We start from the raw sequence: 288358 nt of genomic DNA, 5'->3' as shown, positions 1-288358 counted from the left end.
CTGTGCCAGTCTCTGGTTAGTGCTACCATTTGGGTTGCTGTTGCATGTTGATGTCACAATGAGAGCTTTGATTAAGTGCCAGTCCAGTTGGATTTTTCTCAACCATTCATGTCTGAAAAGTGCTGGGCCTCCACTTTCAAAACCTTAAGCTTTAACTGATGTGTTTGGCCTCCATACATCACAGTTACTTTCAGTTTGCCTTTGGGAAACACTTCTTCACCTATGTAAGTCAGCATCACTGAGATCTTCTCTAATGGTATCTTAGAAAATAGTCTGTTACAGTCATCCTCTGGAAGTTTTACACCAGGCACATCTATTGTGAACCAAATGATTTTGTGATCTGCTTCATTTATATAATGAAGTTCCAAGCATGACAGTTCACCTTTATCAGACTCTATGTTGTTTGATTCTGTTTTACATTAGGTAACTTTATGCATTTGCTGCTTTGTGCTTAAGACTTTTCACTTGGTTATGCTTTTTGTCTGACATGCACACTCTCTCTACGTGACCTTGTCTGTGACGCTTTCTGCAAACTTCTTCTTTGAACCAATAGTCATTTGCATAATCAGCGGATTTGCCATATCAATAACATCTTTGGCTTTTTGAACCATTCAGGGATGCTTTGTGCATTTCACATTCTAACCTCCTTTTCTTTAGTTCTGCTGCATCCTTTCCTGCAGTCTCTAATGATATTGCAATGGTCAATGCCTGTTTTAAGATTGGGTCTCTTTCTGCCAGTAGCCTTGTTTGAGTGCTTTAACTGTGCATGCCACATACAAGCCTATCCCTTCATGTTCATCTCTAAAGTCAGAGTTCCAGGAAAGTTTACAATGTATTCAGAAAGTCTTTCATCTTTTGACTGGTTTCTTTTGTAAAATCTAAATCTCTCAGTTATAACCACCAGTTTAGGGGTCAAGTGATTTTGTAAAATTGTAATAATTTCATTGGATGCCTTGCTTGCTGTCTTTACAGGTATTTCTTGGTTGTGTAAGAAACTGTACATTGTTGAACCCATTAAGCTAAGAAGTGTAAGGCATTCTTTTGCTCCTCCACATTGTTCACATTACAATACAGTTCAACACTCTCACTCTATGACTCCCAGGCTTTATCGCTATCAAATTCATCAACTTTCCCCAATGAAGTCATGCCCACTTTATTTTTACTTGAAATTCAGTGCATCTTTCACTACTACTCACACATCCTTCAGCTTTTTTGTACTGTTTAACACTTGTTGTTTCATCCCGTAACTCCCAGAGCAGTTTGTGGTATTTTGTGACATTCAGGTTCATACTTGTTGCCAATTTGTTGTGTCTGTGCACAACTACATATCAATTAAATAAAAGCATGCATGTAGGAGATGGCTTTACCTGATGTATTCACATTGCAGTGAGAGAGAGAGAGAGAGAGAGAGAGAGAGAGAGAGAGAGAGAGAGAGAGGGGAGAGAGAGAGAGAGAGAACAATGTGTGTGTAGACAATAGCACACACACAGATAACAGATCCAAACATAGTTCTAATGGGGCGGGGGTCATTAATAAAGACCGTAAAATAAAGAGATCCATACATTACAGACGTCAAGGACTTTGGGTCATTACCCTGCTTCCCAGTAAGTTCCCCCTAACGACTTTGACAAGTGCATGCTCTGCTGCATGCGAGTTTACTCGACTGCTGTGCAAATTCTCGAACCTCACTAAGCCTACATTCTCCATTACAGTCACAAAATATGGGGTGGAACACCACATATCTATACTTGGTCCACCAGTCCATGCCCATACTCATAGACTAGACCCTGTAAAGCTGGCAAACGCAAAGGCTGAGTTGGCCAACATGGAAAGACTTGGCACTGTACACTGATCAAATAGCCCCTGGGATTCACCCCTCCATATGGTCCCTTAGTCTGATGGTGGTTGCTGCCAATGTGGCAATTACCAACACCTTAACAAGGTCACCACCACTGATCATTACCTCGTCCCATACATCCAAGACTTTTCAGCACATTTAGTCAGAAAGTTAATTTTTTTCCAGAGTCAGTCTTGTTAGGGGCTACTGTCAGGTGCCCGTGTGCTCAGGGACATTCCCAAAACAGCTGTGATAACCCCATTTGGCCTCTTTGAGCTTCTGTGCATGCCACTTGGCTGAAAAATGGAACACAAACTTTCCAATGGCCGATGAATTCTGTATTAAAAGACTTAGATTATTTTTTTCTTTACCTAGATGACGTACTTGTCACCAATGCATCCAAATCCGGACACGTATCCCATCTCTGCACATTTTTCCAACGCATAAGCCAACATGGTTTGATTATTAATCATGCTAAGTGCCTGTATGGGTTGTCAACCATTGACTTTCTCAGCCATCGCATCTCCACAGAAGGTGTGAAACTCCTCTCATCAAAAGTAGCAGCTATTATAGATCACCCTCCTCCCTGCACTACTAAAAAACTACAGGAGTTTTTCGGCATGGTGAATTTCTATCACCACTTTATTCTGTGAGCTGCCAAACTTATGTTCCCCTTGTATACAGCACTTAAAGGCAATATGCCTAATCAAGTGCTTGACTTCAGGGCATTTGATGATACCAAACTATCTCTTCCCAATGTGACCCTACTGAAGCACACGCTTAGCTATTATTACTGACATTTCAGATGATGCTGTGGCTGCTGTGCACGAACAGTTGGTTGGAGGTGTGTGGCAGCCTCTTGCCTTCTTCATTCGGCAGCTTTGTCCCCCCGAAAAGAACTATGGCACTTTTGGCCGTGAGATTCTCGGTCTCTATCTGGCTGTTCACCATTTTTGTTTTCTTCTATAGAGTCACCATTTCACAGCGTTCATTGACCACAAATTCCTCGTGCACATGATGGCCAAAATATTGGACCCTTAGTCAGCACAGCAGCGATGCCAACTGGCCTACATATCTGAGTTCACAACTGATATACTGTATAGCATATCAAGGGGAAAAATAATGCCGTGGTGAATTGCTTCTCATGGCCAGCCATATAAGAGTTGACCATGCTGGTATGGCAGTCGACCAAGCTACTGACCCAAAGGTCCAGGCATACCGAAGAGCAGTCACAGCCTTGTAGTCGGCTGGCATTAAGTTTGGGGAAGTTAGGTTTCTCTCCTGTGCAACGTCTCAACCAGTCGCTCTCACCCCATGGTGCCCGCAAACTGGAGGCGGACTGCTTTGACCCCGACAAGGCCTCTCGCATCCGGGCCAGGTTGCCTCACGGAAAATGGTTGCATTAAAATTTGTGTAGCATGGCCTTAGAAAGTGTGTACGTGATTGAAGTGCAGCCTGTGGGGAGTGCCAGTGGACGAAGGTTAACCATCATGTCCAGGTGTCATTGGCATCTTTTGCGGTCCCTCAGCAACAGTTTGACCATGTCAATGTGGACCTTGTTGTCCCTTTACCCCTCCCCCCACCCCGCGGATTTAGGCACCTCCTGACCGTGGTGGACTGTGCCACCAGCTATCCAGAGGTCATCTCCCTTGCATCAACAACAGTCGCAGACACTGCCTGAGCATTGATCAGCAGCTGGGTTGCTCGGATTGGCACTCCATCTGATATTTCTGCTGACTGCGGTGCCCAATTCATATCAGGTCTCTGGGCTGTGATGGCTTAGAATCTTGGTGTTAGTCTACATCAGACCACGGCATATAACCTGCAGTCCAATGGTCTATATGAGTGGTTTCACCGCCACTTAAAGGCTGCCCTGAGGGCTTCCTTGACCGATGAATGTTGGTACGATCATCTCCTGTGGGTCCTGCTGGGGCTCACAACTGCTCCAAAAGAGGGCCTGCAGTCACCCACAGCTGAGTTGGTATATGGCAGCTGTTACGAGTGCCATGTGATTTCATTCCTGATGCCATGACTGCCTTATCGGCCTCTCAACAGTGTTCCACCCTCCTCAGTAAATTCAATTCCTTTGCACCTATTCCTACCTCCCATCATGGCGTACCAGCACTCTTGGGTTTCTGTTGACCTACATTCTGCCTCATTTGTTTGCATCCACCATGATGCACATCACCATCTCCTTAGGCCCCTTTACAGTGGCTTGTTCTGTGTTTTGGAACAGGAAGAAAAGACGTTTATCTTTGATAAAAGGGGTAAACCTGAACATATTTTGGTAGATTGTCTTAAATACCAAAACTTGGAGGAATCCACTACCAAGACCCTGGTGTCACGACATGATCATGAGCGTGTCAACACACCACTAGACGAGCCAGAAGCATCTGCTGTTACTCTACCCATGGCATATACGAGACAGCCAGGTACACTTTATATCTAGTGATCATAATGCCATCAGTTTCAAGATAATTAAGGAAAAGGAGAAGTCTGGTCCTTGGGTTGAGATTCTAAATTGGAGAAAAGCCAATTCAGATTATATCAAAAACGGTCTGGCAAGTGTGGATTAGGACAGGTTGTTTTCTGGCAGAAGTGTACCTGGTAAGTGGGAGGCCTTCAAGAGTGAAATTTTGAGAGTACAAAGTTCCTGTCATGTTCAGGTCAGAATAAAAGGCTAACATAACAAGTTTAGGGAAACCTGGTTTTTCAGAGATATTGAAGCTATGGTTAAGAAGAAGTAGGATGTGCATAGTGTGGCGAGGCAGGAAGATACGAGGTACTTTAGGGTATAAGAAATGCAAGAGAACACTTAATCAGGAAATCAGGAAAAACAAGACATGACATTGCTCTAGTAGACACCATGAAGGAGAATCCTAAGTGCTTCTACAGATATAGTAAGAGCAAAAGGATCGCAAAGAAAAAAAATGGTCTCCTGGAAGATCACAGTAGTAATCTGTGTGTGGAGTCGAAGGAGAGGGGTGATGTCTTAAATGGATATTTTGCATTTGTATTTACTCATGAAGCGGACACAGAGTCCATGGATGTGAGACAATGCAACTGTGAGATGATGGACCCAAAACTGATTTTAGAGGAGGAGGTGCTTGCTGTCTTGAGGCAAATTAGGGTAGATAAATCACCAGAGCCTGACAATATGTGTTTCCTCAGACCCTGTGGGAAGTTAGTGCCAAAACTGCAGGGGCCTTAGCAGAAATATTTAAAACATGCTTAACTATGGGTGAGGTGCTGGATGATTGGAGGACAGTTAAAGTTGTTCCATTGTTTAAGAAACGCCCTAAGAATAAGGCAGGAAATGTATTGGCCAGTGAGTCTGACATCAGTAGTAGTAAAGGTATTGGAAACCATTCTAAGGGACCAGATATATGAATATTTGGATAGACAAGGAATGATTAGGGATAGCCAACATGGCTTTGTGCGTGGTAAGTCACGTCTAACCAAACTTACAGAGTTTTTCAAGGAAGTTACCAGGCATGTTGGTAAAAGCAAGGCAGTGGAAGTTGTCTACCTGGACTTTAGCAAGGACTTTGGCAAGGCCCTGCTTGGGAGATAAGAAGGTTCAGTCACTTGGTGTTCAAGATGAGGTAATAAGTTGGAACAGAAATTGGTTCATGAAAGAAGCCAGAGAATGGTAGTGGATGGTTGCGTCTCTGACTGAAGCTCTGTGACTAGTGGAGTGTCACAGTGATCAATGTTGCATCCATTCTTATTTGTCATCTTTATTGATGATCTGAATGATAATGTGGTAAACTGGATCAGCAAACTTGCAGATAACATCAAGATTGGGGGTGTAGTGGACAGTGAGGAAGACTATCAAAGTTTGCAGTGAGAAATGGTCCAGCTGGTGAAATTGGCTGAAGAATGGCAGACGGAATTTAATGCAGACAATTGTGAGGTGTTGCAATTTGGGAGGTCCACCAGGGTAGGTCATACAGTGAGCAGTAGGGCACTGAGGAATGCTGTAAAACAGAGGGATCTGGGAATGCAGATCCATAATTCCTTGAAAGTGGTGTTACAGTTAGATAGGACTGTAAAGAAAGCTCTTGGCACATTAATGTACCATATCAATGTATTTAGGACAGGAGTAGGATGTTATGTTGAAATTGTATAAGGCATTGGTAGGGCCTAATTTTAAGTTTTATGTCCAGTTTTGGTCACCAACCTACAGGAAAGATGTAAGTAACATTGACCGAGTAAGAGAAAATTTACAAGGATATTGCGGGACTTGAGGACCTGAGTTATAGGGAAGGCCGCACAGGTTAGGACTTTATTCCCTAGAGCTTAGAAGATCGAGGGGAGATTTAAAATTATGATAGGATAAGTGCAAGCAGGTTTTGTGCGACTAGAACTGGAGGTCATGGGGTCATGGATTAAGGTTGAAAGGTAAAAGGTTAAAGAGGAACATGAGGGGAAACTTCTTCACTCAGAGGGTGGTGAGAGTATGGAACATGTGGTGGATGCAGGGTCAATTTCAACATTTAAGAGAAATTTGGATAGGTACATGAATGGGGTATGGAGGGCAGTGGTTCAAGTGCAGGTCAATAGCACTAAGCAGATTAATGGTTTGGCACAGATTAGATGGGCCAAAGGGCCTGTTTCTGTGCTGTAGTGTTTTCTAACTCTATGATTCTACGTAGGAAAGTATCGCTGTTCCGTAAGATCAACTATGATCTTACTAAGTACTAGTGGGCATGGTAGATGGGGAAAACAAACTGTTCTTGCTTCCATTTCTCATGTTCTGGATTGTGATATTGACACTATCACAATTTGAGGATTAGCTTGACTGTTTCAACGCTTGAGCTGACTTCCCAATCTAATAACATACCTTGCATCTAACATACCAACTTCTATCTCTTCATCCATCTATCTACTGCTAGTATGCTTCCTCATAGCTGTGGACTGTTTAACTGGCCAGCAGCCTTGTCTTTCAATGCGCATAAACTCTTGCCTCAACCTGTGTCTGCATCCAGCCTCATTTACCCATTCACTGGATTTATTTGGCATTGCCTTCAGTTTAAATTTGTGATTTACTTCCTTCAAAGTTTCACCCCTCCTTCTCTCTAATCACTGTCCTGCAACCCACATGGAATTCACAAACTCACACCTTGACTCACATTGTTGCATCATTTGCAGTTATACCTTTCACTTTCAAGTTTGGTATTCCTGTGCTAAACTGTCCTGAGTCTCCACCTTTCTCCCCTCCTTCAAGAGCATCACAGTTGTCTCTGGCAAAGCAACTTGTGACCTGTCCTAACTTGTTCTTCTTTGGCATTCATATAAACTACATTGAAATATTTCACTGTGCTAAAGATGTTTTAGTGTTATACTTCCTATTGTAATGATTAAAAACCACATATAAATCTAACACAATCTATCTTTTCAATTCATCTTTATATTTTACTTCTCAATTTAGAATGTTTAAATTTGTGCACATAGTATGCCTTTAGAGCTATAATAATCATTGGAATTATTTAGTTATTATCAGCACAATTATATTTCCTCATATTCAGTTCAGATTTTAGCCATGAGCATAGAAAGAAAGATATTTTATGGCCTAGTTTTTGAAATGCATTTGCTTGTTTCCTGTGCAGTAACCAAAAATACTGTATGTTATGTATTTGATATTCAGCACTTAAAAAACCATTGTTATAGCAACTTGACTTTAGTGAGTTTTACTACTTTAAAGAGTTACATGGCAAAATATGAGGAAGACTACTTTGCACTGCAAATATCCTTCATGGCCTTTCTGTATCCTTCAACTACAACTCTAAAATCGAACAAGTGTTTTTATAAATCAAAATGAACATGTTCCCTCTAAAAGATCACTTTCAAGCCTTCCTTAGTCCACTTTCTGCTTAAACTTTCATCCATGACAAACTTCAACACCCTGCTGGCAATCTTTTTACTTCAATTCAAGGTTAACTTCAGAAAAGATTACGCCTAAGTTCTATTCATCTTAAAAAATTAAAGTGCCTATTTTCTTGTTACCAAATACTTAAATCTCTAAATAGATAATTCCCAGGCAATTTAGAATTCCCTAACCATTCTTTAAGAGTGCACTTAAAGGTCACTCCTATGACTTTCTCGCTAATGTTATCATTTTAGAAAACAGCATTGAAATAAGTAAATAAAGTTAACTAAGTTCAAAGTTAAAAGTAAATTGAACAAACTAAATGACTTAAATATAGCTTGACAGAAGATAAACATATCTGATCAGTCAGCTCTCTGAAGGATATGTTTAATTCCTTTCAAATAAATTCTTAATCTGACAGAAAAATGAAGTAGCATTATACCTTATTTTCAATGACTGAAATTATGCATATACAGGATGAGAATGGCACTGCAGTGGTGGCATAGTCAAGGAGCATATGGTAGTTAAATCCTTTTAACTATGAGAATTGGACTTGTGATTAGCAAAGCCATGATTTATTTTGATCTGTCATCTTCAGAAACTGCTAACTCTTTACTTTCCAAAGTTCAAAAATAAGTAGCTTGCTTAGAATTAATAATTTCAGCTGGGAGGCTAAAGCTGTCGATAAAATGCTCAAATATAATATGTCCGGTTTTAATCTAAAGTAGAGAGGGTTAGATCTATTTAGATGACGTCCTTGAATATTTTATCCTACCCGACAAAGCATAAAAAGGCAGCATGCTTCATTAAAATGCAGATCAGAGTTAGAGTGCATTTTAAGAGTTTGCACTGCCAGTTCACAATAATAGAGAGTGGACCCGGGACTAACTTTACACTGTTTATTTGCATTCTATGTGGGAGAATTGATGCACTTCTCTCAGCTGCACGATACTGATAGTTTCTTCAGGAAAACCATCAGAAAATGTCATCCCAGCAGTTTATCTCCTTGCAAGTTGTCCTACCAGTGATGTTCTTTAGTGGCTTTGCATCTCCTGAACTCCTAATGCAACCCACCATTCAATAAAACTCCTATTGCAACGACCTGGGTGACTGTCAGGAGAGGGAAAGGAAATGGACAGCCAGTGCAGAGTACCCCTGTGGCCATTCCCCTCAATAATAAGTATACCATTTGGATACTGTTGAGTGGGATGAACTACCAGGTGGGAGCTGCAGTGACTGGGTCTCTGGCATTGAGTCTGGTGCTGTGGCTCAGATGGGAAGGGGAGAAAAGAGGACTGAAGTAATGACAGAGAATTCCATAGTTTGAGGAATAGACACGAGTCTCTGTGGACGTGAAAGAGTCACCGAAATGCAGTGTTGCCTCCCAGGTGCCAGGGTCAGGGACAACTGAGATCAGGTCCACGGCATTCTCAAGAAGGGGGTGAGCAGCCAGAAGTCTTGGTGTATATTGGCATCAATTACATAGGTAGGAAAAGAGAGAAGGTCCTGAACAGGGAATTTAAGTAGTTAGCTAGAAAGCTGAAAAGCAGAACCTCCACAGTAATAATCTCCGGATTGCTGACTGTGCCACGTTCCACTGAGGGGAAGAAGACGATGACTTGGCAAATGAACATGTGGCTGAGGATGAATATGTGGCAGGAGACAGGGCTCCAGATATCTGGGTCATTGGGATCTCTTCAGGGGAAAGTATGACAAGTACAAAAGGAACAGGTTGCACCGGAATCTGGTGTGGGGGCAATATCCTTGTGGGCAGGTTTGCAGGAGCTGTAGGGGAGGGTTTAAACTAATTTGGCAGGGGAGTGGGAACCAGAGTGATAGGGCTGAGGAGAGGGCAGTTGATACACAGGTAGATGCAGTGTGTAGTGAGACTGTGAGGAAGGACAGGCCGTTGATAGGACAAAATTGTAGCGAGTGGGATGTGTTGCAGTCTAACATAGGGATAAACTCAAAAAGGGTGATGAATTCAGGACAGAAGGTGATATATTTGAATGCACGCTATGTACAGAAAAAGGTAGATGATCTTGTAGCACAGTTGGAGACTGACAGGTATGCTATTGTGGGCATCACTGAGTTATGGATGAAAGAAGATCATAGTTGGGGGCATAACATCCAAGGATTCACATGGCATTAAAAGGATAGCAGGTAGGCAGAGGGTTGGCTTGGCTCTGTTGGTAAAAAATGAAATCAAATCCTTAGAAAGGGATGACATAGGATCGGAAGATGTAGAATCCATGTAGGTAGAAGTTAAAAACTGCAAGAGTAAAAGACCCTGATGGAAGTTATATACAGGTCTCTGACAGTAGCCAGGAAGTGGGCTACAGATTAAGACAAGAGATAGATAAGGCATGTTAAAAGGACAAAGTTACGAAAGTCATAGAGGACTTCAGTATAGTCATAGTCATTGTCATAGTCATAGTCATACTTTATTGATCTCGAGGGAAATTGATTTTCGCTTTAGTTGCCCCAACCAAGAATAGAGTATAAATATAGCAATATAAAACCATAAATAATTAAATAATAATATGTAAATTATGCCAGGAAGTAAGTCCAGGACCAGCCTATTGGCTCAGGGTGTTTGACCCTCCAAGGGAGGAGTTGTAAAGTTTGATGGCCACAGGCAGGACTGACTTCCTATGACGCTCTGTGCTGCATCTCGGTGGAATGAGTCTCTGGCTGAATGTACTCCTGTGTCCAACCAGTACATTGTGTAGTGGATGGGAGACATTGTCCAAGATGGCATGCAACTTGGACAGCATTCTCTTTCCAGACACAACCGTCAGAGAGTCCAGTTCCATCCCCACAACATCACTGGCCTTACGAATGAGTTTGTTGATTCTGCTGGTGTTTGCTACCCTTAGCCTGCTGCCCCAGCACACAACAGCAAACATGATAGCACTGGCCACCACAGACGCGTAGAATATCCTCAGCATCGTCCGACAGATATTAAAGGACCTCAGTCTCCTCAGGAAATAGAGACAGCTCTGACCCTTCTTGTAGACAGCCTCAGTGTTCTTTGACCAGTCCAGTTTATTGTCAATTTGCATCCCCAGGTATTTGTAATCCTCCACCATGTCCACACTGACCCCCGGATGGAAACAGGGGTCGCCGGTGCCTTAGTTCTCCTCAGGTCTACCACCAGCTTCTTAGTCTTTTTCACATTAAACTGCAGATAATTCTGCTCACACCATGTGACAAAGTATCCTACTGTAGCCCTGTACTCAGCCTCATCTCCCTTGCTGAATCATCCAACTATGGCAGAGTCATCAGAAAACTTCTGAAGATGACAAGACTCTGTACAGTAGTTGAAGTCCAAGGTGTAAATGGTGAAGAGAAAGGGAGACAAGACAGTCCCCCGTGGAGCCCCAGTGCTGCTGATCACTCTGTCGGACACACAGTGTTGCAAGCACACGTACTGTGGTCTGCCAGTCAGGTAATCAATAATCCATGACACCAGGAAAGCATCCACCTGCATTGCTGTCAGCTTCTCCCCCAGCAGAGCAGGGCAGATGGTGTTGAACGCACTGGAGAAGTCAAAAAACATGACCCTCACAGTGCTCTCTGGCTTGTCCAGGTGGGCATAGACAGGGTTCAGCAGGTAGACGATGGCATCCTCAACTCCTAGTTGGGCCTGGTAGGTGAACTGGAGGGGATCTAAGTGTGGCCAAAACATTGGCCGGAGCAGCTCCAGAACAAGTCTCTCCAGGGTCTTCATGATGTGGGAGGTCAAATATGCGGGTTGATTGGGAAAATTAGGTTAGTGCTGGATCCCAGAGAGAAGATTTGTAGAATGCCTACAAGGTTGTTTTTTAGAGGAGGTTGTGGTTGTGCCCACTAGAGGAAAAGCAATTCTGGATTGCGCGTTGTGTAATGAACCAGATTTGATTAGGGGCTGTAAGGTAATGGAAACCTTAGGAGGCAGTAAACAAAAAATTATAGTATTTTTTGAGAGGGAGAAGCTGAAATTAAATATATCAGTATCACAGTCCTGCTGAAGAGTTTCGGCCCAAAAAGTCGACTATACTTGATGCTGTCTGGCCTGCTGAGTTCCTCCAGCATCTTGTGTGTGTTGCTCAGATTTCCAGCATCTACAAATTTTCTCTTGTTTATATCAGTACTACAGTAGAATAAAAGGAATTACAGAGGTATGAGAGAGGAGCTGGCCAAAGTTGACTGAAAGGAGACACTAGCAGGGATGGTGGCAGAACAGTAATGGACAGAGTTTCTGAGAGCAATTCAGAAGATGCAGGATAATTACATCCCACAGAAGAAAAAGTATTCTAAAGGCAGGATAACACAACTGTGGCTGACAAGGGGAATCAAAGACAACATAAAAGAGCAAAAATTAGTGGGAAGTTAGAGGACTGGGAAGCTTTTAAAAATCAACAGAGGCAACTAAATTAGCCCTTGGTAGAGAAAACATGAAATATGAAGGTTAGCTAGCCAATAATATTAAAGAGGATACTAAAAGTCTTTTCAGCTATACAAAGAATAAAATGGTGCGAGAGTAGATATTGGACCACTGGAAAATGTGTGTGTAACGGGGGACAAGGAAATTGTGGAAAAACTGAATCAGTATTTTGAATCAGTCTTAATCATGGATTACATTTCCAGTATGCCAGAGTTTTAAAAGTGTCAGGGGGCAGAAGTGAGTGCTGTTGCTACTACTAGAGAGAAGGTGCTGGGGAAGCTGAAAGGTCTGAAGGTAGCTATGTTACCTGGACCTGATGGACCACATCCCAGTGTTCTGAAAGAAGTAGCTGAAGAGATTGTGGAGGCATTAGTAATGAGCTCTCAAGAATCATTAGATTCTGGCATGGTTCCGGAGGACTGGAAAATTGCAAATGTCACTCCACTCTTCAAAAAAGGAGGGAGGCAGAAGAAAGGAAATTATAGAACAGTTAGTCTGACCTCAGTGGTTGGGAAGATGTCAGAGGTGATTGTTAAGGATGTGGTTTTGGGGTACTTGGAGGCACGTAACAAAATTGGCCAAAGTCAGTATGGTCTCCATAAGGGAAAATCTTGCCTGACAAATCTGTTGGAATTCGTTGAAGAAATAACAAATTGCATAGACAAGGAGATTCACTAGATGTTGTGTATTTGGATTTTATGAAGGCCTTTGACAAGATACTGCACATGAGGCTACTTAACAAGATTAGAGCTCATGGTTTTACAGGAAGGATATGAAGGATGGCTAGAAGCTTGGCTGATTGGCAAGAAGCAAATAGTGAGGATAAAGGGAACTTTTTCTGTTTGGCTGCTGGTGACTGGTGGTGTTCCACAATGGTCAGTGTTGAGATAGCTTCTTTTTACATTTTATGTGAATAATTTGGATGCTGGAATTAATGGCTTTGTGACCAAGTTTGCAGATAATACAAAGATAGGTGGAGGGTCAGATAGTGTTGAGGAAGCAAAATGGCTGCAGAAAGTCTTAGACAGATTAGGACAATGGGCAAAGAAGAGGCATATGAAATACAGTATTGGGAAGTATATGGCTATGGACTTCCTTCGGTAGAAGGAAAGAAAACACAGACTATTTTCTAAATGGAGAAAAAAATTTAAAAATCTGAGGTGCCAATAAACTGAGAGTCCTCATGCAGTATTCACTAAAGATTAACTTGTAGGTTGAGTCAGTGTTGGGGAAGACAAATACAATGTTAGCATTCATTTTGAGAGGACTAGAATATAAAAACAAGGATTTAATGCTGAGGCTCATAAAGCACTGGTGATGCTTCACTTGGAGTATTGAGAGCAGTTTTTGGCCCCCTATCTAGGAAATGACAGACTGGCATTGGAGAGGGTTCAGAGGAGCTTTACAAGAATGATTCAGGGAATGAATGGCTATCGTATGAGGAGTATTTGATGGCTCTAGGCCTGTACGTGCTGAAGTTCAGGAGAATGAGCGGGGAATCTGGTTGAAACCTATCAAATATTTAAAGGCCTTGATCGAGGTCATGTGGAGGGAATGTCTCCTATAGTCAGGGAGTCTAGAACCAGAGGGCACAGCCTCAGAAAAAAGGGATATCCATTTAGAATGACTACGAGGAGGAATTTCTTTAGCCAGAGGGTGGTGAATCCATGGAATTTGTTGCCACGTATAGCTGTGGAGACCAGGTCATTGGGTGCACTTAAGAAGGAGGTTGATATTTTCTTGATTAGTTAGAGTGTGACAGTTTACAGGAAGTAGGCAGGAGAATGGGGTTGAGAAAAGTAATAAATTAGCCAGCATGGCTATTCTCCTCTGATCTCTTTCATTAGCAAGATGTTTTCACCCACAGAACTACCGCTCACTAGAATTTTTTTGTTTTTTTTACACCATTCATTGTGGACTCTAAAGACTGTTATGTAAGAAAATCCCAGGAAACTCGCAGTTTCTGAAATACTCAAACTACCCCGTCTGGCACTAAAAATCATTCATGGTCAGAGTCAGTTAGATCACATTTCTTCCACATTTGGATGTTTGATCTGAACAGTAGCTGAACATCTTGACTATGCTTGCATGCTTTTACGTGTTGAGTTGCTGCCACATGATTGGCTAATTAAATATTTGCATAGTGTGCCTAATAAAGTAGCCACTGATTTCTATATAAAATCTATTCCATGTTTGCAGTTTAGTGTAAGAAAACAATTGTAAAAATTGAAGCTGCTGAAAATTTACTTTTTTTTTGTATTTTATGAAATTTTAAAAGACACTAATTTAAAGACTGGAAAGTAGTGTCATTCTTTTATGTTACTACTGTGTTTCTGCCTGTGTGTAAAGTGCTGGTGTCCTCTGTGTTTGATATCATCGTTGCATTATGTCTTCTGTTACAAAATTGCACCATCATCATATAGTGTCATCTATGAGTATAGTCTCAGTGAGGGGAAGGCGACAGACCATTTCGTAGCTCAGGCCTCCGTCGTTCAACTTAATCTATTCCTTTTGTGTTTATTTGTCTTGTTTCCATATAGTATACCCCAAGAGTAAACATGCAGAAAATGCCAGGATCTTGCTATGTTACCAATTCTCTAATGATTGGGATGTTGCATCATTTATTTATTCCCACAGAGTTTTCCATTCCATGGTGGAGCAAACAGAAATCAGCCAGAAAAGCACACTTAAGATTAACTACACCAACTACGCAACATAATATTTTTCGAATGTAGCTGCTATGATCCTTTCAGAAGGCATAAATGTGTACTTATACTTAAGTTATCACATTGACTATTAATGTTTATTAGAATCATTAACACTTGTTCAATTTCTAACCGATGAAGTGTAAAATTCCATATCAAGGGACAAGCATATTTGTGTGGGACAACTAACCAGAGAGAGTGTGGAAACAAGCAACACACATCAAAGTTGCTGGTGAACGCAGCAGACCAGGCAGCATCTCTAGGAAGAGGTACAGTCGACGTTTCGGGCTGAGACCCTTCGTCAGGACTTCCTCTTCCTAGAGATGCTGCCTGGCCTGCTGCATTCACCAGCAACTTTGATGTGTGTTGCTTGAATTTCCAGCATCCGCAGAATTACTCGTGTTTAAGAGTGTGGAAACAGCTAGCTTGGAAAGATATAGGGAGAGTTGGGGGCAGTTATAAAATAAAGTCTGTGATTGAGAGGTAAGAGCTTTGATATGTAACAAGAGTGGACTGGAACATCTTTACTGGCCCACTTACTTTCTAAGTATGGGCATGATTAAGACTAAAGACAGCAGAAAATTCACTTTCTTCAGGCAATAAGCCAGCTGTTGTGCTGCAAGATGATGACACAACAGTTGTTTCCCTGTTCAAGACAGATAGCTTTGACATACAGTGCAGTTACTTGCCTATACCTCTCCCTTGGGTGAAGAGAGAGAATGGAAACAAACTGGATTGTCAGATGTCCTGTCAGCATGCTTTACTCAATTCTACTGGGGTATTTAGATTTAAATTATTCTTACAAGTGCAGAACAGCAGCAACATAATCTAGCAAATGCAGTCTTCCATGGGAATGGGAAAATGTAAATATAATTTGCTCACAAACACGAGGAAATCTGCAGATGCTGGAAATTCAAGCAACACACACAAAATGCTGGTGGAACGCAACAGGCCAGGTAGCATCTATAGGAAGAAGTACAGTCAACGTTTCGTGCCGAGACCCTAATTTGCTGTCTGTTTATGCATTGAAATATCCAAATTACATCATTCAACAATGAAAGTAAAGCACTTTGTGGAATTGATTTTATTATATTGACATCTAAAAATACTGGATTTGTTTGTATTTGAAATGCATTAACAAATAATATGGTTTTAAAACAAATGCATTCAAAATATGGGATACTCTTGGTCAAAACTGAAAGTGGTGGTGGCCTGCATTGAGAAAAAGAAACATTTCCATGGCTTGAACCTATAAAACCACAGGCTTATTCTTTCATAGGAATGGGTACACCATCACCAACCTTACTGACTCTAGGGATCTCCCATCCACCGCCACCGTCCTCATAGTTCCCGCATCCTGCACATCCTGTTTCTACCTACTACCCAAGATCCACAAACCGCTTGTCCAGGTAGACCCATTGTTTCAGCTTGTTCCTGCCCAACTGAACTCATATCTGCATACCTCGACTCTGTTTTATACCCCTTAGTTCAGTCCCTTCCTACCTACACCCATGACACTTCACATACTCTGGGTCTTTTCAATGATATCGTTTTCCCTGGCCCCCATCATCTTATTTTTACTATGGATGTCCAGTCCCTATACACCTCCATCTCCCACCAGGAAGACCGCAAAACTCTCCATTTCTTTCTGGACACTAGACCTAACAACTTACCCTCCACGACCACTCTCCTCTGCCTAGCAGAACTTCTCCTCACTCTAAGTAATTTCCCCTTTGGCTCCCCCCACTTCCTTCAAACAGAAGGTGTAGCCATGGGCACTCGCATAGGTCCCAGCTATGCCTGCCTGTTTGTCGGCCATGTGGAGCAGTCTATGTTCCAAGCCTACATTGGCGACCAACCCACACTTTTCCTACGCTACCGCAATGACTGAATTGGTGCAGATTCCTGCACCCATGCTGAACTCATCAACTTCATCCACTTTTCCTCCAACTTCCACCCTGCCCTCAAATTTACCTGGTCCATTTCTAACACCGCCCCTCCCCACTTTCTTGATTTCACTGTCTATCTCTGGAGGCAGCTTATCCACTGATGTGTATTATAAACCATGGACTCTCACAGCTAGCTAGACTATACCCCTTTGGGAGACCGCTTCGCCCAGCACCTACGATCCATCTGCCAGAAGAAGTGGGAGCTCCCAGTGGTCACCCATTTCAATTCCACTTCCCGTTCCCATTCTGTTATGTCCACCGATGAGGCCACACTGAGGGGGACCAATTTCTAGAGCTTCCAGTATTGCCCCCCACCCCTTCACCATTTCCCATCCCCTTTTCCCCCTCTGCCCTTATCTTCTTGCACACCAATCACCTTCCTCTGGTGCTCCTCTCCCCTTTTCTTTCTTCCATAGCCTTTTATCTCTTTCATCTATCAACTTCCAAGCTTTTTACTTCATCCCTCCCCTCCTCAGGTTTCACCTATCACCTTGTGTTTCTCTCTCCCCTTCCCCCACCTTTAAAATCTGCTCCTCAGCTTTTTTAAATTCATCATCTGACTTTAAAAGTTGTGCGATCTTGTCTCATGAAGTGTCTCTTTATTTGGTACATGTGAGTTGCCTCCTAGTACATTCAATTGTTCATTTCAAAGAGTTTCCTGCTGTTGTAATTAAGCCAGTGAGCAAACACTTAACCATGCACCTGCAGTTTGAAAAGCATGAAATTGCCACTGTTTTCTTAATTAGATAATTTTAGTGATACCATGTGATATATGCTATGAAAGGTTACGGCAACTTAGTATTGTACTGCAACATATTTTAATGAAGTTCAAAGTAAAATTTATTTTCAGGGTACATACATGTTGCCACATACAACCCTGAGATTCTTTTTCTGTGGGCATACTTGGCAAGTCTATAGAACAGTAACTGTAAACAGGATCTGCAAACTATAAACATCAGAAATTGTAAACTGTAAGCGAACTGTGCCAATGCAGATAAAATAAATAAATAGCAATAAATAACACATATGAAATATCAAGATGAGAGTCCTTAAATGAGTGTAGTTATCACCTTTTGTTCAAGAGCCTGATGGTTGAGGGGTAGCAACTGTTCTTGAAACTGGTGGTGTGAGTCCTGAGGCTCTTGTACCCTCTACCTGATGGCAGCAGTGAGAAAAGAGCATGACCAGGATGGTGAGGATCTTTGATGATGGATGCTACTTTTTTATGATAGCATTTCATGTAGATCTGCTCAGACGTTGGGAGGGTTTTATCCGTGATGTACCTGGGTACAGTTTGTAGGATTTTCTGCTCAAAGGCCATAATGCAGTCAATCACCGCACTTTCCAACAGACATCTACAGAAGTTTGCCAGGGTTCCTGATGACATGCCAGACTTCTGCAGACTGAAGAAGTAGAGGCGCTGTTGTGCTTTATTTGCGATAATATTTATATGATGGGTCCAGGACAGGTCCTCTGAGATAGTGACAACCAGGAATTTAAAGTTACTGACCCTCTCCACCTCTGATCCTCTGATGATTACTGGCTCATGGACCTCTGGTTTCCCTCTCCTGAAGTCTACAATCAGTACCTTGGTCTTGTTGACATTGAGTGAGAGGTTGTTGTTATGACACCACTAAGCCAAATTTTCAATCTCCCTCCTTCGTGCTGATTCATCACCACCTTTGAAACAGTCCACAACTGTGGTGCGCTCAGCAAACTTACATATGGCGTTGGAGCTGTACTTAGCCACACAGTCATAGGTGTAAAGCGAGCAGAGCAGGGGGCTAAGCACACATCCCTGCAGTGCTCCTGTGCTGATGGAGATTGTGGAGGAGATGTGTTTGCCAATCTGAACTGACTGGGGCTTACAGGTGAGAAAATCCAGGATCCAATTGCACAAGGGGTTATTGAGGCCCAGGTCTCTGAGTTTACTGAATTGCTTTGAGGGATGATGGTGTTAAATACCAAGCTGTAATTGATAAAGTATATCCTGGTGTATGCATTTTGCTGTCCAGATGTTCCAGGGTTGTGTGAAGAGCCAACGAGATAGCATCTACTCTAGGCCTGTTTCTTTGGTGGGTGAATTGGAGCAGATCCATGTCATCACTCAGACAGGAGCTGATCTGCTTTAACACCAGCCTCACAAAATACTTCATCACTGGGTGATAATCATTTAGACAGGTTACCACGTTCTTCTTGGGCACCAGTACAATTGAAGCCTGCTTGAAACCCTATGCCCTGATCTTGATGTAGCACACCCCCGAACCCTCTCAGCGGGCATCTGTCTGCAACACATATGGCAAGTGGGGGTTTGCAAAGGCCAACACTGGTGCTCAGCTGGAGTCTGTCACCCTTCGAGCAAAACTACCCCACGCACAAATTGGAGTTTCTGGCATTGAAATGAGCTGTGGTGGATAGGTTAAGTGACTATCTATATGGTGCCAAGTTCAAGGTGAGGACTGTCAACAATCCATTGACTTACATCCTGACAGGTAAAATTGGATGCTACAGGCCATCGTTTGCTGGTGGCGTTGTCTCCATATGATTTCAGCCTGAAGTACCAGCCGGGCAGCCGGAACATTGATGAGGATGCGTTGTGCCCATGAGCGCATAAAGGGCTGGAAATGGATAGCGAGTGGGAAAGTGTCCCTGCACCTGGAGCTAAAGTAACGTACCTGTCAGAGGCAAGGCAAGGGCAGGATAGAGCAGTGGAGCATTTGTGAGCTTCTGGTTGTGCCAGCCCACAAGTTTAGTTCAACTTGGCTGCTCTGAATACGAAGCAGTCGCCTGCCTTGAGTCCTAGGGAAATGGCAGCAGCTCAGCAAGATGACCCTTGTATAGGTACCATCTGGTCAGCTGTTCCAGAAGGGGATATGGCCCAAGTTGAAAAGACAGAACACCCTACCATATCCCTACTGATGAGGGAATAGGACAAACTGGAGTTGAGGACCCGGGTTCTACACAGGGTCAGATCGCCTCCAAACAGGCCTCGGTACTCCCAGTTGCCTAAAAAGCGTTGGAGGATTATGTTGAAGTCTCTTTATGATGATTCAGGTCATTTGGGGTTTGACAAGATCTACGTATAGGTCCAAGATCGGTTCTGCTAGCTCCGAATGAAGCCTGAGGTTGAAGTGTACTGTAAGTCGTGCATTCGATATATTTGGAGGAAGACACTGCCTGTGAGAATTGTTTTCTTATCCCATTTACAGAGTGCGGGGCCACTTGATTTAGTACAGTGGTCCCCAGCCTCCAGGCCACGGACCGATACATTGCCGCGAGGAATGCAGCAGTATAGCGGTAGCCAGAACGTACACAGCACATCTTTGAGAAAAAAGCCGAAATAAACAAGCTAATTAATTAGGTGCCGCCTGGCACGTAAATGTCGGCCCAGATCAGAGGCAATTGCCAAAAAGCTCATAAATCTGTTTTTCAGGATCTTCTCTAACAACTTGCCCACCACTGAAGTAAGACTCGCTAGACTATAATTTCCTGGGTTCTCTCTACTCCCTTCCTTGAACAAGGGAACAACCTTTGCAAACTTGCAATCCTCTGGTACTTCTCCCGTGCCTATTGATGATGCAAAGATCATTGCCAGAGGCTCTGCAATCTCCTCCCTCGCTTCCCACAGTAGACTGGGATATATCTCGTCTACTCCCAGAGATTTATCTAACTTAATACCTTTCAAAAGCTCCAGCTCATCCTCTTTCTTAATGCCTATACACTCAAGCATTTCAGTCTGCTGTAAGTCATCCCAACAATTGCCAAGGTTCTTTTCCCTGGTGAATACTGAAACAAAGTATTTATTAAGTACCTCCACTACCTCCTCCGGCTCCACGCACATGTTTCCACTCTCACACTTAATTGGTCCTATTCTCACACAGCTCTTCACATGCTCGGAGACTGCCTGAGGTTTTCCTTAATCCTGCTCGCCAAAGCCTTCTCATAGCCCCTTCTTGCTATCCTAATTGCATTATGAGCTCCTTCCTGGGACCCTTGTAATTTTCAAGAGCTCTAACAGTACCTAGTTTATCGAACCTTTCGTAAGCTTTTCTTTTCTTCTTAACTAGATTTTCTACTTCCTTTGTACACCATGGTTCTTTTACCCTACCATCCTTTCCCTGCCTCAATGGAACATACCTATGCGGAACACCATGCAAATGTTCCCTGAATTTCTGCCATGCATTTCCCTGTAAACATCTGCTCCTAATTTGTGTTCCATGTTCCTACCTAATAACATCATATCCCTCTACCCCAATTAAATGTTTTCCCAAATTGCCAGCTCCCATCCCTCCCCAGTGCTACGCTAAAGGAAATAGAATTGTGATCACTACCTCCAAAATGCTATCCCGCCGAGGGATCTGACACCTGACCAGGTTCATTTCCCAAAACCAGATCAAGTACAGCCTCTCCTCTAGTTGGCTTATCTACATATTGTGTCGGAAAACGATCCTGAGCACGCCTAACAAACTCCACCCCATCTAAACCTCTTGCTCTAAGAAGATGCCAGTCAACTTTGATTCAGTATTCACCAGGGAAAAGAACCTTGGCAATTGTTGGGATGACTTACAGCAGACTGAAATGCTTGAGTGTATAGGCATTAAGAAAGAGGATGAGCTGGAGCTTTTGAAAGGTATTAAGTTAGATAAATCTCTGGGAGTAGACGAGATATATCCCAGTCTACTGTGGGAAGCAAGGACATGGCAGACCAATTGAATAATTACTTTGGTTCTGTCTTCACTAAGGAGGACATAAATAATCTTCCAGAAATAGTAGGGGACAGAGGGTCCAGTGAGATGGAGGAACTGAGCGAAATACATGTTAGTAGGGAAGTGGTGTTAGGTAAATTGAAGGGATTAAAGGCAGATAAATCCCCAGGGCCAGATGGTCTGCATCCCAGGGTGCTTAAGGAAGTAGCCCAAGAAATAGTGGATGCATTAGTGATAATTTTTCAAAACTCGTTAGATTCTGGATGAGTTCCTGAGGATTGGAGGGTGGCTAATGTAACTCCACTTTTTAAAAAAGGAGGGAGAGAGAAACCGGGGAATTATAGACCGGTTAGCCTAATGTCGGTGGTGGGGAAACTGCTGGAGTCAGTTATCAAGGATGTGATAACAGCACATTTGGAAAGCGGTGAAATGATCGGACAAAGTCAGCATGGATTTGTGAAGGGAAAATCATGTCTGACGAATCTCATTGAATTTTTTGAGGATGTAACTAGTAGAGTGGATAGGGGAGAACCAGTGGATGTGGTATATTTGGATTTTCAGAAGGCTTTTGACAAGGTCCCACACAGGAGATTAGTGTGCAAGCTTAAAGCACACGGTATTGGGGGTAAGGTATTGGTGTGGGTGGAGAGTTGGTTAGCAAACAGGAAGCCAAGAGTGGGAATAAACGGGACCTTTTCAGAATGGCAGGCGGTGACTAGTGGGGTACCGCAAGGCTCAGTGCTGGGACCCCAGTTGTTTACAATATATATTAATGACTTGGATGAGGGAATTAAATGCAGCATCTCCAAGTTTGCGGATGACACGAAGCTGGGTGGCAGTGTTAGCTGTGAGGAGGATGCTAAGAGGATGCAGGGTGACTTGGATAGGTTGGGTGAGTGGGCAAATTCATGGCAGATGCAATTTAATGTGGATAAATGTGAAGTTATCCACTTTGGTGGCAAAAATAGGAAAACAGATTATTATCTGAATGGTGGCCGATTAGGAAAAGGGGAGGTGCAACGAGACCTGGGTGTCATTATACACCAGTCATTGAAAGTGGGCATGCAGGTACAGCAGGCGGTGAAAAAGGCGAATGGTATGCTGGCATTTATAGCGAGAGGATTTGAGTACAGGAGCAGGGAGGTACTACTGCAGTTGTACAAGGCCTTGGTGAGACCACACCTGGAGTATTGTGTGCAGTTTTGGTCCCCTAATCTGAGGAAAGACATCCTTGCCATAGAGGGAGTACAGAGAAGGTTCACCAGATTGATTCCTGGGATGGCAGGACTTTCATATGAAGAAAGATTGGATGAACTGGGCTTGTACTCGTTGGAATTTAGAAGATTGAGGGGGGATCTGACTGAAACGTATAAAATCCTAAAGGGATTGGACAGGCTAGATGCAGGAAGATTGTTCCCGATGTTGGGGAAGTCCAGAACGAGGGGTCACAGTTTGAGGATAGAGGGGAAGCCTTTTAGGACCGAGATTAGGAAAAACTTCTTCACACAGAGAGTGGTGAATCTATGGAATTCTCTGCCACAGGAAACAGTTGAGGCCAGTTCATTGGCTATATTTAAGAGGGAGTTAGATATGGCCCTTGTGGCTACGGGGGTCAGGGGGTATGGAGGGAAGGCTGGGGCGGTGTTCTGAGTTGGATGATCAGCCATGATCATAATAAATGGCGGTGCAGGCTCGAAGGGCCGAATGGCCTACTCCTGCACCTATTTTCTATGTTTCTATGTTTCTAATGTTAGGAAAGTTAAAATCACCCATCACAATAACCCTATTATTATTGCACCATTCCAGAATCTGCCTCCATATCTGCTCCCCGATGTCTCTGTTACTATTGTTATAAAAAGCACCCAGTAGAGTTATTGCCCCCATAGAGTTATTGAAGTTCAACCAGATATTGTATGACATGCTCAGATCCCTGGATATCAGCAAGAAGAACAAATGGAGTCAGCATTTGTCCACTGCTGCGCAGAATGAAGCTACTGGATACTCACCATACGATTTGATATTCAGGCATGAAATGAGATTGCCGACGCATCTCCCCCATTTCACGCACATCTGATCTCACTCCATCCTCCCACCACCCCACTAGGAATAGGGTTCCCCTGGTCCTCACCTACCACCCCACCAGCCTCCAGGTCCAACATATTATTCTCCGTAACTTCCGCCACCTCCAACGGGATCCCACCACTAAGCACATCTTTCCCTTTCCCCCCTCTCTGCTTTCCGCAGGGATCGCTCCCTACGTGACTCCCTTGTCCATTCATCCCCCCCATCCCTCCCCACTGATCTCCCTCCTGGCACTTATTCTTGTAAGCAGAACAAGTGCTACACATGCCCTTACACTTCCTCCCTCACCACCATTCAGGGCCCCAAACAGTCCTTCCAGGTGAGGCGACACTTCACCTGTGAGTCGACTGGGGTGATATACTGCGTCCGGTGCTCCCGATTTGGCCTTCTATATAATGGCGAGACCCGACGCAGACTGGGAGACTGCTTTGCTGAACACCGACGCTCTGTCCGCCAGAGAAAGCAGGATCTCCCAGTGGCCACACATTTTAATTCCACATCCCACTCCCATTCTGACATGTCTATCCACGGCCTCCTCTACTGTAAAATGAAGCCACGCTCAGGTTGGAGGTACAACACCTTATATTCCGTCTGGGTAGCCTCCAACCTGATGGCATGAACATCGACTTCTCTAACTTCCACTAATGCCCCACCTCCCCCTCGTACCCCATCTGTTATTTATTTTTATACACACATTCTTTCTCTCACTCTCCTTTTTCTCCCTCTGTCCCTCTGACTATACCCCTTGCCCATCCTCTGGGTTTCCCCCCCACCTTTGTCTTTCTCCCTGGGCCTCCTGTCCCATGATCCTCTCATATCCCTTTTGCCAATCACCTGTCCAGCTCTTGGCTCCATCCCTCCCCCTCCTGTCTTCTCCTATCATTTTGGATCTCCCCCTCCCCCTCCCACTTTCAAATCTCTTACTAACTCTTCCTTCAGTTAGTCCTGACGAAGGGTCTCAGCCCAAAACGTCGACTGTACCTCTTCCTAGAGATGCTGCCTGGCCTGCTGCGTTCACCAGCAACTTTGATGTGTGTTGCTTGAATTTCCAGCATCTGCAGAATTCCTGTTGTTTACCTATAGACCTCTGTTTTGGGATTGGTGGGAAAGACCTGCCACAGAAGACCTACTTTAAATATGTGTCTGACATGAGGAGGGAATTGCAAAAAGCTTCTGTACAAGTAGACATCTCTGCTACAAACAGAATTAAGGAAAAAAGAGGAAATATGATCAAAAGATTAGGTTCTCCCAAATGATGCCTAGAGTTTTAAGAAGGAATTTTGGGCTACCAGGGAAGCATAAGTAGGCTGACTGCTGGGTGGCTATGCCCTATGAAGTGGAGAGTCAGATGCCAAATGTGCCAGTTTTCCTGATGGAGCCAAAAGATGGGAAGGGGAATGGGCCTGCCAAAATCATCTTTTACCTCTAAGGCAGGAGGTACGTGTTGACCCAGAGCCTGACATGGCCCCTACACCTGGTCGGAGGATGTGTTGCCGAAGTGGAGAACAGAGAGGCAATCAGTGGAGAGACCTGAAAGGGTCCAAGCTACTGAATGCAGTATAGACTCAGATGGTGAGGAAATGGGGGTGTGGTATACATTACCATATGCAAAATCCCCAATAATTGATGAAGAAATTCTTGAACTTCCCCATGCTGACTCAAAGGTAGTAGGGGTGGGGGCTGTGGACAGGCAGACTTGATGCTAGGTAATGTAATTGAGGATGCAGCTGAGCACAGTCAAATGACAGAGGAATCTGAGTTTCCAGAAGGCCTGAGTGATGGACAGGGGAGGCACCCCAAGTAGACAGGAAAGATCCACAGGAGAACTTAAGGCTGAAGAAGCTGAGGATGGGATAAGGAAGTCTCAGAGAGTCAAGAAATCCACAGATAGGCTGGTCTATGACGCACCAGGGGAACAGGCTTATCACCCTAGTGAGATATTTCACTATCATTTACAAATGGATTGGAGATCCTGACATGGTTAAATTCCTTTGAAAACTGATCAGATGGTAAATTCCAAAGTCATGAGGACCTGTTTATTTTTAGTGGGGTGAGAGTGTAACATCCTGGTTAAGTTTTTACTGCTAATGCCGTGGAGTAGTTCATTTAATAGTTTCTGTAGGAACAGTTTGTTCTGTTGGTAGTGTCTGGGTTACTGTTAAAGATAAGGTTGTGATGTTCAGTTTAGGAATGTCGAGTCAGTCAGTTAGGATGGTGGAACTGGGAGAAGGTTCTAGAGAAAACTGGGCAGAGAGGTTTTGTGATGGACACTCAAGGGGTCAAGGTTCTTTTGGAGGGAGATGAAGAGAAAATCAGCAGTAGGATTCGATCCAACTGCAGTGTGCGATTCGATGGAGTCCAAAATGGAAAGCTCTATTGGTGATCGGTGACAAGGAGATGGCACTGTGATCTTCCAGCTGTTGGAAGATCTAAGCTCCAACTTTGTGAACATTTGACTATCTTAATTATATTGGGCCATTTTATTTTTTGTATTTCTTCTTTAATAACTGTTTGATTAAGTGACATTCATAAATACACCTTTCTTATAATTGTATGTGATGTACCATCTGTAATTTCTTATCAATGGGTAATTGCAAGTGGGCAGCATTTATACAGTACTCGCTCAGATTGGGGTGGGTGTAGCTGAAACATCCTGGCCCTCCCGGTCTGGTGGGACCAAATTCATATCGACCCTAGACATACGGAGTTCAAGAAAGGTGTTTTCTCACCACTGAGTCTACTGACTTGTTAGTGAGGGGTTAACCCGTCCTGTTGCTAGAGACACCTAGTAAGAAGGCATTTTATGTGTATGTGACTTCAGCAGATGCTGATTATTAACAAGTTGTTTCTGAATATTTACATATTGATTCGTGCTTGATCCTGATATTTATGTAGCCAGAGGTAATCATGACAGCTGTGTTCAAGTAATTGTTGACTTAGCTTTTTGAAGTCAGATACACAAAACAGGTCTTGTTTGTGTACTAGAGCAGTCAGAAGAAAGTTACTTAGTAGACATCATGGTGTGATCTTCTATTTTCACTACAATGAAGTGTAAAAGGAAAATAAGTAAGGCATTTTATTTTGGTACTTAAAGACACAACTTCTAAGCACTGATCAGCCAACAAAGTACCAATAAATTTGTTACTGTGACATAGTTAAAGTGATAATCAGCTTATATACAGCAAGATCATGAAGCATCAGAATAATAAATTATCAGATTTCTAATAGTATCAGTGGAGAAAAATAACTTTTTTTTGGATATGTTGCCATGGTAGTGAGAATATTGGTTTACTCTGATTTGATATGGTAAAACTGCAGAAAAATAGATGATATCAGCACCAAAATTTACATTCAACATTAATTCAGAGATTGCAATCACAAAGCAAAACTCTTGAAAATGTGACTTGAGTACATTAGTGTTGATGCGATATCAATTTCAGGATACTGACAAATTAAAAAAAAGGCTAATAACTTAAAACAGAATTCAAGGAGAAAAGTGCTGTAAAAAGAGACAGTAAAATGAGTATGTGATAAGTGGAAGATGGTGTCATAACACCCACTGGTCACTACGAGTACTTGGTGATGCCTTTTGAATTTCCTGACAATCCAGCTGTTTTCCAAACCTTCATTAACGAGAGCCACATAGGTATGTGTTTGTCTTCCTCGATGACATCCTCATCTTCTCCAAGGACCCCCATGACCACATCTGTCATGTCCGCTCACTCCTTCAGCATCTCCTTGGAAACCAAATGTATAGCAAGTAAGAAAAAATGGCATACCTCAATCATTTCCTTCCTGGGTTATGCCCTTTCTCCTCCAAAGCATAACCGTGGACCCAGAAAAAATGTGCACCATCATTGAATGGTGTTCTGTTTGAGGGAGTGTGGTCAAGTCAAATTCAGTTCATTGTCGTTCAACGGTACACAGATATGCATCTGAAAGAACATTGTTTCATTTGGCAGCATACATGAATGGCAATCTGGACTTGACTTGACTTGACCGCACTCCCTCAAACAGCTACAGCACTTCTTTGGCTTCTCCAACTTCTACCGCCATATCATTAGGAAATGCAGCCAAATTGCCAATCCTCTCACCTCCCTCATCAAATCAGTTACCTCGCGGATAACATGGTTTACTGCTGCGGGCCACACTTTTGAGGAGCTCAAAAGATGCTTCATCACCATTCCCATTCTCCACCTCTGAGCCCCTCCAAACCTTTTGTGATAGAGATGGATGCATCTTCCATGGGTGCTGGGGCCATCCTTTCCAAGTGAGGACCGGATGGGGAGACATACCTTTGTGCCTTCTTCTTGTGCAAGTTCAACTCTTCATAGTAAGAGAAAGGGAGCTGCTCGCCCTTAAATGGGCCTTGGAGGAATGGTGACATTAGCTGATGGAAAGTACTGAGCCCTTCCTGATCTGGATTGACCACTGGAACCTCACGGTCATACAGCAAACTCAGCAACTCAACCTATGTTAGACTCACGGGGCTCTCTTTTGGAAAAATTCAACTTCACCATATCCCACTGATCCGGTTACAACAACACTAAGGTGGATGGCCTGCCCCACTGTTCGACCCAGCAGAGATTTACATTCAGCCCATCATCCTATCTTCTCAGATCCTCACCCTGATCATCTGGGACCTTGATCCATCAGGGTCTACGGCACGAGCCTGCTCTACCAACACACCTGTGTGTATGTGTTGGCATCCATGAGCTCTGAGGCATCCCAGTGGGCCCACTCGTCACCCCTCTCCAGCCATCCAAGTGCACGACTGTCTCCTGACTTTCTGCAAAGCTGGTTCTGGTGGCCCAGCTTGATCACAGATGTACATTATGTTAGTTGCTGCCTGCCCTCAATGAGCCCAGTCCAATTCCTCCAACTAACGGCTCTCTGGGCTCCTGCTCCTTCAATGCCCATGGTCCTGTATCACCATGGATTTCATCGTGGGTTTGCCATCTTCCAACTGGGCCCACAGTGATCATGATAGTGGTGCACTGGTTCTCCAAGGCAGCCACTTCATTGCCCTCCCCAAACTTCCATCAGCTGCTGAGACAGTAGACCTGGGTCTCCAACATGTATTTTGCCCCCATGGCTTCCCTTAGGACACTGTGTAGGACTGTATCCCACCATTTGTCTCCCACTTCTAGTGAGCCTTCTGCTCCCTCCTCTGTACCTCAGTGAATTTGTCCTCTGGTTATCATCCATGAGGAGGAGTCAACAGTGGAGCTCCCATCGGCAAGGCCCTGGTTTGCCACTGCTGGAGTGCTTGGAAGTGGGCTCATTCACCCATTATCATTATTTTGCACATTGCCTATGGGCAATTTTGTTCTTTCATTTTGTGCTCTTTCGAATGACGTGAGTGATCATGGTCTTGTCCATGACTGTGATTGTTCATTGGCAAATTTTTCTACAGAAATGGTTTTCCATTGCCTTCTTCTGGGCTGTATCTTTGCAAGAAGGGTGACCGCAGTCATTATCAACACTTGTCAGAGATTGTCAGCCTGGTGTCAGATGTCGTATAACCAGGACTTGTGATATGCTCCAGTTGCTCATACGACCATCCACCGCCTGCAACCATGGCTTCATGTGACCCTGATCGGTGGAGTTGGGGTGGCAGGGAGCTAAGCAGATGCTTCACCTTGCTCATGGGTGACCTGCAGGCTAGTGGAGGAAAGGAGTGCCTTACACCTCCTTTACAATTTACAGATACCAATTAACCCACCAGTATGTACAGTCTGTGAATATGGTGGGATTTTGGAGCTCCTAATGACCACATGGAAAACAGAGAAAATACACATAAGCACCATACAAGATCAGGATTAACCTTGGGCCTCAAAATATAGGATACAGTTGGTTACTGCACCTTTACGGCCCACAGAGCTTGCTGAGCTTATTTTATATTGTGCAAAATTGACAACAATTTCATTTAATGTGAAGTGTTCTGGGACATTGGCAGATAATGAATGTTCTTCTTTCCTTTTCTTTCTATCCTGTAACATTATTCTGAATCCTTCCTTCTATTATCACTGTCTTTGCTCATATACAGTACTGTAATATTGCATTTTAAATAGGTGACCACTCCCTACTGCTAATCAATGTGCAGTAGGAAGTGGTTAGCCATTTGACTGTGGAGAGAGTTCAGAGCACCAAGTTTCTTTGACTCGCATTACATATGATCTCATATGGTCCCTCAACACCACCTCTTTAGTCAAGAAAGCACTTCCGCACCTCCAGTTCCTGAGGAGATTGAGGAGAGTGAGGCTCCCCAATCCCATTCACTTTCTACCAGAGCACCATTGAGAGTGTCTTGACCAGCCATATCACCATCTGATATGGGAATTGCTGGGCATATGACTGCAATACCCTGCAATAGATTGTGAAGATTGCTGAGAAACTCATTGGGATCTCTTCCCCACCCCACCCCTCCCCATCCAGTACATATACCAGAAGTGCTGCATTTGCAAAGACCACAGCATTTTCAAGGATCAACTCCCATCTGCCCCACAATCTCTTTGACTTCCTATCATCAGGCAGAAGGTACCTGCAGTATAAGAACAAGGACTGTCAAGTTGGGTAACAGCTTCTTTCCCCAGGCTGGGAGACTTCTGAACACTCTGCTACCACTCAGTACATCTTACTTATGACAGCGCTAGCAGCAGTATTCTGTTGTATATTTAACTATATGCTGTATATGCACTTTATGCCAATATGTACATCCACAGAATAGTTTTTTATCTGTTAATATTATTGTGTTAATATTCTACTATATATGTGCTTTGCATCTTGCTCCTGAGGAACATTGTTTCGATTAGATGTACACATGTGTACAGTTGAATGATAATAGACTTGAACTTAAACTCTGTTTCTGCAAATCAAGCCAGAGTTACTAAACGGACAGACAACACTTTCCTTTTCACACCTTATATAACCCATTGATGAAAGCATGGCACATGTTCCAAATAGTTCCTACAATAAATAGGAAAATTTATAGGAACATCACTGGCAAGATTCTATTCATGTCAAAGAAACCTGATGTACACATTAAAAGGTGCTAATCATTGGAACATTAGTTTAGAGAGAGGATCCCTTACAACATAATGTTGATATCATTACCAGTTTTGACAGATCAGTGAGGCTATTGAACCCATTTTGAAACAATTACTGCCCCTTGAAGCCAGCTAGAAAAGCCCAAGTCAGCTCTGTGTTTTAGCAGAGGACATGAAACAGACAGGGATGAATCTTTAGGTTAGAGGGATGGTGACAGTGATTGAGGAAGAAAGGTGTAGGGATGGCAATGATTAAGGGTGAAAGGAATCAAAAGAAATTAGGTGGTGGGCAGGGGAGTTGGAATTCCTGCACATTCCCCACTACAAGGGGTAACTGTATCCGTATTTGAGTGCATAGGTACCAACACACATGACAACTTATTTGTGGATGTTAATGTCCATGCAGTAGAGCTTGCTCTCTAGGTCATCATGGACCCCATTGCCACTGGATCAAGACCTTATTCTATTGTCATCCAAGCCACATTAAAATAAATGAGACTCCTCAATGTGAAGTAGGGACCTGAAACATAGGGGCCCTCATGGATGTGTCGGAGTTGTGACAGGCCTGACTGCACTGTTACTATCAACATTTAGAAGCACTGACACTCTAATTAAGGCATTACGGCCCTCACTGCAACACAACGGTGTGCTCAAAAGGAAAGGGCACACCTCCTTTTGGAAGTGCAAATCAGAATGTCATCTTCTTGAAATGTGCTCTATCATTCTGAAAGAGATAGTTGGTAGCTTGATGATGCCCCCTGTTCTATGATCGCTGCCTTGGAGGCTGACATCAGGCTGTCTTTCAAGAGGGGGATCCCTCACAAGGTGACAGGCTCCTTTGGAGTACCTAGTAAGGCTCCGAAAACCTGTGCCAACCAACTGGCGGGTGTGTTCAAAGACATTTCAATCTCTCATTGCTACAGCCATAACCAACCTCTCAAAGCATTTCATCACTGTAGATGTGAGTGCTACTGCATGATAGACGTTAAGGCAGCTCATCCTGCTCTTCTTGGACACTGGAATTCAACAGGAAACTCATAAGCAAAAGAACAGGTGGTAGGGTGAAAGAATGCAAGAACTAATGGCTCATAATCGTGATAATCTCAAAGTTTTTGTACAGCAAAGGTAACTTTTAGGAGTACATGCCTCCCCCTCCCCAGGAGTGAGGAGATGATAGAGAGGAGTTATAGGCAAGTAGTCACACTGGGGCCTCGGGAGACAGATAAGTGAATAACAGTCAAGAGAGGGAAAGGCAAGAGTCGGATATTAGAGAGTACCTCTGTGGCTGTCCCTTTAACAATAAGTACTCCTGTTTGAGTATTGTTGGGGAGGGTGGGGGAACCTACCTGGAGGAAACAACAGTGGCCGTGCCTCTGACACAGAGTCTGGCCCTCTGGCTCAGACGGTGAGTATAGGAATAGAGAGAGGTGGAGGATTTATGCATGGCTGAGGGATTGGAGCAGGGGGCAGGGATTCAGATTTCTGATCATTGGAACCTCTTTTGGGACAGGCGTTACCTGCACAGAAAGAATGGGTTGCACTTGAATCTGAGGGGGATCAATATCCTAGCAGGGAGGTTCGCTAAGGCCATAGGGGAGAGTTTAAAGTAGAATTGCTGAGGGGTGGGAACCGATCTGAAGAGACGGAGGAAGGGGCAGTTGGATCACAAATAGAGAAAGCTTGTAGACAGTGTGAGAGGGAGGATAGGTAGGTGATAGAGAAGGGATGCACTCAGACCGATGCTTTGAGATGTGTCCATTTTAATGCAAGGTGTATCATGAACAAAGTGGATGAGCTTAGAGCGTGGACCAGTACTTGGAGCTATGATGTTGTGGCCATTACAGAGACACAGGAGCAGGAATGGTTACTTTGAGCGCCAGGCTTTAGATGTTTCAGAAAGGAGGCAAAAGAGGTGGGGGCGTGGCACTGCTGATCAGAAGTAGTGTCACAGCTGCAGAAAAGGAGGAAGTCATGGAGGAATTGCCCACTGAGTCTCTGTGGGTGGAAGTCAGGAACAGGAAGTGGTCAATAACTCTACTGGGTGTTTTTTATAGCCAACCCAACAGTAACAGGGACATCGAGGAGCAGATAGGGAGACAGATTCTGGAAAGGTGTAATAATAACAGGGTTAGCATGGTGGGAGATTTTAATTTCCCAAATATTGATTGGCATCTTCCTAGAGCAAGGGGTTTAGATGGGGTGGAGTTTGTTAGGTGTGTTCAGGAAGGTTTCCTGACACAATATGAAGTGGTAAGCCTACAAGAGGAGAGGCTGTACTTGATCTGGTATTGGGAAATGAATCTGGTCAGGTGTCAGGTCTCTCAGCTGGAGAACATTTTGGAGATAGTGATCACAATTCTATCTCCTTTACCATAGCATTAGAGAGGGATAGGAACAGATGTTTGGAAAGCACTTTAATTGCAGTAAGGGGAAATATGAGGCTATCAGGCAGGAACTTGGAAGCATAAATTGGGAACAGATATTCTCAGGGAAACCTATGGCAGAAATGTGGCAAATGTTCAGTGGATATTTGCGTGGTGTTCTGCATAGGTACGTTTCAATGAGACAAGGAAAGGATGGTAGCGTACAGGAACTGTGATGTACAACGTCTGTTGAAGATCTAGTCAAGAAGAAATGAAAAGCTTACAAAAGGTTCAAAAAACTAGGTAATGATAGAGATCTAGAAAATTATAAGGCTAGCAGGAAGGAGCTTAAGAATGAAATTAAGAGAGCCAGAAGGGGTCACAAGAAGGCTTTGGCAAGCAGGATTGAGGAAAACTCCAAGATATTCTACAAGTATATGAAAAGCAAGAGGATAAGACATGAGAGAATAGGATTAATCAAGTATGACAGTGGAAAAGTCTGTATGGAACCGGAGGAGATAGCAGAGGTACTTAATGAATACTGTGCTTCAGTATTCACTATGGAAAAGGATCTTGGCGATTGTAGGGATGACTTACAGTAGACTGAAAAACTTGAGTATGTGGACATTAAGAAAGAGGATGTGCTGGAGCTTTTGGAAAACATCAAGTTGGGTAAGTCACTGGGACCAGACGAGATGCACCCCAGGCCACTGTGGGAGGTGATTGAGGAGATTGCTGAGCCTCTGGCAATGGTCTTTGCATCATCAATGGGGACAGGAGAGGTTCCGGAGGATTGATGGGTTGCGGATGTTGTTCCCTTATTCAAGAAAGGGATTAGAGATAGCCCAGGAAATTATAGACCAGTGAGTCTTACTTCAGTGGTTGGTAAGTTGATAGAAAAGATCCTGAGAGGCAAGATTTATGATTAGGAATGATATGATTAGGAATAGTCAGCATGCCTTTGTCAAAGGCAGGTCATGCCTTACAAGCCTGATGGAATTTTTTCAGAATGTGACTAAACACATTGATGAAGGTAGAGCAGTGAAGAAGAAGAAAAAAGCCCTTAACTCCGAGTGGAGTCATCGGAACGCCATCGTTGACGCCGTTTTTTTAGCAGGCTTTCTTATTTTTATGAGGCCGAGTTACTAGCCTGATGTTCAACCCAGCACAGATGGGAAGCATGCAAGGGAACCGGATGGATTCGAACTCATGAGCCGTCGCTCCGAAGTCCAGTGCCAATGCCACTATGCCACCAGCGAGCCAAGATAGAGTAGTAGATGTAGTGTACATGGATTTCAGCAAGGCATTTGATAAAGTACCACATGCAAGGCTTATTGAGAAAGTAAGGAGGTATGGGGTCCACGGGGATATTGCTTTGTGGATCCAGAATTGGCTTGCCCACAGAAGGCAAAGAGTGGTTGTAGATGGGTCATATTCTGCACGGAGGTTGGTGACCAGTGGTGTGCCTCAGTGACCTGTCCTGGGACCCCTTCTCTTTGAGATTTTTATAAATTACCTGGATGAGGAAGTGGAGGGATGGGTTAGTAAATTTCTGTTACTGTCAGAATCTTTACCGTTTTTGCCTTCTCGCCCTCTGGTCAGCATTTCCAATGAGTTAAAATCAAAGTTCAAAGATATATCTGTGGTATTGACCCTTCAGTGTAGGTATAAACAGAATAGATAAGGGTGGTTACCAGTTAAAAAAAAGTAAAAGGAATGGAGCGAAGCCAAAGTGCACCTCACACCATAAGTGCCTCCTGGGGAGCTGGTCGGATTACTAAATTTGCTGAAAAAGTTGGAGGTGTTGTGGATAGTGAGGAGGGCTGTCAGAGGTTACAGCAGGACATTGATAGGATGCAAAACTGGGCTGAGAGATGGCAGATGGAGTTCAACCCAGATAAGTGTGAGGTGGTTCATTTTGGTAGGTCAAATATAATGGTAGAATATAGTATTATTGCTAAGACTCTTGGCAGTGTGGAGGATCAGAGGGATCTTGGGGTCCGAGTCCATAGGACACTCAAAGCTGCTGTGCAGGTTGACTCTGTGGTTAAGAAAGCATATGGTGCATTGGCCTTCATCAACCATGGCACTGAGTTTAAGAGCCAAGAGGTAATGTTACAGCTATATAGGACCCTGATCACACCCGACTTGGAGTACAGTGCTCAGTTCTGGTCACCTCACTACAGAAAGGATGTGGAAACTATAGAAAGGGTGCAGAGGAGATCTACAAGGATGTTTTCTGGATTGGGGAGCATGCCTTATGAGAGTAGGTTGAGTGAACTCGGCCTTTTCTCCTTGGAGTGACGGAGGATGAGAGGTGGCTTGATAGAGGTGTATAAGATGATGAGCGGCTTTGATCATGTGGATAGTCAAAGGCAGTTTTCTAGGACTCTTCCTTTATCCTTAATAATGTCCATAATTATTGTTAATCATTCATTCATCAACAATACTCTCTGCTCAAAATTATCATGGTATGAGAGAGAATATTTTAGGAGATTATCACCAATTTGGGCACATTCTCGAAAAAGGTTTGCCAACCCAGCCCTAATGTATTAGCCTCAACAACTACCAATGGCAGTGCGTTCCAGGCACTTACACTCTGTGGAAAAAAAAAATGTACATATGGCATCTCCCCTAAAGTTTCCGTCCCTCACTTTAAAAGGATGTCCTCTGCTATTAGCCATTGCCACCCTAGGAAAAAGACGCTGTTTGTCCACTTGATCCATGGCTCTTATAATCTTATACACTTCTATCAAGTTGCCTCTCAACCTCCTTCATTCCAAGAAAAAAAAACCCTACTTCACTCAGTCAACCTTTTCACATACGAACTACTCTCCAGTCTAGGCAGAATCCTGGTAAATCACCTCTGCATCCTTTTTAGACTCCAGTTCCTTCCTATAATGAGGTGACCAAGAACTGAGCACAAGATTGCAGTTGTGGTCTAACCAGAATTTCATTGAGCTGCAATATTTGCTCACGGCTCTTGAACTCAATCCCATGACTAATGAAGACCAAACCACCATATGTCTTCTTAACCACCCTATCAACTTGCATAGCAAATTAGAAGCATCCATGGACTTGGACACCAAGATCCTTCTATTCCTCCACACTGCTAAGAATCCCAACATGAACCCTGTATTCTGCCTTCAGGTTCAACCTTCCAAAGTGTATCAATTCACACTTTCCCAGACTGAACTCCATCTGCTACTTCTCAGTCCAACTCTGCATCCTATTAATATTCTGTTGTAACCTACAAAATCTTCTACACTATCCACACAACATTACCATGATTTTGTGTTATCTGCAAACTTATCTTTCCCCTTCCTCATCAAAGTCATTTATAAAAATCACATTTTGCATGAGTCCCAGAACAGATCCCTGTGGAACACCACTAGCCACAGATCCACATGCACAATATGATCCACCTACAACCACCTGCTGCTATATGGTTAGACAATTCTAACTTCATGGAACCAAGTTTCCATGGATCTCATACCTCATGACTGATTAAATGACATAAGCTATGCCATTTAAATGGGGGTGATACAATAATGCAGATAATCAATGATTTCCTGGTTTTGAAAGACCTCATAGAAAAAAATAGGTGCAGGAGTAGGCCATTTGGCCCTTCGAGCCTGCACCACCATTCAGTATGATCGTGGCTGATCATCCAACTCAGAACCCTGTACCTGCCTTCTCTCTATACCCCCTGATCCCTTTAGCCACAAGGGCCATATCTAACTCCCTCTTAAATATAGCCAATGAACTGGCCTCAACTGTTTCCTGTGGCAGAGAATTCCACAGATTCACCACTCTCTGTGTGAAGAAGTTTTTCCTCATCTCGGTCCTAAAAGGCTTCCCCTTTATCCTCAAACTGTGACCCCTCATTCTGGACTTCCCCCAACATCAGGAACAATCTTCCTACATCTAGCCTGTCCAATCCCTTTAGAATTTTATACGTTTCAATAAGATCCCCCCTCAATCATCTAAATTCCAGAGAGTATAAGCCTCATTGTATTATTTGGCTTTGAATCAAAACAAGATATACTAAAATAAGAATGCCTTGACTTCAACCAAGATCTAACCACTATAGGGAACCAGTAATTTGCCTCAACTTTGCAACTCTCAAATAGTACTTATTTCAACCTTTTATATTCTTTAAGATGTCAGCAGGAATGTTGAAAATACCTAAAACAAGAGTTCAGAGCTTTAACATTACCACAAAGATTCATGTGATTCCTATTGGAGCAAGTGTTGCTGGGCATTAACCTCAAGAACATGTGTTTTCATAGGAACTTCCAAGTCTGCTGCAGAAACCATTTGAAATTCAACATGCAAATAAACACTTGATCAATGCTAGATAATTTCATATGCCTTCATAATCATATTACCATAAGCAAAATTTGCAATTTACTATAGTGGTTTACTGCCTACTGCAATGCCTTCATATGTTCTTTACCCTGAATGTGAATACTTTTTGCCCTTCCTAAGGAAATTGACTTTTCACATGTAGAGAGTGTGCCAATCATTTCCAGTACAAAACCTTCATTTTTTAGGAACCCACCTGGAAAATGTGTGGATACAGTTTCATCACCACAAGGTTGAAACATTTTCATTTTCCATTAGATGGTTGGATTCAAACCTACAGTTGCTATTTATCTTTGAATATTCAAATAAATGTAAGAGAAATAATGGGATTGAGTATTTGGTGGACTGCAACAAATACTTAAACCTATTGATAAATTTCTTCCCCAAATTTGTACTGATCAGTTCTTCTCCATGAGAAGACTACCTGTATTACATTTATAGTGTGTGATTCTATAAATCATCTCACTTTTATTATGCAGAAACTCATAGTCCATTACAGAAATTAATATATCATTGCAATTTTATTAGATTAGTTATACTGATAATCAACTTTGTGTGAGTGGTCCATGAAGTTACAGAACTTGTGCAAATGACAAGAGCTTAGGGTCTTCAAGAATATTATATTGGTTTCCATGTACTCTTGTTGACAGCTTTCAGCTCTCCAACCAGCACGTCGATATTCCAGTGTTGTGCTGGCCCAGAAGGATAGTATTCTGGTTTCAAGCTGTAGCAAGCTTCACTCTCTCAGTAGTGGGCTTCTGTTTTAGATAGCACATAATCAGGATTAGTGGTTCATTCATCATTCTAAATTTCAAAGTGAATAGAAATTAACTGCTTTAAGTTGTAAATGCTTTATACACCCATTTTTTTTATGAAAAGCCGTACGGTTCAAATCCTAGGTCCTGTGCAGATAAAATTTATACTTGCTCTTTCTATCGAAAGATAGAGGGTCAAATGACTATAGCAGAAGGAAAAGGTTAAAAACTGTTTGTGTCCCTCCTTCAGTTTTGGTAGTGTTTTCCTATTAGCAGAAAAGGTACACAATCTTGAAGTATTGAATAAGTACTTTGTACATGACCTCAGTAAAGAGAATATTGCCAAGGTACTTACAAACAAATGATGAGCAATTCATGATTAACAAGTGGCCACCGAGTGTAAATTTATAAAAAGAGTTTGACAAAGTGCAAGAAAATTTATCAGCAGAAGTAAAGATAATGAACTATTGCGTTACGACCTTCAAATAAGTATATGGTTTTATCTCTTAGAGTGCAACACAAGGGCTATCGGTCTTTGTTTTATATATATTTATGATCTGGCAGGTGTGCAGCACATAATTTTGGAGTCATCTGTTAATACAAATCCCCAACAGTGAACAAGATAGTAACAATCCTCAGGAAGGTGTAAAGAGGCAGGTAAAATGGGAAAATATACAGTAAAATGAATTTCAGGATGTATACTATATACATTTCCCTGACATTAAATGTTCTTATTGAACTTATTGAACCAATTAAATGAAACTTAACACAGAGAAGTGTGAACTGATACACTCAGTGGCCACATAATAGGTGCACCTGTTCACCTGCTCGTTAATGCAAATATCTAATCAGCCAATCGTGTGGCAGCAACTCAATCCATAAAAGCATTCAGACGTGGTCAAGTGGGTCAGCTGTTGTTCAGGTCAAACATCAGACTAGGCAAGAAATGTGATCTAAGTGATTTCCACCATGGAATGATTGTTGGTGCCAGATGGGGTGGTTTGATTATCTCAGAAACTGCTGATCTCCTGGGATTTTCATGCACAATAGTATCTAGAGTTTACAGGGAATGGTGTGAAAAACAAAAACACATCTCTGAAAGCACAACTCATTGAACCTTGAAGTGGATAGTCTACAGCAGCAGAGGACCACACCGGGTTCCTTCCCTGTAACTAATAAAGTGGCCAGTGAATGTATTTTTGTGGGAAGAATGAAGAAAACAATTATTAACCACAAGATGCAATTTTAAACAGGAGTGTACATGTACACATTATTGAAGGTGGCAGATTGATCTGAAAAGGCTATCAAAGAAGATATGTGATCTTAAGGTTTATTAAGAATGGAATGTAAAGCAAAATTAAACTCGTGCTAAACTGGATGTTAATGTTCAATTCAGAAATCACCCTTTAGAGAGGCCTCAGAGGAGATGAACACTACCCAGAATGCAATAATAGTGCAGTTGGGGTCATTTTTCTTGTAGAAAATGAGGGACAAGAGATATTGATAGAAGCATCCACAATCATGATCAGTGATAGAAGACATGGTTGCTAGGCAGCAGAGAGGTCATGGATCATATACTAATTACAGCGTCATGGTAGGGTCCGTAATGTCCGTCTTCCGGTTCACGGTCCAGTCTGTGTACTCAGGACTCCGGGTCTTCCAGCTGTCCCTTGTTTTGGTTGAGTTAATCATAGACACCTGATTCCCATCTTGGGGCTTGGAATATAAGTAGCCTTGAGGACAGCTGTGGGCGGCTGGTTTGTCTTGTCAGGATTTCCTGGGAGCAACCTGCCAGCGGAAGATTAGAGCGGCCAATTGCCATCTTTAGGCCGTTTTGGGGAACCATCCCCTCCTGGACCCTTGCTGTCAGTAGTCGAAGCGGACTTTGTGGTATGGATTCGGCTGTTTCCCGAGCCAGCTGAGTGGCTGCCAGCCACTCCGAGCTAGGTAAGGATCTGGCTGTTTCTGTAGTCAGCTGAGGTTACTGGCTGAACTGCGACTCGGAGCAACCCCGATGCAGAGATGGAACTGTCTGTCATTCTTCGGTGTTTGTCTCTTCTTGTCCTTGCCTCCGTGGGGTAAGTCAGATTGTTCTGCCGTTGCCCTGTGGGGGGATCTGTCTTGTCTTGTCCTCGCCTCCGTGGGGTAAGTCAGGCCATTCTGCCGTGCCCTGCGGGGGGTCCTGTCTTGTCTTGTCTTTGCCTCTGTTGGGTAAGTCTGGCCGTTCTGCCGTTACCCGACGGATGGACCTGTCCCACCTCAGTGTGGAGATAAAGTTGAGTCCCGGCTTGTCTCAGGATAAGTCCTGGCTCTATATCTATGTACTGTCCAGTCTCATGTTAGTATCGTGTTAAAGAGGAGTCCTGGCTTTTAGAAGGATAAGTCCTGGCTCTATGTTGATGTACAGATCCCAGTCTGTCTCCGAGCTTCAGCCTCCAAGTTATCAGCCTCCGCATTCCAAGACTTCAGCTCCCAGCCTGCAGCATCAAGACCCAAGACCCCAGCCTGTCTCCAAGCTCAAGACCCGAGACCCCAGCCGTAAGCCTCAAGACCCGAGCCTCAAGCCTCAAGCCTCGAGACCAGAAACCCAAGACCCGAGACCCGAGACCCCAGCCATGTCCTGTCCTATAGTCATGTCATGTCCTTGCCTGGTTCTGGGGCCTGAGCCCGAGGCAAGACCCAGGTTCTGGGTCCTTATCAAGTCTCTGGCTCGGAGCCCAAGCCCAGGCTCCTAGTGCATAGTTCCTTGTCCAGATTCCCTGTCTTATCCATGTCCTAGCCCAAGTTTGCATTCTTGTCCCTGCTCATTGTCTGTATCCTGTCACATCCCTACTCTAGTCAAGTCCTGTTCCTTGTACTTCAGTGTCTGTGTCTTGCATTTGGGTCCGTTCCCAGTGCCCCCCACTGTGACATACAGAGCATAATGTGCTTGCTGTCGTGACAGAAATGCGGATGAATAAACAAGGACCTGACAAGGTGTTCTCTCAGATGTTGTGGGAGTCTAGTGCAGAAATTGCCGGTGGCCTAGCAGAGAAATTTTAAACATTCTTAGCCACAGGTGAGGTGCTGGACAATTGGATGATAGTTAATGTTGTTCTGTTGTTTAAGAAATGCTTTAAGAATAAACCAGAAAATTACTGTTCGGTGAGTTTGATGTCAGTAGTGGTTAAGTTATTCGATGCTATTCTAAAGGATCAGATATATAAGTATTTGGATAGACATTGACTGATTAATGATAGTCAGCATTGCTTTGTGTGTGCTAGGTCTTGCCTAACTGAGCTTACAGAGTTTTTTGAGGAGCTTTTCAGAAAAGATGATGAGGGAACAGCAATGGATATTGTCTACATGGCCTTTAGCAAGGCCTTTGACAAGATCCCTCGTGGGACGCTGGTCAAGAAGATTGAATAGCTTGGCATTTAAGATGAGAAAGTAAATTGGATTAGACTTTGCCTTTGTGGGAGAAGCTAGAGGATGGTAGTAGATGGTTACCCTCCTACTGGAGGCGTGTGACAAGTAGCGTGCTACAGGCTTCAGTGCTGGGTCATCTTTATCAATGATGTGGATGATAATGTGGTAAACTGAATCAGCAAATTTGTGGATGACACCAAGATAGGGAGCGCGGTGGACAGCGAGGAAGACTATCAAAGCTTGCAGCAGGATCTGCACCAGCTGGAAAAATGTGCTGAAAAATGGCAGATGGAATTTAATGCAGAGAAATGTGATGTGTTGTACTTCGGGAGGACAAACCTGAGTAGGACTTACACAGTGAGCGGTCAGGTATTGAGTAGTACGGAAGAACAGAGGGATCTGGAAGTACAGATCCATAATTCCTTGAAAGTGGTGTCACAGGTAATAGGGTTGTAAAAAGAGCTTTTGCCACATTGGTCTTCATAAAGCAAAATACTTTGTACAAGATTTGGAACATTATGTCAAAGTTGTATGACACATTGCTGGGGCCTAATTTTGAGTATTGTGTGCAGTTTTGGTCTCCTATCTACATGAAAGATATCAATAAGATTGAAAGAGTATAGAGAAAATTTACAAAGATGTTGCTAGGACTTGAAGAGGTTCGGACTTTATTCCCTGGAGAATAGAAGAATGAGGGCTAATTTAGTAGAGATATACAAAAGTTTGAGTAGTATAGATCAGGTAAGTGCAAACAAGCTTTTTCCCCACTAAGGTTGGGTGAGACTAGAACTAGAGCTCATAGGTTAAGGGTGAAAAGTAAAATATTTAAGGGGAACATGAGGGGCAACTTCACTCAGAGAGTGGTGAAAGTGTGGAGTGTGCCGCCAACAGAAGTGGTAGATTTGAGTTTGATTTGAATATTTAAGAGAAGTTTGGAGGAGTAAATGCATGGGATGGGTATGGATGACGATGGTCCATGGGTGGGTCGATGGGAAAAGGTAGACTAATACTTTGCTATGGACTAGATAGGTCAAAGGGCCTGTATCTGTGCTGTAGTGCTCTTTGACTCTATGACCCTATATAAGATGATTCCTAAATGACCCAATCATAGCAGAGTAATTCTTTTTGCCATAGGTTGTTGTGATCTGGAATATGCTGCCAAAACATCTGTGGTGGCAGATTCAATTGCCAAAGTTCGAAGTACGTTTATTATTGAAGTACATATATGTCACCATAGACAACCCTGAATTTAATTTTCCTGCAAGCAATAACAGTAAATACAAGAAACATAATAGAATCGAAGAAAGACCACCCACAACAGGGTGGACAACAACTCCTGGGTAAATACAACGAGACAGGAAAAATAATGATAATAAATAACTAGCAATAAATTTTGAGAACATGAGATGAAGATGCCTTGAAAGAGAGGCCAGTTCAGTGGGAACATTTCAGTAATGGGGCAAATGAAGTTGAGTGCAGTTATCTGCTTTGGTTCAAGAGCCTGATGATTGAGGGGTAAGATCAGTTCATGAACCTGGTGGAGTGAGTCCTGAGGCTCCTGTACCCTCTTCCTGATAGCAGTAGTGAGGAGAAAGTGTGGCCTGGGTGGTGGGGCTCCTTGATGATGGATGCTGATTTCCGGTGACAGTACTTCGTGTAGATGTGCTCAACGGTGGGGAGGGATTTACCCATGATGCACTGGGTCATAGCCATGACTTTTTGTAGGACTTTCTGTTCAAGTGCATTGGTGTTTCCAGACCAGGCCATGCTGCAACTGGTCAATATACTCTGCACCATACATCTACAAAAGTTTGTCAAAGTTTTAGGTGTCATGCTGAATCTTGGCAAACTTCTAAGAAAGTAGAGGCACTGCAGTCCTTTCTTCATAATGGTACTTACATGCTGGACCCAGGATAGATCCACTGAAATGATAACACCAAGGAATTTAAAGTTGCTGACTCTTTCCACCCCTAGTTCTCTGATGAGGACTGGGTCATAGACCTCCCGCTTCCTCCTCCTGAAGTCAATAATCACCAGTATAATAGAAGCCTGCTTGAAGCAGGTGGGTATCAGAGCATGCAAAAGCGAGAGGTTAAAGATATCTTCCTATGAAGGATGCTCTCATGTTGCCCTCAAAGACTGAAATCACAGGGTCATTGGTGCCTGTGGGAGTTCATGAAGGTGGCTTCATGTTTTGATGGTCAAAGTGAGCATAAAAGGCAATGAGCTCATCTGGGAGCAAAGCCTTGTTATCACCTGTGTCGCTTATAATATTGCAAGGGAATTGGGTGATTATTGAGGGGTAAGTAGGGAATTGAAGGAAATTATGGTGGGGTGGGTAGTGGGTGAGGGAATGGAATTAATTAAATATGGACACCAAAAAAAAAACAGACCAGATAGCCTTAATAGCCACCTCCACGGTATATCATTGCATGATTTGATGATTCCATGTCCATTTGTTACATTCAGGAAGTCACAATATATGGTGTAAATCTCAAAAATGTAACGATATGTGTGATGATATTCAGAAGTTCAAACTCATTATGACTATTAGCATGCCAGACAACTAACTAACCTAGAAATTAATTTCCAATTGTAATGTGTTTAAAAAAAAACAAGGATGCTATGAATTGAAAGTTGCATTGATTTGCTTTTAATGAAAGGTGAGGTGCTGATAGCTGTAATTAAATATAAAAGTTGTCAAAGACGACTCAATGCTGCTGAAATGTCCATATTTAGATATTTTTCTTCTTTTGCCCGATTACCTTTGTAAATGTCATGACTCATTATACATTTTATTGAGTTTGAACTGCATAAATTTATAATTTGGCAAGTCCACTTTTACCCTTGATTCTCCTCATGGAATCCACTCAGCATAGCTCTTTAAAACAAGACCTTGTTCAGTCATTATACCAACAACCTTTCACATTACTTTAGAAAGAGTTAATTGGAAACATCTGTTTAATCATACTGTTTCTTTTTGATAACACCAAAAATGTTATGCACTTGGATTTCAACAAGATGTTCAGTGCATCATTTCTCTCCGACCTTAAATATTGCACCATACGAGAATCTAGCAGGCATCTGTTTTACTGCTTTATTTTCGGAAGAACTATTATACCATTAAATTGGCAAGAACTTTCTTCTGTATGTAATAGAAAATTTCCAGGGTATCTTAAGTGTGTTTCCCTACAAGGCTAGTGTTTGTTTTTTTGGGTTATAATCAGATATTTCTCTGTGTTAGTCATCAAAGGCCACCTCTCATATAAGTGATTTTTTTCTTGCTAAGAAGTGAATAATGACTTTACGTACACAATAATATTTGCAATATAATGGTGCTAGTACCTTACAGAGATCTTTGCTAATACGGTTTTTTTCTGTACTAATAAGAGATCTTTGGCATTTCTACAATATTTGGATGTTAAGTAAATAAACAATATCAGATTATATGTCTAAAATGTTATAACGTGTCAACATTATGAAAATTTGATTAAATAGTGTAAAGACTATACATAGGATACTTGATTATTTATTTCAGTTTAGTAACCAGAAAGCAAAATATAAAAGAAAGTAGTCTGCACACATGTGAATGCTTGAACAGTGATTTTGAATTGTTTACAGAGTAATGCAATGGATATAGCACACTTGCCTTTTGATAACATAAGAGATCAGAGTGTGATAGAGCTAGGAGACAAACCTTACCAGTAATAACATCAGAAAGCAAAGACTGACCATTGATAATAACTCTCCAGACCAGTAACAGTTCAGAAATGATCAATGCTGAAACAATTATAGTTCAGAGCTTATGACTTGAAATTATGAGTTGGAAGTGTATAAAGTGCATCCTCAAATTGTTGTTTGTAAATTTTAAAATAACCATAATTATTTCAATGTTGATGTCAAGTGATATATTTTGGTGGATAAATTGTAGAGTTCATTTGGAAAATAAGAGCCAAAATGTAGTAGAGGAGCAACATAATACAGAGGTATAGATATACCAACCATTATAATTAACAATATGAATTAATAAGCCCACTAAAAAAGAATTGCCCTCAGTATGAATGTTGCATTGAGTGGGACACAGGACAACCAAGCTCCACAGATTGACAGAAAATGCTCAGTGGCTTGTTGTCAATAAGAGGCAGAGACTTTAAGAACAAGAGATTCAACATCATGTTACAGCTCTGCAAAACACTGGTTAGGTAGTGCTTGGAGTACGTAGTGTGCATTTCTGGTCATCGCATGTGACTAAACTGGAGAGAATGCAGAATGGTTTCACAAGGATGTTCCCTGGATTGGAGGTTTTGAGTTATAAGGAGAGACTGAATAGGTTAAATTTTCTTTCTCTGAAGCAAACAAGGCTGAGAGGTGATGTGGAGGGCAGCATGGTAGTATAGTAGTGAGCACAATGCTTTACAGTAGAGGTGACCCAGGTTCAATTCCAGCATCTGCCTGTAAGGAGCTTGTACATTCTCCCCCATGGTTTCCTCCAGCGGTGTGTGCTTAGCCCACTGCTCTACTTGCTATACACATGACTGTGTAACTAGGCATAGCTCAAATACCATTTATAAATTTGCTGATGATACAACCATTGTTGGTAGAATCTCAGGTGGTGACGAGAGGGTGTACAGGAGTGAGATATGCCAACTAGTGGAATGGTGCCACGGCAACAACCTGGCGCTCAATATCAGTAAGATGAAAGAGTTGATTGTGGACTTCAGGAAGGGTAAGATGAGGGAATACATACCAATCCTCATACAGGGATCAAAAGTGAAGAGAGTGAGCAGTTTCAAACTCCTGGATGTCAACATCTCTGAGGATCTAATCTGGTCCCAACATATCGATGTAGTTATAAAGAAGGCAAAACAGTGGCTATACTTCATTAGGAGTTTGAAGAGATTTGGTACGTCAACAAATACACTCAAAAACTTCTATAGTTGTACCATGGAGAGCGTTCTGACAGGCTGCATCCCTGTCTAGTATGGGGGTTCTATCGCATAGGACTGAAAGAAGCTGCAGAAGGTTGTAAATCTAGTCAGTTCCATCTTGGGTACTAGCCTACAAAGTACCCAGGATATCTTCAAGGAGCAGTGCCTCAGAAAGGCAGCATCCATTATTAAGGACCTCCAGCACCCACAGCTTGCTCTTTTCTCACTGTTACCATCAGGTAGGAGGTACAGAAGCCTAAAGGCACACACTCAGTGATTCAGGAACAGCTTCTTCCCCTCTGCCATCCGATTCCTAAATGGACATTGAACCCTTGGACACTACCTCACATTTTTTAATATGTAGTATTCCTGATTTTTTGCACGATTTTAATCTATTCAATATATGTATACTGCAATTGATTTATTTATTTATCATTATTTTTTTTTGCTTCCTTCTAATGCATTGCATTGAACTGCTGCTGCTAAGTTCACAAATTTCACATGTCAGTGATAATAAACCTGATTCTGATTCTGAGGTGCTCCGGTTTCCTCCCACAGTCCAAAGACATACCAGCTTGTAGGTTACTTGGTCATTTTAAATTGTCAGGGGATTGCTGGGAGGCACGGCTGTGGGTGGTCAGACTTTGCCTCTTCTGCACACTGCAGCATTTCTAAGAATGGTTGTCCTATAACCTACTCAGTGATAGAGCAGGTCTGACACCTTCAGTTGAGCAGTCCCTTGGCTAACGGCCAGCCTGCAATTGTGTTGTAGCTCAGTAAGTGCAGCCTGTGGCTGGACAAAAGCATTGCAGCAGCTGCCAGGTAATCTTGCACTGAACTGTATGAGTGTCGTGTTCTTGCACACCAGCCGGACATTAACTATCTTGCATGGTTTAATGGTGCCCTTACTGCCACAGGGCTATAGTCAGTGATTCCCTGCACTTGTGGGAAATCAAACCCAACAACCTTTTCATTCAGGCCTAATAATACAGTAAATTATGAGCGTCTGCAAAGCTATGATGAAAAAGTTAAGGGTAATACCAAAAGTTATTGTCACTAGCAATGCATAGCTAGCAGCAACAGGTATGACTCCAGTAGGCTGCAAATATCTGTCACATAGATATGGGACGCCATATCTTTGGAGATGTTGCTGCTCAGTCTTCTACACATTTCATGTGTTGGGTGGTGCCTTGTGCAACGTTCCACTCTGTTTCTCCACTTTGTCTCACTGCAGGTCTTTGAGGAGCAGATTGTTGGTATTCTGAGACTCAAGATGATTTGATCACAGTGCCTTGTTCTCAACACTCACTTGAATTTGGCCATTGGAAGCTCTAAAACGCTGCTTAAGTAACATCTGAAAAGCTTGGCTGCTGATTGATAAGGTTTGTTAGTCAGCCTAAAACAACAACTCTGTTTCTCAATCCACAGTTGCTGCCTGACCTGCAAAGCAATGTCAGCATTTTCTGCTTGCAAGGTTAACAAGCTGCTGTTCTGCAACGTTAACTTACCTCCAGAATTTCCCTCTCAATCCAAGCTATGTAAACCACTTATGCAACCTACTTTAGACTGCAATATTTACAGAGTCTGATCCTCAAATATTTACTCTAATCAAATACAACTGTTTTCCTTTAATTTCACAACTATGAGAATTAGATAATCACAGGTCATGCATCATAAACTGTAACTAATATAAAATCATGAATTTAATATGCTGCATAACATCCATTTCTTTTTAATAAATGTAACAATGGTCTATATTATTTTGCAATAAATATTAAATGGAGAGTTTGAAACAATCTTTTTTCTTAATCAGCCCAGAGATAACTGGACCAATAATTTCTTTCATCTGAAACAGTATTACAAATATTGAGCTTTTTGGATAATGCAGGTATGCAAAATAACATATTAATTGGAGAACTTTGATGTATCATGTATAGTCAGCTAGGTGTCCCAACAGCTCTTAAAGGGATGCTGCTGTCTTGCTTGCAACTGTAGGTGTAAAATTTTCAGCTATTGGTCCATTCTGTGATACTGCTTTAGAGAACCAACACTAAGACAATCATTGTCAAAGGTCAGAGATTCATTTATTACAAAGTATACAACTCTGAAATTCTTCTTCTCCAGATAGCCATGAAACCGAGAAAGAATAGAATGGCAGCATGATCTTCAACTCCCAAATCCTTTCTCTCCTGCAAAAAAAACAAACAAAAATGGAACAAGTGCACAATCCATCCTCCCCCACACATAAAAAAATGAGAAAGATCAGCGAAAAACGCAAAATATAAAAAACTATAAGACTGAAAAAAATTCCATTGTCGATAGTTCAAGTCCATATCCATATCCGTATCCAAAATGCTGAAAACCTGAGTAACATTATCTGGGCACAGAGGCAGCCTCTCCCCTCTCTGGCAGCAGAGTGATCCCTCCGTATTCACTTCATGTTTCAATCTCCCTCATCGCTTTAATCGGCGAACACTGTGGGTTTTAATCGGCTTGCTCCTCCCTACTGCAGATTCCTCGCCATGAGGTTTGCGTTCGCTGCCTCTGCCTGCCAGAATCCTCTCAGAGACTGCGGGGTGCTGCAACACTCAAACGCTCTCCAAACTGCAAATCACAAGTCCCAACAGTTGCAGAATCATGTTCGAGACATAAAACATAAGAAGACATAAAAGAAGGAAAATAAATGGTTTCATAGTTTATCCAGAAGATGTCAACTGTTGTACACAGGCACGATCTCGACTGGAAGGAGGAAAGAGTCATAAAGTAATAAAGGTTGAAGATCATATACATTGAAGCAGTGATCTAAAGCTTGAAGAAAATAAAAGGAAAAAAAAGCTTTGGCTACACCAAATTACCAAGCTATGTATGATAACATTTTACTTTATTTTATGTTCCATTTCAGTGAATCTGTCCTCTCTCTGGAGTATTATCAGAGAGAAAGCATGCACTGTACTTTTCTATTTGCTCTTTTCCTACCAATTAAGTTTCCAAATATGCAGTAATACTCAAGTTAATTCAAGGCATTTACAATGTGTTAATCCTGGGAAGCATTAAGTTTGGCAGGTAGCATCAGAAATCCAAGTGTTGTATGTTTGCACACACTGAAGTAGCTGCTGCTTGGTGCACTCAAATCTTGCACATAAGGTGATAATTATTCATGTTTTTGAATGTGCAAGTCACCAGAGAACAGAAAAGGGAAGAAAACTGGAAAAGTGGAATTTCTGCCTGGAAGTAGCTAATTTCCCGTACACTTGAACTCATAATCTTCATCTTCTGAACTTCTGTTTTTTCTCTAGTCAATAACATTCTCAGATGCCCAAACAGAGGAAGTGATGGCAGGCTTGAAGGTGGAGATTAGTGATTGGATTGGAGGCAGGATGCAGAGGGAGGGAAAGGTGTGATGTTTGATTTCCTATCAAGGCATGGTCATGTAATTTGTGGAGTATAGAACAAGTAGCAGGAGTGGAAAATATTAAAAATTTTTGCAAGTTGAAGCTTATTATTCTTTATTTATATCTCTGCAGTAACTCCATCAGTTCCTGTATTAATAGTCCTGCAGTACGATAAAATTTTATAGTGTAATGCAGATGGTTTCAAACGTGAACATATCATTGGAGTTTTACTTCAAGGGTATCCAAACAGTGTGGGCAGTGCAGAGGTTGTTTTGTGCACATATGTTCACTGGCCATTTATTGAGATCTTTGTTCCTGTGTTATGAGCTATTTCCAAAGGTGAATACTGAAGCAAAGTCTTCATTAAGAACTTCCCCTATGACTTCTGACTCCATGAATATGTTTCCTCTTTTATCCTTGATCACTTTAGTCATCTTCTGATTGTCATGTATGTCTTGATGAATCTCTTCTGTACTCTCTCTTTTGGCACTGTGTTTTTCCTGTAGTATGGCAACCAGCTGTCTACAATGTACTCTAAGTGAGTTCTAACAAGTATATTGTACAACTGCAATATGATGTTGCAACTCTTATACTTATTGCCTCAGAGTATAAAGCCATTTTTGTTTTACTACCTCTACCGAAAAGCTCAGCAAAGCCATCGACTGTCTCGCCAGTGGGAAAGTCCCAGTGAAAGACGGAATTCTCCCTGAAGTCTTGAAGAATGGGAAGCCTGCCTTGCTGCATCATCTACATGAGCTTCTGTGCCTTTGCAGGGAGAAAGGCCATGTCCCCCAAGATATGCGAGATGTTAATACTGCCACACTGTACAAAAACCATAGGGCGACCATAGTTATTTATAACAACTACTGTGGCATCTCTCTCCTTAGAATTGTGGGGAAAGTGTTCACCTGCGTTGTCTTGGCATGACTTCAGACCTTTGCATCCAGAATCTACCCAGAGTCCCTGTATGGGTTCAGAGCAGGTAGGTCCACAGTGGACATGATCTCACTGTGCCAGCCGAAGGGTAAGTGTTCAGAGCAGCAGAAGCCACTGTACACAGCCTTCACTGATCTGACCACGGCATTTGACCTCGTGAGCAGAAACTAACTCTTCAAAATCCTGCTAAAGATTGGCTGCCTCCCAAGTGTGCAGTATCATATCCTCCTTCCATAAGAACATGCACGGCACTGTCTGCTTCAATGGAGCAACTTCTGATGCCTTCCCAGTGAGCAGTGGAGTGAAACAAGGTTGTGTCCTGGTACCAACCCTCTCTGAAATTTTCTCCATGCTCCTTACTGTCTTTCTCAGACTGCACTGAAGGCTTCTACCTTCGCACAAGAGCTGATGGCCAGTTGTTTAACATTGCTTGCTTGTGCTCCAAGACGAAAGTTAGGACAGCCCTCAAAATGCTGTTTGCAGACGATGCAGCATTAACGTCACACATGGAAGGTGGACTCCCCCCAACAACTGATTAACTGTTTTACCCATGCCTGCAAGGAGCTTCGTTAATCATCAGTCTGAAGAAGACAAACGTCATGGCCCAGGCTGCTGAATATCCCCCAAACATCACCATTGATGGTTGCTCTCTTGATGCAGTCGACTGCTTCACCTGTCTTTGTTCAACTATCACCAGCTCCCTGTCCATCGAAGCAGAGGCGAACAGCAGGATTGCCAAAGCTGTAGCTGTCATAGCCAGAGTGAACAAGAGAGTGTAGAAGAACAGACAGTGGACAAAGAAGACCAAGCTGCATGTGTACCAGGTGTGTGTGCTCAGCACACTCCTCTATGCCAGCGAGGTTTGGACGCCATACATCAGTCAAGAGAAGAGGCTACAGCGTTCCACCTACGCTGTCTTGGGTGCATCTTGCACATCTGTTGGCAGGACAGCATCACCCACACAGAGGTTCTGCAACAGGCTGACACCTCCAAAATCCACGCACTACTCAGCCACATACACCTCAGATGGTTGGGCCATGTCAAACGGATGGACCAGAGATGCATTCCCATGGACCTGCTGAATGGGGAGCTGAGTGAGGGTTACCCCCCACGGGGAAGTTCATGCCTCCACTGCAAGCATGACATGAAGCTGGCAGGCATCAACCTCAATACACGGAAGGAAATAGTTGAAGACCAGACATCATGGAGGGCCTCAGTCAAAAGTGGTGTACAATGTGCTGAGATAGCAATGACTAACGTGCTCATCAACAAGAAGACCAGAAGAAAAGCCAGAGCTACATCACCCAAAGCACGTTCCTCCTTCACCTGCAGCCGCTGCGAAAGGGACTGCCACTCGAGAGTGGGGGCTGTACAGCCACTCTAGAAAGTGCAAATTGCTCCAAGTCTACAATCTCAAGAACAATCAGAAAAACTGTCACGCCATCACCTCTTGAGACATATGGATGCCGCCGACGAGATTATCCTTATATGTATCCGTTAGTTATTTGTGAAATTGTAACTTACAAAATAGATAATGTCAAACCAGTTGTAGTGTTGTTGTTGGACTTTCTGAATGCCTTTGATAAAATGCAACTATTAAAGAAGAGTGTATGGAATTTGGGTCAGAGATGTATATGCATTGATGTCTACAGGCAGACAACAGAGAAAAGGAACAAACAAGTCACTATTGGGTTGGAAGGCTCTGATATTACAGGGATTATTGTTGGGGCTCCAGCTGCTTACAATTTATATCAATGATTTAAATGAGGGGTGCAATTTTAGCTTATTTTTATGCATTTATGATACATGGCTAGGTGGCAGTATGGACTATGATGAAGATAAAGAAAGGCATCAGAAGGAAATAGATAAAGGGCAAGGCAGAAGGTATGTAATGTGGAAAAAAGATGACATCATCCATTTTGATGGATAAATAAAACAAACATGATCTTTTTAAATGATGGCAGTGAATGGTGTTAGCATTCAGAGGAATGTGGATGATCTAGCATGTGCACCACTTAAAGATAATATGTGGGTATAGTAGGTAATTAATTAGGTGAACAATATGCTATAATAGGACTTGAGTACTAGAGTAGAGACATCTTACTTCAGATATATAGAGCTTTGATGAGAGTGTATCTGGAATACTTTGTACAGATCCAGTCTCCCAACCTAAGGAAAGACAAACTTGCGATAGATAAAGAGCACTGAAGTTCACCAGGTTGATTCTTAGATTGATCATTTGAAGGCAGGTTTAGAAGAATGAGCATATATTCTGTATGAGCTAGAATTCTCACTGATCTCCTTGGAACATAAAAAGTCCTTTTGGGCTTGACATGGTAGATACAAAGTTGATATTTCCCGTGTCTGGGAAGTCTGAAGCCAGTGTTCTCAGTCTGTCGCTTACGAAATTTCTTCACCAGGGGATAGTGAATATTTGGAAACCTGTTTTCAAGAAGGCTATGCAGGCTTAGTTACGGAGTATATTTAAGACTGAGATTGATAGTGGGTTTGATAATAAAGGTTTTATGCAGGATCGGTTTGCTGTTGTAAAACTGTATGGAGGTAAAAGATGAATTATGAACTTGAAGAATGGTGAAGTATCCCAAGGGATTAATTAGCCCATACTTGCTTCTCTTTTATATGCTTGGAGGTTCTTTATGTGCAACTGGATCAACTGGTTAAATCACATTTCCATCTATTTAAGATGGTCTTCTATTCCATCATTCCCTTAAAAATACCTCAGCACCCAATAGAAAAATATTGCAATTATCTGTTATAATAAAACAATTCAGTAATTACCCTCTATAGTTAAACCTGTCTTTTTCTGTCATGTTAACAACGTTGCCCAAGTTTTAAAATTATAATTTATTCTTAATCAGATATGCACACAAAAATGTGTGCAAATCAATAATGTATTTTTTTTCCCAAAGGGCCCATTTCAGTTTGTCACAATTGATGATAAAAGTGCTTGGTGCCCTTAAAATTGATGAAAGATCTATGGGTGAGCAGCTGGATATTGACATCTTGGAGGACCTTTTGTGGCTCCAACACATTGATGCAACCACAAAGAAGGCATGCCAGTGTCTCCACTTTCTTAGGTAATGACAGAGATCTAGAAGATTATAAGGCTAGCAGGAAGGAATTTAAGCATGAAATTAGGAGAGCCAGAAGGGGGCATGAGAAGGCCTTGGGGAACAGGATTAAGGAAAACCCTAAGGCGTTCTACAAGTGTGTGAAGAGCGAGAGGATAAGATATGAGAGATTAGGACCAATCAAGTGTGACAGTGGAAAAGTGTGTATGGAACCGAAGGAGATGGCAGAGGTACTTAATGAATACTTTGCTTCAGTATTCACTACGGAAAAGGATCTTGGTGATTGTAGGGATGACTTGCAGCAGACGGAAAAGCTTGAGCATGTAGATATTAAGGAAGAGGATGTGCCGGAGCTTTTGGAAAGTATCACGTTGGATAAGTCACCAGGACCAGATGGGATGTACCCCAGGCTACTGTGAGAAGCGAGGGAGGAGATTGCTGAGCCTCTGGCGATGATATTTGCATCATCAATGAGGACGGGAGAGGTCCTGGAGGATTGGAGGGTTGCAGATGTTGTTCCCTTTTCAAGAAAGGGAGTAGGGATAGCCCAGGAAATTATAGACCAGTGAGTCTTACATCAGTGGTTGGCAAGTTGATGGAGAAGATCCTGAGAGGCAGGATTAATGAACATTTGGAGAGGCATAATATGATTAGGAATAGTCAGCAAGGCTTTGTCAAAGGCAGGTCGTGCCTTCCGAGCCTGATTGAATTTTTTGAGGATGTGACTAAACACATCGATGAAGGTAGAGCTGTAGATGTAGTGTATATGGATTTCAGCAAGGCATTTGATAAAGTACCTCATGCCAAGCTTATTGAGAAAGTAAGGAGGCATGGGATCCAAGGGGACATTGCTTTGTGGACCCAGACCGGCTTGCCCACAGAAGGCAAAGAGTGGTTGTAGACGGGTCATATTCTGCATGGAGGTCGGTCACCAGTGGTGTGCCTCAGGGATCTGCTCTGGGACCCTTACTCTTCGTGATTTTTAAAAATGACCTGGATGAGGAAGTGGAGGGATGGGTTAGTAAATTTGCTGATGATACAAAGGTTGGAGGTGTTGTGGACAGTGTGGAGGGCTGTCAGAGTTTACAACGGGACATTGATAAGATGCAAAACTGGGCTGAGAACTGGCAGATGGAGTTCAACCCAGGTAAGTGTGAGGTGGTTCATTTTGGTAGGACAACTATGATGGCAGAATATAGCATTAGTGGCAAGACTCTAGGCAGTGTGGAGGATCAGAGGGAACTTGGGGTCTGAGTCCATAAGACACTCAAAGCTGCTACGCAGGTTGACTCTGTGGTTAAGAAGGCATATGGAGCATTGGCCTTCATCAATTGTGGGATTGAGTTTAAGAGCTGAGAGGTAATGTTACAGCTATATAGGACCATGATTAGACCCCACTTGGAGTACTGTGCTCAATTCTGATCGCCTCACTACAGGAAGGACGAGGAAACCATAGAAAGGGTGCAGAGGAGATTTACAAGGATGTTGCCTGGATTGGGGAACATGCCTTATGAAAATAGTTTGAGTGAACTTGGCCTTTTCTCCTTGGAGTGACAGAGAATGAGAGGTGACCTGAAAGAGGTGTACAAGATAATGAGAGGCATTGATCGTGTGGATAGTCAGAGGCTTTTTCCTAGGGCTGAAATGGTGCTTGGAAGTAGATACAGAGGAGACATCAGGGGTAAATTTTTTTATGCAGTGTGGTGAATGCATGAAATGGGCTGCCGGCGGTGGTGGAGGTGGAAACGATAGGGTCTTTTAAGAGCCTCCTGGATGGATACATGAAGCCTATAAAAATAGAGGGCTATGGGTAAGCCTAAGTAGTTCTAAGGTAAGTACATGTTCAGCACAGCTTTGTGGGCCGAGGGGCCTGATTTGTGCTGTAGGTTTTCTATGTTTCGATGTTTAAGCAGATGTGGCATGTCACGGAAGACCGACAAATTTCTATAGATGTACAGTGGAATGCATCATGGGCTAGTGCTCAGGAACACAAAAGGCTACAGAAAGTAGTGGACGCAGCCAGTTCTATCATGGGTCCAGCTCTCTCCACCATTGAGAACATCTATAAGGAACAATGTCTCAGGATGACATCAACCATCCTCTAAGACCCCTGCGATTCAGGCCATGCCTTCTACTCTTTGCTGCTATCAGGCAAAAGATACAAGAGCCTGAAAACCCACTGCTCAAGGTTCAGCACAGCTTCTTCCTGACTACAAGCATGTTCTTGAACCAACCTGACAAACCTTAACCCTACCTCAGACTACATATTTGCTCAATCCTGTACTAGTGTGTTTATGTTTATTTTGATACTTATTTTCCCTACATATAAGTTATGTATAAGTTATGTTAATTTACATTCACTTTAACATATTCATCCATGCCTTTTAATGTATTGTGCTTATGGTGCTGCAGAAAGGCACTTAAAACCTGCGTATGTATGCCCGTGACAATAGTTATGGCTGAATTCATGCGATTGTAAAAGGATTCTATGGCACTATTGAAGAAACTCATGGGAAATGTAATAGATAAATGTCCAACATGTATTTAATCAACTGATGTCATTGAAGAAATTTTCTGGTAATTTCATTGTGGAGATTACCTGTGCAAATCAGTTGCTATGTTTCCTGACATAACCACAAAGACTAAATTGGCTGCAAACTCCTTTGCAATATTCTGAAGCTGAGACAAATAAAGCCAAGCTTACTGCTCCATTAGCCTTGCCTGGTATTTGATTGGGAGAGAGCAAGTGACAGTAAGTGTGATGGCTGAGCTTAATACATTAGCTTTATTCACTGCTTTTTCCTGCAAATTAATACCTAAAGGAGATTAGGAATTAGGCTTGCACATGGACAGAGTTCACAAGTAACATAAAGCATAAATTATACTTGGGTTTGTAATCAGAGGAAGATCCTAATGCCTTCAAAGAGAGATAAAGTATAGTTGTAAATGCAGACGTACAGTATATTGATCCAATGCAAACAGATGAGGAGGAGTGAGCAGTGCAGCTGAGAAAGCTAAGGAGAGAAATCCAGTGTCTGACGGTATGGTAACACAAGATTATGCAATGACGTTTTGCTGAATGTGATGTGGAGTGTTGGTGTGGACTATATGGTCAGTATGGTTACAGGTAAGACTTATAGACATAATTTTTGTTCTGAAGTGCTGGGTTGTTTCAGGAGATGAACTCGGGCAGTGAAATATTAAAGATTAAAGAAGCTTTATTTGTCAGAGGTACATCAAAACATCAAAACATACAGTGAAATGCAACATTCATGCCACATCAAATCAGTGAGAATTTTACTCAGTGGCCACACTTCCGGCACCAACATAGCATGCCCACAATTCACTAACCCTGACTGTACAGTACGTCTTTGGAAGGAGGGAGGAAACTGAGCACCTGGAGGAAACATACACGGTCACTAGGAGAACATGCAAACTCCTTCAGAAAGCCACCTGAGCTGAACCCCGCTCAGTAATCATTGGCGAGGTAAAGCTATGTGCTAAGCACTATGCTACCATGCTGTCCTATTTGCTTCATCATTTATTATTAGAGCTCTATTTTCATTGCTGAGGACGAAATTGCAGTGCTACTCCATTCAGTGCAAAACAGCGTATTGGCAATTCAATTACTAAAAACACAATGACTGAATTTAGAATAACGGCTAAGTTATTTAGAATGACATCTAACTTAAAATTGAATCAAATACAAACAACTCTAAAATTATAAGAAACAATGACTGCCCTTTCAAGTATTGCACATGCCCATGTTATAAAATACAATAAGATCAAGAATTAAAATTGAAATTTAAAACAGCAAAGAGCTCTGAAATCAAACGAAGGTAGCTGCTAAATTTAAACGCAATTATTGCACGTGCCCGTGTACTACAATTAGAGATTATCCATGATGCCTATGGAGTATGGGTAAGTGTGGCAGGGAGTAGGTTAATTGTTCAATTGCACAGCAGCCCTAAGGAGAAAAATGTTTTCAGTCTGGATGTGTCCATGCAGAAATATTTTTGTATCTCCTGCTGGATAACATAAGATTGAACAGGGGCAGAATGAGTCCATCACAATGTTGCAAGCCCACTGTAGACTGCATGAGTTGTAGATGGTTTCCATAGATGGTAGATGATATTTGTATCCCAGTGGTGTTCTCTGCAATCCAGATCACTTGTTGAAGTGCTTTCTGTTCGATCTTGTTGCAGCTAGTGTACCATACTGTCATGCAGCAGGTCAGTGTAGCAGTTATTTGGAAAACAAACCAAAATTGCTGAGAGACTGAGTGAGGGACTGTATGATGCTCTTCCAAATAACTGAGTTCCAAGTAAAAAGAAATACATTTGATCCTTTATTACAAAACTGGCAAAGAACAATCTTGTATAGCAATAAAGAAACTAATGTGATAGTGAAATAACCAAAATAAGTGAAGTTAGCGTAAACAAGTTAATAGAATTTGCAAAATAATGAAATAAGTGAAATGGGAGTAATTAGCAGTCAACAAAAAATATTCACCCTGGCTCACCCCCCCCCCAACTAAACTACTGAGGACAAACCGTGAATATGTGACTGTACTCATTTGCTTCTACAATACCCCAACCCACATGACAATTTACCATAACCCATAATAAATAACCGCAACGCAAAGTACAATGCAGACTGACAGAAGAAATAAATGGCTCCCACCTTCAGTATGTTCTCAGTTACACATCGGTAAATGTTTACCAGTGGCTTTTGGTGCAGGTTTGCCCTCTTTAAACTCCTAAGATAGTATAGGTGCTGCTGAGCCCTCCCTGCTATCAAGGAGGTGTTGGTGGTCCAAGACAGCTCCTTTGTGACGATCACTCTCAAGAAATTGTAGCTGGAGATCCTTTCCACTGCTTTACCGTTTATAAGTAGTGGAGCTTGTTCAAACTTCCTTGATTTCCTGAAGTAGACAAGTAGGCTAATGTTCTTCCATCTTCAGTTTAACAGCAAGTGCTGAATAATTTCATCATTTCAGCCTCACACTACAATGGCAAAAGTCTCCCCAAAGTTTAGTTGTAAGAAATTATCTGTTATTTAATATTAATCAATCAATCTGTATGACAATTTAGAAATGCAGATATGAGTTGAGACGTATGCTAGTGATGATAATATGGGTATTTCTCACACGTATGTGGAAACTTTTTAACATGCTGATATTGAGGGGAAGCATGTAAATGAGAAACAAGGGCCAAGGAAATACTTTTAGTGATACCAGACATAATTGTCTGGGTTTAAGACGCCATTTAGGGTAAAATCCTCAACTGGATAGTTAATAATGAAACTAAGCAAGTGTAGTTGTTATTCCCAGTTGTGCAATGGCAGAATTGAGTATGACGAGGATTGAGTGGTCAACTATGACAAAAAACCCAGACATAAGACAAGTTGAAAAGGACAGGAAGGTTGGTTTACCATTGTTGTTATTTAATAGAATGAGACTACAAAATGCTAAGATACAAATGGATCTGGAGGTCCGATTATATGAAGTACAAAAAGTTGGTATGCAGTTGCAGCAAGCAGCTTCACATCCATAGCAAGAGATATGGTCTGTAAAATGGGGAAGTTTTGATGCAACTTAACGAGGCATAGTGAAGCTTCATCTGGAGTACTGAGTACAATTTCGGTCTACATACTTAAAGAATTATATACTTGCATTAGAGACTGTGCAGAGAAGATTCATTAGTTCAAGTTTATTGTCATTCCACTGTATTCATGTATACTGCCAAACGAAACAACATTCCTCTGGACCAAAGTGCACAACACAGTACACTTAACTCACACACAACACAAAGTAGTATTACCACAAATTAAAAGATATATTTTATTTAGAAGTTTGACATTTAGCATATGATACTTTTATGACACGACATTAGATGCATTTACGTCACTGATTGCAATTCCTCAGAGGAAGGTTAATCTATGTCAGGCTATTTGGGACTGTACTCGAGCTTACAAGAATGAGATGTTTTTGATGGTATATACATTGGCAGACTGAGTGCTACTGGTACCACGTAACCCAGTACTACCTGTTGCAATGGTCACATGGTCGGCATCTAAACTGGCTTCTCCATCAGGCTTGCCTGGTGAGGAGGGTGGCTAGACACCCTGCAGGACAAAAAAACAAGACCTGTCAAAGGGCGGATGAACCCCCTCGTAAGGTCAACGGCCATCTAGCAAACGTGCCGTGAAGCACGGAAAGGGCATCCCTTGCATTGAAGCTTGGTCTGACCATTCACTGCAACAGAACTTCTCCCAGCTGTCTTGGACCTCACCATGCCGCTGGATCTGGGAGGAGGTGTTGAGAGGTTGGGTTTGGACCTGTGCAACCCCCTACTCACCTAAAATCCACTCACTGTTCCTTTCTGAGGAGTGGGGTACCACCCCACTAACTGACTGAAAGGAACGATCATCATCCTATGGGATGGACAGCCAGAAAGATTGGCAGATTGGACAATGAAAGGATATTTAATTCAGCGTTGCTATTGAGAACAAGGGGCATAGTTTCAGAATTAGGATGAGGGGGAATTTCTCCTCTCAAAGGCTGATGATTCTGAGAAATGTTCTACCTCCCAGAATTGTGAAGGTGGCGTCACTGATCATGGTGGAGGACAGGCCTGGATTAGACGATTTTACGAATACGGTTTAAGGGACCAACTGGCCTATTTCCATTACTGTTTCTAATGTTCCAATCACCCAGGAAGTTATCTGTACTTTTGATAAGAGACTAATTCGTACCGGATCGGAGAAATTCAAACAAAACGCGAGCGGATTGGGGAGTCAAAAGTGCATTCAGGGATTTGGGAAAATTGGGAGGTTGGAGAGGGAAAAGAAGCTCTATCAATTTATCCGAGCTATTTTTTACATGGTTTTATCCCTAATATGTTGAAACACTGTTACATCATTTCTTTCACATCTATGATTCTTTTTTCAGCTTCTGAAAGTACCAACATTTTGAAGTTGTTTGTTTTGCAATCAGATTTTAACGATGGCTTACAAACCTGACCTTGTCACAGGCTCCTGGGCGGGCTCTTAGCGATCAGAGAAAGGAGCAAAGGGCACATTAACCGAGCGCTCCGCCTTGAGAGGATGGCTTCCCCGAGCGCCGTGCCCGTATACTACGAGCAAACGCCCGAGCTAACACTGTGAATCCTCTCAGACTGTGTCTGGATAGGGCGGAGGAACGAGTCGTCCCCGGCTGGGGGTCAGGTTGACTCCGATCTGGGCCGCACCTCAGCTCGGTTCAGGTGAAGCCAAGTTCGCCGACGCAGCAAAAACAAAAGCAGGGGCCCTGTGCTGGTGCGCCAAGGCGATGTGACGACAGGCCAGCCTCCCCCTTTTTTTCCCCCAGCAATTTAATTTTTAAAGAAAAGAGCAGCGAGGGCGGTCGGCACAGCTGTGCCTCGGCCCGTCCTTCGCGGAGCTGATTCGTGCTCATTGTCGCCCATAACCCAACCTCCTTCCCCGACTCTGCTGCTCCATCGAGCGGCCACAGCTACTTCAGCAACCCCGCCCACTCCCCCGTCTCTGTCTAATAAGGAAGAAGCTTGCGTCTGTGTGTGTAGTAGTAGCACTAGAAGTAGAAGTGGAGATTGCGCTTTTCAGTCGTCTTTCTTCGATTGACCTGTGCTCTGGCCCACTGACTGCCACGCTCTCGGCGCCCCGTTGAATTACTGTTAAAAACAAAGATCTTGCGGGCAAAAGAAGCAAACATTCCGAATCGAGGGAGAGAGAAAGGTTCCTGCGCCCTTTTTTTCCCCAGATGAACTCAACCAGTATTTACGCTAGCCGCAAGCGGCGAAAGCCAGTTCAGAAGAGGTAAGGAGTGTCACTTTGCTCTTCCTGGAAACATTGTGCCCCAGAGTCGCCGACGAAATTACAGCGCCGCTGCTGCCAACTATGCAGCCCGTTCCTGTCCCCGAAGTGCCTCATTCTTGTTGACATTCTTGTTTGTTTTCTTATTTTGCCATCTATTCCTTCAGTGTTTACAAAAGCACATTCTGATCTCGCCAGGTCATAATTTCTTGTAGTTTGTTGATCAGCAGTTATTTATTAATAGTTATTGGTGATTCTGTGCGCTGTAATTGTTTTTACATTTAGACCGAATGAGTTGCCTCGGGATTTTTGCTGTTCTTGATCATGTTGCAGTAGACAAAACTATTGAAAACATTCCGGTAAAATCTGTAGGAAACCACCCCACCCCCCAAAAAATCGACTGTTCAATAAACAAAACCTACGGGCATCTCCAGACGTGAGTTTTATTGAAATACAGGTATGGAGCAGAAAGTAAACATTGTACTCTTGAAATCTAAACCCACACCAGCAGCCCCCCCCACCACCACCACCACCACCACCAAAAAAAAAACAAAAACGGTAGTTCCAGCGATACAGTCTGGCGTAAAGCTTTGGTGAATAAAAACGCACAAAACATGTTTGTCTTAACATAATGAATTTTCCAGCTGTTAAAATTTGGAAGAGAATAATATTAGACAATAGGATTTATTAGTGGTGAAGTATGTTCGTTCAGTAATTTGTAACACGCTCAGCAAAGATATTAAGATATCAGATTTATGCAATACTGCTTCTCTGAGTGAATGCCGTTTGTATTCGCTTTCCCCATGTAAACTAATATAACAGAATAAACGATGATTTTTTTGTTATGAACATCTACAAAACTAACAGTGATTTTGCCCTTTGGTAGGATAGATAATGGTAAAGAAGAAGTAAATACTTATGAGGTGATCATTATCATTTAATTTCCCCTTCAAAAATATTACATGTGATATCTTTGCCTCCCCTCCCTTCCATGTGGAGATGGGGAAGTTTCGTGGTGACAGGATTGGAACTACCATATTCATGATTTGCGACACTTTAAGTGCTTAAATAAATTACATTTATATAATGATTAATGTGACATATATCCTTTACCACATCTTTTTGTACACAAAATATGTGTAAAAACAATTACTGCCATACTTGTTTTTAGAAGTATTTTTGTCAGTCATACTTCCTTTATGCTTGTGAGTGGAACAATTTCTTAAATAACAGTGAAATGGGGGAATTGTTCAATTTTCATAATATGCCTCCTCAACTATGTGATTTTGTCTGGAAATTAAACACAAGTTTATTTTTGTCACTCTGAAGGCTCTCTATGTTGGTAAACCTGACCATAAGTGAAAGATTTGTTCATGTGGAGTTAAACTAGAATAATGTCCCAAATTATTTGTGACAGCAGAGTTTTGGAACTTCCAGTATCAATTAATTTTGCATAAGTCATAAGTAGCTAGCCATCTGGACACAAGCTGGGGTCTGATCAGCCCTGGCTAGGTCACCTGGAGGAGGTTGTATGATGTTGAAAGACCTGAGACACCTGATGATTCCAGGAACATCACTGAAGATGTGTTGAGAAACATCAGTAGATGTATGTACACAGCAATTTTGCAAGAATGTATTGTTAAACTGCTCAGTCACATAACATTAGTCAGTTTTTGGGCCTTTAACTCAAAATCTAAATTTTGCCTTCGATGTATTGTTGTTGAAGTTATTGTCATTTGGCAACCGAGCTCCCAAGTTCTACTTAACAGAAAAGAGAAAGGAAGGAAATTTATTCTGATGTCTCTGTACCTCCTCGTCAAGGAAGTCTTTACTTGTAAAGTCTGACGTAAATGCAGGTTTTAAAGGTACAGTGGTAATTGGTTGTACAAGACTCCATGCGTGTTTGTTTTTCTGTTGAATGTGAAGTGACATAGTGTTTTAAAATCCATTTATTTGGTTTACGTACTCCTCTGTCAAAGACACTACATAAATGCAAGATGCAAATTTTAAATTTTATGTAGTTCAGTGTCGGGCGCTCAATCAGAATTTTATGGGTACAGAGAAAACAGCCCATGTGCTTTATATCTGCTAAGTCAGTACAGTTTGATTTATTGGAATAATGCCACCTATGGTAAAGGGCAGAATTTGGCAGCTGCACTGAGAAGCCATTATAAGGCACCCAACTTAACATATGAATCTACTGTTGCTAATAATGAGTTGGAAGCAATCCAGTGTACATCAATACACATTTCTTTCTTAAAAGTACTTTTAAATAAAAACTGACCACATATGCATGCATTTTTCATCTGTTTGGTATGAATCTACATAAAATCAAGCCATAGATGCATCTTCCATGTGGTGTTCCATTAGGTTGGCTGGATAGAGGAGGGTATTAGTTCTTTCAAAGTATTGAACATTTTTCTAGTTCTGCAAAATTCAAAACATTTTGGATCCTACTGTAATGACTCTTGCAAAAAAAATTGTTTACATTACACAGTTGCATGAAGTTGCATCTAGTTTTGTAACAACTTTAGAAAATGTATAGATAACTTGAGAAATGGGTGCCTTCTGATATTTAGGATTTTTTTCCTTGGCAGATACTCTAATAAATATGGAAAAACTTTAAATATAATTTTAGGGACCTTCACATATATAATTCTGCAAAATACGGATTACATTTGATGCAATATGTTGTGATTATTAGTTGAAGAATATGATATTTTACCTGAAGGTATCCACTGGACTTCATTTTATTTTGTTCTTACCTGTGATTGGCAGCTGAACATGATACATTTGTCATTAGCAATTGCACTATTTTTGCTTATATTTCAATGTAGTCTGTAAGAGGATAGCAGTTCTGTGGCGGAAGTGGAGGGGATAAATATTTGTGTAATGTGAAGAGAGAAATGAGCATAGCTAAGCAGTCTGCTGTAATGAAATTACTCTGTAGTTAGATAAGACAGGTTAATGTGGATATCATTTTGTCATTTTTTTTTCTATCAAAGTTATTGAATTGTTTTGAGTAATCAGTGACTGGCCTAAACAAATACCGCCCAGTGCCACTGACCTCAACAGTCGTGAAGTGCCTTGAGCGGCTGGTAATGGATCATATAAAATCCCACCTTCCAGCTACATTGGGCTCTTTCCAGTAACTTTCTCCCCCCACTTGATCCTGCCCTGCCTTGAAAACAATGCCTGGCTGTTGTTCGTCAACTCAGCTTGACATTTAGCACAATCATCCCTTGGAGGCTGGTGGGTAAACTATCCTCAATTGGGACTCAATACCCCTCTCTGGGTAAGTGATCCAAGTTGACAGCAACATCCCAAGCTTCATCACGTTGAGCACCGGTGCTCCCCCAGGGCTATGTGCTCAGTCTGCTGCTGACTCGATTCTGCTGCCGGATCCAGCTCAAACCACGTCATCAAGTTCACTGATGATATAACAGTGGTTGGCCTCATCAACAACAAATGATAAGTCAGCATACGGACAGGAGGTGGAGAGATTGTCTAATGGTGTTAGAACAACAGCCAGTGTATCATTGTGGACCTGACAAAAGAGATGATTGTGGACTTGAGGAAGGTGCAGGTCGACCACTCTCCATTGCACATCAATGGCTCTGCCATGGAGAGATTGAAGAGCACCAAGTTTTTTGGTGTGCATATAATGATCCAACCTGGATCTCCAGCACCACCTCATTTGTCAGGAGGGCACTTTCTGAGGAGAATGAGGCGTGCATGGCTTCCTGCCCACCCCCACCCCTATTCTACCCATTTTAACAACTTTCTACAGCTGCACCATTGAGAGTATCCTGCTTGACTGCATCATTGTGTGGTACGGAAGCTGCAAGGCATCGGTATGCAAGACCCTACAGAGGATAATTTTAAAAAAAAGCACTGAGCGTATCACTGGGGTCTCCCTCACCCCTGTTTGTGACATATGCTGGGAGCTTTGGAGATGAAATGTCCAAAGCTTTGTAGAGGATTCCCACCATCCATCCCACAATCTCTTTGACCCATTACCATCAGGGAGGAGGTACAGAACATCAGGACTAGGACTGCCAGACTGGGTAACAGCTTCTTCCCTCAGCTGTGAGACTAATGAATACCCTGCCATTACCGAGGTCTCGTCACTAGGACAGTGAGCTGTTTACTGCACTGCACACTACATGCACATTGAATTATATTTTATTAACATATTTGTGATAATCTTTTGAGCAACACACATCAAAGTTGCTGGTGAACGCGTTTTTACCCGTTATTTCATCCTCTGTCGGATTCATGCCTGCAATCACTGTTTTTTTGACTTTGTCATGTTAGGCAAAGATCGCAAGATCCTACATCTACTTTTTTTTAGCGTTCACCAGCAACTTTGATGTGTGTTGCTTGAATTTACAGCATCTGCAGAATTCCTGTTGTTTGTGATAATCTTTTGTTTTATGTGCTGCGTGTGATATAGGTTTTGTGTGTGCACTGTGGTCCAGAGGAACATTGTTTTGTTTGATTGTATATATGTACAGTCAGATGACATTACACTTGGACTTGGACTTGGACTTTAACTTGAAATTGAATGTGACTTACTGAGAGAGTAGTTTTACCGTCCACAAGAAAAAAAGATTGTACAGATACAACGATGATACTGATTGCATTTTGTAGGCTGAAGAAGTTTCAGTTTTTCCACATTGAACCACTTTTAATTTTGAGCTTAAAGATTTTGTAGAAGTTGCTGTCTCAGAAATTTGAGAATTCCATGAATTCTGCTTGGCACTAGAATGTTGTTGTCTTCATGGCTATCCCTCGAGGTCGAGAATGATGGTCTTCATTCTGAAGAAGTAGCCCACAGAGCAAAGACGCCTGTGCATATATTTGTTTAACGTGTACTTGATGTTGCACTCCAAGAAGCACACAATACTTCACAAATCAACCAACTGATTCCAATGGCATGGACATGACGATCGGAGCTGATGGATTTGTTGCAGCCTTCATCTGCCTTCACAGCTGTTGAGTTCAAAGTAACTTCGTTTGCCTGTTCCACCCTTGAGGTCTTGGTTGGATTGTTCTTTGTCAGGGACCTCACCCTCGACCTTACCACCATGTGTGATCCTACCAGGAGCATAGCTCCAGACGGCATTGCTCTCGGGATCACAGGACCACACAAGTTTCTCCACCACGACAAGGTGACAATCCACGGAGAAGACTAGAATATATCTGAATTTGGTTAGGGATGGTCAGATGAAGGTAATTGTAGGAAGATAGAACTGTTGAGTAAAAAGCAACAGGTTCAGTCCTGACCTCTGTCTGTGTGGAAGTGTTCTCTCTGTGACCACATGGGTTTCACACGTGCTCACAGAGAGCAAATTGCACACAGACTGGAAATCTGGGTACTCTGGTTTCCTCCTCTAACCAAAAGGTGTGCAAGTTGGGAGGCTGCTGTAAATTAGCTTTAAAATATCGATGAGGGTAGAGGTTGAGAAGAATTGCTGAAAATGTGGGGAGAATTGCTGGAGTGGAAAGGTGTGTGTTCAGTCAGAGCACACTCACTGGGTTGAAGAGCCTGTTTCTGAGTCCTCAAAAACTGCTTTAAGGGGATCACATAGTTAAATATTTAATATCTGGTATTGTGTTCCTCTAAATGTGGGTAAACGTCACAAGATGGAAACCAAAAGAATTGACGCCATTCGTGGTGCAAGAGGCTGGACAAGAGAATGGATTTGTAGGAAAAGTTTTAAAATTGGTAAGGAAGAATTTCTGAAAATTGGTCTGGAGCAGCTGAAGGCTCTGACATTAACGTTGGATAAAAGTGGATTGTGTTGGTTTGGAAGGGCAAGGGAGATATAAGTGCAAAATGCAAAGATATGACAGAAACATGAAGATCCATGTTCAATATGGGCAAGAGTCACAGGATTGTATTTGGGACTCTGTGCATAATTTGTTACACTGGAGTGAAATCTTTTGAGGTGAATTTGTGGAGAATGGTAAAATTAAAGTGACAAAGGTGTGGATGGATTTTCAGCAAGTGCAGAGTCAATAAATGATTTAATTGTAGGTTTAGACATGGGATTCAAAAGTCATCTGTAGTTTGAGTCACTCTTAATTGTCTAATTTAGCCTGAGTTTGTGGTTTGGAATAATAATGAAGTCCTAAAAGATAGTGACTTGGCTCTGATCTTTCTGATGTTTGTTAAGGTATTTGCGACTCTCTTAATAAAGACAGTGCATCTGACTGTCCGTGGTTGTGGGTGAGGGTAGTAATGGACAGGTGGATTTTGGTGTTATGATGCCATAGCAGAGATCTGTAGATAAGAGTGAAAATGAACCACTGCCTATTTCTGTGGTTCTGAAGTGGTGTGATTGGCTGGAGGGAGGAAATGAAAATGGGTGGAAAGTGCCATGGTTTCTTGTCATGGGTGATGTTGGAACTATCAGTTGAAATCCTGCAGTTCAGAGAATTGAGAAGTAAAAGGGTGGTGGTGGTCAAACACATTGTAAGGCTGAAGAGATCAAAATGTTAATAGTTACAGCTGATGCAGTTGGCCAAGTTTTAGAGCAGAAGTAAAACAAAATAGTATAACATATTTTCTCTTGGGCAGACATACAGTATGCCATCTATATTAATATTTCCACTTCAGTCAGACCAAGAAAAATTGTTGATTCGTCATCACATTTTTTGTTTTCAACAAATGTTGGTGTCTTGGTTTCCCTGAAGTGACTATGTTTCAAAAATAATAATGATGAGAAGAAAATAAGAAGACCGTAAAAGCAACTGTTCAGTCCGCTGAACAGAGAATTTGGGTCTAATCTATTCATTCTCACCTCGTATGGCAAATCTGCCATTGCTGGAACCAGGCTAGTAATCCCTTGGTGTACTTCTATGACAAATACATCCTTCTTTAGGCAAGAGGACCAAAACCATAGAGAAAACTTTAGGTGTAGTTTCCCAAGTCTATGCGTAATTATGGTGAGATAAATTTACTCCTGCATTCAGTTCCCCGATTAATATTATAAGGTTATCTTAATATTATTATATAAGGATATTTTAATATAAAGATTTCTTGAATATGGAAGTACTGGAGAAGATGGAGAAAGGAGCTAAAGGATGATGTTGGAAATGTGACATCAGGAAAGGATGATCAGACTGGCATTTTAGTCTTGAGAAAAGAAAATAGGAGTGACCTATTAAAGATCTTCAGATTTTGAGAGGTTTCCATAGAATGGATATGCAATCAGAATTCTTCCACTTGTAAACAAGAAAGAAGAGCATAATTTATGATTGTCAGCATAAAACAGAAATCAATAAATCCGATAGGAATCTGAGGGAAATTCCTTTGCCTGATATTGGTGAGAAGGTGGACTTGGAGAAACAGTGTAGATGCTTTTTAAGAGGATGATGAACAAGACCTGAATGAGAAGGGATTAGAAATTTACATAATAAATATTGATGAAGAAGTTTGATTGGAGTAGGCTGTAGCTTCCCAATGGATGTTTTGGGCTAAACAAGTGCATTCTGCGCTAGTTAATCTATGTATATAGAATCTTAAAGGGCTAACAAATGATAGGCACAGTGGAGAAGACCAGGGGGGTTATTTTGGAGTGTAGGATATAAAAGCTAAAAATAATGATTCACCAATCCCAGAGGGTTATTCGGCTGGAGGAATTGGCTAAGCCGAAGGTGGGAATATGGAATAATTTAAGATTGTTAGATTAGATCTAATTTATGTCAATGCAGATGAGTGAGGGGCCTTGATCTGAAGTAGAATATGGGCAGGAATGTGTGGTAAACCACGTATGTAGGTTGTAACTGGGTTATCTGTCTGGACATGGCTAGACACGCCCCTCTGCTGACTGCTCCTTTGGCTCCTCCCACAGAGCCCTGAATAAGACGATTGTGTCACTGCTCCTCCCACAGTCCAGGACAGACATACAGCATGGACGTGGATCCATTTTACTTTTAATAAAAGCCTTTCAGTATTTACTTCCAGTCTTTTGGAGTAATTGATAGTGCATCAGAATATAAATTCAAACACTGATGTTATGAATTGTGGAATGTGAAGAAGGCCAGTGATTTACTTGCTGGCAGTGGGTGGTGTGGGACAGAGAATGGAAAGGTTAACTGAGAGTGAGAGTTAATAGTGGATTGGAGTGCAGTAGGAAAACAATCAATCTGATCTCAGCAGTACAAAGTGAGGTTCTTGATAGATTTTTCAGTTTGTTGTAAGAGACTTTCTCATCTTGACTGCAGAGGAGGGTGGTGTGGAAGGCTAAGACTATTGCTCGATAGAGAAGGGAGGGAAGGAGCTGAGTGGTCAAAAAAGTAGGTCGTTTAAGCGATACTGCAGGAATCAATTGCAAACAGATGAATATGGCAAGCAAGATTAAGACTGTGATTATCTTAATCTTCCTTTCCTCAGTGGAACTGCTATAGAACCAAACAGACATTCCTAAACAGTATTTGCTCTTTTGCCAATTATGGATTGTGAGAATGCAAAGATATATTTATAATTGCCCTGATTAGGTTAAGGTTAAATCAGGGGTTGCTGGGAGGTGCAGCTCAAATGGCCAGAGGGCCTATTCTGCGCTGTATCTCAATAAATAAATAAATAAATACACACACAATCTCTATTTGTGTAATTATGAAGCTTGTTTTCAGTAACTTCAGCTACTTCCAGTGTTAATTTCCATTAATCTTCATTAAGTGATTGCCCTTGTTGAAACACTGAAGACTCCATGATATTTAGTGCACCTTTTGGTCTTGAGTATTTAGATAATGTTGTAATGATATTTGGATAAAGAGCTGCTTAATCATGTTTATTCATTTTTACTTTGTGCTTTATATCTATGTTTTATCATATCACCCTATTTGATAAATTGTGACTATACCGCTAATATACTCTTATCTGTTCTGCAACAAGCTTTCATTCAGTTCATAATTATTCACTTGGTCACAAAAGATAATTTTCCAGCCTATTAGAAAATGGATGATTAAAATTTAACCTAGCCATATCACGAGAGGCAGATTTGATTTTTTGACTTTGTAATAGAATTTTTTGTTATTTTTAAAGTGAGATTCATTGAAAGTGTTGGGGTTTGAATAAAAATGATGAACTTTTACTTTTAATTATATAGATCACTGATCAGTTCTTAACTTGAGTGCTCAATTGAATTTTGGGTATATTGGCTCAGGAAAGTATGTTGACTTTGGAGATGGGTTACCAGTTCCACCAAAATGGTACCATTGCTTAAATGAATCATTGAGAGATAAGTTGGGTATATTTTTGTGCTTTGGCAAATTGAAGGATAATCTCAACAAGGCATCTAAAGTTATTGAAAGTTGTTTCTAGCTCCAGCCATGTTGTCACTTCTTTTATTGAGTGAACACGGAATAAGGCACAAGGTCAGAGCTTAGCTGAGACAGAATGATTTTTGTTTGGTAAGAACCTCAGGATACTGGTGAAAAATGGTAAATAAAAGTGGAGGCATAGATCAGCTCAGATTGAGGAAAACTGGCAGAAGCACGAAGGATGAATGTCCTGGTCTTTTGCTGTACTGTGTTTCCTTGGTGATGGATCTATTTAATGTTTTTTGTAATTGGTGACTTCAAACACAACTTTAAAGTTTAGCATCTTTAAGTTGATCAGATGACCATTTTCCAACTTCCACCACTATTACAAAGTCATTTGTTGCAGAGGTTTTCATATCTGCTAATTACCCACTGGAATAACCTATAAGGAACCTTTGGAAAGTTAATGGCTTTGAAACCTCAATGGACTTAAACAATAATCATGTGTTTGTGTCTGAATTCTTATCTGAGTAATTTCATCCTGGAGAACTTTATGGGACAGTTCTGTTTTCAGTTTATGCCTTCATCATAGAGAAAGGTTCCCAGGCATTATTACTGAGATCCTTTGCACTGATATGCTATATGGTAAACTTGATTTAACATGGACTGGGCACAGATTAAAATTGCCCTTGCATTGCCTCAGATTTGTGCTTTAAGACGGTCTTAAATAGTAAATCTTTCAAAATGAAAGCATTCCTGTTTTGTTAGCCAGCTTTATTTTTAGTAGATTTAAAAGTGACTGCTGTGGATCTGTACTTCCATAAATTACCTTTGAAACTACTCAAGTTTGCTTGTTAACATGTTGCGTTCCATCCCGAAGACATTTGGAATCTTCCCAGGTCAGGTCAGGGGAATGTTTTCATGGGCCATAAGATATGGCCAGGTTGTTAATGCTTAATCTTTAATCATGTATGTGGCAAATATTTAAGTGTGAGTAATCCTGAAACTTTGGCCATTACTGAGATGTACAGAACAGTTATTCCTAACTTTCAGGGCCTTCCTGCTTTACATCCCCCCCCCAAATAGTGTCACAATAATTCTGTGACACTATTTATTAAACTGTGTATTTTTTAAAAATTTGTACAGGTATGTTACATTCCAGATATCACTATGTATCAACTGTATTAAGTGTCAGGATAAAAATGGCCACTTACTGTTGCAGGTCTGGATGTGAAAGCAGTTTCCGAAGAGCAGCCCTTTGCTAAATAATGAGCTCTTACCCAAGCTTTTTATAAGAAAATGCGCCATATTGGCATCTTGACAATAGGATGTTACATGGCTCATTTCAGGTTCTAATGATTCCTTGCAAGGGAATGTTCTGTGTATCATGCAACCTTTCAGGCAAAAAACTATGGAAGATCTGCTGGGGAGGTAGTCCAGTTTTGGTTTGGACTCCTTTGCCTACATGCCAATGGTGAAGTGAAGGGAAACTGTTCAAACAGTGATGTTGTCTTTGCTGTAAAGTTATGCTAGGAAAGCTCTTCCCACATTCAAAATGCAAATACCATTTTGGTTAGTTGTGGTTAGAAATGCGTGTGCTTTGACAAACCATTAAACACTGAATTTTGGTTCCATATAAAGCATGTCATAGCTGTACTTTGCAAATAATTTCTTTCTTATAAATGCTTTCTGATCATTTTTTTTAAAGAAACCTATGTAATGAGGTAGTTTATTTAAATATATTAAATGTCCACCTACTTAAATTTTATACATTTGTAATTATTACCTCTTCTGTGTTTTTATTTGTATGTGTATCTTGTTCCTCTGTTTGCCCCTCTAATATATGCATTGCTTCACTGCCTTGCCCCCTGTTTCTATTATTTCCTGGTGGGCATTGGAAGATGAAGTAATAGTGAGCATTCAGATTGCACTTTCCACTGGTGGGTGTGATGCAGTGCTGGCATTGTGAATAATCACTCTTCTGTAGTCTTTTCAACATTGTTTGTTTTCCCCTCTTTGCTGTCCCTTCACTTCCAATTCTCCCTTCTTTTTGTGTCTCGTCCTTGCTGTTCAACATATGCTCTCCTGTCCCAACTAGAACTTACAGTTCCTATCCTCTGCTTTCTTCCTACTTCTTTGTGTCATACTAGTCCCTCTTGTGCCTATCAATATAAGCATGGGTTCCCAGGACACAGCAAATGTTTTTCTTTACCATTGTAGTCTGTTTAGAAAGTGCAAGGAGAAGACACATTTCCAGCTAAACTTCTAGTACTGGCAAAGAAGTGAGTAGCAGATTTTGAAAGTGAACCAGGATATAGGTGGATAGGAATTATTCAAACATAGTGGACGGGCATTAATTATGAGCTACCAAGACCAAGAGCCTTAAAGCAAGTTAGCATTAAAATATGACCTGATTAGCAGCTTTAGCCCTCAAAAAAAGATGTCTGCAGAATGGCAACCAGAGCTTTGAAAAGACAGGCTAGCCAAAAGAAAGAGGTGTACGAGAAATATTTCAGCTAAAAATCTTAAATCAAGCAATTTCAGCAATATCAAGGCCAGTTCTTAGTGACAGAGGGCTATACCTCTTGTTGCTGTCCACTGCCACCGTTCCTTTCATTCCTGAACTTAACCTGGTCTGAGTACCGAGAGCTCACTTGCTGGCCTGACTGGTAGCATGGCTGTCTTGCTGAAGAATCCTTGCTGTGAAACTATGAAAGCCAGCCCAGTTTTGTTAGCTGTCAAAACTGAAAAAGCTTTTAAATGTTTCAATACCCTCAAAGTACAGAAACGTTTAGATACTAATTAAAATATCTTTTTAAGCTAAAAAAGGTACAATTAACTAAAATCTCTTAAAGCTTACCTAAGTAATTATTTTGGAATTGTTTAATTTTTTTAAAGAAAATACGTTGTCCCTTGTGCTTTCCTTTCTGTAACCATGGAATCTCCAGTGTTGGAGAGAATTCCGACCAGGTCTGCTAGGGTTCAGGAGGCAAATTTCCTGAAAGTAAATACTGAGGAAGCTTAGCATGGGTCAGACTTGCCATTAGCTATCACAGAGAATCCAGCAGTAGGGTGTATTTACTGATATGCTACCTACCACTACAGGGTAAGTTAAGGTCTTCTACCCAATTTTTGCTGGCAATTAAGAGGTAAATATCAGAATTTTTCAGCATTTACCCGCAAAACTCATGCTGACATGGTAACTGGCTATCATATGGCATTATGATAGGAATAACTGAAGCTTTATCCCACTTGTCCATAAACATCTAATTCCAATCTAGTTCCTACCTAATACTCTTGTAATTTGTTCTGCTCCAATTTAATAATCTCCCACAAGGTCTGGAGTTATCCTAATTTTTAGCCATTTTAAAACTTAAGTTTTTACACCTTTCCCTAATCTGTCTGCACATTTTTTCAGAGTGATTGCACTTTTCTTATTTTTGAGTGCAGATCTGATATTTTCCCTGGTTAATAGTGCAGTTTCCCTCTACCCTCCTTGCTGGCTTCCATTTCAGTCTTTTCTAAAACATTGAAACCCCAGAATATTAAGCATCCAGTCCTGCCTCTCCCTCAATCATGTCTTCAACATCATCTAGTAGTGCTATATACTGATCCATGCTCAAAATTTTCTCTTTTGCCCCACCTAGTACTCTGAGCATACAAATAAACACACTTCTACACATCCAGAACATTGTGTCTACTACCTTGCTTCTGCCTGCCCTTCACTATAGACTTACTGGTGATGGTATCTACCCTCTTCTCTATCTCTTCATTTTCTGACCTGTGCTCTGTTCCCATTCCCCTACCAAACTAGTGTGAGCCCCCTCCAAAGCAGAACTAGCAAACCTCCTGGTCGGTATAGTAGTTCTCTCTATTTAAGGTGCAACCCATCTCTCTTGTCCCAGAAGATATACTCATGATCTAGGAGCCTGAAAGCCAGCCGGCTGCATTAGCTCCTCAGCCACACATTCATCTGTTCTATTCCTGCCTTGACTAACACGTGGCACTAGGACTACTCCAGAGATTACTATATTTGAGATCAAAGTGACATGTTTCAGTAACTTTTATGAAATATGTCTACTGAAAGAGGTGGATATGTCTCAGTCAATTCTACAGAAAGAGGTGGATATGTCTCAGTCCATCACTTGCGAAACCCTCCCCACCACTGACTGCATTTACAAGAAGTGCTGCCACAGGCAAGTGGTATCCATCATCAAAGCCCCCACCATTCAGGCCTACTGTCTACTTGCTCTGTCGTTGGGTAGGGGATACAGGAACCTTGGGTCCCACGTGACCAGGTTGAGGAACAGTTATTACCCTATAGCCATCAGACTCCTGAACTGGCATGGATAACTTCACTTCCCTCAACTCTGAACTGATTCCACTACCTACAGACTCACTTTCAAGGACTCTGCAACTTATGTTCTCAGTATATATATTTTTATTTACACACTTTTATCTTCTTTTGCACATTAGTTGTTGGTCTTTGACAGTCTTTATTAATGCTATTGTGTTTCATTATTTTCTGGTAAATGCCTGCAAGCAAATAAATTTTGAGGTAGTATATAATGTCATATACATACTTTACTTTGACTTTGACATATTTGATTCTGATCTCATCCATTGTAGGAAGAATGTTAAGATTTTAGAAAAGGTATAGAAAAAAATGTGAGGATGGTTCCTAGGATGAGAATCTGCAGTTAGAAAAGAGAATCTGGGCAAATTTTTTTTTAAGAGAAGGCAGAGGGGAGATCTGATTGAATTATGATAAGGGGTTAGGATAGAGTGGATAGTGAGAGGTAGTTTTCAAAGGTGAGGAGTCAAGGAATGGATGATGTGTATAAGTAAGAAAAATAAAATTGCTTACACATCATGTGTTTGGAATCCAGAATGCATGCCTACTATTGAGTGGAAGCAGGTTCTGCTATGGCCTTTAAGACACTTGAATGAATTTATGATGAGAGAAGGTTTTGCAAGGCCTCAAAAAGTGTCCTGGGGTAGAACTAATGAGTTACTCTGGTAGAGAGCTAGCAGGGTCATGATAAAATGCATTAGGTCCTCACCTTAAGCATTTTGCGATTGAAGAGGCAAGCTCATTGCTTGGGTGAAGGTTGCTGTGGATAATTAAATTACATGCATATAATTTTAATTCTATTTGTTTATGCTCCATGGCACAATTATATTTTGCAATGTTAGACAGTAATTATATTACTTATTAACCAAGATGCAAGTGTGTCAACACATCAGGGAAGTGTACATACTGCAAAAATTTTTTTCTGTGTTTGGACATTTGACTCTTCAGGGCTACTCTGTCATTCATTGCGATTATGGCTGTCTTTCACATCAGCACCACTTTGCTGCAAAACCCTGTATCCCTCTGTTCCTTTGATATCCAAGATTCTGTTGATTTCTGACTTGAATATACCGAGTGAGTGAGCCTCCACAGCCCTCGGGTGTGGGCGTGTAAAGATTCACTACTGTCTAGGCAACAGAATTCTTTTCATCTCAGCTCTAAGTGGTCAAAATATTATTCGAATCTTGGTTCTGGACACACACAAGGGAAGCATCATCCCTGTGTCTACCTTGTTAAGCCTTATTTAAAGATGCAAATATTACTGAAATTAATTCTTATTTTTTGTTTTGAAGCTCTAGAGAACCTAGTTTCATAATGCTTAATCTCTCCTGGTAGGAAACTTCCCCACTCCTCCTCCCCTTGAGCCTTTGTTCAAGTTACTTTATGTTGTTCCTTAGTCCAGATCTACACACTATATTCCAGTTACTATCTCGCCAGAACCCCATATGATTTCAGTTGGATACTTTCACTCTATTTTAATTGAAGGCTAAATTGCTATTTGCTTTCCTAACCTGAATAACTTAGTTAATGATTTGTATAGAGGAGCACCTGTTCCCTCTGAACACTGATACTTTTCAGTTTCTGACCATTTAAAGAAAAGTTATGTTTTCGTTTTTTTTACCAAAGTGAACAACTTCCTATTTTTCTTCCATTACTTCACATTCCATGTTTACTGAACCTGTCCACATGTCCCTCTGTTTCATTCTCATACCCACATGACCATCCAGCTTTGTATCTTCAGGAAACTATAATTTTGTGTTCTCTTTCATAGATATAGTTTATAATATATTATTGTATAAAATATATAATATCATTATATATTCATTGATGTAGTTCTGACAGTAGAAGATTCGGGACCAGTCTCTGTAACAACTGACAAAGCACAGCTTTCCAACTTGAAAATGATCCGTTTATTCTTTACTTGTTGTCTTTCTGTTAATCATTGTTCAATGTTGGTATACTGCTTCCACTTTGCACCCTAATTTTGTTTAATAATCTTTTGTGTGGCATCTTATTATAAGCTTTCAGAAAGGTTAAACATGTCACATGTATTGTTTGCCTTTTTGTACCATGTTTGCAAATTGGTTCTAAGTGCTCATGCGTCACACTTGCGTACTTTGCTTTGTTGGATTCAAGACCTTGCTTTAGATTGAGCTAAATCACTTTTGGTTCCTTAAAAATAACATTTTGCTGTCTTAATTGGATGAGAGTGGTGGGGACATTAACCCTAAACAACCACAATGTAATTTTGAAAAGCTTCACTCATATTCCTCCTCTTCAAATTCCATTTATAGACTTTTTAAATAACCGGTATCCAATATATTACAATTGGTGAGGGGTTAAGAATTGGATTCCTAAGTTGATGAAATTTGTGTTGCACACTTGAATTATTGTAAAATATTGCACTTCATTTGTAGCATTTAATGCACGTTAAGGAGTAAAGTCTATGTATGATTATTTTTAACTGTATTCTCATGAGTTAATTGTGACTGGGTTTTGTCCACTTTGCCCATGGAGGTACTTAATATACTATTAAATTTCAAATTTGACACAGTTGGAAATAACATTGTGATGCTTTGAAATTCATGAATGGAGAGTAAAAAATCATAGTAATACAACAGTATTTTCTTTTTACTTTAAGCGTAAAATCCTTGGCACCTGAAGGAGCAAAGTCAAATCCATCCAAAAGGCATCGCGACCGACTGAATGCAGAGCTAGAACGTCTAGCCAACCTCCTGCCTTTCCCACAGGATGTTGTATCGAAATTGGACAAGCTCTCTGTTCTCCGGCTCAGTGTCAGTTATCTCCGAGCTAAAAGTTTCTTTAATGGTAAGACCACCTGGTGACATACATTTCATATTCTTGCTGTTAACCAAAAGGAAAATACTCTTGTGAATAACAGGATACAAAAAGGGGGTGTGGAATTCCTGCGGAAAGCAAAATTTAAATGTTATCACATGATCTTGAACTCTGGTATACTGAAAGGGAAGCTTTCTTTTGCTGTGAAAATAGATTTCCTTTTATGAATACAGATGGTTAAATCCAAGTTTACTCCAACAAAGCTAGCAAGATTTTAGAGAATGTTTTACAGTGTGAACAGTATATAATTGCTTTTCTAGGCTGTTTTAACTCCTATTGTTACGTAAAATACTATGAAAACTCTCAACATCCTGACTGGTTTTCTTGTGTAACAAATGATGAATGCTCTTTTAAGCTCAATTTTTCCAATGTAAATACGATATTATTACACTTTTCAGAGCCAGTGGATTGCAGAGGATATAATTTCATATGGCTCAATTAAAAGCAGCTAACTTAAATTTGTCACTGAAGAATTTCAGAACTACTTCTATTATTAGATTGCAGTCTGGTGTATTCCTGAAATGTAAGAGTATGAAGTTAACAACTACATGACAGGAAGCAACAATTATAATTTCAAAATAGTGAGTCCTGTTTCAAAACAGTGAGTTAAATCTATGGATTTCTGAATCTTAATTTCATTTTCTTGATTTTTCTCTAAACTGAAGTGCTTGTTTTTATTGTATGGTAGTAAGGTGCAAGGATGGGAGAGGATGGGGAATACCAGAAGCTAGGCATAAGACTATTACTTGCCTTTTAAATCTCAAGCTCCAGTGAGGTTCTATTTTTTGTAATCAAGTGACCAAGTTTTCTGACTCATGGGAAATTGTTAAAAAGTACAATATTATCAACTCACTTGGGATCAATAAAGTACTTATTAATATGATTATTATATCAAGTACTTATTAATATGATTATTATATCTACTGTGGAAGATGGGTAAAGGAGAAACTGGAGAGGAGAAGGCAAGAGACTTCTGACTGCTGGAACTATGCATCATTGCACTTGGGGTAGAAAATGTTTGAACAAAGGAAGTTTGGTGTGTGAAATGCAAAAACTGTTTAAAATAGAAAACTATTTATTTGGAAAAGTAGATATTTTAATTAAGATCATGTGTTTTTCCATATGTAATTACGGATATTTCTTTAGAATTGCTCTGCATTATAGGGCATAAATTCTGTGGATTAGAGATGGTATGGTTTTTAATAAATTTGGATGCATTTTACAGTTTGTGCCTTTTTTCTATATTTAAAAAAAATTAGTTGCTTCTCTGCAGATCTCAGGGATGTCTTTTTATGCAATAGTTTGTCTTTAGGAAGATGTATTAACTGAAAAAAACAATGGATATTTAATGAAGCAACACCCAGAAAATGCTGGAGGAACTCAGCAGGTCAGGCAGCATTTTTTGAAATGAATAAATAGTTGTCATTTTGGGCCGAGACCCTTCATCAGGATTGAGAAGGAAGGGGAAGAAGCCGGAATAAGATGGTGGGGGTGGGAGGGGAAGCTATAGTGCATTTAATATTTCAGCAATATTTGAATAATATTGTATAAATGTTTGATTAAGCATCCTTTGTTTATGTAATTCACTATGGATTATATATAAGAAGTACAGTTCGTGAATAGCATTTGTCATTAATCCACTGTGTCATATGTGAACGCCTCACTAAAAGAAAAACTAAGTACACAAATATCCCGTCTCCTGTGTTTTCCTTTCAATTATTTTCTGAAGTTACAAAGCATAACAGGAGGGGTACAAACTAGAAGGTGATAGGTGAAGCCAGGTGGGTGGGGAAGGGGGGGATAAAGTAAGAAGCTGGGGGGTGATAGGTATAAAAGGTAATTGGCTGATTTCCCCTTTCCATCCAGTCCTGATGAAGGGTCTCAGCCCAAAACGGTGACTGTTTATTCATTTCCATAGATGCTGCCTGACCTGAGTTCCTCTAGCATTTTCACTCCGGATTTCCAACAGCTGCAGAATCTCTTGCGTTTTAAATACAGTGTGCCGGATTACTATTTCTAAAAAATATCAGATTTTTTCATTTTGCATAAATTGTTTTCCTTGAAAATATCAGCTTTGTATTAATAATTAAGGTATTTCTAACATATCAGTTCACATTGAGGTTGTAATAAGATACAGAGGATATTAGAATTACAATGAAAAGTAATGCAGTTAGGTTAACAGGCTGAAGGATCTGAGATGTTTCCAGTATTTTGAGTTTTTTATTTTAGATTTCCAGCATCTGCAGTTATCTTTATTTTCATTTGAACCTGAAATGTTCAATTTTTATGAGGTTTTATCAGCCTTGAGATTGGTGAAATCTTAATATTGTGTCTAATGCCAAAATAGTCTTGATTTTTCAATTGTGTGGTTAAATTCCATGTGTATTCCTTGATTCTGATTTTTAAAAAAATGTGTGTGCTGTAATCCATATATGCCTTTTGTCAACATTGAAGACAAAATTTTAGATGATTAATTTGGATGACTGGAATTTCTGTGCATATATTTGTAAATCCGAGTTAACTATCCACATTAGCAGACTTGATTGAAAGGTGCATTATAATGTGAACAATAAATCTATTATATCAGTATGCATAACGTTGGTTTTGAAGTAACTGAAACTATTGAGGGCTGGCCAGTTCCTTTTCCATCCTGCTGTTTCTACTTTGAAAACAGTTCAGTGAATGCTCTTTATATTTCTCCTATTGGAATTCTGATTGTCTTTAATAGAAACAAAACCCTTGATTGTATAATTACCAATTTGGCAAAGATGTTTGCTTTATATGCTGATTTTATGTATTCATATCATCAGTAAACGTAGTAGCTGATTTGATACGTATTTTTTAAAAATGAACCTGAGATGGCTGCCGATATGTTAAAGTGCAGTGAGACGTTCGAACTACAAAAAAACACAGTAAAGAATGGTCGAATTTTAAACAAAAAGCGGCGTAGCACGTGTTCTTTTGAAGAGAAGGCACGATTGATTTAAAAAAAAAATCAGAAAGCAGAAGAGTTCATGGGTTCATAAAGAATGAGTACTGGGTGATAACAATCAATTTAAGTAGAAAAGGCTGGCTACATTGGAAAGATTGACAAGTTTGTTTACACAACACATAACTGGATTTTACATACTGAGCAAATTCAACAGTATTTTGAAGCAAATGAAGTAATCAATGAAAAATAAGTACCAATTTTGCTAAATGCATTGGGTTTAAAGGCATACAGTTTGCTTCAAGGTTTGTCTGATTCAACCAAACGAATAGATATTAGCTTTGTTGATAATGCAAAAGTAATGCAGGAACACGTACAACTGAAACCGTTATTGATTGCAGAACATTTTAGGTTTCATAAGTGAAACCAAAAAGGAGAGTCCTTTCAGCATACGTGGCTGAATTGAAGAGATTGAGCATTGTGAGTTCAGTAATGGGTTTAATGATATACTGAGAGATTGTTTAGTTTGTGAAATCTTATAAGAAAGCATTCAAAATGGCTCCTAACTGAAGCACAGCTTGCATTCAAAAGAGCAGTTGAAATAGTTGTTTCGGTGGAAACCACAGACATGGATACAATTGAGTTGCAGTCAGGAATGAAAGTGAGTGTGAACAAAATTGCAACATCTGAACAGAAACCAGCTAGCTTGAACAAATTGTGCTATTGTTGTGACAGGGGCTCACATACATCAAACAAATGCACATTTAAAGGCAAAACTTGTGGAAAATGCAATAAAGTAGGTCACATACAAAACCATGTTAGCAGACAAAAAATACATGAACTGCTCAAGGAAGAGAAAAAGCTAAAATATCAAGTTACAGTTTCAAAAGGGACACCAGTCTAATGATGTTGATGGAAAATCTGATAACGCAGAGAATGACGTGGGACTGGCTAGACTTGCAATTTACAATTTGAAAGCTGACAATGGGCAAACAATGTGGCTTACACCAAAAGTGATGAAAAGTGGTGAATTAATTAAAATGGAATTTGACTCTGGTTCGGCTGTTTCAGTCATTCTACAAAATGAGTTTGAATGACATTTCAAATTTAGTTTAAATCCTGCAGATCCATGCAACTAAGAGCTTGTATGGGAGAAAAGATAACTCCTGTAGGAATGACATTCATAACAGTGAAATACTACAACCAACAAGCCACATTAAGCTTGTATATGGTAAAAACAGGAGGGCAACGTTGTGGGGATGTCATTAGCTGAGAGAGCTACAACTTGCTTGGAGATCCAGCCAGAATTTGCATGCTATATCTCCTGCAATAAAGCCATCTGAAAGCAAATTAAGCAAGGTACTGGATGATGCCGCAACTGTCTTTGTGTTGTACACCATGAGTTTTTCCTCAACAGAGAGCAAACAGGTGTTGATGCCAACCTCTATGCCTCTGGTTGGAAAGCATATTGGACCGAGGAAGGACCATACTGCTTGGAGGAATCATGAAAATGGCAGAAGTAGTGGTCCGACTACAACAGTTTTTGTAGGCAATGTATCTGGGAAAGCTTCTGATAGGTTAATCAGGCAGTTATTTGCAAAGTGAGGCTTGGTTTTAAGATGGAAGAGAGTTCAGGGAGTTTCAGGAAAGTTGCAAACGCTAAGGTTTGTGAATATAAAGAACCCAAATCTACTCTGCATGCATTAAGGTTATTGCTTAAACTTCAAGTGGGAGACAAACAGCTACTTGTAATAGTAGATAAAAAGGCCAAAGCTCAGCTGGATGAATGGAACACCAAAAAGAAAGGAGTCAATGGAGATATGAAAACTGAGGATTCATCAGATGATGTTATGGATGAGGAAACCAATAGGAGAGATCAGTTGTAAAGGGAGCAATAGAATGATTAGTAAGAGAATACACCACTGAACTGTTGTACATTCCCAAGATCAAGATGCACAGATTAGAAGAAGAAAAAGGAAGAAGAAAGGTGTCCAGAGCTGTCTGAGCCAATTCCTACAGTCTCAGAGTCAACTCATGCAAGTACCACAGAGGATGCTCCAGAGTCTGAGATTGTTTTCACAGGCATGAGTCTCACCTTATAGTGGAGTGACCTCCCTAGCCAGGAAGGACATTATCCTACAAGGGTAGGATTGTCTCCACAGCAATTAAATCTCTAGGCCTGATTGGGACAATTTAAAATTTACTCTGCTATGGATGTCTGTATGTAGTATTTGTATTATCTAGTGGGGAGGAGAACATTGACTCAGACCCTGGCGCAGATTCCATTTACTTACAAGGCGCAGATTGGAAGTCTGTGTGGGGCACCACTCCTCGCACAGACACTAGAGCAATGTGTGGTTAAGTGCCTTGCTCAAGGACACAAACACGCTGCCACAGATGAGACTCAAACTAGCGACCTTCAAATCACTAGACGAACGTCTTAACCACTTGGCCACGTGTAGTGCTGTGTGTATATAGTTGAAATGCATTCTCTATTGAGTTGAAGTTTACAGCTAAGCAGTGATGTAAGCTGGGTATTTAATAGTTTAATAGTTAAATAGTTTTAATAGTTTACTAGTTTAATAGTTAAGTAATACAGGTATTTGAGTAATGTGTGTGTCTGTGTAGTAGTTTTGTAGGTGCATATCAAGCATTTTGGGTCCAGATAATTTGTATTTGTGTATTCAAAATGAATTGACAGTTATTTGGCTTAGCTTCAGCTAAAATCTATTTCACATCAATAATATAATTTTTATAAATTATTTCTTGTTGCTTTCTCAAAAGGGTATACATGAGGCGATTTCTCAGAAATGATGTTCATTGTGTTTCCTAATTATAGAAAATGATTCATTATTGTTTCAGTACTGCGCATTTATTATGATGTCAGCTTTGCTGGTAGGTAATCTAGACCAGCGGTCCCCAATCACCAGGCCGCAAAGCATGTGCTACCGGGCCACGACGAAATGATATGAGTCAGCTGCACCTTTCCTCATTCCCTGTCATGTACTGTTAAACTTGAACATAGGGTTGTCAACTGTCCTGCATTTGCCGGGATATCCCGTATATTGAACTAAATTCGTTTGTCCCATACGGGACTGCCCTTGTCCCATATTTTCCCCGCTAAGGTAGAGCGTTCCTATGAAACCTTTCGTGCTGAAATGGCGTAAAGTGAAGAAGCAATTACCATTAATTTATATGGGAAAAAATTTTGAACGTCCCCAGACCCAAAAAATAACCTACCAGATCATACCAAATTTTCTCCCCCTCCCCCTCCCCCTGACGGTGGTGTCTGAAAAGAGGAAGCTGTCCAAGTTGCATGCCATCTTGGACAATGTCTCCCATCCACTACATAATGTACTGGTTGGGCACAGGAGTACATTCAGCCAGAGACTCATTCTACCGAGATGCAACACAGAGCATCATAGGAAGTCATTCCTGCCTGTGGCCATCAAACTTTACAACTCCTCCCTTGGACGGTCAGACACCCTGAGCCAATAGACTGGTCCTGGACTTATTTCCTGGCATAATTTACATGTTACTATTATTCATGGTTTTATATTACTATATTTATACTCTATCCTTGGTTGGGGCAACTGTAACGAAAATCAATTTCCCTCGGGATCAATAGAGTATGACTGTGACTACTATGACTATGACTATAACACACAAAACCAAAAATAAATAACACTAACATGTAGTAAAAGCAGGAATTATATGATAAATACACAGCCTATATAAAGTAGAAATAATGTACGTACAGTGTAGTCGGGAAGATGAAGGCAAAACCGATTGTGGGGGGGAGAAAAATCGGCACGTACGCGCATGCGCATATCACGTGCATGTCACGCATGCACACACAGGTGCCTGCGCAAGGCTTCATGGTCATGGTAGTCTTTCCTGGGGTAAAGTGTCCCGAGATTTGACTGCTACTTTTGTCCCTTATTTGAGAGTGAGAAAGTTGGCAACCCTAACTGTAAAAGACATGTTGAGGTGAGTTTAACCCTACTTGAACCCCCCCCCCCCCCCCCCGCCCCGCCGGACAGCCGGTCTGCAAGAATATTGTTAATACTAAACCGGTCTGTGGTGCAAAAAAGGTTGGGGACCCCTGATGTAGACAGTATCACAGTATGCAGGAATTCCGGTAGCTTATTGAATTGCTACTGATGTATAGAATAAAGTAAATGCACTTGTATTAATTGCAAGGCTTGTTTGCAATTCTTTGGTAAGGGGAGACCTCACCCAGTCAGAGAGTATACTTTGATATTAAAATTTGTGATCAAATTCAGCTGTTTCCTTTCTATTTAAGAAAATAAAATGGATTTGTTGTCTTGTGCAAAAATGGCCTTTGCCTCCTGTCCTATACTGGAGCTTCATGAGGAGGAGGTTGTGCCTGAGAGAGGTTTGGCACAATGAATTTGAGTTCCCCAGAGTTCTGTGTGGGCACCTTAGTAAATAGTAGCACTCACAACACACTGGAGGAACTCAGCAGGTCGGGCAGCATCCGTGGAAAAGATTGGTGACGTTTCGGGCCGGAACCCTTCGTCAGGACCGTAGAGGGAAGGGGCAGAGGCCCTATGTTTTTTGGTGAGGTCCTGTTCCAGGGGTAAGTAAGAGATGGTGTCAGAGAGCTGCCGTTTGGCCTCAGTGAGGTAGAGGTCCGTCTGCCAGACTACTACAGCACCACCTTTGTCAGCAGGTTTGATGGTGAGGTTGGGATTAGTGCAGAGAGAGTGGAGGGCAGTGCGTTCAGAGGGAGTGAGGTTGGAACAGGAGAGAGGAGTGGTGAAGTTGAGACGGTTGATGTCTTGGCGACAGTTGGAGATAAAAAAAAATCAAGTGCAGGTAGAAGGCCGGGCGGGGTGTCCAGGAGGAGGAGGAGGGTTTTAGACAGGAGAAGGGGATCCTCAGTAGGGGGAGGGGAATCCTTGCCAAAGAAGTAGGCTCGGAGACGTAGGCGACGGAAGAAGAGTTCAGCATCATGGCCGGCACGGAACTCACTGAGGTGTGGACGGAGGGGGACAAAAGTGAGGCCCTTGCTAAGAACAGAACGTTCTGCCTCAGAAAGGGGAAGGTCAGAGGCGATGGTGAAGACACGGCAGGGGTTGGGGCTGGGGTCGAAGGAGGGTGAAGGGTGGGAGGTCTCAGGAGGGAGGGGGGGTTGGGATATTCAGGGAGAGTGGGATTAGGGGAGGATGAGGGATCAGAGGAATGGAGGGGCAATGAGGGGTAGAGGGAAGGTTGGGAGTCACGGGGAGGAAAAAGGGTAGTGGGAGAATAAGACGGGCAGTAGGACCCAGCGGCAGTAAGAGCGGTCTCAGTCTAGAGAGGGTGCCTTCCCTCTGCAGTCCTGACGAAGGGTTCCGGCCCGAAACGCTTACCGATCTTTTCCATGGATGCTGCCCGACCTGCTGAGTTCCTCCAGCGTGTTGTGAGTGTTGCTTTGACCCCAGCATCTGCAGATTATTTTGTGTTTAGTAAATAGTAGTTGATGCAAATATTGGTAATTGCTTTATTTGTCACAAGTACATCAAAACATTGAAAAACCTGGTGAATTGTGGTGTATGATAGAAAATTGTGAAGATCTTCAAATGTCCTGTTACAACAATTGCAATATGTTGAAATAGCCCCATTATAGGTTGCAAAGGCAGAGAGAAACAACACTGAGAAAGGATTTGAAAACAGGTGTGAAGAAGTTGATGTTGAGATGCTGCTTGGAGCTATTTTAGGGCAACATTTATGAATGAGTAGGACTTGGAGTTAGGAAGTGGGCAACCACTTTTCGTATAATCTCTTTGGAGAGGGTTCAAAGGAGGTTCACAAGGATGTTTCTGGGAATGAAAGGGTTATCATATGAGGCACATTTGATAGCTCTGGGTTCGTACTCACTGGAATTTAGAAGGATGGGTGGGGGAGGGGTGGATCTCATTGAAACCTTTCAAATGTTGAAAGGCCTAGATAGAGTTGATGTAGAAAGGGTGTTGCCCATGGTGGGGGAGTGCAAGACAAGAGGGCACAGCCTCAGGATAGAGGAGCATCCATTTAAAACAGATGCGGAAAAATTTCTTTAGCCAGAGGGTGGTGAATTTGTGGAATTTATTACTACAGGCAGCTGTAGAGGCCAGGTACTTGGGTAAACTTAAGGCAGAGCTTGATAGGTTCTTGATCGGACACAGATTCAAAGGTTATGGGGAGAAGGCTGGGTGTCGGGCTGAGGAGTGGGGAAAAGGGGATCAGCCATGATTGAATGGCGGAGAAGACTCGATGGGCCAAATGGCCTAATTCTGCTTCTATGTCTTATGGTCTCTTGATGAGTGTGAAAGGAATGCACAGGAACAGTCATCTAGAGTTAATAGGAGTTAATAAGAACTTGAGAGTTTCAGCAGGTCTTGAGTAAAGCCATAGCCGGAGTAATGAAATCTTACAGAGATTGATGGTGTGGATATGTGAACAAATGCCCAATTTAATGTTACATACAACAATAAGATCTGCCTGTTTCGGTTTATGAAAGACTTTTCTGGGAAATAGCATTTTAACAGGAATCAGAGGTTTCAAAATGTCATTGGACATTCTATATCTAGTATAAGTTTGGTAAGAATAAGTAGTGTGCAAATTTGGAGACTGAAAAGGGTTTAGGAAAAATGGTGTTGAGAAACTAGGGATTGTCTGGATACCTTGTTAGTCATGACCAAGGATACACTTTCAACTAATCAACCAATCAAGGAACTATCAGTGAAATGTCTGTAATTCTGAACCCTGGAAGGTTGTGGAGGGTAGATGATTGGGGAAAGGAAGTAGATAAGTTTTAAAAGATCTTAGAATTGAGGACTGTCGGAGAGTGGCACAGGAGAAGATATGAGGCCTGGGAATATTAGCCATGATCATATTGAATGGCAAACCTGCCCTGAAGAGTTGAGAGTCCTAGTTCTATACCTATTTTTTCATTTTCTTATTATGTTAAATCGTGGATGAGATAAGCAGAGTAAAAGAGGAAGGATTAGGAGTTTATCAGCTTTAAATAAATTATTAAGCCAGACTTAAGTACATCCCAGGCTGTTAAAAGAAGCAGGGGAGGAAATCGTAGAGGCTTTGACAGCAGGAGTGTGCCAAAGAATTATTAATGCTATGCCATTGTTTATTGTTTAAATAGAAATTAAGAGATAATATAGGTAACCATAGGCCATTTAGTTTAATTTTGAAGTGGGCAAAATATAGAAACTATTGTACAGGATAGTATGTACCTTCATTTACAAAGGCTCAATTTCGTCTGTGCCAGGCATATTAGATTTGTTAATGGAAGGTCATGTGTAACTAAGTGATTTCCATATTTTCTTAAGATAAAAACAAGGTTTTTGAGCTTCTTGAGTCTATAGCAAATTCCAAAGCAGTTCCATTCCCAATTAATTTTCCCTATAGCCATTTCTTCCCATATTTGCATCACGTAATTCTGAAATTAAGTCTGCAAACCAGTATGCTTTGGGATGTCACCAGAAACTAGAACGCTTGAGGAAAACCCATTAATTCCTTGTGAGATTGTGCAAACTTCACACAGAGCACCGAAGATCAGCATTGAATCTGGGTTGCTGGAGCTGTGAGGCAGAAGCGTAACTAGCCGTGCCACCCCAACTTGATAGAATTTTTTGAGTAAGTAATAAAAGGGGGTCGATGAAATCTGACCTTAGAACAGCAAGACACAATGTAAGAGCAGTGAGATTATTCCTGGACTGCATCTGACAGGCCAGGCAATTGCCTAAGCGTTGCATATAGTTCTGGTGACCCAACAGGAAAGCTGTGATTGCTGGGATATTGCTGGGACCGGAAACTTAAAGCTGTGAGAAATGATTGAATTAACGAGTGTGTTTTCTTTGGAACAGAACTAAGGAGAATCTTCTTTTAACATTATAAAGTAAGAAAGATTATACAGGGGTTACATGTAATGTGATAGCCAAGTGGTTAAAAGCCCAGAGCAAAAAATTATTCAGTAGAAGATTATGGGGAAATTTTGGGTTACAATGTATCTCCCAACCCACTCTTTATCCTGATTCCTCTCTGTCTTGAACTGGCTTCTGACTCAATATCTCCTTTCCCCAACCTCCATTCCCATCTCACTCTGTCTTACTCTACCTTGACTTCTGGTCCCTCTCCTACCCCCTCCTTGATGTCCCCTACCTTCTCTTGTAACATACAATCTTCTGACATCCTGCTGAAAACTTCCTGGCCTACCAATGAGGCTTCCTGAAATGGGAGGCAAACTTGTTAAGAGCTCAATTTTTTTTTTGGGTAGAGCGTACAGGAAAACTATTCTTGGTGACCCTCTGACGATAGCAGGCCTCAGCTATGATGTGTAAATTGCCTTCAATTCAATCTTTATACTGTGGTTTCAAAAGTGAGATTTGAGATATTAATCTATTAGTAATGTTGTGGCTAATTGTCTGATTCTGAGGGCAGAGTGCCAGACTAGGTGTCTTTTCTTCTCAGACACTACTTCCTGAAAGCTTTTTCTGCTGGTGCCCTTCAAGACTTGATTGTATGATTTTTATTTTGTGTGAAGGTCAGTTACTTTATAAAATAAATTCACTTCAAACAGTATGAATGTTAGATTATTCTTGCAGAGGAGCTAGTTATGGGTTGTGATTTTCTGCTATTAAAAAGAGGAAGACTACAGTTAGTCCCAGTGAGACCAGAGAAATCCAAACCTAAAATAATTACCCTTCCACCTCTCCCCTATACTCTTTCTATTTAAGTTTGCTGACAATATGTGATTTTGAAATTTTAGGATTGTGGGACAGAATTAAAAATGCACGGAAAATGTTTCTATGGGACATGTTGGATTTCCCTGTCCTTGTATTTCAGCTGTCATATTCAATGTGCCTTCTGCACCCCTAGTCTACATACTGCAATCTTTCTTTCACCTACTTCACCCTCAAATCAAAGCTAGCTTAACTTGACATGAAGCAGGAAACAAATCTGAATTGCAAGCTACTCAATCTCCTGTTATTAATTGGCAATATTTAAATACTAGTTGAAAATGCTGACTCATTTTGCATCTGGAGGTGATCCAACAAAATTGACATCAGTCACCCAGGTTCAATTCTGATCATTACGCTGTCTGTGTGGACGTTGCGGGTGATCCATGGGCTTTTGTCATTTGCTCCGATTTCTATTTGCATCCCAATGTTTTTGTGGTGAGTTAATTGACCATTGTAAAGAATCCCTTCACGACAATAAATGGCCAAAGAATAAAGAGAGCTAGGGGTATCAACTTGAAAGCATAATTTGCAGGGTTATGCAGAAATACATGAGGAGGTTTGGGGGACAGCTGGGAGTTGAAATCAGGTAGGCCACAATGGACCGTTGGCCTCCTTAGTGGTCATAATAAGTAAGTATGATCAGTGATGATTAAACCTCTCGAAGATCTGCCATAATTATTTTCAGACTTTCTCATTGTTCATGTAACTACTGTAAACAGTTATTGGAGATGCAACGAAGAAGCTTATCCTCAAATTGCTTCATCTTTCTTTTGTGGAGTAATTCAGTTAATAGATTTTCTGTTGAATGTTGTGCATTTAGTAGAACTCATTCACCACTTTGTCCCTATGTTAGTCAGTACAGATTTTTAATGGTTTCTTTTTGGGTGTTACTTAAAAAGATGGTTCTAACCAGAACTGGAGAAGTGTCTTTGCCTGAAATGTTGACTCTTTATTTAAATTTCCATAGATACTGCCTGACCTGCTGAATTCCAGGAGCACTTTGCATGTGTTTCTCTAAACCAGTGGTTACTGATTTTTTTTTAAGGCTATGGAGCCTTACTATTAACCAATGGGAATCTGTGGACTCCAGGTTGGGAACTCTTGCTCTAAGCAGAATTCATTCAGCAAACTGTAGGTGATTCAGATTTGATCTCCAGTCTATAGAACTTTGTTGATCTGAGATGAGCGGCGTTGGAGTGCTGCAGAGAAACGTCATGAGGAAACTCCAGCCAAAGCCTTTTGTTTTTTGTGGCCGTGATTAATGTCCACCTGCTGTTGGGTTAGGTTCTTTCTTATCCATGGCTAAGCAAGTAATATATATGTCATTACTTGTGGGATCATAAATAATTTGGCTGTTTTTGGAAAGGTTCAAGGATAGTTTGGTTGGGCTTATGGTTGGAGTGGAGGGGATGGTTTTGAATCAAAGGGCAACAATTGATTAAATTGAAAGCTGTATAAAATGTATTGGTGCATCTGGCTCAGTGAGTACCTTTTGTATGTAGCTTACTAAAAATAGCACTGATATTTAAACGGAGGAAATGCCTCGAGGTTTTCAAAGAAGGATCTGTATTTTTTGAGAAAATAAGCCCGTTAGTACTCTCCATCTTTAACTTCATTAAGCTGCTGACCCTTTTTTAAAAAGATAGCCTTTAAAATTACCGTCTTGAGTCTTTAATGCCTTCTCAACTTTTCTTGTTTCTAATATGAGCATGTTACATTTTTAATTGGGATATTACTAGATCAATTAAAACCATTGCATAGCTTGGGGTTTTAAAAAAATCTGTGTGGAAGTGAGGCAGATTAACTAACTTTAGGTTAAAAAAAATCGTCTATTCTGTTTTTTTAAAGAAGAGGAAGTATAATATTTGAACAGCTTTAATATGAAAATGCTTCCTCCTTGAATTCTGGAATAGTACAATTAATGTGAGTAAATATTTAAAATTTGTGTCCAATTAACTTGCAAACTTTTGTTTGTGAGCTAAGACTACTTGTAGCATCTCACAGGGTGGTTGTTTCCGGAAGTAGGGAGTTTTATTATCAGCCGAGTTGTAAGTTGAGCAGCATTTACATGAGACAGGAAACTGCTTTAATGTGACAGGAGCTAGTGAGCCATTGACCTGTGACTCTTGTGTTGCTGTTTATCTCATACAGTTTTTGGGAAAGGGCACTGAACTCAAATCTGGTTATGGGAAGGAAAGTGGAAGCTGAATATTTTTCCTTATTTTCTTACAATGTAGAAAGAAACCACTCGGCCCATCAAATGTGTGCACGCTCATAAAGCAAACACTTTCTCCCCACTAAGTTTCCCTGTAGTACACACCCTCCTGTATGGTAGCGAAACTTGGACCATTTACTCTAAGCAGGAGAGGAAACTCAATAGTTTTCACCTGCGCAGCCTTTGCTGCATCCTAGGCATCACCTGGAGAGACAAAGTTCCAAACTCTGAGGTCCTCTCCCACGCTGGACTTCCCACAATTTTCACGCTTTTAAGACAACGCAGACTTCGCTGGCTGGGCCACGTCCGTCGTATGAAGGATGGTAGACTGCCAAAGGACATCCTCTACAGAGAACTAGCAACAGGCAAGAGGAACGTTGGTAGACCCCAGCTTCGCTTCAAGGACCTCTGCAAGCATGACATGAATGCCTTAAAAAATCAACACAGAGTGCTGGAAGGGGATACAGTAAATGACCGTAACAAATGGCGAGGTACTCTTCAGCAACACCTAGAGCAAGGTGAAAGAGTGATCCTGAGTCAGTTTGAGGAGCGGAGAGCTAAACGGAGAGCACAGTGGACAATGGACAACAATTCCATGATGCCCTACACATGTAGCAACTGTGGCAGATCCTGCCGTTCCAGGATTGGCCTCAATAGCCACAGTCGACGCTGCTTGACAAACCAGTGACTACCAGAGGTACAGTACCCATGGTCGACCATGACTGACGGAGGCCACGCACTCACAGTACATTCTATCCACCTTAATTCCACCAGCCAACACATCTAAGAATAATTTACAGTGGGCAATAAACTTATCAGTCCACATCTCCTTTTGATGTTGATGGAAATCAGATCACCCCAAGGAAATCTGCATGATTCAAGAGAGATCCTGCAAACTCATCATGGACAGCACTGGAAGCTGGAACTCAGTCATTGTATCGCTTGGGGTATCTTAATTCTATTTGAGCAGTTGAAAATGTTTGATTCAGAGAAATACTATTTGTACTTTAAAAATCCATTCAGAAATGAATCATTAAAGCACTCATCATAAAAACAGCAGTCAGTTCTTTGGCTAATGTTTCTCAAAGTCTTTAGTGTAGGCATGGAGGATCACAATTCAACCCACTGAATAATTGAACTGGGCTTTAGGATTAATGTTAGAGGGTGGTAATTTCAAATAATCCATTGGTAACTATTCTACTCTACTCCCTCAATACCTTGCAATAACCCTCATCTTCCACCCTCAGTTAAATGAGCATGATCTTAGGCTTTTAGAGATGCTCTGTCGTCGTCTTAACCTTTGCGACATGGAGTTCTATGTAATATTGTTTTGTATTTGCTGCTGCTCTCTTTCAAAAAGAAACATGTTGGTTGGTTGGCTCTCATCTCATCTCTCTAACATGTGCTGGCAATGCTTTGTGCTCTTCCCACAAAAAAAAATTCAATCCAGCACTTAAGGCGATTCAGGTCTTCCGTTTCCCACATGTATCACCAAGACCTGACTGGTATAATCTAAAATAAAGGAATGAGATTTACTTTGGTCAGACACATAATATTTTTCGTAATTGTCCAAGGAGGAATTTAATAAAATGGAAAATAAGCAGATATCTGTGGCTGTTTTGAGTGATGGCTGTTATTCCCCTGCCCTTTTTTCTGGCTTGGAGTTTTTTTTCCCCCTTTTTTCATTTTCACGTAGCTGAGAAGAAGACATTGTTTTGCACTTTAAAGACTTGAACTTCACTAGCTTGGCAATTTGAGACGGTTATACTGTAATGATACTGTTAATGCACTCTCTGACCCCCAGCTGCCTCCCAGTATCATCCATGCAGTCTCCTAAGAAAGATGACATAAAATCAGGAAAAAAACAATCCAATTTAGGAGTAATTCTCTTGGAATTTCAGCTTTGGTGTCCCTGTCTGGCTTCTTAATACTTGTAGCAAATTTGCAATTATCTTCCAGTATTGGAACTTGCTTGTTCACTGCACACACACATTACTGGCATTCATAGCCCATCCCTAGTACAGAAGCCAAATTAGGTAAGGATTTGCTTCTCTCCTTGATCCCTCCCAAATGGAGGTGTTTTTGAAATCACCTTCAGTTTAAAAAGTCTTGGTGATGTCCCTCATGAGTTGAATGACTAGTTTTTTTTTCAAATTGCTGTAACCACTGCCTTTTACGACTGGCTGCCAAATCACTATGCCCTACAATTCCCTTTCTAAACTCTGCACTTCTGTTGCTTTAACTCCTTTTTATGGCACCCATTAAAATCTACCTCTTTGACATAATCTGAAGAAATTTAGTGTATCAGATGAATTTCTCAGAAATCCCATGGCTTTATGATTATTTTTGGTGATACAGAAAATCCAGATTAATTTCAGTACTTGATTTAAAAAAAGATATTTCCATGATGGAAACTTGTGTGTCAGGATTAATGCGTCAGAAATTTCTGCTTGTCTAGTAAAATAATCATATTACAAAACTCAGTAAGGTCAGTAAACCTTTGCAAAAAGCAATGCTTTCTAACATACACTCAGTGACCACTTTATTAGGTATCTCCTGCTGTGTGTTCAGAGATGCTCTTCTGGACACCACTGTTGTATTGCGTGATTATTTGAGTTACTGTCATCTTCCTGTCAGCTTGAACCAATCTGGCCATTCTCCTCTGACCTCTTTCATTAATTAAAGCAACACACACAAATTGCTAGTGGAACTCAGCAAGCCAGGCAGCATCTATTGGAAGAGGTACAGTTGACGTTTCAGGCCAAGACCCTTCGTCAGGATAGGAGAAGACTTCTATCATTTTGAATCTCCTCTTCCCCCTCCCTCTTTAAAATCTCTTACTAGCTCTTCCTTCAGTTAGTCCTGACGAAGGGTCTCGGCCCGGAACGTCGACTGTACCTCTTCCAATAGATTCTGCCTGGCCTGCTGTGTTCCACCAGCATTTTGTGTGTGTTGCTTGGATTTCCAGTATCTGCAGATTTCCTCATGTTTGCGTCTATCATTAACAAGATATTTTTGCCCACAGAGCTGACACTTTATATTTTTTTTGTTTTTTTTGCACCATTCTCTGTAAACTCTAGAGACTATGCATGAAAATCCCAGGGGGTCAGCAGTTTCTAAGATACTCAAACCACTCCATCTGGCACCAACAATTGTTCCATGGTCAAAATTACTTGGATTACATTAATTCCCCAATTTCATGTTTGGTCTGAACAACAGCTGAAACCTTTAGACCATGTCAGCATGTTTTTATGCAATGAGTTGCTGCCATGTGATTGGCTGATTAGATATTTGCATTAATAGGGAGGTGTACCTAAAATGTGGTCACTGAATGTATAGTTAATGCTGTCCATGTGTAACATATTATTCCTTCCTAATTGATGCAGCTCAAGTAGCTCATTTATGTAAATTAAGTTTAGTATCATCATTATTTTAAAAGTCATTATGCTTTTTTAAACTTCCAACTCTTGCAGCTTAATCTCCTATCTAAGTGACTGTATAGTAGCAATAAATCTAATAACATTTAGAGTCAATTCTAATGCTTTTGTCACCTAACCTGAGAACGATATTTCAGCTAAGACAAAATAGTAGTTAAATGCAAGACATCCTAAAGTTCTGTCTTTTTTTTGTTTTCTGGAGTTTTCTGCCATTGGGCAAATAACTTTTTAAAAAATGTACACTTTTCTTGAATGATATTACATATATGAATGACCACCCATGTAATCCATCTATATTCCTTTTAGGCAAACAACAGGAATTCTGCAGATGCTGGAAATTCAAGCAACACACATCAAAGTTGCTGGTGAACGCAGCAGGCCAAGCAGCATCTGTAGGAAGAGGTGCAGTCGACGTTTCAGGCCGAGACCCTTCGTCAGGACTAACTGAAGGAAGAGTGAGTAAGGGATTTGAAAGTTGGAGGGGGAGGGGGAGATCCAAAATGATAGGAGAAGACAGGAGGGGGAGGGATAGAGCCAAGAGCTGGACAGGTGATTGGCAAAAGGGGATACGAGAGGATCATGGGACAGGAGATCTGGGAAGAAAGATTGGGGGGGGACGGGGACCCAGAGGATGAGCAAGAGGTATATTCAGAGGGACAGAGGGAGAAAAAGGAGAGTGAGAGAAAGAATGTGTGCATAAAAATAAGTAACAGATGGGGTATGAGGGGGAGGTGGGGCCTAGCGGAAGTTAGAGAAGTTGATGTTCATGCCATCAGGTTGGAGGCTACCCAGACGGAATATAAGGTGTTGTTCCTCCAACCCGAGTGTGGCTTCATCTTTACAGTAGAGGAGGCCGTGGATAGACATGTCAGAATGGGAATGGGATGTGGAATTAAAATGTGTGGCCACTGGGAGATCCTGCTTTCTCTGGCAGACAGAGCGTAGATGTTCAGCAAAGCGGTCTCCCAGTCTGCGTTGGGTCTCGCTAATATATAAAAGGCCACATCGGGAGCACCGGACGCAGTATATCACCCCAGTTGACTCACAGGTGAAGTGTTGCCTCACCTGGAAGGACTGTTTGGGGCCCTGAATGGTGGTAAGGGAGGAAGTGTAAGGGCATGTGTAGCACTTGTTCCGCTTACACGGATAAGTGCCAGGAGGGAGATCAGTGGGGAGGGATGGGGAGGGACGAATGGACAAGGGAGTTGTGTAGGGAGCGATCCCTGCGGAATGCAGAGAGAGGGGGGGAGGGAAAGATGTGCTTAGTGGTGGGATCTCGTTGGAGGTGGTGGAAGTTACGGAGAATAATATGTTGGACCCGGAGGCTGGTGGGGTGGTAGGTGAGGACCAGGGAAACCCTATTCCTAGTGGGGTGGCGGGAGGATGGAGTGAGAGCAGATGTAAGTGAAATGGGGGAGATGCGTTTAAGAGCAGAGTTGATAGTGGAGGAAGGGAAGCCCCTTTCTTTAAAAAAGGAAGACATCTCCCTCGTCCTAGAATGAAAAGCCTCATCCTGAGAGCAGATGCGGCGGAGACGGAGGAATTGCGAGAAGGGGATGGCGTTTTTGCAAGAGACAGGGTGAGAAGAGGAATAGTCCAGATAGCTGTGAGAGTCAGTAGGCTTATAGTAGACATCAGTGGATAAGCTGTCTCCAGAGACAGAGACAGAAAGATCTAGAAAGGGGAGGGAGGTGTCGGAAATGGACCAGGTAAACTTGAGGGCAGGGTGAAAGCTGGAGGCAAAGTTAACAAAGTCAACGAGTTCTGCATGCGTGCAGGAAGCAGCGCCAATGCAGTCGTCGATGTAGCGAAGGAAAAGTGGGGGACAGATACCAGAATAGGCACGGAACATAGATTGTTCCACAAACCCAACAAAAAGGCAGGCATAGCTAGGACCCATACGGGTGCCCATAGCTACACCTTTAGTTTGGAGGAAATGGGAGGAGCCAAAGGAGAAATTATTAAAAGTGAGGACTAATTCCGCTAGACGGAGTGGTGGTAGAGGGGAACTGATTAGGTCTGGAATCCAAAAAGAAGCGTAGAGCTTTGAGACCTTCCTGATTGGGATGGAAGTATACAAGGACTGGACATCCATGGTGAAAATAAAGCGGTGGGGGCCAGGGAACTTAAAATCATCGAAAAGTTTAAGAGCATGAGAAGGGTCACGAACATAGGTCGGAAATGAGTTCGGTGGGGCAGGAGCATACCTCGACACTGTTTTATCACCCCTTGTTCAATCCCTTCCGACCTATGTTCGTTACACTTCTCACGCTCTTAAACTTTTCGATGATTTTAAGTTCCCTGGCCCCCACTGCTTTATTTTCACCATGGATGTCCAGTCCTTATATACTTCCATCCCCCATCAGGAAGGTCTCAAAGCTCTACGCTTCTTTTTGGATTCCAGACCTAATCAGTTCCCCTCTACCACCACCCTGCTCCGTCTAGCGGAATTAGTCCTCACTCTTAATAATTTCTCCTTTGGCTCCTCCCACTTCCTCCGAACTAAAGGTGTAGCTATGGGCACCCGTATGGGTCCTAGCTATGTCTGCCTTTTTGTTGGGTTTGTGGAACAATCTATGTTCCGTGCCTATTCTGGTATCTGTCCCCCACTTTTCCTTCGCTACATCGACGACTGCATTGGCGCTGCTTCCTGCACGCATGCAGAACTCGTTGACTTTATTAACTTTGCCTCCAATTTTCACCCTGCCCTCAAGTTTACCTGGTCCATTTCCGACACCTCCCTCCCCTTTCTAGATCTTTCTGTCTCTGTCTCTGGAGACAGCTTATCCACTGATGTCTACTATAAGCCTACTGACTCTCACAGCTATCTGGACTATTCCTCTTCTCACCCTGTCTCTTGCAAAAACGCCATCCCCTTCTCGCAATTCCTCCGTCTCCGCCGCATCTGCTCTCAGGATGAGGCTTTTCATTCTAGGACGAGGGAGATGTCTTCCTTTTTTAAAGAAAGGGGCTTCCCTTCCTCCACTATCAACTCTGCTCTTAAACGCATCTCCCCCATTTCCCGTACATCTGCTCTCACTCCATCCTCCCGCCACCCCACTAGGAATAGGGTTCCCCTGGTCCTCACCTACCACCCCACCAGCCTCCGGGTCCAACATATTATTCTCCGTAACTTCTGCCACCTCCAACGGGATCCCACCACTAAGCACATCTTTCCCTCCCCCCCCCCTGCATTCCGCAGGGATCGCTCCCTACACAACTCCCTTGTCCATTCATCCCCCTCATCCCTCCCCACTGATCTCCCTCCTGGCACTTATCCGTGTAAGCGGAACAAGTGCTACACATGCCCTTACATTTCCTCCCTTACCACCATTCAGGGCCCCAAACAGTCCTTCCAGGTGAGGCAACACTTCACCTGTGAGTCGACTGGGGTGATATACTGCGTCCAGTGCTCCCGATGTGGCCTTTTATATATTGGCGAGACCCGACGCAGACTGGGAGACCGCTTTGCTGAACATCTACGCTCTGTCCGCCAGAGAAAGCAGGATCTCCCAGTGGCCACATATTTTAATTCCACATCCCATTCCCATTCTGACATGTCTATCCACGGCCTCCTCTACTGTAAAGATGAAGCCACACTCAGGTTGGAGGAACAACACCTTATATTCCGTCTGGGTAGCCTCCAACCTGATGGCATGAACATCGACTTCTCTAACTTCCGCTAGGCCCCACCTCCTCCTCATACCCCATCTGTTACTTATTTTTATGCACACATTCTTTCTCTCACTCTCCTTTTTCTCCCTCTGTCCCTCTGAATATACCTCTTGCTCATCCTCTGGGTCCCCCCCCCCCCCCCGGTCTTTCTTCCCGGACCTCCTGTCCCATGATCCTCTCGTACCCCTTTTGCCTATCACCTGTCCGGCTCTTGGCTCCATCCCTCCCCCTCCTGTCTTCTCCTATCATTTTGGATCTCCCCCTCCCCCTCCCCCTCCAACTTTCAAATCCCTTACTCACTCTTCCTTCAGTTAGTCCTGACGAAGGGTCTCGGCCTGAAACGTCGACTGCACCTTTTCCTACAGATGCTGCTTGGCCTGCTGCGTTCACCAGCAACTTTGATGTGTGTTGCTTGATATTCCTTTTAGAGCCTCTTAGATCTTCTGTGCATAGTTTCATCCCAGTTGGAAGTCAAAATACACAGAAAAGATCTGTTCATTTGTACTTTCTCAAAAAGCAAACAGCAAATGGCAATGGATGATTGTTTTTTTTTAATTTTTGTTATTTTTCTGTTTCTTGATCTGAGTACAACCATGTGCTGGAAGTGAGTTTATTCTTGTTTGATGGAGGGTGGGTGAATGTAGGAAGGAGAATATAAAAGAATGTGGTAGGAATCTTGTATTTCATGAATTCAGAAACTATTATTGCTATTCTGATGAGGCATAATCCAAATTGCAATGTGAGGTGGTGCAGTTTACAGCAACATTTTTTTACAAACACTCCGAAGTACACCATATCACACTTTGAGTTAAGACCGAATTTAGCAAAACGTTATTTTAAACTCCTTCAAAGGTTCTAAACATATATAAAATTTGAATTTAGTTCACATATCTTCAATGTTGTGTGAAATAATATGGTAATGAAAATTCTACTTTTATATTTCATACCTGCAGAATGATGCTTTCCTGGAGCAATTATTACACAAGTAATGTTGTCTTGGTTTAGGTAATCTTAAACCAGGGGTAGTTGATATAGTGGAACTTTGTGGTTTTTATCAAGCCGTGACATGTGGACAAGAGATGGCATTAGAACAAAGGAAGGTGTCAATGGAGGAGGCAAAGCAAAACAAAATTGCAGCTTGTAACTTTCAATAGTAAAGGATTCTTAGTGAAGCAGATTACCATAGATTTTTTGCTGTATTAAACAGAGCAAACTAGTTGTTTTGGACTTGCCTGGGAAAGCCAGCAAAATGGACTTGCATTTAACAGTTTTTAAGTTGCCCATCCCTATCCATCAAATGAAAAGCTCACTGCAAAAACAAAGCATAATAATAGAGATGTGGTTGCTCTGATAATCCTCAGTCTTGCAGTTAAGGACAATACTTGAAATTGCTTTGGTTTAGCCAACTAAAAATGAGTGTAAGTTGAAATTAAAAAGGTGCAAGAGTACTGAAATAACCAGGAAATAAATTCCCAAAGTGGATACAGTAAGTTATGAATGCCTATGTTATTGTTAAAAGCATTTTTGTATTTCGGTCGGTTTAATACCATCTTCCTTCAGGTTTTTGTAATGAAGAATATAATTTTCCAAAACCACTATGTCACATATTTAATATAATGCAATTTGCCCAATTTCTGTTTTTATTATTGCTGGTGAATAGTCAACTTCAGGGTCAATTTCTTTAAAATTGCTACATTTAAACCGGAATGATGTTGGTTGGAAAAATACTAGCAACACTCTGACTGCACATATGTACAAACGTATGTGCATCCAAAAACTAGCTCCAAATTTTATTTTAACTGTGCTTTGAACCATTGTCAGCCATTTAGCAACAGTTTGCATGAAATGGAAAAAGTGACAGTGATTTAATGTGGTCAAACTTGCCAGATATTTCTAAATCTTGAGGATTTTTGAATCTTATGAAATTTGTTGGAACGCTGAATGTATTGTCATTCCAGACTATTTGCTGGCTGAAGTCTTCTCATGCAAGAAAAATTCCACAGTACAACTTGGTAAAAAATGAATGATTATTTGTTTTGGTGATGCTTGTTGAGAGATAGATGATTAAGACATTTGGGAAAACACTTCAATCATCTTAAAAATGATGCCACATGGTCTTTTATGCTAATCTGTAGAGGAATTGTAAATTTATTTTTAATATCTCGTCCAAAAAATTTCTATCTCTGACTATTGTAACACTTCTGCGTGACTTCAGCTGAAGCTACTTCTAAACTTGACTCAATGGTACCAATGTCGCCTAAGTTGTTTTATTATAGAAGTACAAAGGTGAATGAAATGCAGAAGATATTTTACTTCTATTGCAATCCTGCACATGGCTTTTGATTGTTTTTTTTGTATGTGTTCTTGTAGAAGACTTGTTGCATAAGATGCATATTTAAATCGGAAAGAAAAGCTTTGGGTGCCGAAATCTCTCTATAGGATTCCCACAAAATGCTAGATATTGCCATGCCAACTGACTAAGCCATCCACATTGGCACCCAATTATCAGTCGCATATACCTTGGGCAATTTGTATCTTCTCGAGACCTTAACTATCTTTCTATGATTACAGCTTGCAAAATGTATTGCCGTTATCAGTCATGCTTGTGAACCGTTGTTAGAAGCCCAAATTTTGTTTTAACGAAGTTTAAGATGCATTTTTCTCTGCCAGCAATCTTCTTCCACATTCTGACCCTTTTCTCAATCTCTTAATTGTTGCTTCTACTAGATGGCTGAAGGCATTGTAATACATATGTATGTATGTGTGTGTTGTGTGTGCGTGTGTATGTGTATTTTTTCCTGAAAATTGTGATAAAGAAGAGGTCACTAAACAAACTTTTATCCATTATGGACAATCAGATTCATCCTCTCCATGACCTACTGAATAAGCAATGGAGCACCCTTTGGAGTAGCTCATTCAGCCTTGCTGTCTCGAGGATCACTGCAGAAAACCTTTCCTACTAAATGCAATAGGCATATACAACAGTTCATCCCTGTGCAACAGGAGAACACGCATCATAGTACAATAGTCTGTTTTATTATTTCTTACATTATTGCACAGCAATATTGCATATTTGTAAATTATTGTGTATATTCTGTACTTATTATTATTGCTAAGTAAGTTTGTAAATATTGCTGCTGTAGTGAAATAATTTCCTGCTCGGGATCAATAAAGTACTTATTATTATTCATCTTTGGTAATTACTGAATTTTTGACTAATTATAATAGAAATTCCATCAACTGATGACATAAAGTGTAACATCAGTGACAAATGATCTTTGTGATATCAACAGGCATCATCAGACCAGAAGGCATGGAAGGAGAAATGGGCCGTTCGGCCCTTCGTATTTGCTCCACTATTTGATCATGGCTGATATGTTTCCCTTCCAACCCCATTCTCCTGCCTTCTTCCTATAATCTTTCATACATTGACTTATCAAGAATCTATCAACATCCTCCTTAAATACACCTATTGAGCTGGCTTCCACAGCCATCAATGCACAGAGTCACCAGTCTCTGGCTAAAGAAATTCCACCCATCTCCATTCTAAAAGGATGCCCCTCTATTCTGAGGTTGTGCCCTCTGGTCCTAGAGTTGCCCACTATAGGAAACATCTTCTCCAAGTCAACCATTTATAGGCCTTTCAACATTCCAAGGAGACCATAAAACATAGGAGCAGAACTAGGCCATTCAGCCCATAGAGTCTGCTCCGCCATTTCATCATGGCTGATCCTGGATCTCACTCAACCCTATGTACCTACCTTCTCTTCATATCCTTTAATGCCTGGCTGATCAGGAAATAATCAACTTCCTCCTTGAACATGTGCACAGCCTTGGCCTCCACCACAGTCTACTGCAGAGCATTTCACAGATTTACTGGTTAAAAAAAATTCCTCCTTACCTCTGTTCTAAAGGGTCGCCCCCTCAATTTTGAGGTTGTGCCCTCTAGTTCTGGATATCCCGACCAAAATGCAGCATCATAAATTTCCCAACTGTATTTCATCTACCACTTTTTTGCCGGTTCTTCCAATTTGTCTGAAGTCCTGCTGCAATCGTATTGCTTCCTCAGCACTACCTACCCCCCCACCTGGCTTCATATCATCGGCAAACTGTGCCACAAAGTCATCAATTCATTTATCTAAATCGTTGTCAAACAATGTGAAAAGCAGCAGTCCGAGGACTGAGCCCTGAGGAACACCACTGGTCACTGGCAGCCAACCGGAAAAGGCTCCTTTTATTCCCACTTGCTGCCTCCTGCCTGTCAGCCATTCCGCTATCCGTACCAGTATCTTTCCTGAAATGCCATAGGATTTTATCTTGTAAGCAGCCTCATGTGTGGCACCTTATCAAACGCCTTCTGAAAATCCAAGTAAATGACATTCACTTCCTTTCCTTTGTCCACCCTGTTTGCTACTTCCTCATAGAATTCTAACAGATGGTCAAGCGAGATTTCCCTTTACAGAAACTATGCTGACTTTGGCTTATTTTATCATTAGTCTCCAAGTACCTCAAAACCTCATCCTTAATAATAGGCTCCAATACTTCCCCAACCACTGATGTGAGGCTAACTAGCCTCTAATTTCCTTTCTTTTCTCTACCTTCCTTCTTAAAGAGTGGAGTGATATTTCCAATCTTCCAGTTCTCCGGGACCATGCCAGGATCAAGTGATTCTTGAAAGGTTACGACTGATGCATCTGTTATTTCTTCAGCAACCTCTCTCAGGACTCTGGAATGTAGTTCATCTGGCCCAGGTGACTTATCCACCTTAAGACCTCTGAGTTTGCCTGGCATTTTTTCCTTTGTATTAGCAATGGCGCTCACTCCTGCTCCCTGGCACTCACAGACCTCTGGCACATTGCTAATGTCTTTCACAGTGAAGGTAGATGCAAAGTACCCATTAAGTTCATCTGCTATTTCTTTGTCCCCATTACTACCAGCATCAATTTCCAGTGGTCCAATATCAACTCTCATCTCCCTTTTACTCCTTATGTAACTGTAAAAAAAAACTTTTGGTATCCTGCTTTATATTATTGGCTAGTCTGCCCTCTTATTTAATCTTTTCCTTATATCTTTTTTCATTGCCTTTTGTTGGATTTTAAAAGCTTCCCAATCACCCAACTTCGCGCTCACTTTTGCTACCTTGTATGCCCTTTCCTTGGCTTCTATGTAGTCCTTAACTTACTTTGCCAGTCACAGTTACCTCTCCCTGCCATTTGAGAACTTCTTCCTCTGTGGGACATATCTATACTGCACCTTGTGAACTTCTCCTAGAATCTTCAGCCATCTCTGCTGTGCCATGTTTCCCACCAGTATCCTCCTCCAATCCACCTGGGCAAGCTCCTCTCTCATGCCTCTGTAATTCCCTTTATTCCATTGTGATACAGATACATGTGAGTTATGCTTCTCCCTCTCAAACTGCAGTATGAAATCAATCATATTATGATCACTGCCTCCTCAGGGTTCCTTTACATTAAACTCCCTAATAAGATCTGAGTTATTATACAACACCCAATCTAAGATAGCCTTTCCCTGAGTAGGCTCGAGCACAAGCTGCTCTAAAAAGCCATTTCATATGCCTTCAACAAATTCCTTCTCTTGTGATCTAACACCAACCTGATTTTCCCAATCCCCTTGCATATTGAAGTTCCCCACTGCAATTGTGTAATTACCCTTATTGCATGTCTTTTCTAGCTCCCTTTGTAATCTTAACACTACATCTAGGCTACTACTTGGAAGCCTATATATGCTTTCCATAATGTTTTTTTTTTACCTTGCAATTTCTTAACTCCACCCACAAAGATTCAACATTATCTGACCCTCTGTCACCTCTTTCTAAAGATGTAATTCCATCTCTTACCAACAGAGCCACACCACCGCCTCTGGCTTCCTGCATGTCCTTTCAATACAAGTATATCCTTTGATGTTCAGCTCCCAACACTGGCTGCCTTTCAGCCATGACTCACTGATGCCCACAATGTCATACTGACCAATCTCTAATTGTGCTGTGAGTTTGTCCACCTTATTCTGAATGCGATGCATATTTAAATAGAGCACCTTCAGTCCTGCATTTTTCACCCTTTTGAATTTTGCCTCTGTGGTACAATTTAATATTTTTTTTCTGCCTGCATTTGTACCCAGTCATTGGCTTGTCCTTCCTTACATTCACGTTACAACCATCATCTACTTGTAAACCTGCTGGTTCATCTTACGCTCTATTATCCTGATTCCCATAGGTTTCATGTAATAAGTTTCATTGAGATCCTCCCTCATTCTTCTAAATTCCAAGGAGTACATGCTTGGAACCATCAAACGCTCCTCATATGATAAGCCTTTCATTCCTGGAATCATTGTTGTGAACCTCCTTTGAACCCTTTCCAATGTCAGCACTCCCTTTCCTAGATAAGGGGCCCAAAGCTGCTTACATTACTCTTAAGTGAGGCCTCCCCATTGACTTATAAAGCTTCAACATTATATGCTTGTTATTATACTTCAGCCCTGTTGAAATGAATGCTAACACTGCATTTGCCTTCCTCACCACCGACCACCAACTCAACAATGCTTTTGTTCCTTCTACAAAAGTGCATGCCCATACATTTCCTGAAACAGTATTCAGTCTACCACTTCTTTGCCTCTTCTTCTAATCTATCTTCTATCTTCATTCCAAAACTTTTATGTTTCTAGCTTTCTGAATTGAATTGACTTTATTTCTTACATCCTTCACATACATGAGGAGTAAAAATCTTTACAGTGTGTCTCCGTCTGAATGTGCAGTTTATAATTTGTAATAAATAGTACGTCCAACAGGACAGTCATAGAAATACAACTGTATCAGCATGAATTAATCAGTCCAAGAGCCTGTTGAAAGAAGTTGTCCCAGTGCCTGTTGGTCCTGGCTTTTATACTGCGGTACCATTTCCGGGATGGTAGCAGTTAGAACAGTCTGTAGTTGGGGTGACTCTGGTCCCCAATGATCCTCCAGGCCCTGCTTACCCACCTATTGCTGTAAATGTCCTGAATAGTGGGAAGTTCATATCTACAGATGTGCTGGGCTGTCTGCACCACTCTCTCCAGAGTCCTGCGATTGAGGGAAGTACAGTTCCCAAACCAGGCAGTGATGCAGCCAGTCAGGATGCTCTTAATTTTGTCCCTGTAGAAAGTCCTCGGATTTGGGGACTCATGCCAAACTTCTTCAACCGTCTGAGGTGAAAGAGGCACTATTGTGCCTTTTTCACCACACCGCCAGTATGTACAGACCACGTGAGATCCTCGGTGATGTTTATGCTGAGAAACTTAAAGCTGTTCACCCTCTCAAACCCAGATCTATTGATGTCAATTGGGGTAAGCTTGTCTCCATTTCTTCTGTAGTCCACAACCAAATCCTTTGTTTTTCCAACTTTGGTGTAAAGAAAATAACCTCTCCCTCACTGTGTCAAGGTGATGACTTCTTCTCTGTAGGTTGCCTCGGTATTATTTGAGATAAGACCAATCAATATAGTATCAACAGAAAATTTAATTAGGAGATTGGAGCTGTGGGTGGCAAAACAGTCATGAGCACTTAGCATGAGCATTTAAAAAAAACTGGCCTGGCTTTAATTTTCCACAGTTCTTTATTAGAATTGAAGATTTTTTTCACTTAACGATTTGAAAGAGCTAAAACATGCCAGTAAATTATACAAAATATCATCTCGTGAAACCGAAGATTATCTGCTGGATAATGGCTTAATATATCCAGTTGATATAAAAGAATTTAATTTGTTCATGTCATTTGAAAGTATGACATCTGTTGAATGCTACGTTATATTTGGCATAGTCTATGCATAGTCATGGAGCATTTACTGTTTGCATGTTTCTTGTACTTTTTCTTTCTTGTAAATTTTGCACATGGTTCCATGTCTGTCGTTCAGTTTTTGGACTTGTCTAAGTAGTAATAACTTACAGACAATATTCGCTGGCTAGAGTAGCATGAAACATCAATGTTGCCCCAGCTCCTTTTTTCTTGTCAGTTTAACAGTTTTGCCAGTTGGTATGTTTCCGAGGAGATGAGGATCGTACTTGATGAAGAAATGAAGTGGAAGCTGTGTGGAATTACAGGCAAATTTTAATGAACTGCGAGGGAAAACAATTTTAAACTTTAGACAAACTGTACTGAGAACTCTAGCCAGTGAATTTGATGTAATGAAGTAAATTGTATGTATGCAGCAAACAATGGTTTGCACAGCTAATAATGTAAATATATTGTGAAATCTGTTTGATTAAGGAGAAGAGAAAACAAAGTTTAATTAAAATATTGCAGCAACTTCTCATTCTAAGCAGAATAGAAATTCAAGCACTGGAGGTTGTACTATTTTCATGTAAGTGCCTGCAAGACAAATGAATCTTAAGGTAGTATATGCTAACATAAACGTATTTTGGTGATAAATTTTGACTTTGATTGTCTTGTTGCATGTTAACGACAGTGCCTTTTGCTATTGTTAATGTGCAGCAAGGCAATCAGGCATAACTGACAGTATTACACAATTATCTCTACTCTGTCTTGGAATATTGTTATCAGGAATAGATAGCATTTTGGAAAAAATAAATGATTAGATTCAAGTGATATTAAAACAACTTTTTCTAATTGAAGTAGATCTGATTCATAGTAAGTGATCTATTACAATGGGACAACATATCCATTTTTATATAGTTTGCTTTTAATGGTATCCTTTTTCATTTTATTGGTTAGAAACATAGAAAACCTACAGCACAAATCAGGCTCTTCAGCCCACAAAGCTGTGCCAAACATGTCCCTACCTTATAACTACCTAGGTTTTACCCAAAGCCCTCTATTTTTCTAAGCTCCATGTAGCCAGCCAGAAGTCCCTTAAAAGATCCTATCGTTTCCGCCTCCACTACTGCCGCTGGCAGCCCATTCCACGCACTCACCACTCTCTGCGTTTTAAAAAAAAACTTACCCCTGACATCTCCTCTGTACCTCCTTCCAAGCACCTTAAAACTATGCCCTCTCGTGCTAACCATTTCAGCCCTGGGGAAAAGCCTCTGACTATCCACACGATCAGTGCCTCTCATTATCTTGTACACCTCTTATCAGGTCACCTCTCATCCTCTGTCGCTCCAAGGAGAAAAGGCCGAGTTCACTCAATCTATTCTCATAAGGCATGTTCCCCAATCCAGGCAACATCCTTGTAAATCTCCTCTGCACCCTTTCTATGGTTTCCCCGTCTTTCCTGTAGTGAGGTGACTAGAATTGAGCACAGTACTCCAAGTGGGGTCTGACCAGGGTCCTATTTAGCTGGTTGACATGGAAATGTTTGTAATCCTTGGGAGGTAACGTCGACTCAGACCATGAGAGGCCTGCGTCGGGCATTTTCATGCCTTACAAGGCGCGAGTAATCCTTGCATTGATGCTAATGTAATATTGACATTTGATTTTACTGGTTGATCATCTCAAAAGTACACTTAATTTAAGCCGTGTCTGCAACATTAGCACTCTAAACCAGTTGGGCAACTCAGTAGATATTAGCATTATGTGTGTCTGGCAGAGGGTGTGGGGATAGGGATGTGCTGTAATTCACAATAAGGAATCAAAAGGCAGGGATCCATCAGTGGGAGCTGAGGTGTGGGCTTACTCCATTTGGAGTGGAATTGGGTGTTGAGCAGTGGCAAATCATGCAGGATTAGAGCAGAGACAGTCTAGTTAAAGACCCTTTTGATAGGAATTGGCAGGGTAGAGCCCAGCGGTGGGGATGAGTGCTGGATGTTGGTTGGGCCGAGTGAGGATGGGTGGTAGATATGTTCCCAAGCAACAGTCTTGATTGTGGTAGTTGGAGCAATGTGCCGTGGCCCATACGGACTTCCAGATGGTAGCTTCAGACTTCTTTATCTCCCAAAATCTAATTTAATTTATTTTCACCACATTAGAAGTACTTTAAATGTGGGCATATTAATTAGTGATCATGTTAAATTGTGAGTGTTTGATTAAGTGACTGCTCTAATTTGCATATTTATTTTATATTAGTCATCTTGCTGATTGCTGAAATGAGATTGTGACAAAGGTTCATGTTTAACAGGAAGGATGGTAAAATAGTTTATTCTTGTCACGTGTACAGTGAAAGACTAGCTTTGCATACTGTCCATCAGATCAATTCATTACAACAGTGCATTGAGGTAGTACGAGGTAAAAGTCATAACTGAGTGCAGAATAGAGGGTTACAGTAGAGCGTAAGTGCAGTACAGGTAGACAGTAACGTGCAAGGTTATAACAAGGTAGACCTTGAGGTCAAGGGAACATCTTATCATACTGGAGAACCATGCAATAGTTTTATAACAGCAGTGTAGAAGCTGTCCTTCATGCTGCTGGTATGTGCTTTCAGGCTTTTGTATCTTTGCCCATTTGGAGAGATGAGAAGGGGGAACATCCGCAGTAGGTGGTGCTTTTAATAATGTTGGCTGCTCTACAGAGGCCGTGAGGAGAAAGACAAAGCCCATGGGAGGGAGGATAGATTCCGTGATGTGCTGAGCTGTGTCCATAGCACTCTGCAGCTTCTTTTAGTTGTGATAGAGCAATTGTCATACCAAGACATGATGCTTCCGAAAAGGATTCTTACTATGGTTCCTCAGTTTAAAATTTGGTGAAGGCCAAAGGGGATATGCAAAATTTCTTTAGCTTCCTGAGGAAGTGGAGGCACCGGTAAACTTTCCTGGTCATGGCATCAAAGTGGTTAGACCAGGAAAGGTTATTGGTAGTGTTCACCCCTAGGAGTTTTAAACTCTCAACCCTATTGACCGCAGCACCATTGATGTAAATATGAACATGTGCGACACCCCTGCCTGATGTCAATGACCGACTACCAGCCTTTCCCAAGTGACTTTACAGGAAAGCTGTAAATAAGGTTGAAAGAGTACGGAGAAAATTTACAAGAATGTTGCCGATTGTGGAGGGCCTGAGTTATATGGAAAGATTGAATAGGTTAGGACTTTATTCCTTGGAATGTAGAAGAATGAGAGGAGAATTGATAAGAGTTATACAAAATTGAAGGGTGTAGATAGGATAAACGCAAGCAGACTTTTTTCCCCACTGAGGTTGGGTGGAACTACAGGCAGAGGTCATGGGTTAAGGGTGAAGAGTTTAAGGGGAACATGAAGGGAAACATCACTCAGACGGTCAAGAGAGTGTAGAATATGTTTCCAGTGCAAGTGGTGCATGGGAGCTCGACTTCGATGTTTAAGAGAAATTTGGATAGGTACATAGATGGTAGGGATAGGGTGGGCTATGGATCTGGTGCAGGGTGATGGAAGTAGGCAGTTTAAGTGGCTCAGCATGGACCAGATGGGCCAAAAGGCCTGTTTCTGTGCTGAAGTTTTCTATGACTACCCATTACAGAGAGGAAATTGATGTACAGTCTTGCTCATGTAACTCTAATGTTCTGTATTTAAAAAAAACACATTGTGTTTACATGGTGACTGACAGACTGCGAGACAAATTCTCTTGATGTGTTTTATTGTTCTTATTTTCTTTTGTTGCCGTGGGGGAATGCAGCTTTTAATTTTCTAATATGGGAACTGGCAAATAGTCAGAACTGAAATTGTTCTGGCTCTGTATTTAGAATTGCGTTAGTATTAACCACAACTGCCATTACAGGTATAGATTTGATTTGGGGAAAAGAAGCTGCTTGTTTGTAGAAGGCGTTAGACCTAAAGCAACTATTACGCTATTATTGAACAACAATTTGCACTTGTATAAGAATTCTAAAGTAGCAAGTTATCAGAGTATGTTTGTAAATGAAAAAGAGCCATGTGCAAATTAGCAGAGAGTAAATGAGGTTGGAGAAGTTTAAGTGTCACTCAGAGAATAGTGCGGAAGAAATGGGTTTATGGAACATTAGCAACTATACTGGGTGAAGAGAGAGCCACTCTGTCAGGATGGTCAAATCGCATACCTGTGATTAAAGATGAGACTTGAAATCAATCAGAAATGGGCAGGAGCTCAAGTGACAGGAAGCTTGACAAATCAAAAGGAAATGAGAGAGCAGTAGCACAGGTGCTGAATGTAAATCAAAGCATGACAGGAAGGGACAGAAAGTGCAGATTAGAAGTTGGTTTATTATTGCCACGTGTACCAAAGTATGGACGCCATCCATTCCGATTATTTCATTGCAGCAGTGCATTGAGTATGAAAGTAATAAGATTTCAGAGTAAAGGTATTACAGACAAAGTGAAGCACCGGCAGACAATGAAGTGCAAGGCCTCCTTAGAGTCATAGAGTTTATATTTTAAGGAGAAGATCGATCATAATAGAACAAGTCACCATTCTCTAGCACCATTGATCTCCTATTAACCTTAACTAAAGTTATTGAAAACAAACTGTTTGCCATCATTTTGAATGAGGACTTTTGCTTTAGATGCAACAGCTGTGGTTGATGAAAAGCTGTTGCTTTTCATCAAAGGGTCAGATGAGAAGTATATCCAACTCAGATCATTATTGTATGCCTCTTGACTCAACTGAATTGACTTCAATGGAGTTAGTATGAGATCCTGTATTTACAAATTTCCTCGGGAGTAGTGATCATAGCATACTAGAAATCCAGATATAGTTTGAAGATGAACACCTTGGATCTAAAACTTAATAAAGTGCTTTAACTGTGTCCACATATTAAGCCCAGTACAGAGATGTGAGGGAAGGGTTGTCAAGAGTAGACTGAACATGGAAACAAGTCAACTCATCATGCTAACAAAGTTGTCTGAGCTGCTTCTATTTGCCTGTGTTATCTCTGTAAACCTTTCCTATCCATACAGCTGTTCAAATAAGTTTTAAATGATGTAATGTTATTCACTTCTATCACTTTCTCTGGTAACTTGGTCCATATATGCTGCACCTTCTGTGTGGAAAAATGTGTCCCTCGTAACTCTTTTCTACCTTAAATGTATGCTCTGTAGTTTGGACTCTTCTACCATGGGGAAATTATTTTGACTATTTACCTTATTAATGTCCCTCATTATCAAAAATCACTCCTTAGCCTCCTACTTTCCAAGGGAAAATTCTGAGCCAATCTAGCCTGCTCTTATGACTCAAACTGTCCAGTCAGGGTGGTATTTTTTGCAAATCCCATGTAATGCCATCTACTAACAAAAGGTGATATCGGTAAGCAGTGCCAGATACTGAAACAGCTATTTCAAAGTGTTTCGCAGAAATTTTCAAAAATATTTATTTCACTTGTTTGGTGAGCCTGTTCAAAACATCATGAATGATGAGTTTTTAAAAAGTTGGTCAATGTCCTTTATCCATGTAGCTTTTACAAGAATTATTTTAAAAACATGAATGCCTTACGTTTTGTCCAAAAATTCAAATGTACCTTTTATAAAGTGAAAAAAAAGCTCAGTGTTAGTCTTAGATCTGTATGAAGGCCAAACGTAGAATAAAGTATTTTAATTTACTGCTGCATTTTCAAGATATTAACTGAGGCACTTTTGAAATATGATCATTTTGACACAAGTTTTAAAAAATATTAATGCACAGGAGTGAACTATTTTCCTCAATTAAATGGGGGTGCTGGTGTTTTCCAGTTGAATAACAATGCTGTAGATTTGTCTGTTGTGTCAATTTATTGGAGGCATGCCTATGATAAATTCTCTAGATTGTACTTTTTTGATTCTGGACCCGTATAGAGTTTTAGCACCTAGAAGTCTGTTGACTGAAAAGAACAAGTTGAATGGTTTAAGATTTACCCTTTGATGTTGTGCTTGTAGGGTAATACTTTATAGTTTTGGGTTCAGCAGTGCTACAATATGGAGTCGAGTTGAAAAAGTGTTGCTGGTTAATTTGCAATATTTGAATTCTGCAGGTGCAGCAGTAGCAAGTCAACAGTCTTGGAAGGTCTGGGTACACAAGACCTAATTGGCTGATTTTTTAAAATTGAGTGAGTATCAGGTGCTGAAGATTGTGACGTGCAAAGGTGGAAGTTTAGATTCTTTTCTCCAGTCTGTGTTGGGCTTCATTGTAATGGTGTGATATCAAAAACAGATGTCAAGAGTGGGAATCAGATGAAGAATTAAAATGGCATGCAACTCAAAGCTCTGGTAACCTATAACAAATCGAATGTAGGTCTGAATGAATCTGCTGAGAGTTGGGTAAAGGCATAGCGCTATGTAACGCTATTTCAGAACCAGCGCTCATGAGGTTTGATTCCCGCCCCTGTCTAAGGAATTTTTGTAGTATGTTCTCCCCATGACTATGGGGTTAGTGAGTTGTGTGTGGGCATGCTATGTTGGCACAGGAGGCATGGTGAGACTAATGGGCTGATTTGATTTGACGCTCAATGAGTGTTACTGTATGTTTCAATGTACATGTGACAAAGCTAATCAATATCTGCAAAGTGACCGTCCTATTTTTATCTTATTCCCCAATGTTATGGAGTTCACAGCATGAAATGTGAATGTAATATCTTCAAAACAAATCATTGATTTGACCGGATGTAGTTTTAGGTTCCCTGGATAATGGAGGAGGTTAAAAAGGATGGGTTTCTCTGGTGTATGTAGTTGAATGGGGATCTGATGCAAGTCAGAAGAAGGAGGGACTGTGCCTAGTGATGGCTTCGATGGCTTTCACTGTATGGTTGCTGGCTGATCTACTGAATACTCAGTTCTTTTTCCTTTTATGCACTATTTCTGCTATATTACTGTATATTGCAGTTTTGGTCCTTGATGCCTCCCATCCACTGAAGTTTACAGTATTTTTTGATGAAATCAAGGTCTTAAGTTGCTTGGAGCAATTGATTAAAAATTGAGAAAGTTAGAAATACCCAACATATGTGCATTTGTGAAAGGGGAAATCGAGTTAACATCTTAGACCAAGCCATTTCTTCAGTTATATGGGGAAAGAGCAAAAACAAGTTAGCTTTAAGTTACAGAGAAGTGGTTGAGAAATGGAGAGGACAAAGGGAATACCTTTGGTAGGGTGAGATTAAATGAGATAATGTTCAAGCTCAAAGTAAATTCATTATATGTCACCTGGGATTCACTTTCTTGCAGGCATACACAGTAGAACAAAGAAAAACAATAGAATTAATGAAAACTACACACAAAGTCTGACAAACAACCAATGTGTAAAAGAAGGCAAACTGTGCAAATATGAAAATAAATAAATAATTACACGAGATCTAGAGTTCTGTGAATCCTAGCTTGTGTTTAGTGATCTGTTCAGCATTAAGGTGAGTAAGGTTGTCCACGCTGGTTTAGGAGACCTGGAACTTGTGGACCTAGGTCTCCTGTATATCCTTCCCGAACGCAGCAGGGAGAAGTGAGCCTGGGTGGTGGGGGTCCTTGGTGATGGACACTACTTTCTTGTGGCAGAGCGCCTCGTTAATCTGCTTAATGGTGGGGAGGACTTTTCCTCTGATGGACTGTACTGCATCCATAAATTTTTGCAGGCTTTTCTGTTCTTGTTGTTGGTGTTTCCATACTATGCTGTGATGCAACCAGTCAGGATACTATCCACTCCCCATCTGTAGAAATTTGTCAAAGTTTCAGATGACATGCCAAATCTGCGCAAACTTTTAAGAAAGTTGAAGTGCTGCCGTGCCTTCTTTGTAATGGCAACTGCGTGCTGGTCCCAGGACCCATATGATGGCGCCAAGCAATTTAACCTCTCAACCTCCAATCGCCTAATGAAGACTGGCTCATGGACCCCTGATTTCCCCCCTTGTAGTCAATAATAAGCTCCTTGGTTTTACCGACATTGAGAGAGAGGTTGTTGTTGTGGCGCCATTCAACCAGATTTTCAATCTTTCTCCTATATGCTGATTCATCACCACCTTTTATTCGACCAAGTACAATGGTGTCGTCAGCAAACTTAAATATGGCATTGGAGCTGTACTTTGCCTCACAGTCATAAGTACAAAGCGAGTAGAGGAAGGAGTCGAGCACACAGGCTTGTGCTGATGATGATTGTGGAGAAGATCTTGTTGCCAATGTATAATGACTGGGGTCTACAAGTGAGGAATTTGAGGATTGCACAAGGAGGTATGGAGGCCTAGGTCTTGAAGCTTATTGATTAGTTTCAAGGAAATTGTAGTGTTGAATGCTGAGCTGTGGTCAATGAAGAACATCTTGATATATGCATCTTCACTGTCCAGATGTCCCATAGCTGAGTTGAGAACCAATGAAATAGCATCTGCTGTTGACCTGCTGTGATGGTAGGCAAATTGAAGTGGCTCCAAGACAGGAGTTAATATGCTTCATGACCAACCTCTCAAAGCACTTTATCTTGGTCGCAGATGGATTATGCATATTTGTCTGTGTTGTGTGTTGCTGGTAGTATGGCTGCAGGTCGGGCATTGAAAGTTCAAAGTAAAATTTATTATCAGCGTACATAGATGTCACCACATCCAACCCTGAGATTCTTTTTCCTGTGGCATACTTGCATATCTATAGAACAGTAACTGTAAACCATTAACTTCAGAAACTGTTAACTGTAAACAAACTGTGCAAGTAGAGATATAAATAAATAGCAATAAATAATGAGCACGAAATAACAATATAACAGAGTCCTGAATGAATGTAGCTATCCTCTTCAGTTCCAGAGCCTGATGGTTGAGGGCTAGTAACTATTCTTCAATGTAGTGGTGCAAGTCCTGAGGTTCTTGTACCTTCTATCTGATGGCAACAGCGAGAAAAGAGCATGGGTGATGAAGATCTTTGATGATGGATGCCACTTTTGGACGGCAACGTTTTATGTAGATGTGCTCAGTGGTTGGGAGGGTTTTACCTGTGATGTACTGGGCTGAATCCATTACCTTTTGTAGAATTTTACACTCAAAGGCATTAGTGTTCCAACACTAGGCCATGATGCAGCCAGTCAGCACACTTTCCACCACACACCTATAGAAGTTTGCCAGGGTTTTAGATGACATGCCAAATATCCACAGACTCCTGAGGAAAATGTTATTCTTTGCAATAATATTTATATAATGGGTCCAGGACAGGTCCTTTGAGATGGTGACACCGAGTAATTTAAAGTTACTGCCCCTCTCCACCTCTGATCTTATGATGATTACTGGCTCGTGGACCTCTGGTTTCCCCCTCCTACAATCAGTTCCTCCGTCTTATTGAAATTGAGCGAGAGGTTGTTGTTATTACACCACTCTGCCAAATTTTCATGCTGATTCATCACCCGCTTTGATACAGCCCACATCAGTCAGTCATAGGTGTAAAGCGAGTAGAGCAGGGAGCAAAGTACACATCCCCATGCTGCCCCTGTGCTGATGGAGATTCGGGAGGAGATGTTTTTGCTGATCTGAGCTGACTGGCATCTACAAGTGAAGAAATCCAGGATCCAATTACTCAAAGGGATATTCAAGCCCTAGCTGTGCTAATGCAAAGAGAAAAACTGAGCAAAAATCTCAGATGGGCAATTGGCATAAATGGCCAGTTGGAATACAGGTGGTAAGAACTGGTTATCAAATTTGGAATATTTGCTCTTGATTCTGGAAGACTGATACATGCTCATGTTGTTCCTCAGGCTTGAATTGGGCCTTGTTGATGTGCTTTCATTTGAAATTTATTCTACTGCTAAGGCTTTCTATTGTTTAATCATTTACAGTAGAGAACATGCTGTTAACGCTTCTTGAAAAGGGTAAGATGAACAGAATTAAAAATTCAGATTTCTGATTTTAGCCATAAAATTAGTTGTTTATCAAGTAGTTATGCAAAGAGCATGTTGCTTTTCTAAATGCGTTACTTCAAATGATTTGTTGCAGAACTTTCTGCAAAGAGGTGAAGTGGATGTGCTGTGATTTGTTTTTAAAGTAGCATGGTTCTGCACCAACACATGTTGAGAGTCAGTGGGTTATTCTTTTTAAAATGTAGGGGAGAAATATCTTTCACTATATACTCAGCTTTCATGGATGATTTGCAGCTAGCCATTTTGGAACTGGCACATAAGGGCCCAAAAATGTTATAAGTTTGGTTCATTTCTCCAAGTTTATAGTATTTTTGGTGTTTTTCACCTGAACCATAGGAACATTGTAGCAAATCTGAGCTTTTCTGCTATTTCCAAATAATTTTCTTTGGGGAGAAGAGAAAAAATCAAATGGGGCAAGTATTTCATCATCTAGTTTTATATTGGACAAAGGTAACTTTTTATATAGTTACATCTTCCTCCTTTTAACAGGACACTACTAAGCACAATTGCAGAGCTGTGCATTTTCCCATAAAAATAAAATATTTCAAAATAGTGTACCTAACCAGCACAGTCTTATTTGTTACTGTATCAAAAAAGGTCCATCAAGGGTGAGGTGTATGCTTATTTATGCACTTTTCTCTGTGACTCAGATCTGGTGGTGGAGGGGGTAGGGAATAGAGGGAGGGAGAATGAAACAAAAACAACCCCAAAGCATCAGCGTACCTATCACCACTCGCTGTTTGGTGGTGAGAAAAGTTACCATGTGGTGTTAGTCTCCCTAATAGTTCTGCCTTCCTATTGAGATTTATTTTACTCACCAGGGCCGTATACAATAACATTGTCACAGGAGATAAAAGACTAAAACCAATAATGATTAATTGGGAAGGTTGTCAATATTAGCAGTTTTATCATATTTTTTATTTGACCTCAACCCATAGGGAGACCATTTTAAGTGATTAGCAAGCTGTGTGAAGCAGAGATTACAACTTTAAATTATCTTATTTTCAGTTCAAGCTGTGCATTTTTTAAACTTTAAAAAAATTATATTGTTCTACTTAGTAACTGGATAACTTTTTGATAGTGGGAAAGATTAGAAGCATATATCTGAAAAGATATCCAGAAAATATACAAACTATTTTAAAATGGATTGCTGGTTAAACAAGTATTCCTACTACTTACAATGTCAGAAGTTACAGGGACATATTATATTATCATAAGTATTTAAATGTATTGCTTAAAATATTGTTAGCCTTGTCTGTTTTTTTCTTTTTGTTCTACAAATGTGCAGAAGAAAGATTTTTTATAAATACTTGATCTTGTTTCTGAAGTACATTGTTTGTAATGAGTATTTAATTTGACAGTTACAATTATGCTGGTGTATGTTATATACTGTCATTGTAATGATGTAGTAACACTGTGCAGAATGATCATCTGTGATTCATTCTACCTTTCCTTTCATACCGCTTTGCCTGTCCTTTTTGTTCATTTATTTTAGTTGACCGCCATTGGTCCTGGTCTAGGACAAGTATGTTTTCTTTATTTATAGATTGTAGCAGGCCCTAACATTGCTGGAAGAGAAAGTATAGCTAAGTCTATTCCCAATATTTATTCAAGGAAATAAAATTCCCCCCCAAAAATTTAGCTGCAATATTTCTCATTCTTTGTGATGTACTCCACATTCATGGATGCTAAGGCTATTTTCAGTCATTGCTATGATCAACTTGGCTCACAGATTAAAACATTTAATGCTGTAAGATGCTCAAAAATGTTGAACCATTGGAAAGCTAACAAGTTTAATAGTGTTTTGATAGTATGGATGTTGTTCAGTGAAGGCTTGTACAGGAATTACAACTTTTTTAATGATTCATTATTTCGTAATGTTTATGGTATGATTTTTTTTTCTATTGCCTATTCAGTGTTACTTACTAACTTGCCTTTTTAGAGTTCATGAGGGAAGAGTGAATGCTTAATACTTCCAAGTTGGTACAGCTGTGTGCTTTGCACATAACCATAAAATGCTGATAAATACTGGACTGTCTCCGAGAGCAGCAGAGTGCAATTTAAATGGAGTCTGCAAACATGCTTCCATTGCCAATTTCCTTTCTCTACATTGTGATTAATATCAATGCACTTTTGAAGCTTCTCTCAGCAGAGGACTTGGAGGCCAGTGTTCATTTGCTTTTGTCCCTTGTGGATATTGATTTGGAAGGGCACACTGCAGATTTCTCTCTGACAAAAATAGTTCACTTAATTTTTGGTCGTCAGTAATTGCAACCAGAGTTTTCTTCAGTGCATGACCTAAGAGCCTATTTGTACGTTGTTGCAGTGTATCAACCAGTGTTTCCCTTTCTTTATCTTCATTACTCATGAGAAACACTGCGGCATGAAATTTGCTAAACTGTTGCAATGTTGCCAGAGGTACGCAGTCTGAGTTGGGAGTACAGGTAAATCACATTTGTTCTTTAGTAAGGATTGCTGGAAGAAATAATCTGAATTAAAACGAATCTATGATGAGTGTTTCCTATCTGGCAGTTCATAGGAGGGTTTGTTTCATTAGGATCTATCTCTAAATATTTTTTGTGTAGCATAATATGTTTTTGAGCATATACAACAAATTCCATTTTGATCTGCAATCTTTACTATCTTTTGCCAAAGATTTTAAACAATCAGTTCAATGATTAGCTTAGTTATAGTGCATGAGTGCCTGTTTTGCAATGTATTTTCAGGAGATTGTACTGCATCATCTTTACATTGGGGAAGAAAGAATAAATCCCATGATTTTCATTCATAAATCAGTGATAATTTAGCAGTGAATAAACACTTGACAAGTTATTACTAAAGTATATTTGATTTCAAAATATGGTTTAATAACTATTATTGATAAATTTTATTATACTCTTGGAGATTTGGAAATATTGGGATTCTATTATGAATGATGAATTAAATAGAATGTGTTCTTGTGTTCAGTTCAGTTCTGTTCCCTGATGATTACTCAGCTGTGCACTGAACTGAGGCTGTGGCCTTCTCCTGCTTCAGTGATGCCTGCCTTCGTGACTGTGGCCTCACTTTTGTAAAACTTAAGTACTGAATGCTATTCACGTACTTTAATTGTTCACACAATTTGTTTTCCTTCTCTGCACACTGGGTGTTTGATGGTCCTCTTTTAATGGGTTTGTTTGTGCTTCTTTGTTTTGTGGCTGTCTGTAAGGAGATGAATCTCAAGGTTGTATACATAATAAATGTACTTTGAACTTTGTAACTGGTCATGCGGGTATTTTTTGATAAAAATTAAACACTAAAATATATTTATTCATATTACTTTTAAAATTATGTGAACTCAGTTTTGATTGAAAATCCTGCAACAAACATTTATTTTGTAATGTGTCAGGTTCAAAAATATGTAAATATACCTTTGACTGTGTTCCATTTGCTCAGAAGTGTACCACATAAAAATCAGGACTTTTACTAAGATTGGAGTTTCAGTGCACTTGTTTTTTTTTTGCAGAATATACAAGCTCTAATAGCACATCTATTGTATCAGAGGCCAGAGTGCTTTGTGTTTTTTTTTTGAGAACTATAGGACATAGGAGCAGAATTAGCCTATTCAGTCTGTTGGTCTCATCCACCAGTCCATTGTGGTTGATTTATTGTCCCTCCCAACCTCATTCTCTTGCCTTCCCTCCGTAATCTTTGATGCTCTTACAAATCAGGAACCAATCAACCTCCATTTTAAGTATACCCAATGACCTCCATTGCTATCTGTGGCATTGAATTCTACAGATTCACCACGCTCTGGATAAAGAAATTCCTCCTAAAGGGACGCCATCATGTCCTGAGACTGTGCCCTCTAGTGCTAGACTCCCCCACTATAGGAAACATCTGCTCCATATCCACTCTATCTAAGTTTTTCAATGTATGATAGGTTTTAATGGGATTTCTCTCCTGCCCCCCTCTCCCCGGGCTCTTTTAAACTCTAGCGAGTATAGGCTTGAGCCATTAAATGCTCCTCATATGTTAATCCTTTCATTCTCAGAATCGTTCTTGTGCACCTCTTTTGGACCCTCTCCAATGCTAGCAAATCCTTTCTTAGTTAAGCAGCCCAAAACTGCTCAGAATGCTCTAAGTGTGATCTGGCCAATGCCTTTTAAACCCTCAGCTTGACATCTTTGCTTTTATATTCTAATTCTTTCGAAATGAATACTAGCATTGCATTTGCCTTCCTTACCACTGACTCAACTTACAAGTTAACTTTAATTAAATTTTCTCCCCATTGAGAAAATAGTTTATTCCTTCTATCAAAGTGCATGATAATAGACTTCCCTGCATTGTATTCCGTCAGCCAGTTCTTTGTCCATTCTCCTAATCTGTCTAAATTCTTCTGCAGACTCTCTGCGTCCTCAACACTACCTGTGTCTCCATATATCTTTGTATCATCCGCAAACTTAGCCACAAAACCATCAATTCCTTCATCCACATCACTGACATATAATGTGACAAGACGCGGTCACAAAACCAACCCCTGCAGAACACCACTAGTCACTGGCAGCCAACCAGAAAGGATGTTGATTTAATTTTAAAGACATGACATTCTGAGTTGATAGCCTTTTTGCATGTTAAGAAGCTTATAACTCTGTGATGACTTTGCAAATGGTTTGGGGAATCCTTAGCTGATTTTTTTTTGGTTATGCGTTTCTTCTTTAGTCTCTACAGATAGAACACTGCTGTGCACTTTTTCGACAAACACTTCTATCGTTGCTTTCACTGGAGTCCAAACAAATCTGCTACCTGTCTTGCATTTATAAGGCTAATGCTAATCTACTTCATTTGAAGCAGTACCAAAAGAAAAGTCAAAATTACAGTTGCCTGTAAATTCTTAATTCCTCCTCTGTAAAATGTATTGTGAATGACACACTTTTTAATTGTTTTACATAAATAAAGGTTATCGTGAATAGAGTCTGATTGATGTGTATCAGTTACTAAAAATAATCTACATGAGGTCTAGCAGCTCTGCATTTTGAAAAATAGATCTTGTCTTCAAAGCAATTTTGAACTGATGTTTGAAGTATGTCTGCCAGTGCCTCTAGACCATGACTCCACTTCCCTACCTTTTTATTAATTAAAAAAAACTCCTGAAGAAATATCTCTTACGAAAGTAAAAGAAAATGAGTCCTATAAGCAGAGAAAATGTTCGATAGTTTATAGCAATAGATAATATATAAATCAGGTTAGCTTAATGGATATTTGTGATGTTTGTCATTATCAAGATGTTGCATCTTTGAAAGCTATGAAAGTACCATAAAAGGAACAGAAAGATAGTTTATTGTCTGTTTTACCATAGCTCTAGGAAACATTTGGATTGTGATTTCTTTTTTTTGATTTGGACTGACAAATTCAATTGATGTTTTAAGTATGGGAACCCTTGGTTTATTTGGGAGATTAAGACTCAACACTAAAACCAAATTGATTTTTATATCTTAAGCAGTTTCTTTAACAGTAGCTACAATTGCTAATGATGACTTAGAAAAATTAATCTGCATGCTATTTGCCATTATTTTCTAATACTAGAATTTAAAATTCTTCTAGAGATTGAAATCCATCAAGTGGTTACAAATAGTAATTTGTATTAGAGGTTAGCACTAATTATGAAAGTTACAGGAAAAAGGGAAAGCTTTGTTGTGTGAATAATCTCAGACATAGGAACTCTTGACTACAAAAGGGCTATGAAAAAATTTGATAGTTATTGGCTTAAACTGCAGACTTTGACCTGTTTGGCTAAACTTTGGATACTAATTCCCAAAGGTGAAATAGGCCAGCACTAGAGCCATGTTTTAGGTTTGCATGCAAACTGTGGTTCAGCCTAGCAGAGATAGCATCTTAATGCTCTACTAGAACAGTCTTAAGGTTGTATAAAGCATTTATATAAGACTGGGAGAGAAACATTTGCATGGCAAAACAGATTTTTGTAATTTTTCTTGCTTTCAGTTTTGCAAACTACTAGACAGGATATTAACCTGAAAGAGGGGTTACAATGTTAATTGCACTGATTTTGGCATAGAATTGGGCCACTTCCCTTTTCAGTAACCGAAAACAAAATTAGCTGCATGTGAATCCTGGTGTACTAATGAAATTTTCAAAGACAAAAGGTTGGAAGCCTCAATCTGGAATCTAGCCACTGGTTTGAAAAGAGATCATACCTTGTATGACTGTGTTTCATTCATTCATCCGTTCTGTGCCATGTCTTATGATGTGAGCGATAGTGGTCTTGACCATGATTGTTCTTGGCACATTTTTCTACAGAAGTGGTTTGCTATCAGTGTCTTTACAAGATGGGTGACCCCAGCCATCAGCAACACTCTTCAGAGATCGTCTGCCAGGCATCAGTGGTCATATAACCAGGACTTGAGATGTGCACCAGCTGCTCATACAGCCATCCAGCACTTGCTCCCATCCATGGCTTCACATGACCCTGATCAGGGGGCCAACCTTGCCCAAGGGTGACCTGCAAGCTAGCAGAAGGAAGGAACTCCTTACACCTCTGGCAGAGACCTTATGTCTGCTCCACCACCCGAATGAATGCACTTATATAAAACATGGAAGGGTATAACACAAGAACTGAGCGTTTGGTTTGTGAAACCTGTGCCAATCAAGTTGGCATTTTACCATGAAAGTTTCCATAATAAAAGATTCATTTGCTTTTGAGATATTTCTTCCCCTGTCAGATTGTAAATTCAGCCTTAATTTATCTCAGATGGAACAATATATTACACAATTTTTTTCAGTTTTTTGATGCTGTTTTCAAGAGAAGTCAAAGGCATTAATGATGATGAACGGATTTGTCATGTGTTTGATCCATCATCAAATATGTCTCTCTCACTCTGTGCTCTCCCTTTCTTGTGCATCTCCATATTGTAGCCAAGCTTCTGTATAATCCTTTTCGTGGTTTTCTCCAGAATTTTCATTTATCACAACTGCTTTTTCTTGAGCTCTTGCTCACTTTCATGTTAATCACACTGTCACTTGGTGTGTATGTATGACCTTTAGCTTGTCTTTAGTATTGGCATACTGTTCGTTTATATATATTTTCTAGACCACTTTCTATCTATATAATGTCTATCCTCTGTTTTTGTACTGCCAAATATCCATTTCCTTATTCATTTTCTTTGGTGCTGTCCCAAGGACTCTCCCCAGCAGTTGTTTTCCAGGTACATTTCAACGTACATATGTTCTGTTTTAACAAAGAACTTTTATCATGCATGGATGTGTTTATGCACCAGAGAGTCAAAATCAAAATAAAGTGGTGTGTCCTTTAACTACTAATGCATTTTTGTTTTCACCTGAGGAGGGTAATTGTCAAAACAAACTGAAATAAATATTCAATCCATACTTGCTGTCTGGCTATTAATCCTATACCCATTCCTAAAGCCCTGGTGTTTCCTACCCATCCATACATCTAGTTGCACTGCTGACACCTACTATACATCAGGTTCTGGCTAAGAACCTATCTGACTGTAGTGTTTCTTATTGGTGTTCGAGCCACACAGCAACCCCACTGTCTGCACAGTGGCTTCAGCTTCCAACATTCCGTCCCTGATTTTTGTTTCCAGAATGTTCCCTGCCATTGAGGTAAACTGACAGGTCTGTCGTTACTCAGTTTATTCCTGCTTCCTTCCCTGTACAAAGGTGCACCATTTGCAATTTTCCAGTCCACAGGGATTATTCATGGATTTGTGGCCGGAACTTCACTACTTCATCTTGCATCCAGGATGCATCCCATTGAAATCCCAGCTGTGCCCCTCAGCTATGTGGAGTACTTTGCCATGTATTCAACCTGAGCCTGAGGCTCCGGAGGGTTCCTGTGCTGTGGAAGATGTCCTTCCTCGTCCCTGTGCTGAAGACGCCACACCCCAGCGGCCTCAATGACTACAGACTGGTGGCATTGACCTCCCACATCATGAAGACCCTGGAGAGACTTGTTCTGGGGCTGCTCCGGCCTATGGTCAGGCCACACTTAGATCCCCTCCAGTTCGCCTACCAGCCCCGACTAGGAGTTAAGGATGCCATCGTCTACCTGCTGAACAGTGTCTATGCCCACCTGGTCAAGCCAGTGAGCACTGTGAGGGTTATGTTTTTTGACTTCTCCAGTGCGTTCAACACCATCTCCCCTGCTCTGCTGGGGGAGAAGCTGACAGCAATGCAGGTGGATGCTTTCCTGGTGTCATGGATTCTTGATTACCTGACTGGCAGACCACAGTATGTGTGCTTGCAATACTGTGTGTCTGACAGAGTGATCAGCAGCACTGGGGCTCCACAGGGGACTGTCTTGTCTCCCTTTCTCTTCACCATTTACACTTCGGACTTCAACTACTGCACAGAGTCTTGTCATCTTCAGAAGTTTTCTGATGACTCTGCCATAGTTGGATGCATCAGCAAGGGAGATGAGGCTGAGTACAGGGCTACGGTACGAAACTTTGTCACATGGTGTGAGCAGAATTATCTGCAGCTTAATGTGGAAAAAGACTAAGGAGCTGGTGGTAGACTTGAGGAGAGCTAAGGTACCAGTGACCCCTGTTTCCATCCGGGGGTCAGTGTGGACATGGTGGAGGATTACAAATACCTGGGGATACGAATTGACAATAAACTGGACTGGTCAAAGAACACTGAGGCTGTCTACAAGAAGGGTCAGAGCCGTCTCTATTTCCTGAGGAGACTGAGGTCCTTTAACATCTGCCGGATGATGCTGAGGATGTTCTACGAGCCTGTGGTGGCCAGTGCGATCATGTTTGCTGTTGTGTGCTGGGGCAGTAGGCTGAGGGTAGCAGGCACCAACAGAATTAACAAACTCATTCGTAAGGCCAGTGGTGTTGTGGGGATGGAACTGGACTCTCTGATGGTGGTGTCTAAAAAGAGGATGCTGTCTAAGTTGCATGCCATCTTGGACAATGTCTCCCATCCACTACATAATGTACTGGTTGGGCACAGGAGTACATCCACCAGAGACTTATTCCACGGAGATGCAGCACAGAGCGTCATAGGAGGTCATCCCTGCCTGTGGCCATCAAACTTTACAACTCCTCCCTTGGAGGGTCAGATGCCCTGAGCCAATAGGCTGGTCCTGGACTTATTTCCTTGCATAAATTACATATTACCATTTAACTATTTATGGTTTTATTACTATTTATTATTTATGGTGCAACTGTAACAAAAACCAATTTCCCCCGGGATCAATAAAGTATGACTATGAAAGCGGATAACTTGTTGGGACTTTTCAATATCCTGTCTTTATCACCTGTTAGAAGATCCAGAATTCCAAATGCATCTTCCCTTGGAACACCAATAGCAACATTTTCATTAGTATTCATTTAATACTCCAGTTATGTCCTCTGCATGAAACAGTGTTCTTTTTGATCTCTGATTGACCCCATCTCTGCTCTTACAATCCTTTTCCAGTGCATTTGCCTAGAGAATATTTATGGTTCATCTTAATGCTTGTTGCCAGTCTTTCTTCTTCTCTCTCATTTCTTATTTCCTTTTTAACTTCCCGTTTTAAACTTTCAGTAATCAACATGGTGTCCGCCATATGTTTTTTTTAAAAAAATTCCTGCTCCTGTTTTTCTCTGTATGTTGCTTTACTTGATCAAGCAGCTCTGACTTGAAATTCTCCAGCATTCTCCCTTATGGTGGAATGTACAGACACTGATGCATAACTTTAAAGGCCTCACATTGCTTAATTTCACTTTTTATTCCAATTATGCTCTCTTCCTATTGAAATCATGTCTTGTCCAATTGACAATTTGTATCGTGCTGTGGCTCGCAACCTGCTATTTATTTTGAACGTGTATTATGATCACCTGATTCCCAGATGTACCTATCTTATTTTCTGGAAACAAGTCCAGCAATGCTTCCCATGCCTCTTGTCCTGATTTAGTCTCCCTTTGTTTATCAAAGTTCCTATTTGTATATAATGTTGAAGATAGTTTGTTATTTTCTTTGAGTTGGTTGATTTATTATGGATTTTTGGCAACATCTGTTGACAAGATATTTACTGGTCCCTGATGAGTAGTTATATTTAATTTGAATAGTATTCTAATGTCAAGTTTAATCATTGGTTTGTATTTCATTAAAAGAAATAGTGTAATTCTTAAGAGACAAATGTCCAAAATTTTAGGGAACCTCAAGTAAATTGCCATTACTACGTGGAAAACTTGGCTTGCCTTTATCATTGTACTTTGCACAATGTTGCTTTCTTTGCAAATTAATTATCCATTAAGTTTACCAGTTTATAATTAAGTTTATAATAAAAGTAACAAAACAAGAGCAAAGTCAACTATTATTCCAGCTCCTGTCCCTCCTCCTTGACAGTAGTAATGAGATGTCATGTAATAATGGAAGCCATCTTCTGGAGGCATCACCTGTTGAACATACCCTCGATGTAGGGAGGCTAGTGCCATGATGGAGCTAGCTAAGTTTACAAACCTCTGCAGTTCTTTTCTGATCCTGTGCATTGGTGCCTCTATACCAGCCAGAATGCTCTCCACTGTGCATCTGAAGAAATTTGCAAGAGTCTTTGGCAACATACGAAGTCTCCTCAAACTCCTAAAGAAATATAATCACTGTCATGCCTTCTTTGTACCTGCATCAATATGTTGGGTGCAGGATAGATCTTCAGACACCCAGGATCTTGAAACTTGCTCACCCTTTAAACTGCTGACCTCTTGATGAGAACTGGTGTGTGTTCCACTTCCTGAAGTCTACAATCACTTCTTTGGTCTTACTGACAGTGAGTGCAAGGTTGTTCCTGCAGCACCACTCAATTAGACAATCCACAGTATCTCACTTCCGTTTGCATCCTCATCACCATCTGAGATTCTGCCACAGTACTCATATTATCGGCAAATTCATAGATGGTGTTTGAGCTGTGCCTAGCCATTCCATCATGGGATGTATCTTTGAGGTGCTCCTGTATTGATTGTCAGCGAGCAGCAGGTACAGTATTATTTTTGATCTGAACCGTCCATAGTCTCCCAGGGATCCAGTTGCGGTGGTAGGTACCGAGCCAGATTTTAAAGCTTGTTGATTAGTGCTGAGAGTATGATGGTGTTGAACATTGAACTGTTATCAACAAACAGCAGCTTGACGTAAGTATTGCTGTTGTCCAGGTGGTCCGGTGTGGAAATCATAGAATCATTTCAGAGTTGTGGTGGACTAAGTTATCCACTCCAGTTCAGGAGCCTGGTGATGTGGGACCTAAATGTCCTGTACCTCCTGCCTGATACTAGTAGTGAGAAGAAGGCATGGCTTGAATGGTGGGATTCTTCATGATGGATACTCCTATGGAGCAGTGCTCCATATAAATGTATTCATTGGTGGAAAGGGCTTTACTTGTGATGGACTGGTGTGTATTCACCATTTTCTGTATCCTTTTCTGGTCCTGGGCATTGATGTTTCTGTGCCATACTATGATGCAACCATTTGGGATACTCTCCACTGTGTGTCTATAGAAGTTGGTTAAAGGTTTTGGTGACAAGGCAAATTTACGCAAACTTCTAAAGAAGTAGAGGTTCTGTCACGCCTTCGTTGTGTTGACATCTGTGTGCTGATCCCAGAACTGATTATCTGATAGGATAATGCCAAGGAATTTAAAGTTACTGATGGTCTTCACCTCCATTACCAGAATAAGGACTGACTCATGGACTTCTAGCTGCTTCCTCCTGTAGTCGATAATCACTCTTCGTTTTTGCTGATGTTGAATGAGAGGTTGTTCTTGTGGCACCATTCAACCAGATTTTCAGTCTCCCTCCTATATGCTGATTTATCGCCACCTTTGATTTGGCCAATAACAGTGGTGTCATCAGCAAACTTAAATACAGCACTAGATCTGTACTTAGCCACACAATCATATAAATATAATGTAAGTATAGCAGGGGGCTCTGCATACAGATATGTGGTGCCCCTGTGCTGCTGATGAATGTGGAGAGATGTTGTTGCCAATCCACATTAACTGGGGTTTGCCAATGAGGAAATCAGGGATCACAGGGAGTTACCAAGGCCCAGGTCTTGGAGCTTTAGTGATTGATGATTTTCAATGGGATGATAGTGATGAATGATGAGCTGTAGTCAATGAAGTGCATCTTCTTTGTTTACTGTTCCAGAGCTAAGTGAAGAACCAATGAAATGGCAATTGCTGTTGATCTTTTGTGATGGTAGGCAAAGTGGAGCAGATCCAGGTTACTCCTCAGACAGAGAGTTTTATGACCAATCTTTTTGAAGAACTTCATCATGGGGGATTTAAGTGCTGTAGTATGACAGTCACTGAGGCAGGTTACCATGTTCTTTGGCACTGGTACAATTGATGCAGGTGGATACCTCAGACTGTCAGAAGTGGAAGATTGGAAATGTCTGTAAATAATCCAGCCAGTTGATTAGCACAGATCTTCAGTACTCAAGACAGGTATGCTGTCTGGGCCAGATGCTTTCTGCAGATTTCAAGCCCTGCCACAGTTGTCGAGCACCCCTCTTTTGGTTCACATTTAGTCTGGAATTGCCACTTTGCACATGAAATGGGACTCTGGGACTCTGTTTCTGTCCATTTTTGCTCTGTTATCTTTGCAGTAGTGTGTCTTCTAAGATGTGTAGGATGTCCTGATTTCACTTGGTTTAAATCCTCCCAGTTACCAGACAGCAGTCTTGACATAGGATCTCACCACAAAATGTCAGCCATCCTTTTTGCCTCCACTGATGCTAACTGACCTGCTGAGTTTCTCCAGCAGCTTGTTTTTTTTCACCAATCTGCTATCCTTGTGAGGAATATTGTGACAACTCACAAAAATTCTGTTGTACAGTTTCTGTTCAATAGTTTCTGCTTTCTTGACGTTATAGTCATTACTCTCTTCCCAGCACTTTCTTCTGTATAGACCTCCGATCTTGTGAAGTATTGCTTGTGCCCCTTGGCTCCACCAACCTAATGGGTCTCAGCCCGAAACGTCGACTGTCCAGCCCGAAACGTCGACTGTACTCTTTTCCATAGATGCTGCCAGGCCTGCTGAGTCCCTCCAGCATTTTGTGCATATTACTCGGATCTCCAGCATCTGCAGATTTTCTCTTGCTGTTTTATTTTTTCTAAATGATTAATAGGGGACTGATTGCATAAAAAATAAATTACAAAATAAAATATATGACAGAAATAGCTCACACTAACAAATTAAGTATTTGCAAACTGTCTCAGTTCTGTGATGTCTCCGTGGGTAATTACAGAACTGAAGATTCTGATTTGTACTTATCAGACAAACCAGCACATGTATGGCTTGAAACCAAATGCAATCAAATAAATTCCTTAATTTCTCACTTAGCCAAGCTCCCCATTGTGCCTTAAGATTGCACTTTTATAATTATTTATAAATAAGATATCAAGAGAGGATTGAGGAAAGTCTGTTCCTCTGTCCAAGATTTACTTTTGTCTCTTTAACACTGTATTTCCATTTCCCCCTCCTGGATTTTGGTAAAGGTATTTGCCCAAATTAGCTTCCAACAGCCAAATCGCTGGCTTACTCCTGGGTGTCCTATTTCCTGTTGTTTTCAGGTTGCATTTTCAGCAACTTGCATACTCAGATATTAATTGTTTGTTGATGAGAATTATTGCTGACGTGTTATTATTTCGGAAGACCTCTCCTCTGCCCAGCACATATTTGCAATTATGAAGGAACACGGCAGTACCTTTACTTCCTTAGGAGTTTGCAGAGATTCTGCATGACTTCTAAAACTTTGACAGACTTCTAAAACTTTGACAAACTTCTACAGGTGTGTAGTGGAGAATATATTGACTGGCTGCATCATAACCTGGTATGGAAACACCAATGGCCTTGAACAGAAAATCCTACAAAAGGTAGTGAATATAGCCCAGTTCGTCATGGGCAATACTCTCCCCACCGCTGACCACATCTACATGAAATGCTGTTACGGGAAAGCAGCATCCATCATCAGGGACCCCCACTACCCAGTCCATGCTGTCTTCTCGCTGCTGCCATCAAGAAGAAAGTACACGTGACTCAGGACTCACACCACCAGGTTCAGGAACAGTTATTACCCCTCAACCATCAGGCTCCTGAACCAAAGGGAATAACTTCACTCAGCTGCACTTGCCCCACCATTGAAATGTTGCCACAACCAATATATCCACTTTCAAGGACTCTTCATCTCATGCTCTCAATAGTTATTTATTATTATTATTTCTTTCTTTTTGTATTTGTACTATTTGTTGTCTAATGTACTCTGGTTGAACACCCATATTAGGCAGTCTTTCATTGATTCTGTTGTGGCTATTATTCTATAGATTTATTGAGAATGCCCACAAGAAAATGAATCTCAGGATTGTATATGGTGACATATATGTACTTTGATAATAAATTTACTATGTACTTTGTACTCAACAGTTTAACAGATTGGATGTTATGCAGAAGTACACAGCTTTACCAAGACCTGGGGTGCATCTACTCCTCTTTAATCGAAAAAACGTGTTTAGAAATCGGCAATCAACTTGTGTTGATTGGTAAATATGATGCGTTTGGCACCTACTCCCACTCAGATCCCTAGAAGAAACATTAGATAAAAATACATTAACATCATGCTGTGGCATTTTGCAGAGATTCCTGGGCTAAAATGAGAACTACATGCTTTTGTATGTGAGCTGCTTCTAGCTGCCACATTATTGCCATTCTGGTGACAGAGAAATGAAACAGCGTTTAACAGAGCTCTCCCTATGGGAGCTGTAATAGAGCCGCAGAAAAGGCTGTCATGGAAAATATAGGGAGAAGGGACGTGCCATTCTCCCATGTGTCTGGCGCCCAGTCAACACCATGAAGAGTCTAACTGGACGCCTGCAACATGAGTGGCTCCACATCACATCAAGTTTACTGGTGGGGGGCGGGGGGTGTGGTGCGCGAGCTGATTCAGTGATTGCAGAGTGCAGCTTTTTATTTAAAAATGGCTGTGATCAGTAAGGTGGCCTCTGGGGAAATCAATGATATAAATATGAGCCTTTGAGACAGGTGTGTGCAGGATGTTGATGTGACAATGTAGACCCTGTAATTGCCATTTTACTCCCAAATCATGTGTGGTAGGCTCTTAATCTTTTTCCATGTGAGTTAAGAATCAGACTTCAGTTTCAGCTGGCAATGGAGAAAGCATTTACCTTGAGAAATGATGTAATTATCTGTTCTACTAATGCCAGGCAAATATTACCCATGCCAAGGAAGTGCCTGAACCTATTCTGTTGTGGCCATAACTCAAACTGAAAGTTATTGCTAGCATGATCTAACATGCACAAAATAGCTTCCATGTGTGATTTGACCAAGGATTTATACATTTGCAGGTCCAACATTCAGACAAATCAGTCCTAATGTTTTAGTGCTGCCAATCTTTCTAATAATCTGTGCCAATGAAATGAAGCTGCATGTGTAAGGCTTCCTTTTATATATTCTATAGATAGTTAGGATCTATAGGGAAAGAAAGATATTTGATATGATTTTACTCTTTTTTTTATAATGAAACATGGTTATAAGTAGTCCAGTCACAAATACGAGAAGGTACAGGGCTGGAGAAGGGGGAATATGATAGGAGAGGATGGAAGGCCATGGAAGAAAGAAGGGGGGGAGGAGCACCAGAGGGAGGTGAGAAGGTAAGAGAGGGAAAAAGGAATAGGTAATTGTAAAGGAGAGGTGGGGAGGCATTAGTGGAAGTTTGAGAAATAAATATTCATGCCATCAAGCTGGAGGCTGCCCAGATGGATTATGAGGTGTTGCTCTTCCAACCTGAGTGTGGCCTCATCATGACACTCAGTTATAACTATAACTCAGATATGGTTGTAAGTATATTTTTTGTAAAGATCCCTTTTGGCTTTCACAGATGAGGTTCTGGTTGTGTAGTCAAGTGAATTTTGAGTACAAGAACACTTAGGCCCAAGCACTGTGCCGGACTAATTAAGCTAATATAACCATATCCCTTTATGATCAAGATCCCCAGCTCCCATTCTCTGCATATTCATGTATCTAAGAGCCCCTTGAAAAACTTCTGTTGTATCTGCCTCCTCCACCACCCCTAGCAATTCATTCCCGGCACCCACCATTCTCTGTTTTCAAAAAGCTGGTCCTGCTCATCTCCCTTAAACTTACCCCTCTCACCTAAATCATACCTTCTCATATTAAACATTTGACCTTGGGAAACAGATGCTGGCTTTCCAATCTTTCCATTCCATTCATAATTTTACAAATTTCTGTCTGCTTTGTCTAGTTTGCCTCATTGAGTGAGGGGAAAATTATGGCATTCCTTCCTAAGGAAGGTCAAGCTTTATCTGACGTGGCAGTCAACCAATAGCGGCCTTTTCCTGGCTGTACCTCCATATATATATTCCACCTCTCACATTTGCCAGGATTTTAATGTTTGATCAACTGCAGGACAAAGTCTCACTGAAGTATGTGCTGTTCAAAACCAATCAGTGTCATGAAGAATATTAAATTGCTGCTGCCCATGCTTACCCCTTTTGCTCTTTTATGGAATGACCAATATGAGGAGAGAACGGGGGTGAAGAGGGGGAAAGTATTGGACAAAATTGAGAGAGAAGTGGTAGCCAAAAGAAATGGTTATCCAAGGGGTAACAACAAAGAAATGGGTATAAGAAAGTCAGTGATTCTGTCCACAAGCAAAGGAGGGAAGCATTGAGAAGTGAGAGTAGTTCCTGTTACTAATGAGATGGTGTTTAGAAAGCTGAAAGGTCTGAAGGTAGGTAACTCACCAGGACCAGATGGATTACACCTCAAGGCTCTGAAAGAGGTAGCTGAATTGATTGTGGAGATGTTAGTAGTGATCTTCCAAAATTCATTGGATTCTGGAATGGTTCCAGAGAACTGGAAAATTACAAACGTCAAACCACATTTTGAAGGGATAGAGGTAGAAAAAAAGGAGATTATACACCAGTTAACCTGACTTCAGTTTTTGGGAAGATGTTGGAGTCCATTATTAAGGATGAGATTTCAGGGTACTTGGAGGCACATGATAAAATAGGCCGAACTCAGCATAAGGGGAAGTCTTGCTTGACAAATTTATTGGAATTCTTTGATGAAGTAACAGGCAGGATAGACAAAGGAGAGTCAGATTTTGTTTACTTGGATATTCAGAGGGTGTTTGACAAGGTGTCGCACATGACGCTGTTGAATATGGTAAGAGCCCATGGTATTCCTGGAAATATACTAGCAGGATAGAAGATTGGCTGACTGGCAGGATACAAAGAATGGGAGTAAAGGGAGCCTTTACTGGTTGGCTACCTGTGACTTGTGGTGTTTGCAGTGGTTGGTGTTGGGACTACTTTCTTTTCCTGTTTATATGTCAATGATTTGCATGACAGAATTGATGGTTTTGTGGCCAGGTTTGTGGACCAAACAAAGATAGTTGGAGAGATAGGTACTGTTGCGTAAGTAGAATTACTTGGACGGATTAGGAGAATGGGGAAAGAAGTGGCAGATGGAATATAGTGTAGGTAAGTGTATGGTCCTGCACTTGGTAGAAGGAATAAAGGCTTAGACTCTTTTCTAAATGGGGAAAAAATTCAAAAATCCGAGGAGCAAAGTGACTTTAGACTCCTTGTGCAGAATTCCCTAAAAGTTAACATGCAGGTTGAGTCGGTGGTAAGGGAGGCAAATGCAATGCTAGCATTTATTTTGAGAGGACTAGAACATAAAAGGAAGGATGTAATGCTGAGGATTTATAAGGCATTGGTCAGACTGCACTTGGAGTATTGTGAACAGTTTTGGGCCCTTTATCTTAAGAAAAGATGTGCTAGCATTGGTTAGGGTCCAGATGAGGTTAACGAGAATGATTCCAGGAATGAAAGGGTTAATATATGTGTGGAACTTTTGATGGCTCTGGGCCTGTAATCGCTGGAGTTTAGAAGAATGGTGAGGCAGGGAGTGGGGGGTGGTATCTCATTGAAATCTATCGAATATTGAATGACTAAGACAGTGGGTGTGGAGAGGATATTTCCTGTAGTGGGGGAGCCTAGGACCAGAGGGCACAGGTTCAAAATAGAGGGATATTCATTTAGAACAGAGATGAGAAGGAATTTCTTTAGCCAGAGGGTGGTGAATCTGTGGAATTCATTGCCATAGACGACTGTGGAGGCCAAGTTATTGGGTATATTTAAAGTAACTTTGATAAGTTCTTGATTCGTCAGGGCATCTAAAATTACGGGAAAAAGGCAGGAGAGTGGGGTTGAGAAGGATCATAAATCAGCCATGATGGAATAGTGGAGGAGGCATGGTTGTCCATATGGCCTAATTCTGCTTCTGTTCTGTGACCTTTTGGAAAATGGAACTTGGTGAAGATAGCTGGCAGAAAGATAGAATTGTTTTTTTTTAAATACTGATTTTCTATCTGAAAACAAAGCTGGAATTCAGATAGTGAGTGAGAAAGTGATAGCTGTTAATCAGTGTGACATCATGCAGGTTCAGCCCAGGTTAGGCTTACAGATGGAAGAGGAATGATCAAAAATAATTTAAGCCTCAAATTGGGAAATGGTATGTGAAGTAAAACTGCAACAGACGAGCCATTGAAAACGCAAGCACGAGGAAATCTGCAGATGCTGGAATTTCAACCAACACACATAAAAATTGCTAGTGAACGAAGCAGGCCAGGCAGCATCTAGAGGAAGAGGTACAGTCGACATTTCAGGCTGAGACCCTTTGTCGGGACTAGCGAAGGGTCTCGGCCTGAAACGTCGACTATACCTCTTCCTCTAGATGCTGCCTGGCCCGCTGCGTTCACCAGCAATTTTTATGTGTGTTGCCTGAGCCATTGAAAATACTGGTTTGTGTACTACAGGGTAACAACAGAAGTGAAGGACAATTGTGAGAACTAAGGGAAAACAATTTAGAAAAAGAACTGCTGAAGCAAAAATACAATGAGAAAAGGGTGACTGCAACCCAACATGCTAGGCAACAAATATGCTGAGAGAAGCAGAGTAAATCCAGTTCGCGTTTAATTGTCATCCAACAATAAATGAATACCCATGAATGCAGCCAAGCCAAACAGTGTTACTTTGGGGCCAAGGTGCAAAACAGTTATTCACAGCGCAAGGCACACATAGCACATTCAAGACCTCAGTAAAATATAGCCACACAAAAACAATAGTCCAAATCCCTGAGACCATGAATGTTGCAGCAGACTGCATTTGAACACAACACATCTTGTCTTCTGCCAAACGAATACTGGAAGCAGCACCAACTCCAGCACAGATGCAGCACCACATGCCTCTAGCACTCTTTCCTCTCTCCTGGACGGCTGCAATGAAGTGGCACTGCAGTTTGAGGCCTAGTCCTTGCTATGACTGAGCCCACACAGCTCTCCACATCTGCCCCTATGTTTGTCAATAAACAGTGAATTAGACTTGCAGCATTCTGCTTGACCAATGTCATTGCCTTGTCATTCTTCTGTTGTTGTGATTGTTCGCACTTCAGTGTCTTCTCTAGTATATTATAATTATCCCACTGTTTTCCCTCTGCATTACTGCATAGATTCAAAGTCAGACACCAAATTCTAAACAGTATAATTCTTAACAGAACTGATGCATTCAGATTGGCTTTATGCTGCCTTTCTTGTCATACACAGCAGAGTATTCCATTTATTTAGTAATAGGGATGTGTAAAATTGTATATGTTCGTATACTGTATTTAACATAGATAAGTCTGTTTATTTTGTAATATGATTGTGACTACATTGTGGGGTGCATCATACTCTAATTCATGTGTAGTCTTAATTTAACTTAGTTGTTAATTAACTATGCTCTGTCCTGTGCCTAATAAAAGGAGCTTATCGCCCTCAGTTTGAGAGAGAGGGTCTGACAGGAATTCACACTGGGCAAGGGTAAGTACAGAGCTATTAATGTTTTCTTGTAGTTATCATTTTGTAAATATTGGCATTTTTTTCACTAATTTTGCAAGTTTTGATTTTTGAGAATTGTAATAAGTAACCTTGCAGTAAAGTGCTAAGTGACTCCAGCCAATTTTTCTTTGGTCAGAACTCACGTATCTAACAGTGACCATATTCAAACAGTGGGAAAGAAGGGCGTGAAGCAGCTGGGCAATAGTTCCTTTGGAATTCTGAAAGCTGAAGTGAGGGAAGATGGTCATGTTGGAGGTGTGAAATATAACAGAGGCTGAATGATGTTATGTGCAGGCTGGTGGTTGTGAAAGTGAGGACAAAGAAACAGTTAGGATACTGGGAGTGGAAGGGAAAGTGAGAGCTGAAGTGTTGATTGACAGCTGATTTGATTGGAGACCATTCTGCGGGGGAGTGGAATGCTTGACTGATAAGTTGAAGACCTATTACAAACATTGACATGGAAAATAGCATCATCATGTCAAATATGAATGCTGGGGAAAACAGAATGGAAATAAGGGCAGACATGGATTTGCAGACTGTCTTTTTTAAATGTATAGCTTTAACAGCCCATGAAATTCTGACCTAGGCAACTGAAAAGGCAAAGATTTTGTTCAGTTCATATGAAAGGCACACACTATATGAAGAAAAAAAAAGTTTAAATTTTTCAGTGTGGATGTAACTTTTTATTTTATTATACTCACCTGATCCATTACTGCTGTAGTCAATAGTAGCTGGAACTGCTTGGGTTAGAAAGATGGAGATCAGAGGAAACCTTCAGTGATTGCTGAATTTCTAACTTAGCAAATTGTAACTCTTGGACAAAGTACAACCAACGCCACATTTTTGGGAGCAAAGCTACCAGCCCTTACATCGGCACATGGCCTCCCCTTCCCATAATAATGGCGCTACTGAGAGTTTTCCACACTCCTCTTGTTGAATGTCAAGATGCTTCTGACTAGTGGTGACCAAGGGGTGAGAGCTGGTGAGTTTCACTTCACAAGATTGAGAGTAAGTTGCTTGGCTGGTGAGTTTTGTTTTACAGGATTGAAAGCAGGAAAGGTTTAAAATAAGTCTCAATTGATTGGCTGATTGGCTAATTGGGTAGCAGTTACCAACAAATGAAGGTAAGCTCAAGTGGAGCAGCCATTATCGCAGTGGTCCAGTGTAAGTGTGGGACTTGAGGCTTTCACTTCAGGAGAATGCTTTGAAGAGGACCAGGTAAGACCCTTAAACTTTCCTCTTTAAACAACATGGAATGCCTTGTTAAAGTTAAAGTCTGTCCCGAGCCTTGTGGCCCATCAGGCTGGTGTGAAGCAATTGAGAGTACAAGACAACCCCCTCCCCCCCCCCCCCCCCCCCGGGACGCCAGTCTATTGCGAGGTTAACCCCCAGCGTTTGCTGGTACTCATTTTCAGCTGGGTGGACTGGAGCAGTGGGTGGTTAAGTGCCTTGCTCAAAGACACAACACGCTGCCTTGGCCGAGACTCAAACACACGACCTTCAGATCCTGAGCCCAACGCCCTAACCACGTGGCCACATGCCACAGAATGCCTTGTATACCAGTGTAAATGAGGTTACTGACAATAGTAATTTAAAATAAATTACAATTATTGAATAAAGTAGGGTTGTAGGATGAGGTGATGTGTTTAACTGCATGACCCTATTTTCATGTCTGGTGATCACATCTGTAGCAGGTGTTGGTTGCTTGGAGAACCCAGGCTTAAAGCTGATTACTTGGAAATTGAACTTCAAACGTGGTGATGCATCAGAGAGAGGGCACTGTGTTTCAGGAGTTAGTCACACCCATTAGATTAACTACTTCAAATTTGGTCTATGGCTAGGGACAAGCAAGTGTAACTGCAAGTGAAACAGGTGGTGGTGGGGTTGGTGGGGGGAGATAATGTTTGAGGAGCCGCAGCACTTGAGTTTGCCCAACAGGTCAGATAGCTGCTCCCTGTGAGGATGAAAGGGGGACTGTAGGAAGGATGAGAAACCTAACTGTGACAGTGTGGTTCAGGAAGCCATTGAAGGAGGGGAGGAAGGAACAGAAATGTAGTTGTCATTGGCTTAGTAAAGAAGGCAACTCTCCATTGCAAGGATCAAGTGTCCAACAGGCTGTATTGTCTGGGTCAGGACATCTCACCTGATGTGTAGTTAGGGATGGGACAGGACAGATCCAGTAGTTGTGGTCCATGTGGGTACCACAGCATAGGTAGAACAAGGGAAGAGATTCCGCTGAGGGAATCTGAGCAGCTAGGAACTAAATTAAAAAGCAGAACTGAAAAGGTAATAATTTTGGGTTTGCTACCTGAGCCATGTGCAATTTGGCACAAAGTCAATAACTTTAGAGTTAATTCTGTAGCTCAAAGATTGATGTCAGGAAGTGGGTTTGAACGTGTGGAACATCGGCAGCAGTACTGAGAGAAGAGGGAACTGTTCCTGTGGAGCGGGAACCACTTGAACCACGCTGCGAACAGGCAAATCCATGACCAGGGTTTTAAACAGAGTATGGGTTCAACAGACTGGGAAAGTAAAAGGGAAAGGGAGTGCAAAAAAGATTACTGAAGTCCCCAGAATAAAAATTAAAGCATTGTTTCGAAATGGATAAGAATTTTACTTCAGACAACGAGCAGAAAAATTGGGGAACAGAAGCTGAAGCTGTTCTATTTGAATGTACACCGTATATGGAATGACGTATACAGTGTGATCTTGCAGCGCAGTTAGAAATTGGCTGGTATGACGTGGGCATTACAGAGTTGTGGCTGAAATATGATTACAGCTGGAGCTTAACATCCAAGAACATTCGTTGTTTTGAGAAGACAGGCTGTTGAGCAGAGGGTGTGGCTGGCTTTGTTGGTTTAAAAAAAGTATGTTAAATCCTTAGAAAAAAGTGACATGGGATCAGAAAATGTAGAATCCTTGTAGGTAGAGTTAAGAAGGTGCAAAGGTAAGCAGACCTTGATGGAAGTTGTACACAATCCTACAAATTGTTGCCAGGACGTGGGGTACAAATAGCAACAAGGATATAAAAAATGACGTGGAATAGACAACATTGTGCTGGTCATACGAGACTTCAGTATGCAGATAGACTGGGGAAATCAGATTGGGATTGTTATGTTTTGTAACTCATAACAAGGGTTGGTGTTGCGTCCAGTACTTTTCACAGAAGTATGTCAATCTGGATGACAGAACTGATGGCTTTGTGGTCGTGTTTGTGGATGATATAAAGGTAGTTGGAGGAACAGGCAGTATTGAGATAGGAGGGAGACTGCAGAGGACTTGGACAGATTAGGAGAATGGGCAAAGAAATGGCAGATGGAATACCGTGCAAAGACGCAGACTATTTGCTAAACGGGGAGAGAATTCAGAAAAGGGAAGTGCATTGGAACTTGAGAACCAGAGATAATGGGAGAAGGCAGGAGAATGGGGCTGAGGGGGAAAAATAAATCGGGTACAATTGAATGGTAGAGCAGACTTAATGGGCTGATTGGCCAAATTCTGCTCCTGTGTTTTATGGTCTTATGATCTAAAAGCAATTTGTGTCTTTGGTGGGAGAAGTCAGGTAAACTCAAAATATTTTTGAGTTTCTTAAATAAAGCCAGTGCCCTGACTTCCATCATACCTACAGGCTTACTTTTAAATTTAATTAAATTTGTTTTTCTGCTCCCTGCTGTATCTGTTCTGAATTGATATATTTTTGTTTGTGATTTTTTAAGTATCATCTAAATCAGGATCCTCCTTGAGCAAGGAAAGAAATAACTGGTAGCAGTGTATTTTTGTAGCTGGCAGAAATTGAGAAAGATGATCCATTGAATGCCAAAGATGAGGATGAGGAGAAATCTGTTTTTGGTGTGTCCAGGAGGGGATGGTGTGAGAGCAGAGCTGCAGGAAATAGATGAGCTGTGGTCTAGTGCTTTGTCCACTATAATAGAATGGAAGTCATGCTTCAGTAAGAAGAAAAAACATTTCAGGGATACCAATGCAGAATATATCATCGTTTGTGCAAATATGATGGGAAATGAAGAATTAGAAGAAAGCAATGGAGTCATTAAGATGCAGAATGAGATGAAGTATTGTCAACATAGCTATGGATACTTATAGGTCTGTAATGGATATTTGTGGTTAGGCTTTATCAGAGACAGAGAGATAAAGATACAAGAAAAGATCCATCAGAGATGGGCCATGTGACTTTAAAATCAGAGTAGAAATTGACAGAAAAAGTAATGAAATTTTAGTTTTGTATGAACGCAGAAAGCAACAGTAATATTCCTGTCAATATAATACAATAATTAAGGGAGTTGAACCGAAATGCAGAAGGTGGAGAGGAGCAGAGGGATGCAATGGAGATTCTGCAGAGCATTGCCTGAATTGGAGCACTTTAATTATAAGGAGAGATTGGATAGGCAAGGTTTATTTTCCCTGGAGTGAGGAAGGCTGAGAGTTGACTTTGATATGGATATATTGACCTGAGAGCCATAGATGGGATAGATAGTTTAAGGTATTTTTTTCATTGGTGAATGTGTCACAAACAAGCTATAATGGGTTTAATCTCAAATATTCTGCCCACTGGAGGTGGTGGAATCAGATACAATTGCTACATTTAAGAAACAATTAGACGGACACTTGAATATGCAGGATAAGGAGGATAATGATTAGTGCAGGTGGACAAAAAAAGTCAGCATAGATGAGATGGGCTGAAGGAAATGTTTCTGTGTTGTACAACTGTGACTCTAAAAACTATTCCATATGTCACATGAAAAGGTAGGCATGGATTTTTGTTGATTTGCAAAGAAAGTTAGTAACTTGTATACAGTTAATCAATGGTTGACCCTCATCTAACATCGTGCCAACTGGACATCATATGGATACATCAGAATAGATAGAATGCTGATGTGGAGCATAAACCATATATTAACCTTGGGTCTAGGTATCTAGTTTCTAAGATTGTAAACGTAATTTCTTAGACTGACTTGATCTTCTTCATGTTCTAAAATGATTCTAATAATGTGACTAAGTTGTTTAAACATGATCCTTCTAAGAGTTGAATCTTTTCAGATAACATAATTTTGGCACATGCTGCATTATGCTTGGGTTTTATTTTTTTTTCCCCCAGAGCAGTTTTACTGATTTAAACTGAACTGAGGAATTTGTCATTGAAACAATAAAATAATTCTAGTTATAACAATGGATAAGACCGACTTTATAAACCTGACTAAAGTTGAATAATGGGATTTTGGAGAAAATCTGGTTTTAATATTTATATGTATGTATGTGTGGGCTTCTTTACTCTTGTGAGATAACGTTTTTCCTGACAAAGGTAATCACTCTGCTTTGTAGGTGTGAAGTATTCTCAGGTTCTGGTACCATCTCCATGGTGGTTGTAGGAGTTGACTCTGAGATTGCAGGAAGTGGTTCTGACTGCTCTGAACCCCTTCTCCTTTTCTCAGCTGTTCTCTCTGGATTGACTTTGATCCTTGCTTCTATCCCCATCCTGGCTTCTTCCTCTCTCTTTATCCTGTTCTCGATCCCTTTCTCAGCTGTGCTCCCTTTCCTTATCCTTGGTTCTTTCTCAAGATACCACTCATGGTCCTGATCCCACTCTTCTCATTCCGCACATTTTCTTTCTCATGTTCCTTCTCTTTTTCGCGTCTTTCTCTTTTTCACTCATGATCATTCTCTCTATCTCTTCTGTTTTCCAACTTCCTGTCTTTCTTGCATTCTCTTTTTCTTCTCTCTCAGATGTGTATCTTGGTCCTCAAAAGCTGCATTTAGTTCACTAAATTATTCACTTTATAGTCCTGCTATTGCTCTCTTTACGATCTGATCTCATCCCTTGGTTTCCTCATCCACGACATCATCTGATGAATCCTCTGATTTCATATCTCCATTGACTCCTTTCTCTTTGGCCTTCCATTCATCCAGATGGGCTTTGGTCTTTGCATCTACTTTTACAAGCAGCTGTTTGTCTTCCACTTGAAGTTCATGCAATAACTTTAATGCACGCAGAATAAATACTGTTCCTTATACTCACAAATGCTGGATGTTTGCAGCTTTCTTGAAGATCCTTGCACTCTTTTCCAGCTTAAAACAAAGTCACAGTTTGCAAGTAACTGTGTGATTAACATATCAGAAACTTACAAATGTTGTACACAAAAGTTGTTGTAATTGGACCACTGCATTCAACACTTTCACAATTCCTCTGAGCAGCATGGTCCTTCAGGGGTCCAATCTGCTTTCCAATCAGAGGCACAGAAGTTGGCACCAACACCTGTTTGCCCTATGTGGGGCAACAGTTCCTGGTGTACAGCATGGAGATAGTTGTGGCAGCATCCATTGCCTTTCATAATTAAATTTAATTTGACTGTCATAGGGGATGTGGTATGCAAATTGATCTCCAGTTATGTTGTAGTTGTCTCAACCACTCAAGTACCCACAATGCTGGCCCTCCTATTTTTACCACATACAAGCCCAATGTGGCTTATTGGTTGTTGTATTTCACTGTTACGTATGTCAGTTTTAACTGCTTGTGTTTCAGTTAAGGGCTGTTTTTAAATTCATTGCTTAGTTCGTGAAACTAACCAATATTTCAGTGCATCATTAAACCCATTACTGAACTGACAATGCTCAGACATCATCTTCAATTCAGCCATGTTTGCTGAAATGAACTTCCCTTCCTTTTGAATCTGCTTATGAAACCTAAAGTGTTCTGCAAGCAGCAATGGTTTTGGTTCTAAATGTTCTTGTATGACTTTCACAAAATCAGCAAAGCTCATTTCAGCTGGTTAGGTTGGAGCAGTCAAACTTCTAAGCAAACCATATACCTTTAAATCTAATGCACTCAGTAAAATTGGGACTTGTTTCTCATTGACTATTTCATTTGCTTTAATGTACTGCTGAATCCATTCGAAATCTAGTTATCTCTTATGCAATCGAACATGTCAATCTTTCCGAGGTAGCCAGCCATTTCTGTTCTTTTTTGTTATTTATGATTATTATCACCCTGTACTCTGTTTATGAACCCATGAATTTGTCTGTTTTGTGCCTTTTTTAAAAACTCGACTATATCTATTCCTTCAAAAGAAGCATGTGCTGCGCTTTTTTAAACTCGAGCATCTTGCTTTGCTTCAACAAGTAGGTAGTTGTCTCGAGTTTGTTTAAAACTTCTTCGTCATCACTATTATGTTACTCCAAAACATAAAACTAATTTAAAAGAAATTAGCAAGAAAAATTATTAGCAAGACACACAAAATGCTGGAAGGACACAGCAGGCCAGGCAGCATCTATGGAAAAGAGTAAAGAGTTGACATTTTGGGCAGAGACCCTTCATGAGGACTGAAACTTTAAATACACAAGTTAAACTGTTCTCAATTTTCTCCAACACCCCCCAGTGTCAATTGTGTTAGCTTCTAGATTTAGAAACATGGAAACATAGAAAACCGACAGCACAATACAGGCCCTTTGGCCCTCAAAGTTGTGTCGAACATGTCCCTACCTTAGAAATTACTAGATTTCCCCATAGCCCTCTATTTTTCTAAGCTCCATGTACCTATCCAAAAGTCTCTTAAAAGACCCTATCGTATCCAGCTCCACCACCGTTGCCGGCAGCCCATTCCATACACTCACCATTCTCTGAGTAAAAGAACTTAACCCTGACATCTCCTCTGTACCTACTCCCCAGCATCTTAAAGCTGTGTCCTCTTGTGGCAACCATTTCAGCCCTGGGAAAAAGCCTCTGACTATCCACATGATCAATGCCTCCCATCATCTTATACACCTCTATGAGGTCACCTTTCACCCTCCGTCACTCCAAGGAAAAAAGGCCAAGTTCAGTCAACCTGTTTTCATAAGGCATGCTCTCAATCCATGCCACATCCTTGTAAATCTCCTCTGCACCCTTCTTATGGCTTCCACATCCTTCCTGTGGTGAGGCGACCAGAACTGAGCACAGTACTCCAAGTGGGGTCTGACCAGGGTCCCATATAGCTGTAACATTACCTCTTGGCTCCTAAATTCAGTTCCACGATTGATGAAGGCCAATACATCGTATGCCTTCTTCTTAACCACAGAGTCAACCTGTGCAGCTGCTTTGAGAGTCCTGTGGATTCAGACCCCAAGATCCCTCTGATCCTCCACACTGCCAAAAGAGTCTTACCATTAATACTATATTCTGCCATCATATTGGACATACCAAAATGAACCACTTCACACTTATCTGAGTTTGAGCTCCATCTGCCATTTCTCAGCCCAGTTTTGCATCCTATCAATGTGTGCTGTAACTGCTGACAGCCCTCCACACTATCCACAATACCTCCAACCTTTGTATCATTAGCAAACTTACTAACCCATCCCTCCACTTCCTCATCCAGGTCATTTATAAAAATCACAAAGAGTAGGGGTCCCAGAACAGATCCCTGAGGCGCACCACTGGTCACCAAGGAAACAGTTAAAAACTTCCACCAGCTTCTGTCATCAGTTGTAACTATCGCAATCATCATTTTGTGTCCTTTCCGACTTTAATTTGCCAAAACATATACAACTTTTTAAAATCTTTCTTTTGATTCCGTGGTTTCTCTTTATCTTCTTAATGTTTCTTTTTAAACTTCTGTCAAGGCTTTCAGCTTTTCTTCTTAAGCAAAAGTGGTCAATCACAATTGGGGATTTTGTGGGCAGGGAATTTGAGGTGGTGGGAGAAAGAAACTATTTCATAGAGTCAAAGCTAGCATAGAGGATTGTGTTGATGGAAGTCAGTCACTTCATATGCATTTATAAAAATCTAAAGGACATGTTGTTTTCACATTATGTCCTGAATGAGGTAACCCTTCACACGCTTGTGAGAAAGTCAACCCAAAGGAAAAATGCACTGTAAAATTTGTGCAATATTATATCTTGTTTATGAAAGCAGGGAGAAAAACTAATTGTATTCAAGTTGGATCTTGGAAAATTGCTGAAATTAATTGCCTCATAAATCTGGTTATACCTGTGAATTTGGAAATTTTTCACATCTATATCCAGGTCATTTGCATATAACAAAAAGGGTCCAATTCTAATTCCTGGAGGACAAAGACAGTCTACCATTCTTGCAGTCTGAAAAAGAACTATTTACCATGAGTATATACTTTATATGTTTAAGTGAATCTTCCAGATATGCTACTACTGATGTTAACTCCATTGGCATAAATTTTGTTAATCATCCTTTTGTGGAGGTCTTTATCAAATGTCATCTAAAATTCAACTTAGACAACATTTTACTGTATTCTTGACATTAACCTTTTCCATTGTAGAATCTATCAAGTTAGGTCTGTAACAAATCTATTCAAGCTCTCCTTTACTGACTCAAACTTCTCTAAGTGACTATTGATTTTTTTTCCATGATTGTTTGAATTGAAGCCACACTAACTTACCTGCAGTTGTCTGACATGTCCTTCCTAATATCTTTGAACATTGAACATTTGGCTTGACTCAATTAACAAAATAATAACTTTATAGCAAAAATCTCAGGAAATATACATGACACAAATAGCAACTCCTGCAGAATTTTGTCCAATAAGTGTGAAAAGTAAAAAAAAATCTTGACTGAGGTTTTCTAATGTAACTGGACTGCTGAGTATCAGTGGGCTTCTAGGTGAGTGTGATGTTAGCAACACTTGGGGTCTGTGACTCATTTTAGGACTACGTATTGATGGTGGATTGTTGGGGAGAGTGGTGAAATGAATATTGTAACGATTAAATTCCCAATTAATTTGATGCTCAAAATATTAACCAGTAATGTGGAGATATTAAATGAAGATAGAAATTACCTAATGTTATTTTGAAACATCCTTTGATATTTTTTTCTAATTCCCACTTCCTGCCAGCTTTTTGGTCTTCCCCATTTTTAGGCTGGAAAGATGAAAATGAGGCCAGTTTACACACCAGCCAGGACCCGTTGAGGGATGTCAGTCGTCTGTGCAGTAAAGCACTGTCAAATAACATGAGGTGGAAGGACATCTTGTCAAGGCCTATTGAAGTTTGGTTCAATTACAATAAGACCCTAATCAAGCTGCATATCAAATACTTTGTGCGGTTCTGATTTGCATTAAAAAGGGAGTGAAAATATGGTCCCTTGGAAGAAACTGTAGCTGAGAGAAAATGTCATGAGAAAATCTTGGGATGTGTTACATTTGAGGCTTAGAGATATTCTGATGGGAGTCTTTAGCAATCTATTATTTTAAAGGGATGAATGTGCTTCCACTTGAGGGAAATCCAAATCCAAGGTTTGGTTAACATTTAGTGGGAGAGTCTACGACAAGAGGGCATAGCCTCAGTATAGAATGATAGCCTTTTGAACAAAAATGAAAAGGAATTTATTTAACCAAAGTATGGTGAATCTTTGGAATTTGCTGTCACAGACAGCCGTGGAGGCCAAGTCATTAGGTATATTTAAAGCAGAAGTTGCTATGTACTTAATGAGTAACGGTGTCAAAGGTAATGAAGAGAAGGTGGGAGAATAGGGTTGAGAGACCAAATAAATCAGCCATGATTGAATGGTGGAGCAGACTCAATAGGATAAATGGTCTGATTGCTTTCGATATCATATGATCATATGACTTAAATAAAGTATAATTAATAATTCACCGAGTAGGGAAGTGAAGAGGAATTTTGATACATGAAGTGTGGCTTTGATATGGGACTTACTACTGTAGAAAAAGGATAAGGCAGAAAAGGTGGGTACTTTCAGAAGGAAGCTTTACAAACAAAGGAATGGAGAAACATGTTGGAAGATGCTACAAGAGGTAAAGTCAGACTACCACCAGGATAGACTAGTTGGACTGAATGGATAGTTTCTCTGCTGTGTAATTATTAATTTAATATTTCTGTTCTATGTAATTTTATGAAACGTTAGCATGTTGAAAAAGGATCTAGTGCTTTCCCGGTGTATGTGCCAAATAAACTCTCTGAGGGCTTTCAGCCAGGTATGAGTATCAATTATAACTGATGTTTTGTTGTCAGACTCCACCATCTTCATTGGGAATGATGCCTGGGCATGTCCAGTCTGGTGGTATTTAGACCCCTGTAGTCCGTTTCTCCTGATTGGTTAGTCCTCATCCAATCAGGTTTCCACTCTCCCACCTTGTTTACAATCAGATTCTAGTTCTTACCTTTGTCTTTGTTAAAATTCTTTTCCATTAGTTTCTTCAAATTCTTTTCCTCAAATTCCAGTTCCTACTTAGAGTGAAACCCTCATTTTTCTTAAAATTCTTTTCCTCTAGTTTTATTTCAATGTCTTCTTCACCAGGTGGCACAATAGTTTTATAATAGAACAGTACATTCGCAATAGCCAGAGGATCAACTTCGATGGCACAAAACTACTGTGCTGCTCCAATGGCTTTTGAGACCACCTGGTGAAGGAAGCTATTGAAGTAAAACTAGAGGAAATGAATTTTAAGAAAATCGAGGGTTTCACTCTAAGTGGGAACTGGAATTTGATTGTAAACAAGGTGGGAGAGTAGAAACCTGATTGGATAGTCCTTATCTAATGAGGAGGGGTGGACGATGGGGAGGGGGTATAAATACCGCCAGACTAGACATGCCCGGGCAACATACCTGATGACAGTGGCAGAGTTTCTCATTGAAACTTTGGTTGTAATTGAAACTTGTACCTGGCTGGAAGCCTGAGAAGTGGTTTGTTATCAGCATGTTGATTAATGATCAGGATCCTTTGTTTATGAATAATCGAAAGCTATAAGCATCAGCCATGCTGGAATATTTGGGAACACACTTTCTAGCCTGCTCTTTCATGACTTAGTATCTTTCCCTCATCTTCCCTTGTCTTTCGGTTGAAAAGAATACTTCCAAAGACTGATAAAGAGCATCAGCATCACTCAGGTGACTTACGACAGTCTCAGAATCAGTATCAGCATTAACAGTAGACCATACACCATTAGGGGTGGTGGGGTGGGATTTTTCAGCTTTAGCTGAACTGAATGTCTATTTTATTTAGAGATACAATATGGAGTAAGCCATTCTGGCTCTTCAAGCCATGCCGCCCCAGCAATCCTTGACAACCCTGATTAACCCTAGCCTAATCATGGGACAATTTACAACGACCAATTAACCTACCAAAGGTTCAAGGTTCAAAGGTCAAGTTTAATGTCAGAGAAATGTATACAATATACATCCTGAAATGTTTTTTCTTCGCAAAACATGCACGATAACAGAGAAGTGCCCCAAAGAATGAACGACAGTTAAACTTGAGAACCCCAAAGTCCTCCCCAGCTCCCCACTCCCGTGTGTAAGCTGCAGCGAGCAACGATTCCCCCTCCCCCCACCAGCAAAAAAAAACAAGCATCGGTACCATCACGGAGCCCAAGCGTGTGCTAAGCAATAGCAAAGGCACAGACCTTGCAGTTATCCCATAAGCTATCTGAGTTTGACAACCCACAGGTTTGTTTTCTTTCTTTCTTTCTTTCTTTCTTTCTCTCTTTCCCCCTCTCTTTCCCCCTCTCTTTCCCCCTCTCTTTCCCCCTCTCTTTCCCCCTCTCTTTCCCCCTCTCTTTCCCCCCCTCTTTCCCCCCCTCTTTCCCCCCCTCTTTCCCCCCCTCTTTCCCCCCCTCTTTCCCCCCCTCTTTCCCCCCCTCTTTCCCCCCCTCTTTCCCCCCCTCTTTCCCCCCCTCTTTCCCCCCCTCTTTCCCCCCCTCTTTCCCCCCCTCTTTCCCCCCCTCTTTCCCCCCCTCTTTCCCCCCCTCTCCCTCTCCCCCCCTCTCTGGCAAAGGAGAGCAAGGTATCCCTCCATTTGCACAGCGGGCGGGAGACGTAACAACAACCTGCTGGTTTATGATCTTAAAAGTCCGTTTCGATGCTTTTTTCGAGCTCTGTGTCCAAAGATCGCAAAAACCCGGATCTTTGGGCCCACAGTAAAAGATTTTCCATCCTTCCCGACGACACACGAGTCTCTGGCCGTGACACTGACCCTCGATCTGCCCGTCTGTAGAGCCCCGAGATCTTAGGCTTCTGAACACGATCAAGACTCTCAGGCTAAACCCTTGGCATGTCGAATAGCGGCCAGTCGTTGAACCCCGAGAATGGGTCCCATTCCCGCAAAGAACTGAAGCTTGCGTGTAACTCCAGATCAGGATCCCTGAAAGGAAAAAATAAAGATATTAAAGGTAGAAATAGAGCTGTTTCCAAAGATGCAAGCAAAGGAGTCGCTGTTAGGCGCCGTCATTCCTCCTAAGCTCTACCCAGGTGTACCAGGTACATCTTTGGACAGTAGGAAGAACCCAGAGGACCCAGGGAAAACCTATACATCCCACTGGGAGGATTTGGAGAGACTCCTTACAGACAGCGCTGGAACTGAACTCTGAACACCTGCGTCAAGCAGTAATAGCATCACACAAACTGCTACGCCACTATGGCGCCCTTTGTCATATCTCAGATTAGATCACAGCAAGCAATTATACACATGAGAAAGTGTTTATAAAGTGATTAGATAAACACAACAAGCAACTTGTCCATTTTTACATCTCTTTTTGCAGGTTGATTCAGCTAATTATTTTTCTAGGCTACCTCAAAGCTTAAGATTTAGATTGGTACGGATCAAGAGTTGCAAGTAGACTAGACATGGAAAGTAAAAGGATTCTAGCTTTTCATCTTGGAATGACATTTTTTGAGTCAGTCGAGTAGTAATGATCCATAATTTTGTCTAATCCAGTATTCCTGTCAAACCATTGCTTTTTTTTATTTTGGAGCTTTCCTTTCTCGAGCATTTTGGTCCTAAGTCATTCAGTGCCATAATCCATAATAACACCTAGCTTTCTGTTTCTATTTTTAACTTGCTGGATCTTTGCCACAAATGTGTTGAGTTCCACTGCCTCCCATTCACTCAACCCGGAGACATTTCCAAAGGTTAGTTATGTCCTTTAAAACACATTCTCTGACTTCATCATCTGCTTTATGGATTCCTCAGAAAAGGTAAGATAGAAGCTAACTACATATACACATTAATAAAGAGCAGATTTTACAAAAACAACTTGTATCCCTAAGATGCTAGAATAAATAAAGTAATCAAAGATACTATATTACAGAAATTATTGATTGACTGTAAGATTGAATAAAGGATGTACTTCCTGCCTTTTTGTGAGAAGCATCAGCCGATGTTCTCAACGATTCTGTGGCATTTTCTGGAATATCAATAACATGATGTGGGTAGAATTTGAACAATACATCATGGCTGAGTGGAATGTACAGCATATTAGACTGATTGGCTAGCAAAAGAATTGATGCTTATCTCTCAATGAACATTATGTCCCAGAATTTACTGTAGAATAAAAGGTAGCAAGCTAAACATTATTGTACTCAGATGGGTAATTAAATGAGAACATCTGGAACAAGGTCCAAAAATAGAACAGAATGCCTTATCTCCTGACTCCTATTTCAAAAATATTTATCGTGTGATATGTACTGAAAATTGACCTGTAAAGATATGGATCCTTATTCCTTCAGAAACTTGGATGTAAATAAAAACTACTTTCTGATGTGAAACTGGACGAATTACAGTAGTCTTTCTAACATTGTTTCAATGGTGCTGTTTCTACCTCATTTCATATTGAATTTGGTAATTCAAAAATACTTTATTCAAAAATAGAGTCTTTATAATCAATACTTCAATCTGATTGAATACCAAAGATTTCAGTTGCTTGCGCTATTCACACAGGGATTCAATGCTGTATAGCTTGTAGTACACCATTATACTCCCCACCATCACTAAATTGCCTTCCTCATCGAAAATGGACAAGGGTATAGCTAAAGAATAGTGCATTCTATTTATTGATCTGCCAGCCTGAATTCTGGCCATGACTGTTCTTTGATAAATCTTGTTTCATTAATGCATCATAAATATTTTCAATTGATGAAACAAATTCATATTAATCCTTTGAAAGTAAAGTTGTATTTCTGCATTTATGTATTATTTCCAAAGGAACGTACCTTGACAAATATTAGGTGCAAAACTTGTGTGAATTAGACATTGATTGCTTAAATGCTATAGGATCTATTGTCCTCAATCTATTTACTTGCTACCAACATTATTATACTAGACTACCCTGTGCATGTTTTTAAATGTCAGTCGGCCTCTCTACCTCTACGTCATCCCTCCAATCTCGAACTTTGCTTCTTCTTCCTGCTCTGCCATAAAAATGGGTATAGGTACATTATTTCTATTAGAGACCTACAGCTGCTTCTTTGAGGTAATTAATCATGAGCAAACAGGGAATAATTCAAATGATTTGTTGTTATACTTTGATGGTGAGCATGGTATCTTTGCATGTAGGATCAACTAATTCTTAAGCTTTGTTTACTTTTGGTGATGTTTATTTTGAATATGACTACAGTTGCTAGACAACCAGATGTGGGAACAATGGATATCAGTGTTACAGGGATAGTATTCTACCATGAAGACTTGCTGGAGCAGTTATTGTGTTTTCTGTTTGATTTGGTTCAAAATTTATCCATGCTAACAATGCAGAAAGTGGTTAATGTGATATTTGTCTCACTGAAACATTTCTTACAATCAGCAGTGCCAACAGGAGGTATACATTATAATTGGGAAAGCCATGTTTTGCTAATCTTAGTTGCATGTTAGACTCTACCACTTGGAAATCAAATGGTTGAATAGTTTATTTAACCTCTGACCAAGATTTTGTTCATTTCTATTATTTTCCAAAACTATGTTATTGTGTGTGTATTTGAATGTTGAATGTATTTGATAAGTTCATAATGTTAATGGTCGGAATTGTGTTGGAGTAGGCTCACTGACAGCACTCCTGCTAACTAATTCTTACCTGGGCTGTATGCAAAAGACTAAGGAAGCTGACTTTCTGCACTCTGAAGGCAATCTAGCCAGGCAAAGTAGCACTTTTGTGATATCCAGGACTTGGGTGGCTCTGCCCTTGAAATGCCTTCAGTGTCTTTAATAGAAAGCATTAGTAGAAGTGGAGCTTCTATTAGCTTCAAAGCCAGTGATGTATTCTTTTATTTTTCTGTATTTAATAATCTCTGACATCCAGCGACATTTAAAAATAGTAAAAATATTAATTAGAAAAATGTTAAAACATCTACAAAGCCATAACAAAACTGAACCACAATAACTTATTTCTGAAGTTAAATATACATTCCACATTTTTACTGGTACAAACTCAGAAAGTCTGATCCCAGAATCACATTGGGCGATCCTATAGCAAGGCAGTTCCATGTTTGGACTCCTCAGTGACATCAGTGACTGAGCAGAGTAACAGCATCTATTGCTGATTTTTGCCAGGATAAGAGGTCCATGTATGTCTAGAGCATATTTTCATGGGAAGAGCTGATCATCAATAGCACTTGAAGTTCCAAGTCATTGCTCGATTTTGTCTGAATGCTGATGCTTTCACTTGGATACAAACAGTTGTAGTGTAATTTTCTCATCAGTTGGTTACTTAGATTTTAAGTTAGACCCTTTGCCAAAGTTATGTCAGCTGTTCAGTCAGAATATTTGGAAGTTAAAATAAAACTCTCCGCAAGTTGCTTGCATCTTTCTACTGAATATATTCATTTTTAATGATGGTATTGTTATAGGAAAGGAAGATAGGACTAAGTAGAGGAATCATGGAGTCTTGATAATATTTTTCTAATTAAAAATAAAGCATTTTTATATTTTAATATTTATATTTTAGTATTTTATAAAGAGTATAACATATGTGTAATGTTTAATGTTAAATTTAAACGTTTCATTGATTGTATACTGTTTCTCATTTCACATTTGCTGCATAACTTATGGGGATTTTTTTCTTTGTTTCAGTGGATCTCAACTGAGTTTAGCAGCTGTTGGTAATAATTCTGCCGTAATGCATCACTATGACAGAATTATTACCATAATGTATCTTGAGACCCTGAATTTGTTTATTTTTCTTTTCTCATGTTCTTTCCTCCTCTTTCCCTTGCTTGGTAATTCAAGTTTAGATTTATCTATTGCATGCGCAGTGAAACACACACTTAGTGGCTACTTTATTAGTGCCGTGTACCATTCTGCTAGGTCTTATAATATACAGAAACCACCAAAAACAAATTCAGAGTGGGTTACATTATAGCTCATTTATTGTTGTACTTGCAAGGGAAGTTCTATCTGCAGATGAGCGTCTGGAAAATAGCTTTGATCCTATGTCTCAAACAAAGCACGCTTATACTTTTTACAGAGAACAGTGATTACTTTGTTAGGTTCCATAGTTCCTCCATTATGTGAATTTGAGTGGTGAATCTGTAGGAATTCTGTGGAGGCCAAGTCTTTATGTATATTTAAGGCAGAAGTTGATAGATTCTTGATCGGTCAGGGCATGGCAGGATACAGGGAGAAGGCAGGAGATTGAGGCTGAGAGGAAAATTGGATCAGCATGATGAAATGGCAGAGCAGACTCGATGAGCCAAATGGTCTAATTTTGCTCCTATATCTTATCGCCTTATTTATTTTGTTCTGACATTTGTTCTTTAGAAGCTGAGTCTTGTTTACCTCTGGTTTCAAAGCATCTACCCCCCGCCATAAAATGTATCTCCTGTCATAAAAAAAATCTCTCAGCTTCCTATCATAAATTGCACATAGATTTGTAAGCCTCCCATCCAAACTGCGAAGTATCTTTGGATTTTATAAGCTCCATTTTGTTTCATTTCCTTTTACAAAAGTCACAAATTCATCAAGACTGTAGTGTTACAGATATACTAACACAATAATTACACCTGTTACACTTTGTTAATGCAAATAGCTAATTGGTCAATCATGTGGTAGCAACTCAGTGCACAAAAGCATGCAGATGTGGTCTGGAGGTTCAGTTATTGTACAAACCAAACATCAGAATGCCGAAGAAAAGTGATCTAAGATCTAAGTGACTTAGACCGTGTAATGATTGTTGGTGCCAGACATGGTAGGTTGAATATCTCAAAAACTGCTGATCTCATGGGAATTTCACATACAACAGTCTTGAGTTTACAGAGGATGGTGCAAATAAAACCCCACATCCAGTGAGCAGCGGTTCTGTGGGCAAAAATGCCTTGTTAATGAGAGGGGTCAGAAGAGAATGGCCAAGCAATTCAAGCTGAAACAACTCGGATAATCACATGTTACAACAGTGGTGTGCAGAAGAGCATCTCTGAACACACAACACATCGAACTTTGAAGTGGACGGGCTACAGCAGCATAAGACCATGAACATACTTAGTACAAGAGGTACCTAATAAAGTGGCCGCTAAGTGGACAGTGAAATGCGTTATTTATGCAAACAACCAACACCCCTGAGGATGGTGCTGGGCATAGCCCACGTGTTGCCACAAATTCTGGTGCCAACATTGCATTCTCACAATTATTAACAGAACAACACACAACACAACAAGCAACAAAACAACAACAATGAAACACACCTCTTTCCTCCCTCCCACCCACCAGTATGAACATGCAGTCCTGCAACTCCAGGGAAGTCCTCCAGTATCCAGGCTTCCGCTTGTGGACCTTAATAGACCATCTTTGATGTTGACCCCTGGGCTGGACTGTGATAGGACCTTGAACTCCAGGCTCAAAGAACACGAGGAAAGACTATGATAATGTTAAGAAAAGAAGAATCATGGAAAAAGTAGAATCGCCAAGCACACCAACCCTCATGCCTTCTGGGACCCACCGTCCTGGGACAGCCAAACATCCACTGATGTCCTTCAAGCCCATGTTGACATTTCTACCTTCGAGCATGGAGTGAATACCTAGTCTATAGATGTCCTTCATCACTCATCTGCATCACATGGAACGGATACTTAGACTCTGGCCTGACTACTAATTTCCCCGCAGCATTGCACCTAAACCCTAACCTGACCTCCAGCTCCCCTCTCTGTTCCCAAAATGATCACTATGAACTTAAAAGTATGAGCCACAATTGCAATGGAGACCACAGCTTCGCACCATCGTGACTGGAGTTTAAAACTATCACATCTCTTGACTTTCATCTCCAGGTCTGATGAAAAGCCAACATACCCACAATATACTTATATATTTGTCTCGTGTTTTTACTAGTGTCTGTATATGCCTGTATATGTGAGGACTGGGCCTCTAAGCTGTAGTATTGCCTAGCAGGCATTGGTTGTTGGGGTTAGTTGAGAGATTACCTCAATGAGCTGGGAGTTCTGGACTATATACTTGTATATTTTGCGTTGCTGTACTTTTAGTAATATTCTATATGTGCTTGTATATGCGAGGAATCGGCTTTAAAGCCAGTGTTTCCTAGTGGACATCGGGGGCGGGTTGTCAGATGTTCTTGGTGGGCTGGGGGGTCAGGGCTATTTGCATGCATATTCTGCATCGTTGTATTTTACTGATATTCCATACGAGTTTGTTGACTTGTATGTGCGATGACTGGGCATCGAGTCATAGGGGAGGGGGAGGGACTCTTTTATTCCGTGAATGTGTTCTTGTGTGTGACTGTTGGTGATGTGTTTTAGCACCTTGATTCTGTAGGAGCGCTGTCTCGTTTGGCTATGTTCTTGAGTGTTCATGTGTGTGTGGTTGAATGACAATTAAACTTGAATTGTATTGAATACTAAACATGAAATCTTGTTTTTTTTCTGTTTGTATATTCTACCTGTTTGAATATTTCTAGCACTTTCCACACATACATAAGATTTTGACCATTTCTAGTAATTTGCTTTCTTGTGCCTGTAATTACCCATGCAGTTGTTTGGCCATCACGGTCATGTCCTGTTCCTCCCAAAACATTCTAAAATATTAAACCTCCTTGCCAACCTAATTAAAATCCCACTTAGATTTGTAAGTGTTCAAGTTAATGCAGTGAATATTATAACACCTCATGTTGTATTTTCTTAATTTGTGGAAAAAAATTAATTTGCAGAAATGTTCTGTAAAAGGTATAGAACATGTAAAAGAAATGAGTAAATTAAGCAAATTAAATTAATGTGTAGGCTTGGGATCAGGAATAAAATCAAAAGATGCTGGAAATCATTATGTCAAGCTGCATCTGAAGTGAGCATCATCACAGATTTTGTGTCTGGTCTATAATCTTACATGGAAATATTGAATCTTTGTGCATGTAAAATTCTATGATTTACCCCTTCCTTTTCATTTGGCACCATGTGATGCATTAAATATTAAGTGTGAATTAATAATTAATATAACATTGGAAGTAAAAGTGATGAATGCTGGAAGTGTTCAATAGATTGGTCAACTGTTGCAGAGAGGGAACCAGATTTAGTGTTTCAGGTTGGTGATCTTTTATCAGAACTGGGTATTTCTGATATTTATGGAGGAAGTAATCAGTTTGCATTTCAGGTCAAGACCCTTCATCTAGATCAGAACTAGGATTTCAGCCCAAAATATTTACTGTCCATTTCCCTCCATAGATGCTGCCTGACCTTGAGTTCCTCCAGCTCTTTACTGTGTTGCTCCAAATTTCCAGCACTGCAATCTACAGTATTTTGAATTTTTTTCCTGCTTTTTTTAATTTCAGAACTTATATAAAAAAAATTATGTTAGATTTCCATTGTCTACAGTATGTTCCTTTCGGGCATATTGTTGGAATCTCCGTTCTCTGAAGTCACTTGAGAAATTCTTTTTCTGAATTTGCAGGAACCAATTAAACCCACTGTGCATCAATAGAAAACTGATAGTCTTTCTTTTATCTTTATATTAAATTTTAAAATATTCTGAACTGTACAATTAGAAGCAATGCCATTTTTGTAACTGATTCTTTTACTGTTTTCTCAAAACATTTTTTCATTTATGGAACTTCTAACATCAGAAAGACTTAGCAGTTAGAAGTTAAATGGTTTGAGTTTCTTCTCAACATGTCCCCCCTCTGCCCAAGACAGGAACAAAGATCCAGAGTTATCTAATGAGTCCAAACAATAGCAAAAAAGGTCTACAGTGACCTTTTTCTCCAACAATGTTGATGTATTTTTGTTGTAAATGTAACATATCAATTTTCACTTATGTAGAATGTTATATTAATGTGCAGATAGAGGGGAACTAATGGGTTTCTTATTTCCTGCCAAGTTGCTGCAAAGGAACAATGGGCAGAATTATAACCATAAAGAACTGTTAAATGACACAAAGTAATTGAACTTGGGTTTCTTCAGACCGCTATCAAAACGAATGTGCTCTCACAGTTTGTACACTCTGGTTCAGTTCATGTGCTGATCAGAACTAAATATCAGTCCTGGAATTTTCATTTTATTAAATATGCAGCATTATTTATTTCAGCCCAATACAAATGATTATGCTTACATTTCTTAATGAAGAAGCATTTGGCACTCAACTGGTGCTTTGATTTTTAATTATTTACTCTTCTGAATCTGTAAGATTTATCAAGTCTGCAGTTGCGCAGAGTTTGTGTGCATGCTGGCTGTAAATTGCTTTACAAATTTAGTTTGTTGTTTCCAGTTGGTTTGATTTAAGGAAAAATACTTATTTGCATTTATGATGTGTGCTTTGCAGTATAAATTTACTTTCCAATGGTACTTTATAAATAGTGAAACCAATCATTAGGTGTGGGATATTTTGATTCTGTCGCACTGGAACTACACAGGAGGAGACAATAATCATTAAAAGCTCAAAAAAGAGATCAAGGAAGGTATTAAGGATCAAGGATCAACTTTATTCACCATATATATTTACATGTATCAGGAATTTGCTGTAGTATTTTATTGTGACATGCAACAAAAACAGCAATTTTCAACAATTATAAAAAAATCATATAATGTTAGAGGTTAAAATACAGATATGGAATAAAATGTGTGTAAATGCATAAATACTGGCAATGTAAACAGCATTATAAAAAGTGGTTTAAAGTGTTTTCAGTGCAGTATAGTGACTGATCAAGGGGTTGGGGGGTAGCTAGCAAGAACCGTTGATCAGATTACTTGCCTGGTGGATGAAACTTTTAAAATGACATGAAGGTTTTGTTTTAATAGCCCAGTGGACATTTCCTTGATTAACACATTGTTAAAGGCATAATCCTACCACCTAAACACCTTGTGTTTAAAAAGTATAAAATATTCTGTCAAGAGAGTGAGATTCTCTTAGACTCTCTGTCCTGAAGGCCTGTCGAGTGAATGACGAGTTTTATATTTCCCAGTAATAGCTTCCATAAGGGTTGGTTTAATTAGTCCCAGCACTTGCTGCTCTGTGTGAAATGACCAAGTGATAAATTCGTGCTATGGGGCAATAGATGGATGTGACTGAGCGTTTGGCGTGTTTTAGTCTAAGCAAATGCTGCCCTGACTCTGCTTACCATGGCTGCTCAGCCAACCTTTAGGGACACTATGGAACATATTAAGGCTTTCTGGAAAGGGCCAGAGTTACCTGTTCTGCCCTGAAGGGGCAGCCCTTGTATTATGTTCAAGTGCACAAGTGTTCCATTCTAAAATGGGAAAATCCTTTCCTTTCATGAAACTGAATGGATCTCTAAGATCAGCGGTCCCCAACCACCGGGCCGCAGAGCATGCGCTACCGGGCCGCGAGAAAGCGATACGACTTGGTCAGCTGCACCTTTCCTCATTCCCTGTCACGGCCACTGATCAGCCATTACGCATGCGAGGTCATGACCTGCACGTCATCCGTGTCAAGGCGGGAAGGCGATCAACTCCTCGAGCTTGCAAATGACGACGGGCTGGAAAGTATGTTTGACATAACATCTCTGCCGGCATTCTGGATCAAAGTCAAGGCTAAGTATCCTGAGATAGCCACGAAAGCACTGAAAACGTTGCTTTCATTTCCAACATTTTTCTGCTAAGCGGAGTTTTCTGCAATGAATGCAACTAAAACTAAACTGCGAAATAGACTGGACATCAGGAACCCCCTTCGAGTATCGCTGTCTCCCATCACCCCTCGATAGGACGGTGTTGTTGCAGGGAAACAAGCCCAGGGATCCCACTGATTCAGCAATATTGGTGTGTTGCAATGATTTTATATATTCATACGGGGAAAATATGTGCTGTGCGTTTAATATCCAAATATTACTTAAAATGTTATGATGCTATTGACTTATAAGTGACCTATATAACCATATAACAATTACAGCACGGAAACAGGCCATCTTGGCCCTTCTAGTCCGTGCCGAACGCTACTCTCACCTAGTCCCGCCGACCTGCACTCAGCCCATAACCCTCCATTCCTTTCCTGTCCATATACTTATCCAATTTTTCTTTAAATGATCATATCGAACCTGCTTCTGCCACTTCTACTGGAAGTTCGTTCAACACTTCAAGCTCCCGTGATAATTGACATCATCATATCCATGCGAGGAAAATATGCGCTGTGTGTTTAATATTAAATTCGTTAGATAAACCCTTTCAGAAACAGAATTGAGGGTATTACCTATAGTTCGGTAGTGATTAACAACCACCCCCACGAACAGAATCGCCAAAAAGGATTTGCTTGGGGGGTGGGGGGGGGGAGGAATCAACCGGTCACGACGCGCATGCGCATTGGTGCTCGCGCAAGGCTTCATGGTCATTGTAGTCTTTTGGGTAAACAGCGTATTTGACGGCTACTCTTGTTCGTTGGCAACCCTACCCCCCCCGTCGGCCGGTACGCAGTGCGAAAAAGGTTGGGGACCCCTGTCTAAGATGACTTGCTGCTGCAATACCACTTTTTAACAACTGTATCGTGTGATATTTTGTCACTTCAAAATCCATTTCCCATCCATCATTGGTGCATGCAATAAATATATGGCTTCAATTGTTCATCAACTCTCATGAAAGCTTGTTCATTCATGAGACCATGAATTTATTTTCAATACGATAATGATTTCTTCCTCATCTTTATAAATCTGAAGCAATAATAGTTATTTTAAATTTGGCTTTTTTGACTTAATGTAGATTCCACTGTATTTCTTGACTGAGGTTGAATGAGGTTCCAATTAGTTCTGAAAATAACAGAATGATTTGCAAATAATTTCATTATTTGTTTACTTCTGAGCTTTGCCAGAAAATAATCTCAGTTCCCTTTTTGTTTGCCAACAGATGGATAGTTTAAAAGAGTATTAATTTGCATTGAAGTACATTCAATGTGGTATACAAATAAATTTTCACTTGATATGCTTTTAACTGACTTAATAAAAATATTGTTTTGACAAGCGTGGACACATTTTTTAGGTTGACTGCTAGATTGATAATGAATTGGGATACTGTACATGTCCAACTGCAATGGTATTGCTAAACTTTATTCCAAAGGGCATGAAAGCTCTGCATGAATTATTTTTGGTGCCTCCAAGCGCATCTTCATGTTTACTGTTTTAAAGTTCAAAAAAATTTATTATCAAAGTACATCAATGTCACCACATACAACTCAGAGATTTGTTTTCTTGTGGGCATACTCTTGTAAATCCAAGAATCATAATAGGATCAGTGAAAGAATGCACCCAGCAGGATGGACAACCAGCCAATGTAAACTCTGCAAATGCAAAAGAAGAAATAAATAATAATAATAATAAATATTGAGAATATGAGATGAAATGAGTCCAAAGGTTGTGGGAACTGTTCAGTGTTAATTATTAATTAAAGTCTATCCTCTGTCTTTACTCAAATTGATATTTGTAATATCTCTCCTCTTGACAGTCAGTTAATTTCTAATTTAAGAATTCCACATAATTTTGTCCTTGACAGTTTATAGCTTGAGCTGTGTGTACATTTGTTGCTCCTTTTCGTGCCTTGTGCTGCATCGGGCAGCATTTTTTTTTTTGCTGTTTCCTTAGCATTTGTCTGTTTTGTGAGTTGCTAGCTTGATGCTCTACCCAGCACAGATTTAAAGTGTGCGAGGTGGCAGCCAGATTTGAACCCAAAGCATTTGCCTTGAAGTCCATTGCTGATTGCACTACACCACTGACTGGCTAAATAGCTTTAACTGGTTGAAAGGCTTTTAATTTTACTTAGCCAGTTTCATGAGTTTATTAAATCTCCTTCATTTGGGGGGGGGGGGAGGAGGAGGTTGTATCTCACTCCACAGCCACTAAACTGCTGTCATAGATAGAATTTTTAAATATATCATTCCACTAAACTAAATCAGCTGCTCTTGAAGCTGTCATTTATGCACAAAGAATGCTGATCTAAATTTTCAATTCCATAAATAAAATACGGATTAACAGACAGGTGATTTAATTAAAATTACAGGAATGGTGTGCTAGCAATAGACAGTGTGTAGAACAGAATCACCAGGATGTGTCTGGAATAGAGGGCTGTAGTTATCAAGAGGGCTTGAAATGGCTGGGTTATTTTCTCACTGCAATGCAGGAGACTGAGGGATGACCTTATAAAGGTTTATATAATTATGAAGGACATAAATAGAACAGACAGAGTTTTTTTTTCCTCAGGCAGAGGAGTGTAGAGGGTACAGGTTTAAGATGAAGGACAGAAGTTTAAAGAAAATCTGAAGGGTACATTTTTCCACACAGTGAATATCTGAGACAAGCTGGCAGATGAGGTAGTGGAGGCAGATCCAATTACAATCTTTAAAAGATATATGGACAGGTATTTGGGTGGAGCAGACATACAGAGATACGGATCTAGCGTAGGCAAATGCAGAGATGGGTGTCATGGTCAGCATGGGTGAAATAAGATAAAAGGGCCCATTTCTGTGCTGATCCTTCTGTGATGCTTTAAGAATATCTCCATGGAGTCATGCAGGTGTAAGAACAGTATTTGCTCTAAAGGCTCGCGTTTAAAGTGTTCGATTACCCTAAGCAAATTATTTCATCGCTGACATGAGAAAGTCTGTAGACACTGGAAATCTAAAGCAACACACAAAAAATGCTGAGGAACTCAGCGGGTCTGGAAACATCGATGGAAACAAATAAACAGTCAACGTTTCGGTCCTAGGCCCTTCTTCAGGACTGAATGACCAGACTGCTGCCTGACCCACAGAGTTCCTGCAGCATTTTATGTGTGTTACTTCATCACTTTTTATCTTCTATGATGTTGTATGGACTTTTGACTTATGTGGTGGTTTTTGATGTGCGAGAGTCTAGCTTATTTAGTATCATCATCATCAGGTGCCATGCCCAGTTTGAGCTTTGACTGCCATGGCCCACGCACTCCTGTTTCGGGTCAAGTGGATCAATTCATTGGTGTTCATTTCCAGTTCTCTGGCTGCTGTCTCCATCATCATTTGTCTTTGCCATTCTCTTGCTTTCTTCTCTTCAATCTTTCCCATAATTATCGTGCATTCCAACTCCTCTTTCCTGATCACATGCCCAGTGAAGGTACATTGCCTTTTCATGATCTCATACATTATTTCTCTTTTTGTGCTTGCTCTGTTCATGACATTCTCGTTAGATACTCATTTCGTCCATGATATTCTTTGCATCCTCCTCAAAAACCACATTTCTGCTGCTTCAATTCGTTTCCTTATGTTACTAGATATTGTCCAACATTCTAAACCATATAACATAACTGGATAAATGTAATATTTCAATACTCTGTCATGCCTAGTTGAGTGTTGGTCAGTATAATCTTCGTTCTCGTAAAGGTGTCTTTTGCCATCCCTATTCTTCTTTTGATGTCCATATTGCACCTGCCATCTTCCTGAGCTTCCTGAGTAGCAAAAGTTCTGTACTTGTTTTATGTCTTCCCCATTTATTCTCAGCCTGCAGATAGGACTCTCTTTAGATATCACCATACATTCTGTCTTTTTGTAATTGACGGATAGACCCATTTTTTGCACTTTCTTCAACAACTATATCAGTTAAGTTTTGTAGTTCTTCCTCCGTACTTGCAATTAGCACGGTGTCATCCGCATATCTAAAATTATTGATGTTTTCACCGCCAAATTTGATTCCCAAGATGTCTCTTATTTTTTGTAATATTGTTTCACTGTACAAATTAAACCAAGGGAGAAAACACACCCTTGTCTAATGCCTCTCCTGATTTTTGTAAACTGACTCACTTCTCTATCTATTCTTACAGCGGCAGTTTGTTCCCAGTACAGATTTCTGATTAGGTGGAGGTCTTACGAATCTAGATCTAGAGTTTCCTGTAATATTTCAAATAACTTATTCTGCTTCACTTAATCAAATGCTTTTGTGTAATCGATAAAACAAACAAATCTCTTTGCACTTGAATTGCTCTTTCTGATAGTATCCTTGACATCAATAATTGTGTTTCTTGTACCTTTGTCTTTCACAAAACCACATTGTTCTTTACCTATTTCACCTATTTAGAACATAGAACATAGAATAGTACAGCACAGTACAGGCTCTTCGGCCCACAATGTTGTGCCGACCCTCAAACCCTGCCTCCCATATAAGCCCCCACCTTAAATTCCTCCATATACCTGTCTAGTAGTCTCTTAAACCTCACTAGTGTATCTGCCTCCACCACTGACTCAGGCAGTGCATTCCACGCACCAACCACTCTCTGAGTAAAATACCTTCCTCTAATATCCCCCTTGAACTTCCCACCCCTTACCTTAAAGCTATGTCCTCTTGTATTGAGCAGTGGTGCCCTGGGGAAGAGGCGCTGGCTATCCACTCTATCTATTCCTCTTATTATCTTGTACACCTCTATCATGTCTCCTCTCATCCTCATTCTCTCCAAAGAGTAAAGCCCTAGCTCCCTTAATCTCTGATCATAATGCATACTTTCTAAACCAGGCAGCATCTTGGTAAGTCTCCTCTGCACCCTTTCTAATGCATTCACATCCTTCGTATAGTGAGGTGACCAGAACTGGACACAGTACTCCAAGTGTGGCCTAACCGGAGTTTTATAGAGCTGCGTCATTATACCGCGACTCTTAAACTCTATCCCTCGACTTATGAAAGCTAACGCCCCATAAGTTTTTTTAACTACCCTATCCACCTGTGAGGCAACTTTCAGGGATCTGTGAACATGTACCCCGAGATCCCTCTGCTCCTCCACACTACCAAGTATCCTGCCATTTACTTTGTACTCTGCCTTGGAGTTTGTCCTTCCAAAGTGTACCACCTCACACTTCTCTGGGTTGAACTCCATCTGCCACTTCTCAGCCCACTTCTGCATCCTATCGATGTCTCTCTGCAATCTTTGACAATCCTCTACACTATCTACAACACCACCAACCTTTGTGTCGTCTGCAAACTTGCCAACCCACCCTTCTACCCCCACATCCAGGTCGTTAATGAAAATCATGAAAAGTAGAGGTCCCAGAACAGATCCTTGTGGGACACCACTAGTCACAATCCTCCAATCTGAGTGTACTCCCTCTACTACCACCACCCTCTGCCTTCTGCAGGCAAGCCAATTCTGAATCCACCTGGCCAAACTTCCCTGGATCCCATGCCTTCTAACTTTCTGAATAAGCCTACCATGTGGAACCTTGTCAGATGCCTTACTGAAATCCATATAGATCACATCCACTGCACTACCCTCATCTATATGCCTAGTCACCTCCTCAGAGAACTCTATCAGGCTTGTTAGACATGATTTACCCTTCACAAAGCCATGCTGACTGTCCCTGACCAGACCATGATTCTCTAAATGTCTATAGATCCTATCTCTAAGAATCTTTTCCAGCAGCTTTCCCACCACAGATGTAAGGCTCACTGGTCTATAATTACCCGGACTATCCCTACTACCTTTTTTGAACAAGGGGACAACATTCGCCTCCCTCCAATCCTCCGGTACCATTCCCGTGGACAACGAGGACATAAAGATCCTAGCCAGAGGCTCAGCAATCTCTTCTCTTGCCTCGTGGAGCCGCCTGGGGAATATTCCGTCAGGTCCCGGGGACTTATCTGTCTTAATGTATTTTAACAACTCCAACACCTCCTCTCCCTTAATATCAACATGCTCCAAAACATCAACCTCACTCATATTGTCCTCACCATCATCAAGTTCCCTCTCATTGGTGAATACCGAAGAGAAGTATTCATTGAGGACCTCGCTCACTTTCACAGCCTCCAGGCACATCTTACCACCTTTATCTCTAATCGGTCCTACCTTCACTCCTGTCATCTTTTTTCTTCACATAATTGAAGAATGCCTTGGGGTTTTCCTTTACCCTACTCGCCAAGGCCTTCTCATGCCCCCTTCTTGCTCTTCTCAGTCCCTTCTTAAGCTCCTTTCTTGCTTCCCTAGATTCCTCAATAGGCCCATCTGATCCTTGCTTCCTAAACCTCATGTATACTGCCTTCTTCCACCTGACTAGATTTTCCACCTCACTTGTCACCCATGGTTCCTTCACCCTACCATTCTTTATCTTCCTCACCGGGACAAATTTATCCCTTACATCCCGCAAGAGATCTCTAAACATCGACCACATGTCCATAGTACATTTCCCTGCAAAAACATCATCCCAATTCACACCCGCAAGTTCTAGCCTTATAGCTTCATAATTTGCCTTTCCCCAATTAAAAATTTTCTTGTCCTCTCTGATTCTATCCTTTTCCATGATAATGCTAAAGGCCAGGGAGCGGTGGTCACTGTCCCCCAGATGCTCACCCACTGAGAGATCTGTGACCTGACCCGGTTCATTACCAAGTACTAGATCTAGTATGGCATTCCCCCCTGGTCGGCCTGTCCACATACTGTGACAGGAGTCCATCCTGGACGCACTTAACAAACTCTGTCCCATCTAAACCCTTGGAACTAATCAGGTGCCAATCAATATTAGGGAAGTTAAAATCACCCATGATAACCCTGTTATTTTTGCACCTTTCCAAAATCTGCCTCCCAATCTACTCCCCTGTATCTCTGCTGCTACCAGGGGGCCTATAGAATACCTCCATTAGAGTAACTGCTCCCTTCCTGTTCCTGACTTACGCCCATATTGACTCAAAAGAGGATCCTACTACATTACCCACCCTTTCTGTAGCTGTAATAGTATCCCTGACCAGTAATGCTGCCCCTCCTCCCCTTTTTCCGCCCTCTCTATCCCTTTTAAAGCACTGAAATCCAGGAATATTGAGAATCCATTCCTGCTCTGGTGCCAGCCAAGTCTCAAATGGCCATTGCATCATAATTCCATGTATGTCTCCAAGCTCTCAGTTCATCACCTTTGTTCCTGATGCTTCTTGCATTGAGGTACACACATTTCAGCCCTTCTACCTTACTGTCTTTACACCGTTTATTCTGCTTCTCTTTCCTCAAAGCCTCTCTGTATGTTAGATCTGGCTTTACTCAATGCACTTCTTTCACTGCTCTATCGCTCTGGGTCCCATCCCCCTCGCAAATTAGTTTAACCCCTCCCGAACCATGCTAGCAAACCTACCTGCAAGGATATTGCTTCCCCTCGAGTTCAGGTGCAACCCATCCAATCTGTACAGGTCCCACCTTCCCCAGAAGAGATTCCAGTGATCTAAAAATCTAAAACCCTGCTCCCTGCACCAACTCCTCAGCCACGCATTCAACTGCCATCTCCTCCAATTCTTACCATCACTGTCACGTAGCACTGGCAGCAATCCTGAGAACGTCACCCTTGAGGTCCTGTTCTTCAGCCTTCTGCCTAGTTCCTGAAACTCACACTTCAGGACCTCATCCCTCTTCCTGCCTATGTCATTGGTCCCAACATGTATCACGACTTCTGGTTGCTTTCCCTCTCGTACCAGGGTGTCGTGCACCCGGTCAGAGACATCCCGGACCCTGGCATCCGGGAGGCAACAAACCATGCGGGTGTCCTTCTCACGTCCACAAAATCTCCTGTCTGCTCCCCTGACTATAGAGTCTCCAATGACGACAGCTCTCCTCTTCTCCGTCCCACCCTTCTGCACCACTGGGTCAGACTCAGTGCCGGAGGCCCTGCCACCATGGCTCACACTTGGTTGGTCGTCCCTGCCAACAGTATCCAGGACGGTAAACTTATTATTCAGGGGAATGGCTACAGGGGTGCTCTGCACTACCTGTCTGCTCACCTTCGCTTTCCCCCCTCTGACTGTCACCCAACGACCTGCTTCCGACAGCCTAGGTGTGACTACCTCCCTGTAGCTCTCATCTATGACTGCCTCATTCTCCCTTATGAGTCAAAGGTCATCCAGCTCCTGCTCCAGATTCCTTACACGGTTTTCCAGATCGCCCAGCCGTATGCACTTCAGTTCTTTTACCTATTTAGTATATTTAATCAATTATACCATGTGCCAATCCTTTTGGGGTATAATGAAGTAAGTACTTTTGTAAGCTTATCTTATTTTAAGAGTGATAGTACTGTACCTACATTGTTTATATTGTGAAGTAACAACAATTACTTTCACTTTTGTTTCTCCAGTTTCATTGAAATCTAATGGGAATGGTATCCATGAAAATTGTGTACAACCTCAACCAAGTGAGCATCTTCAAGAAGGAGAACTTCTGCTGCAAGTAAGATAACTAATGATTTTTTTTTAAAAGTGTAAGAGCAGCAGCCATAATATGAAGTTACCAATCTGTAAGTTGCTATAGTTATCTGAATTATAACAATCTCTTTTTTTTTTTAACTTTGAGGTATTTGTACACTGTCTTGCTGCTAGTAGATTTGTCAGGAGTTGCACAGTAATCTGAAATATTTTTTGTGCCTATTAGCGTAATAAAGAGTGGATTATAGTTGTTTCTATATTTAAAAAAATGTACTTCAAATTTTTTATGATGTAGTGACACAGGACCTGGTAAGCCAAGTAACTTGCAGTCTAAAGTAAGAATTCAAAAAGGTATGAATACTCATAAGGTCAGGTAACGTCTGGGGAGAAAAATGTTAACTTTCATTACCAAAGCATTATTTAAGAGTTAACTGATGACATCTGGTAAACAATAGAGGCTTAAATTTGTAAACATTGAAGATTCTGCAGATACTGGAAATCTTGGAACAAAATGCTGGAGGGACTCCAGGGGAATGAACAATTAATATTTTGGGCTGAGACTCTTCATCTGGATTGAAAAAAAAGGAACAGAAACCAGAGTAAGATGGTGGGGGGAGGGGAAGGAGTACAGTCAGCCCTCCTTATCCGCGAGGGATGGGTTCCGGGACCCCCCGCGGATACCAAAAAACGCGGATGCTCAAGTCCCTTGTGCAACCTGTCTCAATGCTGTGGATCTTAGGACCCAGCGGAACCCCGCACCTTATTTAACCTTTCTCAGTGCGGTGGGCATTAGGACCTGGTGGAGGAGCTCTGAATCTGCAGTGTTTCTGTTCATGAAAATAATCATGATCGTGATTTAAAATAAAGTGGAAATAATAAAGCGATCAGAAAGAGGTGAAACGCCATCAGTCATTGGAAAAGCGTTAGGCTACATTTGGTCAACGATCGGAACAATTTTAAAGGATAAAATGAGAAAGGCCCTGCCCGATTAAAGCAACAATTATTACTAAGCAACGCAGTGGTTTAATTATTGGGTTTTGGGGTTTTGGGTATTTGATCCTCCACATCAACCGGACAGGGATGGACAGCGCACTCGGGAGCGATCTGTCACTGGATCGAACCTGGGAACGATCTGTCAGTGGATTGAACTTGGGAACTTCCGTTCCCAAGCCCGGCGCTGAAACATATGTTTCTTAAGTATTTTATATGCATAGAAAGGTAAAATATATACGATATACTAAGACAAACGTTTGACTAACTGACACTAAATAATACCGGATGTACCTGTTCTGACTTACTTAGTAAGAGAACTTCCGTTTTTTTTATGATCCCAATCCAGAATAACCTACGCACATCCTCCCGTATACTTTAAATCATCTCTAGATTACTTATAATACCTAACACAATGTAAATGCTATGTAAAATAGTTGTATTACTGTATTGTTTAGGGAATAATGACAAGAAAAGAAGTCTGTACATGCTGGTACGACAAGTGCTGGGAGAGCACTTCCAGGTTTTCTCGATCCGCGGTTGGTTGAATTCGCGCATGCGGAACTCGCGGATAAGGAGGGCCAACTGTATAAGCTGGCATGTGATGGGGAAAGCCAAGTGAAGGCAGAAGTGGATGGGTAGGGTGCGGGTGTGAAGTAACAAACTCGGAGGTAATAGGTGGAAGAGGTGAAGTGCTGAAGATGAAGCAGTCCAGCAGGAGGGGATAATAGACCATGGAAGAAAAAGGAGGTAGAAGGGAGCTAGAAGAAGGTGATGGGCAGGTGAAGAGAATGTGTGCAAGGGTAACTAGAATGGGGAATGGAAAAAGGGAGAAGGACGGAGGGGTAAGAAATTACTGGAAAGTTAGAGAAATGAATGTCCATGCCATCTGGTTAGAGGCTATCCAGAAGGGATATGAGGTGTTGCTCCACCATCCTGAGTTTGGCCTCATCATGACAGTGGTCAGAATGGGAATGGGAGGCGGAATTAAAATGGGTGATCACTTGGATATCCTGTCTTTTGCAGCTGACTGACCAAAGGTATTCAATGAAGTGGTCCCCCAGTCTGTGTTGGGTCTCATCAAAGTAGAGGTGGCCGCACTGAGAATATAGGACCCAATGGATAACCCTGAAGGACTCTCAGGTGAAGTGTTGACTCACCTGGAAGGACTGGTTGGAGGCCCTGAATGATGACGGAAAGTGAATGGGCACCTGTAGCACTTGTGCTGTTTGCAGGGATAAATGCCAGGAGGGAGATCAGTGGGGAGGGACGAGTGGACAAAGAGTCACATACGGAGGGTCCCTATGAAATGGGATGATGTGCTTAGTGGTAGGATTCCCTTGGAGATTGTGGAAGTTATGGAGAATGATATTTTGGATACAGAGACTCAAGCTTAAATTTGGTTTGTTTCAATGATTTTCCATCAAATAATGCTGTCTTTTTGTTGTAAAGTTTGTAGCTTCAATATGATTGTAGGTATTTGCACGAATTTATCTTTAAACCAGAGCAGTTACAGCTGGTTGCCTTAGAGTACCTAAGGGCTTTTCCATGAAGGATGTGGTGATGAATGTACGTGCCAATGTATTATTTCTTCTCTATCAGTTGGCTGTGCTCGTGAAGAGCTAGCTTCACTTTTTCTCAGGAATTTAACTTGGCTCAAGTGTCATCAACATTTGAATTGTTACTACTATGATTCTTAAAATAAAACTCACTTTTTAATATTGATTCTCAAAGCAAATTAAGTGCTTTAAATGCCATCTGAACTGATTGAAATTTGTGGCGGGAAATGCGTTCCTTGGTGTGAAAAGTTTCAATGGGTGCTTGTTGAGTGCTTAAAACAATTTTTCGTGTGATTAAGAGATGTCAGTTCTGTTTTTTTCACTTCCAAAATATTGTATAGAAATTCAGGTAAAAATGGGTACCCAGCAGGAATCGTGAAGTCTCTTTTCTGCTTTGCAAGATGAAATTAATTTCTCTGGTCATCTGTTGGTTGGACAGTCTAGAGAAGCCTGGCCACACTGACTGAACACTAGCAGCTACTCTTAGCTGTGAGATATTTTGCCCTCGGCATCATTTTGGTATTGTGATATTTCTTGGACATAGCTTTACTCAAATTCAGTAGAATGTTTGCAAATAGCATTTTTGGCACATTTTGTTTTATTTTGTAATATTTGAGTGCCATGGTAACATTGAGAGATGTGATATTACAGAATATTTGCAATGGGGTATAAGGGGAAATTGTCATTTATATATACTGAACGTGCTTTCATTATCTAAATACAAGATATACACCCTATCCTCGTTATATGCGTCTTCAAACTATGCGGATTCACAGTTATGAGAGGAACATATTTCTACCAACGTCTCATTATATGCGTCCAAAATTCACAGTTATGCAAGGAGCACTGCCTTCCCGCCAATCCAAGTCACGTATGCATGCTTCACAATCTCACTGTTGGGACGAGAAGCACCGCTTTCCCACCAATACAAGTCAGGTGTGCACGCCTCACAATTTCACTCCTGTCACTCTCGCATTGGTTTTGGCAAGGTGTGGATGCGCGATCTTAAACTTTTGTTGGTCTTACCTACGGTGCAGTGATTTTGTGCTTGAAATATTTAACTATGCCTCCTAAGCGTCCGATGTCATGTCTTGGGCCGTCAGCTGAGCGGCAGAGAACCGCTTTAACACTTGAAAAAAAGTTGGAAATTATAAACAGTGCGGCATCAGCTGAAGGTAACACAGCTCTGGGACACTACTGCCGGGAACAGAATCTTGCCTTTAAAGTTCTTTTGTTGCTTGACAATGCACCAGCCCATCCTAAACGTTTGGACAGCATTCATCCTAACATAACAGAGTGTTTCCTGCCGCCTAACACAACATCACTGATTCAACCACTCGACCAAGGTGTAATCCACATTCAAGGCATACATTTTTTTTTAACGGCGAACTATCTCTCAGATGCTGCAAGCAACGGACGATTTTGAAAATCCCGGGAGCTTACCAACTGTGAGGGAATGGCGGAAGTCGGAACACTTGGCACAAATGGCAATGGACATGGACCCAAGTTTAGAATGGAGTAGGCATTTCAGTCGTTCACTGCCGTCAACCCTTCTTCCCTACAAGCAAATTTATGCTGGAAAAACAAAATGCTGCCAAGCAAACAACTCCCACCATGTTATTCAAATTGCTGTAATCTTCTGCTGCCAGCAGTTCTAAGAGTTCTGTGAGTCTTCCTTCACCCCTTGCGGTGCTTGATATGATCCTGACAACCACAACCATCCACCTTATCCGTGTAAAGCTGCCCGACACCACAACAACCACTCATCTCCCGGAGTGAACACACCTGCCACTGTTGGTGAGTACTGTACACCAGTGGATGTTAACTTACTATGATTTATTACATTGAATATTACCTTAAATTAATTAAATATAATACAAAAGTTGTCTTGTAGTACTGCTTTTGTGTCGTATTGGTATGTAAATGTGAATAAATTACAGATAAAACATATTTAGGAAGCCCTCTGGAATGCATCCCTATTTTCTCCATTTATATAATTATTCACATTATGCGATTTCACATTATGCATCAATTTCGAGGAACATATCCCTCGCATATAACGAGGATAGGTTGTAATGATTCATGCTGCTAGGCTAAGAACAATAAAATAGGAGGAACAGTGGGCATTAATTATTCAGTGCATTTTTTGTTAAATTCAGCACTGAAATCTGCATGCACCTTTTTTTACATTGTCAAGGATGTTTTCACTCAGTAGCGTGGAATCCAACGGATTTCATTCTAATTACATTAAAAGTTGTTTTTATGCTTTAGAAGCGTATACTGACACAACAGGTGATACGTTTTGGTACATAGCAAGCTATGCTCCAAATACAGCTTCTGAAACAAAATAAAATTGCTTCTTGAATAGCAGAAGAATGTACTCCAGTTCTAAAGTCATTACGCAGCCTGTTGCATTACTCATACAGTAGTCTGTTAATGCTGCTGTGAGATTCTCAGACATGCACAGGCAAGTGCTGACTCCTGTTTCCCTGATCCGCACCTTCCTACAATGGCACTGTTTACACTGAGATCTTGTTTAGTAATAAACTGTAATTCAAAGCTGTAAATTCTAATATGTTTGGCCAGGATGTTAGAGCCTTATATAGCTTAAACTATGTGTTTGTACATATGTATGTATGTGATAAATTAGTTTCATTTCTAATTGTCTGCTGTGGCTCAGTTATAGCGCTCATACATCTGAGGCAGAAGACTCCAGATGCAAACTCTTAATCCAAATATTTGTATGCACAGTTCTCAGTGGATTCCTTGGGGAATACGTGGGGAATGATGCACTCCTGCCAGTTTCATCTTTCAGATTAAAAAGAGGCCCTTTCACATTTTCAGACCACACAGGAGATGCTGCAAATGCTGGGGATCTCGAGCCCACCATATTGACCTGCCCTCACCTCTTTTTGGTTTTCCACCTCTTTCCCTTCCCTTCCTTTCCTCTTCCATTGTCCTCTCCTATAAGTTTCCATCTCTTTCAGTTCTTTATCTATCACCTACCAGCTTTTCACATCATTACCCCTCCCCCACCCACCAACTCACCTTCCTCCTCACCTGATTTCACCTTTGACCTGCCAAGTTGATGGTACTCCTGCTCCCTACACCTTTTCCTTCCGGCTTCTGCCCCCTTCCTTTCCAGTCCTGGTGAAGTCTCACCTTGAAAAGTTGACTGTTTGTTTCCCTCCACAGATGCTATCAGACCTGTTGAGTTACTCCAGCATTTTGCGTGAACAGTGGTATCAAGCTTTAGTTTCGATAGTTGTTTAATAGCAGACATAGTGGCTGAAGACTCATTTCTGTGCTATGTAAACTCATACGCTCTAACAAATTATGACACCAGTCTGGAAAAATAAAGCAGAGGAGTTGTTGACGTCATATTAAATGCTTGTCTTGCACCAACATAAATCAAGTAGATTATCAGATTATTATGAATTTGTAATTTAGAGATGCTGACTGCAAATAGATTGGCTGTAGAATTTACTGGATTGGTTGTGAAGTACTTCTAATGCCATGCAAGATTTTCTTCTTTTAACTGCATCATAACTTAAATGCCCCATTCTTTAACATTTTATCAATTGTGATGTTTGCAAAATTGGTATGCTTAAAGGATTACTGCTAACAATTGTTTGATGAACTTGTGCCTGATATAATCTTGGCCAATTTGCACAGAGGAATGTGAGGATAACATTGGGCAGAATTTCCTGTCAGTGACAAGCCATCTGTGGGAAAAATTCCAAACTTGTCTTTTGTGGATTCTCCAGCATTTATCTTCCCACTAAATGCTGGCCCAACTTTCTTGACAACAGGGTGTTAGTCATCTAAGTACCATTAAAATGGATATCCGATCTAGTCTCAACCATGAAAAAACTAGGAGGGCCCGTTAACCCACACAATCTGGCCAAGCTGACTTTTTTCTGTATTAAACTTCAATTCATGATCATTCCAAAACTATATCTGAAAAATCAGACAACTAAAGAATTTAAAATGTCTTAAAATTAGAAAAGAATAAACATTTAAAACCAATAATTTTAAAGTGGTTATCTAAATTACTTATGTTACCACCCTAATACATGTTTTCTCCTTTAAAAGCTATTGCTCCGCACTTCTAAAATGAATAGGGTGGCTGCTTCAGAGGCAGGTTGAACCAATTCCAATTGCCAATGAATGAAAGCCAGAGAATTTGTTACTTTCCCATTCTCTTGAAAATCTTGCATGTAGTATTTATTATATTTTACAACTTCAAAACATTTAACTATTTCAAAGGAAGATGCAGGATTCTGAAATGTGGGTGTAACTTCGAGTTTACTTTAAGCGAGGTGCGCATATATCACGTGGTAGCGTGATGACATTTGCGATTCACATGTTTTGCTTATAACCTGTAATTATTTAAACAAATAAGAGCGCTTAATCGAACAATATATACAAGACTATTCAAATATTATTGAAATATTAAAAATGCATACTCCTTCCTGTGTGGCTACTCGATAGAGAATGCATCTCAGTGATATACACAGTATATTATGTAATGCAACTACTATATACAGATATCCACAGCATTGTAAAATTTAAATTGTCCCATTCAGGCTAAAAGATTTAATCACTGTGGAGGAATTCTTACTCTTGTGGGATAACATATCACCTGACAAGGGGGGTGGGGGTCACTCTACTTGGCAGGTGAAGTTTGTGGCTATGAAAGCAATCTCAGGTTCTAGGGCCTCCTCCATGGTGATTCTAGGAGTTGATTCTGAGACTGCAGGATGTGGTTCTGACTGCTTTGGACACCTTTCTTCTCCTTCCTTTTTCTACTTCTAGTTTGTGCATATTGATCTTGGGACGATGCATTTAGTTTACTGGCACATTCTCCTATTAATCCTTCTATTGCTCCCTTTACAACTAATCTCTCCTTTTGGTTTACACATTCTCAACATCATCTGATGATTCCTCTGTTTTTGTATTTCCATTGACTCCTTTCTTTTTGGCCTACCAGTCATCCAACTGGGCTTTGGTTTTGCACCTACTTTACAATCAGCATTTTTGTTTCCTGCTTCAAGTTCATGCAATAACCTTAAAGAATGGATATCAGAAGCTTTCTCGGATATGTTGCCTACGAAACAGTTGTATTTGGACCACCGCTTTCGTCACTTTCACAATTCCTCTGAGCAGCATAGTCTTTCCCTGGTCCAATATGGTCTCCAACCAGAGGCATGGAGTTTGGTACCAGCACTTGTTTGTCCTCTGTCAGGCTGTGGTTCATGGTGTTTGGCATGGCGACATTTGAGGCATCATCTAGTACCTTTGTTAATTTGCTTTCATACAGCTTCATTGCAGAAGGTATGGCTTGCAAATTGTAGACTAATCTCCAATCAGTTGTAGTTGTCTCAGCCAATTATGATTCCAGAATGCTGGTCCTTCTGTGTTTACCACATACAAGCTCAATGTGGCTTATTGTTTGTTGTATTTCACTGTTATAAATGTCATTCCCACAGGAGTTATACAGTTGAATAACTGTAGGCTTCAGTTTGCTAGCTTTGAAATTCCACTCAGGCTCATTTTGTGAAATGTCTGAAACAGCTGAACCAGTATAGAATTCCATTGTAATTAATTTGTCATTCACTTCTGATGTAAGCTATATTTCTTGTCTATTGTTAGTTTACCCACGGGAAATTATAGACCGGTTAGCCTGACGTCAGTGGTGGGAAAGATGCTGGAGTCAATTATAAAAGATGAAATTACGACACATCTAGATAGTAGTAACAGGATTGGTCCGAGTCAGCATGGATTACGAAGGGGAATTCGTGCTTGACTAATCTTCTGGAATTTTTTGAGGATGTAACTATGAAAATGGACAAGGGTGAGCCAGTGGATGTAGTGTACCTGGACTTTCAGAAAGCCTTTGATAAAGTCCCACATAGGAGATTAGTGGGCAAAATTAGGGCACATGGTATTGGGGGCAGAGTACTGACATGGACTGAAAATTGGCTGGCTGACAGAAAACAAAGAGTAGCGATTAACGGGTCCCTTTTGGAATGGCAGGCGGTGACCAGTGGGGTACCGCAGGGTTCAGTGCTGGGACCGCAGCTGTTTACAATACATATTATTGATTTAGATGAAGGAGTTAAAAGTAACATTAGCAAATTTGCCGATGACACAAAGCTGGGAGGCAGTGTGAAATGTGAGGAGGATGTTATCAGAATGCAGGGTGACTTGGACAGGCTGGGTGAGTGGGCAGATGCATGGCAGATGCAGTTTAATGTGGATAAATGTGAGGTTATCCACTTTGGTGGTAAGAACGGGAAGGCAGATTATTATCTAAATGGAGTCAAGTTAGGAAAAGGGGAAGCACAACGAGATCTAGGTGTTCTTGTACATCAATCACTGAAAGCAAGCATGCAAGTACAGCAGGCAGTGAAAAAAGCTAATGGCATGCTGGCCTTCATAACAAGGGGAATTGAGTATAAGAGCAAAGAGGTCCTTCTGCAGCTGTACAGGGCCCTGGTGAGACCACACCTGGAGTACTGTGTGCAGTTTTGGTCTCCAAATTTGAGGAAGGACATTCTTGCTATTGAGGGAGTGCAGCGTAGGTTCACAAGGTTAATTCCCGGGATGGCAGGACTGTCATATGTCGAAAGATTGGAGCGACTGGGCTTGTATATTCTGGAATTTAGAAGGCTGAGAGGGGATCTTATTGAAACATATAAGATTATTAAGGGATTGAACATGCTGCAGGCAGGAAGCATGTTCCCGCTAATGGGTGAGTCCAGAACCAGAGGCCACAGTTTAAGAATTAGGGGTAGGCCATTTAGAACGGAGTTGAGGAAAAACTTTTTCACCCAGAGAGTGGTGGATATATGGAATGCTCTGCCCCAGAAGGCTGTGGAGGCCAAGTCTCTGGATGCTTTCAAGAAAGAGATGGATAGAGCTCTTAAAGATAGCGGAATCAAAGGTTATGGGGATAAGGCAGGAACCGGATACTGATTGTGGATGATCAGCCATGATCACAGTGAATGGCGGTGCTGGCTCGAATGGCCGAATGGCCTACTCCTGCACCTATTGTCTATTGTCTATTGAAATCTCAAGGGTACCCAGACCTGCATCACTGCCATTATTATCAGATTTATCATCAACAGTATGCAGATTAGTGCTCTTTTTGAAACTATAACTTGACTTTTTAGCTCTTTCTCTTCCCTGTTCAGTCCTTTTATTTATGTCCAACATGCTCTTTATATGTGTCCTGCTTTGTTGCATTATCTGCAAATATCACCTTTTAACCTGCAACTGTCTGGTGTATGTAAGCCCCTGCCACATGGTAATACAGTTTGTTAGGCCAGACCAGTTTCTGTTTAGACACTGCAATTTTTCTCAAGCTCACTTTCATTCCTGTCTGCAACTCAATTGAATCTCTGTCTGTGGTTTCCATTGAAGCAGCAATTTCAAATGATCTTTTGAATGTAAGTTGTGCTTCAGTTAGGAGCCATTTCTGAATGCTTTAAGATTTTTAAGAAATGATCTCTCAATGCATCATTAAGCCCAATACTGAATTGACAATGGTCAGACAATCTCTTCAATTCAGACATGTAACCTGAAATGGATTTCCCTTGTTTTTGATTCTGTTTGAGACCGAAACTGTTCTACTTTCAACAATAGCTTTGTTTCAAAGTATTCCCGCATTACTTTTACAACATCAGCAAAGCTGATTTCTGATGATTTGGTTGGAGAAGTTAAACTTCGAAGCAAACTGTATGCCTTTAAACCCAATAAACCCAATAAAATTGGTACTTCTCATTTGCTATTTCATTTGCTTCAAAATACTGTTCTCCTAGCTCAGCATACATGAGCCAATTACACATTGTGTAATCAAATGTGTCAAACTTTCTGATCTAGCCAGCCATTTCTGCTTTTTTTCACATTATTGTCACCCAGTTCTCACTCTTTATAAACTTGTGAATTCAGAAGATTACTCAAATACGATTGAGGTATTAAATACATAACAGTAGCATTTCAATTAATAAAATAATAATGTTAATATTTTTAATCATTGTGGCCTAACAGAGAATTAAAGTAGTAATTCTGTTCTCAATCTATACTTTCATAGTGAGTGATTCAGTTTTCAGTTGATGTACAGTAACTGGATGATTACATTCATTTCTGCTAAAGGAATTGTGAAGATAATCAAAGACTGGGAAATGTGAATGTCATGCACCACATATATGATTTAACAAGATAGACTTCTTGAAGAACTTATAAAAAGCAATAAATAGGAACATTTGGCCTGTGAAGCCTGGTCTGTCATCCATTAGGATCATGGCTGATCTGTCCCATTAAGTTTATGCATTCAAATTAATAGCCAGTGAAATTATACTCAATGGTAGCAAGAAAATGAGAATGGAGAATAAATAAATGGAATAAATGGTTCTATTAAAATTGTTAAACCTGCTCTGAAGGCCGACAAATGACAAAACTTGAACTAATATCTGTGTGCGCATTTACTGCCAAGACAAAAGTTTAAATTTGTAAAGAATATAAAATTAATACCTACTGTATTCTGGTTAGTGTTAGCAGTGAGCACAATATCTTAATTACATCATTGTTGTTCACTTGTAGCATTATAGCATGGGTGTAGTATAGCAGTAAAGAAATGAACAATATATCAGGTAGCCACAAGTACCTGAAGAATTTGAGTATGCATTTCAAGTGATATTGACACTATTAAGAGAAATACTTTCACAATGTCAGATGATTTGGGGCGTGGATGACAAGGGTATAATAGTTTTCAGTTCTTTTGTACTGTTTCTGTATTCAGCAATGCTGAAGATTAGAGAGCTAGACTTAGTCCAGAATTAAAAATGATACATTTAAAAGACTTCAACAACAATATTATTGAGATTCAACAAATAAGCAATGAGGTTAAAAGGTTAAAGTAAAATTTTAATGTCCCAGTGAGAGGAAGCCCAAAAAGCACATTTGTTAATGGAAGTTTTCAGTAAGTTGCACGTGACACCTGCTATCCCACAATATGTTGGATATTTGCAAAACCATAGCAGTGGTATACATCCAACAGAATAACCTACAGATAATGTTCTGTTTGTCATTTTTTTTGCTGTTGTCTCAGCTGTAAGATTTAATAGCCACACTGTTTGTATAATTTCATGGAATCTTATAGTTTTTTTTAAGAGTTCAACCACTAAACTAAGGTTGATATATTGAATACCCTATTACTACTTTCATTTTTGATATTTTTCAGCAATATTGCACTCCATGAAACTTGAGAAAGATTTGTCTGAGGCATCTGATCTGACCAGGCAGCTTTCTAATGTGCTATTTGCAAATGTTTATTTAACCTTAATATGTGGGTGTAAATTTAAAAGAAAACATAAAAATGTTTGCTCCTCTGTAATATTTTTTTCTTTGTCTCTTTAGCACCAGTTACAGATTAAAATATGTTCTTCCTTCACAATATCCTGTAGTTCACATGAAACATCCATGTTTTGTCTCTGACTCCTTAGTTCCTGTTAGTCTGTACTTCCTTTCACCATCTGCAGACCTTTTAAAAAGATCACCTGTCATCACTTCATTATGACTCCTTAACTTGACTATGGGGTTTTCAACCCCGGTGGTGCCCTATATTGCAGGGTTTGGTAATTATGCCAGCTCCCTTCATTTAAACAAAACCAACTGCCATCTTATCCTGACTGTTCGCTGAGGAAATGCTTTTTTTTCTGGAAGTAAATGAAAGCACAGAAGGCAAAATGCTATTGCGTGTACTTGAGTGCTCTATTTTTAAAGTTAAATATCAAGCTTGCCATTCTACTACCCGTGTAGTAGTTCTTGAAAAATGCTCTGGCCGAAAAATATTACCAAAAATATATTGAAAGTCAGGTCAGCTGGCGATCCAGATTTTAAATTTGAGTAACAATTTGAATACACATGAATGTCTTTCACTTTCACTTAAAACAGTTAAAAACAATTGAATACATTTAAATCAAGTAATTCAAAAGAATTGTGAAACACTAGAAACTTAATTTTGATCCTTATAACCATATATTTACATTGCAATGAGTGGTGTTCTACAACTTGTGCCTGTTCTCAACTTTTTAACATTCGATGAGTAAAGACTCCTCAATGTAAGTATTAGGTAATTATTAGGTAAGTGCTTGATTGTAATTGAAAGTTCAAAGTCAATTTACTATCAAAGTACATATATGTCATTATACAAGGGGTGATTGATAAGTTCGTGGCCTATGGTAGAAGGAGTCAATTTTAGAAAACCTAACACATTTATTTTTCAACATAGTCCCCTCCTACATTTACACACTTAGTCCAGCGGTCGTGGCGCATACAGATCTTGGACCTCCAGAAAGCAGGGGTGATTGATAAGTTTGTGGCCTAAGGTAGAAGGAGATGAGTTATACAGCTCTTGTTACATGCACGTGCAGTTCAACTCTTTGAGTGATTATGCAGGAAGTTTGAAGTTAATAACTCATCTTCTACCTTAGGCCACAAACTTATCAATCATCCTGATGAGTTATTAACCTACTCTGGACTATTCTTCGCTGCTGTTCCTCAGGATGCCACATCAGACCTGAAGTCAGGGTTTTCCTACAAACAAGGATTGATGGCGGGCTCCTCAACCTCACAAGATTGAGAGCAAAAACAAAAGTCAGGGACATTGTGGCGCATGAGCTACAGTTTGCTGATGACTGTGCGCTGGTTGCCCACTCTCTCAGACTTACCGGAGATCACCAGTCGCTTTGGCAGTGCAGCCAAAAGCTTTGGACTGACAATCAGCCTGAAAAGACGGAAGTTTTGTACCAACCGGCTTCTGGCTCAAGTTACGAAGAGCCAACTGTCCTCATTGATTCACTCGTCTCAATGCTGTCAACAAGTTTTGCTACCTGGGCAGCATAATAACGTCCTCAGCTTCTCTGGATGTAGAGATTGAGTCAAGAACCAGAAAAGCCTGCTTTGCCTTTGATCAGCTGAAAGATTGAGTTTAGTCACAGAATATCAGGTTGGCCACCAAGTGCAAGGTATACAGGGCCGTTGTCATATCAACCTTGTTATACGGATGTGAGACATGGTGCCCATATCAGAAACACTTACGCCAGCTTGACCAACTGTAGCAGCGTCACCTACGTTCTCTGATGAAGATCACCTGGCAAGACAAGGTCTCCAATACCGAGGTCCTTTCTTGAGCCGGAATGCCAGCAGTTTCAACTTTGGTGATGTCAGCCCAGCTGCGCTGGGCAGGACATGTTGTCAGAGTGCCTGACGGAAGATTGCCCAAGGTCATCTTGTATGGCCAACTGTCCAGTGGCACCTGTAAACAAGGAGGCCAACAACTACGGTACAAGGATGTTCTGCACAGGAGCCTCAAGAGAACTGACTTTGCCCCATCAACATGGGAGGATCTGGCTCAAGATAGCTCACAGTGGAGGGACGCCATCAGAAAAGTTGTGGGCGCTGCTGAGAACAAGCTCAACGAGGCAACAGAGGAAAGGCACAAGAAGCGCCACAACAGAGCTTCTGCCCCTGCTGCCGCTCCAGGCCTCACCTGCCAAGTATGTGGCAAGCAGTGCCCGTCAAGGATCGCCTGTGCAGTCACTCCAGGATGCACATATCAAACCCCACTAACTGACTGAAAGGAGCCATCATCATAGAAACATAGAAACATAGAAAATAGGTGTAGGAGTAGGCCATTCGGCCCTTTGAGCCTGCATCACCATTTATTATGATCATGGCTGATCATCCAACTCAGAACCCCGCTCCAGCCTTCCCTCCATACCCCCTGATCCCCGTAGCCACAAGGGCCATATCTAACTCCCTCTTAAATATAGCCAATGTACTGGCCTCAACTGCTTCCTGTGGCAGAGAATTCCACAGATTCACCACTCTCTGAGTGAAGAAGTTTTTCCTAATCTCGGTCCTAAAAGGCTTCCCCTTTATCCTCAAACTGTGACCCCTCGTTCTGGACTTCCCCAACATCGGGAACAATCTTCCTGCATCTAGCCTGTCCAATCCCTTTAGGATTTTATACGTTTCAATCAGATCCCCCCCTCAATCTTCTAAATTCCAACGAGTACAAGCCCAGTTCATCCAGTCTTTCTTCATATGAAAGTCCTGCCATCCCAGGAATCAATCTGGTGAACCTTCTTTGTACTCCCTCTATGGCAAGGATGTCTTTCCTCAGATTAGGGGACCAAAACTGCACACAATACTCCAGGTGTGGTCTCACCAAGGCCTTGTACAACTGCAGTAGTACCTCCCTGCTCCTGTACTCAAATCCTCTCGCTATAAATGCCAGCATACCATTTGCCTTTTTCACCGCCTGCTGTACCTGCATGTCCACTTTCAATGACTGGTGTATAATGACACCCAGGTCTCATTGCACCTCCCCTTTTCCTAATCGGCCACCATTCAGATAATAATCTGTTTTCCTATTTTTGCCGCCAAAGTGGATAACTTCACATTTATCCACATTAAATTGCATCTGCCATGAATTTGCCCACTCAACCAACCTATCCAAGTCACTCTGCATCCTCTTAGCATCCTCCTCACAGCTAACACTGCCACACAGCTTCGTGTCATCCGCAAACTTGGAGATACTGCATTTAATTCCCTCATCCAAGTCATTAATATATATTGTAAACAACTGGGGTCCCAGCACTGAGCCTTGCGGTACCCCACTAGTCACCGCCTGTCATTCTGAAAAGGTCCCGTTTATTCCCACTCTTTGCTTCCTGTCTGCTAACCAATTCTCCATCCACATCAATACCTTACCCCCAATACCGTGTGCTTCAAGTTTGCACACTAATCTCCTGTGTGGGACCTTGTCAAAAGCCTTTTGAAAATCCAAATATACCACATCCACTGGTTCTCCCCTATCCACTCTACTAGTTACATCCTCAAAAAATTCAATGAGATTCGTCAGACATGATTTTCCCTTCACAAATCCATGTTGACTTTGTCTGATGATTTCACCGCTTTCCAAATCTGCTGTTATCACACCTTTGATAACTGACTCCAGCAGTTTCCCCACCACCGACGTTAGGCTAACTGGTCTATAATTCCCCGGTTTCTCTCTCCCTCCTTTTTTTAAAAAGTGGGGTTACATTAGCCACCCTCCAATCCTCAGGAACTAGTCCAGAATCTAACGAGTTTTGAAAAATTATCACTAATGCATCCACTATTTCTCGGGCTACTTCCTTAAGCACTCTAGGATGCAGACCATCTCGCCCTGAGGATTTATCCGCCTTCAATCCCTTCAATTTATCTAACACCACTTCCCTACTAACAAGTATTTCGCTCAGTTCCTCCATCTCACTGGACCCTCTGTCCCCTACTATTTCTGGAAGATTATTTATGTCCTCCTTAGTGAAGACAGAACCAAAGTAATTATTCAATTGGTCTGCCATGTCCTTGCTCCCCATAATCAATTCACCTGTTTATGTCTGTAGGGGACCTACATTTGTCTTTACCAGTCTTTTCCTTTTTACATACCTATAAAAGCTTTTACAGTCAGTTTTTATGTTCCCTGCCGGTTTTCTCTCATAATCTTTTTTCCCCTTCCTAATTAAGCCCTTTGTCCTCCTCTGCTGAACTCTGAATTTCTCCCAGTCCTCAGGTGAGCCACTTTCTCTGGCTAATTTGTATGCTGCTTCTTTGGAATTGATACTATCCCTAATTTCTCTTGTCAGCCATGGGTGCACTACCTTCCTTGATTTATTCTTTTGCCAAACTGGGATGAACAATTGTTGTGGTTCATCCATGCGATCTTTAAATGCTTGCCATTGCATATCCACCGTCAATCCTTTAAGTGTCATTTGCCAGTCTATCTTAGCTAATTCACGTCTCATACCTTCAAAGTTACCCCTCTTTAAGTTCAGAACCTTTGTTTCTGAATTAACTATGTCACTCTCCATCTTAATGAAGAATTCCACCATATTACCTTTACCAATCTGGTTCACCCAATCTACATGTAGATTGAAGTCACCCATTATAACTGCTGTTCCTTTATTGCACACATTTCTAATTTCCTGTTTAATACCATCTCTGACCTCACTACTACTGTTAGGTGGCCTGCACACAACTCCCACCAGCGTCTTCTGCCCTTCAGTGTTACGCAGCTCTACCCATATCGATTCCACATCTTCCTGGCTTATGTCCTTCCTTTCTATTGCGTTAGTCTCTTCTTTAACCAGCAACGCCACCCCACCTCCCCTCCCTTCATGTCTATCACTCCTGAATATTGAATATCCCTGAACGTTGAGCTCCCATCCTTGGTCACCCTGGAGCCATGTCTCTGTGATCCCAACTATATCATAATCATTAATAACAATCTGCACTTTCAATTCATCCACCTTATTACGAATGCTCCTTGCATTGGTACACAAAGCCTTCAGGCGCTCTTTTACAACTCTCTTAGCCCTTATACAATTATGTTGAAAAGTGGCCCTTTTTAATGCTTGGCCTGGATTTGTCGGCCTGCCACTGTTACTCTTCTCCTTAGTACTTTTTGCTTCTACCCTCACTTTACACCCCCCTGTCTCTCTGCACTGGTTCCCATCCCCCTGTTGTGAACTAACCTCCTCACGCCTAGCCTCTTTAATTTGATTCCCACCCCCCAACCATTCTAGTTTAAAGTCACCTCAGTAGCCCTCGCTAATCTCCCTGCCAGGATATTGGCCCCTAGGATTCAAGTGTAACCCGTCCTTTTTGTACAGGTCACGCCTGCGCCAAAAGAGGTCCCAATGATCCATAAACTTGAATCCCTGCCCCCTGCTCCAATCCCTCAGCCACGCATTTATTCTCCACCTCATCGCATTCCTACTCTCTCTGTCGTGTGGCACAGGCAGTAATCCCGAGATTACCACCTTTGCGGTCCTTTTTCTCAACTCCCTTCCTAGCTCCCTATATTCTCCTTTCAGGACCTCATCCCTTTTCCTACCTATGTCATTGGTACCTATATGTACCACGACCTCTGGCTCCTCACCCTCCCACTTCAGGATATCTTGGACACGATCAGAAATATCCCGGACCCTGGCACCAGGGAGACAGGCTACCATCTGGGTCTCTGGACTGCGTCCACAGAATCGCCTATCTGACCCCCTTACTATAGAGTCCCCTATCACAACTGCCCTCCTCTTCCTTGCCCTACCCTTCTGAGCTACAGGGCCAGACTCTGTGCCAGAGGCACGGCCACTGTTGCTTCCCCCGGGTAAGTGTCCCCGCCAACAGTACTCAAACAGGAGTACCTATTGTTAAGGGGTACAACCATCGGGGTACTCCCTATTATCTGACTCTTCCCCTTCCCCCTCCTAACCGTGACCCACTTGTCTGCCTCCCGTGGCCCCGGCATGACCACCTGCCTGCAACTCCTCTCTATCAACTCCTCACTCTCCCTGACCAGACAAAGGTCATCGAGCTGCAGCTCCAGTTCCGTAACGCGGTCCCTTAGGAGCTGCATCTCGATGCACCTGGCGCAGATGTAGACGTCCGGGAGGCTTGGAGACTCCAGGGCCTCCCACATCCGACACCGAGAACAGCAAACTGCCCTCACACTCATACTGCCCCTCTCCTCAAATAACAACAGAAAATGAATACCAAACCCCCTTCGACTCGCCTGTTTCCGCCTAAGCCCGTTGAGCCGAAGCCCGTAAGCCTTCACTCTGCTCCCGGCTCACTCCGCTGCCCGCTCTATGAGGCTCTGTTCCTTTTAAATCTGCCGCGCTGCACAGCCCGACGTCACACGCCTGCGCAGTCCCGCCTCCTATGGGATGGATAGCCAGAGAGAGAGAAGTGTGTAAATGTAGGAGGGGACTATGTTTTGAAAAATAGATGTGCTAGGTTTTCAAACACTGACTCCCTCTACCTTAGGCCACGAACTTATCAATCACTCCTCGTATATAACCCTCCGATTCATCTTTTTTTACTCAATATGTGGATTAACCATAATGAAATCAATTAAAGACCACACCAAAAGGGCAGACAACTATTGTGCAAAAGAGAACAAACTGTACAAACACACAAAGAAATAATAACAATAATAATAAATCGCCCATACATTATATGTCATGTTGTATGATGTGGGCGCCCATGGTCTTTCCATAACCATGATTGCTGGCAAATTTTTCTACAGAAGTGGTTTGCCATTGTCTTCATCTGGGAAGTGTATTTACAAGACAGGTGACCCCAGTCATTATCAACACTCTTCGAAGATTGCCTGGCATCAGTGCTGGCATAACCAGGACTTGTGATGTGCACCTTCTGCTCATACAACCATCCACCACCTGCTCACATGGTTACATGTGATCCTGATCAGGAGCCTCACCTTGCCCAGGGGTGACCTGTAGGCTAGTGGAGATGCCTCCTTTGGTAGAGGTGCAGCTCCATCCTGCCACCCAAAATAATAAATAAGTTATCAATAAAGATAAAAACATGAGATCAAGAGTCCTTGAAAGTGAGTCTGTAGGTTGTGGGAACACTTCATGATGGGGCAAACGTATTTGAGTGAAGTTATCTCCTCTGATTCAAGAGCCTGATTGTTGAGGGGTAGTAACTGTTCCTGAACTTGGTGGTTTGAGTCCTAAGGCTCCAACAGCTGTATATAGTCATACTCATAGAATGGTATCCTCCAAAGAATGTGCCATATTCCTCCATTACACAACAGACCAAACCAGGTATGATTGGCATTAGTATACAGGATGGAAGGAGTAGCGCTTGGAATCTTGAACATCATCTCTGAGTTCCATGAAGTTGCATAGGATCAGGTCAACAGAAGCAAGGAAGTTTGTTTGCCACCTGCAGTCCTATGCAGTAGAAATGAAGAGTACTGCAATAAGTAGCAATTTCATGGTCATATCCCTCTTGTTCATCAGTGATAGATAATTCATCACTGCTTCCTCCTGCAGTCTCCGTGATCACAGAAGCCAGTCACCAGTTTATTTAATTTACCGAATGAAATAAGGAAGCACTTGAAGACTGCTGAAAGCAACAAAGTGTATGGAATTGGGTATTATTCCAGCTGTAATTCAAGAGCAGGTCAGAGGATAGGCATCTTGTGTTGAATAACTCTCCCTCTGATACTCTTAAGTCTTTCCACCAAATAAAGAATATTATGGAGAAGCCCTGTGCCAATCAGGACAAAACAGCTCATTTGATTGGCACTCCTTCAACCAACCTAAACATTCCTTCCTTCTACACCTGGTGCACAGTGATTGCAGCAAATGTGATCTACAAAATGCACTGCAGTAACTCATCTAAGTTGCAGCAGCAGCATCTCCCAAATCTCAAAGTTCGAAGTAATTTTATTATCAAAGTACGTATACATCACCGTATAGAACCCTGAGATACATTTTCTTGTGGGCATACTCAATAAATGCAATAACCCTAATAGAATTGATGAAAGACCGCACCAATGGGGCTGACAGCCAGTGTGCAAAAGAAAACAAACTGTGCAAATACAAAAAGAAAGATAATAATAAGTAAACACGCAATAAATATCGAGAACAAGAGATGAAGAGTCCTTGAAAGTGAGTGCATAGGTTGTGAGAACAGTTCACTGATGGGGCAAGTGATTTAAATAAAGTTATCCCCACTGGTTCAGGAGCCTGATTGTTGAGGGGTAATAACTATCCTAGAACCTGGGGACGTGAGTCCTGAGAGTCTCGCATCTTCTTCCTGATGGCAGCAGTGAGAAGAGAACATGACCTGGGTGGTAAAAGTCCTCGATGATGATGGATGCTGCTTTCCTGTGATAATTCTCCATGTAGATGTGTTCAGTGGTGGGGAAGGCTTTATTCATGATAGACTAAGCCACATCCACTACTTTTTGTAGGATTTTCCATCCAAGGGCTTTGGTGTTTCCATAGCGGGTTGTGATGCAGCCAGTCAGTATACTCTCCGCAACAAGTCTATAGAATTTTGTCAAAACTTTAGACGTCATGCCAAAACTTTGTAAGTTGTTAACGAAGCAGAGGCACTGCCAGGCTTTTTTTGTAATTGCACTTATGTGCTGAGCCCAGGACAGATTCCTAGAAATGATAACACCGAGGTATTTGATGTTGCTGACCCTCTCCACCTTCAATCCTCCAATGAGGGCTGGTGCACTTCTGTTTCCTCCTCCTCAAGTCAATCATTATCTCTTTGATCTCGCTGATATTGAGTGAAAGGTTGTTGTTGTGTCACCACTCAGCCAGATTTTCAAACTCTCCTATATGCTGATTCATCGCCATGTTTGATTCGGTCAAGGACAGTGCTGTCATCAGCAAACACAAATATGGCGTGTAAGGTGAATTAAGCACATAGTCTTGTGGTGTACCTATGCTGATGGAGATCCTGGAGGAGATGTGTTAGGAGTATCTGCAACCTGTGCAATCATGAAATAGAAGACTAAATGGCATTTTTCACCCCAAGTCATGCAGCATCTCTTTTCTGAACCATAGTACTAGGAGTACAATGCCATCGGGTCTAAATTCTGGAATTGCCGGCCTAATAGGACTGTGGTGAATACTTTCAACAGTAGGACTGAACTTATTCAAGAAGGCACTTACCATTACCTTCTCAAGGAAAAAATAAGGAAGGACAATCATTACTGACTGAACTTCCTGTCAATGTCCAAATCGTGAAGCTGAGGACATAAGAAAATGGTTAGAACCTGTTCTGTGGAACTCCCTTCTTAGGCTATTTAGATGATCCTCTTTCCCATGAAGACCCCGCTCGAGGTTCTCCTTTTCAATGAAGTATGCTGCCATTCCCTCAATATCCTGGTGCCCATATGCTTCTGCAAGACACCTTAAGATATTCATCTTAAAGATGATGTATAACTTCAAACTGACTGACAAGAAGCTAAGCATGATAGAGAAAAGTAATACTGCTAATTATGATAATAAATCATTAATCATAGGGCAAAAGTCTGAATCAGTGAAAGGCAACATTAGAGTTTGTGCGGAAAAGCATTGCCTGCAAAATCACCAACTGTTGATGGCTGTAAAAGGAAAAATTACTAGCAGTCAGTCGGATTTGGTACTACGAAGTACAGAAGTGGTGTAGTCCCATAGTTGTTTCTACGTGGCAAATTTAATACTGTTGAGCATGGATGAATTTCCAGGATGATGGTTAATGCTTTGCCTTGCTGGTGGATAATGGGTTAAGGTGATTAATGTTGATTGCTTCTATCAAATGAAATTTTATTAGCAAAAGTTGTTAACAGCCTTCTTTTATTGCTTTTTATGAATCAAGCATAGGCAAAATCTCTCAGTCTGGGACTGTAGAATGTAATCCAAACCTATCTGCTTGTCTGCCAAGTTTTTAATGTTCTGTTTGCTATCACAGCAATCACCATGAACTCTATTGATTGGGAGTGCAGATAAATAGCCCTTGCGTGACTTATCAAGTAAGAGTTGCTGTACAGGGGAAATCTTGTCCAAACATTATTTGATTGTGACTTATTTATAAGTGTTGAGGCTTTGAAGCTCTATTACTACTGCTGTTTTTGTTTTGTGTTTTCAATCCACAATACGCTAAATAGCATTTTACATATAAAGTGCGTGAGACTTCAAAAAACATTAAGATTTCTAGCTTTATTTACTTAATCCTTGAGACAGATTGGGCGTTAATGGAATCTAAGTATAAATATTAAACCACATTGCATATGCACCAAATTCTGCCTCACTTTATTTGTCAATTCATAGAAATTAATACTTTGATAACCTACCATGTCAGAAGTTTTAAATCTGCAAAAAAGATCATTGTAGAGCAATCCTGTTTAACATCCTGTATGAAGAAATGTTATTATGGAAACATTCCTTTTAGTTTACCCCTACATCCTGCTCTGTAACAGATGGGAAGGCAGGCAAATTGGTTTACAACTAAGTATGCAGTATACACATGTACTGTACATGGAAGGATTCATGTACCAAGTTGTTTCCGTTGCATGTTTTCACCTTGATAAGTTATAATGCAATTATTTGGGATTTACCTGTATCTTTAGCTGTTATTAAGTTGGTTTTTGTTGCCCTATTGTAGTATTTCAATTGGTATCATTTTCTTAAGCACTTTATCCATTTGTTCCAGAATCTCTCATCAATCATTATAAGAACATTATGAGCACAATTTCAGTTCTCACAATACTCTTCTGAAGTTTTGAGTGGGAAAGGCACCACAAATCTTTTAGTCATCACATTTTTTTATCCATACTTTTTGAAAAAAAAATTCATTCAGAGATACACGCAGGGCAGCTTGATAGTAGAGACTGCAGGTGGGGGGGGCAATATCGGTGTATGTTTGGTATATTACTATATTACTGCAGGCGTGTTCCACAGGCAGTAGACAGAATGAATTGTTAGGTTGATTAATGGGAGGAAAATCAAGTCCGTTCTCTGTCCTACATATTGTTGAGCTGCTGCAGCATTGTTGGCCTGAACTCATGCAGACAAGTGGAGAGTATTTGCCACACTCCTGACTTCTGCCTTACTTGCGGAAGGATATGCAGCCTTACACCCATAAGTGTCTTGTGTTGTTGGTCCAGTTGAGAGTCATGTTAATAGAAAACTACTTGAGGGAATTTGGTAGTGGAATTGCTATTGACTGTCAGGGTAGGTGGTTAGACACTTTCTTGTTGGAAAAGCTGATCGGTTGGCATGTTTTTAGTGTAAATATTCCTTGGAATTTACAAGCCGGAGCCTTAAATTTATCACAGCATTATAAATCTCCCACCTGGCACCTATCCCCTTGTCCATTCGTCCTTCCCCAATAATCTCCCTCTTGGCACTTATCCCTGCAAGCAGCCTAAGTGCTATACCTGTCCATACACCTCCATCTCCATTCAGGGGCCCCAAGCATCCTTCCAGCTGAGGCAATGCTTCATCTGCGAGTCTGTTTGGGTCATCTGTTGTGTACAGTGCTCCTGATGCAGCCTCCTCTATTTTGGTGAGACCTGACGTAAATCGGGGGACAGTTTTGTTGAGGACCTCTGCTCCATCCGCTAAAAGTGGAATTTCCCAGTGGCCAGTCATTTTAATTCCTATCCCCTTTTTTGTTCTGACATGTGGTCCTTGGCCTCCTCTTTTGCCACGACGAGATACTCTCAGGTTGGAGGAGTAACACCTCATATTCCATCTAGGTAGCCTGGAACCTGATGGTATGAACTATCGATTTCTCCTTCTGGTTATTTTCCTCCTCTCCTCCCTTCCTTCCTTCCTTCCTTCTATTCCCACTCTGGCCTCTTATCTCTTCTCCTCACCTGCCTGTCACCTTCCCCGGTGCAACTTTGTCCCATGGTCCACTCTCCATTCTTATTAGATTTCTTCTTCCTCAGCCTTTTGCCTTTTCCAATGATCAACTCTCAGCTTCTTACTTCATCCCTCCTCCCTCACACACCTGGCTTCACTTATCACCTTGTAGCTTGTCCTCCTCCCCCCCCGCCCCCCGGACCTTCTTAATATGGTATATTACCCCTTCTTTTCCAGTCCTTATGAAGGGTCTCGGCCCACAATGACAAATGTTAATTCATTTCTGTAGATGCAACCCGACCTTCTGAGTTCCTCCAGCCTTTTTATGTGTGTTACTATAAATGGTATGTTCTCCTCTTTGTGATTTGTGTATGCATAGAGTTGCCTTACTCCAGTTATATGGGGCCTGTTGAGACAGTTTCAGAAATACTTTGTACAATTCTGATCTCCCTAAGAAATAATTTATTTGTGTGTGAGAGAGAGAGTAAGGCAAAGGTTCAGTGGGTTGTTGGTTTCTGGGGTGGGTGATGAGGGCAGATTAATTAGACTGAGCCTGTACTCTGCTATAGTGATCTCATGAAAAGGTACCATGTTGTTAGGGACTTGCCAGGATGGATGTTTCTCCTGGCTGGAATGCTTAGAATTAGAAATCACACGACTAGTTAAAAGGGTTGGCTATTTAGGAGAGGGGTGAAAAGAAGTTGCATTTCCTAGAGAATAGTGAATTTTAGCAATTCTGTTCTTGTGGAGTTTAATGGATGGATATATTTGAGGCAGATAAATATTAGGGATGTGGGATTAGTGCAGGATAGTAACACTGATGTAGAAGATCACTTAATATCTTATTGGATGGCAGATTAAGCACAATGGGCAACCAGCCTATTTTTTAAATCCATGTGATCACTTGTAAACTGCAAATCCATTTTACTGAATCCCCAATTCAGTTTTCTGGGGTTTTTGTATGTGTGTAGAGGAAAATGTATTTCTAGTTTAGATCATTTTTGCTTCGTAATTCAGCCCGTGCTCTGTTTCTGTCCTCTAACCAGATGACATTATATCAGACCTGCTCCTGATTTGTTGATGTTCCTCAGGAAACTTGAATGTTGAGTGAACTCAAAAGGTTAATGTAAGGTTATGGCTCTTCTGATTAATATTGAAACAATCATCCTCTTTCCCGTTGCTATCATCAAATTGTTTCCTAACTGCGTACAAGCAGCTGAATTTTCATCTTGAGAACAGAAACTTAGTGTCATCTGAACTATAGGGGCATTTTGGAATAGAAAATTACTGTAAATGTATGTTAAAGCAGTGCTCCGTGAGAGACTCATGACATTTTCAGATGACACGCTAGATTCTGTTGGTCCTGAGGTATGAGATACACAGACAAGCACAGAAACCTTTCCTGCCTGAGCTCCTGTGGTGTTGTGCAGTGGAAATAATGGAGCAAGATTGTGGAGGGGAAATAGGTGGGGAGGGAGAAGGAGGAAACACAGAGGCAACCAAGTGCACGGCAGGAAGGTTGATTAGCACTGGAGCTGAGCATTTGATTGATGAACAGAGACTTTTGCTTTGGAAGTAACGTGAAAGGGAACGCTGCTGGGGAACCAATTATCAGGGGAAGCATGGTTGCAAAGAAGGTGACAAGGTGAATTGTAGTGAGGAATCAGTGAAGGAAAAGCTTAGGAGAACACCTTGGGCCAGGTGGAGAGGGGTTGTGGAATGGTGAGGGGGGAGGAGGTGGACATTGCAAGAGACATTGGCCAACTTCAACCTTGTGGTTGTTAGAGTTGCATTTCCCCAATTTTCCCTGTGTTTTCTGTTGAATCCGGTCCTAAGACCACTCCTCTGTTAGTTTGACTGGACTTGTTATTTTAATTCTACTCCACACTCCCCCATCAGATCCTTTTTGCTGATCCCTAACCAAGTTCACTGATGGAAAGAGCTAGATCATTCTCTGAGCTGCACTAGAATTTATAGGCACAGGTTACAACATTTGCTTCAAGAATTCTGTCAGTTACTGCGTTTATACACATGGCAATATTATAGTTGTCCTTTCATAACAACTTGAATGTATTACTTTGTTTATCCATCTTCTTAGTAATTTTGATTCATTTTTTTTGTGACAGGAAATTGCAGCCATTGACGTTGCTGAGTGTTCATGCTTGTGCTCAATCTCTTCCAACTCCTCTTCCCGTCAGAATAATTATCTTCTCAGTGTACCAGTAGCAGTTACCAAATTGCTCACTGACATGGAATTGACAAATGCAGTTCAGTTAATGTTATTGAGCAGTTGAGCAGAAAATTATATTAACATTTAAAGATCAGAAAATATTGTTGCAAGATCTTGAATGTTAGACAAGTTATTAGATATCAAACAATAATAATGTGATTTAGTTATTGAAAGCAATTTTTGAATTAAAGGATTTTATTATAAGTTGTAAAGAATTGGTTTAAGATTACTCTTTATCATCCGAACGGTCCACTATTTCTGCTCTCTTTTTGCACTGTTTACTTAATAAGTACAAAGTTCTTATTGTAACTCATGGTTATTTTTTGCGTATTGCACTGCTACTGCGGCTGCAAAACAAATTTCATGACATAACGTCAGTGATAATAAACCTGATTGTGATTAGATGTGGATCATTCATGCAGGTTCTGGAACATGGCATTTACTTCTTGGCCACAGTTAAATTGAATGTGGGATGTATCCAAAATTGCAGCTGATTTAATGTGAATATAAACCTACCAGTAAAGAGCATTTTAAAAGTGCATGTTGTATTAACTACAGTAATTGTTTGTGTTGTGAGTTAATATTTATATCAATCTACTCTGTGTAATAAACAACAATTGAATAGTCAACTTTCAAAGTCTATTACACTTAATTCTTTACCTACAAATAAAATAATTAATTCTATTGAATCTTCTGAACTCCTAGCTATCTTTGCATAACTAAATGAAATAAAGAAGCCAAACTAGATCTGTGCATTGTGCACTGAGTTAGGTTTAATTAATAACCACAGCGTGATAGCAGCACTCATGTGCAATTGAATTTTACATTCCGTTTGAGAAGGAGTGTGTCCAAGGCTAATAGTTTGAATTTAAATAGGGGGAAACATGAGGACCTGAATGCTCAACCAGATCAAGTGATCGGGCAAATTAGGTTAAGGAATTAGTCTTCCAAAATACACTGCAAACAATTAAATAGATCTTCCTGAAAGCACAAAATACATATATTCTGAAAAGAAAGACAAATTCTAAAGGGAAACTCATCATCAGTGGTATTTAAAGAAGTTCAAAGTGCTATCAAATAAAGAAGAAAATGTGAGGCAGCAAAGTGGGTGGCAGGTTAGAAAATTGTACGGAAATGTTTAAGATGACGAATGATTTAAAGGTTAATAAGGTAAAATCAGCATATCAAAGATCAAAATTTATTATCAAAGTACTTATCTGTCACCATAAGAAACCTTGAGATTCATTTCTCATTGGCATACTCAATAAATCCATAACAAAATAGTGATCATTATAGAATCAGTGAAAGATCACACCAACTTGGGTGTTCAACCACTGTGCAAAAGACAACAATCTACAAATACAAAAAGAAAGAAATAATAATAAATAAATATGCAATAAATATCGAGGACATGAGATGAAGAGTCCTTGAAAGTGAGTCCATTAGTTGTAGGAATTTTTTAATGATGGTGAAAGTGAAGTTCAGTGAAGTTATCCCCTCTGGTTCAAGAGCCTGATGATTCAGGGGTAATAACTGTTCCTGAACCTGGTGCTGTGTGTCCTGAGGCTTCTGTACCTTCTTCCTGATGGCAACAGTGAAAAGAGATCATGACCTGGGTTAACGGGGATCCCTGATGATGGATGCTGCTTTCCTACAACAACACTTCATGTAGATGTGCTCAATGCTGGGGAGGGCTTTACCTGTGATGAACTGGGCCTTACCAGCTACTTTTTCTAGCATTTTCTGTTCAAGGCCATTGGTGTTTCCATAGGAGGCTGTGATGCAGCCAGTCCATATACTCTCCAACACAGATGTATAAAATTTTGTCAGAGTTTTAGATATCTTGCCGAATCTTTACAAAGTCTTAAGGAAATAGAGGCACTGCCATGCTTTCTTTGTAATTGTACACATTGGCTGGGCTCAGGATTGGCCCTCCAAAATGATAACACTGAAGATTTTAAAGTCGCTGACCCTCTCCACCTCTGATGAGGACTGGCTCATGGACCTCTGAGTTTTTCCTCCTGATATCAAAAATCAGCTTCTTGGTGTTGCTGACAATGAGGGAGAGGTTGTTGTGGCATCACTCACCCAGATTTGCAATCTCCCTCTTATATGCTGACTCGTCAGCATCTTTGATTCAGTCAATGACAGTGGTGTCATCAGCAAACTTAAATATGACATTGGAGCTGTGTTTAGCCGCACAGTTATGACTGTGAAGTCAACAGAGCAGGGGGTTAAGCACACAGCCTTATGGTGCATCTGTGCATATGGAGGTCGTGGAGGAGATATTGCCAATCCCGAACTGACTGGAGGTTGCAAGTGAGGAATTAGAGGATCCAACTGCACAAGGATGTATTGAAATAAAGCTAATTAGAAATATGAAAAAGACAAGAGTTTTAGTTAATATTTTAAAGAACTTGCATTTGCTCTGTAGCTATGTGTCATCTGAAAACTTGATGTTACGTTTGGTATATATTGTGAAAAATTGGGATCCAAGATCCCTCCTGAAATCCAGTAGGTGCTGCCTGCTACCCAGAAAAAATAATTATTCTTACTTTTTTTTTGTCTGTCAGTTCTCAGTCTCTGCCTCAACATTTGCTGCAATCCCATGTGCTTCAATTTTGTACACCAAACTTTTATGAAGGACTTTATCAAAAGTTTCTGAAAGCCCATAGGAATCACATCCCCTGGTTCTACCTTATCCACTCTATTGTTTGCATCCTCAAAGAAAACTTCAAAATATTTGTTAAGCATAATTTTCCTTTGATGAGCCTATACTGACTTTGTCCAGTTTTGTTTTGCTTTCCAGTTGTTCTGTTGTTAAATTTTTAATTATGGCTTCTAGCAGTTTCTTCACTCTATATGTTAGGTTTACTAGTCGATCATTCCTTCTTACTCTCTCTGTTCTATTTTAATTAGTGGGGTTCTATTTGCCATCTTCCAATCTGTAGTAATTGCTCCAGTGTTAAAAGAATTCTGGAAGATGACCACCCATGAATTCATTTTGAAGCACCACTACTTTTTAGCACTTTGGCAAGTAGATTTTCTGACGTGAAGGATCTGTAAGCCTTTGGTCCCAGTAAGTTCCCTACTCCATTTTTTATTAATACTGATTTCCATCAGCTTCTCCCTCTTGCTGGAATCTAGGTCCCCCAACATATCTGACAAAGTCATTTGTTTTCTTATTAGTGAAGGTGGAACCCAAATACAGTGGATTCCAGTTAATTGATCCATTAGTTAATTGTGGCAGCCACTTATATAGGACTACTCCTAAAGAACAAAACTTATCAAAAAAAAAGCCAAAATTCCCTTTGTTTATTTGGGATACTATGCCACTTAGTTGGGACGGGAGACTGTTGCTGAACAGTTTCTAAGGTCAAACGCATGCAATTGTGTGGCCATTAGATACTACACCGTGCTTAGAGCAAACAGCTTTTAAGTAGCTGCAGATATCAGTGTTTGTGTTCAAAACACAGTGATTTTTGTAACTGATGAGAAGTATGCAGTAAGACAACTTAGAACTGTTTTGTTCACTGTGGTTTCAAGCATTCAGCCTTGGAGAGGCCAGAAACAACTGGGAGTGAAAGTGAAATGATGAATTTGCAGGTATTTTAACGTCATCTTGAATGTTAAAATTAAAATGAAGATTTGGAGGATGCAATCTTCAAAAGCATTGTATGAAGGCAGATCATTATCTACAGGAGGTGTCTGCACTGATTTTGTTCATTTACAGTCAATTAAAAGAACACAGCAACATACACAGGATTAATTCCCCTGCCGATAACTATTAGGAACTAAAATAGAAGTTTATAGTATGGTGGTAGTAGTAGTGATAGTGTTCTAATTTATTCTGTGGTTGATTTAAATACAAAATTTGTTTCTCGTTAAATGGTAGTTTGTCTTTTTATACCTTTTTAACTATTTCCATGAAACTTTGGCTAATTGGGGCAGTCAGTTAATTGGGCCAAAATGTACTCATCCAATGTGTCCCAATTAACTAGAATCCACTGTGCGTGTTTCAAAGTTCAAAGTAAATTTATTATCAAAGTACATATGTCACCATATACAACCCTGAGATTAATTTTCTTGCAGCTATACTCAACAAATCCACAATAGAATAATAACCATAATAGAATCAATGAAAAATTGCACAAACTTGGACATTCAACCAGTGCACAAAAGATGACAAACTGTGGAAATAGAAAAAGAAATAATATTAATATTAAATAAATAAGCAATAAATCTGCCAAAAACACCGAATCTGCGCAAAATCCTAAGGAAGTTTAGGCACTGCCATGCTTTCTTCATAATTGCACTTGCATGCTGGGCCTGTGACAGCTCCTCCAAAATGATAACACTAAGAGTGCTGACCTTCTCCATTTCTGATCCTCTGATGAGAACTGGCTCATGGACCTCTGGTTCCTCCTCCTGAAGTCAATAATCAGCTCTTTGGTCTTGCTGACATTGAGTAAGAGGTTGTTGTGGTGGCACAACTCAACCAGATTTTCAGTCTCCCAACTATATGCTGATTTGTCACCACCTTTTCAATTGTTCTGCTGGTTTTGCTCTGCAAGTTTGTTTTTGTACACCATCTTCATTCTTTTAATCTTTTTTTTCTTCCTGTGCTGAACTTAAAATTGTTCCTAATCCTCTGGCCCACTGCATGGAAATGTTAAAATCTGCATATACTGTACATTCTTTGAATATTATACGATACCTATCAACTATCAACCCTTTAAGTAATGTTCCCCATTCTAGCACAGACAACACAAACCACATCCCATCAGAGCTTTCTTTATTTGGATTCAGGACCTCACTCTCAGAATCAACCTTACACTCTCCATCTTAATGAAGAAATTTATTATCTTATTCTCATTATTTCCCACGGAATTCCACACTACTTTCTCTTTGCACAATACCAGGTCTAGAATAGCATTTCCTCAAGCAGTTTCTCCGTGAATTATCACATGCTTTGCATAAATTACTGCACTATAATGTGGTTCATCTAAGTTGTATGTAGAGGAAAACGATTGATTATCAGAGTTCTACCCTTAATGCATACATCCCTAATTTTCTATTTAATTCCATTCCCTGTTTGGGATTTATCACCACTTATATACAACAAAGTTTAAAAGTGTAATGGTATTGGGTTGCTGACCACAAAGTTTTAAACCAATTGTATATAAATAGTCATGGATGCTGTCACTAAAGGAAGATTACACTATAACTACCCAGTCTTCAAAGACTATTTTAGTTGCCTGTTTATTCTCCATGACAGGTTTGGCTGCCAATACCTCACTATTTGAGAGGTTGGTCCCCTGTCCCTACCAAGGAGAAGATGCTTCCAACTAACAAAGTAGATTAAAACACAGTTAATTTATTTTCAATGTTAGAATTTAAATCCACACAACATTCTTAAAACACATTTAAAACTCAGAGGATTTCTATCCTAAACATTTCCAAATTCACAGATTTCTAAAACACAAATCATTTCTAAAGCACAAATGATTTCTTTAACTTAAGTGATAAAGGGTTTCAAGAGCAGACGTGCAGTTCTTATAAACTAAAATACATGTCAACAAGTTGCAGACAAACAAATTGTCTGTTGCAGAAACTGAAGCTACAAGAATGAATTCTTGTTCACCCTCTATTTCTTTCATGGCTTCGTCTTGATGCTCCTTACTCCATTCCTAGTAAGCCTGAACTGCTCTCTACATTTATACCCTTTTTCTTCTGAAAGGATCCATAGATATCCTTTTAACAGACTAAAAACAGTTTTGGGAGACATCGATCTTTGTTTAATGTTTGCAATTCACAATGAATACTATAAATCTAACTTCCTTGAGTACGTGAACCCTACATACTAGAAACCCATCAGTTATTTATGTGCTAAATGGTACTATCCATCTGTTCTACAAGCTTCTTTGCACTAAGCAACTTCAGAGTCTGCTTGTCTGTTTGCAGGAACCCAAATTAAACAACCCATTGTCTTGTACTGCATCTTGAGAAGCAATATACAGAGCTTATTTGCAAAGCTATATTTTAATTCAAAGCTGATTACTACTTTCTGTATACGTTTTAAGAATTGAAGACTGATTTCCCTTTACAACAAGAATTAAACTGTTAGCTGGAGGTTTACTTACATCTGTCTTTTATCTTACAAGTGGTGGCTGTGTTTAGAAAGCAAGGTTAGCAATAAAAGGGGTCAATATATATCACAAAGGAAGGGGGATTATGCTTCAACTGTGTAAGATTGACATCCTCAAGAAAATAAAAAATGCCCATGCTGGAAATGTGAAATTAAAATCAAAAAATGGTTAAGCATTCAGGAAGTCGGGCAGTATCTGTGAAAGAGGAACTTTGTTAATATTTAAAGTCTGAAAAACTGATTAGTTGATGAAGGTTCTCAGACATGGAACACCTTAATTCTTTCCATAGATGCTGCCTGACCTGCCAAGTGCTTCCAGCATTTTATACCTTAATTTCAAATCCATAAGTATTGTCACAGCTATTGCTTTTTAATTGTGTAAACTTTATTATGACCGGCTGGTGGCGTAGTGGCATCAGCGTCGGACGTCGGGACGAAAGGTCCTGGGTTCGAATCCAGTCAGCCGGCTCCCCTGCACGCTTTCCATCTGTGCTGGGCTACGAGCTGGTGATCTTTTTGGAAACTCACCCGGCAGAAGGCAATGGCAAACCACTGCTGTAACTTGCCTCGTATGCGATTCCTCACTATGTCAGAGAGGCGTGGTGGGAAATCATCCGCTAACCAGAGAAACTCCGGATGCGATGTACCTAAAATAAAAACATTTCTCAACTGCTCTGATTCGTGAACTGAGCTGTTCTAGTCTTTGTCATCTGTACTATCCAGCTGAAGAGATCTCAAAGTAACTCCAGAAAAGTTCCAGAGAACATATTTTTTAAAGCTGTTTATTTTTCCAGTTAATACCATCCATAACCACAAAGGTTAATGCCCTGACAAATCAAAAATGTATGAGAATAAATCACACTGACTCTTGCCACAATGAAAAATTAAAGTGAATAGCAGACAGTTCTTTCTGAAAAGTAAAGTAAAATCATATAGAGCTTTTTACCCAAGGATAGCTTATGCCACATTTCTGTAAAGATACTACATTTGATGCCAACCAATGTGGGTAGTTTTAACTTCTGTTATTGTGCATCATGAAGGAAGTCAAAACAAATCTGATTATAAAGTAGCCTTTTTGTAAATATTTTAATTTGTTGAAAACTAACAATATTCCATCTAGGGATTCCTGTGTACATTAGCTGGATATTAGTTCAGTGGCTACATATATGGCTAGGCACAGCTCAACCATCATCTATAAATTTTGTTGGTAGGATATTAGAAGGTGATGAGGAGGCATACAGGAATGAGACAAAGCAATTGGTTGAGTGATGTTGAAACAATGGCCTTGTACTCAGCATCAGCCAAACCATGAAATTGATTGTTGACTTCAGAAGGGGGAAGTTGGGAGAACACACCAGTCTTCATAAACACAAGAGATCTTGCAGATGCTGGGAGTCTGGAGTACAAAAAAGTGTTGGGGGAACTCAGTAGGTTAGGTAGCATCTGCAGATAGGAGTAAACATTAGGGCCCATTCAACAATCCTGATGAAATGTTATCCTCTCCATAGATGCTGTATGACCTGTTGACTTCCTCCAACATTTTGTGTGTGTTACTCCAATCCTCGTAAAGTGGTCAGCAGTGGAAGAGATGAGCAGCTTCAAGCTCCTGGGTGTCAGCATCTGAGAGGATCTATTCTGGACCCATTGTATTGATGCAATCACAAAGAAAGTGTGCCAGTGGCTATGCTTCATTAGGAATTTAAGGAGACTTGGTACATCAGCAAAGACTCATGCAACTTTCTACAAATGTACCATGGAGAGCATTCTGACTGGCTGCATCACTACCTGGTATATATAGAGGCTCCAACGCACAGAATAATAAGAGCCAGCTCCATCACAGATACAATCCTCCCCACCATTGAAGATATCTTCAGAAGGCAGCATCCATCATTAAGGGCCCTCACTACCCAAGACATAACCCTGTTCCTTTGCTACCATCAGGGAAGAGGTACAAAAGCCTGAAGATGTTTTAGTAACAGCTTCTTCCCCTCTTCGTCAAATTTCTGAATGAACTCATGAACACTACTGCCTTTGTACTATGTATTTATTTGACTTTTTATTGTTAACTTGTAATTTGTTAAGTCTTACACTGTGCTGCTGTCACAAAACAAAAAAATTCACAACATAAGCTATAATAAATCTGAAAAAGAATATACAAAAAAAGAATTAAAATGAAAGAAACCACATTAAGAAAGCAACATTATGCTAATATAGTCATTTGCAAGATGCAATATTGTTTTTATCCAGCGCAGTATTTTCAGAATGGTCTGTCTGGCCCTCTTGAAGTCTTTCCTTAAACAGTAGTCTACCATTCAACAACTGTTTTGAAAGGCAAAACATTTTCTAGTCTTTCAAACAAGCTTCTAATAGTTATTCAATTGTGTCATTGTTTGAAACATTAATGCCATGAAAACTGACTTACATGAATTTTTAGGAGAACTGAATTTAATGTACATGTTATATATATATATATATATATTAAACAGTTTCTGAAGCAAAATGTTGCTGTAGAAGTTTAACCTGTATGACAGCACAGAACAAATTTGTCATTTTTTTCTTTGCTTCTAAAATGGTTACTTAATTTTCTCAAAGTACTGAGGTTGTATGTTTGCATTTTAACCAAATTATTTTGCTCATCATGTGGTTATGTACTAATTTGATTTCATAATTATAATAAAATAAACTTAAACAATAGCAAAGTACTGATAAATTCTTGATATAAAATTGTTTACTTCAATAGACGAAAGCTGCAAACATTTTCCAGCTATTGCTAATCTGCGGTGCTACCTCTGTGTTCATGCAATACCCTTTATACTTAAAGGGTATTGGACACCACATCCAATTTCTCATCCAGGAAGTGTACGATGTGCTTCCAAGCCCATCAAACCTGCACACATGGGGCAAGGCAGAGTCATCTGTGTGCCCACTGTGCTCCAAGCGAGGAACCCGAGCACATCCTCAGCGGCTGTGCAAGGGCACTTGGTGAGGGACGGTACAGGTGGAGGCATGATCAGGTCCTGAAGACCATCGCTGAAGCCGTCAGCGCAGGAGTTGAGTGGGCGAAGCGGCCCCGACCCTCCAAGCAGACCGTTGCTTTTGTCAGAGCTGGGGAGCAGCCAATACCTGCCAAAAGAACATCTGCAGGCATTCTGACCTCTGCAAGGGACTGGCAGCTGTTGGTGGACCTTGAAAGGCAGCTGAAGTTCCCAGCCATATCGCAGCCACCACCCTGCGACCAGACATTGTCCTAGTGTCTGAGTCGACTAAGCAAGTGGTGCTGCTGGAGTTGACAGTCCTATGGGAAGATAGCTTGGAAGAGGCCTTTGAAAGGAAACTCTCCAAGTACGCAGGACTGGTCAGCAACTGTCAGCAGGCTGGATGGAGAGCGAGGTGTCTCCCAGTGGAGGTTGGTTGTAGGAGATTCGTAGCCCATTCTTTAGTTACAGCCTTCAGCATTTTGGGCATCGAGGGAGAGAGGGAGAGGAGAGCCATCTGCAGTACCACCGATGTGGCAGAGAGGGCCTCAAGATGGCTGTGGCTCAAAAGAGGGGAGCCGTGGAGTCATAAGTAGCTAGCCATCTGGACACAACCTGGGGTCTGATCAGCCCCGGCTGGGTCACCTGGAGGAAGTTGTATGATGTTGAAAGACCCGAAACGCCCGATGATTCCAGGAACATCACTGAAGATGTGTCCAGAAGCATCAATAGATGTATGTACACAGCAGTAGGATAAACTGTGGTGAAACTAATGATTTTGTTGAGTTTGCTTGATAACTAGAAAATGGACAAAATGTACCCTGTTATATTTGACTGCATTTTATTCTGCATATATTTTATCTGAGGTTGGATGGGACTTCAGCTCGAGGTCATGGGTTAAGAGTGAAAGTTGAAAAGTTTAAGGGCAGCAAGAGGGGAAACTTCTTCACACAGAAAGTCATGAGAGTGTGGAACAAGCTGCCAGCACAAGTGGCACATGTGAGCTCGATTTCAACATTTAAGAGAAGTTTGGATAGGTACATGGATGGTTGGGGTATGGAGGGCTATGGTCCCGGTGCTGGTCAAAGGAACTAGGCAGTTTAAATGGTTCGGTACAGACTAGGTGGGCCAAAGGGCTTTGCTATACTTTTCTATGGCTTTATGGAATAACTGAAGAAGGATTTTGAGTTTTGAGCATTATTTCTGAAATAAACTATAAGTATTATGGGAAAGTAATGTAAATATCCTTGTAAGAAATTAAAATAACTGCTTTTGATTTAAAAGCAAATTTTGTCATTAATTGATAGAATAATTTTTAGAACTAATTCATTAAAATTATTGAAAAGACCATTAAAAATTGGCCCTTTGGTTGTAAAGGCACAGAACCTGGGCAGTAGCAACATGTTGCATTAAGTGGATCTGTTCTTTATTAACCTCTTGTAATGATGCAGTGTCATAGTAGATACCTTGGACAGACTTAAGGATGTGACAAGTTTAAAAGAATATTGGACAAATATGGACAAATAAGCTGAGCTTGCACGGGCATTTAGCTAGTATGGTCTAATTAGGATGAAGCGGCTGTTTCTGTGCTGTGTGACTGATGAAAACTGAGCTCTGAAATATTTCCCAATTGATAATTAACTCTATTTAGAATCACCTCAGGTGAAAGAATAAAAAAAAACACGTAGCACTCAGAGCATTCAGACATCTAAGGTTTACCTGCCTGTTTGCTGTTTGTACCATGAATACTATTTATGAATTAAAACACTTTGTGCTTCTACAGCACATTAGTTGGTGTTATGTGAGTAACAGCAACCCTGTGCCTTAACACTGTTAATTCTGCTTTCTACACTTAAGTTACTAGTTCCAAATTTAACCACCACCAACTAGCTAAGGCAACTGTGCTGCACCAAAGAGCGATATATGAGGTCATTCTTACTCTTAGCCATTAGACTCTATAATGAGTCAAACTATAGCGGGGGATTTGATGATCCCCTCCTGTTAGACTGTTTAAGCAATTTAATTTTGATTCTTTCTTACCTGTCTTCTAATATGTGTATATATGTGCACTTCTAATGCGCCTGTGACACTATAATTTCCTTTTGAGATCAGTAAAGTATCTACCTATCTAGTTACATGTTGTCAAATCCAGAAACACCAAGTTTTTTGAAGAACAGGTGGTTCCACATCTGCTAAAATGCACCATTATTGAATTGACAGGATAGCTCCACGTTGCTAGGATTTCCACCAGTTACGCAGGGGAATTTTCCGTCAGACTTGTAACAAGAGTCACGATGTCTTTGTAGGATTTTTTGGGCAGTAAATATCGAAGAAGGAGAAAGTAAGTTCCTTTATTGATCAAAGTTCAAAGCACATTCATTATCAAAGTATGTATAATAGAACCTTGAGATTCGTCTCCTTGCAGGCAGCCACAAAAACAAGAAACCCAAAAGAACACATTAAAAGACCAACAGACCCCTAATGCACAGAGAAAGGAAAAAAAATGCAAATCATGCCAACAGTAAAAGCAAACAATAGCAACAGCATTCAGAATGAAAGTAAGTCCATAGACACGAAGCCCAAAACATCCGGAGTAGCTCACAGCCTCAGCCTCAGTTCATCGTGCAGCAAAGCAAAACATCGCGGAACTCGTCGACATGAAACCCGGGGCAGCTGGACCAGGTCCACAGCCTCAGCCTCAGATCATCACACAGCAGAACGAAATGTGGCATAGTTCACAGACACGAAGCCTGGAGCAGGCCCACAGCTTCAGACTTATTAGAGGCAAGGAGCCGAACAGATGTCATGGAGCAGCAAGCAGAACTTGCCCAACTCTTCCTCCAGCCCTGACACCTTGCCTTTTCAATCCATCTGGCCTGGCATTAAATTGTCCAAACATTAGGTTGTTCCTCACTCTAAGACCCAGGCCCTGCTGCATCAATACACTCTGGACCCCACCATCACTTTCCAGCCAGTTCTCGACCTTTTGCTTACTATTATTATTATACTCATTATGTGTATGTGATTTATGTACAGTTAAGCACTTTCACTTAAAATAAATTGTATATTAATTCACTTTTTTTCTCTTTTTGATTGTCTTTGAATGTTAGAGACATCAAAGATGACTAAAAGTCCCTCACTGTACTTAATGCTATCACAGCTGCACGCTCTTGGACATGTTTCAGGGCAGATCATCCTCAATCCTTATTTGGAGGGTCTGTCACCAGGAGCCAACATCCCCAATAACCTGTCCTGGTCCAACCACATAAATGCCAAGAAACTGCAAAGTTTTGGACACAGCTCAGCACATCATGAAATCCAGCCTCCCCTGGATGGACTCCGTCTATACTTCCTGCTGCCTCAGTAAAGCAGCCAGTATAATCAAAGACACTACTCACCCCAGACATTCTCTCTTCTCTCCTCTCAGATTGGGCTGAAGATATAAAAGCCTGAAAGCATGTACCATCAGGCACAATTTCTACCCCACTATTTCGCTACTATTGAATGGTTCTTTAGACAGTAAGATGGACTCTTGATTCATAATCTATCTCGTTGTGTTCTTATGCTTTACTGTGTACCTGCATTGCAGTTTCTCTGTAGCTGTTACACTTTATTCCATATTCTATTATTGTTTTAAATTGTACTGCCTTAATGCACTGTGTATTGAAAGAACCTATATGAATAGTAAGTTTTTCACTGTACCTTAGTATACTTGACAATAGCAAACCAATTCAAATTCTTTCTTTTGCTCACTCTCTTCTTCCCTTCTACCAAATTTTTTTCTCATTTCCTTTCTCATTTTTAATAAAAAGTCTATTAAAAGCTTTATTAGCTGCTGATGAGCTCACTGAACAATGTCTAATGGTTTTATGTTATGTAATGATAATCTGATTGAATGTCCTAAATAATGTTATCAGTTCAGAATCAGCTTTAATATCGCTGGCATAAAGAATGTCATGAAATTTCTTAACGGCAACAGTACAATGAAATACATGGTAAATACCGAGGGGAAAAAAAAACAGAATTGCAGTAACTATGTATATGTGTATTAAATAGTCAAGTTAAAGTAAGTCATGCAAAAAAAATGAAAAAAGTAGTGAAGAAGTGTTCATGGGTTCAATGTCCATTTAGAAATTGGGTGGCAGAGAGGAAGAAGTAGTTCCTGAATCGCTGAGTGTGTACCTTCAGGCTTCTGTATCTCCTTCTTGTATCATTTATCTGCAATATTGCTGTTTGACACATATGCTCAGTGTTGACCCAATTAGTTACCCAATTGAAATATCTAGCATTGCCATATTGCTGACATGAAATATATGTCACAATTTCAGAATCTCCCATTGTTAATATTGATAAGCAATTTCAGCCTTTGAATTTATGGTTTAGAGTGGCATCAAATTGACAGGCATAAATTGCAACGTTACAAATAATCTTCATTATTTTACTGATTGACAATTATCACTCAGCAAACAACATCCTAATTATATCCTTTTGTGGTTATATTTTTTAAATTTCCTTTAAATCTGTTTATATCAGGCCTAAGCAACTCATAAAATAAATATCTTAACATATAGCCTTTTACGACCCTGAATAAATGAGCCATATTCCAATAAAATAAGTCACCTGTTAAAAATATGGATTTGTTACTATGTGCCGGAACTCTGTTGTGAATTTATTGGGTTTCCTGTAATGAAATTAAATGAAACATTAATGTTTGTAGACAATTTAATTGCCTTTTACATCCTGGCAGTTGCATGAAAAATCAATTATGCAATTGCTGGGCGCACAGTCTCTAGTCATTGCTCAGTAGTGGGAATGGCTTTATCCATGATGGACTGAGCTGTCTCCAGTACATTTTGTAGGCTCTTCCGTTCAAGGATATTGGTGTTTCTATACCAGCCTGTTATGCCACTGTGCATCTATAGATGTTTGTCAGAGTTTTAGGTGACATGCCAAATCTTGGCAATCTTCTAAGAAAGTAGAGGAGCTGCCATGCCTTCTTGGTAATGGCACTTACGCGCTAGATCCAGGACTGATCCACTGAAATGATAACACAGAGGAATTTAAAGTTGTTAATTCTCTGGTCACCTGATGAAGACTGGCTCATGGACCTCTTCTTTTATCCTCCTGAAGTCAATAATCAGCACTTTGGTTTTGGGGACATTGAGTAAGAGATTGTTGTTATAGCATTGTTCAGACAGATTTTCAGTCTCCCTCCTATGTGCTGATTTGTCATCACCTTTGATTTAGACAATGACAGCTGTGTTGTCAACGATCTTAAATACTGTGTGGTACTTTTATTCAGAGATCTAAATACATTTTTTCCTAAAATCTAGGCCATTATTTTCTGAGGTAAAATTATTTAATTTCTTGCTTCTTGGATGTTTCTGTTATCTCTAAAGAAGCCGATTCTATTTGATGACTACTTCTTTGTACAAGTTTCAGTCCAGATTTTGCATTTGTAATGATGGTGTAGCATTTATCATGCTGGAACATGAAAAGGCTTGCAACTGTAGGATGTTCATATGTCCATGGTTTAATACAAAAAATCTGATGTAATTATCAATGATTTAACCCTGATAACAAACATTTGTCTTTGTTCTGCTAATTTCAGTTAAATTTTATCTCCTTCTGTTTACACCTACTCCAGCCCAATATGTTATACTCTTTTGTAACTGTTATAACAATAGTTGTTATACACTACTCCTATTACTACCTTCATTAGCTCTGCTTTCTCACGATGATTGTCATTAAGCTTTCTGCTGTCAAAAGATTTTGAAAATATTTCTGTCAGTCAGATATTTCAAAACTGTAATGGATTGTACTCATTATAGTTATAATATATTGAACATTAAAAAATAAATATCTGATCCTGGAAATTTTAAATAAATATAGAAAATGCTAGAAACACTTCACTGAGGAAAGGGAGTTACTATTTCGGATCAAAAAGCTTCCTGGTGACCTGAGATATTAACTCTCATTAGAGACTGCACTCTTCTTGTAAGTATTTCCAGCAAGTTCGGTTTTTGCTAGCTATGTATTTTTCAGCACTCAATGTCACCTTCCTTTGAGAATTTCTTGTGCGTTTCTTTAATTTTCTTTTTTAAATTATTTTTTGATAGCTTTCTATTGTAAAATTGCTTTGTCCTTTCCGCTCTCATCAGTTAACTTGGTCATCTTCAGTTAAGATAGAAGTCTAAATTACCAGACATCCCACCCTGCAAAAACTCATTTCAGGGAGGTAGCACCATCAATTTGCGGGAGACTTCCCGGGGAGGTGGTATGTCTGCAATAGAGTAGCTCCTGAGCAGCTAGCCAGCTGGTTTAAATAATGTTAGCTACGCTAATGAACGAATGACACCTGTTAAACTCACCTCCACACGTCTTTTACATTTTAACCCACCATGGGCAATAGAAAAGTCCCTGTTGCAAACAGTGCAGCGAGCAACACTGTCATTATTTTTGACCCCTATTAGGCAGGGGTACACTTTAGTGTAGTCTGGGGTGACGTACGTTTTATATTTTCTTTTTTTTTGGAACACTCTGCCATGGCACGCTCTCTCTCTCTCGTTCGTGCGTTCTGTCTCTTTCGCTCTCTCGCTTGCTTTCTCTCTCTCGCTTTCTCTCTCTCTCACTTGCTTTCTCTCTCTCTCGCTTTCTCTCTCGCTCTCTCACTTGCTTTCTCTTGCTCGCTCTCAAAAAAATTGATTTCTGTGATATTGTATATAATTTGCGGGCATCAGGGAACCACTATTCATATGCGGGAGGCTCCCGGAACTTCCGGGAGAGGTGGGATGTCTGAATTACATAGTTTACAAGCGATGTGTCTAGCCTACATTGTTTGACATTTTGCACATTATTTTACAGACTAGCACAGAACTATTAGTTTAAAATTGTTTCATTAAAGTCTGTCATTGTAACGTGTGGCTGTGCTGTGTTGCTCAGCATTAGGATTACAATACAAAAATTTGGAATATTGCTGATCAGCAAAGTAATAATTTTAATTTTATTTACTGTATACACCTTTTGATATTTAAATAGCGTTGTTGCATTTATTTACAAACTTCAATATCAAATCCCAATTATCGTTCAGAGGATGTTGGCATAGTTCTCTTGGTTATAGGTAGGATATTGCAGGATGCAGGATCCGGACCAAATGACAACGTAGGAATGACACTGTATTACCAAGTCAGGTCATGTGTGCGACTCAGAGGGAAAACTACAGGTGGTGATGTTATTTTAAGAATCGTCTACTCAGTGTTTTATTAATGAAATATCTAAGAATTAGATTTTCCTCTTGGAACTGTGATTTAAAATTGTTTCGTAAAATTAGTCCAAGGTTAAAGCATTTCATTGTATGTTTTGATGTACATGAGCCAAATAAAGACTTTATCAAAATAGATTTCATGTTATATTTTTGTTACTTAAGTGCTTTCCTTCATCCAGAGTTTTTTTTTAAAGTAAATCCACTAATTGCATTTGGTATTTTCTGTTTCTTTGACTAAGTGTAATTGTAGATTATTTTATTACATTGAGACATAGAGACTTACTACTTATTATTCACGATTTTCTCTCCCCCCTCCCCCCACCTCCCAATTTCTTCGCTATAGTTTGTGGAATGCTGAAAGCTTATTATGGCTGAGAACAGCTTGGATATTTCAAATGACTTTTTTATGTTGCTCTTAGACTATGGTCTTGACTGATACTTTGATATGGCTAGACTATAGCTAGACCCAAAATGATTTTCATTTTCCAAGGAAATGTCTGGATTGGATAAAAAGCATTTGCCGTAGGTGATTTCCTTTCCTTTAATCATTGCAGGCAGCTGTTGCCTCACTGTAATCTACTAATATGGTATAAAAGAATGAGACTAAAATTTTCTAATCTGTATGGCAATGAATCACATAAAACTTTTTAAAAATTATTTTTGTCCAGGGATCTGGACTCTGCTTACAAATCCATCATTTATTATCTCTCACTAATAGCCTTTGAGAAGGCGACAGGTCACCTTCTTGAACCATTACAGTTATTCTGGTGAAGCTCGTCTAATGGTGCTCTTTTGTCACTGCTTCGTTGCTGTTGGGCCTGTCTCCAAATCAGAGATTAGAGTTGGGAGGGAGAAATGGGGAGAGAGTCAGAAAGTGTGGTGTTCCCCTTTATCGTATCCTACTTCTCCTTGGTGGTAGAGATTATGAATTTGGAAAGTGTTTTTGGAATAGTCTGGACAAGCAATTGGCATACATTTTGTAGATTATGGTAGAGAGAGTCAGAATAAAGTTTATTATTATGGATATGTCCTGAAATTTGTGGAAGCAATATAGTATAAGACTCAAAAATTACTAATAATCACAATAAATGGTGTGAAAGAAGAATAGCAAGGTTCATAGATCATTCAGAAATCTGATGCAGGAGGGGAAAAGCTTTTCTTAAACATTGTGTGCAGGTCTTTAGGCTCCTGTATCTCCTCCCTGATGGTAGTAATTAGCAAAGGGCGTATCCCAGATGGTGAGGACCTTTAATGGTGGATGCCATGGATACTGCCTTCTCGAGGCACCACCTTTTCAAAGTGTCCTTGATGGTCTAGAGGACTGTGCCTGTGATGGAGCTGGCTGAATCTACCACCCTCTGTGGACCCTTGCGACCATCTGTATTGGGGCTGCTATTCCAGGCAATGATGCAGCCAGTCATAATGCTCTTCAGTGCATCAGTAGAAATTTGTGAGAGTGGTGACCATACCAAATATCCTCAAACCCCTAATGAAGTATAGCCATCGCTGTACCTTCTTTGTGATTGCATCAATGTGTTGGGCCCAGGATATATTCTCTGAGATGTTGATGCTCATGAAGTTGAAGCTGCTTATCCTTTCCACTGCTGACTTTTTGATAAGTACTGTTGTGTGTTCTCCTGACTTTCACTTCCTGAAGTCCACAATCAATTTTAGTTCTTTTTTTAAAATAATTGTATTATGTTTAGAATGGAAGGGCTGCTTGCAACTACACTCAGCCAGGCAGATGGAATATATTCCATCACTTGTGCCTTGCAAATAGTGGAAAGCTCTTGAGGGGACAAGAGGTGAGACTATAGGGACTGTTTCTGTACATAGGCTACTTTGAATCTATGAGCTGCCTCCAGTTTGAAAGTAGTACAGCCATCTTATAAGGTACTATTTACCTTATTGTAGAAAATGTTTGATCTTATAATTGGCCTTACTCAACAATGACTGGCCTTATTCTTTAACTTTGCAGGCTCTCAATGGATTTGTGCTGGTAGTAACAGCTGAAGGCTTAATTTTTTATACATCTTCTACCATTCAGGACTATCTAGGATTTCACCAGGTATGTTTTCCTTTTTCTAAAATGTGTAAGGATCTCAAAAATAAGCAGTTCTGTTATCAGAGTTCTCAATTTCTCTGTTCATGTTCAAAGTTTGCATGTTACCCTTTGCGTGTAAAATTCAAATTGGATTCCAGGAATGTAATTGCTTTGGTATTTCCTTTACTATTAACTGTAGCTGAGATATAATTTGTTGCCAGTCAACGTAATTGTTTATTTTCCAGCATTTATGCTTGGCAAAGTTTCAAAATTACTATTTATTTATTATTTCACTCAAAATCTAAGAAAGACCATACATGGTAGGCTCTATTGTTACTAAGTTAAATGTTATTGCAGTTGTCTGGTGAGCCAGTGTAAACTGGCTCACTTTACAATGTATTCAGAGTTACAGGACTAGAAGTTTTCTTTGTCTTTTAGTTTTCTTATTTTCTTGATTTGTTCTTAGTTACAATTGCAAATCTCTCACTGTTCAGTACAAAGTATAGTTAGTAAATGAATAGATGTGGGGAATATTTGGAGCAGGAAGCAGTGAATGTCATTCAATCCCAATTTTTCAGCTATGTGCTTAACCCTTTTTTGTATTATTATAAATTAAGCTGGATTGGTGTGTGCCAATAAGGCAAAGGGACAGTTCTGTGTAAAGTAATGTGGGACAACCATCATCCCCAAAAATGTCCATTGATTACTATCTGCTTGCTCATCACATAAATTTGCCAGTTAGCCTGCTTACAATAGCAGTGCCAGTGATGGAGCTCATAAGTTAGATGATGGATCCACAATGATTCCATTTACCCCCAGTTTTTCCAAAGACAGCCTTAAATGCTTTTTTGTAAAAATTGCCAAGTAATAGAAATGTCTAAATATTTGTAATTTCAGTAATTTTGATCATTGTTTCTAATATTTTATTAATTCACAATGTAAATGTATTTTGGAATCTCTTAATATTTATTTCTTTCCTGAAGATGCCAGCTACAAAAAACAAATGTTTTAAAATTTAAATTATCTTTTACTCTTTCTGCCTCATCTCATTTCCTATAATTTAGTTACCTTAAATAGCACTTCACAGGTATCTCTCAAAACACTAGTCATTAACAATGCCACATATTTTGGAAATACTACCTCCACAAATCTCAACTGCAAACACATTTAGAATTGCTTATCAAAAGAAAGCAGTCTACATTCTCTTTTCAATTAATTGACCATTCCCACAGAGACTGAAGTTTTACTGTAATGTTAACCAGCATACACTCTTCTGCATAGAAGTCCTGTAACCTGAAAGGGGCTGCTGTACATAGCCTGAGTAAAAGTTTCAGAAGTGTGAGCCCCATCATGCAAAGACTTCTACGGGAGTCCCTGAGGATTGAGAACAACATGCTTTCACACCAACCTGTGGTGTGATCCTGAGATGGTTGATTTTGGTATTGTGGGATTGACATACTCTGCAGGTGATTTGCCATCTGTCCTTTGGATATGTAAGAGTATGTAATGCATAAAGAAGAATGGCCATTGCTCCAGTTATTCTAATCTTTGCCGTTTACTTTGCCATAATATTAAACCCTGAAATTGAGTGAAAATCAACAATTACAACACCATGAAAAAATTCCAAAATATGGTTATTCATTTACTTCTAATTGTCACCATTTCAGGCAAAACAGACCAGTCTGTTATCTTGAATTTAATTATTAAAATAGTAGCATAAAATGGCATAGCGTTTTGATGTTTTAAAACAATATGCCTACGGTAAAGTTCTTGCATGTTTGAGGATGATTGGTGTAAGCTTCTACTCTGCTATCAGGTTAAGTTAGCTTGATAATATATGATAGAATGGTGGTGTATATTCGTTTGGAGGTTTTACCCCAAATGATGCCTGAAGGTGTTATTAAGTGGCAGTGCCAAGCAGGCTCGCAAGTTTTATTCTTGGCCTAGTCTTCTTATGAACCCTCCTCTTTTTCATGAGGCTGTTGGACAAGGTAGAGCAAACAGGTTCAGCGGTCATCTGTGCCAATCATGGCCCTTGTGATATTCACATCACAAAGTGTGAGGTCTGTGAGTTTCTGAGATCCCAAAAGCAATGCTGGCTGGAGTTTAGCTCCCTGTAGAGTTCCCACTGAGGTAGGTTCACCCATGGCAGTAAGTTCAAGAGGGAGGTTTCAGATAAAGTACAATCCAACCAAGATCTCAGCGGTGGAACTGCAGAAGATGACGACACATCACAATGGCAGTGAGAGTGGAGGAAGGCTGTTGCAGTGAAGGATACCGAGTTGCTTGCACTCCATGCCATTGGACTCTTGACACCAGTCTACCAAAAACTGAGTTATGGCTGTCTGTGAACCAGCCTTCCAGTGGCATCTAATTGAATATGTCATTGTCTGAGCGAAGGAAATAGAGAGAAATTACTGGAAGTTGAAGAAATGAATGTTGAAGCCATCACTTTGGAGCTATTAATGAGCATTCAATCCCCACTTCTCTCTTTGAACCATCTTTGAATTTTAAACTAAAGCGAATGGTGGCAATACTGAAAGTTTGAAGTAAGTTTATTATCAAAGTACATATATGTCACCATATACAACGTAATTTTCTTTTTGGGCATTCTCAATAAATCCATAGAATAATAACTATAACAGAATCAATGAGAGACTGCATCAATTTGGGTGTTCAACTAGTGTGTAAAGGACGACAAATTGACAATAAAAGAAAGATATAATAATAATAAATATTGAGAGCATGAGACAAAGAGTCCTTGAAAGTGAGTCCACCGGTTGTGGGAACGTTTCAGTGATGAATGAAGTTATCTCTTTGGTTCAGAAGCCTGATGGTTGATGGTTACTCAGCAGCTCAGATATCAACTATGAATGAAAAAGTAACTACTGTTGTAGTTTGATGATCCTTCATCAGAGGGATTGATGAATGGTCAACCTTCCAAGGGAATTTTCCATTGTTGTACTTCTATTTCTAGTTGCTTTAGTCATTTTAGTCTTGCTTCTTATTGTTTTTCCCTTTATCTTTATTCTGTCATCAAACAAATACAACTTGTTCCCTTTATTAAAATTGTGAAGACGAAGAATGTTACTGAAGCAGAACTGCAGTGCGTGAATATTTTTCAACACTTCAGCCCTTTTAGCAGCAGCTCTTGGAGTTTTTAGTAGTCAGTTGCTTTAATCATATGTTGTGTTGATTAATGATAAATCACAATCAAATGGATGTCACCCTAAGGAATTAGTGTCTAGAAATTGAACCACAAAACAAGAAAATCCAATGAAAATGCAAACAAAGTGCTGAAGAAACTCAGCAGGCCATGCAGCATCCATGGAAAGGAGTAAACGGTCAATGTTTTGGGCCAAAATGTTGACTGTTAACTCTTTTCCATTGATGTTGCCTGCCTGCTGAGTTTTTGTATTGTTAGGTACCCCATAACTGGGTTGCCAAACCAGCAGAAATGGAACACTCGTTGCAGTCTGTGATTACTAGGAACTAAGAAAGTTTTATTAAAGAAATAAGTAGTACAGTACACTAACCGCGAGGATATAAATGGCAGGATTTTCATGGATATAAATGGCAGTCTAGGGGTAAAATGATCAGTGTTAAGGTGAAGCAGAGTTCAGTTCAGTCTAGTGCAGTTCGAAGTAATCGCTGTTGTTGTACCGTGGGAGAGAGTGAGAGATGCAGTTGGTTTCAGGCAAACCTTTCGCTGCCTTCTGATCCAGCTGTGGTCACCGACTGTGACCCCTCCGTTCCGGATGCGATCGTTCTTCCGTGGTGAACCCGGCACCCAGGCAAGGGCGGACACACACCAGGTTCCCACCAATCGTACCTTTACCCCCTGTGAGCCTCTGACCAATTCCCGCGAACCGGTCCTCCAAACTCCCACCAACTTGTGGAGCACACTGCTCTTTCCAGGGTCTCGTGGCGTGTGTCCTGCCTTAGCAAACCCGCTACTTTTATCCCCCCTGATGGGGTATCACCTGTCCATCAAACTTCAAACAGTTCAGGTTCAAAACAAACGGTCTGTGGCATACGCCAACATCTGAATTGTGTCTCTTTCTCCTTAATCTCTCTCTTCTCTCTTATTAGCCTTATTAGCATTTTGAATGTTTCTCCATTGTCTTTCGTTATCTCTCATTAGCATCATCCGTTCTGCAGCTCTGCTTGGCTTCACATATTACACCCCCACCCTTAAAAGGATTTTTACTGGGGTAAAAATTTTGGGCATGAATGCACATTATAAGATACACACTAATATACAGGTAGTCATCAGCTATTCGGCTAATACAGAGAACTTTGAGTTTTAACACCTGGACGGACAATCAGCAATCACATTGTCGGTTCCTTTTATATGTTTTATCTTTATATCAAATTCCTGTAATACCAGGCTCCAGCTTAACAAGCATTTGTTTTTATCCTTTATTGTGGCCAAAAACACTAATGGGTTGTGATCAGTTTAAATTATCAGTGGTTTCCGTGCCGGACAAATATAAACCTCAAAATGTTGTGATGCCGGAATGATTGCCAGTAATTCCTTCTCCACAGTGAATAATTTCTCTGATGGACATTAAACTCTTTAGAAAAATAAGCCACTGGGTGTTCAATTCCCTCTTTGTCTGTCTGCAACAGCACCACCCCTGCCGCTTCATCGCTGGCATCTGTTGCTAAGGAGAAGGGTTTTGAAAAGTCAGGCACATTCAATACAGGGTGGTGACACAGAATCGCCTTCAGACTCTCGAAGGCTTGTTGACAAAGGTCGTTCCACACAAACTTCTCATTCTTCGGCCAGAGCTTAGTAAGAGGGAGGGTAATATCCGCAAAGTTTTTGCAAAACTTCCGATAGTACCCCACCATCGCCAAAAACCTTCTCAGGGCCCTCTTGTCCGTCGGGATGGGAACTTCCAAGATAGCCTGCATCGGTGCCAGCTGCCCCTGTCCTACCACATACCCCAGATATGTGACCTTAACGTGGCCGAACTCACTTTTCGCAAGGTTCACTGTCAGGTAGGCTTCAGACAGCCGTTTAAACAGTTCCTCTACTGCCACAACCTGCTCCTCCTACGTGTCACTCCAGACCACTAAATCATCAATATAAGCTTCTGCGTCCTTTAACCTTTTTATCACTGAATTAATCATCCTTTGGAAGGTCCCTGGGGCGTTTTTCATGCCAAAAAGTAAAACATTATACTCGTATAACCCGGATGGAGTGACAAATGCTGAGATTTCTGTACCCCGGTTGGTTAAAGGAACACACTGATCAGCAAATCGATCTTTGTGATGTACTTAGCTCTCCCCACTTTATCGATGCAATCATCTATCCTTGGGATGGGGTAAGCATCAGTTTCTGTGATGGCGTTCACCTTTCTGTAATCTGTACAGAATCGTATGCTCCCATCGGGTTTCGAGACAACCACACAGGGAGAGGCCCATTCCGATTTGGATGGCCTAATAATACCTGTGGCTAGCCTGTGTTCAATTCCTTTCTCCACTAGCTTGCCCTTCTCCAGGTTCATCCTATAGGGGTGTTGCTTAATAGGCTGATCTGATGTAACAATAACATCACATACCGTCCCCTTGCATCGCCTCGGGACATCCGGACATACACCTGCATGCCAGTTAATTAGCTTTATCAGCGGCTCACTCTGTTCAGGGGTTAAGTGAGAGACCTTATCAGCAAAGTTGTCCAAAGCAATAAAGTTCTCCAATCTGGTCGGCACCATATTTACCTTTTCAAGATGGGTTTTCCCCTTATCATTTGGCACCCCAGCCTCATTTATTTTTGTGACAACACCGACTAGATCTGCTTTCTTATCGTGGTAAGCTTTTAACATATTAATATGCACTAATTGTGTCAGCTTACGTCTGTCCGGCGTTTCAATAACATAATTCAAAGAGTCTACCTTATTTAATCACTTTGTACAGACCGTGGAATCTGGCCTGGAGGGAGTTGGTTACCGCTGGAAACAGAACTAAGACCCTATCGCCCACTTGAAACACTTGTTCTCGGGGCACTGTACTTGGTCTCCACTTCCTCATCAGTACTCCCTCCTTCACATAATAGCCCACTGGTTCCCTTTTTATTTCTGCTTCAGAGAGAGCTGTCTTCGTCAAAACCATCAGCTCCTCGTCTCGTTCCTGTGCCTGTATAAATTCCTTCCTCACTAATGATAAATCTACCTCAACTCCCTCACTTCCTTCTGCTCCACTATGCTCCTTCTTCTCACTTTCTAACCCCTCCTGGTACAAGGCTGGTAAAAACGTCTCAGCTAAATGCACATTCGCTTCGGCAGCCTTTCCCAACATGCATCAAGTTACTGCGCAAACGGGATAAACCTGTAAGTCCATGGGCGGGTCCTCAGCCCTGGCAGGCTTGCTCGTCGGCTTTACTGCTGGGTACACATCTCCACCTGCAAGGTCGTTACCGAGTAAGACCTCCACGCCTTCCATCGGTAATTCAGGCCTCACCCCTATCATGACCGGTCCGGAGACCAAGTCACTTTTCAGGTATATCTGGTGCAAAGGTACTGCTCCAGTCCCTTTCCCAATGCCTTTTATCACACTGACCTCCCCAGTCTCGGTCTCTGCACTAAATTCTAACATCCTCCTTAAGATCAGTGACTGACAAGCCCCAGTTTCTCTCCAGATCCGTACTGGAACTGGAGTTGACCCCTCCTTCACCGACACCAATTCGGCCGAAGTAAACTTCTCGCGCCCTTCCTGAACTCTATCAGTCCTCTTCTCCCCTAGCGGTTTGTTTACCGGCTCAATACAGCCAGTCGGAGTCGTCGTTTTTCCTTTCCCTGTCTCCCTTGGGGCAAGACACGTGGACGCAATGTGACCAGCTTTCCCACAATTATAGCATATGACCCCAGGAGACTTCCTACCAAACTACTTCCTGACTTCCTTATCCTTCTCACTAGTCCCTGGCTTACTTTCTGGCTTTTCTGGTGGACTTTCTCCACCCTCTCGACTACCCTTCTGGTAGCTCTTACTCGGGGTAAACTTTGCTTTGTGTATTAATGCGTACTGATCCGCTAACTTAGCAGTTGCGGCTAAGGTTTCTGCCTCTTTCTCATCTAGATAGGGCCTCATACTTTCAGGGACACAACCTTTAAATTGCTCAGTCAGTATTAGCTGTAGCAGTTTGTCATAATCTCCAGTGACCCCTTTCGAGGCGCACCAACGCTCACAATACATCTGCATCTCATGAGCAAACTCTAAATACATGCGGCCCACTGCTTCTTCACATTCCGGAACCTTTGCCGGTATGCCTCTGGGACCAACTCATACATCCTGAGTATAGCCTCTTTCACCACATCATACCTCTGGGCATCTTCTGCTGACAACGCTGAGTAAGCTTGCTGAGCCTTCCCCTTAAGCACGCTCTGGTGTAAAACAGCCCACTTATCCCTCGGCCAGTCCTGACTTGCAGCAACTTTTTCAAAATGTAGAAAGTACCGATCAACATCGGCCTCCTCAAATGGGGGAACCAACCTAACCTCCTGGGTTGCCCTGAACCCTCCACATTGGTCTGGCATTTAGCCCCTCTCGAGCGCTATCCTTAACTTCTCCAGCTCAAACGCACTTTCCTTCTGCTTCTCTCTCTCTTCCCGTTCTAGCTGCCTTTCTCTCTCTTCTCACTCTAGCTGCTTTACTCAGAACTCATGCTCGAGCTTTAATTTTTCCATCTGCAGCTGCACCGCCTCCGCACCAGGTTTGCTCATAGACACCACCTCCAGCTCCCCGTGGGGAAACACACCTTTAGATACATAATGCTCAATGATAGCTCTGTGCATCTCCGCTCTCATTGTCTGCTTCCCCTTAAAAAGGTTCAACCATTTTGCAACAGTCGCCAATTTTGATTTCTTGGCATCCTTTAATGCCTCCAAGTTTGGCGCCTTTAGAAATTCCTCAATATCCATTTCTGCTGTTTGCCCTTTTTTTTGGGGATTTAACCCAATCAATTTACCCAGTCCCAATTTTGGCATTCAAAATCCCGGATGAGATCCCCACTTATGTTACGTACCCTGTAACTGGGTTGTCAAACCAGCAGAAGTGGAACACTCGTTGGAGTCTGTGATTACTAGGAACTAAGAAAGTTTTATTAAAGAAATAAATAATACAGTACACTAACCGCAAGGATATAAATGTAACAGGTTAGCAATGATAGTATACACATATACACAGAAATAGGGTAATAGGAATCAACCAAGCTCTATCGCAGTCTAGGGGTAAAAAGACCAGTCTTAGGGTGAAGCAGAGTTCAGTTCAGTCTAGTGCAGTTCGAAGTAATCGCTGTCGTTGTACCGTTGGAGAGAGAGAGAGAGTGAGAGATGCAGTTGGTTTCAGGCAAACCTTTCGACGCCTTCTGATCCAGCTGTGGTCACCAACTGTGACCCCTCCATTCCGGATGCGATCGTTCTTCCATGGTGAACCTGGCACCCAGGCAAGGGTGGACACACACCAGGTTCCCACCGATCATACCTTTACCCCTTGTGAGCCTCTGACCGATTCCCGCGAACCGTTCCTCCAAACTCCCACCAACTTGTGGGGCACACTGCTCTTTCCAGGGTCTTGTGGCGTGTGTGGTGCCTTAGCAAACCCGCTATTTTTATCCCCCCTGTTGGGGTATCACCTGTCCATCAAACTTCAAACAGTTCAGGTTCAAAGCAAACGGTCTGTGGCAGACGCCAACATCTGAATTGTGTCTCTTTCTGCTTAATCTCTCTCTTCTCTCTTATTAGCCTTATTAGCATTTTGAATGTTTCTCCATTGTCTTTTGTTATCTTTCTCATTACCATCATCCATTCTGCAGCTCTGCTTGGCTTCACACATGACAGTATGCTGCTCTAGAAATTGAATCCAGTTATTCTGTCTTCTGTATAAGTCATGCCTAAAAAGCAAAACTTATTGTTTTGAACTCTTTGTGATCATTTCCGGCAGAAGTCCTACCATCAGGAAATTGGACTAGTCACTTCCTGCCCTGATTTACACTATGACGTTGAACAATTTACCATTTGTGGTGCTTGCGTGTGCTGATGTTATTAGTGTGGTTAGCTGGTTTAATTATTTAACAACAGAAATTAGACCTTTGCAATTAACTGGCAATAGAATGAATGTACCAAGCATGAGTCAAAGGGCACCTCAGGAATAATATTACTTTGATATAATCACTGTTATAATTATATTCACAGTCCCTTACTCAGAGTCATAGAATTGTAATGCACACAAATGGGCCCTTCAGCCCAACCATATATATGTTGATCTTTTTGCCCACATTAGGTCCATATCTTCCTATGCCTTGCCTATTTAAGTGTAGTATAAATGCATCTTAAACATAGTAATTGCATTTGATCTGGCAGTGCATTTCAGATATCAAACGCTTAGATCCCCTTTAAAGCTCCTTCTGATCTTAAATTATGTTCTTCTTTTATTGGTGCTGCTGCCTTGGGAGAAGTAAGATCTTGTCTGTCTACTCCCTCATAATTTTGTATGCTTCTCTCAGGGCCATCCCTCAGTTTTTTTTTACTTCAGGGAAATTAAGCATAACCTATTCAGTCTCTCCCCAAAGCTAAAGGTGAATCTTCTCTGCAGTCTCTCTAGTATAGGTATACAATTCCAAGGGTGCTGATGAGAACTGTGTACAGAATTCCAAGTGTGGCATAACCAATGTTCTTCAAAGTTCCCACCTAAAGTCTTATTTCTAGTTTTCCATCCCTTTATCTATGATGGTAAATGTGCAATTTTGGCTTTTTCATCACTTTCTGGTAACCGTGGACTTGGACCCCAATTCTCTGTGCTCATCAACTTTCTTGGTGCCCTGCGGTAGCTCTGATAGCTGCTCGCCAATCATTGGTGCCAGATGGTATCTATGATCAAAGAATATCATTGGCCATTGGTCTAGGTTGGCATTGCCATCATTTACCTGGTGACATGCTCTTATCTGTCTCCAACCTCCCTCTTTTTTTTCTCCTTCCTATCTACCGCTTTCCACCGTAATTCCCTGCTGAATCCCTTAGGTCAATTTTAATGCCCTTAAAAATAATAACACTGTCTCTGTGCAATAATATTCTAATTTTGCACTTTTTGGATATTTCAGATTTGATTTGGTACCACATACAGCTTCTATTTAGCACACTAGAAATGGGTAAATTCTAAATTCCAGGCATATGAGTAGTCTAATCCAGACACTACTTCATTAATGCCATCTATCATTAACTTAAGTGAACTATTTGTTATATTTTCTTTGAACTAATAATGTTAAGTGTAACCAAGCTTTCACTGTAATTTAAATACAGTTTATAGAAACATAGAAAACCTACAGCACAATACAAGCCCTTCGGCCCACAAAGCTGTGCCGAACATGTCCTTACCTGAGAAATTACCTAGGGTTACCCATAGCCCTCTATTTTTCTAATCTCCATATACCTATCCAGGAGTCTCTTAAAAGACCTTATTGTATCGGCCTCCACCACCGTCACCAGCAACCCATTCCACACACTCGTCACTCTCTGTGTAAAAAAAAAAAATACCCCTGACATCTTCTCTGTACCTACTTCCAAGTATGGTGTTTATGTTTGCATGGTGCTGACATGCATGAGGGTTCAAGATTGTCACAATCAGAATTAGGTTTAATATCACTGGCACGTTGTGAAATTTGTTGTCTTTGCAGCAGCAGTAGTGTGCAATACATAGTAATGGAAAAAAATGTGAATTACAATAAGTATCTATATTAAATAGTCAACTTAAATGAGTAGTGCAAAAATAGAAATAAAAAAGTAGTGAGGTAGAGTTCATGGGTTCAATGCCCATTCGAAAATTGTTGAATTGGTGCCTTCAGGTTTCTGACCTCTTTCCTGGTGGTAATAATGAGAACAAGGCATATCCTGGGTGATGGGGATCCTTAATGATGGATGCTGCCTTTTTGAGGCATTGCTCCTTGAAGATGTCCTGGATACAGTGGAGGCTAGTGCCCATGATGGAACTGACTAAGTTTGAAAGTTTCTGTAGCTTATTTTGATTCCGTGCAATAGCCCTGCCCTCCCATACCAGATGGTGAGGCAGCCAGTTAGAACGCTCTCCATGGTACATCTGTAGAAATTTGCAAGTATTTTTGGTGACATACCAGATCTCCCTAAACTCCTAAAGCAATCAAGACTCCTAATGTCAATTCCAGTACACCAGTGTTAAGGAGAATGAAATAATTGTTACTCTGGATTTGACACAGCACAAAAAGGAACAATAAGATAAATACACAATAATAATACAAAACAACACAATAAATATAAATACATAAGATAGCTTATATGTAGATAGATTGATTGTATATCCATAAAGTGCTGCTAGGCACAACAGTGTCTGTGCATAAGGTCATTGACAGGAAGTGATGAGCAACATTGACCTACAGTATGGGTACAGTATGTTAAAATCGTTCAATGGCTTATAGTTTATAACCAGCTTTCATTGAATAGATTAGTATCCGGATGCTCAAGAGACTCAGTGGTTTACCAAAAGTAAACCACTGAACACAGCCACATAACTGTATATTTTTCTCAGAATTTCTAGTTATGAGCTGTAAGCAAAGTAGAATCAACTTGGTGATTGTATTTTATGAAGAAAAATACAGTTAAAACTTTTCTTCCTGAATGATAAATGATTGTTTAATCCCTATATAACTGCAATTGATAGTAAATAGTAATGCCTTTTAAAGTGCTTCTGACTTGATTGTGTGTGAATTATGTTGCAGTAACATTGGAATCTAGCAAATGAGTTTTAGTTTTCTAAAATTGTTCACCATGTTTAAAATTGATATTTCATCCATGGGTAGTAGTGATTTAAATTGACTGGCTTGCAAAGGGAATAGAAGGGAAATCTTGTGAGGTCTGTCAATTAAAAATATTTTCAGTTTTAATTCTTTTTAAAGGCTAAGGTGGCATTATATATTGTTATCTGTAAACATTATGTTTGTGTCGGTTTTTATGTAATGAATTGTTCTACTAACTTTTATCACGCTCACCTTAAATGCTTAAGTTAGCTCCATTAGAATTATTTGGTCAGGACTGAAAAGTGTTGAACAGGAGTGATAAAGTTGAATTCAAATGTTGTGTTTGTTTTCTGTCCTTAGTCTGATATCATCCATCAAAGTGTATTTGAATTGATCCATACTGAAGATAGAGGTGAATTTCGACGACAACTTCATTGGGCTCTGAACCCAGAATCAAATACTGAATTGGGCAAAGTGCATCCAGGTAATCCTACTGTTTCACTTGAAATCTCAAATAAAGAGGAAAACTCCCATCCTGAGCAGAAGTAAGGGTTCATTCAATTTACTTGGATCTCTACAAATCCACTCCTTGAAAAGCATATTGTAACTTGTATCAGTAATACATAGACAATAGAATTAGACAATTGTTATAGGTATTTTAGCTGTTTTTTAATTTTTCTGTTTTTTTATCAGCATTCAATTGAACAAGATATAAATATTATAGTTATTGGCTCAGGGGTCTGGACTTTGCTAAATCTAGCCTACTGCCCAGAATATAACCCAACTGCCTGCACCTGCTTCCCTTTTCTGGATATAGAGGACTAATTAGCTGATCCTGTACACCCAAGAAAGTTTTTAAATAGTTTAATCACAAACAAGAGAGAACCTGCAGATGCTGGAAATCTAAGCAACATACACAAAATGCTGGAGGAACTCAGCAGGCCAGACAGAAATGAATAAACTCAATGTTTCGGGCCAAGAACCTTCTTCAGGACTGAGTTCCTCCAGCATTTTGGGTGAGTTGTCTAAATAGTTTAGTTTTTTTAAACAAATTTTAAAAACTGATTTAAAAATTATGATAAAAACAGTAATATAAGTGAAATATTTCAAACAGTAAAATCAGATTTCCTTTCATTAATAAACCTAGCCAGCAACCCTATGTAAATAAGCACCACATACAACAAGTAATTCAAGAGGCAAATACAAGTTTGGTCTTTTTACAAGGGTCGATAGGGACATACCAGATTTCTTGAGACTCTTGAGGAAGTAGAGCTGTTGGTGAGCTTTCTTGGCTATAGTGTCGATTTGGTTGGACCAGGATATGCTATTGGGATGTTCACTCCAAGAAACTTAAAGCTCTCAACCTTCTCAACTTTAGTAGTGTTGATGAAGACAGGAGTATGTGCACTACTCCCTTCCTAAAGTAAGCGACCAGCTCTTTTGCCAACACTGAGGGAAAGTTTGTTGTCATGACTCCACATTACTAATCTCTAGTTCCTTCCTGTACACAGACTCGTTATTTTAGGTACAACCCATTACAGTGGTATCACCTGCAAACAAGTAGATGGAGTTAGATCAGAATCTAACCATGTGGTTGTGAGTGCTCAGGGAGTAGAGTAGGGGTCTGACGACACAACCTTGTGGAGCAACAGTGTCCCGAATACACATGATGGAGGTGTTCTGCCTGTCCCTACAGATTTCAATCTGTTGGTTGGGAAGTCAAAGATCCAGTTGAACAGAGGAAAATTGACTCTCAAGTCACAGAGTTAGGTGATAAATTTTCTTGGAATTATAGTACTGAAGATGGAGCTGTAATTAATAAACAATCATCTAATGTAGATGTATTTACTGTCCAGATGCTCAGGAGATGAGTACCAGAATTGCAGTGGGTCAAAGTTGTTCAGGAGGCTGGAGTTACTGCGCGCCATGCCCAGCCTCTCAAAGTGCTTCATGATGGTGGATATCAGAACGACTGGGTGGTCGTTGTTTCCTTGTTTTTCAGTTGCATAATTTGCATTAATGTCATTGTCATAAAGAGGGAAAAAAGTCATATATAAATTGGCTCAGGTGTTTTAGTGCATCAGGCAATATTTAAATGAGCTGCAGAACAGGATTTAATCCTGTTTATTGCATACATCCCAACATGTTGATTTATGTATGGCGTACTAAAGCAGGGGTGATTCATGTATGTGCAGTGATTTACAGTACAATGCACATATCATCCCTATTCCACCAGTACAGGTCCACAATCCCTTATCCGAAATCCTTGGAGCCAGTTGCATTTTGGAATTAAGAACTTTTCGGGTTTCAGACCCCCATCCCACCAATACCAAAACACATGTATGCTCAAGTCCCTTATTTAACCGGTCTCAGTATGGTGGACTTTAGGACCTGGTGGCGCACCAAGCCTACGCAAATCCTCCTGTATACTTAAAATCATCTCTAGATTACTTATAATACCTAATACAATGTAAATGCTATGTCAGTAGTTGTTATACTGTATTGTTTAGGGAATAATGACAAGAAAAAATGTTATTTCCAACAAAAACATTCAATAACACATAAAAATGAACACAAAATATCAGCGAACTGCAAATGCACATGTAACCAGTACAAGCGCTGAGCCATAACTGACATCTGGCAGCCTCTGCGTCACACCTGAGTGACATCAGCTGTGTGTGAAAGAAAACTTCAGTTTTCAGAGCTTTTTGGATTTCAGAATGTTGGATAAAGGAATGTGCACCTATACTCACTTAAATGTAAGGTGTCTGTTTAGAAATGTAAGCAACTTTGCAAAAGCAGGCTTTGACAACAAATTTGAGGTCCATTATAATGAAAATTAACTTAAAAAGTAACAGTTGGTAAATTCTGATGCTTGAAATCAGTTACAAATAAATGCCTTTTAAGTTTTTAAAACTTTCTGATAGCAGCTTTCCCTCTTGTGACCTTGAACTTGCTCTCCTTTAAATTCAGCTCCCCAACTCAACTGCAAAACTCGCTGCCTAACATCCAATGGCACAGCAGTGTCCTTAAGATCCCCATATCTCCACCTTCCTATCTTTGATTATACTTCTACCTTCCCTTGATCCCTCTCCAACATTTCTTGTAACAGTAAACTGTTTTACCTTTCTTTGTCTACAGTGCTAGAGCATTTTGAGGATGGACCTTTCAGCGAATTTAATGTGCAAGGTCTGCTGTCCTGCCCACCATTTTAAATTGGGCTTTGCAGCAACATGTTTGCACCTCAAAAATGCCTCAGACACTGCTCCATTAAAACACCTTCCTTGGTGTAAATGAATTTCAAGATGATTTTATTTTGTTCTGCTGATATTTCTACTTTTGCGTGACTACAAAAAAAAGCACCTTAGGCTTGGACCACAAATGTAGTCAGTGGAAATTGGTTGGAAATGTGTTCACTGGTTAGAGTCGTCAGGCAGAAGGGGAGATAAGTTACAGCTGGAACACAATCACCAGGTTGTTGCTGATTATGTAATGTTTTGTTCTACAAGCAAATAATAATAATCAGGTAATCATCATCACCATTATATCATGGTTTATCCAATATTATGATTGTTCTTGGCAAAAATTATACAATAAATGACCTATATATTTGCAGATGAGCCTTGACTGATTAAGTAGCAAATAATATTTGCATGATTCAACTGATAGGCAATGAATATCTCCAACAAGCAAAGATTATGACATTTAACAATGTTACTATTGCTGAATTTGTCACCTTCAAAAATCCAAGGGATGAATGTTCACCGGAAATGTTACTGGACCAGCTCACTAAGTGTCGAGTCTACAAACACATAGAACAGGAGCTGGATATTCCGAATATAGTGATCTGTCCCTTAACTAGTCCTGTTTGGCCTCTTTAAATCCTCTCTGTATTCACAGTCATGCCTCATTTACAATGCCCACAAAATCATTAATGTAAAATATGAAGAACCAATTTTTATGGTATGCCGCAACTTACAGCTTGCCATTCTGACAGTTATCTCTTCAATCTCACTATTTGTTTTTAGTCTGATAACTAATTCCCAGTCCATGCCAGTAAATTAACCTCAAATCCATGTGTTCTAACCTTGTTGACCAACTTCTGTGCAGGATCTTTTCAAACACCTTCAGAAGAGGTGCAGAAGAGGTTTATGAGTTAATTACTAGGATGAGAGGGTTATTAGATAGTTAAAGAAAATTCAGTTTGTAGTATTTTAATTTAAAAGAGAGATGGACACGAAAACTTGTTTATACAAGCTTGAATGCTGAGCTCCAAGCAGTTGTTGATTCATTCATTGAAACATAAAAGATTGATGCTTTGCGTTTAATATCTGCATGTTTGTCCTGCACAAACATGCTTCTGCTACCTCACTCTGTACTGCATCTATATGGTGCAGAACTAGATGCTCGAAAACTTGGACTACTTCCCAAATGTCAAAAGCCATCTCTCATCAAAGGCAGACCAATGATGAAATTCACCATCACTTTCAATGTACCAGCACAACTTTTGATCTTTTAAGAGAAAAAAGGATAACAGAAGATCAAGACCTTTGACTTGGCACACAACCCACGGTTTAACAGACAACAGTGATCCCTGCCCTCCAATGTGATCCTAAGTTCTGGTCTGTCTACAGCAGGAACAACAAATATGCCACTACATCACAAATTAACCACTCGTCAGCCTCAACCTCATCCATAGAACAATTTGTGATTCCCACACTGATTTCATCAAATACCTCAGCCCTAGAAAGCTGGAGTGGAAGTAAGTCAAGATTGTCGAAAACTCCTCTGCAAAACGAGTGCATGAGTAATTTGCACAAAGAGTTTTTAAAATACACTTGATAAATTATTTCCATGAACATGGACTTAAAAAAATGTATTATCTTTCTAAACATGATATATCAATAATAGTTTAACTTATAAGAGTTCCAGAAATATTATTTTAGGACTCATGTATTTGTAGACTTGCTAATTTTGAAATGCTTTTAAACACGACCCCAACTTTGGAGTAAGTTTGTTCATAAATGTGCATTTTCACAACAGCTGCTGGCTAAACTAAGCACAGACGGTAAGCTCCAAATCATGCAATACCACTTTAGAAACTGTAAGCTGATACAATGGTTTAGGCAAGTAACTCATTTGGGCAGAACTACTTTATACTCAATTCAATAATGATGCACAGCCTCAAATAGATTCAGGTTCTAGTGTTGTCATAATGACCGTAGTTTGAGAGTTGCGCAGTTTCTAAAAAAAAATCTGCAAATTTGCTCACCTGCTGGACTCTTTATTTTAACTATAATCATAAACACACCCTGGAAATGGTACCCTCTAGTCACTAAAGATAGATCAGCATATCTACGGCATAGCTGTAGAAGTCTTAAGGAATAGAAATACCACTCTTAACCAGATATACAATGTCAGTGTGACAGTCTGCTTAGATTTTTTTTAAAGTTTGGAAATACTTAGCAGGTTATGTTTTGTCTTTTGCTTTCAAATGGAGATGGTATAATTATTAGTTATTAAATATGTGAAAGTATATAATATCTGATGTCTTTTGTCTGTGTGCACAATATGCAATTAGAAAAATGGCAAAACTCAGTGCATCATAAGACACATGACACCTTTATGTTTATACAATGTATTTTGTTCTGCTCTCTCGCTTTCAAGCTTTATTAACACATCTGTAGCTCAAAGAAATCACTGTAAAGTAATTATACCTGCTTTCTCTGATTCACTTGCTGTTTTTATGATTTTTGATTTTATTACCAATGTGTTCGAAATGATGCTTTAAATGTTTTACTTACATCTTTGATAAAGCCACTTGAGAACTGAAATGGAAAGAAAAATTACTTCTGGCCATTCAGCTCTAATCTTAAATTCTCTTAGCAGACTTCATTTCTTTCAAATACTCTTAATTTTCTCTTCATATTGTTACGTACCCCGTAACTGGGTTGCCAAACCAGCAGAAATGGATCACTCAGTTGGAGTCTGGATTACTAGAACTAAGAAAGTTTTATTAAAGAAACAAGCAACACAGTAATCGAAAGGATAATAAATGCAACAGTTCAGCAATGATAAACACACGTGCACAGAATTAAGATAACAGCATCAATCAAGCTCTATCATTGTCTAGGAATAAATGACCAATTTCGAAGTGACACAAAGTTCAGTCCAATTTAGTAGTTCAGTTCGCCGTAATCGTTGCCATGGCGATGGACAACGTGGGGGGGGGGGAGAGAGAACGGGAACGACTGATCATTCAGAAACGGCTTCCACTCACAGACCGGCGATAATTGCTCACAAGCAGCTTACGGGCAGGTCCTTGGTGATGTCACCTGAGGTCACCGACTGTGACCCCTCCTCCAGATGCGATCGATCCTCTGCAGTGAACCCGGCACCCAAGCAAGGGCGGACACACACCGGGTTCCCGCTGATCGTACCTTTCCACCCTGTGCGTTGTCCGGTACTTCCCACCGACTCGTGAGAGGCGCACCGCTTCCAGGGTCTCGTTACCTCGGGTGTAGTGTGTCCTGCCTTAGCGAACCTGTCCCTTTTGATCCCCCTGCTGGGGTATTGCCTGTCCATCACTTCAAACAGTTCAGGATTCAAAGGGGGAGCCGCTCCAGACAGCTCTCTCTCCCGTCCCTTCATTACACATCTCCAGATCGCCTGTCCATCACTTCAAACAGTTCAAGGTTCAAAGGGGGAGCCGCTCCAGACAGCTCTCTCTCCCGTCCCTTCATTACACATCTCCAGATCACCTGTCCATCACTTCAAACAGTTCAGGGTTCAAAGGGGGAGCCGCTCCAGACAGCTCTCTCTCCCGTCCCTTCATTACACATCTCCAGATGCTGCTTCATTGTTCCTCATCTCTCCTTCCCCTGAGGACAGGTGGCAGACCACTGCTGATGCCACCCAGGCCAGCAAACATCTTAATTTTATGTGTATTCTTGTCACAATATGAGCATATTAAAGATTTACTTTCTGATTTTATTCTCATCATCTATTATGCAAACATTAATCTTTCCCTCAACTCTGGACATCTTAAACAAAGTTGTACAGACGACCTATGCATTATAGCCAGTTGTTCTATGGAATTTCGCCCATTCAGATTGGCAGATATAATATAGTTTAGGGGAGTGTGTGGTCATGCACCTTGCTAGAAGGAATAACGATGTTGACTGCTTTCTAAATGGGGAGAGAATTCAGAAATCAGAGGTGCAAAAAGGCATTGTAGTCCGCGTGCAAGATTCCCAAAAGGTTAATTTGCTGGTTGAGTCAGTAGTATGAAAGACAGATGCAAAGTTAGCATTTATTTTGGGAAGACAAACATAAAAGTAAGGATGTAATGCTGAGGGTTTACGTCATTCGTTAGAGGACATTTGGATATCATGAGGAATTTGGGGCCCCATATGTGAAAAAAGATATGCTTATGTTGGAGAGTGTCCAGAAGAGGTTTACGAGATGACAGGGATGATGGGGTTAATCTTGTATTTGGAGCTATAATGTTGTAGCCATTATAGAGACTTGGATGGCTCAGGGGCAAGAATAGCTACTTGGAGTGCCAGGCTTTAGATGTTTCAGAGAGGACAGGGAGGGGGGCAAAAGAAGTGGGGGCTTGGCACAACTGATCAGAGATAGTGTCACGGCTACAGAAAAGGAGGAAGTCATGGAGGGATGGTCTACTGAGTCTCTGGGTGGAAGTAAAGAACAGGAAGAGGTCAAAACTATACTGCGTGTTTTTTATAGACCACCCAATAGTAACATGGACATCGAGGAGCAGATAGGGAGACAGATTCTGGAACAGTGCAGTAATAACAGTGTTGTCGTCACGGGTGATTTTAATTTCCCCAATATTGATTGGCATCTCTGTAGATCAAGGGGATTAGATGAGGTTGAGTTTGTTAAGTGTGTTCAGGAAAGTTCCCTGACACAATATGTAGATAAGCCTACATGAGAAGAGGCTGTTCTTGATCTGGTATTAGGAAATAAACTTGGTCAGGTGTCAGTTCTCTCAGTGGGAGAGTATTTTGGAGATGGTGATCACAGTTCTATCCCTTTACCATAGCATTGGAGAGGGATAGGAACAGACAAGTTAGGAAAGCCTTTAATTGGAGTAAGGGAAAATATGAAGCTATCAGGCAAGAACTTGGAAGCATAAATTGGCAAAAGATGTTCTCAGGGAAATGTATGGCAGAAATGTGGCAAATGTTCAGGGGATATTTGCATGGCGTTCTGCACAGGTACGTTCCAGTGAGACAGGGAAAGGATGGCAGGGTACAGGAACCATGGTGTACAAAGGCAGTTGAAAATCTAGTCAAGAAGAAAAGAAAAACTTACGAAAGGCTCAAAAAACTAGGTAGTGATAGAGATCTAGAAGATTATAAGGCTAGCAGGAAGGAGCTTAAGAATAAAATTAGGAGAGCCTGAAGGGGCCATGAGAAGGCCTTGTCAAGCAGGATTAGGGAAAGCAAAACCCCAAAGCTTTCTACAAGTATGTGAAGAGCAAGAGGATAAGACGTGAGAGAATAGGACCAATCAAGTGTGACAGTGGAAAAGTGTGTGTGAAGCTGGAAGAGATAGTGCAGGTACTTAATGAATACTTTGCTTCAGTATTCACTACGGAAGAGGAACTTGGTGATTGGAGGATTACAGTGGATTGAAAAACTTGAGCATATAGACATTAAAAAACGAGGATGTTGCTGGAGCTTTTGGAAAGCATCGGGTTGGATAAGTCACCAGGATCAGACAAGCTCTACCCCAGGCTACTGTGGGAAACGAGGGAGATTGCTGAGCCTCTGGGAATGATCTTTGCATCATCAGTGGGGATGGGAGAGGTTCCAGAGGATTGGAGGGTTGCAGATGTTGTTCCCTTAATCAAGAAAGGGAGTAGAGATAGCGCAGGAAATTATAGACCAGTGAGCCTTACTTCAGTGGCTGGTAAGTTGATGGAAAAGATCCTGAGAGGCAGGATTTATAAACATTTGGAGAGCCATAATATGATTAGGAAGAGTCAGCATGGCTTTGTCAAAGGCAGGTCGTGCCTTACGAGCCTGACTGAATTTTTTGAAGATGTGACTAAACACATTGATGAAGGTAGAGCCGTAGATGTAGTGTATATGGATTTCAGCAAGGCATTTGATGAAGTACCCCGTGCAAGGCTTATTGAGAAAGTAAGAAGGCATGGGATCCAAGGGGGCCTTACTTGTGGATCCAGAACTGGCTTGTACACAGAAGGTAGTTGTAGATGGGTATATTCTGCATGGAGGTTAGTGACTAATGGTGTGCTTTTAGGGATCTGTTCTGGGACCCCTGCTCTTCGTGATTTTTATAAATGTCCTGGTTGAGGAAGTGGAAGGATGGGTTAGGAAATTTGCTGATGACATAAAGGTTGGGGGAGTTGTGGATAGTGTGGAGGGCGGTCAGAGGTTACAGCAGGACATTGATAGAATGCAAAACTGGGCTGAGAAGTGGCAGATGGAGTTCAACCCAGATAAGTGTGAGGTGGTTCATTTTGGTAGGTCAAATATGATGACAGAACATAGTATTAATGGCAGTGTGAAGGATCAGAGGGATCTTGGAGTCCGAGTCCATAGGACTCTCAAAGCTGCTGTGCAGGTTGACTCTGTGGTTAAGAAGGCATACGGCGTATTGGACTTTATCAACTGTGGGATTGAGTTCAAGAGCCGAGGGGTAATGTTAAAGCTGTATAGGACCCTGGTCAGACTCCACTTGTAGTACTGTGCTCACTTCTGGTCACCTCACTACTGGAAGGATGTGGAAACTGTAGCAAGGGTGCTGAGAAGATTTACAAGGATGTTGCCTGGATTGGGGAGCATGCCTTATGAGAGTAGGTTGAGTGAACTTGGCCTTTTCTCCTCGGAGTGACGGAGGATGAGAGCTGACCTGATAGAGCTATATAAGATGATGAGAGGCATTGATCGTGTGGATAGTCAGAGGCTATTTCCCAGGGCTGAAATGGATAACATGAGAGGGCACATTTTTAAGGTGCTTGGAAGTGGGTACAGAGAAGATGTCAGAGGTAAGTTTTTTACGTAGACAGTGGTGAGTGTGTGGAATGGGCTGCCAGCAACAGTGGTGGAGGTGGATACGATAGAGATTTGTCAGTATGATGTTGTAGGCATCACTGAGTTGTGGCTGAAAGAAGGCCATAGTTGTGAGCTAAACATCAAAAGGTAGACTTTGTATCAAGAAGACAGGCAGGAACCCCTTGGTGGTGGTGTGGCTCTGTTGGTAAGAGATGGAATTACATCATTAGAAAGAGGTGACATAGGGTCAGACAGAGAATGTTGAATCTTTGTGGGTGGAGTTAAGAAACAGCAAAGTTTTAAAAAAAACATTGTGGGAATCATATTTAGGCCTCCAAATAGTAGCCAAGATGTGTGGTTGGGATTGCAAAGGGGACCAGAAAAAGCATGTAATAAGGGTAATGACACAATTGTAATGGATGGGAAAATCAGGTTGGTGTCAGATCACAAGAGAGCGAATTTGTTGAATGCCTATGAGATGGCTTTTAGAGCAGCTTGTGCTTGAGCCTACTCGGGGAAAGGCAATCTTAGATTGGGTATTGTGTAATAACCTAGATCTTCTTAGGGAGCTTAATGTAAAGGAACCCTTAGGAGGCAATAATAATAATATGATCGAATTTATACTGCTGTTTGAGAGATAGAAGCATATCTCACAGGTATCAATATCGCAATGGAATAAAGGGAATTACAGAAGCGTGAGAGAAGAACTTTCCCAGGTGGATTGGAGCAAGATACTGGCGGGAATGACGGCAGAGCAGAGATGACTGAAGTTTCTGGGATTAGTTCACAAGGCTCAGGGTAGGTATGCCCCACAGAGGACAAAGTTCTCAAATGGCAGGGGTAGCATTCAATGGCTGATAAAGGAAGTTAAGGATTGCATAGAAGCCAAGGAAAAGGCATATAAAGTAGCAAAGGTAAGTGGGAAGTTGGATGATTGGGAAGCTTTTAAAATCCAACGAAAGGCACTATAAAAGCTATAAGAAGGGAAAAGATTAAATATGATGGCAGACTAGCCTTTAATATAAAGTAGGATGTCTGTGGTGGCCAGTGCTATCATGTTTGCTGTTGTGTGCTGAGGCAGCAGGTTGAGGGTAGCAGACACCAACAGAATCAACAAACTCATTCGTAAGGCCGGTGATGTTGTGGGGATGGAACTGGACTCTCTGACGGTGGTGTGTGAAAAGAGGATGCTTTCCAAGTTGCATGCCATCTTGGACAATGTCTCCCATCCACTACATAATGTACTGGTTGGGCACAGGAGTACATTCAGCTAGAGGCTCATTCTACCGAGATACAACACAGAGCGTCATAGGAAGTCATTCCTGCCTGTGGCCATCAAACTTTACAACTCCTCCCTTGGAGGGTCAGACACCTTGAGCCAATAGGCTGGTCCTGGACTTATTTCCTGGCATAATTTACTATTTAATTATTTATGGTTTTATTACTATTTAATTATTTATGGTGTAACTGTCACAAAACCCAATTTCCCTCGGGATCAATAAAGTATGACTATGACTATAGGATACCAAAAGTTTATTCAGTTATATTAAGAGTAAAAAGGGGGTGAGAGTTGATATTGGACCACAGGAAAATGATGCTGGATAGGTAGTATTGGGGGACAAAGAAAGGGCAGATGAACTTAATGGGTACTTTGCATCTATCTTCACTGTGGAAGACACTAGCAGTGTGCCAGAGGTCCGTGAGTGCCAGGGAACAGGAATGTACCATTGCCATTACAAAGGAAAATGTGTCAGGCAAACTCAATGCTCTTAAGTTGGATAAGTCACCTGGACCAGATGAACTACATCCCAGAGTCCTGAGAGAGGTTGCTGAAGAGATCGGTCATGATCTTTTAAGAATCACTTGATTCTGGCATGGTCCCAGAGGACTAGAAGATTTCAAACACCATTTCACCCTTTAAGAAGGGAGGATGGCAGATGAAAGGAAATTGGAGCCCAGTTAACCTCACCTCAGTGTTTGGGGAAAGTGTTGGAGTCTATTATTAAGGATGAGGTTTCAAGGTACTGGGAGACTAATGATAGAATAAGTCAAAGTCAGCCTGGTTTCTGTAAAGGGACATTTTGCCTGGCAAACCTGTTAAGAGTTCTTCAAGGAAGTTACAAGCATGGTGGACAAAGTAGAGGCAGTGGATGTCACCTACTTGGATTTTCAGAAGATGTTTAATAAGGTACCACATATGAGGCTGCTTAACAAGATAAAATCCTATGGTGTTACAGGAAAGATAGCGGAATGCCTGACAGGCAGGAGGCAGCGAGTGGGAGTCAAAGGGCCTTTTCTGGTTGGCTGCCAGGGACTGGTGGTGTTCCTCAGGGGCAGTATAGGGACCACTGCTTTTCACATTGCTTGTCAGTGATTTAGATAATGGAATTGTTGGCTTTGTGGCAAAGTTTGCAGATGATACAAAGATAGGTGGAGGAGTAGGTAGTGCTGAGGAAGTAATGTGATTGCAGCAGGACTTAGACAAAGTGGAAGAATGGGTAGAAAAGTGGCAGATGGAATACTGTGTTCGGAAATGTGTGATAATGCATTTTGGTAAAAGGAACAATAGTGCACACTATTAACTAAATGGAGAGAAGGTTCAAACATTGGAGGTACAGAGGGACTTGGGAGTCCTTGTGCAAGACTCCTAGAAGGTTAATTTACAGGTTGAGTCTATGGTAAAGGCGGCAAATGCAATGTTGGCATTTATTTCAAGGGGAATAAAATGTAAAAGCAAGGAGATAATGCTGACCTTTGATAAGACACCAGTCAGGCCGCACTTAGTGTGTTGTCAACAGTTTTAGGCCCCATATCTCAGAAAGGGCATGTTGTCGTTGGAGAGAACCCTGAGGGGGTTCCCAAGGATGATTCTGGGAATAAAGGGATTAACATATGAGGAGTGTTTGGCAAACTTAGGCCTGTAATCACTGGAATTTAGAAGAATGTGTTGGAATATCATTGAAACTTACTGAATGTTGAAAGGACTAGATAGGGCGAATGTGGTGAGAATATTTCCTATGGTGGGGGTATCCAGAACTAGAAGGCACAGCCTCAAATCTGAGGGGTGACTCTTTAGAACAGAGGTAAGGAGAATTCTTTTAGCCAGAGAGTAGTAAATCTGTGGAATGCTCTGCCACAGACTGCAGTGGAGGCCAAGTCTGTGTGTGTATGTTTAAGGCCGAAGTTGATCGTTTCCTGATAGGTCAGTACATCAAAGGATATGGTGAGAAGGTAGGTGTTTGGGGTTGAGTGGGATCTGGGATCAGCCATGATGGAATGGTGGAGTAGACTCGATGGGCTGAATGGCCTAATTCTGCTCCTATGTCTTGGGGGGTCTTATTTGTGTAAATATTTAGTAGCTATTTCTATTTAGGATGCACATTTTCATGCAGGTGTAGAAGTGATGTATTTTAAATTCTTGATGTCCAATATTTAATTATTCTTTCTAAGTAAAGCAATTTTAGATAATAAAATATGCAAAAATTCCAGAAGCATATAATATGACTGATCAATAATTGGGAAAAGATACAAGTACTATTAATACTGGATTTGTTCTCATTTTTCATTTTATTTAATAGTCCGTACATTGTTTTACTCTTGGGTTTTCCGATTATTAACTTGACTTTGTTGTTTATGCTCAGGTGTTCAGCAAATAACCTAGGTCAATTCACCACTAAGCAAGTGCTGCATTTTCCAGAGATAGTCTATCAATAAGATATTGAGCAGCATCTCTATTCACCTGCTTAGATAGGTGCAAATGCCCATAAAGTACTTTTTTAACATGACACATTTTGCAAAACTTCAAATGGGATGCTTCTCTTCAAAAACAGCCAAGTTGGAATTTTAATTATCTGTTTTTAAAATCCTTTCTATGCGATAATCTGAGTTTTGCCAAAGTGTTTCGTCTGTATTGTCATTTAGTGTTGAGCACAATATCTGGCATTACAGTCAGTGGCCATTTTATTAGGTACAGGAAATATACCTAACAAAGTGCTCACAGGAGTGGAACCTCATGTGGACTTCTACTGCTGTAGCCCATCCACTCTTAGATTCAATGTGTTGCGCATTTGGAGATGTTCTGCTGTACATCACTGTCATAATGCGTGGCTATTTGAGTTACTGTCACTTTCTCGTCAGCTTGAGCCAGTTTCACCACAGTCAGACCTCCTTCATTAACAAGTAATTTCTGTCCACAGAAATGCTGCTCACTGAATGTTTTTGTTTTTCGCACTATTCTCTGTAAAGTCTAGAGCCTGTTATGCATGAAAATCCCAGGTGTTTAGCAGTTTCTGAGATATTCAAACTACCCCATCTGGCACCGACAATTATTCAATAGTCACATTGCATCTCTGTTCAGAAGTTTTGGCCTGAACAACAATTGAACTGCTTGACCAAATCTGCATGCTGTTATGCATTGAATGGCTGCCACATGAGCAGGCGTACAGGAGTACCTAATAAAGTGGCCACTGAATGTACTTCTGCTCATTGGCCCATTTGCAAAGAAATTCCTTCTGTCTTTCTTTCTTTTTCAATCTTTTTATTAATTTCATAAAATGAAAACATAAAGCAAAAATACAAGTAGTAGGAGATACATTGTTACAGTTAAAATGAGTAAGTGTAAAACCATATAGTATAAATTGACGAGGCTCCCAATCGTGTAGAATAACAATGAATAATACAAAGCAAAAAAAAACTGAAGAAAAATCATGAAAAAGAAAAAAAAAATAGAGAAAAAACAAACCCCATCCCAAAAAAAACTAAACAGAATTAGTCAACTAAACTAAAAGACTTGGGCAATACTAACAACTTGAAAATGGGAAAGAAGAAAACCTTAGTGTCGACGACTCCATTCCTCTCAACCAACAGTACAGAGAAATAAAACAAGTTTGGAAATAGTCAAATTACATCAAATGAAAATGCTGAATGAATGGCCTCCAAGTTTTTTCAAATCTAATAGAAGGGTCATAAACCGCACTTCTAACTTTTTCCAAATTCAAACATACCATAGTTTGTGAAAACCAATGAAATACAGTAGAAGGGTTAATCTCTTTCCAATTCAGCAAAATGGATCTTCTAGCCATTAGAGTAAGAAATGCAATCATCCTATGTGCTGAAGAGGTGAAATAATTTGAATCTATCATTGGTAATCCAAAAATAGCAGTAATTGGATGAGGTTGTAAGTCTATATTCAAAACCGTGGAAATAATGTCAAAAATATCTTTCCAATATTTTTCTGTCTTAAAAAGCACTGTCCTTTCTCTTTGGGCAATCAAATGATTTGTTGTACTCTCTGAAGGAGGTAACTAAATTACTTGAATTATGGTTACCAATGCATATTTGTTTGTAATATACAGTATTTTCTTTCACCTTAGATGAAATTCTGTTTTCCCACCCATTCCAAATACCCACTTTTTATAGTATATGTATTGTGAGAATGTGGGAATCATTCATGGTAATTTGCTGTTGATACTGCCAGTCAGTAATGATAATCTTGCCTTTAAATTGCTTAAGATTCAAAATGACAATATAGCATTTAATTCGTGAAAAAATGTTGCTTTGATTTGATCCCATATACCTTGCCCTAGAATGATGTGTTAGTTTTGGATTATCTTAGATATTTGTGCTTCATAATCAGTGTATCTGACTGTGACTTGTCGATGGAGGTTAACAGAGCCCGGCAGACTGAGAGAAGCGTGAGCTGCATAAGAGGGAGAGATAGATGAGAGTGAGGATTATAAAGGTTCTCTCAGGTCAGATTGCAATTCTATATCCAATCTGATTTCTAGCACAGATGCTCATAGCTGTTCTTGATATTACTTAATTTGGACAAAGTGTGAAAATAGGAAGTCCTAGGAAAGAAGCCTTACTTTTATATTTCCATACATTCTTGGTGTATGTCTCATGAAACTATCTTTTATTCAGGTGAAAATGGACTTCCAATGCCCATGAGCCATTATAGTCCCGAGCAGCTTCCCCCAGAAAAGTCGCCTTTTTTGGAAAGAAACTTTGTATGCAGGTTAAGATGTCTCCTGGATAATTCCTCTGGATTTCTGGTAAAGTTATCTTTTGAGATTGTGCATTTTCTTTTTTATCTTGCAGTTTTCATGTGAAGTTATTTAACAATAATTATTTACTAAGTAGCCTTGTTTTACCAATGCTATCATCTCATGAACTGTATTGGTTAGAATTATAAAATCCTAAGGGATTTTCACATAAGATACAAATTATTCAATAAAAATAAATGATCTTTTCTCAAATGTTAAAGTATCTTGAGCAAGGAGGAGTTGGGCAACACCTGTTTAAAAAAAAAAAGTATAAAAACAGTTTCTGGTTATTTGACTTGATCTTTTAACACTTCATGTGCAGTGAGACTTCTCTGTAGAGAAGGACAAAATTCGCTCCAAAAAGTTGGTTTGTGATCCTTTACTCAAAATTCCATGTATTATATTAATTATTATTAATCATTGAAATGAACATTCCCTTGGATTTTCAGCTGCTGTTGGAGATTATTAACAAAATTTAAAATTGAAACCTTTGTGTTATTTTTCTTGCCTCGTTTCTCTTCACCCCTTCTCCACTCTCATTCTCCTCACCCAACTCTCTGTCCATTAAGTCAATAATTCCTTCCTTCTCTTCATTTGTATGCCTGCGCCAGAATTTTGCAACTCTATTCACAGTTCTTACTCAATAGTTGTGCAGTTAACTTCAATATTTTTCTGCCCTATTGATTAAGGAGATCCTATACAGGAAGCCTTTTTTCCTTCACTGCCCTGATGTATGCTTGTTCTGAAGGTTCAAGACCAGGTAGAAGTGTATAGTTGATGTTAAACACCAGATTTTGAAGATGCTGGAAAGCCAGAATAACACACACAAAATGCTGGAGGAACTGTGCCCACCAGGCAGCATCTATTTAGAGGAATAAATAATTACCATCTGAGGATGCGACCCTTCATCAGGACTGGAAAGGTAGAGGGAGGAAGCCAGAATAAGAAGGTGGGGGGTAGGGAAGGAATACAAACTTGAAAGTGATAGGTGAAGCCAGGTGTGTAGGGGAAGGGGAGGATGAAGTGAGAAGCTGGGAGGTGATAGGTGGAAAAGATAAAGGGCTGAAGAAGAAGGAAACTGATAGGAGAGTGGGCTATGGGAGAAAGAGAAGGAGGAGGGTCCATAGGGAGATGATAGGCAGGTGAGGAGAACAGAAGAGGTAAGAGGTGAGCCAGAGTTGGGAATGGAAGAAGGGGGAGGGGTGAAATTTACAAGAAGTTAGAGAAATTGATGTTCATGCCGTCAGATTGAGTGGAATACGAGGTGTTGCTCCTCCAACCTGAGAGTGGCCTCATTGTGGCAGTAGAGGAGGCTGTGGACCAACATGTTTGAATGAGAATGTGAATTGCAGTTAAAATGGTTGCTCACCAGGAAGTCCTGCTTGTTCCGGATGGAGTGAAGGTACCCAATTTATGTCGCGTCTCACTGATATGGAGGAAGTCATATCAGGAGCACCAGATATATCAGACATCATTGATGTTACAAAGTTGTTCGTGGATCAAGTTATAGTCTAATACATATAATTCCAGATAAAATCCATGTGAAAGTTGCACTTTGTTAAAAGGGTGGATTTCTAGAATGGAGCTACTTGCAGAAGTTATTTTAGTTAAACCATTTATTCCTGATTTTAAAAAGAGCTTCACTAATTACTTTGGAGGAATAATTCTCCAAGATGTGGTGCAAACATGGAACTTATAGTAAAACAACACCTCATGCAATTAACAAGCTGCTTGAGGAACTCATTGGTTCAAGCAGCATCTGTAGTGGGAAATAAATTTTTGACGTTTTGGCTCAAAGTCTTATCAGAACTGAGAGCTGACAGGAAAGATGCCCATTATTTACTGGAGGAGTGGAGTGGTAAGTAGGAGCTTAAGGAGATTGTTATGACTGAGGAAGGGTGAAACATGGTGGGCGATTTATGATAGAAAGGCCTCTTTTTTTGTCTGCCTCTGTCCATCCGTCCAAAACCTTCGAGCTTCCAACCAGCCTCTCCAATACAGCCTCCCGAGCGCCATCCTCTGCCGAGCGCCTTCGACCTCTCCCCGGCCACTGAAGCACGCAAAGCCGAGGATTTTGGGGCCTTCAGCTCCGGAGATTCCGGTTACCACACAGTAGCAGCGGCAGCAAAGCGGGCATTTCAGAAGTTTTCCAGATGTTCCTCCGTACTCTCACGTCTGTCTCCATCAAATCAGAATTGTGCACGGTCCCCTACTTGACAGATACAAGATGTCATTCACCAGAGAGGCCGCGCACGCTGCCGTTGCGCCGCCATCTTCTCCCCCCTCCCGGGAGGATTTGCCTTATTTGTTCCTGCAGATTGAATTCCATTTGCTCTTTTTGGACCTATCTGAGTATCTTCTTTTGACCTTTCTCCTTTGCTATTTCCCAGTTAAACAACTTTAATGCAGTTTTAATTCCATTTGCCTAGATATGGCTTCCACAACCAGTCTGTCCTGGAGATCCTTGACAATGTTAACTAGAATATATGCAGGCTATATTAAAGTTGTTGCCTGACCAGCTGAGTAGTTCCAGTATTTTCTGCTTTTACTTCAGATTTCAAACATTTGCAGAATTTGCTTTTATATTACCCTCATCAGCACACTATTTTATATAAAATACTAATGAAGTTGGCTGCACATTCTCCCAAGTCAGTTCTGACTTCTGTGATTAACATGTACCTCCCTAAAAACTAATTAATGCCAATAATCATGCTGTCATCATCAGTGTCAGTTAGACTTGCCAGTGGTTAAATACTGTACATTGATACCTTTTCCCCTTTATTAAACTTCACATCTAACCAAAGAGGATTACAAATTGATAACCAGAACTGCACTTATTGGAGCTTTGTGTTTGCATATTTATACTTGTGTAGCTCTGCTTTCTGATGCACAGTGTTGAATTTATTTAAAAGGTGTTTGCAGCTATTGTAAAATTGAAAATTAAGGAATGCTTTTAAATCTATAAATGCCTTCACTATGGATTAAAAATCTGTTTTGGTATGAGCAATATGGGCAAATATTGAGGATTCCCAGATCCCTTTACTATAATTCATGCCATCATGTAAAGAAATTCATTTTTATTTTTCTTGTAAAACAATTTTACCAAATTCTTCAGTTATGGCAAAGCCTTTGTCCTTTTTTTCTACTAATTTGCTTTTAACTGTTATAACCTGGATTAGAAGTATTGCACCAACTAATTTCTAACTCTTTCCTTCTAGGCTATGAATTTTCAAGGTAGACTCAAGTTCCTTTATGAACAGAATATGAAGGGAAAAGATGGCTCAATTATCCCCCCACAGTTGGCCTTGTTTGCAATAGCAACCCCTCTGCAGCCTCCATCCATTTTGGAGATCCGAACCAAAAATTTAATTTTCAGGACTAAACACAAATTAGACTTCACACCAATGGGCTGTGATGTTAAGTAAGTAGAAAATATTTACTATAAAATTTCAATTTATAATTATTAAAACCTTACACATTTGCGTTGTTTGCTTTAATTTGTCGATACTTTTTGAATGGCAGAAATTATTCAATATGTCAGGTCCTTAGAATACCAAGTAACTTAACATGTAATTAAACAGAGAAAAGTACTTAGGTGATGAATAAGCAGCAATTAAATTTTGAAAACAAATAAAAGGTGAGATAGCATTTTGCTAAGTCACAATGGAGGTGCAGATTAGAAATGTTGATCAGATGAGTTTATGTGGCAATAAAAATGTTACACCCCTTAGTAACTCCATTCAAATATTAAGTAATACAACATCCCTATCAGGATGTCAAATGGTGAGTAAATTCATAACTATATATTAAGTACTCTGCGCAGTTTGGAGAACATCCAGGTTATGCAAATTTAGTGTTATTTTCTTAGTATTGTATAATCCACAATCTAATAATTCTGAGGTGTATGAGCCACAGATATTACAGAAAGGACAAATGAATACTAATTATATAGCCTGTAGATGCCAGGTGTAAAAGCACAGAATATTCAACTCTCTACTGCCTGTTATGCCACTGACGATTTGGGCAGCAATGAAGGTCCTCTGTCTTTGGCAGTGTTCAGGGCTTCCTTCAGCATACAGTAGTTCAGTTTTCACTACTCTCAGTCATGTAAGTTCCATGTGGAGACTCAGGAATACCGTTGCACACAAATGTCGAAGAATTTTTCATTGCTGTTTCCGTAACAGTTTGTTTTACCAGTCAGCCTTGAATTAGTCATAGTCATATTTTATTGATCCCGGGGGAAATTGGTTTTCGTTACAGTTGCACCATAAATAATAAATATTAATAAAAAACTGTAAATAGTTAAATAGTAATATGTAAGTTATACCAGTAAATTATAAAATAAGTCCAGGACCAGCCTATTGGCTCAGGGTGTCTGACCCTCCAAGGGAGGAGTTGTAAAGTTTGATGGCCACAGGCAGGAATGACTTCCTATGACGCTCTGTGTTGCATCTCGGTGGAATGAGTCTCTGGCTGAATGTACTCCTGTGCCCACGCAGTACATTATGTAGTTGATGGGAGACGTTATCCAAGACGGCATGCAACTTAGACAGCATCCTCTTTTCAGACACCACCATGAGAGAGTCCAGTTCCATCCCCACAACATCACTGGCCTTACGAATGAGTTTGTTGATTCTGTTGGTGTCTGCTACCCTCAGCCTGCTGCCCCAGCATACAACAGCAAACATGATGGCACTGGCCACCACAGACTCGTAGAACATCCTCAGCATCGTTAAACCCTTGAACTTGGAGGACTGATGGACCGCTCTTTGTCTACTCTCTGTCCTTTGACCTGTTTGGCATGAGTGGCCCTACCAAGAGCCAAAGCACAAAGAAGAAACAAGAATGACATATGATACTTAATCAGCTTGTTAAGAAAGGCTCAGAGAGAATAATTAAGAATAGCATGGTTTTGAGGTATACAGGTGTATAGAAATGACATTTTCAGTGATTATAGGGATGAATAGTATAGATTTAAAAGAGTTATTCAAAATAATCATAGTGACAAAGAGGAAACATGTCAAAATATAATAAGTTAAATAACAATATATGATTTTTTGGCATATCTTTGGGATGGGCAGCTAACTTGCATCAATCCATGAAATGATGTGATAGACTGCTGATGTAAATGGATATTGAGATGTATCAGAATGTGATTGCTAATAGAAGATAGGTTCTTGGGGCGGAGCCAAGGTCACCAAAAACATATTAACTGGTCTTTCATTTTAATTGCATTTTGGGAATAATGCTGAATAGAAATAAAGAGATGTTGGTATTTCCCTAACAGAACTACTGTAGCAATATAAATTTTATTTAGACTCATGGAGTTGTACACCATAGAAACAGGTCCCTTCTCTCATCGTGTCTATGCTGACCATCATATCTATTTGTACTATTTCCACTTGCCTTGCTCATTCTGGTACCTGTCTCAATGCCACTTAAATGTTGCTGCTGTTCCTGCCTTCACCACCTCCTCGGGCAGTTCATTTCTAAATACAACCACACCTTGTGTGAAAAGTTTACCCTTCAGATTCCCTTTATAGCTATTCTCTCTCTCTCTCTCTCTCTCTCGCTTTAAGCCTTTTGAGCTCTACTTTTAGATATGCCTAATATGGGAAACACATGCTGACTATCTATCCTATCTACACCTCTCATAATTTAATATGACTCTATTATGTCATTTTACAGCTTCCTTTTCTCCCAGGGAAACAAACATTTGTTTTTTTGTCACTTTTATATGACATGAAATTCTGAGGTTTTGCATAAACAGTGCAGAGACATAAAATTACTATAGATTACAAAATAAATAAGTTAGTGTAAGAAAAATAATGAACCGTTCAGAAATCTGAAGGCAGAGGGGAAGAAGACATACCCTGTCAACCAATATTTTCTAGTATCTCTTAACACTCCAAAACAGGCAATATCCTTGTTAATCTTTTCTGTTCCCTCTTTGCCATAAAAACATCTTTCCTGTGGCGTAACAACCATGACTACAAACAAAGTTCCAGCTGCAGCCTAACCAACATTTTGTACAATTGTAACAGACCATCCAATTCTTATATTAAATGCTTCAGCCTGTGAAGGCCGGCAAACAATAAGCCTTCCTCGGCACATTGTCTGCTTGTGTTACTTCTTTCAGGCTAGCTCACCCTGAATCCCAAGTATTCAAATCTTCCATACTAACCTACGACGCAGGACTTTATCAAAAACTTTGCGGAAGTCCACATAGGTGACATCTACTGCCCTGTCCCCCTCGATTCTCTTGGTCACCTCATCAAAAATTCAAGTTTCTTATGGACAAAGTTATGTTATCTCTAATCAGTCCTTTCCAAATGCACATAAAACATGTCCCTCAGAATCCCTTCAAATAACTTTCCTACCACGAATGTAAGCTCACTGGCCTATAGTACCCTGGCTTAACCAAGCTCCCCTTGCTCAAGTAAAGGTTCAATATCGCTTATCCTCTAGTCGTCTGATACCTCAGTTGTGACTCAGTTTATTTTTCTTCATCGCTGACCCATATTTTGCTGCATGTGGCTCACTGCCAGCACTCATCACTGAACTTCATCGTCAGGCACTTAATTGATCTACACTTGCTGAGGTGATCTTGCTGGGTGAGACTATCTTGCAGCTAAGAGCAAAGCAGCAGAGCTTCTATTGGACTGACTGAGATATGAGTGCAGGGCAGGATAAACTCATCTTTATTAAAACAAAACGTTGATTATGGCAAGGCCAAACTCGTTAACTTTGTCATCTGTCATGAATTTCAATGTGTTTGTATGTCCCTAATATTCATAAACTTTTAGAATTTTCTGAAAATGAAATTAAATTGAAGTTAAATTGTTAAATATAGAAAACATCATACTTGAGTTTTAAATAATTTTGCACATTGGTACAGCCTATTTTTAAAAAAAAAGAGTAGCCTGATTTTTACTTTTCTTTGCATGACAAATGCAAAGGCACATGAATGCTATTTCAGGTCAAACCTGCTACAGCAGAGCTTGGCCAGTTTTTGGGACAGTTTGAATTTTGTTAAAATTCAACAATATGCTATAAGTTTGGCTAACTTACCTTTGTATTTCCTGACTAAAGGAGCCATATTTTGTTGTATGTAATATGTAGGACTATGAAATAAAAGTACTAAATGATGGAAATATTCTTGACATCAGACAGTATCTGCAGAGAGAGAAACAGGGTTATCATTGATAGGAATGAAATCTCTGTTAACTTTGTTTCTCTTTCCACCGATGGTGCCTGACCTGCCGAGTATCGCAATCATGTTTCAGATTTCTAGCAAGTGAAGAAGTGAAGTTTTATTGCTTTTTAGTCTGTAGAGGCACTTAAGTTTCCTTCAACAGGGGAACACACTATGACTGGATCTGTGCAAGTATTCAGATTATTCAACCTCTTTTACATTTCCTGTTTAGTTTAGGTTTGTCTTCTTACATCATCTTCTGTGGACTGGTGTAGCTATTAGGTACAAGTTGCTGTGCTGGCAGCTAGCACCCTGAGTCTTTAATTGTTTAATTTTAATTTGGGTGGTTTGTATTCCATTTGGGTTGTTCTTTACATGCATTGGCTTTATATGCTGGAAAATTACTACTTATAGCATGGGATTTCAGATCCCATAAGCAATATTTGGCTAATGTGTGACTATTAGAAATAGTAATAAGTTTATCTCAATGAATTTTGAAGGGAGAAAGTTTCATTGACTGACATAATTTCATTTTGGAAAACTAATAGCATGTATGCATTCTAATGTGGCAGGTATGCACAAAGAAAAATACTGTTCTAATTTGTTTGCAGAGGGAAGATAGTCCTGGGTTACACAGATGCTGAATTATGCATGCGGGGATCTGGCTATCAGTTTATTCATGCAGCTGACATGATGTACTGCGCAGAAAACCACGTCCGAAGTAAGTAGTCTTCTGGTTTTCTCCAGTGCACTTCCTTATTTCTGTCTAGGTAAAAAAAGACGTCAAGTTGTCCAATCACACAGGGTCAATCGAAGGGTGTCAAAAACAATGAAAAGGGTGAGGATAAGCAACCAGTGGTTATGGTGCATATTTGTACTACTGTGTAGATCCAACACGGGATATGGTAATGCGAGCTGATTTTAAGGAGTGAAGCGATGAGTTAAATGTCATGATCTCAAGGTTACTTGCAATGCCAAGTGCCAGTAAGCCTGTTAATGGGAGATGAACTATATGAAAGCGTGGCTGAAGAGATAGTGAGGAAAGAAAGGATTTGGGTTCCTTGGGCACTAGAATTGGTGTTGGAGAAATTTTTAGAAGAGGGATGGCTTATACCCAGCAATCACAATCACCCTAGTGGAGATGTTACCAGGGATGAAGTTAACTGTTTGTAATAAACTAGAATGATGGAGATAAAAATGTAGGAGTGAGATAGGTGGACTGGTTGAGTTGTGTCACAGTAACAGTTTTCCTCTCAGTCAGTAAGACCAAGTAGCTGATTGTGGGCTTCAGGAAGGGGAAGTCAGGAGAACACATCAGTCCTCATTGGGGGATCAGCAGTGGAGAGGAGGAGCAGCTTAACTTCCTGGGCATTGACATCTCAGAGGATTGATCCTAACATATTGATGCAGTCACGAAGAAGGCACATCAGCAGCTATACTTCATGAGGAGTTTAAGGACATTTGGTGTACCACCAAAGACTCCAGCAGATTTCTACAGATTTATCATGGAGACTTTAGCTTATTTTATCGTGTATCTCAAAGTACCTGGCAACCTCATCCTTAATAATAGACTCCCATATCTTTCCAACCACTGAAGTCAGACTAACTGAAGACATCCTTTCTTCTGCCTCCCTCCGTTCTTAAAAACTGGAATGACATTTGCCATTTTTCAGTCCTCAGGAACCATTCCAGAATCTAGTGATTCTTGAAAGAACATTAATAAGGCATCCACAATCTCTTCAGCTACCTCTTTAAGTTCCTTGGGGTGTAGTCCATCTGGTGCAGATGACAAACCTACCGTTGGGCCTTTCAGTTTCTCACGCACCTTCTCCTTAGTAATTGTGGTGACACTCACTTCTACCTCCTGACATTTTTACATTTCTGGTATTCTGCTAGTGTCTTCCACAGTGAAGACTGACGCAAAATTCATTAAGTTCATCTGCCATTTCTTTGTCCCCCATTGCTATCTCTCCAGTGGCATTTTCCAGTGATCTGACATTCATTCTCCCTCTCCCCCCCTCTCCCCCCCTTTATATACCTAAAAACTTGTATCCTCCTTTATGTTATTGGCTAGCTTCCCTTCATATTTCTTTTTTTTTAGTTGCCTTCTGTTGGTTTTTAAAAGCTTCATAGTTCTCTAGCTTCCCATTAATTTTGGTTGTATTATGTGCTCTCTCTCTTGCTTTTATGTTGTCTTTGACTACCTTCATCAACCACGGTTGCCTCATCCTCCATTTAGAAGGCCTGTTCATCTTTGGGATGTATCTTTCCTGTGCCTTCCGTATTTCCCCAAGAAACACCAGCCATTTCTATTCTGTCGTCATCTTTGCTAGTGTCCCCTTCCAATCAATTTTGCCAGCTCTAATCTCATGCCTTGACTCCACTGTAATACTGATGCATCAGATTTTAGTTTCTCCTTCTCAAACTTCGGGGTGAATTCTATCATATTATGATCACTCAGGGTCCCTGTAGCTTAAGCTTCCTAATCAAATCTGGATCATTACATAACATCCAATCCAGAATTGCCACTCTCCTAATAAGCTCAATCACAAACTGCGCTAAAAAGCTACCTTGAAGTCACTCTACCAATTCCCTCACTTGGGATCCAGTGCTGACTGTATTTTTCCAATCTACCTGTATATTCAAATCCCCAATGGTTATTACAACATTGCCATTTTTACATGCTGTTTCTATCTCCTGTTGTCATTTATAGTCCACAACCTGGCTACTGTTTGGAGACCTATATATATTGCCCATGAAGGTCTTTTTATCCTTGTAGTTTCTTAACTCTACCCACAAGGATTCTACATGTTCCGATCCTATGTCACCTCTTCCTAAGGATCTGATTTGTTTTTTTTTACCAACAGAGCCACGCCACCCACTCTGCCTACCTGTCTGTCCTTTTAAAACAGTGAATATTAAGCTCCCAACCAAATCTTCTTTCAGCCACAACTCAGAGATGCCCATAACATCACAGTTGCCTGTCTCTGTCTCTAACTCCATCACAAGATCATCTATTTTGTTCTATATACTGTCTGCATTCGAAGGTAACACTTTCAGTCCTGTATTCATCATCCTTTTTGGTTTTTACCAGCCATTACACTTCAACTCATTCACTGACTGCAATTTTGCCCTATCATTTGCCTGTCCTTCCTCACAGTCTCACTACGCATTGCATCTGACCATAAGATATAGAAGCAGAATTAGAACTTTGGCCTTTTCGCGTCTGCTCTGCCATTTCATCATGACTGATCCAATTTTCCTCTTGGCCCCAATCTCCTGCCTTATGCCTGTATCTCTTCATGCCCTGAGCTCATCTCCGTTCTAAAAGGAAGCCCCTTTATTCTGAGGCTGTGCCCTCTGGTCTTGGCCTCCCCCACCATAGAAAACATCCTCTCCACATCCACTCTATCAAGGTCTTTCACCATTTGATCGATTTCAATGAGGTCACCCCTCATTCTTCTGAATTCTAGTGAATACAGGCCCAAAGCTATCAAATGCTCTTCTTGTATACCAACTGCCCCATCCTCAGCCCTATCACTCTGGTTCCCATCCCCGTGCCAAGTTAGTTTAAACCCTCCCTAGCAAACCTGCCCACAAGTATATTTGTCTCTGTCCCGACAGTGATCCAGATAATCCAGAAATCTGAAACCCTGCCCCCTACACCAATTCCTCAGCCACACATTCTTCTGCCAAATCATCTTATTCTTGCCCTCGTGGGCATGTGGCATAGAAAGTAATCCAGAGATTGCCTACTGTCTAACTGCCTATATTCTCTCTTCAGGACCTCTTCCCTTTTCCTACCTATGCTGTTGATACCAATATGTATCACAACATCGGGCTGTTCACCCTCTCTTTAGAGTGCTGTGGACTCAATCTGAGACATTCATGACCCTGGCACCTGGGACACAACATGCCTGACTGTCTAATTCATGTCCACAGAGTGTGCTTTCTGCTCTTCTAATTATGGAATCCCCTAATACCACTGTACTCCTGCTCTTCCCCCTTTCCCTTCTGAGCCACAGAGCCAGACTCAATGCCAGAGGCCTGGTTGCTGCGGCTTTCCTCTGCAACAGAATCCAAAGCAGCGTACTCACTATTGAAGGGAATAGCCACAGGGTAATCTGCACTGGCTGCCTAGTCCCATTCCTTCTCCTGACAGTCACCAGGGTGCCTGGCTCCTACAACTTATCTGTGACTACCTCCTCATTTTCTCTACTAACCTGAAGGCTTTGTGTGTCAATGCAAGGAGCATTCGTAACAAGGTGGATGAATTAAAAATGCAGATTGTTATTAATGAATATGATGTAGTTGGGATCACAGAGACATGGCTCCAGGATGACCAAGGATGGGAGCTCAACATTCAGGAATACTCGGTATTCAGGAGGGATAGACATGAAAGAAAAGGAGGTGGGGTAGCGTTGCTGGTTAGAGAGGAGATTAACGCAATAGAAAGGAAGGACGTTAGCCGGGAGGATGTGGAATCGATCTGGGTAGAGCTGCATAACACTAAGGAGCAGAAAACGCTGGTGGGAGTTGTGGACAGGCCACCTAACAGTAGTAGTAAGGTTGGGGATGGCATTAAACAGAAAATTAGAAATGTGTGCAATAAAGGAACAGCAGTTATAATGGGTGACTTCAATCTACATATAGATTGGGTGAACCAAATTGGTAAGGGTGCTGAGGAAGAGGATTTCTTGGAATGTATGCGGGATGATTTTTTGAACCAACATGTCGAGGAACCAACTAGAGAGCAGGCCATTCTAGACTGCGTATTGAGCAATGAGAAAGGGTTAATTAGCAATCTTGTCATGAGAGGCCCCTTGGGTAAGAGTGACCATAATATGGTGGAATTCTTCATTAAGATGGAGAGTGACATAGTTAATTCAGAAACAAAAGTTCTGAAGTTAAAGAAGGGTAACTTTGAAGGTATGAGACGTAAATTAGCTAAGATAGACTGGCAAATGATACTTAAAAGGATTGACGGTGGATATGCAATGGCAAGCATTTAAAGATCGCATGGATGAACTACAACAATTGTTCTTCCCACTTTGGCAAAAGAATAAATCAGGGAAGGTAGTGTACCCGTGGCTGACAAGGGAAATTAGGGATAGTATCAATTCCAAAGAAGAAACATACAGATTAGCCGGAAAAAGTGGCTCACCTGAGGACTGGGAGAAATTCAGAGTCCAGCAGAGGAGGACATAGGGCTTAATTAGGAAAGGAAAAACAGATTATGAGAGAAAACTGGCAGGGAACATAAACACTGACTGTAAAAGCTTTTATAGATATGTGAAAAGAAAAAGATTGGTTAAGGCAAATGCAGGTCCCTCACAGATAGAAACAGGTGAATTGATTATGGGGAACAAGGACATGGCAGACCAATTGAATAATTACTTTGGTTCTGTCTTCACTAAGGAGGACATAAATAATCTTCCAGAAATAGTAGGGGACAGAGGGTCCAGTGAGATGGAGGAACTGAGCGAAATACATGTTAGTAGGGAAGTGGTGTTAGGTAAATTGAAGAGATTAAAGGCAGATAAATCCCCAGGGCCAGATGGTCTGCATCCCAGAGTGCTTAAGGAAGTAGCCCAAGAAATAGTGGATGCATTAGTGATAATTTTTCAAAACTCTTTAGATTTTGGTCTAGTTCCTGAGGATTGGAGGGTGGCTAATGTAACCCCGCTTTTTAAAAAAGGAGGGAGAGAGAAACCGGGGAATCATAGACCGGTTAGCCTAACATTGGTGGTGGGGAAAATGCTAGAGTCAGTTATCAAAGATGTGATAACAGCACATTTGGAAAGCGGTGAAATCATCGGACAAAGTCAGCATGGATTTGTGAAAGGAAAATCATGTCTGACGAATCTCATAGAATTTTTTGAGGATGTAACTAGTAGAGTGGATAGGGGAGAACCAGTGGATGTGGTATATTTGGATTTTCAAAAGGCTTTTGACAAGGTCCCACACAGGAGATTAGTGTGCAAATTTAAAGCACACGGTATTGGGGGTAAGTTATTGATGTGGATAGAGAATTGATTGGCAGACAAGAAGCAAAGAGTGGGAATAAACGGGACCTTTTCAGAATGGCAGGCAGTGACTAGTGGGGTACCGCAAGGCTCAGTGCTGGGACCCCAGTTGTTTACAATATCTATTAATGACTTGGACGAGGGAATTAAATGCAGCATCTCCAAGTTTGCGGATGACACGAAGCTGGGCGGCAGTGTTAGCTGTGAGGAGGATGCAGGGTGACTTGGATAGTTTAGGTGAGTGGGCAAATTCATGGCAGATGCAATTTAATGTGGATAAATGTGAAGTTATCCACTTTGGTGGCAAAAACAGGGAAACAGATTATTATCTGAATGGTGGCCGATTAGGAAAAGGGGAGGTGCAACGAGACCTGAATGTCATTATACACCAGTCATTGAAAGTGGGCATGCAGGTACAGCAGGCGGTGAAAAAGGCGAATGGTATGCTGGCATTCATAGCAAGAGGATTCGAGTACAGGAGCAGGGAGGTACTACTGCAGTTGTACAAGGCCTTGGTGAGACCACATCTGGAGTATTGTGTGCAGTTTTGGTCTCCTAATCTGAGGAAAGACATTCTTGCCATAGAGGGAGTACAAAGAAGGTGCACCAGATTGATTCCTGGGATGGCAGGACTTTCATATAATGAAAGACTGGATTGACTAGGCTTATACTCGTTGGAATTTAGAAGATTGAGGGGGGGATCTTATTGAAACTTATAAAATCCTAAAGGGATTGGACAGGCTGGATGCAGGAAGATTGTTCCTGATGTTGGGGAAGTCCAGAACGAGGGGTCACAGTTTGAGGATAAAGGGGAAGCCTTTTAGGACCGAGATGAGGAAAAACTACTTCACACAGAGAGTGGTGAATCTGTGGAACTCTCTGCCACAGGAAACCGTTGAGGCCAGTTCATTGACTATATTTAAGAGAGAGTTAGATATGGCCCTTGTGACTAAAGGGATCGGGGGTATGGAGAGAAGGCAGATACAGGATTCTGAGTTGGATTATCCGCCATGATCATACTGAATGGCGGTACAGGATCGAAGGGCCAAATGGCCTACTTGTGCACCTATTTTCTATGTTCATCCAGCTGCCCTTCCAGTTCCTTGACATGCTTTCCAAGGAACTGCAGCTCAGTGCACCTAGTGTAGATGTAGTTGTCAGGGAGACTGGAGGTCTCCTAAATTTCCCACATCTCACCCAAGGAACATACCACTACACGTAGATCCATTCTCACCACACTAGCTACGTACTAATAAAAAAAAAACATTCTAGAAACTTCCTTACTTAGAACCTCTGCCTGTGCTTGCCCAAGCCTGTTCTCACCTATGCTCATTGAAGCAAAGCCTGACCACTCCAACATGGGCCGCTCCACTTACAGCTCTTTTCTGTTTATTGGTCCCACGCTGTTGCCATGCTGAAAAGAAGCTGAAAGCTCCCAAGCTCTTTTTAAATGTCCCACTGCCTCACCAACAAAAGACCTCTAGGCATATCCAGGTAGGTTTTAAACTTATGGTTAATATTTCTGCAATTTCAGTTTTTCTACCCTTTTCCAAACTAAGATGTGTTCAGCCAGGACTTTAGCTATAAGGATACGTTGGACAAACTTGAATTGTTTTCTCTGGAGTACTGGAGACTGAGAGGAGAACTGATGGAAGATTAGAAAATTATGTCAGACGTACATAATTTTTTTCTTGCAGCATGAATATTTTGAATACTAGAGGGCACATCTTTAAAGTGAGAGAGGAAATGTTTAAGGTAGATTTACAAGGCAAAGCTTTGCTTGCATACAGTGTGTGTGATGAAGGGATATGCCACCAGGATAGGTTGTGGAAGCAGATACAGTAGCAATATTGAAGGAAGTACTGAAACAAGCACGTGACTAGGCAGGGAATGGAGGTATGTAGTAAACCATATGCAAGCATATGAGATTAGTTTGGATTGGAATGGTCGCACAGACATGGGCCAAAGGTCCTGATCTTTGTACTATGGTTAATATGAATATGGTGCTTTCTTATAATCATCACCCCAACCAGAGTCATTTCTAGAGCAATCTTTTTGAAAGCCTTCAGTGGGTTTGTTCCCAGTAAATTTGATGAGGATCAAGGCCTTGATCTCATTAGTTGTAATCTTGTGCTCGCAAACACGAGGAAATCTGCAGATGCTAGAATTTCAAGCAACACACATAAAAGTTGCTGGTGAACGCAGCAGGCCAGGCAGCATCTCTAGGAAGAGGTACAGTCGATGTTTCGGGCCGAGACCCTTCGTCAGGACTAACTGAAAGAAGAGCTAGTAAGAGATTTGAAAGTGGGAGGGGGAGATCCAAAATGATAGGAGAAGACAGGAGGTGGAGGGATGGAGCCAAGAGCTGGACAGTTGATTGGCAAAAAGGATAGGAGAGGATCACGGGCCGGGAGGCCCAGGGAGAAAGAAAGGGGGAGGGGGGAAGCCCAGAGGATAGGCAAGGAGTATAGTGAGAGGGACAGAGGGAGAAAAAGGAGAGAGAGAAAAAGAATATATATATAATAAATAACGGAGGGGGTACGAGGTGGAGGTGGGGCATTAGGGGAAGTTAGAGAAGTCAGTGTTCATGCCATCAGGTTGGAGGCTACCCAGACGGAATATAAGGTGTTGTTCCTCCAACCTGAGTGTGGCTTCATCTTTACAGGAGAGGAGGCCGTGGGTAGACATATCAGAATGGGAATGGGACATGGAATTAAAATATGTGGCTGCTGGGAGATCCTGCTTTTTCTGGTGGACCGAGAGTAGGTGTTCAGCGAAACGGTCTCCCAGTCTGTGTCGGGTCTCACCAATATATAGAGGGCCGCATCGGGAGCACCGGATGCAGTATATCACGCCAGCCGACTCACAGGTGAAGTGTCACCTCACCTGGAAGGACTGTCTAGGGCCCTGAATGGTAGTAAGGGAGGAAATGTAAGGGCATGTGTAGCACTTGTTCCGCTTACAAGGATAAGTGCCGGGAGGGAGATCGGTGGAGAGGGATGGGGGGGACGAATGGACAAGGGAGTCACGTAGGGAGCGATCCCTGCGGAAAGCAGAGGTGGGGAGGGAAAGATGTGCTTAGTGGTGGGATCCCGTTGGAGGTGGCGGAAGTTACGGAGTATTATATGTTGGACCCGGAGGCTGGTAGGGTGGTAGGTGAGGACAAGGGGAACCCTATTCCTAGTGAGGTGGCGGGAGGATGGGGTGAGAGCAGGTGTGGTAGGTGAGGTTGAGGGGAACCCTATTCCTAGCTAGGTGAGGACAAGGGGAACCCTATTCCTGGGTAGGTAATACATCTGCTCTCACCCCATCCTCCCGCCACCCCACTAGGAATAGATAATTCAACATACCACAGGTTCTCTCTTCCCCCTAATAAGAGAAAAAGGGATGTCCCCATTTCACAGCGACTAAGGAGACATAAACAACTGGCTGATTTATGATGTTAGAAGTCTGTTGCATTGCTTTTTCCAAGCTCTGCGCCCAGAGAGTGGGCCCCAGAAAAGCTCAGGTCTCTAGACACTCAGCCCATGGCAACTAATTCGCTGCTCTCGATATTCCATGTTCAACTGCGACGCCTCAGTCGGTGGCACCAGCCTTGAATCAGCCTATTTCCAGAGCTACAAAAATCCAGCACCCTGCAGGCATGCTGGTCTTCCAGACCGCGCCCTTGGGATATCAAAAAGCAGCTGGTCATGAGGCCCTGAGAGTGGGTCTCATTCCTGCAAAGAACCAAAGTCAGAGTGTAACTCCAGGGTCTTCAAAAGAACCTTGAAAAAGGGGAAAAAAAAGAGATATCAAAGATAGAAAAAGAGCTGTTTTCAAAAATGCAAGTGCAGGAGTTGCTGTTTAGTACCATCATCACTTTGCTGTGCCCCTTCGCTGGACAATACTTCAAGTGTCTCAAATATAATTTATTTGAGAGTCTTGTCCTTCAGTAACACTTCCTTCTACCTGGTTTCTGTATTTCAGTGATGAAGACAGGGGAAAGTGGAATGACTGTTTTCAGGCTTTTGACCAAAGAGAATAGGTGGACTTGGGTGCAAGCAAGTGCACGACTGGGATACAAAAATGGAAAGCCAGATTATATTATAGCCACACAAAGACCTCTCACGTAAGTACTAAAAGATGTTCACATTTAATTCCTCTTGTATATTAAGCTTTTATAGTGCGAGAAGATGCTAACTAATCCTTCAGGAATAAAATTCTCAGGGGAAGGGAAAATGTATCTAGATTAATTTTGGCTTAATTAATGTTCATTGTTAAATAATCACCTGCCCGTTACGTTTTGGGGTGTCAAATCAGTACAGCATGAAAAGCTGCTTTCTTGTAGGTCCAGTGGTCCAGTTTAGTATTGCCTTGCAGTGCTGTTAGCAGACAGTTTATACATTCTCTCTGTGATTACACAGTTTCCTCACATGTCCTAAACTGATTGGTAGCTTAATTAGCCACTGTCAAAAGGCCCTTAATGTGGAGATGTGTGGTAGAACCTAGAAATATAGATCAGAATACGATGAAAATTAACGAGTAAATGTGGTTGGTCTTGAGAGCAATTTTAAAGGATAAAGTGAGAATAATGGAGCATGTGAAAGACCCTGCCCCGATGAAAGCTACAATTATTACTAAGCAACACTGTGTTTTAATTATTGAAATACATACGTTTCTTAAGTGTTTTTATGCATAGAAAGGTAAAATATATACTATATACTAAGACAAACGTTTGACTCACTGACGCTAAATAATACCAGATGTGCCTGTTCGGATTTACGTACAAATCCGACTTAAAGACTGCCTGTACTTTAAATCATCTCTAGATTACTTATAGTACCTAATACAATGTAAATACATTCCTGTGCTTGCTATGTAAATAGTTGTTATACTGTATTGTTTAGGGAATAATGACAAGAAAAATAGTCTGTACATGCTCAAACAGTGGATGCTGGAGAGAAAACTTCTGGGTTTTCCCGATCCGCGGTTGGTTGAATCCGCGCATGCGGAACCTGCGGATAAGGAGGGCCGACTGTACTCCTCGAGTACCTCATTCGCTCCTTCCAGCCTATAACTGCTGTGCACCTCTCTTTTTTTTAACCAGTGCCTCAATATCTCTCGAATACCAAGGTTCTCTAAACTTGTTATTCTTGCCTTTTTCTCTGACAGGAAACTTGAAACTTTGTACTCTTAAAATTTTCACTTTTGAAAGCCTCCCACTTACTAAGTACTCATTTGCCAGAAAGCAGCCTGTCTCAATCCATATGTGCCAGATTCTTTCTGATACCATCAAAACTGGCCTTTCTTCAGTTTGGAATCTCAACCCAAGGACTAGACCTATCTTTCTCCATTATTACCTTGAAACTAATGGCGTTATGATCACTAGATACAAAATGTTTCCTCTACAGAGGCAGACTCAGTGCCAGTGACCAACCACTGTGTCTTTCCTCTGATAGGTCAACACTTGCCCCCACAGTATCCAAAGTAATATACCTGTTGTTGAGGGGGATGATCACAGGGGTGCTCTGCACTGGCTCCTTGACACCTTTGCCCTTCCTTATTGTCACTGTGTATAGTGGCCACTGGGTGTATAGAATATACCTTAATTTCATTTTTCCCAACCTTCAAGAATTCCATAATACAATAGGTTTGTATGTTAAATTAGTTCCAAAGCCTTCTGATAACCAGCTGTCTGCAGGAGGTGGATCTCAAAACCAGATGTCTTGCTGCTTCAGAGGATAATTCTCAGGTTTGGAAGATCAGCTCAGCTGGCCTCCATATCTGCAATGGATTTGTAAGGACAGGAAGGCAATACAGGTAATGAGATTTATCGACAGGCTAGGTGAGGGTGATGGAGCCCTCAAATTTCTATCTAGCCCCCATTTCCTGCAAAGGCTAGAATAATTTTTTCATTGGAAATCAATTCAGTGCTCTTTTAGGGCACTATTATATTAGTTCTTGGATGTATTGTAATTCTTTGTAATAACTATAGACTTTTTTTGCTTTTTCAGCGATGAGGAAGGGGAAGAGAATTTGCAAAAACGAACTCTGCAGTTGCCTTTTAATTTTGCAACAGGAGAAGCATTACTATATGAAGGAAACTGTACAATGCTTGGATTAACAAATCCTACAAATAGTCAGGTCACTCACACAACAGAGATAGAAACATTCAGAAAGCTGGAATCAGTAGATCCAAGCTCCCTTCTTGGTGTCATGTTAGGCCAAGATAGGTCACTGTATGTACCTGATCCTTCACAACATCAAAAATGTGGTCTTGAGAATGCCTTTTTTAATGAGAGTAAAGATATAGAATTAAGTGATGCATATCTATGTGGTTGGGAAGAACTTCTGTTCAGTGAAGATAACAGCATTAGGAACATCAACTGCACTCAGCAGCAAAAGACATTCCCTGCTCCTGAAAATAATATTGATATTTTGGCAAATAACATTAGCAGTGAACTTTATAACACTATGAAAGACCTTGATATAAAATTAGAAGACTTTGATCTCATATGCCAGGATGAGACATTCCTGAGGGTTCATTGGGATGAGGCTGGAGACATTAATAACATTACACTGAATGATGAAATTCTAAGTTATGTTCAGGAATCACTGAAGAAGAGATCAGACTGCATGTTTTCAAGCTGTTTGTCAGAGAAACCATTTGATTCGAACTTAGGTTGCAAGATGCAGCAACAACCTCAGTCGCAACACTTGCAACAACAGCAGCAACCCCAATTTCCAACACATATGCAGCAACAGCAGCCACTACCAGTGCAACACCTACAGTGGACACTTCCAGTGCAGCAACAACTGCCACTACCAGTGGAACACCTGCAACAGCCACTTCCAGTGCAGCAGCAACAGCAGCCATTACCAGTGCAACATCTGCAACAGCCACTTCCAGTGCAGCACCTGCAGCAGAAACAGCAGCCACCATCAGTGCCACACCTGCAGCAGCCACTTCCGGTGCAGCACCTGCAGGAACAACAGCATCCACTTCCAATGCAGCACCTGCAACAACAAAAGCAGCCACTTCCGATGCAGCACCTGCAGGAACAAAAGCAGCCACTTCCGGTGCAGCACCTGCAGGAACAACAGCATCCACTTCCAGTGCAGCACCTGCAACAACAGCAGCAGCCACTTCCGGTGCAGCACCTGCAACAACAACAACAGCATCCACTTCCAGTGCAGCACCTGCAACAACGACAGCAGCCACTTCCGGTGCAGCACCTGCAGCAACAACAACCACAGCAGCCACTTCCATGGCAAAGCTTGCAACATCCCCAGCAACCTTTGTTTCAGCACTTGCAACAGAAGCAGCCACAACAACAAGCGACCCAACATTTGTTGCAGCAGCACCCTCCAATCCAACAATATGTGCAGCAGCCACTTTTGTCACAACATTACCAACAAGAGCAAAAGCAAGCTCAAATGCAGCATTATCAGCATCAGCAGCAACTGTGCCAGAAGATGAAGCTCATGAAAGTCAATGGCCTTCTCTCAAACTGGAACCCTGGCAGTGAAAGTCTTGTTAATAATCAGGGAAAGCAATTTGGGTTATCTGGTTCAGACAGCACTTCATCAGGGTTCCAATACAAACCTGAGCTTAACGTTACCACCTCAGCATGTCCACAAGCCATTGCGTACCATCGGAGAGCTGCTGAGTTAAACCAACGTTCTGACTTCAGCCAAACAGATGTGCCGGTTGATGGGTTTCACATACAGGACAGTAATGCGGAAAATGGCCTGGAAGACTACCTGGATTGCATAGAGCAGCATTCAAGGAAACAAGACTGTGGTGCTGTAAACCTGTCAATGGATTTAATTACGTCACAGGCATGTTACACAGGTGCCATGTCAATGATTCCCTGTCTAACAGAAAGTGATTTGTCCTGTATAGATACAATGCAATTCAATCAAACGGATTCAGGCCAACAGCAATTTTTACCCAAGGTAAACACTATTTTCTTATACTTTATTCTTAGAATGTGAGGTTAGCTAATAAGGCTAAAAGTCCTTGCCTATCCCTAATAGCCATGTGAAAAGTATTGGTGGAACTGGATGGTTTACTATGCTGCTTTATAAAGGGTCATGTTGTCATGGGTCTGGAGGTGCTCTCACTGCAAGACTGTGTTTACTTCCATGAAATATATCAGTGAACTGTTAGGATTTCATGGGAACAATTGTGTGATTGTAATACTTAATTTCATTAGTAGCAGCCTTTATACTGTTTTTTTCACATTTTTCAAGTAAGTTCAACTTTTGGGATTGCCAATGAGAGATTTGACCATGTATTCATATGAATGTTGATGAGGAGTCTGGATTGTTTGTCCGTTAACAGCACCACTACACTTTCATATTAAATCTTTTAACTAGATGTAAAAATGACATCAATACAATATAATAATGATTACATAGAACATAGAATAGTACAGCGCAGTACAGGCCCTTCGGCCCACAATGTTGTGCTAACCCTCAAATCCTGCCTCCCTATAAGCCCCCACCTTAAATTCCTCCATATACCTGTCTAGTAGTCTCTTAAACTTCACTAGTGTATCTGCCTCCACCACTGACACAGGCAGTGCATTCCATGCACCAACCACTCTCTGAGTAAAAAACCTTCCTCTAATATCCCCCTTGAACTTCCCACCCCTTACCTTAAAGCCATGTCCTCTTGTATTGAGCAGTGGTGCCCTGGGGAAGAGGCACTAGCTATCCACTCTATCTATTCCTCTTATTATCTTGTATACCTCTATCATGTCTCCTCTCATCCTCCTTCTCTCCAACTTTGACAATAAACTGGACTGATCAAAGAACACTGAGGCTGTCTACAAGAAGGGTCAGAGCCATCTCTATTTCCTGAGGAGACTGAGGTCCTTTAACATCTGCCAGACGATGCTGAGGATGTTCTACAAGTCTGTGGTGGCCAGTGCTATCATGTTTGCTGTTGTGTGCTGGGGCAGCAGGCTGAGGGTGGCAGACACCAACAGAATCAACAAACTTATTCGAAAGGCTAGTGATGTTGTGGAGATGGAACTGGACTCTCTCACAGCGGTGTCTGAAAAGAAGAGGCTGTCTAAGTTGCATGCCATCTTGGTCAATGTCTCCCCTCCACTACATAATGTACTGGTTGGGCACAGGAGTACATTCAGCCAGAAACTCATTCCTCCGAGATGCAGCACAGAGCGTCATAGGAAGTCATTCCTGCCTGTGGCCATCAAACTTTACAACTCCTCCCTTGGAGGGTCAGACACCCTATGCCGATAGGTTGGTCCTGGACTTATTTCATAATTTCCTGGCATAATTTACATATTACTATTTAACTATTTATGGTTCTATTACTATTTATTATTTATGGTGCAACTGTAACAAAAACCAGTTTCCCCCTGGGATCAATAAAGTATGACTATGACTATAAAGAATAAAGCCCTAGCTCCCTTAACCTCTGATCATAATGCATACTTTCTAAACCAGGCAGCATCCTGGTAAATCTCCTCTATACCCTTTCCAATCCTTCCACATCCTTCCTAAAGTGAGGCGACCAGAACTGGACACAGTACTTCAAGTGTGGCCTAACCAGAGTTTTATAGAGCTGCATCATTACATTGCGACTCTTAAACTCTATCCCTCGACTTATGAAAGCTAACACTCCATAAGCTTTCTTAACTACCCTATCCGCCTGTGTGGCAACTTTCAGGGATCTGTGGACATGTACCCCCAGATCCCTCTGCTCCTCCACACTACCAAGTATCCTGCCATTTACTTTGTACTCTGCCTTGGAGTTTGTCCTTCCAAAGTGTACCACCTCACACTTCTCCGGGTTGAACTCCATCTGCCACTTCTCAGCCCACTTCTGCATCCTATCAATGTCTCTCTGCAACCTTTGACAATCCTCTACACTGTCTACAACACCATCAACCTTCGTGTCATCTGCAAACTTGCCAACCCACCCTTCTACCCCCACATCCAGGTCGTTAATAAAAATCACGAAAAGTAGAGGTCCCAGAACAGATCCTTGTGGGACACCACTAGTCACAACCCTCCAATCTGAATGTACTCCCTCCACCACGACCCTCTGCTTTCTGCAGGCAAGCCAATTCTGAATCCAGCTGGCCAAACTTCCCTGGATCCCATGCCTTCTGACTTTCTGAATAATTATTGGAAACTTTTCTGCTCTCAAGTAAAATGATAAATGGAAAAGGCCTTGTATTTTATATTTTAGTGGAGTTTCCAAGTCCCACTTTGAATGTTATTATTGTTGCTCCTTTCCACATCTTGTTGTGCATCAGCTGGCAACAAACTTGCTGTTTCTTTAGCATTTTTGTCTGTTTCTTACGAAGCCAAATTTCTAGCTCGGTGCTTAATCCAGCACGGACATAAAACGGGTAAGGAGCTGGCCGGATTCAAACCCAGGACCACTCGCCTATGAGTCCAGTGCAGATGCCACTATGCTGCCAGCCAACGAACCTCTTTGAGCATAGCCATTTAATTGTTTCCAGGCTGTTCCTTGGTTATAAGTGCTTGAAGTTTGTATGCCAAATCAATTAATATCAATAAATTCAAAGATCCAATGTTCAGTGGTGCTAGGAAGTTTGTGAACCCTGTAGAATTTTCTCTTTTTCTGCATAAATATGACAAAGTGTGATCAGATCTTGGAGTAAGTCCTAGAACTAGATAAAGAGAACCAAAGCTGAAAGGTCTGAATGTAGATAAGTCACTTGGGCCAGATTCTGAAACCTTCTAACTATCCTCCTTCCCCTCCCATCTTTTTATCCTGGCATCTTCACCTTCCTTTTCAGTCTTGAAGAAGGGTCTCGTCCCAAAACGTTGACTGTTTATTCATTTCTGTTGATGCTGCCTGACCAACTGAGTCCCTCCAACATTTTGTGTGTGTGTTGCTTTAGGTTCTGAAAGAGGTAGCTGAAGCAATTGTGGAAACATTAGTTGTGATCTTTGAAGAATCGCTAGATTTTGGAATGGTTCTGGAGGACTGGAAAATCACAAATGCCACTCCACTCTTTAGGAAAGGATGGAAGCAAAAGACAGAAAATTATAGGCATGTTAGCCTGACCTCAGTGTTTGGGAAGATGGAGGGGTCAATTGTTAAGGATGTAGTTTCAGGGTACTTGGGGGCAAATGATAAAATAGGGAGAAGTCAACATAGTTTACTTGAGTGGAAGTTTTATCTGATGAATCTTTTGGAATTCTGTGAGAAGTAACAAGCAGGATAAACGAGGGAGAGTCAGTTGATGTTGTTTACTTGGATTTTCAGAAGACCTTTGACAAGGTGCTACACAAGAGGCGGGTAAACAAGATAGGAGCCCATGGTATTAAAGAAAAAATATTAGCATGGATAGAAGATTGGCTGACTGGGAGAAGGCAAAGAATGGAATAAAGGGGGCCTTTTCTGTTTGGCTGCCATTGACTACTAGTGTTCTGCAGTAGTCGGTCTTAGCTTTGCTACTTTTCATGTTATCTGTTAATAATCTAAATGATAGAATCAAATGGCTTTGTGCCAGGTTTGCAGATGGTACAAAGATAGGTGGAGGACAGGTAGTGTTGAGGAAGCAGGGAGTCTGCAGATGGTTTTGGGCAGATTAGGAAAATGGACAAAGAAGTTGTAGATTGAAATATAGAGTAGGGAAGTGCATGGTAGAAAGAAGAAAAGCATAGGTTATTTTCTAAACAGGTAATGAATTAAGAGTCAGAGCTGCAAAGGGACTTCAGAGACCTAGTGCAGGATTCCCCAAAGGTTAATTTGCGGTTTGAGTTGATAGTATGGAAGGCAAATGCAATGCTACCGTTCATTTTGAGAAGACTAGAATATAATAAATCCGCTGATAGAAAGGTTGTGAGTGGTGGTAAAAATCTTCTGAGGTGTATATATTTCAATGCTAGGAGTTTTGCGGGGAAGGCGGATGAGTTGAGGGCGTGGATTGACACGTGGAATTATGATGTTGTAGCAATTAGTGAAACTTGGCTACAGGAGGGGCAGGACTGGCAGCTTAATATTCCAGGGTTCTGATGTTTCAGATGTGATCGAGGCAGAGGAATGAAAGGTGGGGGAGTAACATTGCTTGTTAGGGAAAATATTACAGCAGTGCTCAGGCAGGACAGATTAGAGGGCTTGTCTACTGAGTCCTTATGGGTGGAGCTGAGAAACAAGAAAGATATGGCCACATTAGTGGGATTGTATTACAGACCACCCAATAGTCAACGAGACTTGGAAGAGCAAATCTGCAGAGAGATAGCAGGCAACTGCAGGAAACAAAAAGTTGTGGTGGTAGGGGATTTTAATTTTCCATACATTGATTGGGACTCCCATACAGTTAGGGGTCTAGATGGTTTAGAGTTTGTAAAATGTGTTCAGGAAAGTTTTCTAAATCAGTATATAGAGGGACCAACTAGAGGGGATGCAATATTGGATCTCCTGTTAGGAAACGAATTAGGGCAAGTGACAGAAGTCTGTGTAGGGGAGCACTTTGGTTCCAGTGATCATAACACCATTAGTTTCAATTTGATCATGGACAAGGGTAGATCTGGTTCTAGGGTTGAAGTTCTGAACTGGAAGAAGGCCAAGTTTGAAGAAATGAGAAAGGATCTAAAAAGCGTGGATTGGGACAGGTTATTCTCTGGCAAAGATGTGATTGGTAGGTGGGAAGCCTTCAAAGGGGAAATTTTGAGAGTGCAGAGTTTGTATGTTCCTGTCAGGATTAAAGGCAAATTGAATAGGAATAAGGAACCTTGGTTCTCAAGGGATATTGCAACTCTGATAAAGAAGAGGGAGTCCTATGAAATGTATAGGAAACGGGGTAAATCAGGTGCTTGAGGAGTATAAGAAGTGCAAGAAAATACTTAAGAAAGAAATCAGGGCAAAAAGAAGACATGAGGTTGCCTTGGCAGTCAAAGTGAAGGATAATCCAAAGAGCTTTTACAAGTATATTAAGAGCAAAAGGATTGTAAGGGATAAAATTGGTCCTCTTGAAGATCAGAGTGGTCGGCTTTGTGCGGAACCAAAGGAAATGGGGGAGATCTTAAATAGGTTTTTTGTGTCTGTATTTACTAAGGAAGCTGGCATGAAATCTATGGAATTGAGGGAATCAAGTAGTGAGACCATGGAAATGTACAGATTGAAAAGGAGGAGGTGCTTGCTGTCTTGAGGAAAATTAAAGTGGATAAATCCCCGGGACCTGACAGAGTGTTCCCTCGGACCTTGAAGGAGACTAGTGTTGAAATTGCGGGGGCCCTGGCAGAAATATTTAAAATGTCGCTGTCTACGGGTGAAGTGCCGGAGGATTGGAGAGTGGCTCATGTTGTTCCGTTGTTTAAAAAAGGATCGAAAAGTAATCCGGGAAATTATAGGCTGGTGAGTTTAACGTCAGTAGTAGGTAAGTTATTGCAGGGAGTACTAAGAGACAAAATCTACAAGTATTTGGATAGACAGGGGCTTATTAGGGAGAGTCAACATGGCTTTGTGTGTGGTAGGTCATGTTTGACCTATCTGTTGGAGTTTTTCGAGGAGGTTACCAGGAAAGTGGATGAAGGGAAGGTAGTGGATATTGTCTACATGGACTTCAGTAAGGCCTTTGACAAGGTCCCGCATGGGAGGTTAGTTAGGAAAATTCAGTCGCTAGGTATACATGGAGAGGTGGTAAATTGGATTAGACATTGGAAGAAGCCAGAGAGTGGTGGTAGAGAATTGCTTCTCTGAGTGGAGGCCTGTGACTAGTGGTGTGCCACAGGGATCACTGCTGGGTCCATTGTTATTTGTCATCTATATCAATGATCTGGATGATAATGTGGTAAATTGGATCAGCAAGTTTGCTGATGATACAAAGATTGGAGGTGTAGTAGACAGTGAGGAAGGTTTTCAGAGCCTGCAGAGGGACTTAGACCAGCTGGAAAAATGGGCTGAAAAATGGCAGATGGAGTTTAATACTGACAAGTGTGAGGTATTGCACGTTGGAAGGACAAACCAACGTAGAACATACAGGGTTAATGGTAAGGCACTGAGGAGTGCAGTGGAACAGAGGGATCTGGGAATACAGATACAAAATTCCCTAAAAGTGTCGTCACAGGTAGATAGGGTCGTAAAGAGAGCTTTTGGTACATTGGCCTTTATTAATCAAAGTGTTGAGTATAAGAGCTGGAATATTATGATGAGGTTGTATAAGGCATTGGTGAGGCTGAATCTGGAGTATTGTGTTCAGTTTGGGTCACCAAGTTACAGGAAGGATATAAATAAGGTTGAGAGAGTGCAGAGAAGGTTTACAAGGATGTTGCCGGGACTTGAGAAACTCAGTTACAGAGAAAGGTTGAATAGGTTAGGACATTATTCCCTGGAGCGTAGAAGAATGAGGGGAGATTTGATAGAGGTATATAAAATTAAGATGGGTATAGATAGAGTGAATGCAAGCAGGCTTTTTCCACTGAGGCAAGGGGAGAAAAAAAACCAGAGGACATGGGTTTAGGGTGAGGGGGGAAAAGTTTAAAGGGAACATTAGTGGGGGCTTCTTCACACAGAGTGGTGGGAGTATGGAATGAGCTGCCAGACGAGGTGGTAAATGCGGGTTCTTTTTTAACATTTAAGAATAAATTGGACAGATACATGGATGGGAGGTGTATGGAGGGATATAGTCCGTGTGCAGGTCAGTGGAACTAGGCAGAAAATGGTTTGGCACAGCCAAGAAGGGCCAAAGGGCCTGTTCCTGTGCTGTAGTTTCTATGGTTCTATGGTTCTATAAGCAAGGATGTAATACTGAGGCTTTTTCAGTGTCTGAAATATTGTGAGCAGTTTTGGGGCTTATGTCTAAGGAAGGGAGCACTGGTATTAGAGAGGGTCCAGAGAATAATCCTGGGAAGGAACATTCTTGTGAATTATTATATGAGGAACATTTGATAGCTCTGGGCCCGTATTTGTTGGAGTTCAGGAGAATGAGGGGGAATCTCATTGAAACATACCTACTATTGAAAGGCCTAGGTAGAGTGAACACAGGGAGAATGTTTACAATGGTTAGAGAGTCTAGGACAAAGGACACAACCTCAGAACCACTTAGGACAGAGATGAGGAGGGATTTCTTTAAGCCGGGGTGGCAAGATTTTGGAATTCATTGCAATGGAGAGCTGTGGAGTCCAAGCCTTTGGGTATGTTGAAAGTAGCGGTTATTAGGTTCTTGATTAGTAAGGGTGTCAAACGTTGTAGGGAGATGGCAAGTGAATGGGGCTGAAAGGGAAAGTAAGTCAATCATGATCAAATGGCAAACTGGGTTCGTTCTGATTGGTTTAATGTATTATGTATTATAATACATACGTATTATGGTCTTAGCGTCAAACAGCATCATATATCGCAAACAACAGGAATTCTGCAGATGCTGGAAATTCAAGCAACACACATCAAAGTTGCTGGTGAACGCAGCAGGCCAGGCAGCGTCCCTAGGAAGAGGTACAGTCGACGTTTCAGGCCGAGACCCTTCGTCAGGACTAACTGAAGGAAGAGTGAGTAAGGGATTTGAAAGTTGGAGGGGGAGGGGGAGATCCAAAATGATAGGAGAAGACAGGAGGGGGAGAGATAGAGCCAAGAGCTGGACAGGTGATAGGCAAAAGGGGATACGAGAGGATCATGGGACAGGAGGTCCGGGAAGAAAGGCAAGGAGGGTGGGGGGGGACCCAGAGGATGGGCAAGAGGTATATTCAGAGGGACAGAGGGAGAAAACGGAGAGTGAGAGAAAGAATGTGTGCATAAAAATAAGTAACAGATGGGGTACGAGGGGGAGGTGGGGCCTTAGCGGAAGTTAGAGAAGTCGGAAGTTAGAGAACTCCAACCTGATGGCATGAACATAGACATAGGCAAGTTTTATTTTACAGAGTGGTAGGTGCCTGGGGTGCTGCTAGTGGCACAGACATTAGGGACTTTTAAGAAATATTTAGGCACATGAATGTGGGAATAATATGAACATAGTGTAGGCAGAAGGGATTAGTCTGGTTGGCCATTTGATTACTAATTTAGTTGATTTGGCACGACATTGTGAGCAAAAGGGTCTGTTCCTATGCGGTACTGTTCTATCTTCTATGTTTTAAGAGTGTATTTTATTTGTTAAGAAAACCCCTCCCAAAATAGAGGATTATACATCTGAAGTAATTAAGACCGAAGACATAAGCTGAGACAAGTGTTGGAGAAATTGATGGCATGAAAGGTGGCAAGTCCTCAAGGATGATGACCTGCATCTAAGAGTTTTGAAGAGGGTTGCCATGGTGCCTGATGCACTGTTTGGATCTTCCAAAATTCCATAGATTCTCAAATGGTTCTCATAAATTGGATGGCTGTAAATGTAATTTCACTGTCTAAGAGAGAAAGAGAACAGGAACTAAGATCAATAGTAGGAGAAATGCAGAGATGAATTATTAAAGAAGTTGCAACATTGTACTTGGAAAATAACATTAGGACTGGGTTGAGACAACATGGATTTATGAAATGTAATTTTTTGCTGAATGATTTTGAATTTTTTCTGTTTATAATTAGCAGAATCGATAAGAGTGGGGCATTTGTGGATTAAAGATTTGTTAATAGAAAATAGGAACAAATGGGTCATTTTCAGTTGGAAGGCTGTAATCAATAAAGTGTCATAAGCATTGATGCTGGGGCCCCAGCTGTTCACAATTTATATAAATGATTTGGATGAAGGAAATAAAGGTAATTTTTCCAAATTTGCTGATAGCAAGCTAGGTGAAGAGATGCAGAGAAAATTTAGGGAGATTTGAAAGGACTATGTGAGTGGGGAAGGACGTAGCCAATGGAATATATTATGTAATAATGTGACGTCATTTACTTCATTGGAGAAAACAGGAGTGGGAGTACAGTATATTCTACGTGGTGAAAGATTGTTTTTCACAGGACCTAGGTGTCATTGTGCACAAGCTGCTAAAAGATAATATGCAGGTTCAGCAAGCATTTAGAAAATTAAGTGAAATGTTGGTCTTTGTAACAAAAGGATGTAAGTAAAAGCGTAGAGACATTTTGCTTCAACTATATGATCACATGGAACCCATGGGAGACTTGAAAACTTGTATAAAAATGATAAACTTGCAATGGAGGAAATATAGCAAATATTCAGTGGGATTGATTCCTGGAATGGAAAATATTTGGAAGAGGAAAGAATAAATAGACTTAGCCTATATTTTCTTGAGTTTAGAAAAATGAGAAGTGATCTTATTGAAATGTAAAAAGCAAATGTTTAAAGGGCTTGCCAAGGTAAATGCAGAGCCTGAGCCATAGTTTCAGATATCCTAGGGAGAGGAAAGTGTATATAAGCAGTGCTCATGGATCCATCAAAAGTGGTCAACCTTTTAAGACAGCAAAGTAGACACCCATCTAGATGGAAGTGAATCATTGGGATTCTCTGTGCAAGATGGCCACAGAAGCTTGTTGCTGAGTATTTTCAAGAGGTGGAGGGAAGCAAGGGTTATGCGCTAATGCAGGAGGAGAGCACAGGGGTAAAAGATTAGCTGATCTTATTGAATAGCAAGAGCAAGTATAAGGGGCTAAATAGCGTGATCCATTTTTATTCCTTATGTCCTTGATGAAAGAACATAAGACCATAAGAAATGGAAGCATCTGGCCCATCGAGCCTGCTCCACCATTCAATAAGGTCATGGCTGATTTGGCATGGACTCTTCTCCACCTACCTGCCTTTTCTCCACAACTCTTAATTCCCCTACTATGCAAAAGTATATCCAACCTTGTTTTAAATATATTTACTGAGGTAGCCTCCACTGTTTCATTGGCAGAGAATTCCACAGATTCACCACTCTGAGAAAAGCAATTCCTCCTCATCATCCTGAATCTACTGCTCCAAATCTTGAGGCTATCGCCCCTCGTTCTAGTCTCACCTACCAGTGGAAACAACTTTCCTGCCTCTAAATTATCTACTTCTTTCATAATTTTATGAGATCTCCTCTGCTTCTGAATTCCAGCAAGTACAGTTCCAGGCAGCTCAATCTCTCCTCATAGTCTAACACCCTCATCTCTGGAATTAACCTGGTGAACCTCCTCTGCACTTCCTCTAAAGCCAGTATATCCTTCTTCAAGTAAGGAGACTAGAACTGCACGTAGAACTCCAGATGTGACCTCACCAGTACCCTGTACGGTTGCAGCATAACTTCCCTGCTCTTAAGTTCAATCCCTCTAGCAATGAAGGCCAACATTCAATTTGCCTTCTTGATAGCCTGCTGCACCTGCAAGCCAACCTTTTGTGATTTATGCATAAGCACTCCCGTCCCTCTACCTAGCAGCATGCTGCAATTTTTTACCATTTAAATAATAATCTGTTCTTTCATTTTTCCTTGGATGACCTTGCATTTAGCAGCATTGTTCTCCATCTGCCAGACCCTCGCCCATTCATTTAACCAATCTATTTCTCTCTGCAGACTCTCCATATCTTCTGTAAAATTTGCTTCTCCACTCAAGTTAGTATTATCAGCAAATTTAGATACACTGCACTCAGTCCTCTCTTCTAGATTGTTGATGTATATCGTGAGCAGTTGCAGGCCCAGCACCCAGAGAGTAAAGGGGCTGTCCCTACTAATCAAGATACATCCATAACTACTTGTTGGGCATGAACTTGTTCTGCTGAACTGTCCTGCAAATTTATGAAACTTGTGTCCCAAGTTTGGAAATGAAGGGTAATCGTTTTCATTTGGGAAATCGCAACTTTGGATGTATTCCAGCATCTCCGTGAATAGGAAAAGAGGGATTAGAGATAGAGTTCATAGTGTTGGAGGTATAAACAGGTCTTGATTTGAAGATTAGTTTACTTTTTTAGAGATTGAGGGGTTGCAACCAGAAGGGCCAATTCTCTTTGTGGCTTTTGTGTGTAGTGCTTTGTGCTTCACTCCATTGGACATTGTGTAGATGTCAAGATTTTCAGTGGGGGGAGGGAATCTACCTGTGGCAGGCAGAGCTCCAGACCTTGAGTTGTTCCTGGTCTGTGCTTTGGCGATGTGAGTTACAGTGGTCTTCAGGTTCTTGATCACATATTTACATGTTTCGATGTTGCAGTCTTCTGCTGCACTTCCAAAAAAAAGAGAAGGAAAGGAAAATGTATTGATAGAAACAATCAACACACATAAAAGTTGCTGGTGAACGCAGCAGGCCAGGCAGCATCTCTAGGAAGAGGTGCAGTCGACGTTTCAGGCCGAGTCTAGTCCTGACGAAGGGTCTCGGCCTGAAACGTCGACTGCACCTCTTCCTAGAGATGCTGCCTGGCCTGCTGCGTTCACCAGCAACTTTGATGTGTGTTGCTTGAATTTCCAGCATCTGCAGAATTTCTGTTGTTTGATAGAAACAATGTTGGCATTAGCATCTGGATCTGTCAGTATGGCAAGGCACCTTGTGGTTCGGGAAGTTATAGCCTGCAGTCATGGTTTAGGAGCTTGACAAGGAACATATTTGTTAGTCAAAAGAAAAAAAATCTTCTCCTTGAATTTGCATATTGAACATAGCCAATGCCATGGGCAAGATTGCATAATTCACTCTATTCACTGTACCTGTCATTTTTGTTCATCATGTTGGAGAGCAAGTAGCATCTGGATGAGAAAAATCCCTGAATCTTCACATCAGTTAGGCTCTGCAACCACAGAGAGTCACAGCCATCAAGGTCCTCAACCAGTGGTCTGGATCTGTGGCCCAGGCTGGTCGATTACCCTTTGCTTCAGATGGGAATCCCACTAGGAGTCACAGCTCAAAGTTAAAGCAGGCTACAATCATACTGGTGGCCAAGAAAAATGTGATAACCTGCCTCAGTGTCTATTGTTCAGTAGCACCTACATCCTCTGTGATCATAAGACCATAAGTGATAAGAGCAGAATAGGCCATTTGGATAATAAACACCATTCCATCATGGCTGATTTATTATCCCTCTCATTCCATTCTCCTGCCTTCTCCTCGTAGCCTTTGACACCCTTACAATGAGCTGCTCCCACACTGTTTTTGTAAACTCCAGCTCAAATGTTCCTCATATGTTAACACTTTTAATCCTGGGATCATTCTCATAAACCTCCTCTGGACCCTCTGTTATGCCAGCACATCCTTTTGTAGATACAACACTGCTCCCAAAACTGCTCACCATATTCTAAGTGCTGTTTGACTAATGCTTTATAAAGTCTCAGCATTACATCCTAGCTTTTATATCCTATCCCTCTCACAGTGAGTGTTAACATTACATTTGTCTTCCTTACTACCATCTCAACCTAAGGTGACCTGCACAAGGACTCGCAAGTCCCTTGGCACCTCTGATTTCTGAATCTACCCCCCATTTAGAATAGTCTATTCTTTCTACCAAAGTCCGTGACCATACACTTTCCTACACTGTACTCCATCTGCCACTTTGTCTATTTTCTTAATGCATCCACATCCTTCTGTAGGCTCCCTGATCCCTCAACACTGCCTGCCCCTCCTCCTATCTTTGTATCATCCGCACACCGGCCACAAAACCATCAATTCCATCATTCAGATCATTGACATATATCATGAAAAGAAGCGGTCCCAACACCGAACCCTGGAGAACACCACCAGTCACTAGCATCCAAACAGAAAAGGCCCCCTTTATTCTCGCTCTTTGCCTCCTGCCAGTCAACCAATCTTCTATCCATATAAGTATCTTTCCTCTAATTACATCATGGACTCTTGTTTAGCAACTTCGTATGCAGCTCCTTGCCTTCTGAAAACCCTGGTGATGAAGTGGTTGAGAGATTGTTCAGGAAGCGCATCAATTCCTGCCTAAGGAATAACTTGGATCTACTTCAATTTGCTTATCATCACAGCAGGTCAACAGCAGCTTCCATTTAATTGGCTCTTCTTTGTGTACAGCTCAGTATTCAACACTGTCATCCGATCAAAGCTAATCAGAAAGCTCCAAGACCTATAGGCTTTAATACCTCCCTGTGTAACTGGGTCCTCGACTTACTCACTGACAGACCCCAGTCGGTACAGGTTCATCACAAGGCTGTGTGCTTATCCCCCGCTCTACTCACTTTACACCTATGACTGTGTGGCTAAGTACAACTCCAATACCATATGTTTACTGCTGTTGGCCAAATCAAAGATAGTGACGAATTGACATATAGGAGGGCATTGCCCAGGAACAGAAAAGTCTAATGAAAGTGGTGAATACAGCCACGTCCATCACAGGCAAAGGCCTCCCCATCATTGAGCAGATTTACAAGAAGCGATGCCACAAGAAAGCAGTATTCATAAATCAAAGACTCTCGTTATCCAGGCCATGCTCTCTGTCATTACTACCATTGGGCAGAATGTACAGGAGCCTTGGATCCCACACCAATGGGTATAGGAACAGTTATACAATCATCAGGCTCCTGAACCAATGTGGATAACTTCACTCACCTCACCACTGAACTGATTCCACAACCTATGGACTCTACAATTCAGTATTATTTATTTACATTTTTTATTTATTATTTGCTTGATTTGACCTCTTTTGCACATTGTATGTTTATAAGTATTTGTTAGTACAATTTTTTTCAATAAATTCTACTGTATTTTATTTTTTCTGTAAATGCCTGCAAGAAAATGAATTTTAAATATGGTGACATGTGTACTTTGGTAATAAATTTACTTTGAACTTTGAAAGGAACAGTCTGTGCCTAAATTCAGTACAGTTTGACTTGCACTGTAAAATTTAGGCTAGTTCACCATGAGCCAATAGGTATCCTTTCATGTTGACAGTAGGTCCCTTTATATAAGTAAAATGCCAAAACATGTTTTTCTTTTCCTCAACAGATCCAAAGAGGATGCAATGATGGAAACAGGAATGAAGTTTATCCAAGTATATTTGGTAACAGAAATTACACACACACATCTCTCCAAGCTCCACATGATCATCTGAGAGATCCTGGATCTTACTCAAATCAACCATCTAGTGACTTTATATAGGCAACCATGGAAATTTCTGTCTAGTGACAACAAGTGCGGCAGTATTTTTTGTGTTGCTTGCTGAAGGAACCGACATTTGTATGTAGAATGTGAATGAGCAAGAGACAGTACTGTACTGGATCATATTATGGGCTCTCTAGTCTTCAAGTACTATGATGACCTTTTTTGCTGGATTTCCAGTCTGGTTCCCGCATGTACTTACGCTCCAAAAATTCATATTGAAAGTGTCAATAGGTTCTTTCACATTGAATGAGCTCATTTGAAATAGTTGGTTGGACTTGGAGATGCGGTATAATTTAAAAATAACCTACTTTTACAACAACTGTAGAAGCTGGTTATTCCAGTATGCTAAAAGTAAAAAGGTTGTGTTCATGAATTTGCCAGATGTACTTTCGCCAAATGGATTTGGTCCTTCCAGGACTGTGCATGTAAGATCAGATTATGACAATCATTTTCCCTTTTCACCTGCCTGCTCAGGACTATACACATTATAGCACTTCTTTTAAAAAAAAAGTAACACAAGGACAGGCTGCTGCATGGAAGTGAAAGGGTATTTTTTTTTACTTATGTAGAGCAGTTGGCAGTAAATCTAAAAGACATTTGGGTTTTTTTTTGTCTGTAATGATACAATCCTACATATTTGTGGTAATTCCCATACATGGTGATAGTGTAGTAGAAGTTCGCATCCCTATGACTCCTAACATTTGACACCATTGATGACTTTTTCAAAACTTGTGAGCCACCAACTGACATGTTATAACAGAAGGTTGAAGAATCCTGGAGTAACTTTTCTTAAAACTAATAAAGCAGCTGTGAATGTTGGTGACAGAAAGGTACCCTGCAGAAACTGCATAAGTGGAATTCAGAATAGGGAGCACTGGAATAGTTGATAGGAAGACTCAGATCAACAATTAGGTTAATTCGAAATAGTATCTGTGAAGAGTTTTTAATCACTTTATAACCTTCTTTTGAAAAACTTGCATACAATTTGTGTTGCATATTTCATTTGGAACTAAGTTAGTTCAGTTCCACAAAAATGATTGAGTTATGATAAATTGTTCAAAATTTCAGCAAATATTTAATATTTGGGATTATCACTGAATACAGGGAGCAGCTATGGAAGCATTTTCTCCCACTCCCATTTACGTAAGAGGCACTAATATAAATTCCAATAATAGTATCAATATTTTTCCCGTTAAGCACATGTCATTACAATTACTGATATTTCCACAAATTATCATGTGAAAAAAATATCAAATAACAAATTACCTTCCAGGAATTGTATTACACAGCGAGATCTCTTATCAATTACTGGAAAGTCTGTACCTGATCCCAGGAACCATGATATAGTCATGTTTATTTAATTTATAGAAAACATAATCTATGCAGCTACCTGGTTTGTAATCAGGTAGTTTTGCAGGTTTTGACATGTGGTTAGCTCTGGCACATGTGGCATGCATGCAACGTGTAGCAAGACAGTATTGAGGATTATTGCATGGGATTCCCCATTATTATTTGTACTTAAATGATATAGTTTGTATGTTCTTCCATGAGTACCAAGCCTTAGTTATTACTAACTATCCTTTGTATATTGCACTCTTTTAGGGAATAAAACATTTAAAGTAAAGGCTCTTATCGATTCAGTGCGAAATTACGAAGAACTACAGTACAATTTTGCTTTAGTTATTAGAAGCTATCATGTACAGTTTATCAAAAATATACTTTTCAAATGCAATTACTTTATTGGACAGATTTTATAGACTTAAAATAGTAATGCAAATGTATCTCTTTTGATAATTACTAATTTTTTTACATTTAAATTTACTGTGTGCATTATGTAACATTTTCTGAACAAAATTGTCCTGGTGAAGATAATTTTATTAAGAAGCATTTATTACATTTTTAAATTCTGCTAGTTGCAAATGCAAAAACCAAAAGACAGTAATATGCAAAGTTAATGGTGCTGTTTTTTAAACTATTCCCCCCATTTCAACTCTCACTGTTTAAAAAGATATCTTGGGATGGATCTCACATGAACTTAGTTTGCCTGTTACTTAACAGGGGACCCAATATGTGTATATTGCAGTCTAAAAGCATTTATAATCCATCAAGCACAACTAAGACTTCCATGGAACACATAATTTGAAAATCAGATTTGGAAAAACAAAAATGCTCTGAAATAGAAACTCATTCAAATACAACTCTTCCACCTCCCTTAAGGATTACACTGGTTACATACACATGTGCTTTGGAATCTGTTGCAGAAGGTCATGATTCTATGAATACTTAACATGTTTGCTTAGAGTTGTATTATTTATCCCCAGTAAAGCAATATGTTCAATAGTTCTATTACACTTCTAAACCATAGCAGCACACGCAAACTGCTGGAGGAACTCAGCAGGCCAGGCCAGGCCAGGCAGCACCTATGAAAAAGAGTAAACAGTCGATGTTTCGGGCCGAGACCCTTCATCAGGACTGAGACTAGGGCCTCTAAAACTTTAATGATTTGTCAGCTCTGTGTCTTAAGCATCAGAAACAAAATGCTGGAGGAACTCAGTCCTGATGAATGGTCCCAGGCCGAAGCATTGACCGTTTATTCCCCTCCATAGATGCTGACTGACTTGTTGAATTCCTCCAGCAGTTTGTGTGTGTTGCTCAAGATTAACAGCATCTGCAGAACCTCTTGTGTCTGTCTTAGGCCTCTTCTTTTTTGTGAAACTGTATTAGGTGCCCAGGTAGTATAAACATTCCATTAATTTTCAAACCTAAACCAATAATGCTGGCTTATCACATTGAAGGGTATCTGCCATACTTCAGATTATTTAGTCATGATTAATTATCAATTCCCAATACCTTTCCATATTTGTATACAGTACTGTGCCATCTGGAACTTGTTACAGGTGATAAGCAGCAACAGTGCTAATTCAGAAATCTACAGATTATGCAGGTGACCCAACTCCACAGATTTAATTTTAGCAAAGACAATCCTCCACTCACAAAACTGCAATGGCAAGTTCCATGTCGATTATGTTAATTGTCTCTTAAAATTCTGTTTAAAAATTGTTATTGACAAAACTTATTGCCTAGGACATTACCAGTTTGGTTTCCAGAAGTATGTCAAATCTACTTTCTATCATCCTCGGCCAATATGTCTCAACTTAGACCCTTCGTCATGTTAATGCGGCATAATCTGTTTCCGAAAAGTATGCTGTCAAACTCTTCACGTGGTCGTAATCTTTAACTTTAGTAATGTAATTTGATCCTTTGCAAATGTTTACTTTATAAATTCACTTGCTTTCTTTAGGTATTACAACTACCACAGCCACCTTTTCAGTCCCCTAACATGAATCTGAAGCTTGTGATTCCCATGTTTCCTCCTTCCTTCAGAATTATGTTAAGTGGTATAAGATCTAGTAGCCTTCTTAGTGCCTTAATCCCGTTAATCCATCCCTACAATTACTTCCTCATATTCAATTGCATTTGGCATGTTTGATAGCTCTGTTCAAATACTTGTAACTTCCAATGTTTTGTGATAGGCGATTAAGGTCAAAACTAAACATTTGCAGATGATGGAAATTTGAAATTCTCGAACAATTACCTTCACAAAGAGCGGCCCAGTTGATTCTTGTAGGACAGAAGATAAAATAACTATTTTCCGTGTCATCTGCAATGTCTATTACCAGATTAGCCTAATTGTGTATAAAGGGAACAACATTTCCATCAACACTAACAACCATTAGTCAGAGCCTTTATTGGAGAGAATTAAATTTAAGCACCTTCTTTCTTAATCTGAAAAATAGCAGCCAGAAGCATCAAATGCATTTGTTTGAAATGAAGTGCAGAATTAATTTCCATTGCAAATCCTGAAAAAAAAATTTAAGATGTTTGTGAACATGATGAATAGTAGCTGAGTCTACAAACACTGTATTAAGGGATTAAAGGGATAGCATCATTACTGTACTGTTTGTGAAATACAGCTGTATCATATTATAGTCTTTTAAACCAAATACAAACCACCATCCCATATTAAGTGCCAAATATCCAGTACGACTTATGTACTGTCTTACAAGCATTTTTATTTGTTGTACTACATATGTAGCTGCTTATTAGTGTTTTGTCCTATACATTCAATAGCAGCTGAGCCTAATAAAATGGTTTATGCAAGACTATGATGACTGCACTAGCAGCTTAAAAATTTGGAAGTAGTTTGGATTCTGTCTATCCTTTTATGTTAAAATGGTGTTTAAACAGTATTACTGTACATGTTTCTTGTATATTTTCTGTCACAAATTGCCATGTTCACACACAAACTGTACATGTTTCTCTTCAAATATGGTCTTCAGTGAAGTTTGTGAAACTTCAGTATTGTAATAAAATTTCACTAAATGTGAACTTGGTTGACTGTCATTTTAATCAAATGAGTAAAGAAAGGCAAAGGAGAACTTAAGGTATAAATGTTAATCAGGCCTGGAATGTTGAAAAAATCTGAAAATATACTCTTATTTTTTAAAGGGAATGGAAATTAAAATATTTAATATTTTGAAGAAATGCATGGTTGAATAGCCTTTGCACTGATAACTAAAAAGACAAGCAACTGATAAATAGCTAAAGGTTCATCTGACCCATGGAATGCTCTTCTGGAAGAATGTGCGAAGAAAGCTCTAGGTTAATATAGTATATTTAATATTTCAGTAATATTTGGATAATATTGTAAATATATTTGATTAAGTATTCTTTGTTTACATAATTCATTATGAGTTGTATGTAAGAAGTACATGAACGGCACACGCCATTACGCAACCACGTCATATGTGAACGTCTCACTAAAGAAAAAGAGAGTAAAATGAACTAGACCACTGATCCCCGTGTTCCCGTGTTTTTCTTTTGATTAGTTGCTGGAGTTACAAAATATAACTGTGGCAATGAGCATGGTTTAAAATGACTCCAAGATGCCTACCTACGTAGAGAAAGACATTCCTGTTTTTTTTTAAAGCTGGCAGAGAGCAGACAAAATTCATGGGTTCATCAACAATTAATACCTGGTGATGATAATAATAAATAAATCAGAAATGGCTGGATACATTGGGAAGATAAAATACGTTGGATGCTCAACAGATAAATGGCTGATGTATACTGAAAGAATTGAGCAATATTTTAAAGCAAATGATGTGGCCAATGAAAAATGAGTGCCAGTGTTATTGAGTGCAATAGTTGGAAAAGCATACAACTTGCTTAGAAGGGGAACTGCTTCAACCAAACCGAAATGAATTATAAAATTTCAAAGATTCATTTATTATCAAAGTATACAACTCTTCTCCAGATAGCTATGAAACCAAGCAAGAAAAAAAAGGCATCACGATCATTACCAATCCCCAAATCCCTCCCCCCACACAAAAAAAGGAACAAAAACGGAACAGGCACATCGACCCCCCCCCCCCAAATCTTCCTACACCCACACAAAAAATACAAGAAAGATTGGGCAGCAAACAGAACACCAAAAAAAACCATAAGACTGTAAAAAAAAGTCCACATACAAAACATAGAAAACCTGGGCAACATTCTCCCTTTCTTTTTCAGAGTGATCTCACCAAAGATTAAAAAAAGCAGTCTCCCCTCTCCGTGCCGAGCGACCTCATCAGTGACTAAAAAAGGCAGTCTCTCCTCTCCGTGCCAAGTGCTCTTACCAGTTCCTTATGCCATTCGTGATAAAGTAGCCAGTGAGCCAGATCATATGGAGGCTGAGGGAATTCTTTCCATGGTTGAGTGGAGCCCATGGGTAATGCCCAAGAGGAATGGACCTGTCAGGATTTGTGGTGATTTTAAGGTCACCATTAACCCAATACTGGAATTAGATCTATACCCTCTGCCCAGAATAGAGGATATCTTTGCAAATCTTTCTGGAGGGAAACACTTCAGCTAAATGGATTTAGCGGAGGCCTACCTACAGATGAAGATGGAAGAAGAGTTCCATTACTTACAATGGGATTTATCATTATAATAGACTTATTTTTGGAGTAGCATCTGCATTTGCGCTCTGGCAGAAAACTATGGATCAGGTGCTGCAAGGCTGCCCAGGCACTCAGTTTTTCCTGGATGACATCATTGGTGCTGGTGAGGATGGCAAGGAACACCGCCAAAACCTCAAGACAGTGTTAAAATGATTAGAAGATTATGGGTACAGAGTATCCCACAAGAAGTGTGAATTCTTTAAACCAAGCATTACTCACAGTGGTCACACCATTGACACAAAAGGCTACGCAAGTGTGCTGAGAAAATTCAAATAATGGTGGCTGCCCCACCATGAGAAAGGATCTAAAAAGCGTGGGTTGGGACAGGTTGTTCTCTGGCAAAGATGTGATTGGTAGGTGGGAAGCCTTCAAAGGGGAAATTTTGAGAGTGCAGAGTTTGTATGTTCCTGTCAGGATTAAAGGCAAATTGAATAGGAATAAGGAACCTTGGTTCTCAAGGGATATTGCAACTCTGATAAAGAAGAAGAGGGAGTTGTATGAAATGTATAGGAAATGGGGGTAAATCAGGTGCTTGAGGAGTATAAGAAGTGCAAGAAAATACTTAAGAAAGAAATCAGGAGGGCTAAAAGAAGACATGAGGTTGCCTTGGCAGTCAAAGTGAAGGATAATCCAAAGAGCTTTTACAAGTATATTAAGAGCAAAAGGATTGTGAGGGATAAAATTGGTCCTCTTGAAGATCAGAGTGGTCGGCTTTGTGCAGAACCAAAGGAAATGGGGGAGATCTTAAATAGGTTTTTTGCGACTGTATTTAATAAGGAAGCTGGCATGAAATCTATGGAATTGAGGGAATCAAGTAGTGAGACCATGGAAACTGTACAGATCGAAAAGGAGGAGGTGCTTGCTGTCTTGAGGAAAATTAAAGTGGATAAATCCCCAGGACCTGACAGAGTGTTCCCTCGGACCTTGAAGGAGACTAGTGTTGAAATTGCGGGGGCCCTGGCAGAAATATTTAAAATGTCGCTGTCTACGGGTGAAGTGCCGGAGGATTGGAGAGTGGCTCATGTTGTTCCGTTGTTTAAAAAAGGATCGAAAAGTAATCCGGGAAATTATAGGCCGGTGAGTTTAACGTCAATTGTAGGTAAGTTATTGGAGGGAGTACTAAGAGACAGAATCTACAAGCATTTGGATAGACAGGGGCTTATTAGGGAGAGTCAACATGGCTTTGTGCGCGGTAGGTCATGTTTGACCAATCTGTTGGAGTTTTTCGAGGAGGTTACCAGGAAAGTGGATGAAGGGAAGACAGTGGATATTGTCTACATGGACTTCAGTAAGGCCTTTGACAAGGTCCCGCATGGGAGGCTAGTTAGGAAAATTCAGTCGCTAGGTATACATGGAGAGGTGGTAAATTGGATTAGACATTGGCTCGATGGAAGAAGCCAGAGAGTGGTGGTAGAGAATTGCTTCTCTGAGTGGAGGCCTGTGACTAGTGGTGTGCCACAGGGATCACTGCTGGGTCCATTGTTATTTGTCATCTATATCAATGATCTGGATGATAATGTGGTAAATTGGATCAGCAAGTTTGCTGATGATACAAAGATTGGAGGTGTAGTAGACAGTGAGGAAGGTTTTCAGAGCCTGCAGAGGGACTTGGACCAGCTGGAAAAATGGGCTGAAAAATGGCAGATGGAGTTTAATACTGACAAGTGTGAGGTATTGCACGTTGGAAGGACAAACCAACGTAGAACATACAGGGTTAATGGTAAGGCACTGAGGAGTGCAGTGGAACAGAGGGATCTGGGAATACAGATACAAAATTCCCTAAAAGTGTCATCACAGGTAGATAGGGTCGTAAAGAGAGCTTTTGGTACATTAGCCTTTATTAATCGAAGTATTGAGTATAAGAGCTGGAATGTTATGATGAGGTTGTATAAGGCATTGGTGAGGCCGAATCTGGAGTATTGTGTTCAGTTTTGGTCACCAAATTACAGGAAGGATATAAATAAGGTTGAAAGAGTACAGAGAAGGTTTACAAGGATGTTGCCGGGACTTGAGAAACTCAGTTACAGAGAAAGGTTGAATAGGTTAGGACTTTATTCCCTGGAACGTAGAAGAATGAGGGGAGATTTGATAGAGGTATATAAAATTATGATGGGTATAGATAGAGTGAATGCAAGCAGGCTTTTTCCACTGAGGCAAGGGGAGAAGAAAACCAGAGGACATGGGTTTAGGGTGAGGGGGGAAAAGTTTAAAGGGAACATTAGTGGGGGCTTCTTCACACAGAGAGTGGTGGGAGTATGGAATGATCTGCCAGACGAGGTGGTAAATGTGGGTTCTTTTGTAACATTTAGGAACAAATTGGACAGATACATGGATGGGAGGTGTATGGAGGGATATGGTCCGTGTGCAGGTCAGTGGGACTAGGCAGAAAATGGTTCGGCACAGCCAAGAAGGGCCAAAGGGCCTGTTTCTGTGCTGTAGTTTCTATGGTTTCTATGGTCCCAAGGCCAAAGGATGAGGCATAGTTGTGGCCCTTTTCAATTTCTCTAACCTGGCTACTATGGTCCACACCTTGAATTTTTTGCTAGAGATCAGGGAGAAATGGCAATGCACAAATCAATGTGAGGTGGCTTTGCAAAAGGTAAAGGAAATGGTCAGACACTATATACATATTATGATCTATATCTTGTAGTGAAGCTTGCCCATGACACCTTGCCTTATGGTATACTGTAGGTGCAGTCATATCACATGTTATGAGCAATGGAAGTGAATACCCCATATCTTTTGCATCTTGTTCCCTTACCAATGCATAGAAAGATTGCACAGAGATTGGCAGAGAGAGCTTGAGTCTGCTTTGGGGTGTAAAATGCTTCAAGCAGTACCTCGCTAGGAGAGAGTTTATCCTCAATATTGATGATCAACCACTGATGTCTATTTTCAATCCACCGAAGGGTGTTCCACTAACAGCAGCAGAGATGGGCTCTGTTTCTTCAAGGACACAATTACGAAATCAAACTCAAAAGGACAACTAATTATGGAAAAGCTGATGGATTGTCCCATTTACTCTTGGAAAAGGAAATACCTGAAAAATTTATAAAAGAGGACACTTCTCTCTAATGCAAATATTAGCACTGAGGTGAACCTGCCCTTGATGGGACTTACTTTATGTGGGGATTGAGAGTTATTGTAGTGGCCAAGCTGAGAGCAGAAGTGTTGAAGGAGCTACAGTACATACCGGTTGGCTAGGCGTGTTTACTCAAAGCTTTGTCTGGTGGCCTGGGAAAGATCAGCAGATTGCCATGCACTCTACAGGATGCTAAGATGTCCAGAAGATGCCAACAGCAGCATCTCTTTATCCATGGAAATGGCCAGGATTGACCTGGAAGAGGATTCATGTAGATTTTGCCGGACCATTCATGGGCACACATTTCTTGGTAGTAGTGGATGCAGCTACAAAGCGGCCAGAAGAAAGATGTCCAGAGCTGTCAGAACCACTTTCTCAGTTCCAGAGTTGACTCCTACAACCACCATGGAGGAGGCCACACAACCTGAGATTGTTTTACAGCCACGTCTCACCTGCTAAGCAGAGTGACCCCCACCCCCCAATCAGGAAAATCGTTAATCCCACAAGAGTAAGAAATCCTCCACAGTGATTAATTCTTTAGGCCTGAATGGGGCAATTTAAAATTTACTATGCTATGGATGCCTATATAGTTGTTGTATTATACAGTATGATGTCTATATAGTGAGGATGCATTCTATAGTGGGTTGAAGTTAATAGCTAAGCAGGGAGGAGTGTAGTGTATTTAATATTTCTGTAATATATCACACTGACCTTTACTTTGCTGAAGCTAGGCAACAACTCTCAAACTCTTCCTCATATCTATTCCCTGAAGAGGACCCCAATCCGAAACACCTGGTAACTGTCTCAGGCATCATCAGTGACCGCATCCACTCTGGGGATCTTCCATCCACTGCTACCAAACTCTTAGTTCCTTTACCCTGCACTGCTTGCTTCTTGCTTCTTACTCCTACCCAAGATCCACAGACTGGACTGTCTGGGTAGGTCTATTGTTTCTGCTTGCTCCTGCCTCACTGAACTTGTATCTTCATATCTCAATTCCATTCTATTTCCCTTGGTTCAGTCCCTTTCCATCTATATCCCTAACACTTCTCATGTCTTTGATCTCCTCAATAACTTTCAGTTCCTTGCCCTGACTTCCTTATCTTCACCATGTTCCTGTATCCTCAGTTCCTATACACTTCTATCCCCCATCAAGAAGGTCTCAAAGCTCTCCGCTTCTTTCCTGACAAATCAAACAACCAATTCTCATCCGCCACCACCTTCTCCAACCGGTAGAACCGGTCCTTACTCTGAACCATTCTTCCTTTGGCTCCTCCCACTTTCTCCAAACTTAAGGGGTAACCATGGGTTTCAGCTATGCCTATTTCTTCGTTGGCTACATAGAACAGTCATGCTCAAAGCCTTCTCCAGCAATAAACCCCAACTCTTCCTTTGCTGCATTGACAACTGCATTAGTGCTGCTTCATGCACCCATACTGAGCCCATCAATTTTATCAACTTTGTCTCCAAATTCCACCCTGCCCTTAAATTCATTTGGTCCATCTCTGACACCTCCCTCCCCTTTCTTGATCTCTCTGTCTTCATCTCTGGAGAAAAATTCTGTCAACCAACATCTTTTATAAACCTACTGATTCCCACAGTTATCCTGACTATACCCCTTCCCACCCTATCTCCTATAAAAGTGCTATTCCTTCTCTCAGTTTCTTTGCCACCACCTCATCTGTTCCCAGGACACAGCTTTCCATTCCACGATATCTGTGATGTCTTCTGTCTTTAAAGAATGAGGTTTCCCTCCCTCCACTGTCAATGTTGCCCTCTCCCACTTCTCTATTACCCAAACATCCTCACACCCCATTTTCCCGCCACCTTAACAGTGAGAGTTCCTCTCGTCCTTATCTGCCACCACATCAGCCCCTGCATTCAACACATTATCCTCAGCAAATTCCATCATCTCCTACCACTAAACCTTACTTCGCCCCCCCCCCCCACCCCCCACCTTCGTTTTTCACAGGGTTTGCTCACTGTGATTCGCCGGTCCATTCGTCCATTCCCACTAATCTCGCTCGCAGCACTTATCCCTGCAAGCAGTCTACGTGCTACACCTGCCCATACACCTCCTCCCTCACTCCACTCAGTGCCCTAGGCAGTCTTTCCAGGTAAAGCACCACTTCATCTGCACATCTTCTTCGGTTGTCTATTGTATCCAGTGCTCTTGATGCAGTCTCCTCTACATTGGTGAGACCCATCATAAATTGGGCCAGTCCTTCGTTGAACACCTCTGCTCCATCAGCCATAAGTGGGACTACCCAGTAGCCAAACATTTCAATTCCGATTCCCATTTCCATTCCTTCATGTTGGTCCATGGCCTCCTCTTGTACCAAGATGAGGCTACCCTCAGGGTGGAGGAGCAACATGATCTGTGAAGCCTTCAACCTGATGTAATAAATATTAATTTCTCCTTCCAGCGAACAAATGTCTCCCATTCCTCTATTCCCCACCCTGACATTTACCTCTTCTCACTTGCCTGTTACTTCCACCTAAGTCCCCTTCTCCTTCTCTTTTCTCTATGGTTCACTCTTCTCTCCTATCAGATTCCTTCTTCTCCAGCCCCTGACCTTTCCTACCCTCAGGGCTTCACCTATCACCATACAGTGAGCCTCCTTCCCCACCTTCCCACCTTTTGTTTCGTTCTGGTGTCTTCTGCCTTCCCTCCAGTCCTGAAGAAAGGTCTCAGTCTGAAAAGTTGACTGTCTATTCAGTCTGTTGCCTGACCTACTGAGTTTCTCCAGCATTTTGTGTGTGTTGCATTGTAAATATATTGTTTGATTAAGCATCCTTTGTTTACATAATTCAATTCTGGATATATGTAAGAATTACATGAATGGCATAGGTCACTATGCCACCACGTCATCTGTGAGCACTTCAATAAACAAAAGAAAAGTAAAACAAAGTAGACCAGTTATCTTCTGGGCTCCCGCGTTTTTCGTTAGATTAGTTTCTGGAGTTACAAGACATCACAGTTAACTCAGACGGGCTGAACTATCAGGCTAGGATCAGTTTTGAGGTTTACCAAGACAAACGTAATTAATGACACCTATACATAAATATTTCAAGCAGTGTGACAAGGCTAAAGGGAAATTTCTTAGAATATTAAGCAAGCAAATTCTGCAGAACCACCTCCACTTTAGCTTGAAGTACAGAGCTATTGCAACATCTCTCGATTTATGCCTACACCTTAGTTTCCATGAGGGGTGATTGATAAGTTCTTGGCCTAAGGCAGAAGGAGTCAGTTTTAGAAAACCTAGCACATTTATTGCTCAACATAGTTCCCTCCTACATTTACACACTTAGTCCAGCGGTCATGGAGCATACGGATCCCTTCTTTGTAGAAGTGGTCCACAGCAGGGGTGATTGATAAGTTTGTGGCCTAAGGAAGAAGGACATGAGTTATTAACTTCAAACTTTCCGCATTATCATTCAAAGAGTTGAACTGTACATGCACGTAACGAGAGCGTCTTGGACCTCCAGGTGGTCCACAGCAGGGGTGATTGATAAGTTCGTGGCCTAAGGTAGAATGAGATGAGTTATACAGCTCTCGTTACATGCACGTGTAGTTCAACTCTTTGAATGAAAATGCAGAAAGCTTGAAGTTAATGACTCATCTCCTTCTACCTTTAGGCCACGAACTTATCAATCACGCCATGCTGTGGACCACTCTGGAGGTCCAAGGCACCGACTTCTACAAAGAAGGGATCCGTATGCTC

General features: G+C 40.8%; 1 protein-coding gene across 1 annotated transcript; it reads left to right on the top strand.

The window, feature by feature from the left end:
• The first annotated feature begins 60964 nt into the window (after nt 1–60964).
• Nucleotides 60965–280392, top strand: LOC140195290 (aryl hydrocarbon receptor-like). The gene is made up of 11 exons (XM_072253377.1): nt 60965–61707; nt 77973–78160; nt 168019–168110; nt 212463–212552; nt 224656–224779; nt 240267–240397; nt 243607–243809; nt 248195–248304; nt 257579–257720; nt 259606–261550; nt 275391–280392. The coding sequence occupies exons 1-11, from the start codon at nt 61652–61654 to the stop codon at nt 275541–275543; spliced, it is 3234 nt and encodes a 1077-aa protein (XP_072109478.1). The 5' UTR covers nt 60965–61651; the 3' UTR covers nt 275544–280392.
• Nucleotides 280393–288358: the final 7966 nt, after the last annotated feature.

This window comes from Mobula birostris, chromosome 3 (assembly GCF_030028105.1).
Source record: "Mobula birostris isolate sMobBir1 chromosome 3, sMobBir1.hap1, whole genome shotgun sequence".
Classification (NCBI taxonomy): domain Eukaryota; kingdom Metazoa; phylum Chordata; class Chondrichthyes; order Myliobatiformes; family Myliobatidae; genus Mobula; species Mobula birostris.
Note: the sequence above shows the minus strand (reverse complement) of the source record. Positions and strands in the feature narration are given on the sequence as shown.

What these genes read in the sequence shown, in the direction of transcription:
- LOC140195290 (XM_072253377.1), top strand. Translation starts at nt 61,652, where the DNA reads ATGAACTCAACCAGTATTTACGCTAGCCGCAAGCGGCGAAAGCCAGTT. An exon ending in ATTGGGCAAAGTGCATCCAG is followed by an intron (nt 224,780 to 240,266) that starts GTAATCCTACTG and finishes TCTTTTATTCAG; the next exon opens with GTGAAAATGGACTTCCAATG. An exon ending in CCAATGGGCTGTGATGTTAA is followed by an intron (nt 243,810 to 248,194) that starts GTAAGTAGAAAA and finishes ATTTGTTTGCAG; the next exon opens with AGGGAAGATAGTCCTGGGTT.